This window comes from Hypanus sabinus, chromosome 12 (genome assembly GCF_030144855.1).
Source record: "Hypanus sabinus isolate sHypSab1 chromosome 12, sHypSab1.hap1, whole genome shotgun sequence".
In the NCBI taxonomy this organism is placed as follows: Eukaryota; Metazoa; Chordata; class Chondrichthyes; order Myliobatiformes; family Dasyatidae; genus Hypanus; species Hypanus sabinus.
In genome coordinates this window covers 67,653,542-67,941,899 of record NC_082717.1, presented here as the reverse complement: position 1 = coordinate 67,941,899, position 288,358 = coordinate 67,653,542, and the positions used below count along the sequence as shown (strand labels likewise).

Genomic DNA, 288,358 nt, shown 5'->3' with positions numbered 1-288,358 from the left:
GCTGATAGGAGAATAGATATTCACTTCCTGCTGAGTTTCTCCAGCATTTTGAATGTGCTGTTCAAGATTTTCCAGTGTCTTTATTGCATTGCAACAATATCCGCATTACTCAATGGATGTTGCTTTCCCTCGCAAGTCCTTGCATGTTTGTGTACTGGGCATGGCTCAGTGGGTTGCACCCTGAGTCAGGAGCTTGAATTGAGATTCCACCCATGATATTTTAGCACAAGGTCATCCACAGTCCAGTACAACACTGGGAGTGCTCTGCTCATCCAGTGATGCATCATTCAGTTGAAATGGAAACCAAAGCCTTGTTTGCTTTCCAAGATAAAAAAAAATGCTATGATACTTCTTTGACATGGAACAACATAGACATCTTCAGTGACCTTGGAGATACGTGCCCCTCAATGGCACCAAAACTAACATTTTGTTCTCTGCCATGGCTTCTTGATGATTGTAACACGCATTGTATATTCTGCCATTAGGAATGGCACTATTTAATTGTAAGTCTTACTTTTTCTTTAAATCCATGTACCTACTATATGTTAGGCTATTGTAATATATTTAAAAAATCACACTATTAATACCTCTGAGGATGAACTTGATCACGCGCTATTGCCAGCAAGCCTGCAGATCCACATTTATCATAAACACTGTTAACATCCTTTGTGAGTAATTACAGAAATAGCTGAGAAATAACAGCATTGAACCTGTGAGAAAGATGCACACCGGACAGATAGATTACAGGTTCCAGGTAATGCAAACAGAGCACATTTGAAAAGAAAAATGTGGATGGTTTTGAAATGAGAGAAAGCTTCAAAGCAGCAATAATAATACATCATCTCACTATTCCATCCCACCCAAAGATAAAATTATTACATTTTTTCCAAAGTTAAAACTGCCTCCAAGAATCTGAGTTATATCTTCTATGCCAAGCAATTTATTTCCCCCAGCTTTTAAGCATTTGGGATGCCTGTTTCTACCCAAGATTGAAAACATCTTCCAAAATTTCAGGTGTGCTTATAGTCCTCCTGCACTCTTGGACAGAAAAACAAAATAATAAGATAGCTTCTTGATGAGTGAATCCTCCAGGCTGTTTGCAGAACATAGAACCTCCGAAGAACAAACTGTGGGCCATCCATGAGGAGATGTCCTTTGCTTGTGTTTAGTTTCTGCAGCATATCATGCAGAAACTGTGCTGCAACACGTCAACACAAAGAGATCAAGAGGAATATTGTTAAGCAACAAACATTTATAGGAAATTATCTGAGATACACAGCCTTTAACAGCTTTTAAGGAAGGAACAGGTCATTTGAATTCACTTTTCAGAAAACCAGAAGTTATAATGGGCTAAAAGGCATCCTGTGCTATAACATTCTGATTTTTCATCAAACAAATTAAACTATTGATAATAACGTATCACTATTTGGAATGTTTAACAGACCCAAAATCGTAAATGTAATATATACATGGAGAGATACAGTGGATCTCATATCCAAAGTCTCCGCACTTGATCCTTTGTCTCCTGATGAATCATTACCTTCATCCACTCACTACAAACTGAGCACCCACGGAAGAATGTAACACACTCTTCAGCACCAGCTACTTTATTCAGAAATGTCCTTAAATGTTAGTAATGTCACAGGCAAGTTATAGGGGTGACTTTAAATTTAGATAAACATGCATATGGATACATTAATTGTGTTAAATATATATTTCCATCATTGGCAGAACCTCAGATGGAGACAAGAGGGCATACAGGAGCAAGATATTCCAGCTAGTTCAGTGGAGTCACAGCAACAACCTTGCACTCAGCGTCAGTAAGACCAAGGAACTGATTATGGACTTCAGAAAGGGTAGGACAAGGGAACATGAACCAATCTTCATAGAGGGATCAGAAGTGGAGAGAGAGAGCAGTTTCAAGTTCCTGGGTGTCAAGATCTCTGAGGATCTAACCTGGTCCCAACATATCGATGCAGCAATAAAGGAGGCAAGACAGCAGCTGTATTTCATTTGGAGTTTCTGAAGATTTGGTTTGTCACCTGAAACACTCCAGAACTTCTACAGATACACGGTGGAGAGCACACTGACTGGCTGCATCACTGTCTGGAATGGGGCGTGGGGGGGGGGGGGGGGTGTGGTCCTACTGCACAGTACCAGAAGCTACAGAAAGTTGTAAAATTTCTCAGCTCCATCTTAGGTATTAGCCTGCCTAGTATCTAAGACATCTGTAAGGAGTGGTGCCTCAGAAAGGCGGTGTCCATTATCAGGGACTCCCATCACTCAGGACGCGCCCTCTTTTCAGGTAGGAGGTACCACCTAAGCAACTCAGGAACAGCTCCTCCCCCTCTGCCATCCGATTCCTAAATGGACACTGAACCCATGAGCACCATCTCTCTCTTTACTATTTCTGTTTTTGCGCTACTTTTAATTCAACCATTTTATATATATACTGTAATAGATTTCCTTTTTTCTATATTATCATGTATTTCATTATACTGCGGCTGCAAAGTTAGTAAACCTGGCTCTGATTCTGATTTCTACTGATAATTATCTCTTTGTTTTTATATTTGAGTCAGTTTCAAAGTCCTGAGGAATCTCAGAATTGACAATGCCTCTGCCAGGAGGCATGGTTCGTGAGTTTTGCTGCTGGGGTGGCATGCTGGAGTAGTGGTTAGCACCCACTGTAACACTGAGATTTGATTTCCGCTGCTGTCTGCGACTGCGTGGGTTCCCTCTGGGTGCTCTGGCTTCCAAAGGTGTACAGTTAGTGATAGTGGGTCGCATGCTGTGTTGGTGCTGGAATCATGGCAATATCTCCATTCTGCCCCACACATTCCACACTGATTTGATGCAAGACAACACATTTCACTCTATGCTTCGATGTACATATGCCAAAAAGAGCTAGTTGCAATCCTATCTTTAATTTTTACCTTACTTTTTCACTCTCTTTTATTTCTCAGGTATGACAAACACTGTTTACCTAATGCTGGATGTATTTCTGACTTCCAAATTGTCCATAGGAATACCTCAAATACAATATTGAGACACAATGCCAAATAATCTCTTCTGGGATTTTGGTCACAAAGAACCTTCCCACTCTTCTGTCATATCTATCCCGTTCTCCTGGTAAATAGTATTTGTTGTCAATTCTAATCCTTGCTTGAGATCATGAATGCAATGTTGCAACCATCTGAAAGTGCAGGTAGGATTTGAGTGGCTGGTCAAACAACTGACTCCAGAGTTATATAAAGTGATATTAGAAAAGATGGCCAAAATCAAATCCAATCTGCTGCCTCTTTAGGAGCAAAGCAGGAAAGGGAGGCACAAAGCTGAGAGGTTTAGGGAGGAGTTTCAAGGCACAGCATCGCTGGTACCTTTGGCCCAGCTCTCAATAGTGGAGCAATTAACATCAGAAACACACACAAGCCCAGGTCAGGCTGAGCAAGATAACTAATGGAGCTGGTGGGGGTTACACTGGTAAAGAGAGTAGAGGAAATAGAGTGATTTCAAAGCAAGTTTAGGAACCTTTAAACCAAGGTATTGCTGTTGGTAAGTCAGCAGGCACAGGGATGATGTGTGAATGCCTGTTGTGTAAGTTACAGGTTAGAGCCTACTGTTCGTCTATTTCAACCAGGCAGGTAGTTAATGAGACCCTACCGTTAAAATGGAGTGTACCTCCCACTGCTGCCTTTGATGCTGGAAGCTTACATATCGTACAGATGTCCTGCTCAGGAACTAAAGATCCCCTTCACAGCCTAGTCACAGTGGGAGCCACAGTGGAAGGTGATACAGTCACTAATCAACTGCGTAATATATGTGATGAAACAGGTGCAGAGTGCATGGCACTTGGGTGGAAATTTCTACTGTTTATATTAGCATTCATTTTGCTTTATAAAAGCGAATTAAAATGCACCTTATTCAACAGCTCAGTGCAGCAAGGTTGGATGTTTAGTTTTATTTATCAACTAACTAGATTTACTTATCGGCTAATTTCGTACCTTGGCCTGCAGAAGTTGCCATACAGGTGGATTGAGGCCTTGAGTTGGTTAACTGCACTTCTGGTCTGTGCATGCATCAGTTGTGAGCCCATGGTGAATAACAGCAAACTGTGCCAGTCCCAAGCTCAGGCTAGCTGGTGAATGGTCTAGAGCTCAGTTCACTTGCTTCCCTCTCCCTAGGCTGGAACTGTTAGGGCCAAATGCCTTCTAACGAGCTGCCTGAAATTCAAGTGACAAGCTAAACACCGGAGATATTATTGTTGGATATGGTTGTGTGTTACAGCTACAAGCTACATTCACTGACTGAGATTCAAGGCTAGAAATGATCGATTGAATTATCGAGGAAGTTTGAAACATCGAGGCGAATGCAGAAGAGACGGGGTTGTCTCTTGCTCTTAATGGGTCGGGACTGGGGATTGAGAGGCCGCTCACACGGAGGCCGTGTAGGGCTGAAAATTGCTCTCCATGGGAGGTCGCTTCGGGCTGGAGGACACTCCCCATGGGTAGGCCGTGTCAGGCCAGATGTCGTGAGGCCACTTCTCAGCGGATGAGCATCCCACAGAAGCACTGAGTTCCAGCTGTTGCTCTCCCCAGCACTGACGGAGGATGTCTTCAAACTTGATTATTGTTGTGGATGGTAGTTTATATTGGTCTCCCGCGGTTTTTCAGTGTTTTCTTTCTTGTTGCTGATTGGCAGGTGGGCAATACGTTATTTTTGTGGGTGAGGGAGGGGCTAGGGGTTTGATGTTTTAGCTGCAGTGTCTGGGTGGATGATCTGTTCGTTTTTGTGTGAGGGAGAGGTTAGGGTGTTTGGGGTTTGATGTTGTCGCTGTTGTGTCCAAGTGGGCGATCTGTTAGCTTTTGAGCAAAGGAGAGGTTGGAGGGGAGGGGGAGGGGTTTGCAAGTTTTGTTTCTTTTTCATGCAGTGGGGGGGGGGTGCTCAATGACTTCCATGGTTTTTTCTGTATTTTATGGCTATCTGGAGAAGACAAATCTTGGAGTTGCATTCCATGTACCTATTTTGATAATAGAATGAACCTAGGAATGTTTGTTTGTGAGTAGGGCCAGGAATCAAGAGAAAGCTGCAAGTTTGACTGAGGAGTGTAACTGCCTTTGGATGGCACCAATAAGTTCCAGGGGAGATGCTGATTGTAGTTGTCTTATCTTAGTTTTGAGGAGACAACATATCTGTTGGAGTAATGTGCATCGTAGTTGTCTCAGTGTTGTGAGAGGTACAAGGATCTTGGTTTTAATTTCCATGTTATTGAAATTTAAAATTATTTGCAAAGTCACACGAAGCAACTGTTTATCAATTATCATATAACCCTCTTTATTCACTAGATGTGGTTTGGAGGATTTCAATACAATGAATTAACTTGCGGATTTAATAAAATTTTAACTGTTAAAGAGGCACTTTATTGAAGCTGTGATATATCATAGCTGTAATAAAAAACCATGTTAGTGCTGGAAAGATGGAGACATTTGTGTGCTACCCCCAGCACATCTTGGACTGCGTTGGACATTAAGACAAAACAATACATTTCACTGTATGTTTCAATGTTTCAATGTACATGTGGCAAATAAAGCTAATCTTTCATCTTTAATCTTAAAATCCTGAAATTTATACAGGACTTTAATAAAAACTATTAAAGATTCAGTAATATTTCTTCAATGAAGAAGAATTTTTCAGATCTCTTCCCTAGCTAAAGAGGCTCTGTCAGTTTGAGTGAGGTCTTTTCTTTTGCAAGCTCTCTGTAATTAAAACTTATGAGTGTCTTCGTGACTACAGGCCACATTTGGTCTTGTTGCTGGGGTCTTGACAATTCTTTGCAAAGACCAATAAGATTACAATGCATCTCCTTTCTTAGCACTAAACCAATTGAAATCTGTTCACCCTGTGTGAAGGGAGGAAAAGATTCATTAATGGCACTTCATTAGGAAGCTGAAATAGAGTGCAGTGAATGTGACTCTTCTGACAGAAATGTCGGCCTGTCTATTAGGAAAGGAACAAAGACAGTTTAGGAAACTAAACTCTGTCTCCACTGCTGAGGATTAGGAAGGGTGATAGGATTAGTGTTTAATGACTAGAGGCAGGAGACAAAGGGAGTTTCTGCAAAGAGGCTTAGATATGGAAGAATTAACACTGTCTATCCCAGCAATATCTTTGATGACTTCTAACATTCTCGTCTTTTTTTGAAATGAAAGTCCAAAGACCAAACTATCTCTCCTTTTTTTTAAAAGAAAAAGGATTAAACCCTTGCTCATCATTTATTATCTCAGTAACATTACGTTTCCTGAATTATCTGGCAGGAATATAAAGTTCACGAAAGAAATCCAGAGAGCCACCTTTTGCTTCGAGCATGTAAAGCAAGGTGCTGTTTGTGCCTTTTAGGGAATGATGGTATTCCACAATGAGATGGAGGAAAACAAAGTACCCGTTCCTTTAATGTGACTGGTAGTGGCCCACTGAAACTGCAGACTGACTGATTTGTGACCATTTTGGCGCTGCATCAAAAATCAAAGCAGTGTTCAGGAACAGCTTTTCAATAAAGTAGCCCTTTTCCAAAAATTTCCATAATGTGCTTTGGAAACTCAAGCTAAGTTAAATGGGTTGACATTATTTTTTTACCCTTCAGAAAGAAAGAGCAAAATCATGCTAATATTTACCTTATTAGCAAGCACAAACTGGTAAGAGAATCTGTAAGATGATCTCTATGGGCATCCAGATCAATCAACCTTCAGACTTATTGCATGCTTGGGAAACTTGTTTGCTTTTTAGCAGAGCAAGAGCTGTAAGTTATTGCACTTATTTCTGGGAGAAATGCACAGCAAATAAATTGATAGTCTCATGGCAAGTGAAGGCACATTGATCAGGTCAGTGCTTAAGATAAAATTAAGGCAGAAGTTTGCTCTGGAAAATTTGACAAAGCAGTAATGAAATCAAGATTCATGGTTTCAAACGTAATAAAAGGCAAAATTTATGAATTTATAAAAAGCCTTGGAAATCTGAGGCGATTTTTTCTCGCTCCTTCAATGGTATAGACATTTCAGTCACTGGTGTCTGCTTAGTTTTGGTACACAGAGTATATCCTACTCTTTATTGTACAAGTGTGAAAATGGCAGCCCCCTGCTGTAATCCTTTCAGGGGCAATACCATCAGTCAGTGTGAAATTAAATACATTACAGGGTTAGGGATTAAAGTGTTTTATAGGCAGTTCTTCAGCCACATCAAACTCTAGCTTTTTAAAAATCCCAACATTTGATCCTGAGATGGCAACCGTGGCTCGAGAATATGGGATCGGCTCATTTTGCGCTGCCAGCGGGGCAGAAAAGTCATTGCACAGTCTTCAGCTCAGAGCACAGCCTTGCCGGGGAGAAAATATGCTGGAGTAATGAGTCCAGTTCTCGGAGAAGTTCACAAGCTACAATCGCACATCGCAGGCATGCAAAGTCAACGTGTACTAAGTCAGGACTGTTTCAATCATCGTATCAAGAAAATATCCAAGATTATATTTTGTAGAACATCATTGCCAATTCTTTGAAGTCTATCTTGTGGAGGCCGCTGAAGCAACAGGGGATTCTACAGTATACAATTTTTATTTTGTTGTTCGATACTTTAGACTTTTTGCAATACATGCCACATGCCAGAAATAACCTATTACTTCAACATTTCAAATTAAGTTTAACTGTGTCTTTAACTTTTTAAACCAACCACTTTCCTCAATTGGCATCCTTAAAGAAGGATTGGGATTAGCAGAGATAATTTAGCTTGACTAATACAGGTTCTGTGATTGGAGTTGGCCAAAATTTGTTTCGAGGCAGGTGCTTCCCAAAATCTGAAAATACGGTGGATGATGTAGCATAGCGAATGCAACAGAGCTGGCCGCAAGGGCATCTCAGCCCCATCACAGATGTGTTGTTATAGGCTGCTGTGGACATCAAATATGCAGGCCAAAGTGAAATAAAACTTGTTGCTATTTTTATGAAAAAGTAACCTGATCATTTCTAAATTTGGATAACTTAGATTGCAAACATCGATCCTATAGTAGCTCTTACTGGAACATTTAAATTTCATTTGTGTCTTTTTTATTGTGTTAGTATCCAGTTTGGGCACTCTTAATGCTCAGTAAATACATAAGTCGCTACACACTGCTTTATCTCAGATATACGGTATAAGACAGTGGTAAACGCTCATGTTCACATATACCGATTTTCATTTTATATTAGTTGTTTAAATTAGCTCTTAAAGAAACTCAGTTGGAGAGAAGGAAAGTAGGAAAACTATATGCCACCTATTTTGGTTCATAATGTCTGATGAAGTTTAAGCCCCGTTTTGGAATGAAGGGTCAAAGACTGATGTGACAAAGAGGAACACCCAATATTGAAACAGGCAGTTGGGTAAAATCTAACATGGAGCTATGTATAAAGAAGATAGACAAACCTGGGCCTGGATATACAGGACTCAGTTCAGGAATTAAGATTCAGTTTCTCACATATACTAAGCCACAACACCAGTTTTCAGTTAATATGAATCCTCGAAAAGAAGGCAGGGGCACCATAAGGTTACGAGTTGTGCAACTCCTCTGGCAAGTAATTTCTGTTTAATGTGTGTTTTTTTGTGAATGCTGTTATCTGATGTTATGTGCCCGTGTTTGCTGCTGCAGGTAAGTTTGTCGTTGTTCCTGTGCACCTGTACTTGCACGTATGACAATAAACTCAACTTTGCCTTTGGATTCTAAATGCCACAGTAATGATCACTAGAGGAGCAAAATTTGCAATCTAAAGAAAATAATTTGAAAATAATCAGCAGGTCCTTTCATAAAATAATAACAACAGGTTATTTGCTTTTGTCCCGTGTATTTGATTTCTGGGTGGCCTCAAAACCATGCACCTGTGACAATTATTGCCTTAGTGATTGAGGTTTTTCTCCCAGCAAGTGAATAATCAGCTATGGGAGGTTATCTGTCAGGCTTTCATGTTTTAACCTGTCAGAGTTAGATATTTAATTTCCTCTCTACCATTCACACAAATGCCAAGACAATGGTAACCCAGTTGTACCATTCTCATCAAGAAAACTAGAACATTATTGCAGAATTTGGGAAATCTGAAAACATCATGTCTAATTAAGGATTGATAGGAGTAACAAGCAATGGTTGTATGTCACACAAGGCGACTCCATCAACAACAGAGCAATTTATCAAAATGACCCCCAATCAATGGGAACAGCAGATACTGAACTTTCAAAGATGGCCCTGGCGAGATTTGGCAACACTTTACAGGCAGCAAACAAAACTACTAACTATTCTATTAATTATACTTTTTATAGACTACGATCTTTCAATCTGCAGCTGGTAATTTCCCTTTCAGAGATGGAACTGTTTGTATGACCTGGTGCATTTTCAGTATTTTGAAGGAATCGATGAACCGGACTCTCGAGAGTGGGGCGGCCATTCCTGGAGCAGACTTGAGGCCAGACTGAGGCGGTGGGGCACAAGATCACAAGACAAAGGAGCAGAAGCAGGCCATTCAGCCCATCAAGTCCGCTCCGCCACTCCACCATGACCAAAACTATTCTCCCATCTAGTTCCAATTTCCAGCTTTTATCCCATATCTCTTGATACCCTGACTGTTCAGATACCTGTCAATCTCCTCCTTAAAAACCCTCAATGACTGGGCCTCCACAGCTGTATGTGACAACGAGTTCCACTTAGGGCCAGATCGAAATGGTGATTGAGAGGAAAATGAATTGATATATGGCCGATTGAAGCACCAATCCAAATTAAAAAGATGAAGGTGTCAAGGCCGAGAGTGAAAGATGATACAGTGTTCAGCCCACTACTGCATAAGGTTTACTCGCTACATCATTGAGCAAATTCTGCTGCTGAGGCTTGGAGCCATCGGCACTTGCCTGAGTGCTGACCTGGCTCTGTTGCTGTGGCCTACAGCCAGCAGGCTCTGGGACCCACTTCCCTCTCCTCAGCGCTGAAATTGCTCCAGGGCTGTGGGCTCACTTTCAGGGACTCTGCAGTTCATGTCCTGTGTGTTTTGTTTACTTTTTATTGTTTGCCTGATTTGTCCTTTTTTCACACTTTGGATGCTTGCCACTCCTTGTTTTGTGGGTTTTTTAATTTGGTTCTGCTGTGTTTTTTTGTTCTGTGGTTGCCTGCAAGAAGACGAATCTCAAGGCTAGATATAGTATACATTCTTGTTCCTTTTCATGCCATGTGGTGGCATTTTTACTCTTTCCATAGCATTTGACTGTCGACACTCAACCCAGCACAGATGGAAAGTGTGCAAGAAGCTGGCCAGATTTGTACTCGGGGCCATTCACCTCAAATTCCAGTGCACCACCGACCAGCATACATTGTATACGTGCTTCGATAATAAATAGACTTTGAACTTGTCCTGAGTACTATATATCGAAAAAGTGAGAAGCACGAGAGAAAGAGAAACAAAGAGACAGAGAGAGAACAAGAGCAGGGGATGAATAGAAGAACAGATATACACAGTGGATTCCAGTTAACTGACCGTCAGTTAGTCGGGGCAGCTGCTTATTTGGGCCAACTTTCAAAGAACAAAACCTAATTGAGAAAATAACTGGGATTCCTTCATTTATTTAGGATACTATGGAACTTAATTGGGGCAGGGCACTGTTGCCAAACAGTTTCTAACTAGTGCCAGTCATGTGCATTCATGTCGCTATTAGACTCTACACTGTGCTGAGAGTGAACAGTTTTTAAATAGCCCCAGTTACATGTGCTCATTTTCAAAAACCAGTGATTTTTGTCACTGATATTTGGCAGTAAGGCAATTCAGAACCATTTTGCTCACTGTGGTTTCAAGCATTCTGGCTTGGACATGCCAGAAATGGCCGGGAGTGAAAATGAAACAATTTCAGTACTTCAGCAAGTTAGAAACTACGAAGAATGTGAAGGTTTTGACAATCATCTTGAATATTACAGTGAAAATGAGGATTTGGAGAATGTATTGCATGAAGACACTCTATTATCCACACTAGCTGTCTGCACTGATTTGTTGTCATTTACAGTCAATCAAAAGAACGTGGCAGCGTACACTGCATTCCTCCCTCGGTAACTATTAGGAAGTAATACACAGTTTTATTGTACTGTTAGTGTTCTGATTCATTCTGTATGTCATTTACATACATAATTTGTTACTCAGTTAAATGGTAGTTTGTCTTATGTATCCCTTTTTAACTATTTCAACAAAACTTCAGCTTTGGGGCAGCTGCTTAATCGGGTCAAAATGCACTGATCCCTGTGTGTTCCAATTAATTGGAATCCACTTAATTTCCTGAGCTGCTGACTTTTACAAGATACTGCCCAAGCTGACATTTCACTGCCTTCACTAAAGGGTTTTCTGTTGATAGCTTTATCTGTGTTATTGTCTCAGCAACGTTACAGAGCCTGCAGACTCCGCACTCGTGTGGAGATTGGGATTTTATTGCTTGGGAAAGGAGGGAGAGAGGGAGCTGGAGAAAAGCCAGATTTTCAGAGGAGACTTTGGATGCACAGAGGGAGAGAGAATTTAAATGTAGAGGGCACAGTTGGCACATTTTGTGTGCCATAGCTTCCATGTAGACCTTGGATCGTGCATAATTAGGCACTTGGGAAGGTCCAATAAAAACAAAATAGGTTTATGTGGAGCAGGCATTTTGTGAGTGTGCCAGTGTTAGAGTGGAAGGTTGAGGCTTTGGCTCATTGAGGCTTCAGTGAGGAGGAGGTGTAGGCCAGAGGTAGGTTTTTTTTTTGTTATTTATATTCTCCTTCTTTTTTATTCCATATTCAGAACTGTGGGGATGCCAGGTATGACAGTGGAATAGTAAACACAAAGTACACTGCAGATACTGTGGTCAAATCAACACGTACAAACAAGCTGGATGAACTCAGCAGGTCGGGCAGCATCCGTTGAGATGAGCAGTCAATGTTTCGGGTCGAGACCCTTCGTCAGGACTGAAGAAGGAGGGGGCAGGGGCCCTATAAAGAAGGTGGGGGTGGAAAACCAATCAGAGGAAAGATCAAGGGGTGGGGGAGGTGAAGGGGATAGGCAGGAGAGGTGAAGAAGGAATCTAAGGGGAAAGCACTATGGGTAGTACTATAAGGCAGAATCATGAGAGAGGTGATAAGCAGCTGGAAGAGGAGACAGAGTGAAAGTGGGATGGGGGAAGGGAGAGGGGGGGAATTACCGGAAGTTGGAGAATTCAATGTTCATACCAAGGGGCTGGAGACTACCCAGACGGTATATGAGGTGTTGCTCCTCCAACCTGAGTTTGGCCTCATAATGGCAGTAGAGGAGGCCATGTATGGACATATCCGAATGGGAATGTGAAGCAGAGTTGAAGTGGGTGGCAACTGGGAGATCCTGTCTGTTGTGGCGGATGGAGCAGAGGTGCTCGACGAAGCGGTCCCCCATTCTGCGTCGGGTCTCGCTGATATAGAGGAGGCCGCACCGGGAGCACCCTGGATTGTGAGTCTTCTTTATAGGACCCCTGCCCGCTCCTTCTTCAGTCCTGACAAAGGGTGTCGGCCCGAAACATTGACTGCTCGTTTCCACGGATGCTGCCTGACCTGCTGAGTTCCTCCAGTTTTTGCACGACAGTGGAATGCTCCCTTTATGAGATGTGGGAAGGCCGTGAGATCTTTAGTGTTCCTGAAGTGCATCCCGCTGCAGCTTCTAACAGATCGTATTAGGGAGCTGGAGCCTGAAATGGGTGAACTCTGGATCATTCGGGAGTTGCGAGGGGGTGATAGATACGAGGTGGTTACACCAAAGGTGCAGGACACAAAGCAGGGTGACCAACAGGAGGGGTAAAAGCAATAGGCAGCCAGTGGTTGTTTCCCTCAACAACAAGTTTACTGCTTTGGTTACTGTTGCGGGGGGACCCAGCAGAGGAATACCAGAGGGGTCAGGTCTCTGGCACTGTGTCTGGCTTCGTGGCTGAAGAGGCAAGCTGCAGTGATAGGGGACTTATTGGTAAGGTGAACAGAAAGGAGGTTCCATAGAGTAGAACGAAATTCCCAGATGGTACGTTGCCTCCAGATTGCCTGGTCAGGAATATCTCAGATCGAGTCCATGGCATTCTTAAGTGGGAGGGTGGTCCATGTCTGTACCAGTTGCATAGGTAACGAGGTCCTGCAAAGTGGGTTCAGGGAGTTAGTTTTTAAGTTAAAGGACAAGCCCTCCAGGGTTGATACCTCAGGATTGCTACCTGTGTCATGTGCTAATGAGGCCAAAAAATGGAAGGTCATAAGTTTAACAGTTGGCTAAGGATATGATGTAGAAGGGAGGGCTTCAGATTTTTGAATCATTGCGTTCTCTTCCAGGGAAGGTGGGACCTGTACAAAAAGGATATTTTGCACCAGAACAGGTGGGGGACTAATATCTTAGTGGGAAACTTTGCTAGTGCTGCACGTGGGGTAGGAGTGGGGGAGGGAGGGGTTCGAACTAGAGTTGCAGGGAGATGGGAAGCAGGGTGCCAGGACAGGTGGGGGAATGGTTGTGGAGAAAGATTTATTAAGCCTACACACAAAGCTAGAAACCAAAAAGATTAGCATGGTGGGACTAATAGTCTGAGCTGCATATATTTCAATGCAAGGAGTACTGAAGGAAAGGTGGATGAGCTTAGGGCATGGATCAGAAAGCAGAATTATGATGCGGCCAATAGCAAGACCTCGCTGAGGAGGGGCAGGACTGGCAGCTCAATGTTCTATGGTTCTGTTGTTTTAGACCTGACAGAACGGGAAGATTAAGGGGGAGAGGGGGCATTATCAGTCAGTGAAAATGTCACGGCAGTACTCAGTCAGGACCAACTGGAGAGTGAGTCATTATGGGTAGAACTCAGGAATAAGAAAAGTAAGACCACATTCATGGGATTATATTACAGACCACCCAACAGTGCCCAGGATTTAGAGGAGTAAATTTGTAACAAGATTGCAGACTGCTGCAAGAAATATAAGGTTATAATAGTAGGTGACTTTAACTTTTCACATATTAATTGGGACTCCAATACTGTAAGCAGGCTGATTGGGAAAGATTTTGTTGTGTGTTCAGGAAAGATCCCTTAATCAGTACATAGAAGTTCCAGCTAGAGAGAGTGTGATATTATATGAGAATGAGATAAGGCAGTTGACAGAAGTTTGTATAGGGGAACTCTTTGAATTTTGTGATCATAATGCCATTAGTTTCAAGGTAGTTACGGAAAATGATAGGTTTGGTCCTCGGATTGCGATTGTAAATTGGAGAAAGGCAAATTTTGATGGTATCAGAAAGGATCTGGGAAGTGTGGATTGGGGCAGGCTGTTTTTGACAAAGCTGTACTTGGCCTTCAGAAATGTTGAGAGGACAGAGATTGTATGTTGTTGACAGAATAAAAGGCAAGCAGAACAGGTTTTGCAAACCTTGCTTTTCAAGAGATATTGAGAACCTGATTACAAAAAAGGAGGAGCACAGCATGTATAGGCAGGTAGGAACAAATGAGGAGCTTGAAGTAAATAAGAATTGCAAGAGAATAAGAAGGAAGTTAAGAGGGATTCAGATTATATTTATTATTATACGGCCTTGAGATTCATCTGCTTACAGGCAGCCATAAAGCAAGAAACCCAAAAGAATACAATTAAAAAAGGGCAACACCAAATGCACAGAGAAGGAGAGAAAAATGACAAATTATTTAAACAATAAAAGCAAGCAATAGCAGTGTGAACCAAATTGAGTCCGTAGACCTGAAATCCGGAGCAGCTGACGTAGGCCCATAACCTTGGTCTCGGCTTATCATACAGCGGGACAAATTGTCGCAAATCTCGCAGACACAAAGTACAGTCTCATAGCCTCCACCTCAGTGCTGAGGCGACCCTCGTCTCCAGCACTTTCACCGTCTTTTCAGCCCATCTGGCCCTGTGTTTAAATTGGACATGAGGTTGCTCTGGCAAACAAGGTGAGGAGAATCTAAGTGGTTCAAAAGATATATAAAGAGCAAAAGCATAGCAAGGGACAAAATTGGCCCTCATATCCGTCTGCTAACCAATGCATGCTACTAAAAAAGACGGGAGATTTTAAGTAGATTTTTTGTATCTGTACCTACTCAGGAGATGGATGCAGTCTATAGAAATGAGGCAGAGGAGCTGTGAGGCCACGGTCCTATACAGATTACAGAGGAGTTGCTTGCTGTTTTGAGGTACTTTAGGGTGGATAAATCCCCAGGGACTGACAAGGTGTTCTCTAGGACCCCGTGGGAGGCTGGTGTATAAATTGCAAGGGCCCTGGCAGAGATATTTAAAATAGCCTTTGTCATGGATGAGATGCTGAAGGATTGGAGGATAGCTACTAACACCATAAGACCATAAGATAAATGAACAGAAGTAGACCATTCAGCCCATCAAGTCTGCTCCACCATTCAATCATGGGCTGATCCAATTCTTCCAGTCATCCCCACTCTCCTGCCTTCTCCCCATACCCTTTGATGCCCTGGCTAATCAAGAACCTATCTCTGCCTTAAATACACCCAATGACTTGGCCTTTACAGCCGCACATGACAACAAATTCCACAGCTTTACCACCCTCTGGCTAAAGTAATTTCTCCGCATCTCTGTTCCAAATGGACGTCTTTCAATCCTGAAGTGGTGCCCTCCTGTCCTAGAGTCCCCTACCATGGGAAATAACTTTATCTAATCTGTTCAGGCCTTTTAACATTTGGAATGTATCTATGAGATCCCCCCTCATTCTCCTGAACTCCAGGGAATACAGCCCAAGAGCTGCCAGACATTACTCATATGGTAACCCTTTCATTCCTGGAATCATTCTTGTGAATCTTCTCTGAACCCTCTCCAATGTCCTTTCTAAAATAAGGAGCCCATAACTGCACACAATACTCCAAGTGTGGTCTCACAAGTGCCTTTTAGAGCCTCAACATCACGTCCCTGCTCTTATATTCTATACCTCCAGAAATGAATGCCAACATTGCATTTGCCTTCTTCGCCACTGACTCAACCTGGAGGTTAACCTTTAGGGTATCCTGCACAAGGACTCCTAAGTCCCTTTGCATCTCTGCATTTTGAATTCATTCCCATCTATAATAATAGTCTGCCTGTTTATTTCTTCCACCATAATGCATGACCACACACTTTGCAATATTGTATTTCATTTGCCACTTCTTTGCCCATTCTCTCTGCAGGCTCTCTCTTTCTTCAACATTACCCTCTCCTCCACCTATCTTTGTATCATCAGCAAATTTAGCCACAAATCCATTAATCCCATATTTCAAATCATTGACATACATTGTAAAAAGCAGTGGTCCCAACACTGATCCCAGTGGAACTTCACTGGTAACTGGCAGCCAGCTAGAATAAGATCCTTTTATTCCCACACACTGTTTTCTGCTGGACAGCCAATGCTCCACCTGTGCTAGTAGCTTCCTTGTAATTTCATGGGCTCCTATCTTTCTAAGCAGCCTCATGTGTGGCACCTTGTCGATGACCTTCTGAAAATCCAAGTACACCACGCCTACTGCATCGCATTTGTTTACCCTGCTTGTAATTTCCTCAAAAAATTGCAGTAAGTTTGCCAGGCAGGATTTTTCTTTCAGGAAACCATGCTGACTTTGGCCTATGTGCCTCCAGGTTCTCCATAATCTCATCCCTAAGAATCGAGTCCAACAACTTCCCAACCACTGATGTCAGGCTGACAGGTCTATAGTTTCCTTTCTGCTGCCTTTCCCCCCTCCTTAAATTTTACAGTCATCTGGCACAATGCCAGAATCCATCGATTCTTGAAAGATCATTGTTAATGCGTCTGCAATCTCTCCAGCTCTTTCCTTCAGAACCCAAGGGTGCATTCCATCAGGTCCAGGAGATTCATCCACCCTCAGACCATTAAGCTTCCTAGGCACGTTCTCAGTCATAATTTTCACTGCACATACTTCGCTTCCCTGACATTCTTGAATGCCCGATATACTGCAGATGTCCTCCACTGTGAAATGATTCAAAATACGCAATCAATTCCTCTGCCATCTCTGCGTCTCCCATTACAATATCTCCAGCATTATTTTCTATTTGTCCTATATTCACCCTAGACTCTCCTCTACCTTTTATACACTTAAAAATGCTTTTAGTGTCTTCCTTGATAGTTCCAGCTTCCTTTCATAATTCAGCCTCTCCCTTCCAATGACCTTCCCAGTCTCCCTCTGCCAGTTCCTAAAAGCTTCCCCATCCTCTGTCCTCCCGCCAGCCTTGGCTTCCTTATGTGCCTTCTCTTTTGCCCCCACTCTGGCTCTGACTTCACCTGTCAGCTGCGACAGCGTCCTTCTTCCATTCGAAAATTTCTTCTTATTTGGAATACATCTGTCCTTCACGTCCCTCATCTTTCACAGAAACTCCAGCCATTGCTGCTCTGTCGTCCTTCTCGGGAGCTTCCCCTTCCAGTCAACCCCAGCCAGTTCCCCTCCCATGCCACTGCAATTTCCATAACTCCACTGAAATACCGACACAATGGATCTCAATTTCTCCCTCTCGAACTTCAAAGTGAATTCTATTATAATGTTGTTCCGCTGTTTAAGAAAGGCTCTAAGAATAAGCCAGGAAATTATAAGCCTGTGAGCCTGACATCAGTTGTGGGAAAGTTACTGTAAGTATTCTAAAGGATTGGATATCTAAGTGTTTGGATAGACAGGGACTGATTATCAACATGGCTTTGTGCATGATAGGTCATGTCTAACCAAACTTAATAGAGCTTCTCGAGGAAGTTACCAGGAAAATTGATGAAGGCAAGGCTGTGGACGTTGTTTACATGTATTTTACCAAGGCCTTTGAAAAGGTTCCAAATGGGAGGCTAGTCAAGAAAGTTTAGTGGCTTGGCATTCATAATAAGGTAGTAAATTGGATTAGGCATTTGCTTTGCGGGAGAAGCCAGAGAGTAGTAGTAGATGGTTCCCTCTCCGTCTGGAGGACTATGACTATTGGAGTGCTGCAGGGATTGGTGCTGGTTCTATTGATGTTTGTCATCTATATCGACGATCTGGATGATAATGTGGTAAAATGGATCAGCAAATTTGCAGATGACACCAAGATTGAGGGTGTAGTGAACAGTGAGGAAGACTATCAGGGTTTGCAGCAGGATATGGACTAGCTGAAAAAATGGTCCGAAGAATGGCAAATGGAATTTAATGCAGACAAGTGTGATGGTATGACCAACCAGGGTAGGTCTTACGTGGTGAGCAGTAGGCCACTGAGGAGCATTGTAGTACAGAGGCATCTGGTAATACAGATCCATTATTCCTTGAAAGTGGCATCACAGGTTGATAGAGTCATAAAGAAAGCTGCTGGTACACTGGCCTTCATAAATCAATGTATTCAGTACCAGAGTTGGGATGTGATGTTGAAATTACATGAGACATTAATGAGGCATAATTTGGAGTATTGTGTGCAATTTTGCTCACCTACCTACAGGAAAGATGTAAATAAGCTTGTAAGAGTTCAGAGAAAATTTACAAGGATGTTGTTGGAACTTGAGGAGCAGAGTTATAGCGAAAGGTTGAATAGGTGAGGACATTATCCCCTAGAACATAAAGGACTGAGGGGGAGATTTGATAGAAGTATACAAAATTACTGAAGAATGGTCTAGGCCTAAAACAGTTTGTTTGTTTCCATAGATGCTGTCTGACCTTTTGAGTTCCTCTAGCAGTTTGTGTGTGTTGCTCTTTTCACTGAGGTTGGGTAAGACTGCAACTAGAGGTCCTAGGTTAAGGCCTTAAGGGTGAAAGGTGAAATATTTAAGGAGAACATGAGGGGGAACTTCTTCATTCAGAGGGTGGTGAAAGTGCAGAATGAGCTTTCAGCGATGGTGGTGAGCTTGATTTCAACATTTATGCAGAATTTGGATAGCTACACGGATGGGAAGGGTATACAGGTCTGGGTGCAATTTGACAGGACTAGGCAGATTGATGTTTTTGCACATACTAGATGGGCTGAACAGCCTGTTTCTCTGCTGTAATGGTCTATGACTTTATGACTCTATGAAAGTGAAGAACAGAATCCTTATATAGAGGAGTGACCATGACAAACAATAGGCATGTCTTGTATGTCGAGGGGAATAAGATACGCAGTCATTCGTCCTTAAGAAACACCTAACATATAGGAATGGTTAGGATTAGGGTTATTAGAAGGAAATTGAGTTGAATTTCAAAACCAGGCCTTTAGAATTAGAGTGTTAGTTAACTGAGAACCGGCATGAAGTAATGAGCAGCTGAGGAGTTAATAAATAGAACTTGGTGTGGGTTAGGATCCAGATAGCTAAGTTTTGGGAAATTTCAATCTGTCAAGTGTAGAATAGTGCACTATTTTTGTGTAAAATTCTTTTGTTGGAGACAAAATTATTGAGTGCTTTATCTAAAGTGGGGGTTCCGAGCCTGGGGTCCACAGACCCCTCACTTAATGGTAAGGGTCCATGGCATAAAAAGGTTGGGAACCCCTGATCTCGAGACTCATCACAGTTGGGCAAGATGCTTGTTAACGAGGAAACCAAGGGGAGGTACAAAATCTCCTAAGCTTTTTTGAACAGCATAAGTGGTTTTGTTCTGTTGGATTAATTTTTTGACAAAAACCTTTACCTGTATCCTAAAAAGAGGATACAGAGCCAGTAATGCAAAATCCAAATCCACCTTCATCTCTTTTCAGACACTGGCTTACCAACGTCTGCCACTTTCAGAATACTTGCAGTACTATTTCCCTCTTTCCTATATTTTATTGTTTAAATTTTTTATTTTCAAAATTAGAAATACCTCTTGGAATTGCAGATGGACTCTGGCTAATAAAATAAGAGACAACTATACAAAATGTTTTATAAAAATGTGCAAAGACTGCATGTGGTACAAAGCATTGCACAATGGACTGAATATCTTGGCCTCTCACTGAAAGCAAAACTCTGTATTACCTTACTATCAATCAGGTCAGTATTTCTAATACTTGATGTGGTTGTGTCATTAAGGGGTAGGTTTTCAAAGCACTGGGCTTAACTATATTACAGTCAGGAAATTTACAAATGCATAATTCACTGTCAGACCATTAATGCTGGAATCCACTATATCCTGAAGCCAAGTAAGAATGTTGGTTAAATTTATTCATGTTTATTTCTATAATAATTGGACAACAGCCATTTCTTAAATGAAAATCAGCATGATTTACAAGAGTATATTTTCCAGCTTTTGATGTTTTGATCATCAGAAATTCGTTGTAAGCTGCGTGGCATTTGATGTTCCAATATGCACTTGTCAGAGCCACCAGTTTGAGCCAGGGACAAGTATTACCCCAGGTTCAATGCTGAAGTCTACTCTATAAGACAATGCTTATGGGGTCGATGTAGAACACCTTTGGTGCCAACCCCCCTTGGTTGGTCAAAGTCAGACCGTTATGATTTCAAGCCTCATTCCAGGTAAAAGTAGGAAGGGAATTTTGCATGGGCAGAGGGATAATACTGAGTAAGTGTTATATCATTGCAGAGACAGGTTAAATGTGCTGCTCTTTTGTAGGGTTAGTCCTTAGGGATCCCTTGCATTGTTGGAGGGTAGATGAGGAGATGCTGCACTTGGAAGGACAGTCATGAGGGAGTCAGAGAGGCAACAGTAGGATAGTTCAGAAGGGACATTCTACTGTTGGAGGTGCAGTGATGTGAGGAAGCTGAACAATGAGAGGTTCTTCCTTTAGGGTGAAACATTAACCATTTGCATATTTGAGAAAGGAAATCTTGCCACAAAATGAGGCAGAGAGAACTGAATTTACATCGTTCGATGAAAAGTTGGTGAGTTGATTCTACGCAATTCTAGAATCGTGTGTAGTGGGGATATTATGGATTTGAGTGCGTGATCTAACAGAGTGTGTAGAGCAGAGGAATGTGATGGGAGTACAAAGTTTAAACAAATCAGAGATAGAAAGCAGAAATTATTTCTCACAAAATACTTGGAATGTATAATTTAGTCCAACCTATACTGCATTCAGGAGCACCCTTTAGAAATTAGTGTGTTGAAATATTGCTTGCTTTGGTCTTGTCTCATGAGCTTGCAAAAGACCATCATACAAAATTCTTGACATAATATACAAAATAGGTGACTGTTGACCTCTTGAGAATGTTCAGTCCTGTAAATTTTATGTTCTGTAAAAGTAGCCTGCAGCTTTGGATCCTTTAAAATGGAATTAAACAGTTCCAATCCAACTGTTGAATTTTGTGCTTTAAGTTAGAATCATTTTTTCTCTCTCTGGCTGCATTTTGTTGAACTCTTTAGAGAGGTTGCATTTGAAGTTCTGCAGGGGTTGACTCCACAGGTGGGTTGCAAGGCTGCTTCTCCAAGGGTGGCCTGCAGGTGGCGCCAGCCTCTCCAATGAGACTGAAACTTCCAGATGTGGCATTGGGGTGTGTTGCACAGTGTCAAACACACATGCGTGTGCCCAAGCATCACGCAATTCAACACAAGCAAGCAGTACATGAGAATCCCAAGTGGATTGCACAGGTGCACAAAGGCATGGGAACATTGCAAACTTATTTGAGGACAGCTAATTTCTGTGTAAGACAAGGTTGCACAAATTGGTATGACTTAGATGAGTTATCTGGAGGTACTGGTTGAGCGAATTATGGATATGTACTTGCACTTCCAGGAACAATTTCAACAAAAACTTCCATTAGTGTTGCTGAATTGAATGTAGTAAAATGTCTCAAAATACATCACAGAGGCAGTTAACAAAGTTTTGAAGGTGAGCCTGAAGGTACAAAGAGAATTAGATAAAGCAAAGTAGTGAAAACACTTGCACAGACAATAAACATGAAGGGGGCCATTTTTTCTAACTAGGAGTTAATCTCTCCTTTTGTAACTGGGCAGTGCCTTTCTCTCTGTTAAAATCTGGCCAAATAATTGATGGGACTATTTTTTCTTGGTTCCATTTTTTAAACAAGAGATGCTTACTGCCAATCTATTCAATTGTTATTTAATGGACCAAATGCATAACTAAAGATCTCTTAAGGTAATGATAACTGGGGATGATAGTGGGTATAAGCTCCCACTATCTATTAAATGCTCCCAATGGCACGTGCCTTAAATAGCCTCTGACTACCAAGGCCAGCACTTGGCCTTCAAGTGTGGCTTATCTACTAAGCTTAGCAGAACTATTTCTACTGACAAGAGAAAGGGTAAAGGTGGGTTACTGGTACCTTAAAACCAATTACTTCAGGCAGATGGGACTCGACAACTGTGGTTGGCAGCTCATATGGGAGAAGGAAAACTCTGATCTCACACCTCCGCTGCCTTGCAGCTCTATCCGCTCAAGGAGAAGGCTTCTGGAGTAAACCCTATGGAAAAATCCAGAGCCAAAGTCCCTAAAACAGTCTTACATTGACTTCAGTGATGACTGGCAACTCTTGGGACGCTGCTGGTGACAAACTATATCGGGCTCTGCTATTTCTTTGGATTCATCAGCTGCTTTGGGAGGCGGGGGGCCTGCTAAATGGCCAACAGCTTGCTGTCCGCATCGTAGTGCCCTGACTTGCGTATCACAAGCACATAGACCGCCATGGCCATGGTAGACCCCAACCAACAGAGAGCCCCGTGTGTAACAGAAGTTTGTAACACCGGCATTCTAGAAAGTTTGGAGCTGATCACAGGGTTGCAGCTTGGTGTTGATGAGTTAAATTTTTTTGTGTTTTATTTGTACAATGCTGAGTAAAAAAGTGACCCCAGCGGCACAGTTTACTCATGTACAGTATGTAGCAAAATGATAGGTAGCAAGTCCATAAAAAGTACCAAGATATTTTAGCAATGATACATAGCAAGTCCTTACCAATACCGATATATTTCAGCAATGATAAGTAGTAAGGCCTTACCAATACCCGGATATCTCAGCAATGATAGGTAGCAAGTCCTGACCAATATCCATTCTATGTTGCACACAGTGATGATGGTTAAAGTATTTGCCATTCTAATGTATTGCTACGTTAAAAATGAAGAAACAATTGCACTACTGTAGTCTGTGGCCATGAGTCAACGGCAGATAGACAGGATATAATTTTACTTAGGTTGCAATCTTATGAGTCAGGTGTGGAAAACAGAAGGGAGAAGAATCACAAAATACTATCTAGTTCAGGTATGTGAGTAAGAAAACATGGTGCACACATGCCTAGTTGTTGATAAAACAAGCTGTGCTCACTGTGTAAGGCTCATTCATTGTGGCAACATCTGCCATCTTCAATATTCACTTCTTAATGTGAATTGAGTACCCTAAATGCAGGCACTTGTGAAAGTGAATTTCCTTAGGGAATGTTGACATTGCTGCATTTATCATTCAACTTTTGTTGCACCTATTAGCCCTCTCAAACTGCACTAAGGAGTCTCCAACCCTCTTCCTCTTCTTGGACACCCTGCTTTAGATGTGCAGAGCAGGTGTGGAAAGGATGGTGAGAGAGTCTAGGACAAGAGGACACAGCCTCAGGATAGAGGAGTGTCCTTTTAAAACAGAGATGCAGAGCAATTTTTTTAACCAAAGGGCATTGAATTTGTGGAATTTGGTGCCACATGCAGCTGTGGAGGTCAAGTTGTTGGGTGTATTTAAGGCAGAGATTGATAGGTTCTTGATTGGTTGTGGGGAGAAGGCCGGGAACTGGGGTTGAAGAGGAGAAAAAAAGATCAGCCAAGATTGAATGGCGGAGCAAACTTGATGGGCCAGATGGCTTAATTCTGCTCCTATTGTCTTATGGTCTTATCCCTGCCTGCTCTGGATCTCTTCATCTCGAAATGTTGACGAGACATCAACCTGTGTGCACTGCCCTCCATTCTCTCCACACAAATCCCAACCTTACCATCAAACCTGAAGATGAGGGTGGTGCTGTTGTAGTGTGGCAAACTGACCTCTACGTTCCTGAGGCCAGGCGACAACTCTCAGACACCTCTTCTTATTTACCGTTTGAAAAGGACCCCACTTCATCAAATCTCCCATCCATTCCCACCAACCTCATAGTTCCCTCACTCAGCACTGCTTAATCCTATCTCCTATCCATGATCCACAAACCTGACTGACCAGTTAGGCTATTGTCTCTGCCTGCTCCTGCCCCACTGAACTCATGTCCATATACCTCGACTCCATTCTATCCCTCTTGGTTCAGTCCCTTCCCTGTTACATAGAACCATAGAACACTACAGCACAGTACAGGCCCTTCAGCCCTCCATGTTGTGCCTACCCATATAATCCTTAAAAAGAGTACTAAACCCACACTACCCCAAAACCCTCCATTTTACTTTCATCCATGTGCCTGTCCAGGTGGCTCTTAAATATCCCTAATGTTTTAGCCTCCACCACCAGCCCTGGCAAATCATTCCAGGCACTCACAACCTTCTGTGTAAAAAAATTACCCCTAAACTTCCCTCCTTTAATTTTGTACATGCTCTCAATCTCAACAACTTACAGTTTCCTGGCCCTGACTGCCTCAATTTTACTATGGATGTCCAGTCCCTATAGACTTCTATCCCCATCAAGAAGGATTTAAAGCTCTCTGCTTCTTTCTCGACAATAGACCCAACCAGTACCCCTTCACCATCTAGCAGAACTGGTCCTCACCCTCAACAACTTGTCCTTCAGCTCCTCTCTCTTTCTTGAAACTCAGGGGATATCCACAGGCACCCGGATGGGTCCCTGCTATGCCTGCCTTTTTATTGGCTATGTGTAACATTCCATGTTTCAAGCCTTCCCTAATAATGTTCTCCAAATCGACATCGATGACTGCATTGGTGCTGCTTCCTGCACGCATGCTGAGCTCATCAATTTCATCAGCTTCGTCTGAAACTTACACCCTGCCTTTAATTTCACTTGGTCCATTTCTGGCACTTCTCTCCCCTTTCTTGATCTCTCAGACTCCATCTCTGGAAACAAGCTGCCTACTGATATTTTTAATCAACCTACCAATTCCTGTGGTATCTTAACAAAATCCCTTCCCACCGCATTTGTTCCCAGGATGAGGTTTTCCTTTTGAACGCATCAAAGACCTCCTCCTTCTTCAAACAACTGGGTCTTCCTTTTTCCACCATCAATGCTGCTCTCACCCACATCTCCTCCATTTCCTGGACATCCTCACTCACTCATTCTTCCTGCCACCTTAACAAAGGTAGAGTTCTTCTTGTTCTGATCTACAATCCATGAGCCCCTGCATCCAACATAATCATTCTCCACAACTTCCATCATATTCAGTGGGATCCTATCACCAAATGCATCTTTACTTCATCCTACTTCCCACAGGGATCACACCCTTCATGATTCCGTTGTTCATGTACCCTCCGCACTAATCTCCCTCCTGGTACATATCCCTGCAAACGAGAGAAGTGCTCTTACCTCCGTTCAGGGTCCCTAAATAGTCTCTCCAAGTGAGGCAACACTTCACCTATCAATCTGAGGAGGATTGTCTATGGTATCCAGTGCTCCCGATGTGCCCTCCTCTGAAGTGGAGAGACCCAATATAATAGGGAGGGTCCACTTTATTGAACACTCCTCTCCTATCCACCAAAGTGCTCTATTTCCCCTGGCCAAGCATCTTAATTCCCATCCCCATTCCCATTCTGACATGTTGGTTCATGGCCTCCTTTTCTGCCACGATGAAGCCTCTCCCAAGTTTGAGGAGCAACACCCCATATTCTGTCTGGGTAGCCTCCAACCTGATGGTATGAACATCAATTTCTCCTTCCAGTATTTTTTTTCTGGTTTTTCTTTCCTACCTTCCACCTCTTCTTCTATTCCCCACTCTGGCCTCTTACCTTTTCTCCTCACCTGCCTTTTCCCACTAGTGCCCCTCCTTCTTCCCTTTCTCCTATAATTCACTCTCCTCTCCTATAGGATTCCTTCTTCTCCAGCCCTTTGCCTTTCCCACCCACCAGTCTTGCCCTATCACCTTCTAGCTTGTCCTCCTTGTCCTCCTTACGCTGCCCCCTATCTTTTCATTCTGGCATCTTCATCCTTCCTTTCCAGTCCTAATGAAGAATCTCAGACTGAAACGTTGATTTTTTTAAAAATTCGTTTTCAAAGATGCTGCCTGAAATTCTGAGTTAGTCCAGCATTTTGTTTGTGTTGCTCTAGGTTTCCAGCATCTGCACAGTCTTTTCTATTAAAGTCAGTCTCTTTAATGAGTCTGATGTCACATATAAATCAGACAGATGGTACCTTTCCTTCTCTCTGTGGTGAACTACACTCTCCTCAATATTTCTGCAGGTATTGAGTGCATACTGATCGACTCTTCACATTCTCCATCACCACTCTCCAAGACTCCTGTAGTCCAACTTTCCTACTTATCTCACTCTCTGCATACAAATATTGCATCTCCAACTGCAGGAAATATGTCTGGGGCACCACTATAAAGACAAGCATATGTCACCTCAATTTTCAGTCAACTAATTATATACAGTCACAAGCTTTAACTCAATAGCCATAACCATGGAAATTTCCTCTGTGATAAGTGCATAAAATTCAATCAAGCATTGAGAACAAAGGCCACTGAGGTAAAGTAGTCCATCCTGGAATTTATGTCCCGCAGAATTGTCTTTCCTTTGCATTGGCAAACTCCATCAGTATATCCTTCCACTTCTTGACCCTTCAGCTGTTTATTTACTTCTTTTTCAGGGTCTTGCCTCCACTGATGCCGCTCAACTGGTTGAGGTCCTCCACCATTTTGTTTTTTGCATCAAAAATACTTTGTGCACAAAGTGACTGCAAAAATGCTTAGGATGCTGGGTGTTCCAAATAATTTACTGTTTGCTAAATGGGGATGTTTTTGAGATTTGAAAAACATTACACACTCACAGTTTTATCGATTATATAAACAGATATTTTACTTTTAAAACATAATTTCAAATTGTTAATGTTATACTTTTCTCATGATTTTCCTAATAGCCAATTCTCTAGCAACATCATGAATGAATATGGAAGAAAAGATCATCAGCACCTTCAAGTCTGAAACATGATGAGGTGTTTCCATCTTGGTCTTTCATTCCATTTAACTTCAAGAGCCGAACACCTATGAATGCTATTCACTCTGTGGAATCCTTTCTGCAGACTCAAACTTCCCAGGGGAATGTTCACCCAAGGAAAAGTGAATCTGCTTAACTGATGATCAGTCATAGAGCAATCAACTTCACATGCACACAAATCTGTAACAAACTTCCAGATGTAAAGCAGAGCTAACCCTAAAGATCCTACATACTTTGGGTTTGAAAAGCATTCCTTACAAGATGGGGGGTGCATAGGAGCAAAGAATAGAGAAATAATCAAAGCTAAGAAATCAAGAAGTTTGGCAAGACTAAGTTTTCTTTTAAACCATCACTGAAGGAATTTTGAGATTTAGTCAAACGAGATATGACAGAATTTCTATAATCAAGTAGAAAAGTGGCCAATAAACTGGATTGCTAAAGTAACTGAATTTGTGGTGGTCAGATTTTAATTAACTATTTGTTTCATATGCTATTTACATAGGTAATGAAGAATTCAGCTGCTAAAGTAAAGCCTCTGCATTTTCCTATGGGACCCTTGCTTTGCTTTGTACTGTCATAGTTTGTTCGTGTTGATTACTTCACCTTCATTAAGTCAATTCAACCATGTTTTTTTTTCAAGTTTATGTTACTAAAAATTCAAAGAGAAATATGTTTCTGGTGTCAGTGCTCTTTATCCAAAAATGAACCATGGCTTCTTGCGATCTGAATTCCAGTGGGAGAGAAGTTGTAAAAGGGAACGGATTTACACTGGATTTACACGTATACAATTTCAGTTAAGTAGCCAAGGTCAATTTAACAGCCCTGCTCCTTCAGGTCACATTTACCACCCAGCTTTAGAAGCCACATGCAGTGTGCATACTTGTGAATTTGTGGAGTGTGGATGTACCTCACTAGGAAGGCCTGATTTACATTCCTCAGCAGTTGCTGGGATTTGATTTAATGAGGTCTGTCATTTAGTCAGAAAAATCAGCTCCTGTGTGTGTGGAAGAAAGAGGAATGGAGCAGCTGCCTTTTACTTCCAGGATTTCTGTAGCTTTTCCCCCACTTTCTTGTGGCTGTGCTGATCACGATTTGTATCAGCTGTTTCTTAATATGAGGAGCAGAGCGGGTTCCTAGGTGACAGGTTGAAAAGGTACAAGAATACCATAGCAATCCTGAACCTGCTGCATTTATTGAGCAAGTCATTATGGGGTGGTTTCTTTTTATTTCCAGCAACTAAAAAGGCAAAAAATCCTTAAAATCATAATTTTAGGAAGTATCACCTCCCTAGTTCAGTGGACGATTTTGTTATCAAGGTATTTCTCAAAGATAGCTGGCTAACAATCTACATATGTATTATCAATGTAAGTTCACCAACAGAGGGTTTAGTCAGACTTTGTCAGTGAAGTTCAATGTGAAACAATATACATTCTTCAAGACCTTTACTACCATAAAAGATGTTAAATGAATTTCAATCATATAACAAAAGATGAAGAATTAATATGCTCATCTAAGACCATATCTGTGGGGAAGTCAGTAAAGAAATATTGAAGTTCATTTGCCACAATCTGCTTTAATAACTTTGGGGCTCTAGCTGCTTTGATTTTTCTTTAGTGATTCCAACAAAGTGGCAAAGGCTGAGAGTAACCTACCTCAGGAACTTACTCAAGACCGTAAGAGGTGACCCCATATGACAGGCTTCTCTGTGACGCCCCCTATTCAAGAATGAAGGAATTAAAGCTGATGGGGAAAAGGCAGGTAGGTGGAGATGAGTCCATGGCCAGATCAGCCATGATCTTACTGAATGGCGGAGCAGGCTTGCCGGGCCAGATGGCCTCCTCCTGCTCCTATCTCGTATATTCTAATGAATTAAAATGATCAGAAAACTGCATTTTCCAGAAAGATATGCTTGTGGTTATTTTGGTATTTTAGTGAGTTAGGTGTCTGACTGGAAAGATTCAAATACAGCAATTAGCAAAACAGGGCACAGATTATTAAGGAACAACGTTAAGGACTTTAGAGAAGGATGGGGAAATTGAGATGGGCAATAGTTTGCTGAGAGAGTTGAAGGTCAATATTTTGAGGTGCTTGATGGTCGTACTTTTGGAAGAGAATTAATAATTGATTAATTAAGTTACATGTTAGCAATAAATGGCTGTCATCCTAATGCCTATTTACACCACAATACAGACCTCAGGGTGAATGCCAAATGGCTAGTCAAGGAGGGTTTACAGAAGGCTCTTAAAAGCAAGGGAGGATATTGTGCACGATAATTTAATGCTGCCCTTTTCTAACATTTCACTGGCAAATTTCTAAAACCCTCTCCCACAATTTTACTAAATAAAATCTGTCAAACTCAAATTTAATGATGTACAAATTATCTTGAAGGTCCAGCTCTAATTTTGAGGTTACACTTTCTTGTTTCAGAAATTGGAACCAATATTCCATCAATGCCCCAACTCTGACACTTTCTTTCTACCAGTTCATTGTTTTAATCATCTAATTTATTGCCAGCATATTTTCTGGTAACCAAGTTCCTGCAATCCTGCTTTTCTCATTTGCTTCCCTTTAACATCTATGTATCCTGGGCATCATACCACTTGTTGAACTGTTTCTGTATCTCCTCAAGTGCCTTTTGCTGGCAAAATTCTTCTTGCTTCTAGAACAGTCAATGCTAAAAGGAGAGAGATGGATCTGCAACTATGGAGATGTTGCAGGCTACAATTGGATGAGAATGATAGCAGGGAACACTTAGTCAATTGAACACTTTACTCAGCAAGAGAGTAAGGCACCTATTATGGAACTTTACAAAATTTCATCATCTTCCTGCCCAAGGAAGCAAAGGGACAATTTCAGAATCTATCTTGTGAAATATTACTTATTCACTAAGTCTTTTTAATCTTCCTGATAACTTTGAGTGGGTAAGGCATTTATAAATCTCTTGCTGCCTTCCATTATTTGTGGCATATTCAGTTTTTGCCATGATCTTAAGAAGGCTGAATTAATTTCGATCTGCTTCAATGTAATGAGCTCAGACAGATATATCACCATTGAACCTGCCTCCTTGGTCATCCAATTGAAACAGTGACAATCAGGCATGCATCAATTACTTGACATAAACCAATTCCATTTTATACTGTTGAAAAAATTGAGTCCCTCTTTCTTTCCCCTAAATGCATTTACACAAGTGTGTGTGTGTGTGAGTGTGTGCGTGTGCGTGTGCGTGTGCGTGTGTGGTTTTGTATTTGATTACTTGCATCCACACCCATGATCTGAGTATATTTGGAGAGGAATTGGCTAAACTTGTTATGAACACATAAAAACTACAAAACTTTTTTTATTAATCCTTCAGCATGGTAGCCTAAGAACTGAGTTTCTCAAGAGTTTATATCTTGTTTTGGACTGAGAATTATCAAATCTCTCACGTAGCCAGTAAGTCAAACTTCAATAACTTTTCAGCTCAAAATGCATTTCCTGGAAATACTCAGCAGGTTAGGCAGCATTTGTGGAAAGGCAAAGTGTGTGAACGTTTCAAGTCAAAGACCCTTCATCAAAACTTGAAAGGAGGGAAAGCAAATCTGATTTTAGTATCTGAAAATGAGGTGAGGGGCAGGATAGGACAAAAAGAATATCTCTGAATATCTCAAGAATGGATGGGGAGAGGTCGTTGTCACTGGTGGGAGAGTCCAGGACCAGAGGGCCCAGCCTCAGGATAATAGCAGGTCCCTTTAGAACAGAGATGAGGAGGAATTTATTTAGATAGAGTTTGGTGAATCTATGGAATTCATTGCCACAGGCAGTTGTAGAGGCCAAGGCAATGATTATAGTTAAAATGGAAGCTAGCAGGTTCTTGATTAGTAAGGGTGTCAAATATATGGGGAGATGGCAGGAGAATCGGGTTGAGAGAGAGCAATGAATCAGCCATGATAAAATGGAGGATCAGATTCAATGGGCCAAATAGCCTAATTCTGCTCCGATGTCTATGGTGTTAAGGGTTAGAGCGGGTTTTCATAGGGGTAAGATCCAGTGGGCATCCAGTTAATGGGGGAAACTAGAGAAGAAGAAAATGGACAAAAGTTATAAAATGAAGTCACCTATAGTTGGTGAGAATAGAATCACTGGAGTGTGAAAGGTACAAAATGCAAGGATTTAGAATATGCCCAGTAGGTCAGTCTATGTGATAGAGAGAGAAAAGCCAAGCCATTATCACAGATAGATGACATACTGTAGAAATGGGCAGTTCAGGTAAAGGGAAAGTTAGTTACCTGAAACTGTAGGATTCAAGATAGAGTCTAGAAAGATACAATTTCCCTGTATGGAAGGTGCACTTATAACCATATAACAATTACAACACGGAAACAGGCCATCTCGGCCCTTCTAGTCCCTGCCGAATGCTTACACTCATCTAGTCCCACTGACCCACACTCAGCCCATAACCCTCCATTCCCTTCTAGTCCATACACCTATCCAATTTTACTTTAAATGACAATACCAAACCTGCCTTTATCACTTCTACTGGAAGCTCATTCCACACGGCTACCACTCTCTGAGTAAAGAAATTCCCCTCATGTTACCCTTAAACTTTTGCCCCCTAAGACTCAACTCAGGTCCTATTGTTTGAATCTCCCCTACTCTCGATGGAAAAAGCCTATCCACATCAACTCTACCTATCCCCCTCATAATTTTATTTTTTGTAATTTATTTTTTTATTGAAGTTCATCAAACAAACATTTCCATAAGATGTATTTCAGACATTGTACATATATATCATATAATCATATATATCACAAATCTCCACAAAGTATTTATCTGAGGTATACACTTATAGAAAAGAGTGGAAGGAAAAAAAACAAGCAAAAGGAAAGAACTATGTACAAGTAGGGAGTGATCTTTTTTTTACAACAGATTCATTGATTTGTGAGAATAAAATCAGGCCTATGAGGCATTATGTAGTTAAACCATTTTTCCCAGTATGAATCAAATTGTTCCAGCTTATGATTAACAGATGCTGTTATCTTCTCCATTTTGTAAATGTCCATTGTAATTTCCATCCATGTATTTAAAGTTGGGCTCTCCTGTGATAACCATTTCCTAGTAAGAGTCTTTTTTACCAGCCACCAACAGTATATTCATTAAATATTTATCCCTTTTCAACCAATTTTGAGGTATATATCCAAAATATATGGTCTTACTCTCCAAGGGTAGTTCACATTTAAAGATGTCTTGTAGGGCATTGTGTATCCCCCTCCAATAGTTTTTGATAACAAGGCAGTCCCAAAAAATATGATAATGATTTGCATTTTGATTTCACAATTTCTCCAGCAAACAGGGAGATTACTATCATAATGGGATTTCTGCAAGGGTGTAATAAAATATCTTATCAAGTTTTTCCATCCAAGCTCCCTCCATTTCTGTGAATTGGTACACTTCCATTGATATCTCCACAACAGTCCATTCTTCCTCAGATATAATTATCCCTCCTCCCTTCTCCCATTTTGTTTTAATGTATGAAGTCGAATGTGCTTTAAGATTTGACAACCCCTTATACATGCTTGAAATGATTCTACTACCATTATCTGAATTATATGCTTTTCTAAAGAGCTCTATCAAGCATGTATTTGCCTTGGTTACATTTTTAAGCATCTTATTAACATATTGTTGCATCTGTAAATACCGATAAAAATCTTGTTTTTCTAATAAATGTTTCTCTTTAAGCATTTCAAAACTGAACAATGTTCCTTCTTTCATTATGTTGCAAAGAACTGTTATTCCTTTAGCTTTCCCATCCTTAAATCTAGCATCCTATTTATTTGGTGTAAAATCAGTCATAGGCACACCATTTAATAATTGTAATAGCTCGCTCTAGATTATATTCTTTTATAGTAGTTTTCCATATTCTAAGAGTCAATTTCACCCATGGGTTATCAATAGTATTTATGTACCTTTGCAGGTTGTTATCAGTCAAAATTACTTGTATGGGGATGGGAAGTACCCGCTCCTCAATGTTTTTCCATTGAGCGTCATATGATTGGTTGCACAGCTCTCAACTGTGCTGCAAAATAATAATCTCTAAGAGAAGGCAAGCCCCATCCCCCCTTTTCCTTTGCTGATTGCAAAGTTTTGAGATAAACTCTAGGCCTTTTACCCTGCCAAATACACCTTGAAAGCATCTTGTTTCATTCATTGAATTGATTTTGATAAATCTCTATTGGTAGGGTCTGAAAGAGATACAACAGTCTGGGCAGTATATTCATTTTAATAGACTCAATCCTTGAACTGAGACTGAAAAAAAGAATCAAGTTCCATCTTGCCACATCTTCCTTAATTTTTTTATATAAAGGCTGATAATTCAATTCTGATAATTTTGCCAAATCTTTCAGCATAATGATGCCCAAATAGTTGAAAGACTCTGTTTGCCATGCCCAGGGGTATCGACTTTCAATTTATTTTGGTGGGCTATAGTAATATGAAAGTAATTGGGTTTTATCTATGTTGATCTTGTATCCTGATAATTGACCATATTGTTCAAAGCATTGCATCAATTTAGGTAAAGAGTATGTTGGTTGCCCTAGATAGATCAAAATGTCATCTGCATAACAAGCCAATTTATGCTCTGTCCCTTTGATAGTAATTCCCCTGATATCTTCATTTTGTCTGATGTATTGAGCTAATGGTTCCAGATATAACGCAAAGAGTAGTGGTGACCATGCACAACCCTGTCTCGTGCCCCTTTCTAGGGTAAGACTATTTGATAAATATCCATTGATTTTAATCCTAGCAGTAGGATTGTCATATAGTGTCTGTATAGTTTTAATAATTGTGTCTTGGAAACCAAATCTATGTAAAACTCTGTAAAGAAAATTCCAATTAACCGAATCAAATGCTTTTTCAGCATTCAGGCTTATCACTATTGCTTCGATTTTATTTTTTTGTATATGATCTATAATGTGAAGTGTCCTTCGTATATTGTCTTGAGTGTGGTGTTGTCATATAAAACCTGTCTGATCATTACGTATCAGTATGGGCAGAAACTCCTCTAATCGTTTGGCCATGATGGAGGTAAATAACCTATAATCTACATTAAGAATGGATATTTGGCTAAATGACCCGCATTCCATTTTATCCTTGCCTTCTTTCGGTATAGCTGAGATTATTGCCTCCTTCCCACTGGGTGGCATTTGTGCCCTTTTTAGAGCCCAGTTCAGTGTGGGGAGTAAAACAGGAATTAACTCATTTTTAAATTCTTTGTACCACTCTGCCATATACCCATCTGATCCTGGTGACTTGCTTAATTTAAGCCTACTTATTGCAGCTTTTAATTCAACTTCAGTTATGTCAGCAACCTTCTACGCTCCAAAGAATAAAGGCCTAACTTGTTCAATCTTTCCCCATAACTTGGGTGCTGAAACCCAGGCAACATTCTAGTAAAATTTCACTTCCTGGAACTTATATCAGACTTCATGATAACAGAGCAGGAGGTCATGGAAAGATATTGAGAGTGCAGTGGGATGGAGCATTAAACTGGCAGGCAAATGCAAATTTGGTTGAGCATCTTAGTTCAGGAGACTTTTAATGTTGTTTTCAGAGCTAGGTGTCTGGTACTGCAAGGTAACAAAGGCTTGGAATGGGATAAAATGTCACAAAGTCTATCCTTTTGCTATAATTTAGGTGAATTTCACCCTGGCGTCAGAGTAATGTCAACAGCTTTATAGAATCATAGAGTAATAATGATGTATTACTGAATAATGAAGCTTTCTGCGGCATTGTGCAGACTGAAGTTGGAATACTGTGAACAATTTTGAGCCCCGTTTCTAAGCAAAGGTGCGCTGGCCTGGGAAAAGATCCAGTGAAGGTTCACCAGAGCAAACCCGGAAATGAAAGGCTTTACGTACGGAGTTCGAAAGGGTGAGAGGGAGACTGCATTGGGCTGTGCCAGATACCGAAAGCTCTGCACAGAATGGATGCAGAAAGAATATTAGTGGAAGAGTTTGGGATCTGAGTGCTCAGTCTCAGAACTTAAAACTGAAATGAGGAGGAATTTCTTTAGGCTGATGAATCTGAGGAATTTGTTGCCACAGAACACTGTAGAGGCCAGGTCTTTGAGTGTATTTAAGGCCGAGATTGACAAGTTCTTGGTTGGTAAGGGAGTTAAGGGTTATGGAGAGAAGGTAGGAGAATGATGTTATAAATAAATCAGACACGATTAAATAGCAGAGCAGACTAGATGGGCCAAATGGCCTGATGCTGCACCTGTATTTTGTGGTCTTAGTAATAAAGCATAGAAAGAGCCCATTCAGTTCATTGTGCATATGCTGACACTTTAGTGAAGCTACCCCATTAAACCCGAGCAATGGCTTTCCCCGTGGACATGACTTCCGTTGCACTGTCAGGCAGCATTCTCCAAATTGTAGCATCTTGCGTTCATATAACACATTTAGCACATAAACTATATCAATCAGCTCAGAAGAAGGTAAAAAATAAAGTAAATACATTTTGTAAGCGTAAGGAAGGACTTGGGGGAGTCTTAATAAAGGTAGCTGAATGTTTGGACAAATTGCATTTAAGTGCAGAAAACAAGGATGCAAGGATGCACTCTCCAGCAGTCCTGGAGAGTGGGACAAAGGCAGAATGGGGCCAGTAGGAATGGACAGAATAGCAGGCTACATGTCAGATATGGCATGAGATGTAGAAAGTCCATTGCTGTCACCAAAGGGTACAAGATGGGGATAAGGATAGTCAAATCGCTACAACACAATTGAAGTTTGGAGGAGGTGACATAGACCGTTGATGATGATGATGCTGTTAACCTAGAGTTTTTTTGCGTTCTTTACAAGATCTGAAATAACAGACTGATCTGTTAAATAAGAGTTTATGACAGCTGAGGGAAAGCAACAAGTTGGACTGAAAATTTGTTCAGTGGCAGAATACAAAAGATAACAATTCATGGGTGTTTCTGTGCCGGGAAGGGTGCTCATGAAGTTTCATGAAGGCTCAAAGCCTTAAATGTAGAAGACTAGTTAAAAATTTTGCAAATTATTTAAAATTGTCCACGTGATTGTCAGAGAGGAAGAAAGCTGTGGACTGCAAGAAGTCATCAGTGGTCTGGTCAGGTTGGTAGATAAGTGGCAAATGGAATTCAGTCAGGGAAGTGTGAGGTAATGCAGTAGGGGAAAGCTAAAAAGGTAAGGAAATACATGATAATTAGTAGGATGCAGGGATAAACAGAGATCAGAGGGAAAATGAAGTGCACATCTATAGATCTCTGAAACGAACAGGATCAGAAGATAAGGTAGATAAAAAGACAGATGTCATTTTCCATAATTAGAATGTAGAATCAGGGAAATCAATCAGGAAGTGTATCATATACAAGTTAGGACATAGACACTGTATACAATTCTGGTCACATTAGAGGTGAACAGCTTGTACAGATGAGTCATTACTTATTCTGCAGAAAAGTTATGAACAAAGAGTTGCCATTTTCCTTTAGAACTGAGGTGATTGGGGGGGGGGAATTTTAAATGAGGTACATGGAATTAAAGAAGAGGTCAGTAGCCAGATAACTGGTAGCGAGATTGGGGAAAAGAGTAAAATATTTTCATTTAGAAGATAGTGCAGCCTTAAATTCAAGAGAGGATGTGAAGGCAGAAATCCTTAAGCTTAAAATAAAATTGTATGGTCTAAGGACAAAATCAAGAATCTTTTTAATGGGTCAGGCAAGTTAGCGTTTTTAGCTGGCAGGTTGTGGACAAAGTGCATTGGATGGTTTTCTTCTGAGAAATACATTCCTTTGACTCAATGGCACCATCTTGCATTTGTGCAGCCAGAATTTTGAACTGGTGAGTTGAAGTTAAGTAGATAAAAGATGGGCTACCTGACATTTGTGACAAAAGCAGAGAGTGTTAGAGATATTCTGCATCTATAGAGTTAACAATTCTGATCAATAACACTTGTTCAGAACTGCAGAAATGAGAAAACTAAAATGTTTTTATTTGCAGAGAGGGAAAGAAAAGGAAGCAAAGGCACATTTGTATTGAGGTGAAGAACACAGGTGTCTGGGTAATCCAGGTGCCGTGGTAGCATCATGGTGTTGGAGTTACAGCCTGCGGAGTCAGAGTTCGGAGTTCGATTCAGGCACCGTCTCTGAGGAGTAGGTACATTCTTCTTGTGAGTGCACGGATTTCCTTCGGCTACTCCAGTCTTCTTGCACAGTCCAAAGGCGTATTGGTTAGTGGGGTAACTTGTCATTGTAAATTGTCCTGTGTTTAGGCTAGCATTAAATAGGTGGGCTGCTGCACAGTGTTGCTCGTTGGACTGGAAGAGCCTGTTCTGTGCTGTGTCCAAAGTAAATAAACAATATTTTCAGAGCTATCCAATTAGTAGAGCAATAGAAATGGAATCTGAAACAAAAACATAATGTTGGAAATATTCAACAAATAACTTAGCATCTGTAAAGGAAGAAACCTTGATTTAAGGCATTTGTACCTAATATTAGAACAGGCCAGTTCTAACAGCAACTGGGAAACTGATTGTCTGAAATTGCTGAATTGAACAATCTTCCACTCCAGTGTATTGCAGTCAGTGCTCACAATATAGTCAGAGCAAATTATGACTGGGTGGTGACTTTGCAAAATGCCTCCATTCTGTTGGAAGTCTGACATTCAGATTGCAGTTCCCTGGCAATCCTACTCCATCCTACTTCCACTCTGGTTTCTCCATCTTTGGTCTCCTACACTATTCTAATGAAGTCCACAAAAAGCCAAAGGAACAGCATCTCATCTTCCATCACTGCATATTGCAGTTCTCAGGACTTGGCGTTATATTCAATGATTTCTGATAACCAGATTCTTCTGCTGATGTCAGATCTGGTCACATATAATTTCTGGCATTCAATTCTTCCTTGATCGTCGGGATGTCTTTCATGGAACATCATGCTCTTCTATTGGTTAACCATTTCTTCATTTTTCTGGGTTGTGCTTTCATTTGGGTTTAGTGGTGTGTACTTCTTATCAAAATTACATATGCTCTCATGGAGTGCTGAATCCTGTTTTCAGCGATGAAAGTATATCCTTAGAAATTTTATCTGACTGTAATGTAAATTTTTAATGATGTTATTCCTCTTCCTCCTTCTGTCCTAGTTAGTGATAATCTAAGTGTGTTCAAGTGTACATATTGTTTTCTAAAATCTGTTGTTTTTCTTTGTAAATTTTCCAGATCAGTTTTGGACCAAGATATTATACCAAAAGAATATATTGATATAGGCATAGTGAAAGTGTTTAATGCTTTTGTTATATTTTTAGTATTGAACTTTGTTGAGCAGATTTTCTTAAACCTTGAAGTAAATTCTGTTGAAAGTTTTCCTGTTATCACCACTATGATTTTATTTTGTTTGTTGATATCTCAAATACTTTTATGTTTCATATTCAGCTATTGGTTGTATTATATAATACTGCTGTAGTTTTATATTCCACTAACTCTATTGTATTTATCTTTATGCTTAAGAGTTCTACTATTTGAATTAATTGCTTTAGCTTTACTGATGAGGGAGCATATTATTTCAAATCATCCATGTATAGAAGCTATAATTTGTTTGGTTGTTTCTGATTTTTATGCATTATTTTCATCTGATTCAGTAAGATAGAAACCAAGTTTAATGCTAGACAGAACCATAGTGGGCTTAGAGAGTCACCCTGAAAAATGCCTCGGTTTATTTTGACAACAGTGGTTGTTCTTTCTCGGTTGTTAATAGATAGGGTGATTATAGTATGCCAATCCTTCATCAGATATTGTAGGAATTTCATAAGTATTGGATATAGTTTTTAGATATATCTTAAGAACTTCTATGAACCATGAGTGTGGGACAGAATCAAATGCTTTTTGGTAGTCAATACAGCATCCTTTCCTGTAAGTATATTGTGGTTATCTAGGTGAGTGGTGATTAGTTGCTAGATACATGATATTACAATATTACATATAGTTTCTAAACAAGTAAAAGGATGATACGTTGATGAGTCATTTGTGATTTCCCCTTTAGGTAAGAGATTTGTTTTACCTGCTGTCAAAAATTCAGGCACTTTTTCAGAATTTTAAAGAAAATTGTTGATATGTATTAATAGGTGCAGATGATGTCAACTAATTTTTTTATACCAATAATTATGAATATGATCACTACTTTTCCATTTGTGGGTATTTTTTGTAACGGCTTTTAGCATATCCAATGTAATTTCAGGGGTTTGCATTGCTTCAGTTATGTGCGCTCTTTCCCCTTCTGAACTCAGCTTGCTTCTTGACGGTGAGTCACCCTGTTTGGCCAGACATGAGACCAGAAGTTCATTATCTTTGTGTTTGTTGGTTATTCTGTGCTACAGTTGGTGACAGTTTGGTGCATCGTATTTAGTTTTAATGTTTTCTATAAACCTTTTAAACCTATAATAATAACTTAAACCTAAATTTAATAATAACAACCTATGTAATAGATATAACCATTCCAAATACACATAACACCAGTTGACTTGTCTGAAAGCTCCTGGCAGTTGAGAAATAAGTGTGATTGAATATACCTGTACCTCAGGTTTTACCAGCTTGAGCTGAGAAAACATATATATAATAATTATTATTATTGCAAAATGAGTGTGCTTGGCTCAGCTCTTAATTGCTAGGAATTTTCAGACTATTCTAGTGGTATTGTGACTTTCCAGAGATATATAAATATTGTTGTGTAGGCTTAATTATGCTATTACGTGGTGATTTTGGGATGATAACAGTTGTAGATATTACTATTGCGACAATGTATACCCTATTCATGTTCCATCGTCTTTCAATTTCCTCCTTTAATTCAGCATATCTCTAGTATTTTTCACTTATTGATTTCTGAGTGTTATGTGTGTTTGGAATGGCTCTAACTATTAAGAAAGTTGTTCTTGCTTGTTTATCCTGTATTATTATATCCAGATGGTTACTATAGATTGTCCTAACTGTAATAATGGATTGTTCGTAACATAATTTGTGGGACTCTGTCTTTAAAACTGGATCAGGCTTGTATTTATAGTAACGTATGGTTTCTTTTATGAGTTTGTATTTTAAAGCAAGATTTTGGTGAATGATGTTTGACACTTGATTGTGCCTGTGTAAGTAATCAGACTGAGTTAAACTGCTGCAGGATCCTGGAATGTGTTGAATTGTTCCTGGTTTCTTTTGGCATTTTCAGCGTTTATCGTCTTATATTTGTTGTTCTTTTATTATGTATTTTTGATATTTTTGTGTTAACCAATTGGCACAATTGGTTCTGGGAAGAGATCTCCAGCTCAGAGCCAGGCGTTTGGATTTTTCCTCGTCGACATCTTCTCTGCTCCGATCATGGGGATGTCTTCCACGGAGGGTCCTGCTCCTCCACTGCTCAACTTTTTCTTCCATAGTGATAATTTCTTCATTTTTCTGGGTTGTACTCTCATTTAAATTTAGTGGGGGAAAAAGTATCAGTGTAAGTTCTGATACTTACTTATCAGAAAGTATTTTTCTGATAAAATACTTTATCAGAATTGTCTATGCCCATGTGGAGTACTGAATCAGTTCTTATTGATGACCATTAAAAGTTTTATCTGACTGTTGTGTAAATGTTTTACGTTTGTTTTTCCTCTTCCTCCTTCTGTCTTAGGTTGTGTTAAACTTAATATTATTTTTTCTTTCTTTTTGTATTTGCACAGTTTGTTGTCTTTTGCACACTGGTTGTCTGCCCTGTTGGAGTAGTCTTTCATTAGTTCTATAATAGCTGTTGGATTTATTGCAAATGTCTGCAAGGAAATGGATCCCAATGGTGCAAATGGTGACATATATGTATTTTGATAATATATTAACTTTTTACTTTGAACTTTGAATTTTGAAATAACTCAATTTCTCTCTTCTCAGATCCTGCCTGACCTGCTGAATACTTCCAAACTCCTGAAGCCGCTGTTTTCCTTTCATTTTTCAGTGACTGGTAGTTTGCTCCTTGGAGATTATGGCAAGTGACAAATAAGAAAATCATGTTCAGAAGGCAAGGAAGGGGACAGAAGTCCACATAACTCTGCAGCTGGAATGGTAATAAGGTGGAGGGAGTGATGGGAAAACAGGCTAAAGGATAAATTACTGGTCTTGGTATGAATGAGAAGTGAAGGTGAAATCTCAGCTTCAGGTTAAGCAGGATACAACCCATCTTAGGAACTGTTTAAGCTTGAACAGTTGTTTGAGGTCATGGTTGTAATGAAATACGGGGAAAGACAGTCTCTGATAGGAACTAAACTAATGCCATAAGATAGCGATTGTCTCTTTTCTTGTTTCAGTACAGAAAATGTTGAAAGAGTACTCAGTTCAAATTAGAACATCTGAGGATATATATTTTTTATATATCAGTGAAGTAACCTTAGAGAGGTATTTTCAATGTAAGCACTCCAATGCAACATCCAGAAAAATAATGCTATGCACTTTACATTTCTTGAGAAAGAAATTCTCTTATTGTATATATTGTGCATTGTATATATTTGCTCATTACAGTATGAAATAGTTAAGAATAATCTCATTGCATTCTAGAGGGGTAGTTTTCAAATGAGAAAGAATTGGTAGCTGATTTTACATACCTTCCAGTTTTTACATTTGCATTGACTACTTGTCTATTATTTTAAGGAAGTGGTGGAGGAGGTTGAAGATAATTGACTGAGAATAGCAGTATGGAGTGAAGGATTTAAATGGTGCAGGGTGCCCATCCATGGCTCCTCTGTTTGATTAATGCACACAGAAAGGCCACAAGTACAAATGCGGCTGTGAAAAGCAGCAAACATTTCTAATTCCCTTGACCCTCTCTCTCAACAGTACACTTGGATCTGTTGCATAATACCTGATTTTATAAAATCACTTAGGGGTCTCTGATTAGTATTTTCATTTCCAAACAGCCATTGTTGTTTTAATGGGAACAAATTGGGAAATTTCTGCTTAAATCTGTACCATAAATGAATGCAAATGTTTTGTTTCAGAGTACTGAATGTAGACTTTTACTAGCACTGTTGCACAGTGTCAAATTTAAACCTATCAGTCTGGCATGGTGCTTGAGAATTTTAGTTTTAAAAAGACTCTGCTGCAATTACAGTAAAACTTCTGGGCTGATATAAAAGGATTAGTTGACCAAAAAAAGAACATTTACTTCAAAGAAAAGAAGCTGAGGCTGAAAATACAGCAGGTCTTTCAGCAAAGTTACTCCTCATTACTACTACTGACACAAGGTGGACACGTGAAATGGTGAGGTGGATTTTTGATAACATTTTTTAGAATGCTTTTTCAAAAGTATGTGATGATAAAGAGACATTTTTAATTTTGAATGGATTGTAAGAAAAAAATGCTCTTATTCCTGAACTGTCACAGAATCAGTCCCTGCTATGTGGACTGATGTCATCCTAAACAAGATTTTCTAAATCTTATTTCAACTGTTTGTTAAAATGCTCTCAAATGCAAAAATATATAGACACTGGGAAAAGCAGAAGATATATGGGCCTTTATGGCAATGGGTTGGAGTATAATATATTAGGTCTGGAAATCTTGCTGAAATGGTTGATCAGACACACACTCCATTATACCTATCAGAATCATAGTTATTATCACTGACATAAGTCATGACATTTGTTATTTTCTGGCAGCAGTATAATGAAAGAAATGATAATAATACTATTAAGTTATAATAAGAAATAAATAAATAATGCAATAAAAAATAATTAATTTGTATTCAATGTTTCATGGACTGTTCAGAAAGCTGAAGTTAAAATGTAGGGTGTGGGTGTTCCGGCTCCTGTATTTTTTTCCCTGACAGTCATAGCAATAAGAGGGTTATGACTGGGATGATGAAGGTCTTTAATGATAGACTTCTTGAGGCATCACCTTTTGAAGATGTCCTCGAAGGTGGGGAGGTTTGTGCCCTTGAGAGAGCTGGCATACCAAGTGGTGATGCAACCAGTCAGAATGCTCTCCACCAACTATCTGTAGAAATTTGCTAGAGTCTTTGGTGACATATCAAATCTCATCAAAATACTAATGAGGTATAACTGCTGGTATGCCTTCTTCATGATTGCATCAATGTGTTGGGCCCAGGATAGATCTTCTGAGATAATGAATCTCAGGAATTTGAAGCTGCTCACCCTTTCCGTTGCTCACCCCTTAAGACCATAAGACATAAGATATAGGGGCAGAATTAGGCCACTTGGCCCATCAAGTCTGTTCTGCCATTCAATCATGGCTGATCTTATTTCCCTCTCCTCAGCCCCACTCCCTGGCCTTCTCCCCATAACTTTTGATTCTGCATCCAATCAAAAACCTATCAACTCCTTAAATACACCCAACGACCTGGCCTCCACAGCTTCATGTGGCAACAGATTCCACAAATTCATCACCCCTTGGCTAAAGAAATTTCTCGGTATCTCTGTTTTAAATGGATGCCCCTCTATCCTGAGGCTGTGCCTCTTGTCCTAAACTCCTCCAACATGGGAAACATCCTTTCCACGTCTACTCTGTCTAGGCCAGGGGTCGGCAACCATTACCACTGAAAGAGCCAATATGGACCCATTTCCCACAGAAAAGAAAACATTGGGAGCCACAAAACCTGTTTGACATTTAAAATGAAATAACACTGCATACAACAGTTTTTTTTTGCCTTTATGCTATGTATAAACAAACTATAATGTGTTACATTTATGAAATTGATGAACTCCTGCAGAGAAAATGAAATTACATTTCTGCATGCAACAAAAACATTTTGAACTCCGAAAAAAAGATGTTGGGTTGAAGGTTACTCCATAGTTAGCCTACCTTCGATCGAAAAATTAAAAGAAATCGCACACTGGCGGGTGTCAGGGATTGGCAGTGGTGACTTATATTAATAGCGATAAAAAACACGTTGTGGCGGTGTGCTACACGCAGCGCTAAGATAACGACACTGCAGTCAAAGATAACTTTATTCGAACTAAACAGCCTTGCTTTAAAGCCTCCCTCAACCTGCCCCCCCCGTGGGCGCAGATGCTCCAAAAGACACGTACTTACAAACCCCCACAGGCTATCTCCCTTAGCCGGAATGGTGGCTAATTGTGAGCCGGTTCGGATGTGCCAGGAAATGGGGTCGCCTTAACGTTTTATTTAGATTGTACAAGATCACCATAATCTTCAAATTTCGAATTACATTTCAAAAACTAACAAACCACGGGGAGCCGCTGCACAGAGATGAAAGAGCCGCGTGCGGCTCCGGAGCCGCGGGTTGCCAACCCCTGGTCTAGGCCTTTCAACATTCAAAAGGTTTCAATGAGATCCCCCTCATCCTTCTAAACTTCAGTGAGTACAGACCCAGAGCCATCAAACATTCTTCGTATGATAACCCTTTCATTTTCAGAATCATCCTTGAGAATCTCCTCTGGGCCCTCTCCAATGCCAGCACATTTGTCCTGAGATGAGGAGCTCAAAGCAGACATCCCACTCTGCAAAAACTCATTTCAGGGAGGTAGCCCCCCCCCGCCCCCCACAACCCCATATCCTCCCCCTCCCCCCGGTCAACCTCCAAGTGTGTATGTAATACTGTACTTTGTTTAGTGATTTTGTCTAATCTGTAAACCAAGTTGAGTATATGCAGATAATGTGACATCATTAAAATGTGTACTTATATTATATTATATTATATTATCATGGAGTTGTTTTTTTATTCTATTACAATTTTAAGTAAGTCTTCAGGGAGTTTGGCCTCATCATGTGTAGCTCCTTAGCAGCTAGCCAGCTAGTTCAAATAACGTTAGCTATGCTGTTGAATGAATGACACTTGTTAAACTCACCTCAACATGCCTTTTACAGTCATTTAACCCTCCATGGACAATAGAAAAGTCACTGTTGCAAACAGGCAGCGAGCAACAGTGTCATTATCTTCGAAGTTGACTGTAAAGCCCGCCCACAGAGAAAACTGATAGGTCTACTTAGCATGAAGAGAGACCAATCAGGATGCTCCCTCTCGCTCTCACTCTCACTTGTGCTCTTCCTCTTCCTGTCCTTCTCCCTCATAAAAATCGATTTCCGGGATATTGTGTATAATTTGCAGGCATCGCGGAGCCGCTATCAATATGCGAGAGACTCCCAGAACTTCCGGGAGAGGCGGGATGTCTGCCAAAGCTGTTCACAATACTCAAGGTGAGGCCTTATAAAGCCTCAGCATCACATCCCTGCTCTTGTATTCTAGACCTTTTGAAATGAATGCTAACATTGCATTTGCCTTCCTCATCACTGACTCTACCTGCAAGTTAACCTTTAAGGAGTTCTGCACAAGGACTCCCAAGTCGCTTTGCATTTTAAATTTTTGGATTTTCTCCCTATTTGGAAAATAGTCTGCACATTTATTTCTTCTACCAACATGCATGGCCGTGCACTTTCCAACATTGTATTTCATTCGCACTTCCTCCATAACTCTCATCTGTCTAAATCCACCTGCAGCTTTTATATTTCTTCAACAGTACCTGCCCCAACACCAACCTTCATATCATCTGCAATCTTGGCAACAAAGCCAACTATTCCAGCTTCTAAATCACTGGTATACAGCATAAAAAGAAGTGGTCCCCACACCAACCCCTGCAGAACACCACTAGCCACTGGCAGCCAACCAGATCCTTTTATTCCAACTCACTGCCTCCTGTCAATCAGCCAATGCTCTAACCATGTCAGTAACTTTCCTGTAATACTATGGACTCAGCCTCATGTGTGGCACCTTCTGAAAGTCCAAATAAACAACATCCACCGAATCCCCCTTATCTATCCTTCTTGTAATCTGCTCAAAGAATTCCAACAGCTTCGCCAGGCAAGACTTTCCCTTAAGGAAACCATGTTCACTTTGTCCTATCTTGTCCTGTGTCACCAAATACTCCATAATCTCATTCTTAACAATTGTCTCCAACATCTTCCCAACCACTGAGTTCAGGCTAACTGGTCTATAATTTTCTTTCTGCTGCCTTCCTCCTTTCTTAAAGAGTGGAATGACATTTGCAATTTTTCAGTCCTCTGGCACCATGCCAGAGTCCAACAAATTTTGAAAAATCATTACTAATGCCTCCACACTCTCTACCACAACCTCTTTCAAAACCCTAGGGTGCAGTTCATCTGGCCTGGGTGACTTATGTACCCTTAGGTCTTTGAGCACCTTCACCCTTGTAATAGTAACTGCATTCACTTCTCTTCCCTCATACCCTTCAACATCTGGCACAATGCTAGTGTCTTCCAGAGTGAAGACTGATACAAAATTCATTTAGTTCATCTGCCATTTCGTTGTCCCCCATGATAGTTTCTCCGGCCTCATTTTCTAGCAGTCCTATATCCACTCTCATCATTCTTTTATTTTTTACTTATTTAAAAAAGCTATTAATAACCACTTTGATATTGTCTGCTAGCTTCTGTTTTCCTGACTTCCCCTTCCTGAAGTCCACAGTAAATTCTCGGATCTTACTGACAAACTATCTAATATCATAAGCAAGATGACATAGAGCACCAAGAATAACTTTTCCTGGAAGGCTTCCTGCATATGCTTGCTCGCATCATTCCGCCACCAGCGGCTAGGACTTCAGCTGCCTTAAAACACTGGAATTCCCATTCTAAATCATTCCATTCTCCACCTATCTGTCCTCTTTAAAGATGGCCCTTTGAATCTATCCCATTGATCAAATGTTTAGACATCTGCCCTGATATTTCTGTTAGTGGCTAAGTGTCAAACTCTCGGATAAATTTTTATTGACAGGATATTGGTGCTGTTGACAAGGGCAGTGTTTATTTTCCATTCCAAAATGGCATTCTTGCATTGCGGTATTCCTGGTAAACATGCTCGCACAGTGCCACTGAGTGCTGAGATGCGGGATGTAGATTCAATATTGATGAAGGAGTTGCAATATATTTATAAAATAAAGTAGACCGCACCTTGGTGAGGGTTGATGACAGTGTGGAGACACCTGCGTTTGTCATTAGCCCTTAAATCGCCATTTGTTCGCATTTAGAATTCTGGGGTGTTTTCCTTCACTAAAGGTGCTTTTATGAATACCAGTTGTTTTTTGAAATACTAATTAATGCAAGATTCTCCTTACAGAAGGTTGATCCTGTCTGAGTTTAATTCCAGAATTCCAGTTTTCCCATTGCCCAGTGGTAGTTTGGCTCAGCTGCTTTCTTTATTTTCCAGTGTGATAGGCCTTTTACACTTCCATGTTGCCTCACTAGTCACCAGCAGCTGTAATGCTTCAGAGTGGATTGACGGGGATTTACACCTTACACACTCCTTTTGCTTGGATTTCATGTCCTTCTTTCCAAGAATCCCTTCAGTCTTTTGGATATCTTTGCCCTCATGTTTTCTTTTCCTTTTTCACGGTTATTGTCATTTCACTCGCATTGGAAAATTCTTTCGTTTGGGGCTGTTAGTAGTTCCTCACTTGTAACAGTGATCTTAAAGCTTGGAATTTTAGAATTCCCCAGTTGGATCTTAGAAGCTGTGACACAGGAATTTGAGACTGGTGGTCCGTGGTGCAGGTGTGGAGTGACTGTTCCGTCCGAAGCCATGGATTTACATCAACTGTGTTGAAACTATTTCCTAATTTTCCTCAGGCCCCTCTTTCAAGCTGTCTGGAGGGGACAAACTCTGGATTGATGTGAGGTAAACTGACACTGTTGCTGTTCTGACCAGTCAATTAGCTCAGCTTCCATCTTCAATGATTTTGGTAAATTTCTGATGGTAAGTAATTCAGGCATCCGGTTAGGGTTGGCAGAATAATCTACTCTGGTAGCTAGATATCACCCACTTGATCTTTAGATGTTTGGTGACACCTCTTTACTCTTACCATGAATATCTTCTCTGTATTAATACCAATAGAAGAACTGATGAGAAAGATTGATGAAAACCTGTAATGGAAGTGAACATGATCAGCAATATCTTAGTTTCTGTAAGAATTACTAAGTATGAGAGGTCTGGGGAGGTGGTTAATTTTCATTATCTACCAAAGTATTTAAGAACATAAGAAAGAGGAGCAGGAGTCGGCCATCTGGACCATCCAGCCTTTTCCACCATTCAATGAGATCATGGCTGATCTGGCCATGGACTCATCTCCACCTACCTGCCTTTTCCACATAAGCCTTAATTGCCCTACTATGCAAAGATCTATCAAACCTTATCTTAAATATATTTACTGAGGTAGCCTCCACTGCTTCACTGGGCAGAGAATTCCACAGATTCACCACCCTCTGGGAAAAGCAGTTCCTCCTCATCTCCGTCCTAAATCGACTCCACTGTATCTTGAGGCTATGTCTGCTAGTTTTAGTCTCACCTACCAGTGAAAACAATTTTTCTGCCTCCATATTATCTCTCTTTCATAATTTTATATGTTTCTATAAGATCTCATCTCATCCTGAATTCCAATGAGTACAGTCCCAGGTGACTCAATCTCTCCTCGTAGTCTAACTCCCTCATATCTGACATCAGCCTGGTGAACCTCCTCCAGTATATGCTTCCTCAAGTGAGGAGAACAGAACTGTATACAGTACTTCAGGAGCGGCCTCACCAGTACCCTGTACAGCTGCAGCATAAGCTCCCTGCTCTTATATTCAATCCCTTTGGCCAATATCCCATTTGATAGTCTACTGCACCTGCAAACCAACCTTTTGTGATGGTGGTTGCACTGTGGCTAGTGTCTTTCAATAAGGTGGTCTTTGACAGCACAATGGCTTGGCTGGATCCTTTCAGCTTTTGGATACAAACACTGTTATAAGTTAGGAAGTGGGTGGGCTGGACACAACACTGATATGATTGATACCAGTCTCATCCAGTCCTGGCCCTCGTTGCTGGCATCAGATTTCTGAACTGTCCACGAACCCATGAAGAGTGCGACAAAATTCTTCTTTTACACTCCTTTTCTATTTTATCATCTCTTCTAGCAATCTTTTTATGTCTTGCAGTGTACTGCTGCCACAAAACAACAGATCTTCACAACATAGTCAGTAGTAATAAACCTGATTCTGATTCAGATTCGGAAATAGCCTGAAAACGTTGAAAGATTTTTATTGGAGCAGACCACAAGCCACAGTAAAAGGTGTAGTGAAAGTAGAGCAAGTACATAGGAGGCAGAAGGACAATATGACACAGACCTCCCATGGCAAGTGTGAGGAGGTCATAACAGTGTTGGCGACCGCAGTATGGAGATAGAAGAATTAGGCAGACAGCCTACAGTCAACTGTGGATATGGCATGGCATTGTACAACACCTAAATGATTCCAGTCAGAGTTTACAAAGTTCTTTACTATACTTTTTGTGCAGTAGGAATCCCTTGTTCTGAAATATGACATTAGCTGACCATCTGGTCAGCAGATTCATGATTCTGCACAACCATCATGTTCCTCTTGGCTCTGCTTTAGTGTTTGCACAAGACTTCACCCTTAAACTGCTCTAGTACATTAATCTGCTCAATATTTTGTTGGAGAATAACTGAGTGAACTGGAGGACAAAATATGGACATGAGGAATTACCTTTCATTTCAATTCTCTTTCCTGTCTACGTCCTCTTCATGCTAAGTTACCGCAAGAGTGGTCACACTCAAGCCCGAGGGGCTGAAAGGCCTAATTATGTTCATGACATTTCTTAGGTCATTCTTGCCTCTGGTTGAGTCTTATGAAGCAAACAGCAGATGCTCTAATTTCAACAGTAATGCATCATTTTTTCAGAATTTGTGTGAAAGTTCCAAGAGACATACATGAAGATGTTTTACAGAGCTAATTGTTAAAGAGTTAATGCAATAGGAGAAATTTTAGAAGTGACTCACAAGTGCAAGGTGGGCATCCTATGAAATGCAATGATGCCAAAGCACATTTAGCTTTAGCTTTTACATTTAATCATGTAAATGTAATTGCAAAGAAGAAACGGCAGTGCCTTTACACCCTCAGGAGATTTGTAATGTCACCAAAATGTTTGACAGAATTCTATAGGTGTGTGGTGGAAAGTGTACTGACTGGCTGCATTACGGTCCGGCATGGGAATACCAAGGCCTTACCAAGAGGCAATGGATTCATCCCAGTACAACACGGATAAAGCCCTCCCAACCATTGAGCAATCTACATGAAACATTGCCGTAGAAAAGCAGCATCCATCATCAGAGATCCTCACCACCCAGGCCATGCTCTTTTCTCGCTGCTGCCAGCAGGTACAGGTGCCTCAGAACTCGCACCACCAGGTTCAAGAACAATCATTCCTGATTAACCATCAGGCTCTTGAACAAAAGGGGATGACTACACTTCTTCTATTTCTGGTGTCCCCACAACTGATGGTCTCACTTTAAGGACTGTTTCTCTTGTTACTTCATACTCCTGTTATTTTTTGCTATTTATTTATATTTTTCTTTGAACAGTTTGTTGTTTATTGATCCTGTTTACAGTTACTGTTCTCTAGATTTGCTAAGTATACCTGCAGGGAAAAGAATCTTGGGTTGTATGTGGTGACATGTATGTACATGTATGATAATCAATCTTACTTTGAACTTTGAACTTTAATCATGAGTGGTTGTAAAAAGGAGAGGAGCATGGTCAAATGGTTTATTATTGTCAAATGTACTGAAATACAGTGAAGAACTTCTTCAGCAAGACATCCATTCAGTTTAACAAACTATCCATTCAGCGCATTTCATTACATCAGTACATTGAGGCAGTGCAAAGGAAAACAACACCAGATTGCAGAATAAAGTGTTGCAGTTACAGATAAACATGGCACCGGTAACTGGCGACTCTGCATCTGCTCTGCCGAGCAAACTGCCCTTTACACTATCCTATACCCGAGAAACCCTTCTAAACCTCCAATTTGCTACATCTAGCAAGATCACCACCACCCTGGTGAAGTTACTGACCCAGCTGGAGATCATTGATGCGCCAGAATTGCTTCAACTCCAGACCGCACCTGGACCCGATCGTCGAGGCCTGGTCGGAGGTCCACCACGTTCCCGGAGACCCGCGGCCTGCTACTGTGTCGGAGCGCCTGGAGACATGGCCCATTCCGACCAGCACCTCTCCGAAGCAAACAAGCACACGGAAGTGATGTCAGAGACCTCAATATACCCCAGACGTTTCCCCAGAGCGACCACCATAGAGCCCCATTGGTGGCCATCCACAGCTGCCGGAAGTGAGGCCTCCGTCGCCGACCTCAGAAATCGAGCCCGGGGCTCGGCTGGAACGGAGGCCTCCGCAACCGTGACACAGTTCACAGACTTGTTTCAGCCGGCAGCCCGGCCCTCCGGGATTAAGTGTCGGCTTCAGGTCCCAACCCGAACAACAGCCCGGGCCCCCGACAGTTGGAAGTGGCACTCGGCCCGACCTGGAGTGCCCGACAACATGACCCGCCGATCGATCCCCGCGGGACGCGTCCACCAACCTCAAAGAGCTGCCAACAACACACTGCATCGATGGAAATCTGGAAAGATGCACAAATTACCAAGCAAGCATGGGGAAAGAGCTAGGCTGCTGGTCAGATTGAAGCGGCGGGTCTTTAGGATCCCTCTGCCCACCATTTTCTTTTGTACTTCAGGGAGTGTGAAGCGCAGAAACACGTATCACTGTGATGATTGTACGCTCTAGTACCAATTATTTGGTGACAATAAAGTATTTGTATTGTAAAGTGCAGTGAAAGGAGGCAATAAAGTGCAAGGCCATGATGAGGTAGATTGTGAGGGCAAGAGTTCAGTGCAGGGCAGAAACTCTCCTTGAGCCTGCTGATGTGTTCTATCCCACTTCTAAAATTCATCTCAAAGTTTAGAAGCAGAGGTGAATACTCAAGAACTACGGAAATGCTCATTTAGTGTCAATGACCAGGGACAAACTCCTTGGCATATGTTGCTTGCATGCTTTCCCTAATGTTGACACCCATTTGGTACCTTGGGACCTTTGACCCACCAACATCCATTTGTGCACTGTAGGGCAGTAATGGTTCACACTGGCTTGATAGTTGTGGTATGTATTTGGCACGATTTTAAGTACTGTCTCTTAATTGGAGCCAATCTGACAGCATCTTCTATTCTCAGCAGATATACATTTTTATGTGTTCATTCCAATACACTAAGTACGACATGTTTTCAAACAGCATTGACCAGAAACACAAACGGACCAAATACATAAATACAACAGCCACAAGGACTGGCCAGAGGCTGAATATTCTGTGGTGAATGGCTCACTTCCTAAGACCTGAACCATTCCCACAGGCTCAAGTCTGAAGCTTGGTGGAACACTCCCCACTTGACTGAATGAGTGAAGTTCTGACTACCCCCAAGAAACACACCAGCTAGAACAGGGGAACCGTTTGGGTTGGTACCCCATCCATCACTTTAGGCATGTACAGCAACTCCAGAAAGCACCTTCGACAACTGCAGTTACTTGACTAGGCCATTCCAAACAAGGGAAAATCTGCAGATGCAATGCACACAAAATGCTGGAGGATCTCAGCAGGCGAGGCAGCATCTATGGGAAAAAGTACAGTCGACATTTCGGGCCAAGACCCTTCACCAGGACTGGAGAAAAAAAGATGAGAGGTAGATTTTAAAAATGGCTGCGGGGAGAGAGAAATCAGGAGGGGGAGGGATGAGGTAAAGAGCTAGGAAGCTGATTAGTGACAGCGATAGAAGGCTGAAGAAAGGGAGTCTGATAGGAGGGAACAGAAGGCCATGGAAGAAAGAAAAGTGGGGAGGAGCACTAGAGGAAGGCAATGGGTGGGCAAAGAGATAAGGTGAGAAAGGGAAAAGGGGATGGGGAATGGTGAAGGGGGTGGGGGGAGGGTTGGTGCCATTACCGGAAGTTTGAGAAATCGACGTTTATACTGTCAGGTTGGAGGCTACAGACGGAATATAAGATGTTGTTCCTCCATCCTGAGTGTGGCCTCATTGCGACAGTAGAGGAGGCCATGGATGGACATATCGGAATGGGACTGGGAAGTGGCCAGTGGGAGATCCCGCTACTTCTGGCAGACCACTGGGAGATCATGATTCCAACATCACCTACCAAACATGTGACCTCTACCAATCGCCAAGAAGGACAGGTGTATGGAGCTGCCGCCACTCACAGGTTCCCCTCCAAGCTGTACACTATCCTGATTTGGAAAGATATCACCATCCAGGTTCTGAATCCTGGAACTCTCTACTCGGTAGCACCCTCGTCAGAATGATTGCAGTAGTTGAAGAAGGTGGCTCTCCATCACCACTTCCTTCAGGGCAACAGGTTATAGCTTTACCGGTGACATCCAGATCCTGAAATACCTCCCTTCTTACGAGGGAAGAAGTCCTCTGAAGTTTTAAACAAGTGAAAGAGCATGCACTTTAGCTCAAGAAATTGCATTTCTGGTTTGCTTCTGTTGCAATGCAGCTCAGTTTTAATACTCCTTAGTTCTGAAGTTGGTTAATAGAATCCCCACTGGAATTGCGAAGGTTCTCTGAAGCAAGCTCAGATCATTTTGGGAGTGTACTGCGCAGTTAATGATCCATGTCATGAATGTTGGCGATCATTGGTGTGTGCCTAATTCAGACATTGCGCAATTTGAGCCATGTGCCAATCCTACCACCTCTGTGAACATTGCAGAAATTCTACTCCATCCAGCAGATGTTATATCATTTTCATAAAGAGCACACATCCCAAAATGGAATCTGCCTACCTTGTAAGAATTAACAGTACCAGTGTTACACTTTAAAGGTGTTATACTTCAATTATTGCAATGATTAAACTTTGCAAATCACAATGTCATATTACTGGAAATTAAATGAACAGTAGCATTGTAAGTGCTGTTTTTTCATCTGGCACGGAGCCACTGTCAGAATTACCGACATTAAGAAATCCCAGCCTTTTTTTTTCCGTTGATTTAAATTGCATTGATGCCAAGTTTAAATGCTTTGAAACAAGCCGTTTATGGCTCCAAGTAACTTTCAGGCTTAAAGCGACGCCAATTTCTGGGAATGAGTTTCTGTCCAAGTCTGCTGCCATATTGTGCCCTCGTTAGTTTTAACTTAAAAAAAGAAGCAGGAAGTGGCCACACACCATGAGCTTACTTTCCTTTTCTAGAACATCTGATATTTGATACCTTAATTTTCTTATTTTACCCTTAAATTTTATTTTTGCCTCAGATCTCCAAACACAGTCTTGATTAAATTCAACAACTGAGGATCTATAAACTACTGAAGTACAGAATTGAAAAGATTCCAAACAAAGAACAAGTTTCTCCTCATCTCAGACCTGAATTGTCAACTGCTTTTCCTGGAATTCTACTTGGTAACGTTAGACTTGATGACAAAAAAACTCCCAATAATAACCCTCTCAACCCCAAGGATTTCACATGTTTCATGAACTGACTTTTAAACTGCAGAGAATTGGCCTCATTTTCAAAATAATAACTGGACAATGGTCATAGGATTACTTGTTTTGTGTCAGCAGTACAATGCAAGGCGTAAAAGTTCTTATAAGTTACAAAGTAAATAAATAGGGTAAAAGATGGATAACAAGGTAGTGTTCATGGGTTCACGGACTGTTCAGAAATTTGATGGTGGAGGGGAAGAAGCTGTTCTTAAAACATTGGATCTGGGTCTTCAAGCTCCTGTATTCCTCCATGATGATGGTAGTATCACAAAGGAGACAAGACCCTGATGGTGAGAGTCTTCAGTGATGAATGTTGCCTTCTAGAGACATGACCTCTTGTTGATATCTTTGAAGATGGGCGGGTGGTGCCCATGATGGAGCTGGTTGAGTCTGCAGCTCTTGGCAGCCTCTTGAAATCCTGTGCATTGAAGCCTCCATGCAACCAGTCAGAATCCCCTGTGCAGAGTGCTCCCAGGCCTCAGTCACAGAATGCCTTCCATCTTACATCAATGGAAATTTGCTTCAGTTCCAAATCTCATCAAACTCCTAAAAAAGTAAAGCTGCTGGCGTGCCTTTTCTGTGATTGCATCAGGGTGTTGAGTCCAGGATAGATCCTCTAAGATATTGATAGCCTGGAACTTGAAGCCACTCACCCTTTTCCCTGCTGACCCTAAATGAGGACAGGTGTGTGATCTCTGTGTTAGTAATGAAACAAAAATAAACGTTGTAAAGATGCAGAATTGCGAATAACGAACAGAATCCACCTTAATACACAAATTAATGACCATGGCTAAGATCTGAAGTTGATGAACCCTATGTTGAGTCCAAGTGGTTGGGATGTAACTAAACGGAAGCTATCATTGTGTGACCTAACAGCTGCTGCATTCAGTGGAGATTTGCTAACATTCCTTTGCCGGATCAGAATATAGAAATGCCAATCCAAAATGCTGCAACCATTTCTTCTCTTTACCTACAGCCATGAGTAAAATTGAATGCTTGGTTTTCTGCTGTCGTTGAGTTGTTTATGTGGGCTTATACTTTCCAAATGAAGCTTAAATGTTTCATGTAAATTGGTCCAAAAGATAAAAATCATCACAGCCCAACCTTAGGAGTGACATTATGTAAATTCAAGACATTCTTTCTCACCATGTAACATTGGCATTGTCTACAAACAATGTCTGTTGGACTGTGACTTGCTCATAAAATCAGGTGTTTAAAACAAAATTCAACAATGGATCACCTTTTAATGCATATTATCTCCTAATGATTGTATTTTACTTCTGATGCCAAAGGCAAATACAAGGACAAACTATTTTTTTTCAATTCACTGTTTCTAGTGTACAATAATATGTGCCTTTGGGCTGGCTACTGAAAATCAATGTTAGTGTGCTAGGTTGTTAAATTCTATAGAAGAAATTAACTGTTGGAGAACTTTCAGTGAGAGTCGTGCACGTGAACTTGGGCACGCAGGTCACATAGGGCTGGACTGTGGCTGCAGAAAGTTTGCTTGATGGAGTTCGCATTTAGTAACATTCAAGGTTAATCTAATGGGGTGCAGGCGGAATGGGCGCTGAGCATCTGAATGTGATCTAGTATGCTCAGACGCAGTGACACGATAACAACCACGTTAACGGAATATGACACCTATGATAATCTGCTCCCTGCTGTGGGAAAGCACACACACACACACACACACACACACACACACACACACACACACACACACACACACACACACACACACACACACACACACATTACCACCTATGTTATTCCAACTTGAATAGGGATCATGAATCATGGTCAAATCATTGATTTGTAACAAGTGGGCAACCCAATCATTTACTAACCAGCTACGTCAGTCTGCGCATGATAATATTTAATCCCGGACCGAATGAGAGCTGACAAATAGAAAGCCCGGTAACATTCGATACCTAATTGTTTGGATTTGAGAGCAGCTGCATACTTACTGGTTTATTAACTGGTAAGCGTTTTTTTTATCCGTACTCTTTCAAGGTATAAAGGATATAAATAGATATGGAATGGATACATTTTCCATGAAACTGAAAGCATCTCAGTTTTAAAATTCTTAGATTTGTTTCCATAGTTTCTTAGCTGTTAAAGTTTGGGGCATTAAGTTCTAGAATTTCTACCTTAAATCTCTCTTCCTCACATTCCCTTTGTTAAAAGCTGTACAGAGAAATGAGTACTTGTTTGCCAGTAATAAACACATAACCCAGGAGAAGGACTCTATAACTCCACTTAAAATATTTAGGTTATATGGCTTCAATGGAACGGAATCGAAATGGAATATAATACACAGGCCCGGCAATATTATGTTCAGTACAGTGACCCTGGAAGAATTTTTATACTTAACAATTCATGTTTTGGTCAATAGTCCTTATATTGCTCTAGCACTTTTTTATTTGATAAACAAGCGACCCTGCTTTGTTCTGCTAAAAGGGAGAGTATAAAGAAAAATTGAAATAATATCAGGAAACATTAAGAGAGGAGCAGGAGAAGGCTACCTAGTCCCTGAAACTTGCCGCACTTGGTGAGTTAGGCAGCATCTGCGAAGAGAGAAACAGAAAGAACATTTCAGATCATTGACCTTTTATCAAACCCCACTCTGTTCCTATATCCATTGTGTAGAATATTTCCAGTACTTTTTGATTTATTTCATTTTTCCAGCATCCTCTCTTCGGAGGTGCAAGCTGCCTTGAGAGTATTTCCAGCACTCCTGGCTTTATTTCAGATTTTCACCATCTTTAGTATTTTCCTTTAGATTTACAAATTAATGATATTTCGTTCAAGTAAGTTAGTGACGGACCCATGGAACGCTTTGGCTTTCACAGCGCTGTCGGACAGAGACTGCTCGGTTCATGATTAGTAAAGGGGTTAAGGGAGAAGGCAGATGAATGGGATTGAGAAAGAAATCAGCAGACTCAATAGGCCAAACGGCCTAATACTGTTCCTATATTTTATGGTCTTATAGCCAACCATCTATTGAAAGATCCCTCTTCAGCAGTGAGAGGATCTCTCACTTGGACTCTCCGACCACTTTTGCAGCCTCCATCTAAAAGGCAAGTTATAACAGATATTTCAGAAAAGGACAGTTTCCTGACAGGACAGGTGGAGCTGGAGGAATTCCCTGATTCCACAGGCTTGGCAATTCAGCCCCCTTCTAAAAACAGATGACTTACTGAGGCTTGACACGGACTCCTCTTTTGCTGGCCCGTTGCCTGGCAGCTGGCGGCCATTGCACGGCAGGTTACTTTAGCTGACATCTGAGGCCTAATTGCAGTGGGTCTGAGCTGACCTGGTAGTGTATGAGGATCAGACAAGACCATGCCCCATGCCTTGTTCAGTGCACTTACACTTTGAACTTCTAACCTCTTTCTATTTACTCTGTTTGAAGAATGCATACTGTCCACAATCTACTATTCAGATTTTAACAGAACAATCTCACTCAAGATTGCTTTTCATTTCTTAATGCTGTTTTCTGAAAGTCCTAATCTGCTTAAGCACACATTACCCTATTGGACATTTTAAACCCTAAAGTGGGACAGATAGCTTTAGTTAGCGCTACCTTAAATACACCGAAGTTGATCTCAATCTTTGCTGACTTTGCCTGAAGTATTGCCCAAGGCAGGATGCAGAGAGCAAAGCCTGCCAGGGAACTTTGCACACCCGTCACTGAAGCAGCTAAGCTTTCTTTCCAATAACTTAAAAGGAAGGAAACTCCAGCAATACTGTTTGCCAGATTTTCCAATCTGTGGTCTTCCCAAGCTCAGTCTGTAAAGGCCAAATTCTACTCCAGTGCATTGTGATCTGTCATCAGAGACAGAGGATTTCAGTTGGGCGAATCATCCTAGGATATCTCTGTGCGCAGTTCTGACTGTCTGACTTGTTTCTGGTTTACACATTAAAATTAGTTCTCCAGTGGCATTGCTCACAGCCAATGCGAGACTGGCTATGTGATTATTTTCCATATGATCCTGTCCACTTCCCCCTTTGAACGATAGATTTCTTGAGTTCTTACAAATTTCCTAGTGTAATGCAGTAAAATTAAACTAGTGATATCAGGAAGGTGTTTTTTTTTTAGCTTTGTCCAGATTTGTCACCAACCTGGCAAATTGGGGTTCCAGTCTGAAGAGATTTTCATACTAGAGTCCAGCATTTGAACAGGTTATCCAGCATAGGGTAAAATGTAATAAGATAACAGATGTTTTTATATCTTAAATCTTTATCAATTAAGATTGTACTGCAGCATATTTTTTATTCAGTGATTGGATATGGATGTCACAGGCAAGGCCAACTTTAATTCCCTGCGTGAATTACCTAATTTGTGTAATGTGATTAATAGTAATTAAAAGCAATAATCTATTTTAATTTTTCCATTTTTAATCCTTTCTTATTAATTCAAGCATATTTTGACTCCAGTAAATAACCATGCTATTGCCTTTTCCTTTATTAAGTAAATTATTTAAATCTCCCATAAATTAAAAACATGAGATTAATATAAGAGTAATGCACATCACCAATGATAGCACTTGGATTGCATCCCCTGCCTCGCAAGTTCTGTCCCATTGAATTCATTAGAATCAAACTTTGGAAGCTGAGCTCGGAGAGCAGCTTCTGGCTCCAGCGTTCCGAATCCAATTCCAACCTCTGGAGTCTGCAGACTCCCTCTCTGAGAGCATGTGTTTTCCCCAGCTGTTCTCTTTCTTCCCTCAGAATAGATTGGTTACTGTGAATTACGCCAGAGTGGAGGCGAATGGCAAAGTGGGGTTGATGGGTACATGTGAGCCATAGAGTAATGCAGCATGGCAATAGGCTTTTGGCCCAACTCATCCACGGTGCCAATCCAAGCTGGTCACTTTTACCCACATTTGATCAAAATCCCTCTAAACTTGTTGAAGAGTCTTCACAGTGTTTCTGTCGTACCTTTCTCAATCACTTGCTTTGGCTGCTCGTTCCACATAGGTACCACTCTCTGTAGGAAGCAGTTGCCCTTCAGGTCCCTTTTAAATCTTTCCCCTCTCACCATAAACCAATACTCCCCAGTTTTTGACTTACTTCCCCATGGAAAAAGACATTATCTATACCCTGCTGTCATCAGAAAGAATAAAATTATGGCCTGCTCCTAATGCATATTTTTAGATAAGATAGAAATGGGCACTTGATGGTCAGCAGGTTCACAGTAGGCTGCAGGGCCTTTTCCTGTGCTGTAGGACTCTAAACAGTAATTGGCAGCACAATTTAGTTGGGCTGATTGACCTCCTTCTGTGCCATATAGCCTATGTAATTCATAGCAATGTATTCATTTGAAAGCAGTAGGCTCTTATAGATTTGAATATGGTGGTGCTCCCTATTCTCTGTGGGACTGAGCACCATTCAGCATAAAAGTGTGTATGGATTCCTTTTCATCACTCAAAGATCCTGAAGGAAATCTTTCTTGATTTACCTTGCAGAAAACAGACTGCTGGCAAGGCTGACAGAAGGGAGGAAACACATGTTTGCTACTACACGGAGCAAAGCACGACAACCTTTCAACCCTTCTCACGTGTTCACATCTTCCTTTTAACCACTTTCTTCACAACTCTTTCAAAAGGGATAATGCAACATATTTGATATCATAAAGCACTTATTCCCTCAGAATTGAAATGCAGCATTTGATTTAGAGAAGATAACACATGATTATGGATAAATTGACAAGTGTTAAGGCTATTGTCAATAAAGTTCATCCATCAAGTGATTTCAAAAGCAGTAGGGTTGATAGCTAAACCACTTGGCAGAGATTTAGCAATTGCACTGTAATGAACCTGATGATGTCTGTCCCTTCCTATCTTGACAGATGACAAGCTCTCCTGCAGAGCATGCTGTAGTATGTATGAAACTGAACTGTCTAGCATTTAGCCATGGATGGAACATGTGTTTGGCAAAAAGAAAGCCTCAACTTCAAATGTTAATTATCAGCACTTTTCCATGTGTTTCATTCTACAGTTACTGTGTCTGTCTCAAGATGGAATACTTTGATAAAATCAGGAATGTAGTTAATGTTTAGAAATAAGAAAAGGAATTATTTTGCGTCCTCTGCAGACAGAATGAATAATGCCACAATAGGTAAATACGTGGCCTTTTCCTATGAAACAGTGCAGATGCCCAATGTTGATCCTAGAATTGAAACTTAAGTTTGTCAAATGTCCCACAGTGCTTCTCAGGGTTGTAAACAAACGCAGATATGAAGACTAGTCTTGTAAGGAGCTTTTAAGGCAAATGGCCAAAAGCTGGTTCAGAGGTAGTTTTAAAATATCAATTTAAAAGAAGGCAGAAAAAGAGAGAGGGGAGAAGTGAAGGTTCTTGTACTATCAGGACTGTTCAGGAGACCAGAACTGGAGAATTATCAGACTCGAGGAGATGAGTGAAATGTAAAGGAATTTGGAAAGGAGGATGAGTATTATAAAATTGAGATATTGTAGGTCAGTGTCGGGTGGCAGATGTGGGGAGGAATTGATGCCAGTAGAATTTCACATGAGCACAACTTTGTGAAGGGTGATATGATTGAAGCTAGCCAGGTTACCTTGGAATAATCAAGTGAAAAGGCAACAATAGCATGGAGGAGGTAATTATGTAATTACAGTGAAACAGCACACACCTCTTTTCATCAAATGTAACCATCATTAGATGTGAAAGGAACTGAAAAGGATTAAAGAAATTCAGCTTTCAAGTGATCAGACAAGAAACAGGCAGCGTGAAGTGGAGCTGAATAAATTTGTTTCAAGCAGTGTAGCTTTTGTGGTTTAAGTTAAGGGTAAACTCACCAGATGGCAAGCTATAGGGGGAGGCTCGTGCACCGGTGCACACAAATGGCATCATACACTGACAGGAAGATGCGCATTATTATTTAAATCTGCTATGATCTCGAAATTTAACAATCACAACATGCATTATTTTTGTCTTTAGAATTCAGTTGTTTTTATGGAATGCTAATTGTTAATGTAATGAGCTCTAAACACAGTCTGTGAAGTATGAAGCAGATGGTGCTCGATCTGGCTGCTCGCCCACTATCCCTGCCTGCCCGCATCCACCTGGGTAAGGTGCAAAAAGCTGAATGCGCTGACCCACAGTGACAAGAAGGCCTCAGATGGCATCCTGCCAAGTCTGCTCCTGAAGTCCCTGACAGCCTCTGTCAGAGGACGGGAATGTAGCTTTGTCTGCGAATTTTACGACTTTTAGCTTTCCCTGAGACTCAGATACATAGAAAAATTGGCAACATTGCTATCAATAATTGATATAATAATTGATATAACCATTGAAGTAAAACAAAATAACATAAGTCTTTAGCAGATGCCATCCCCACCGGCCCCACACTCATCACTGAAGCATCCGGACAGTGAAGACACCGAAGTTAGACTGTTACGTATCTGCCTTTAATACTGTAAATCCAAGCCAACTCATCCCTATGCTCCTAAACCAGGTCACAACATCTCCCTTTGTAATTGGATCCTTGACTTCCTAACAAACAGACCCTAATCAGTAAAGATGGGGTGCAGCTCCTCCACCACAATCATCCTCAACGCTGGTGCACCACAAGGCTCTCTACTTCTTGGACACTCAGAATTGTAGATGATACCATCATAGGGCAGAAGATGCAAAAACTTGAAAACATGTACCACCAGGCTCAAGGACCAGCTTATGTCTGACTACTGAATGGTTCTCTTGTACCTTAGATCAACTCTTGGCCTCAGAATCTACCTCCTTATAACTTTGCACCTTATTGTCCATCTGCACTGCACTTTTTCTAGAACCGTAACACTTCATTCTGCACCCTGCTGTTGTTTTACCTTATCCTACATCACAATCAATTGACAGGTATGCGGGACATGTTTTTCACTGTACCTTACTGCAGGCGACAATAAAAAGCCTGGTTACCAATTTTAAAAATTAAATACCTTGCAAGTTTCCTGGTTGCCTCCAGATGAAATGAACAGGGTCTCTGATCTTTCACCAGGTGAGCCACTGTAGGAATGAGGAGTGTTATCCCAGCACATCCAGACTCTGCTGTTGAGCACCTGATAGAATGAGTGATGGATGCATCATCTGAAACTTAAAGTGGTTCTGAGACTTATTGTTCTTCCCTTCAGAGCTGTGGTGGATCTTTACCAGCACAATACAGCACAAAGTCTTGTCCATCAGCTCAAGTAATTTTTATAGACTGGTGGTAGCAGTCGCAAATGGCCTAATAACTGGTATTGCGGAACAAAGTTATTTTGTGATTTTCCAGATGTGAGATAATTGATTTTGGAATAAAGCAGATTGTCCTAATAAAGCACCAAAACTATAAAATAAGTAAAGCACATAAGTTCAAACCAATTTGGTGATATTATTTGTTTTAGCAAAGGAGATGTTCACATATCACTCTATTCATATCCTGAATAGGATATTAGAAGTTCTGACAGCGGATTATCACAGAAATAATGATCATTACTATCTGCAAAATAAGGGTCTGAATCATTTGAAGCCAATAGCGAAGCTGCCAGTATGCCAGCCCATGTAGCAATCTGTGCATTATTCATGAATAAAGATTTGGAGGATTAAGATAATCATTCATCATTCCTTCATGGCCAAAGTAATAGTGAAACATGGTTGTTGCCAGGAATTCACAATCAATATGCTTTTGGTTAATAGCAGCAGATTAATAATTTAAAGTCTCAATTATACAATCCTCTCAATGTGTTAACATGTAAATCGTTCCAATGTTCTTGGCTTTTTTTTAGTTTGAAATTTGTTTTCAACTTTTCAATTTACATCTGGTGGAAAGTGAGAGTGATTTGCAAGCACACTCAACAAAAGAAAAAAATAAGAACGATTTGCCTTCAAAGGGCCACCATCATCTGCCTAGCTTGGTGTTTAAGTGGAAAACTACAATTTCTTTATGATTCACTTAAATTGTTTACAGATCCAGATATAAAGACATCTGCTGAGGCTACCTCTGAACTCACATCCTATTTGTCCACATTTGCAACATCCGTAACTTTGTGAGAATTAAAAGAACATTTTCTTGGCTTTAATACTTGATGACAATGAAATATAATCTGCTATTGGCCAACAGAAAGCAGACAGAAAAAATCTGTTTTTCTTTCTAACCCATTCCCAAAGCTTACTATAAAGAGGTATATTGAAATAAGGCTTCCATACTGTTCAATGTGAAAATGCATCATTGATTATCATGGTTTAATTATGTTAAAGTCATTAACTTTTTGCTAGTGAAGACGTGTATATAGTTTGGATAATGTCCATTCCTAATGACACTCAGTATACATTTCTTAATCACCACTATTTTGAGCATTAATAATAAAGTTGCATTCTGTAAATTACACAAAAGCAGTGCAGAAGGTCAGGTCTCTTATTGTAGCCTGAAATTGCATATTAATACAAACAAAAACAAATTTAAAATTCTCTTGTAGAAAGGAGAAGGAGAGGTTTCCTGTCTGCAGCAGAAACTCTGAATCATCAACAACAGGAGCAAAAGCTTGCATTTGTAGAGTGCTTTCACTACGGTAAAATGTCCCCAGATACTTCACAGAAGCCTTGTCAAACAACATTTTATTTTGTGCCATATAAGGAGTTGCTCAGAAAAACTAAATGCTTGGACAAAGAGGTAGGTTTTAAGGGGATTTTGGTTAATTGGTCCATTGATTAACTGGGGCAGCCGCCTATTTGTGACAACTCTTAAAGGACAAAATCTAATCAAAAAAATATCCTGGACTCCCTTCATTTATTTGGGATGCCATGCCACTTAATTGGGACAGGAGTCTGTTGCCGAACAGTTTCTAACTAGTGTCAGTCATTTGCACTTAGCCATTAGACACTATACTGTGAGTGAGCAGTTTTTAAATAGCATCATTTGTATGTGCTCCTGTCATCCCTGTTTTACTGGGATATGAGGCCCGTTGGCTACCATCACCTAGTTGACCCTGCCTGTTGAAGTGGTGTACAGGGTTGTGGCCGCTGTCTCATGCAAGCAGCTACTTGGAGCCACAGGTGAGAGCTGAGTGTTTGGTGGGGACCCAGAATGGACATGACAATCCCCTTCATCAGAGGTGTTATCCCACCCTGGACACCCCATACCTGGCAGCATACATCAGAACTATTAGAAACTAATGCACAGTTTTATAGTACTGTAGTAGCTTTGGTAGTGTTCTAATTTGTCCTGTATTTCATTAAAATGCATAATCTGTTTCTCAGTTAAATGATAGCTTGCCATTTTATATATTTTTAACTATTTCCATGGAACTAGCTAATTGGGGAAGTGGCTCAATTGTGCCAAAGCGTATTGGTTCAGATGTGCCCTAATGTCACCTCAGCAGGTCAAACAGCCCTTCCAGAAAGACTTGGACAATAGACGTTTGAAGTTGAACCACTTCATATGGACAGACAGATGAAGAAAGAGAGGGAGAGTTAGGGAAGTAATATCTGAGTTTAGGCTCTCAGCATGAATGTCAAAGTGTTTTGGGCCGTAACGTCAACTGTACTCTTTTCCATAGATGCTGGCTGGTCTGCTGAGTTCCTTCAGCATTTTGTCTGTGTTGCTTGGATTTCCAGCATCTGCAAATTTTCCCTTGTCTGAGTTGTATGAATATGTTATCTATTCAGTGACAGAGCTGTGAAATTCTGAAGACTGCCAACTGAAACTCTAGGACATTGGAAGGCCCATTGATTTTATGGACCCATAAGCCAAAGACTGGTGAGATGGGAAGATTGAGTGAGGAACTATATTGAATTGATTTGGGAAAGGAAATTTACCTTGCAGTTCAGGAACCTAAGAGAGGAGGATAAAATATCAATACAGGTAGTAACTTTTACTACCTCAGGTCAAAGTGTGTTACAACCAGTTGAATATGTTAGAAGTATAAATATTATTCATTTTTAGAGAATATGCTAATAGCTTATGAACAACTTTGCAGAAATGAAAGTGGCCTGTGTTCTGCTTTTGGTTTATTGACTGAGGGATAAATATTGGCGAGGATACTAAGGAGATTTCCCTTGCCCTGATTACCCTGCAACATTTTGGAGTGCTCCATGAATCATGTCATGCAAGATTTTACGTTTACCCAAGATGGCATTTCACCAGAGCCCCATTTGAACACCTCACCTGAAAGGTGGCACCTTGAGAGAGCAGCTCCCCCCGGGTACTGCACAGAAACATCATTTCAGATTGGGTGCTCATTGTGTGGGATCTGAACAGCTTTTCACTGATTCTGTTGTATTTCTTTGTTCTACTGTGAATACCAACAAGAAAATGAATTTCAAGGTAGAATATGGTGGCATATATACTGTACATACTTTGACAATGAATTCACTTTGAACTTTGAACCTGGAAATACAGAGGCAAAGTTGCCTCTACTGACCAATGCCGGACATAAGACCATAAGACATAGGAGCAGAATTAGGCCATTCAGCCCATCGAGTCCACTCTGCCATTCCACCACAGCTGATTTATTATCCCTCTCAACCCCATTCTCCTGCATAGCCTTTGTCACCCTGTCTAATCATGAACCTTTCAGCATTAAATGTACCCAAGTACTTGGCCTCCACTGCCATTTGTGGCAAAGAATGCCACAGATTCACCACATGCTGATGAAAGAAATTCCTTCTCATCTGTTTTAAATAGATGTCTCTCTATTCTGAGACTGTGCCATCTGGTCCTAGACTTGTCCACTATATAAAACGTCCTTTCTACATCTACTCTATCTAGGCCTTGCAATATTCAATAGGTTTCTATGAGTTCCCCATTCATTCTTTTAAACTCTAGTGAGTACAGGCCCGGAGCCAGCAATTGCTCCTTCCAGAACATTCTAGTGAACCTTCTCTAGATCCTCTCCAATGCCAATACAGTTTTTCTTAGATAAGGGTCCCAAAACTGCCCACAATACTCCAAGTGCCTTCTAAAGCCTTTGCATGATATCCTTGCTTCTATATTCTAGTCCTCTTGAAATAAAAGCTAACATTGGATTTGCCTTCCTTGCCACCAACTCAACCTGCAAGTTAACCCTCAAGGAATCCTGCACAAGGACTCCCCTGTCCCTTTGCATCTCATTTATAAAATTTTCTCCTCATTTAGAAAGTGGTCTGGCAGTGAGCTCCTCTTTCCTTGCTGGATTTTCTTAGCAGGAGAACTTCCACTGATGTTTGAGCTGAGAGATAAGGATGCATCACCTCCAATGTATGGAGTTCACTCCTACTGCCTACATCATAAAGGATGGGCAGAGACTCATAATAAATATACAGCATATCTGGAACTGGTCAGAAATTCTGGACTCCTGACATTGCGGTGAGAATATGTGATAAGATTAACTGATTATATGGAACACGAAGGAGCAGAATTGGCTTCACTACGACTGGAAAACATTGTTAATTTGAGGCCAGAACAAAAAAATCACTTTGTCAAACCACAGGGATTGACAGTCTCCAACTGTATATTGTGATAAAGTTAGAAATATCATAGTTCAGGTCTGTGATGTCTCTAGGGATGCTTGCAATTTTATTTTACTTCAACATTGGATGATTAATTGCTTTATTTTTAAAATAATCTTTAGGATGACACTCCAGCAATTCAAATGTTTAGACTGCCAGAAATATTAATTTGACCAAGCCAAATAATTATTTTTACATAGTAAAAGACACTGAGATTACTCAGAATACACTTCTCCCTCTCTTGAAAAAGGCAATTGACAACTTTTACTACTGATCAAAGGCATACATTATATAACTTGATACCATGGCCTAGAAACATGTGGACACAGCTGTAGTGTCATGTGTCACAGCTGAAGCTGTTGCCAGCTGGCAAGGACATAAAGGAAGACCAATGCAAACAATTACTGTAATTCATAACACCAACTGTGCATTCAGAACATAGTACAGGCTTTATGCAATAACTCTGCATTAAAATACATCCTATGGTGTAAAAAATGTTTTAATCACCTGTCAATCTTACCCATGTGACTGTGCCAAAAAATCACTGCACTTTACTATGCATTGTCCTGCTGAGAGACTGTCACTTTTGCAAACGGATGCTTTTTGCACTCCATGCCATGGAGGCATGATGTTATGTCTCACTGAACTGTCAGACATTTTTGTTTAAGTTACAGTAAAACTTGTTTTGGCAGGGTTTAAATCAAAAATGTGTCATCTGGGCAAAAATAAAAAGAATTCACTTAACAGAAGTTTACTTTTGCAAACACAACGTTAACAGGATGGCGTAGACAGAAATGGTTTGAGCTTTTTTTTGAGCTCTATTTATTTAGCAAAAAATATTCACTTGTCAGATATTTACTTAAGTGAAAATGACCAAATTCTTGATGTTGGATTGGTAAGCTCTTCAAGTACAAAAGCAGTTCTGAATTATGCAATTCCAAGAATCTGATTAAAATGCATCTCAAACTACTGCTGTGTTAACTTCTGAGAATTGCACTTTACACAAAGCTGAAATTTGAACCCTGCTTGCAATTCCTTTAAAATACATTATGGTTGGATTCATCGTTTGGCCACTGTGATGTCAGCTCTGCATTAATGCAGATTTCAAAGCAATGAAATCCATAAACCAGGCCTATGTGTTTACACTGCAGTCAAGAGGGTAAGAAACCATCAGGCAATGGGAATGAGGAAGTTGGATTCCACCATGATTACTTTGCAAACACCACTCTCATGAAACCCAAATTCAAGGAACATAAAAATTTGAAGCAGTTTTAGCATTAAAAATGGTGTTCTTCCTCAAGCGAAACGGACCAAGCAAAACTTAGTCAAGTCTCCCCTAACATTGTTAGCTGTAACAATGTCACTAACGGACTTAGATCAGGCTTTGTGGGTAGAAGGTATTGGTTTAGGTCAGACCAAAGTGAAAATCCCAAACGCAAAATCTATCAGCTGAGCAAAAAAAGAAATCAATTATCGTCATGCTCCAATGTAAAAGATGTTTTCAAAATCCCAACTATATTCATGCTAACAACAAAATAACAGGAGCACAAGCCATTTCTGTTAGTCTTGGAATATGCAAGTTTATATAGACCAAGAATCGATAATTTTAGCAGTGTAAAATATTCATGTTAAAGAGACGACATGAGCATTAGCAAAGGTATATTCATTTTATGAATAGTTTTTACACCAGTAGTTATATCTTTGCATTAAAATATTACACCTACTAATAACTTGTACAAAAGTTACTGGCTGTGACAATAAACCATTTTTCAAAACTGCCTATGTGCTTCTACTTTCTTTGATAGATCTTTCATACCCTACTTGCTGCACATGTTTTGGAGGTTAGGTGGGAGATGACATTTGACATTGAGAGGATAGATAATAGGATCATAGCCCCAATCTCATGTTGAATAGAAAGGATACCCATTTTAACCCCACTTCCCCAGTCTGCTTATTGTTGAGCAGCTTCTGCTACACCAAACCATTTTCAAATGCCCTCAGGTCTTCTGGCACGATTTTTCAGGTAATGAGTTTTAAACCCTTGGTACTTTTTTGATTATCAGAATTTTCCTTCAACTCCTCTCTATGCATTCTACCAACTACTTTAAATCAACTCCCTTTAGTTATTGACCACTCTGCTAATGGATATTAGATCTTCCTATCTATTCTAAAGAGAACAACCATGGCCTGCCTGATCCTTCTTTATAACTAGATGTCTTCAATCCTGGCCACATGCTCGCAAATCCCTGAACTATTTCTTATGATGTAACTTCCTTCTTATGGTCTGTTGAGCAGAACACAGCACTTCAGCTGTGTGAATTAAGGCCTTGTAAAGTTTCAATGGGGTTTTTTGCTCTTATATTCTATGTCCAGGACAATAGCAGAAGGCATCCTATATGATTTCTTAAATGGAAACATAAAGTACTGGACTGATCGGGAGGCCAGAGAGCACATGTGGAGAGGAAAAATGGTTTTATTTTCCTGATGAGAATTACCACCATTTCCTAGTTTCACCTCAGATTACCAGCATCTTCAATGTTTTACTTAATGCACTGTATCTATCTGTAGTTGTGCCCTCAGATATACTCCTATTCCTTAATACTCCTCAGTATCCTACCATAAGACATAGGAGCAGAATTAGGCCATTCAGCCCACTAAGTCCAGTTTGCTCTGCCATTTCATCATGGCTGATTTATTATCTCTCTCAACCCCATTCTCCTGCCTTCTCCCCATAACCTTTGATGCCCTGACTGAACCTCAAACTACTCTAAAAAGCCATCTTGTAGGCATACTAACAATTTCCTTTGCTTGGGATCCAGCGCCAATCTGATTTTCCCAATCTACAGTACCTGCATATTGAAATCCCCCATGATTATCGTAATATTTCCCTTTTCACATGCCTTTTCGTGGATATTCCCTTGCCCATCTCTGCTTTCTGAACTGATTACTTTCCATTTCTCTGGAATGTATTTTCAGCCAAGCTAACAAGTCCATTGACATCTTACATACTTAAAACTCTTATTTTCACATCAACCACAAGGCAGATTGTTTCTATATTTTTCTATTATTCTGCATTTCTCTGAGATTTTCTCTATATTTAAGCTAAATTATTGATATTTACCACTGAGAGCAAGAGTGAGTCACTGAGCCTTATTACCTCCTAGTAACTAATACCATTTTCTTCCTACTCCACTGTCAATTTTGGATCCGCTTTTCCACTTTTCCCTGGCTATCTCTAATATTTCCTTGATTTAGTTGGCATATGGACATTGTCAGACTTGCTGCTTCATTAGTTCTCCTTGCTATCTCCTGAAAAAAAAACTCAGTGTAGACATGGTGACTGCTGAAGTAATTTATGCTTTTACAAATGATGGTTTAACGTGTGCCTCAGATATGTTTTTCAGTAATTCTCCTGCCATCATTGTTCATTTGAGCAGCTTGTAAATGTCGGTCTGTAACTTCTCCCCCTTTTTAAACAATGTTACCGCATCAGATAACTGGTCCTATGTTTGTCTTTTCTACACTGGCATGCAGAAATGCATTAAGGGTAAGCCTGGTCATAGTTATGATGTGGTCAGGTCAATAATTAGACTTATGAAACTCAATTGGTCAAAACAGTCTTTGAAACTGGTTGTCAGCTGGGTATATATTATGCAACTACAACACACGCCTACAAACTGTTGTGGGACCAAGGGAATCAGGTTTGTGAACTGTTTAAAGACTTTCTTTTCAAAGGAAAGACAAGTTGGGATCAATAGAAACAATGAATATGCATTCAGATTGCGTAAAAGTAATTAAAGTTATTTAATTAGAATGGAGAGAATGTGAGGAATATTAGAAAAATGTCTATTAGTATTTTTCATTTCACTTGTTCAATAAAGGAACACTTCATTTGACATTTGGAAGTTTTAATAATGTTATTATTTCTGAATGAAGGGACACCTCAGCAGAGAGCAATGAAGCAAACGGTTGGTTCAGAAAGACAACAGATTCCAGGAACCTCTTGGCAGCCAAAGGATTAAAAAATAGTAAAGCACTCCTTCAGAGAATCCCTAACAGACTGGAACTTTTGCAATGCTTTCAAACAGTACTTTAGAGACGGGATGGAGGAAGATCAAACATGTTTCCTGTCTTCCCCCCACAAGCAGTTCTCTTGTTGCTGTCTTCGGTATTCCCTTTATCGGCACTTCACATTTCCCTTTTAGATGGCCTGCATTCCAGGTTGGTGTTGCCAACATAAAAGATTACAAGATGTGTCTTTGTTGTTCATTTTGTGTTTTCCCTTAAAGTTACCCTGTGAAGTCACAGATTATTGCAAAGTCAAGGGCCCACAAGCCCTGACTGCTCTCTAGTGGCCACAGTCACTCTTTCAGTGTAGACAGTGTATATTCAGAGGCTACTTAATGACAGAACAAATTATCAGTCCCCCTCCACACTAACCCATGCACTTTTCCAAAAAGGTCCTTAGAAAGTAAGAAAAAGCAGGAAATCTAACTAATATTTCCTGCTGTTTGTGAAGCAATGATAGTGATATAACCACAGAAATACAGTATTGGATGGAGGTGACTAAGATTCATTAACTACAAAATCTTAATTAGAATTATGGAATTGGATGGAGGTGACTAAGATTCATTAACTACAAAATCTTAATTAGAATTATGGAATTGGAGGGCATTTGGCTTGTCATCGGACTGGTACTCATCAAAGAAAACAACCTAGCTCTTGGAGAACACAGCACTTTGAGTACATATCCAAGTGCTCTTTACTTGTGATAAGTGTTTCTGCCACTGTTGTGTATTTAATATTTAAGTAATATTTGAGTAACCTTATATTGATTGATTAAGTATCCTTGCTTGTTTAAATACTTCAATATGAGTTATATCTATGTGAATTGCATATGTCATCGCACTACCACATGATACATGTGTGCCATGCTTAAAACAAACACAAAGTTGGACCTGCATTACTGAACTCCTGTATCATCCTTTGAATTAGTTTAATGTTTTGAAGTTACACAAAATAACATTGGTGACAAGGTATTTTTATAATGAACCTGAGATGGCTATTGAGTTGTTGAAGCAGAGCAAAAACTTTGAACTAAAAAAATTCCAGAGAGAAATGGCAAGTAAAAAAAATGCAGCTCAGCATATGCAGATAATGTGAAGTTTTAAAAAAAGCAGCAAACAGAAGAATTCACAGATTCATAAAGTGTGAGTATTGGGTGAAAATAGTCATTAAATAAAGTAGAAATAGTTGGTACATCGGAAATATTGGTGTGCTTGATTCCACAAGGGATAACTGACTCATGTATACCGAGCTAATTGAACAATATTTTGAAACAAATAGGAAGGAAAAGCCAGTCAGAAACAAGTATCAATTTTGCTGAGTGCATTTGGCTTACAGGCATACAGTTTGCTTCAAAGTTTACCTGCTCCAACCAAACCATCCAAAATTAGCTTTGCTGATATTGTGAAAGTGATGCAGGAACATTTAGAACCAAAACCGTTGATGATTGCAGAATGAAACATAAGGTTCATAATACTTATGAAACATACTTGGAATCTAAAAGATTATAGAAAATGCAATAAAGTAGTACATACACAGATTATATCAGGCAGACAAAAATAAATAAACTGCACAGAGAAGTCAAAAAGAAAAAAAAGTCAAGTTACAAAAAGAATGCTAATCTGTATGCTGTCTGATGAGAAAGCTGATAATGATGAGAGTGATGCAGGTCTGGGTACCCTTGAGATTTACAAGGTGAAAACTAACATGAGACAAGTAATATGGCTACACCAAAAATGAACGGCAAATTAACTAAAATGGAATTGGACAGCTGTTTCAGTCAGTCCACGAAATAAGTTTGAATGGCCTTTCAAAGATACTAAACTGAAGCCTGCAGATAACCAACTAAGAACATATGCTGAAGAAAAGATAATTCCCGTGGGAATGATGCTTGTGACGGTAAAATATAAGAACCAACAAGCCACATTGAGCGTGTTTGTGGTAAAAACAGGACGACCATCATTGTGGAGATGTGATTGGCTGAGATGACTACAACATGTTTGGAGATCCATCCACTATTTGTATGCCACATCCCCTGCAATGAAACCAATTGAAAGCAAATTAAGAACGCTTTTGGATGATGCCACAACTATTTCCATGCTGTACACCATGAACTGTTGTACAATAGAGCCCAATGTTGATGCCAACCTCTGTGCCTCTGGTTGAAAAGCATATTGGAACAAGGAAGGACCATACTGCTCAGCGGAAGTGTGAACGGGATGAAAACTGTGATCTGACTGTACCAGTTTTTGTGGGCATCATATCTGAGAAAGCTTCTGATATGTTAATCAGGTAGTTACTTGTGAAATGTGGTTTGGATTTCAGCTGGAAGAGAGATCAAGGAGCTTCAGGAATGTTGGAAGCATTTAGTTTTTGTGAGTATAAAGAACCAGAATCTGCTTGGCATGCTTTAAGGTTATCTCAAATGGAACTTCAAGTGGGAGATGAAAAGCTGCTTGTAAAAGTAGATGCAAAGACTAAAGTGCAGCTTGTTGAATAGAAATCCACAAAGAATGGTGTCAATGGAGATTTGAAAATAGAGGAGTCATCAGATGATGTTGTAGATGATTCCAGTGATTTAAATGCACCTTCCCAGGATCAAGATGCACAAACTAGAAGAAGAAAGGTGATTACTGCTGTCTGAACCTCTTCCTGCAGTCTCCGAGTCAATGCAAACAACGATCATAGAGGAGGCTCCACAACCTGAGAATGTTTCACATCCACCAGTCTCACCAGCCAAGCAGAGTAACCCCCCATGCCAGGCCACACCAGTAAGAAATCATTAAATCTGAATACTGTGGATGCCCGTATATGGTAGTTGTATTATATAAAACACTGTGTATACAATTGAGATGCATTCTGTTTTGAGTTCGAGTCTTTAGCTAAGCAGGGAGGAGTTTTGTGTATTTAATATTTCAGTAATATTTGAGTAATATATATTGGTTGATTAAGCATTCTTGGTTATTTAAATACACTTTGTAATTCATTATGAGTTAAACATATAGATTTGTGAATTGCATTCATCGCCACGCTACCACAAGATGTTTGTGGTACCTTGCCTAAAGTAAACACAAAGTTAGACCCACATTTCCAGACTCTTGTGTCTTCCTTTCAATTGGTTTAATGTTTTGAATTTACAAGCCATAATAGCCCCCACCATATATTCAAGCAGTGAATTCCGGACCCCTACCACTCTCATAGACAGCCCCTCACAACCTTCATATTTAAAACTCTGATCTTCAACTCTCCTGCAACAGGAGAAAGGCCCTTCCTCTGATCAGACTTCTCAGTATTTTATTCTCCTCAATTTAGTCACATCTACCTTTCACTATGCCTGTCTGATTATTGCAACCCCATTTAATCCACTACCAAATCACCCTCTAATTTCTTATTTTATGGTTTCAGGAATTAATATTTCAGATAATGTATTAGTCAACTATCATTATTACAGTTTTCTCTTTCTAGTTAAGTGAACCAAAAGGGAATTTGCAAACACATACAACAGAATGAATTTCAGAAACCAGAGACAAATGAGGCACAAGTTGTATGTCGATATATTGGATCAATATATTAGAAACTTTGGTCTTGTTTCACCAGCTTCTTCCTGTAAACACCAGATCATCACAGGAGTTAAATGATTGTGCAAAATGCAAATCCCAAATTAAATTGTTTTCTGTGATAAACACTGTGGGTTTCAAACCAATTTTATACTATTTCAAGACAAGTAGCAATAATTACACTCTACTCTTCTTTGTAAAAATAGAAAAGTGAAAATGTAAAGAATATTCAGAATATTTTTTAAATGTTCAGGATCCATTATATGTAAAATTCTTTTCACGTATTCTGATTTGAACTACTCATTGGATGTTATTGAAGATTCAGAGATAAATAAAGTTACTGGCAAAATTCTTAAACACTATTGTCTCAAAAGTCAACACCATGCATTCTCTCATGAGGTAACATGTAGACAAGATCCTTCCAGGGCAACAAAGAATTGACTGGGTAACCTGACGCTTATTTGAAATTGTTTGTGGGGCATCTGAGTTTCAGCGGGAAGGTTCCATGTTGCGAATAGATATGTGGACATGCCATTTGCAAAAATAACATCTGAATTAAACATGAATGAGCTGCACATATCAAGTTGGAACAATGGTTAAGAATCTCGGAATTCACTCTGCTTTTGACTATTGTTTATTCGTCATTATGAAGGAATTTCCAAGAGCATTTTCATATGTGCAAAATAACTGAGGCCATGAACATGATTCATAAGCATGATCAAGGCTTATATTCATCAGAGATGTCAGATATCAGAACTTTTTCTTAATTTGTATGAAAAACTACTTTGAAAAAAATGCACTGCAAAATAAAAAATCAAGTAGTCCCATAAGTCAGATATATTTGTTAGACAGAGCTTTCAGAAGAAATTTGCAAAATTTGCAATGAATGCAAATGTCATTGATATGTGGTGACTCTTTGTGTGCAGCTCCATTGAGAATCATAAAATATTCCTGCTTAGGACTATTATAGATGAAATCCACAGTCACAGCGATGTGATGATTAAAAAACGTATTAATCCTCAAAATTGACCCGGGATGTCAGTCTCATAGTCAGCAGATACAATTGAAACACAGAAACCGTAGATGCTACATGCGCTCCCGACTGTCCTGCAGGTGAATGTACAATCTCTAGAAAATAAAATTGAAGACCTAGAGCAAGACTGCACTACCAAAGAGACATTATGACTGCTGTGTACTTTGCTTCATGGAAACATGGCTCAACCTAGATATTTTAGACGCAGCACTTCACTATCCATTGAAAAGATAGATCAGTTGAGTATTTTAAAGGTAGAGAAAATGGAGTATGCTTTATGATGAACTCAATGTGGTACACAAATCACTACCAAGATATCACCTGTGGAACCAAAGGAGCCCACACACACTTGACCACTGTTATGCCACTATCAAGAACACTTACGATGCCATCCCACAGCCACACTTCAGAAAGTCTGATCACCTGTCTGTACTTCTATTCCCAGCAGATGGGTAGAGACTGAAGACCACAGCACCAGTGGTAAAAACCAAGAAGTTATGGTTAAGGGAAGCAGAGGAGAACTTACAGGACTGCTTTGAGTTAGTGGACTGGGCAGTATTCAGGGATTCATCTTCAAATCTGAATGAATATGCCACAGTTGTCTCCAATTTCATTAAGACCTGTGTGGAAGAGTGTGCGCTTTCGAGAACATACTGGACATAGTCAAACCAAAAGTCATGGATGAACCTGAAGGATCATAGCCTGCAGAGTGCTAGATTTGTGGCGTTCAAATCTGGTGATCCAGAACTATATGAGATGTCCAGGCATGATCAATGGAAGGCTATGTTAAAGGCAAGAAAACATCTCTGATTGAAATTAGAAATGGAATCGGATGCATGTCTGCTCTGCAGGATTTGCAGGCCAGCACTTCCTACAAGGCTAAACCTAACACCATTACAAGTTGTGATGCTTCTTTCCCACATGAGCGCAATGCTTTTTATGCTCACTTTGCAGGGAGAATAAAACCACACCTGTGTGAATCCCTGCAGCATCTTGTGACCTAGTGACCGTTGTGTCGGAGGTCAATGTCAAACTACTGTTTATTGATCATGGCTCAACACACATCACAACCGTACCTTCAGCTCTAATCAACAAACTCCACAACCTGGGCATCTGTAACTTCTCTGAAACTGGATCCTTGACTTCTACATTGGGAAACCATAGTCTGTGCAGATTGGAAATAACATCTCCTTGCTGAGAATGCTTTACTGCTCTACTACACTTACACCCATGACTATGTGGCTAGGCACTGTTCAAACACCATCTATAATTTTGCCAATGACACAGCTATTGGCAGAATTTCAAGGTGATAAGAAGGCGTACAGGAGTGAGAGAGATTAGTTGCTTGAGTGATATTGCAGCAGCAACATTGCACTAAACATCAATAAACAAGACCAAGGAATTGCTTGTGGACTTCCGGAAGTGGAAGCCAAGGGAACATGCACAAATCCCCAGCAGGGGATCAGAAGTGGAAAGGATGAGCAGTTTCAAATTCCTGGGTGTCGACATCTCTGAAGATCTATCCTGGGCCCAACGCATTGATGCAATTACAAAGAACAGCAATATTTCATTAGGAGTCTGAGAAGAATTGACATGTCACCAAAAGCACTCACAAATTTTTACAGATGTACCATGGAGAGCATTCTAACTGGTTGCATCACTGTCTGGTATGGAGGAGCCACCGCACAGCATCAGAAAAAGCTGCAGAAAATTATAAACTCAGCCAGCTCCATCATGGATACTCATCTCCTAAGCTTCCAGGATACCTTCAAAAGGCGATGCCTCAAAAAGGTGGCATCCTTCATTAAGAATCCTGATCTCCCAGCACATTCCCTCTTCTCATCCAGGAAGAGATATAGGAGCCTGAAGAAGAAATTTCAACTTTTCGAGAACAGCTTCTTCCCCTCTGCCATCAGATTTCCAAATGACAATGAAACCATGTATATTACATCGGTTTTCTTTACCTCTGTTTTTGCACGACTTACTTAATAGATACACAGTATTTACTTGTCATAATTAATATTTTTTATTATTATGTATTGCACTGTACTGCTGGTGCAGAACAACAGATTTTACAATATATGCCAATGATATTAAGCCTGTTTCTAAACTTGATTCCGATTCTGCTTTTCACATGATCAGGCATTTCCAAAGTTTGTTGGTAAGGAAGTTACCAAACCTAATGTGTTTGAACAAGAAACTCAACCACTGATGGGCATGCAGATCTCCTAACAGTAGCATAGCTTTGGGGAAGGCCAAGGAACAATTTTTTTGTGCTTTCCCAAATGAAGGCTGTAGTAATAACAATTAAGAAAGGGATGAAGTATTAATGGCAGTCTGTTCCACTAATGAAGAGAATATCATAATTTGAAATGTAAATGCTGAAACTCATCAGAATTTACATGCAAACTATAAGTAGGGCCTGTTTTTTTATACATCAAACTCTACAGCACCTGATTGAAAACCAATGAAGCTGCTATGAGGATTTTTAGGATTCTGTAAGTACCAGGCTACTGGCAATACTCAAGCTATATGACAGATGCCAAAGTGAATTTTCTGGTGGTTTGTAAAAAAGAAGTAAAAGGCAATTAATTGAAAAGCATTATAAATAGCTGTTGGGCCTATGGCATCTCTAATAAACATGTTTGTCATCATTCGCCTTCATTAACCTTGAAGATAATTTTTATTAAATCTACAGTTATTTAACCTTATTTAACACAAGTTATGTTCACTTTCACTTGATCAGAATAAAAGTCTGATTAAAAGGGAAGTTAAAGCAAAACTTAAAAATTCAAATCAACAAAAAGACTGTTTTACATTAATAACCTAAAGGAGGGACTCAGTGAATTCGCTATTTTCACCTACTGTCAGTTTGAATAATTTAGAAAAGCAGAATAAATTATAGATAAAATGTACAGTTAGAAGAAAAAATACATGCATAGCCTTAGGCTCTGACTATCCCCTATAGTAAAAGTTCAGAACTTTTGGTTGCAGATAATTTGCAGATGGCTTTGGCAATACATCTCAAGGCTATACTGCTTTGAATCTACAGAATATACAGTATATAGTGCATATAAACACAGTCCAACAGACTGTGTAGGTGATTGTCTTGGATGTTTTTGTTGTGATCACAAGTCCCTGTTCGACATTGGTAATCTAGAATATTGCAAGTCTGATTCACTGGTCCATTGGGAAGGCTGACAGCGGGGTAGCAGCATCGCCTCGGTTGTTGCGTAGACAAGGCCCTCTGCCTCGGAATCGCCTGTTGCTGCTGCTGAGGAAGGAGATGCTGGAGCTGGCTGTGTGCCGCGGGATTTCTACTGGCTTGGGTGCTGGCCACTCCCATCAATGCTGCTCTCCAGTGTTTGCTCGGTGGAAGCCAAGCTGGATTGCATTTGTCAGCGTCTGCATGAGTGCATGATGAGGAATTGCTCTATGCTTGTCCTTGCAGACACATGATTTCAGGACAACATCCATGCACCATAAATCAACAGGCCATGACGCTCAGGGACTTGAGCTATATTATTAGTCAATTTTTACGCATTTTTCTTGTAACGGTGTTTTCTGCTATCATAATTAAATGTGCTATATGTGCCTTCTGCAGTGTGTGACTGTTGATACTGTGTTTTGTGCTGCAGCCCCTGAAGAACGCTGTCTCACTTGGCTGTATTCACGTGAATGATTGAAAAAACAATTAACCTTGAACTTGAACCTGAAGCAGAATGACCACATATAAAACATTGATTTTAATGAAATCTAACACAAGCATAAGTTTGAAATTCAGTATCGAGTTGATATTCCAAAGTTTGCTCCTATGATAGAGTGCTCTCTGATGTGCCTTTGAAAATATGCTAATATACGTATGCACAGTTTATAGATACCACTATCAAGATCTTTGTGCTTTTATAGATCCAGGCATTAAATCAGTAAATTTCCTTTGAGGTTAAATAACTATATTGACTTTCTGAAAGTTTGTCCGTATTGTATCCATGTTCATGAATGAAGGATTCCTGAACATGGATGCAGCATGATGCAGTATGATTTGGGGAATAACTCTGGGCAAGATATAATCAGAGAAAACTCTTGCTGGGAATTTCTGCCAATATGGAACTAATTCTGTCTACCCAATTGCCAATACATCATGGAATTATCGTGTGAGTCCCCAGTAACATTGGCTTGACTTTTTCAGAACCTTAAATTAGTTTACTCCTTATAACTTCTGTGATGACTTCATCAAAACTTATCTGTACTTATGGAATATAAGCAATGTTAGTTGAAACACTGTAATCTTTCCATTAACTTTAATTTGGTCAAAGGAAGCATTGACCAAGTTTCCTCTGGAAGATGGTTGTTGTCAAATTTAAATGCCTCTAGGTTAATTATTGAAGTGTTAGAATTGACATGTCAGATATGGACAATGGAATGGGACTAATTCTTTCAAAGAATTGGCACAAGAATGAACAGCCTTCTACTGCAATAAGAATTCTTAGTGGAATGAAGAGAGGCTATTTGACCCACTTGAGTACATCTCAGCACTCTGTGGAGCAGTTCAACCAGTCAAATACCTCACAGGTTGGAAAATTATTTTCACTCCAATTGCAAGTTGAAAGCCCTGATTTATTAGGTTTTCAGAAGTGAATTCCAGATTGGCCTCACTTTTCACATAAGATTTTCCTTGCTTATATTTTTTGCCCACCATTAAAATGCACCCCAGTTCTTAAGCTCTCTGCTAATGGGAAGCAATCCTTGACTTATGGGATCTAAGCCATCATGGTCTTCTACATATCTACTAAAATAATTAAAGTTCCTTTGCTCTACCAGGAACAATCCAGTATTTCAAACTTTGCAGATAAAATGCCGCATTCCTGGAAGCATTTTAGGACATCTTTCCTGCAGTCTCTCGGGGAAATTCACATCCTGCTAATGTGTGTTTTCTGAAGGCTGAATATAAATTCCCTTTCTAGTAGTGTGTTTGTCCATTTGAAAGGTCCAAGTTTTCATCTGCTTCATTAACCATTCTGGCAACATGTCCTGGTCTTGACAAAGACTTGTGGCATATGCATCCAGATCCCTCTGTTCCTTATTCTTTGTAATCATATAACCATATAACAATCACAGCACGGAAACAGGCCATCTCGGCCCTCCTAGTCCGTGCCGAACTCTTAATCTCACCTAGTCCCACCTACCCGCACTCAGCCTATAACCCTCCACTCCTTTCCTGTCCATATACCTATCCAATTTTACCTTAAATGACACAACTGAACTGGCCTCTACTACTTCTACAGGAAGAATCATTTAAGGGGTTTTTCTAACATCTTTGTGCCTTAGGAAAACTGTTAGCTCGGCACATGGATGACAGAAAAATGGAGAGCTCTGTTGGAGGGAAGGGTTAGATAGATCTCAGAACAGGTTAAAAAGTTGTCACAATGTTGTAGGCTGAAGGGCCTGTACTGTTCTATGTAAGGGATGTGGGCTTCACAGGCTGATCCAATGTTTATTTGTCCATCCCTACTGTGGTTCCCATGCTTTTTCACCTTGAAACATTCTAGATGGTAAAGATCTTTGTTTGCAAATCTTAGGAGAAGTGAGTAGCTGCAATGTGTCCTATAGATAGTACAGGACTGCTGGGATTGCGCATCAGTGGTGAAGCTGAGTGAACAGATGCAGATGGGTGTCCTCGCAAGTGGTTGCTAGGTCCCATATACCTTTTACAACTCTGTAAATTAGTCAATGTTATCTCCACTTGTTCAGTTCACCAGTGTGTGCTAATTCACACTTCTGTCTGTTAACTTTCACCTGCCAGTTATTGGCCTCTTCAGCGAGTGTATGTTATCTCGACACCTTTCAATAATCTCTACACTGTTCCCAACACAACCTGTGGAACCACACAGTCAGAACACCAGTTAGCCAGGTTCAGTGCTGGTCTCTGTCTCTGTGGAACCTGCATGATTTCCCTGTGACTGCGTGGGTTTCCTCCACCTGTTCTGGCTTCATTCTGCATCCCAAAGGTGTGCGGGTTGGTAGGTGAACTGATCTTTGTAGCCTGTAGTGTCTACATTAGCGGCAGAATCTGAGATTGCGATGAGATTAAAATTTGAGATTAATGAAGGATTTGTTTAAGCTGGGCAGTTGACTGGGGGCATGGACACGGCGGGCTGCGCTATATCTCTCTATGATTCTCTAACTTTATAAATTTGATCTAACCTGACCAATACTCCATTCCAGTATGGCACCCACTGGCACAGGCACTGCAGGACTCCCGTGTGCGCCCACTTCACAAGTTAAGTACCTGTGCAAAACACTTCGGTTATTTCCTTCTCCTCCTCCAGTCAGACTCATCTGCTCTCCACCCAGGAGACCACTGGTTGCCACCAGCAGCTATTTCCAGGGCTCCAAGAGCAACCTTCCTGCACCTCAGGAGACTGTTTGCCTGCCCTACCAGGTAACTTGTTATCCTTGCCACCAAATCCTCCCCTGCTGAATTGGCCGCATAAGCAGAACAATGTCTGTGTATGACAGAATTTAATGTAAAAACAAACAGACGTCATCATCACATATATTTATTTGGAACTGATAGCTGCTGGCCTAGACTGGTCTAGTTCAGCCTAAGTCTCAGTCTTCTCTTGTAAAGTTGATATGACTCAGCAATCAGGGATCTGCTGCCGATGAAAGGGGAACCTGTAGGTGTATCATACTTGGAGTTCTAACAGACATTTGATAAGGTGGTGCATCGAAGTTACAACAGAAAATAAAATGATGGAGGAGGTAAAACATTGTGTGTAGAGAAGACTGGCAGGAAAAAGAGGGTTGGGTTAGACATGTCTTCGTCTGGCAGATACGAACATAGAAACATTAGAAGCAGGTGTAGGCCTCTCGGTTTCTCAGACCTACTCTGCCATTTAATAAGTTCATGGCTGCTATGATTTTAATCTCATCTCTGCATGCCTTCATCCACTTGCTTATCAAGTATTAATATTTCTGAATTAAAAAAATCAATGTATTGACATTCACTGATCTTAGGGGAAAGGTTGCAAAGAGTCCATATTCCCTGAAAGAAAAAGTTTTGCCTCATCTCTTTATTAAATGGACAGTTCCAGATGTTTTAAACAGTAGCCCCTGGTTCCAGATTCTGCCACAAATGGAAACAACCGAGCAATGTCCCCCTTCTCAAAATCTTTCATGATCCTACTTATCATTAACTCTATTCTCAGTCGGCCAATTTCTAGCAGATACAAGCCTTCTGAAAAATCTCAGCACATCCACCCCAATCTGCGTTATATATTCAATGAACTCAACAAATCGGTCAAACATGATTTCTCTTTCACAAAACCATGTTGAATTTGCCTGATTACCCTGAATCTTTCTACTTGCTCTGTCATACTGTCTCTAATAATTGCTTTTAACATTTTCCTGTGTCTGATGTTAAGCTAATAAGCATCACAAACTTGAGAAAATCAGCAGATGCTGGAAATCCAAGCAACACATCGAAATGCCAGAGGAACTCGGCAGGCCAGGCGGTATCTATGGAAAAGAGTGACCAGCCTGGTGCAGAACGTCAGCTGTTTACTCTTTTCTATAGATGCTGCCTGGCCTGCTGAGTTCTGCCAGCATTTTGTGTGTGAAGCAAATAAGCATATCGCTACTTGTATTTCACCTTCGTCTCTTTTTGAATGCTTTAAAATCTAGTGGAGCCTTCCGTGAATTGACAGAATTTTGGGAAAGATAAAAAATGCGCAAACTATCTCACTGATCACTATTTTAAAACCACAGTATGAAGTGCATCTGATTCATACGGGATTCAGGACGAAGGGTCTCGGCCCGAAACGTTGACTGCTCCTTTCAACGGATGCTGCCCGACCTGCTGAGTTCATCCAGCTTGTTTGTACGTGTTGATTTGACCTGCTCTAGAGACTGCCTAGAATTTCCCTACCGCATAGCCCTCTATTTTTCTAAGCTCCATGTACCTATCTAAAAGTTTCTTAAAAGACCCTATTTGAATCGACAGCAAGTTACAGCTTGTGATTCAGCTGGGAGCTCAGAGAATTCGACCGTTGTAGGTAGGAATTAAGCCTACCTGGTCAATACCTGTGGAGGAGGGGGGACTGCGCAGGCGCGAGTGACGTCAGCGTCGAGCGCGCACTTTAAAAGGCAGGACTTCTTTTCAGAGCGGGCAGCGGAGTCTGTGGAAGCAGAGTCCTGGGCTTTAGCTAAGTGGGCTTCGGTGTAAGGGGACTTCGGTAAGCCTGTGTGATTGCTCGCTGAGGGGAAGAAGGTAAGGTCGCTAGATGATTTTTAGACTTATTCTATTAATTCAGTTCAGGTATGGGGGAGACAGTCAGAGCAGTGGTGTGCTCCGTATGCAGTATGTGGGAGGTCAGGGTCAACACAGTTGTCCCTGATGACCACACCTGCAAAAGGTGCGTCCAGCTGCGGCTCCTATCAGCATGAGTTAGGGAGTTGGAGCAGGAGCTGGATGAACTACGGATCATTCGGGAGGTGGAGGCAGAGATAGATAGGAGTTATCAGGAGGTAGTCACACCAAAAAACCAAGAAGTAGGCAGATGGGTGACGGTCCAGAGAGGCAGGGGGAGCAGGCAGAGAGAGCAGAGCACCCCTGCGGCCATTCCCATTAACAATAAGTATACCGTACTGGATACTGTTGATGGGGATGACCTACCAGGAATGAGTTGTAGTTGTCCTGCCTCTGGCACAAAGGTTGAACCCTCAACTAGAAAGGGGAAGAGGGAAGAGAAGAGAGCGATAGTTTTAGGGGATTCTATAGTCAGGGGGGCAGATAGGAGATTTTGTGGGGCAGATCGGGAGTCTCGGATGGTATGTTGCCTCCCTGGTGCCAGGGTCCGGGACATCTCAGATCGGGTGCAGGCTATTCTTGATAACGAGGGCATGAACCCAGATGTAGTGGTCCATGTAGGGACCAATGATGTAGGTAAGGTGAGCGAGGGGGTCCTGCTTAGAGAGCTCAGGGAGTTAGGAGTGAAGCTGAAAGGCAGGACCTCCAGGGTGACAATCTCGGGATTGCTACCTGTGCCACGTGCGAGTGAGGCGAAGAATAGAATGATTATGCACATTAATACGAGGCCGAGAGCATGGTGCAGGAAGGAGGGGTTCAAGTTTTTGGATAATTGGTCTTTGTTCCAGGGACTTTGGGATCTGTTTCAAAGGGACGGTCTACATCTGAACCGGAGGGGTACTAACATTCTTGCAGGAATGTTTGCCAGTGCTGCTCGGGGGGGGGGGTTTAAACTAGATGTGCAGGGGGCAGGGATCCAGATCCAGAGGGTTGGTCAGAAGGAGCATTGGGTTAAATGTGTAGAAGGTTTGGGTGATCTTGAGAAGGTCATCAAAATTCAAGGTGCAATTAGCCCGATGGAAGTTCAAGGAGCTGGGTTAGGTACAATAGACAGTGTTTTAAGCAAAGAGAGGAGGAATGGGCTAAGAATTCTATACTTGAATGCGCGTAGTGTCAGAAATAAGACAGGTGAGCTTGAAGCTCAGATGAAAATGGGGAACTACGATATTGTTGGGATAACGGAGACATGGCTGCAAGGGGATCAGGCCTGGGAATTGAGTGTACCAGGGTATACGTGCTATCGTAGAGACAGAAATATGGGAAGAGGGGGTGGGGTGGCCCTGTTGGTGAGGAATGAGATTCAGTCCTGAGCAAGAGGTGACTTGGGAACAGGGGAAGTAGAGTCTGTGTGGATTGAGCTGAGGAACAGTAAGGGTAAAAAGACCCTAATGGGTGTTGTGTACAGGCCCCCAAACAGTAGCATGGATATTGGGTACGTTAATTAGGGAGTTAACATTGGCATGTGCTAAAGGTAATGCAGTCGTTATGGGAGAATTCAACATGCAGGTGAACTGGGAGAATCAGGTAGGTGCTGGACCCCAGGATAGGGAGTTTGTGGAGTGTCTAAGGGATGTATTTTTGGAACAGCTTGTGCTTGAGCCAACCAGGAACGAGGCTATTTTGGACTTGGTGATGTGTAATGAACAGGAATTGATAAGTGATCTTGAAGTAAAGGAGCCATTTGGAAGTAGTGATCATAACATGATAAGTTTTTATCTACAATTTGAGAGGGATAAGGGCAGATCAGAGGTGTCAGTGTTGCAATTAAATAAAGGAGACTAGGAGCCATGAGGGAAGAGCTGGCCAAAGTTAAATGGGCGGATGCCCTGGCAGGAAAGACAGTGGATCAGTAGTGGCAGATCTTCTTGGGGATAATACAAAAGATGCAAAAGCAGTTCATTCCAATGAGAAGGAAGGATTCAAAGAGGGGGAAGGGGCCACAGTGGTTGACAAAGGAAGTCAGAGATTGTATAGCATTAAAGAAAAAGAAGTATGACAGAGCTAAGATGAGTGGGAATACAGATGATTGGGAAAGCTTTAAGGAACAGCAGATCTTAACTAAAAAAGCAATATGGAGAGAAAAAATCAGGTATGAGCTCAGTCTAGCCAGGAATATAAAAGGGAATAGCAAAAGCTTTTTTAGCTATGTGAAGAGAAAGAAGATAGTTAAGAACAATGTTGGCCCCTTGAAGAATGAATTGGGAGAAATTGTTATGGGAAACAGGGAAATGGCAACAGAATTTAATGTGTACTTTAGATCTGTCTTCACCAGGGAGGACACAAGCAATCTCCCAGATGAATGGATGGGCCAGGGTCATAAGATATCAGAGGAATTGAGACAGATATGACATGAAGAAAGAAACTATAATGAGTAGACTGCTAGGACTGAAAGCTAATAAATCCCCGGGTCCAGATGGTCTGGATCCGAGGGTTCTAAAAGAGGTGGCTCAGGAAATTGCGGATGCATTGGTAATCATTTTCCAATGTTCCTTAGATTCAGGATCAGTTCCTGAAGATTGGAGAGTGGCTAATGTTATCCCACTTTTCAAGAAGGGAGGGAAGGAGAAAACGGAGAACTATCGCCCTGTTAGCCTAACGTCAGTCGTGGGGAAGATGCTTGAGTCCATTATTAAGGACGAAATAGTGGCACATCTTGATGGCAGTAATAGGATTAGGCCAAGCCAGCATGGATTTACCAAGGGCAAATCATGCTTGACTAATCTGTTGGAGTTTTTTGAGGGTGTAACAAGGATGTTAGACGAGGGTAAGCCAGTGGATGTTGTGTACCTAGATTTTCAGAAGGTATTCGATAAGGTGCCACATAGGAGATTGGTGAGTAAAATCAGAGCTCTTGGCATTGGGGGCAGGGTTTCAACATGGATAGAAAACTGGTTGGCAGATAGAAAGCAAAGGGTAGCAGTGAATGGGTGTTTCTCCGACTGGCTGGAGGTGACTAGTGGGGTACCACAGGACTCTGTATTGGGACCATAGCTCTTTACGATTTATGTCAATGATTTAGATGAGGGCATTGAAAACTATATCAGCAAGTTTGCTGACGATACTAAACTGGGTGGCAGTGTGACATGCGAAGAGGACGTTAGGAGAATACAGGGAGACTTGGATAGGCTGGGTGAGTGGGCAGATACTTGGCAGATGTCATTCAATGTGAAAAAATGTGAAGCTATCCACTTTGGAAGCAGGAACAAGAGGGCAGAGTATTGTCTGAACGGTGTAGAGTTAGGTAAGGGAGAAATGCAAAGAGACCTAGGAGTCCTAGTTCATCAGTCAATGAAGGTGAATGAGCAAGTGCAACAGGCAGTGAAGAGGGCTAATGGAATGTTGGCCTTTATTACAAGGGGAATTGAGTACAAGAGCAAGGATGTCCTTTTGCATTTGTACAGGGCCCTGGTGAGACCACACCTGGAATATTGTGTACAGTTTTGGTCTCCAGGTTTAAGGAAGGACATTCTGGCAATTGAGGAAGTGCAGCGTAGATTCATTAAGTTGATTCCTGGGATGGCAGGGCTGTCTTACGCAGAGAGATTGGAGAGATTGGGCTTGTACACGCTGGAATTGAGGAGATTGAGAGGGGATCTGATTGAAACGTTTAAGATAATAGACAATAGACAATAGGTGCAGAAGTAGACCATTCGGCCCCTCGAGTCTGCACCGCCATTCTGAGATCATGGCTGATCATTCACTATCAATACCCAGTCCCTGCCTTGTCCCCATATCCCTTGATTCCCCTATCCATCAGATATCTATCTAGCTCCTTCTTGAAAGCATCCAGAGAATTGGCCTCCACCATCTTCCGAGGCAGTGCATTCCACACCTCCACAACTCTCTGGGAGAAGAAGCTCTTCCTCAACTCTGTTTTAAATAACTGACCTCTTATTCTCAATCCATGCCCTCTGGTACTGGACTCTCCCAACATCTGGAACATATTTCCTGCCTCAATCCTACCAAATCCTTTAATTATCTTAAACTGATCCCCTCTCAATCTCCTCAATTCCAGCATGTGCAAGCCCAATCTCTCCAATCTCTCTGCGTAAGACAGCCCTGCCATCCCAGGAATCAACCTAGTGAATCTACGCTGCACCTCCTCAATTGCCAGAATGTCCTTCCTTAAACCTGGAGACCAAAACTGTACACTATATTCCAGGTGTAGTCTCACCAGGGCCCTGTACAAATGCAAAAGGACATCCTTGCTCTTGTACTCAATTCCCCTTGTAATAAATGCCAACATTCCATTTGCCCTCTTCACTATAATTAAAGGATTTGATAGGATTGAGGCAGTGCAGAGGAGGTTCACAGGTTGATTCCAGAGATGAGGGGGTTAGACTATGAGGACAGATTGACTCGCCTGCGACTGTACTTGCTGGAATTCAGAAGAATGAGAGGAGATCTTACAGAAACACGTAAAATTATGAAAGGGATAGATAGAGACAGGAAAGCCAGTAGGTGAGACTAGAACTAGGGGACAAAGCTTCAAGTTTCGGGGGAGTAGATTTAAGATAGAGATGAGGAGGAACTGCTTTTCCCAAAGAGTGGTGAATCTGTGGAATTCTCTGCCTAATGAAACAGTGGAGGCTACATCAGTAAATATATTTAAGACAAGGTTGGATACATTTTTGCATGGTAGGGGAATTAAGTGTTGTGGGGAAAAGGAAGGTAGGTGGAGATGAGTCCATGGCCAGATCAGCCATGATCTTATTGAATGGTGGAAAAGGCTTGATGGTCCAGATGGCCGACTCCTGCTCCTCTTTCTTATGTTATGTTGCTCACACACATTTTAACTCCCCTTCCTAGTCACACTCTGATCTGTCTATCCATTCCCTTCTCTACTGCCATGATGAAGCTTAACATAAACTGGAAAAACAACACCATATATTCTGTCTGAGTAGTCTACAACTCAAAGGCATGGATATTGAGTTTTCTAATTTTAGGTAACCGCCCACCCTGCCACAATCTTCCAAATTCAACCCTACTCATCTCCCATATCTGGCACTACACCCCTCTGTAGTTCACCAGTTTAACAGTTCCCTTCCCACTCTCCTTCCCGTTTATATGCTGGCCACCTCACCTCTCCCCTCTCAGTCATAACGTGGGTTTTTTGCCAGAAATGTTGACAATTTCTTTCCTCCCAGCTTGATCCACTGAGTTCTTCCAGCAGATTTTGTTTGCTCCAGATTCCAGGATCTGAAGTCTCTTGTGTGTCAATCAAATTAAATGTGCACCACAGTAAATGTAAACATACTCATGTTCAAATGTACTTCCTGTTAGAAAGACATTCTATTCTATAAATGGTGTTCTCTTACTGCTACCAGTATTGCGTAAAATGGAAGTGGTCCCACTGAGATGGGCTTTGTTTAAATCAACTTGGGACTAGTGCCTTGGTGATTTAATTTTCTGGGGTAAAGCCTTTAGTGTAACTAGATGGGGGCAGAAATCAGGCCAAGGGAAAATTTAGAAAATTAAAAGTAAAAAAAAAACAAGATGATAGTGAGGGGTAACAAATTAGGTTATGTATCAGGTAGTAACAGAGTATACAATACATACGTAAGAACATGCCACTGATTGGAGTGTAGTGTGCTGTCCCGAGGTTTCATTAATAGTCAGCCTACAATTCTAAATAGGAGGTGAAATGACATTCTATATTTTTTGCAGGAGGTCTTGTGTGCAACTTATTACAGAAAATACTGTACAGTAATCGCCGGCAAGTTTGATCCTGATGATATTCTATCCAGGATTAGTCTCTATAACTAAGAAACGATATACCTGTAATAGAGTGAGTGTGCTGATTGATGGTGGTTTATTATAAATAGATTAAGTAATTTCTAGGCTTCAGTAAATTGAAAGGTGGTAATATTAAAACCTGCAAAATTCTTGACATACTTTACAGTGTGGGTACAGATGTCTTGAACTAGGGGTCACAATCTCAAACTAAGGAACTGAGATGCAATTTCTTCTTAGGCTGAATCTTTGAAGTTCTCTGCTGTGGAATGGTGTGAAGTCTCAGGCACTGACAACATTCAGGAGAATCAATAGATCTCAGGACTTTGCAGGAATCAGGTGATGTGGAATTAGTGCAGTCAACTGGAGCTGGGGAAGAGATCGATTGAATGGCAGAGCCATCACACGGGCACAGATGGTCTAATCCTGCTCCTATTTCTTATGTTCTTATTGCACTCAGCATCTCAGGAAACCTTAATAGTCTAATCAGTGCATGAACGAGTTTGGCTAATTTTGGAACTTACCTGATAAGTAGGCCAACAAAGCATGGGACAGCATCTTTGGATTATATATGCATTCGACACAGTAAAATGACATTGGAAGTACTAAATATACATCTGCATTTCAATTCATCTTGCCTATCCAATTCTCATGGATCAAACCTGCAAGGGGCATTGGAAATATAAAAATAGAATCCCCTATATATTTAGTTTGAAAGAGAAGACTTCCTAAAATTATGTTAGTATTATTTTGTAAGCAATGCTATCTATTTTGACATTTATTATTTAAAAACCTGGCACAAATCCAGCCCTCTTTTTATACTTTAGTTTTGTTTTTCTTGCTCTTTCAATACTTTACCCAGCAATTTTTTCAGAGGCACAAAATGAGCAGCAATGCAGCTGGAGCTTGTTACATTTCCCATCCGATATTCAATTTCATACAAGCTGTATTACTGCCAACAGATCTGATTCCACTCATTTAGTGTCTCCATCCAAGATGTATTTCACAGTTCTTTTCCTGTACACAGCCTTGATCCTGAAATGAGTTTCTGCCCATATGCTTGTGCCATCATCAAGAGCATAGAGTTATTAAGTTATAAATCACTACAGCATGGAACCAGGACCTTTGGCCACCTGCTTCATGCCAAACTATTTCTCTGCCTAGTCCCAAGGACCCACACCTGGACCATGGCCCTTCAACCTCTCCCATCCATGTACCTATCCAAATTTCAGGTCAATATTAAAATTGAACCTACTGAAGATGCTGGTAGCTCATTCCACTCTCTCACCACCCTCTGAGTGAAGATGTTTCTCTTCACGTTCCTCATAAGCGTCTCACCTTTCACTTTTAGCTATGATCTCTAATTCTAGTCTCACCTAACCTCAGTGGAAAAAGCCTGCTTGCATTTACTATCCACACCTCTTATTGTTTTGCCTCTGTCAAATCTCCCCTCAATCTCTTACGCTCTAGGAAATAAAGCCCTAAACTTTTCAACCTTTCCCTATAATTCAGGTCCTCAAGTCCTGGCACCATTCTTGTAAATTTTCTTTGCACTCTTTCAATCTTACTAATTTCTTTCCTGTAGTTAGGTGACCTGAACTGCAGGCAATACTCCAAATAAAGGCCCACCAACCATGTTGTTCATATTAAACATTCTGGTATTATATATTATTATATGTGCTGGTATTGACTTACTGTATACTTGTTGTATTCCATATTGTTTATTCCTTAATATTGCTGAATGTTGTTTAGTTGCATTTCATGCCCTGACCAGCACAGCACAACAAACTCCTAATGCATTTGGTGAATCCTTGTCCCTCGACTACAATTAAACATCCTTTGTTCAGTGGGACAAAGATTTCAGTTGTTGGATATTTCATCTTAAGGATGAAGTTTGACACATGGACTATGTTGCAAGAATCTGTTGCGTTTGTTAGTGCAGGAATTCCTTTCCCTAATGTACTTGCTGAAAGGCACAGGATTCTCTATTTTCTATCAGCAACATTTCTAATTAATGTGTTTATGTAGGTAATGATTCTATCTGCTAAGGTACAGAACATGTCTAAATACTTGAGGGAAAAATAGCTGTTGCATTTGGACAATGAGTTATATAAAAATATTAATGATCATACTATTATCATACTATAATATTAAGATTGTATGATATATTTTATATAATTCTAGAACACTGCAGATATAAAGTAATCACGTTAAATATGTATAAACTAGCTTATTATACTCCGTACAGGGTGAAAAAGCTACACATTGCTGCAGAACCAAATAGGCTGAAAGGAAAAGAATGTTACATTGAGCTCATTATATATCAGTTCCCATGATACTCAAAAATTTGCTACAAGTAGAATTTCTTCATCTTTTAAATGAATCCAGTGGCTCTGTCATTGAGTAGAAGAAACTACTACAGCACACAGTAAAACTGACATGCTTACTTTCAGATCTTGCAGCTCTACACAAAAAAAAATGGTAGTTTGGGGCAGATGGTCTATGCAGAATAGCAGACATCACCCATCAACCTCGAAATGCATACACGTCCTTTTTAGATGTTCAGAAGCCTGCAGGGGTCTGGAGTCCACAAAATCAGAATACTTTATGGGTAAAATAAAATGCTGGTTGTTTTCAGAAAAGGGAGAATATTATTATAAAGAATGCTCTAAACCCACTCTTTTCCCACAAAATGGAAGATCATGGTGACTGAAGGTTTTCATTGCTGTAAGAATTAATAACAAATGAAGAGAAGTATGAACCGAGCCTATCTTCAATTATATGAAATATTTTAACCTATAGCTTCAGTCTATTGTCAGTGAAGCTGAACAATACATTTAATTTGAGCTTTAGGCTGAAAGAGTTCAGGTATTATTGTTAATATTTTTGGAATTCAGACCTGATTGTGCCAATCAGAGACACAATATAGATGCCTGATTCCGTGGCATATTAATTAATTTTTGATCATTCTGGCTTAAATTTATTCAAAATCATTAGAGATTGATGCATTTCTGCACAATACTGATCTACATGGCATAGCAATTCACCAAAGTGTTGACACATTAGAACAAATACTGCTTATTCCAGATATTATTGACAATATCATTACCGCATCACCAAAGTATTTTCAATTAAATGTGTAAATGCCACAGTTTTAAGGTTTCGCCTCCACTTCATGACCAAGAATTTAACTGTAGCTTAATCAAATATTTTAGGTAAAACTTGAATTCAGTAAGCCTAGCCAATCATTGTATGTGGTTTGCCTCTGTGATGCACCTGAGAATGGGTAAGAAAACCTAAGTTCAATGCCTTATTGTGTGAAATGCCCCCCCTTCTAATATGACTGATCTCTCATCAGGGAATTTCAAAACCAAGTGATTCAGTTCAACGCTGAGTGCTGAGGTATAAATGGAAGGAGAACAAGAGATTGCAGATGCAGGAACTTGGAGTGACAAACAATCTGTTTGAGGAACACAGTGGGTTGAGCACATCTGTAGGAGGAAAGGAATTCTTAATGTTTCGTATCAACTCCCCTCATCTGGACTAAAAGGAAGGGTCTAGGAAGCAGCAGAATGCAGGGAGAGTGGAGAACACAGAACAGGTCCAGAAGAAGAGACCTGACTGAAGCAGAGCAGGAGTCCATTAGAACAGAGATTGCAAAGCCAGTAATGGGTAATTCATGGGTTTATTATTGTTATACGTAAATAAAGTACAATTAAAGGCTTGGCTTTCCATGCCATCCACACAGATCATTTCACCACATCAGTACATCAAGCTGGTACAAAGGAAAACAATAACAGAATATAGCATTACCGTTACTTAGGAAGTCCTGGCAGGCAAGGCCATAATGAGGTAGGATGTGAGGCCAAGATCCATCTTATCCTACACGAGGTCCATGCAATGGTCTTAGTGTGATATAAGTTGTCCTTGAGCCTAGTGGTAAGTGTTTTCAAGGTTTTCTATCTTCTGCTCGATGGATGGAGGAGGAGAGAATGTTTGAGGTGGGAGGGGTCTTTGAAGAAGGAAGAAGTGTAGACAGAGTCCACGGGAGGGTTGCTGTTTTCCGTGATGTGCGGAGCTGTGACCATGATGCCTTGTCATTTCCTGTGTCTTGGGTAAGCTAGTTGTTGTAGCAAGTCAAGTAGGAGTAAATGAAGCAAAGACAGGCAAGGGTAGACACATCAGTAAGAGCTGACAGGGGACGATGCAAAGAGTGCTGAGTGAAGGTAAAAAGAAGTGAGTTGAGAGTGAATGAAGACATCAAAGGTCAAGGAAACAAAACGAAACAAGAATTGCAAAGAACGAAAGATCTGCAATCAGCAACAAAGTCAAAGACGAGCTTATTGTCATATGCACAAGTACATGTACCCAGAGGTGCCATGAAGATCTTGGTTGAGGCAACATCATGGTACATGGCATCATATGTGCAGTGATCACAAAAACATAAACATAAATGATACACGATTTTTACAAGAAAAGGAGAACAAGAGGAATCAACAAGTGATGAGTGGGTAAAGCAGGACAAAAGGTAATGGGGGTTTAGGAAGTAGCCTGAGAACAAGTGGGAATCTGTGAGAGCTGAGAGTGGGTATAGTAGGAAGGTCCACCGTTGGAATAAAAAAGATGGAGTCGGTGTGTCACAGGGTAGTTGCTAAATGATTGCCGGGTGCATAGTATACTTTTTATTATTTTCTGCACAAGGCAAAAATGTTAAGGAAACTGGGAAAAATTGAAACTTTTCCTCATTTAATATAAGAAAGATGATTTGATTTGGCATTTCAGAACTATGTCATGCAGGAATTAATGGAGACAAGTGAAAATTTGAACAATATATCATTAGAAAGTTTTCTTGAACAAAGTCAGATGCATTCCAACCAATCAGAGACCAAGGCTTGGAGAGAGTGATTCGGCTAAATCTTTTCAATGAGGTGCTGGTTTAGATGTAGTTGGGGATCTGGAGTTTGAGGGCACGACATCATGCAGGCGTGGTTACCCAGCATGCAATACTGTAGAGCGCCATCTACTCATTGTTCATCTGGTGATGAGAAGCACTTGGTGCATTAATGGATAACAACAGGTTGTAGGAGGAGTGGGGAGGTATGAGCACAACACAAGATGCTGGCGAGTGGAGGTGAGGTGAATGGTGGAGTGTTGGGGTGAAGTAAGAACAAACAGGAAAACAATAGTGGCAGTATGTAACGCTGCCAGGAAGAAAGGGGTCTGTAGCTGCAACCCGGAGTTCAGAGAAAAAGCAGCTGCCACCGTAGCAGTGGACCAAGGGAATCACACCCGTGCCGCAACTAAATTTTAACCTCCTGTCTAACCAACACCAGGTGAAGTGCATTTTCCTTCAGCATCAACGTGGAGTCGGTTGTCCATATCAAACAAATCTGACAGAAATTCATTCTGTCGATTGGGCTAGGTGCTGCTTCGAAGACTGACAATGTGAACAGATCATCATTTGTTTTGTGGTTCCCCTTTCCCCCACTCATCGCTGCCTGCCTGAAATAAATGAAAATAATGCAGGATCTTGAACTGGCAGCAAGGCTATTTAACTTTGTGTCCCTGCAATAGAGCTGGGAAAGATTCTCTGTGGATTACACAGTAATGTTTTGTGCTCCGCCAAACAGAAATTATTCAAGAGGCAGCAGCAGCTCTGAAATTTCCTTTCAATTCCACTTGTGAGCCAAACTTGTGAATAAATGCAGAATGAGCCAACTGGGACAGGTTAGATTTTCCAGTTCAGTTAGGTAGTCAAGCATGATGCTGCAAGGGGAAGGCCATGCCAGGAAAAGATGGAAAACTGCAATCTTTGCTGTGGACAGGGAGAAGGCATAAATTCCATTTTGAACAATGACATTTTAGCAAAGGACACAACTCCAGCTGCTTTAAGCGATATAATGAGGGGCATAGATTGGATTAATGAAAGTAGACATTTTCCTCAGAGTTTGGGTGAAACTGGAAGCAGAGGTCATAGGTTAAGGGTGAAAAGTGAAATATTTAAGGGGGATCTGATGGGGAACTTCTTCCTTTAGAGGGCGATGTGAGTGTGGAACGAGCGTCCAGAGGAAGTGGTGCATGTGAGGTTGATTTGAATATTTGAATGAAGTTTGGATGAGTACATGGATGGGATGGGGGTTTGGAGGGCCGTGGTCATGTGCAAGTCAATGGGACTAGGCAGAATAATAGTTCAGCACAGACTAGATGGGCCAGAATGCCCGTTTCTGTGTTGCAGTATTCTCTCTATGGACCTATGACTCGAATGAACGTAAAGAGAGAGAGCATGATTGTAATCTGATAACAGCATCTGTTCTTAAGGAGATGACTATTCATAATCATTCTCTTGACCCAATGTGCTCCATTAACTAATTGGATAGGATGCGTTAGTATGCAAATAGGAGGGATTCTGCACAAATTTTGGGATTGTTTAATAAATGGCCTGGAGAAAGGAATGTATCAGAATGAAGGGAATTTTGATTAGGCCAGCCCAAAATTTGTTTTCAGATCACTGTGGTTTCTAATACACAATAAAAACCTGAATTCATAAAATTAAAAAAAAAATGACCACATTTTAAATTACCACCAACCAAAGTGGGAATTGGTATAATACCATTCAGCCTCAGGAGTCATTGAACAACAGTTTCTAATTGTATTATGTCCATAACATAGCAGTATGTTCCAAGGTTCCTGAAGTCTTTTATTGGAGAGATTTGAATGAGTTACAAATGAAGCTATTAGTTCAGTATTTTGGACAAAGGTGGACTTCAAAAGACAAAAGTGGGAGTGAAGTGGAAAGGTTTGTATAGGGAACATTAGAATGAAAATCTTGCCACTTTGATGACATGGTCCCTCATGTTGGAATAATGGGAACCACAGAAGTCAAGATTTGAGGCTAGCAGTGAACAGCAAGAGATGCTGGGAAATTCTTGACTTGATGAATATGGTTCATGAAGAGATGTGATTTTTTGCTTTTTGAAGGCTATGCCAGAACAATATTTGCTGATTTCCTCTTTCGAGTAATCTATCTTAGTTGGCAAAAGTTGCGCATACCTATAATGTACAGTAATTGAGGACTCTGGAAAGAATTTCCTGCCAGTTAGCAGCAGTGGTGTTCCCACTTCACTACTAGCCAACCAATGGGAAGGTTATCTCAGCTGGGATTTGTGGATACTAAACTTGTCCAATTGTTCATTTCAAATAATTATGCATCTGAGTACAGTGGCTCTGTGCCATGGTTTTCATAAGCAAGAGCATGAAGAGGGATGCTGTGGAGTTCCTGAGGTGATACCTGTTCTGCATCCTAAATTACAAATCCTTCACTCCCACGGTGACATTATAATAATGCATTTGGGACTCGATAGTTTAAATTTCCATTCTCAAAAATATATTTCCAAATATGTACTTAAATCACAAAAGAATGTGAATTCCTTACTTTGTGGCACATGAAATGCAGAGGCCCAAGAATTTAACTTGTATTTATTGAGCCAGAATGTGCACTTGGTGCCAAAGCAATGACATGTTCACTGACATTGAAGAAAGCCCCCTACAAAGATCCTGCACTCACTGTAGCAGAAACTTTCTCTCTCTAACACTCTGCTGCTGTTGGACATCAAACTAAGATATCTCTATCATTATCACATTAAAACAGTTCACATAGAAAGCATGCCAGGAATGAGAGATACAAAATAGTTGCAACACAAAAGAGGCTATTCAGCCCATCAAGTCTATGCTAGCTCTATGAGAGGTCAAGCCATTTAGCCCTGTAACTCCTCCCCATCAACTCGCAAATTCTTTCATTTCAGACATTTATCTGACAAATAAGAAATATTTCAAATATTATACAATGGTAAATACAGACAGAATAATATAGGTGATTCAAATGGAAGTGGAAATATCAGGAATCATTTTAAAAACTTTATTTTAAAATGCTTTATACTTAAAATATCATGGAAGGCCACAATCTGTGTGGATTGGTAATAATATCTCCTCCTCGCTGGCAATCAGCACAGGCACACCTCAGGGATGTGTGCTTAGCCCACTGCTCTACTCTTTCTATATCCATGTCTGTGTGGCTAGGCAAAGCTCAAATGCCATCTTCAAATTTGCTGATGATACAACCATTGCTGATAGAATCACAGATGGAGATGAGGGAGTGTACAGGAGCAAGATATACCAGCTAGTTGAATGGTTTTGCAGCAACAACCTTGCACTCATTGTCAGTAAGACCAAAGAGCTGATGAGCTGATTGTGGACTTCAGGAAGGGTAAGATGAGGGAACATGAACCAATCTTCATAGAGGGATCAGAAGTGGAGAGAGAGAGCAATTTCAAGATCCTTGGCATCAAGATCTCTGGCAGTCTAACCTAGGCCCAACATATCAATGCAGCTATATTTCATCAGGAGTTTGAGGATGTTTGGTTTGTGATCCAAAACACTCAAAAATGTCTCCACGTATCATGGAGAGCATTCTGACAGGTTGCATCACTGTCGGGCATGGGGGGGGGGGGGGGCGGGAACTAATGCACAGGATCTAAGGAAGCTACAGAAAGTTGTAAAATAAGTCAGCTCCATCTTGGGTACTAGCCTCCGTAATCCCCAAGACACCTTCAAGGAACAGTGCGTCAGAAAGGCCCCCATTACCCAGGACATGTCTCCTTGTCATTGTTACTGTCAGGTAGAGGTACAGGAGCCTGAGGGTACACACTCAGTGATTCAGGAACAGCTTCTTCCCCTCTGCCATCTGATTCCTAAATGGACATTGAACCCTTGGACACTACCTCATTTTTAAAATATTATTTCTGTTTATGCACTATTTTTAATTTAACTATTAAATATGCATATACATATATACTTTCTGTAATTGAATTACTTAATTTTTCTATATTAATGTATTGCGTAGTACTGCTGCTGCTAAGTTAACAAATTTCATGACATATACTGGTGATATTAAACCTGATACTGATGCTAAAATAATAACACACTATAAAAATATTTTTCAATGCTAGGAAGTTTGTTGAGCTATAATTTTGACTTAATGCATCATAATAAATTCACGGAGTCCTCAATAGACCAATCATAGGATTTTCAGAATATTTTATGCCACAGCAGTAGTTTAGGTTCAGAGTTCCCATAATTTCCCTTGATTGCAGCAGAGAAGGCTAAAAAGAAAGATGTGTTGAAATACAAACAGCAGTTTCAGCACTTTCCTCATTAAAATATAAATACAAGATCATCTCAAAGACATAATGACAGTGAAGATGGTGTCTGAATTTATGGATGTCACAGTGGCTCAGCCTGTAGAGTTGCTGCCTCATCAGGACTGTCTGTAAGGAATTTGCACATCCTGACTGTGGTTATGTGGGTTTCCTCTGAATGCACCAGTGTCCTCCCACATCTACAAAGCAGGGTAACTAGGAACAATGTCCCTACCATGTAGATGAATGGCCGAACATGGAGGGAGATGATGGGTATGTGGTGAGAGTAAACTGGATTACAGCAGAATTAGTGTAAAAATGGTCAGCACAGACCTAATGAGCTGACCCAGGGGGTCACTTCCATGTTGTATATCTGCAAGACTCAACTCCACAGCTCTGTACAAACCATTTCAATCATTGTCTAGCCATGAGCAGCATTTAATTCAGACTGGGCTTGGAAGTAATTTGGCTGTTCATTAGCCTTCGTTACTCTTCACACTTTCAAACTGGGTAGAAGGTATTTAGCAGGAGAAAGAACAATAAACATGTTTGTTTTTCACCTGAGGTGCTTCGATTCCACCATGTAAGCTCCAGGGGGCATTAACCCTGGTTTCAGGACCTCTCAGGTGAAACAGGTGTAAATGTCACAAATAACTTTACACCTGGGCCAAATGACACCATCAGACTTGCATGAACTCAGTGCCTTGCAAACGCCTTCTTTTAGTCCTGTTTCACAACTGTGCATGGTACTAGTATTGTTAACCTGTGGGAGTGCTGCTGGCAATTGCCGTCAGCTGCCCTCAGGTAATGTTGTCTGGAGTAGTTCTGCTCACAGAAGCCTGTAGGACTTTTACCTAAAAGAATCTGATCATATTTGTAGTTGCTGCTGTAAATCAGGAGCTCCCGGAGCTTTTGGTTTAGCAGTGGCCATAAGAAACTATGGGGAAAAACATAACCTGCAGGAAGAACGCTGCAGGTTCAACGGCAGCTGTTTCATGTTTTGGGCTGAGACTGTGCAATCTTTCAACTCTTTTTACATTTTGCCACTTTCTTGAGGTGGTGGCTCATCACGAATCTGGGACATCTGGGACATGCCATCCGGTTTAATGGGCCAGTCACGTTCTTCCTTCCCCACCCTCACCTACTCTCTGTCTTCAGCTTTTTGGATCCTGATACTTATGTGATCCAAAGGCTATTTGAAATCAAGAATGAGGCATACAACTTGTTGGTTATTATTGTTTTATTATGTCTTACAAGAGCAGAAAACAAACAAAAAGAGGAAAGACAAAGAAAAAGTAGTTGTGGTGGCCTCATACACAGGCTAAAGATAACAAAGTTCGATTGATTACAATTAACCCACAAAACCACCAGATTCAAGGAGTATGACATTTGTTTCTGAAAGCTAAGATGTCTCTAGAAAAATACAAAAGCAACTGTATGGTAATTACTGCAACAATTACATGTATATAGGTAATTATATTAAAATACAATCAAGCATAGGAAAGTTAAACTACAAGGAAAATACTAGAAAAGTAACAATTCTATACCCTCATCCAACAGTTTTTTGTTATTTCAAGTCCCCTGCCCAATCCCACGTTGACTTGTCTGTTCTCTGCCTTCCACACTGCTAAAGTACAGCCAAATTTTAACTAGTAGAGCAACGCCTTATATTCCACTCAAGTAGCCTATAAACCAATGGTATGAGTAATAATTTTTTCAATTTTTAGATCATCTATAACCCTTGTGTTCCTTTCCCACTCCCACCAATCTAGTTAGGTTTTTTTCTCCCTTTGTTCACATTTTCCCTCATAATCTAGTCTTGTTACCCTCCCCCACTTGGTTCCATTTGTCCATATTCCTTCCTTATCTAATTGAACTTAGTATTTACATGTATCAGCCTCTATCTGAACACTACCCCTTCCCTACCTAAGTCTGATCCTTCATCCACTCATCTTCTGGTCCCACCTACTACCCACTAGTCTCTATCTCGACAACTCCTCCCTTCTATGCACTGGCTTTATTCCCTGTACATTCTCAGTCTTTGGTGCTGGATCACAATCAGAAATGCCAACACTCTGTTTGCCTACACAGATGTTGCTTGAACCGCCGAGTTCTTCCAGCGGTATATTTTGCTTCTGGACCAGCAGTTGTTTTAGGAGGAGGTCTGCTCTTCCCATGAGACCTGCATTCCTCCAAAGAGCAAAACGAGGCCATGAACCTAAGTAAGACAGAAACCAGGTTTACCAAGTTATTGAATCCATTTCGGGAAGCTTCCAGAACTTGCCTTCTTGAACAACTGCAAATGTTAAGAGTTAAAAGATAAAGCAGAAGCTAAAAACATCCAACACTGAAAATAATTCAACCATTATTTCTAATGGTTTCTAACAAACTATTCCAACAAGGATCTCAGAGAAACTTCATCACCCACTAGAGTGGAACTTACTGCAAACCACTAGTACAGGCGTCTAAAAATCTCTTCCATCAACGCCAATTAATGTGAGGTCAATTGTTAATTACTAGTTTGAGATTAATCAATTTATCTTAAGTAAAGATATGGGACAAAGATGTATAAGAGGAGTTAGATCACAGATCAGCCATTGCCTCATTAAATGGCAAAGCAGGCTGAAGAAGCTAAGTGTTCTAAAAGGAAAAGTGTCTGTATTTCATAACTCAGTGCATTTTAATGAGATGACACAGAAACATAAGAACAGCAGGCAATGTACATATGTCACATTCTCAGAAACTGCACTTCAGTAAAAATCAAGGATAGCTTTTGAAATGAGTCTACAATGCCATATGTGTGTAGTGTGGAAGAGAACTTGGACTCTGTAATATATGGATCTATTTCTTTTAAAGCAATGACTCCCCTTAGCACTACGTATGGACTACTGACAACGTATGAGTATTGATCTGTTGTCTATATATGTGCAATGCTTTCTCTCCCTCACTCTTTCTCTCTCTCTCTCTCTCTCTCACTGTAATGTGAATACATCAGTCCACAATCAACAAATTGGCAATAAGTACAAACGTGAATGTCAGAGAATATCACCAACTGCACCGACAGCTGTAGGATGATTACGGGACAAGGCAGTGAAAGGAAACAGTGCGGAGTAGACCATCACAGACGCTAACAAAAGGATGCTTGAGGAACTGCAAAGTACACAGTGAAATGCGTGCAGCTGGCAAGGGTAAAGTGAAAATAATGTGGCGATGGCTTTAGTCGGGGAAAGCTGATTAATGCAAAAGTGCTAAAGAAGGCTGAAAGTCGTAAGGCAAGAGGGTTGAACTGTATTGTGGTGTGAACAATGTTGATGAGGAAAAGAAAGCCCTCACAATTCTTAGCTTAGTGGGCACTAGGACATACAGTCTCTTACACAACTTAGTAACTCCTGAAAAGCCAGCAAGCAAGACGGTCAATGAAATTGTGACAATTATACAAAATCACCTAACCACTGGTAATAACTGAGAGATTTAGATTTTACAAAAGAGATCAGTCAAACGATGAAAACATTTCTGAATACATTGAAGAACTATGCAAACTCTCACAATACTGTGACCTTAGAGATGGACTTCCTGATGGATCGAGGGACAGGCTTGTATGTAGCATGCTTAGTCAAAGCACTCAAAGGAAGCTACTGTTTGAAAGAGACCTAAGCTTGGAATGGGCAGTGACCTTTGCAATATTGTTAGAGACTGCAGCAAAGGATGCAGCAGAACTACAGAAAAAGAGTCTAGAATGTGAAATGCACAAAATGTACCTGAATGGTGTAAAAAGCCAAAAATTGTTATTGATGAGGCAAATCCTCCCATGACTATTGGTTCAGATAAAAAAGCTTGCAGAAAGTGTCAAAGACAAGGTCACATAAAGTGTGCAATGCAGAAAAGAAACACAACCGAGTGAAAAATTTCAAACACTAAACTAAGCAAGTGCATAAAATGACCAAATATGCAACAGAAACAGACAACACTGAGTCAGACAAAAGTGAGATGTCATGCCTAGAACTGCATAGTATTACTAAAGCAGATCACAAAATCATATGGAACACAAAAGGTGAGTCTGGTGTAAAACTGAAAATGGAGCTTGATGCAAGGTCAGCTTTGTTGATAATTTGAATTGAATTGAATTGAATTGAATTGACTTTATTACTTACACCCTTCATATACATGAGGAGTAAAAATCTTTATGTTATGTCTCCATCTAAATGTGCAATGTGCAATTTATAATAATTTATAATAAATAGTATGTACAACAGGACAGTCAATATAACATAGAAATACAGTTGTATCAGCATGAATTAATCAGTCTGATGGGCTGGTGGAAAAAGCTGTCCTGGAGCCTGTTGGTCCTGGCTTTTATGCTGTGGTACCATTTTCCAGAAGGTAGCAGCTGGAACAATTTGTGGTTAGGGTGACTCAGGTCCCCAATGATCCTTCAGGCCCTTTTTACATACCTGTCTCTGTAAATGTCCTGAGAAGTGAGAAGTTCACATCTATAGATGCACTACTCTCTGCTGAGTCCTGCGACTGAGGGAAGTACAGGTCCCATACCGGGCAGTGATGCATCCAGTCAGGATGTTCTCAATTGTGCACCTGTAGAAAGTCCTTAGGATTTGGGTCTCATACCAAAGGTTTTCAACCATCTGAGGTGAAAGAGGCACTATTGTGCTTTTTTCACCACACAGCCGGTATGTACAGGCCATGTGAGTTCCTCGGTGATGTGTATGCTGAGGAACTTAAAGCTGTTCACCCTCTCAACCCCAGATCCATTGATGTAAATAGGGGTTAGTCCGCCTCCATTCCTCCTGTAATCCACAATCAGCTCATTTATGTAATGACTTCCCTGTACTGTTAATTGCTGATGTAATGGTTTCTCACGTAGCTGCTATGTTTGTGTTATGACTAGTGATAATAGGACTTTAACCAATGAGAGAGACGTTATTCTTTCTTGTCTGTATGAAAGCTGTTGGGTTTTTGTGGGCTTTGGCCATGTAGGTACGTGAGAAATAGGAAAAGTAGTCTTTAGTTACACTACATTATCATTTTTTGGAAATTTTGCCTGTTTAACTGAGATAAATTTCAAATTAACTTGAGCAATGTTAATATCTTGAAGAATGAAGAGAGGAGATGTGACTTGAGGAGTTAGTAGGTACAAGAACTGGACCATTGATGTACACAGTGGATGTTGGAGATTAGACAGGGTGACGTCATGTGGACCAGACACTGGATGCTCAGCCGAAGTACACACCTGAGTCGAATGCATCCAACAAGACGGACACATTACAACCACTGGACTTACCTCTCAGAGACAGTCGTGCCTCTAACAGCAACATGACATCGGCAACCGAGAATGTTGTCTTTGACAAGGCACCCACCAAACCTGATGTCACGCCACACGTCTAGAGGCGCTATTCTGAAAGAAACAGAGCATTACCCAAAAGACTGAAGTTAGTCATGGACCGTTACTATAAAAGCATGTTTATTCAAATATGGTTGGTAAAAGGGCAATTGAATGTGTTATACATATACAGTTTTATGTTATATTAATCTAAAGGGGTAGGAAGTGTAATGCATGGATTTATTTCTTTTAGAACAATGACTCCCCTTAGCACTACATATGATCTGTTGCCCTCGCTTGCGTATTGCTCTTTCTCTTTCTCTCACTGAAGTGTGAATACACCAGTTGAAGCCATATCACACATATGTACTTTTAGTTAATTGATATGTAGTTGCATAGAGACAACAGGATTCAGAGCCTGGGCCAAATCTGGGGGATAGAGTACATTATCAAGAGCGCCAGAGTCAAAGCTAGTGCATTGGGTTGGTGCCAAGGAGATCATGTGGTAACTTAATTAGATTTAGCTGGATTGGATCCCCATGGTTGTTCCAGGATTCCCAATGACAGGAACCCTTTGGAACAATGAAGTGCAATTTTCTGCATACAAGATCAGGAAAGAACTGATATTGCCAATAGTGCCTGGTGCAGAAATCTTTAAATTTTATTACAGCATAAATGGAGGCCATTTAAGCTAGCCAGTCCAGTTTCCCTTTCAGAGTATTACCATCAATCTCAGGCATCACATATTTCCCAGAATTCTCTGCTCACCAACTCCACCCTAATTTCCTGCTCCTCCTTGCACAGAAAGTCACTCACAGAGCCAACTGCTCAGTCAGCGTGTGTTTGGGTTGTTGGTGTAAGTCAGAGAACTGAAGGGAAAACCCAGGCAGTTTCAGACAGAACATGAAAATTCCAGATAGACAACAAAGAGGATTAAACCTACATTTTCCAGAATGAAGAGACAACTGTATTACTCGCTGCAATATTCTTTTTGCCCACATAAGTGATTGCTTTTACATCCCCCTCCAGAAACGTAATTTTCAGAGTGCTGGAAAAACTCTTCAGCTCCTTACAAATGAACTTCTGGCCTAAACAGTCTCATTAATATTGACTATGCATTAAACATTGACCAAGACACTGGTATAACTTCTCTGTTCTCCAGAATAAAGTCAATTGATCTTTAATGTTCACCTGAAAGGGCAGGGGCCTTGATTTAATGTTTTACCTAGCACCTCCAACAGTTTTGTCTGGCACTGGACTGTAACCTTCTGATTCAGAATACTTCCCTCTCTACCAAAGCTGATACTCCCATCAATTCAATGTAATTCTGTCAGATTGTGAGTTTAAAAAGCTTATTTTCACTCATGTTTCCTGTATGGTGTCATAATTGTCTAAGAAAATATTTCCTCAGATATGCCAATTACCGTGTCAGTATGTGAGTGTCAAATTGAAACATTTTACTTTAAGTTCAATTTTACGGCTGTACATCACAGTTATGCTTTCTATAAATGCAGACTTTTCCTTCTGATCATCAACTCCTAATGTTCCAATAGCAAAGCATATTATGGCTCCAGAAATGTTTGTTTAGGAATTTAATTAACATTTGTTGTATATCTTGTGCGTACATATATTGTTTTTTTTCCCCATTTTGTATGTATTAATGTAACCAAGTGAAATCTATCTTCTGTTCTGGAACAGAATTGTTCAGCGAACCTGTCATTTTAGCATTCAAACTGCTTATAAATCAGAGAGTTCTCTAGAAATGTGGAATATTGTTAAGCATTTTGTACTTTAATCTAAATAGTTCTAGTAATAGTTTTTACTTGCCTCATATTGGCAATTGGAAAATAACTGTAGGTACATGAGAAATAGGAAAAGTAGTCTTTAGTTACACTACATTATCATTTTTTGGAAATTTTGCCTGTTTAACCAGGATAAATTTCAAATGAACTTGAGTGATGTTAATATCTTGAAAGCGGAAGACTGTTGGTTTAAGCTCAACTTCAACAGCATAATTACGGACCTTGAGGCCAGTTTTCTAGTACTGAAGGAATGCTATATAGTTTTGAAAATGTTGCATCTTAGGTGAGATGTTTAACGGAGGTCCATCGGCTTTCTGAGGTGGGAGTGAACAATCTCACGGCATAGCTCGAAGAACAGAAGGATATCTTTCCAGTGAAGTAACTTGCACTTAAAGTATATTTACAGATTAGACATTTTTTAAGTTCTGTACTCTCTACGTTTCCAAATTTTGTGCCTTCAGATACTTTGGAGAGTTTATTTGAATTAGACCCTTTTCAAAAAGGGCTTATTTCAAAACTTTATAATATAATTATGAAGATACGTTCAGAGCCTCTTTATAAGACTAAACAGGATTGGGAAAGAGAGCTTAGTTTTAGTATTTCTAGTGAGAATTGGGATAGAATTCTTCAATTAGTTAATACATCATCGTTATGTGCCAAACATTCACTAATACAATTTAAGGTCGTACATAGGGCCCATATGTCCAAGGATAAATTAGCTCATTTTTACTCTCATATAAGTCCTATTTGTGATAGATGTCATTCTGAAATTGCGTCTTTAACTCACATGTTTTGGTCGTGTTCATTTTTGGAGAAATACTGGAAAGATATTTTTGATATTATTTCTGCGGTTTTGAATATTGATTTACCACCTCATCCTATTACCGCAATTTTTGGTTTACCAATGTTAGATTCACTGCATTTATCTTCTTCTGCCTGTCGAATGATTGCATTTCTAACTCTGATGGCTAGAAGATCTATATTGTTGAATTGGAAAGAAATTAATCCTCCCACTGTATTTAATTGGTTCTCTCAAACTATGTTATGTTTAAATTTAGAAAAAATTAGAAGTGGTACTTTTGAGACTTCTATTAAATTTGAAAAGTTATGGAGACCATTTATTCAACATTTTCATATGATGTAATATGACCCTGTGCCAAGTTCATTTGATTTCCCAGCTTTCAGCTTATGTATTTTGAGAGGACCGGAAGTGACGGCATTGATGAATACTTATTTTTGTGAGATATTATAAACAGCCCGTTTTTTTTTCCCTTCTCTTTTGTTTTTTTTCTTTTATATTACTTATTAGTTATAGTTATTAGATTAGATTAGCTAGTTCTGCATTATATAATTTTTTTTTGTTTTTTTCTTTCTTTTTTCTGTTTTTTTTATATTATACATTATGAAATATTTAGATTTACTATGTCCATACATATATCTTATGGCTTATGTCTTGGTAAACTCATTTATATTGTAACTATTATGTATGTTTTTTTTCATATGTAATGGAATGTGTATGTTGGTAATTTCTTTATCAATATATCATCTGTATTCTGTCCATATTACTAATATTAATAAAAAGATTTAGAAAGAAAGAAAGAAAGAAAGAAAGAACATTTCTATTAATAGAAACAACATTTTAGAGTGAAATTTTTAAAATAAACTTTGAATTAGTCTATCTTGCTTTAAATTGAGAAATTATACTGCCTGAGGAGTGACCGGTTTTCCTTTTCCTTGTCTACCCTTAACCAATTCTCTCAAAAGACATGTCTCCCAGATTAGAAAAATATATTTTTAATAATCATGTTGGTGCCTTCAGTACTCCTACTGCATGGAGTAACTCAATTGTCTAGCAAGTGATGCTAGTTATTTTAGTCCATCATTTTAAAACTACATACTAAGAATACAACATTAATTTATATTATATAAATGTGTATATGTCGAAAGAGTGCATTGCTGTTTTAAAAAATATTAAAAATAAATAAACTTGCACTTAAAGTGTGATCAGATTGATGAAAGGGTAAAGGTCATCTGGATGTCATCGTAATGCTGTCTTTGGAAGCTTGCACTGTACAGATTGGCTGTTCTACTTGCTACAGCATAGCTGTTCAGCTTTCAGAAAGGACCTCTGTGGCTGCAAGTTACTTTGGGCCATCTTGAAAAGAGATATTATAAATGGAAATCATTGTTCGCTTTTTGGACATAATTTGGAAACGGGAGTAGGACATTCAGCAGTTTATGCTGCCCCACTATTCAATTAGTTATAGCCAATCTGTATCTTAATTCCATTGGTTAACTGTTTCCAGAATAGCCTTGCCTAATACATGACCTCATTTCTGAAACCTTCCATTGAGCTATAACCTACTAACTTTTTTTTTGGATGAGAGCTCCAGGTTTCCAATAATGGGGTCATAGAAGGAGAGTTGCCTGATTTTCCACTGGAATGACCTAGATATTAGTGTAAAGTTATACTCTGCGTTACAGGCTCCCACATCAGAGGAAGACACTGATCTTTTAATAATCTCAGACATCTCAAATAGATCATTCATTAATCTTCAATATCTGATTAACGATAAACCTAGGCTAGTAACCTGCTCTCTGTTTAACTATTTTAGTACTTACTTCATTCTGGATTATACCACAATGTTATTGTGCTAAATTTAGAAGGCATGGAATTTCCAAGACCAAAAGAATTATCCAAAATATTTTTGTTTCCAATGTACGATATCACTTTAAAGAAAAATCTTATATAACACAGGAATGACCTCTTTTGTTTGCATCACTGGGACTGGGATTGATTCACAACTCAATTGGCCAATAACTGCTATAATTGTGAAGGGTCATAGGCCAAATCTTGAGTGTCCTGTCCAATTGAAAGCAAAGACTTCGGAAGTGGAGCAGAATTTAGTTCAAAGGGTAAACTCTCTTCTTAAAGTTAGGTCTAAATAATTTCAGATTTTGCTGATCTGCAAAAAGTTCCCCCAATAAAGGTAGGGTTATTTATATATTACTTTAGAGATTATAAGCAACAATTACTTGAAAATGTGTTCTGTTGCTACTTGTTTTTCACCATACTATTTTTCAACCTGCTTTTCATAAAGTATAAACCAAACAAATGCATAAGCAAGTTTTCAATACCTGATATACAGAATTGAAAGACTTCATTGGATGTAAGGTTGTGAAAAGCTAGGAGGGGTTTCAGAAAATACTTACTAGAATGTTCTAGGGCAATGCAATTTCAGATTCATGAACATATCATATTGAAGAGTACAACACAGGAACAGACCCTTTGGTCCATGATATTGTGCTGAACTAATTAAACCAGTAATTAAAAACCTAACTGAATTAATACTTTCCACCTACACCTGCATTATCTGCACAATCATCTGTCTGTCTAAGAGTCTTTTAAATGTCTTCATTGTATTTGCCTCCACTATTGCCACCTGGCAGTCCATTCCCAGCACTCACCACTCTTAGGGTAACAAAATAACATGCCCTAAAATGTCATTTGAATTTACTTCCTCTCATCTTAAATGAATGCCCTCTAGTATTAGTCATTTTGACACAGGGATAAAGAATCTGGCTGAAGAAGTGGCTCTTTTTATTTCTTCACAAAAAAAAAGAGGATGTCAAGAGGGTACTTTCAGGGAACAACTTCATGGTGGAACATAGAGATATTCCAGGATATTTGAAGAACTGGATTTAATGTGAAAAAGAAAAAGTTCAGGTGGGTGAGAAAAGTGAGTGAAAATGAGAGGAAAAAGATTATGCTCCAGAACTGGATATCTTCAAAGCTAATGGAAAGAGTGAGCAAGGACACTTATAAGGTAAATTAGATAGAATCTTGAGGAGAAATCATTAGCTGGGCTGTAAAGTAATGGGACGTAGTCAGTCATTGGAATGCCTTCTATTGATGCAATGATAAATCACAATGCGGAGTTTTTAAATGGAATCTTCTCCTGGAATATCCTGGATGAGTTTATTTTAGCAAATTTTTAAAAGAAATTATCAGATGTCACAGCTGTGTTTGATTGGTAATGTATTAAACATCATGATCTCGCATTTTAAGGTGCTTGATGCCTTTTATTTGCATGTACTTGCCAAAATTAGAATCTTTGTACATAACAACAGTTGCATTCATGAACGACCTTCAGTAAAACAACTCAAATGTTTTACAGGAGGAACTTATCAATATCTGATCAGATAAGTGAATTTAGGACTACCTTGAAGGGAACTTAAAAGGGAATTCCAGAATTTTGGGTATGGGCAGCAAAAGGAAGAGCTACTAATGGCAAACAGGGAATTGACTAAAGTAGTGATGCTCCTTAAAATGTAGAAGCATTGGTTGATCTTGAAACTGTATATTGAAATGGGGCAAGGAGAAAGTTTCTTGGACACGTAGCGTTTAGAATTTTAAAGCACTCAACTTTTTACATTATTGATTTTGAGATGAGCTCATCTAGTATAAATACAGAAAATGTCACTACATCAGTGAAGTCCACCATGTTATTATATTAAAGACCATTAATTGTAAGAGCAGAAAATGTCTTGAAAAAGGTACTAATTCATATTTTTCGAAACAAAATCCATTGGGAGATGGAACTGAGTTAGATTAGAAAAATATAACTTCAAATTAACTTGATTGGTTTCATGAAATATTGTTTTGGAATGTGCGTTTAAGACATGACCCTCTTCAAATAGCTTTCTTTCTTTTAGTTTTATTTTTCTCACTCACATATATTAACTGAAAAGACTGGAAGACATTTACAACACAGAGACACTCTAGTCATTCATTAGGAGTCCCAGCCATTTCTTAGAAGCCCTGGCTCCCAAGTGCTCTGAAAATAAACTGCCTGATTTAAACTGAAGTGGAGCCAAAATAGAAAGTCAAATGTTATGCTTTTATCCAGAAAAATAAAACACTAATTTTCTATGGGAGTAATAATATGGATGCATCTGAACTAAAATAAAATTAAATTTTAATCTTTGTATTCCTTCTGTATTTTAGCTTAAACAAATTTAAATTATTTGGCATCTACTGCATTCAGAGAAATTTTAATCAATATACTTATAAGATGTCTTCAAGATCACAACACAGATATGGACCATTTGTGCCTAATCTAAGTCTGTGATTGCTCCCACAGGAGTACATAGTATGACATCTAATTCTTTTTGGATGGAAATTTAAACCATGACTATGTCTCTGTGATACCTTGTTTTGCACAGTCTTTTCACTTCTCTGCCTTGTCTAATATTTAGTGTACTGTCTGAACCAATGTGTCTGTGATGCTGCTGGAAGTTTTTAATTGTACTTGTAACTTGCTGTACCTGTGCACATAATAGTAAACTCTACTTGACTCGAACGCTGTCGTGCTCATCCAGGCTGCAAATGCCACAGAGTCAACATATTCTGAAGTTTTCCTCTCCATCGTGCTCTGGGCTTTAAGGGGTTACTTTTAAAAATCAGGCAAGAATTGCAGGAGCTGGAGCGAAGAACACTAACTGCATCCGCCATCACCCAAACCTCATTTGACGTCAATTAACTCTTTGCTGCTATCCAAACCTTAAAACTCTTAAGCGTTTTCACGATTTTATTTTGTAATACTTTATGTTCCAGTGAAGTGAAAACTTCTCATTTTACCTTGATAAGATGATACCATTGCATTAGGGCATTGTGTCTGCATTTTAGTGCGATCTCCACCAGCTCAAGGTTTCCCAACCATTTTGATGCCGTTAACTGAGGGACCACTACCATGGACCCCAGGGTGGCAACCCTGCAGAAGATGGTCTTCTGCTCAAAAGATACATATACAGAAATGGCTGCACTGTGCACACCGCTTCTGAGATTTGGTTCTACTTGCTTCACTGGAGCTGAAATTCAGAAGTGGAGTAAAACATGAAGCTGTCATGACATGTTCATGTTTAGCACAAGCATCTATCAATGAATCCTATCCAACATGTTTAAAAATCCATTAAGAGGGCCTCAGTTCAACAACAGAATATTGTCACTTGGAGTGTTGCATATATTACCAGTCTTCATATTATAAAAATTGATAGAGAACCACTGGACTAGGTGCAATACACAGCCCATGTATATTCAAAGCTAATACCACAACTGAGAAGTTACAATTATGAGGGAATGTCAAACAGGATGGGGCCCACTCCCTTCAAAAAGGAAGGCTGATAAATGAACTGATAGAATTTTTAAAGATTCTATCTAGCTAAACAAGTGTTTCATCTTGTGGACTTGGCTAAAATAATTACCATAAATAAATTCACTGATAAATTTAATAACGAAAATCAGGATAAGTTTCTTTACTTACAGCGGTGAGAAGGTGGAACTTGGTACCTTAAGAAATGGTCATTTATATTCTTGATCCACATTCATTCATTCCAGGACACTCACACCTATCTTTGGAGAATCCTGCAGACATGCTTAGAGCTGATGAAGGATCATTAAGCTGAAATGTTAATTCCATTTCTCTCTCCACCAAGAAAGATGAGGGTTTCCAGCATTTTCTGCTTATACTCACAGTATATTGTAGTATGCTCCGACTCATTGTTTCAGTGAAATACTTTCTTCTCCCAAAGACAAAGATTTGTCATGTCTCAAATAGTGCTTTTCATTCGCTGAAATGCTTTCTTTATCAGAGCATTTATTCTAATTTAGTCTGGGAAAGAAAGTTCGACTTCTTAAACCAAAACTTAAATTACATCTGTTCCAACCTGTCTTTCAGCAACTTGCTGCTTCACAAATGATGCCAGTACTTGTTTTTATGCACTATTTTGAAAAAGCAATGACTGTTCAGAAAGACTATAATGCCATTTTAATGTATCTATTTTAGCATCTCTCTATTCTATTTCAGTCTCTAGAGTGAGAAGTTACTCAATCAGCAGCCCACTTTGTTCAGCTTTTTACCTCTTTTTTTTATTCCAGCTGAGGGTGCTCTAATTTTTGAACTAGTTCCAGTTTCTCTGAATTGGAACTGACCTGCTTCTGCAGATGTACATGTTCATCCTTCAAAAGTTATGAAGTATCAGGCATCTACCCGGTTCTCACATCTGTCCCTCTTTGGCTCCTCAGAGCTGTAGGTTGTCAGGTCCTGGCTTTCCTTCTGCACTGTGCTATAGACTCTCCCATCTCATTACTTTTGGTATGAATTCTGGGTGTGAAGGAATCACTGGGCAAATAAAGAGAGGGAGATAGCGATTGTCATCATGTTGAACTGTAAGTGATAAGATAGACCACAGGATCTGAGCAGGCAACACCTGCTGAGCTGCTGCCTAGCCCCAGCAGTGGACTGCACCCACCTTGCCTGCCCAGATAAACACTCAGCGATTTAGGAACAGCTTCCTCCTCTCTGCCATCCGATTCCCAAATGGACATTGAACCCTTGAACACGATTAATTTTTAAAATATGTATTATTTGTTTTTCGCACAATTTTAATCTATTCAATATACATATACTGTAATTAATTTACTTGTTTATTATTATTATTTTATTTTGTTTTTCTTCTATATTATGTATTGCATTGAATTGTTGCTGCTAAGTTAACAAATTTCACGACACGTCGGTGATAATAAACCTGGGTGTAACCCTATGTCCCATGTCCCTGCTGATCTAGAACATAAACCATAGATCAGTACAGCACAGTACAGGCCCGTGGCCTGTGATATTGTGCTGATCTCCAAACATACTCCATGATTAATCTAACCCCTCCTTCCAACGTAGCCCATAAAGCTCCATGTGCCTATATAAGAGTCCCTTAAATGCCCCTAATGTGTGGTTGGTGATCTGTAACTTCCGAACCTGAAATGCTTATTTTCAGCTTAGCAGGGTAATGAGTGTTATCAGCCTCTAACATCAACTCCAACAGTGTAGTCCAGGTACTTAGCACTCTGCGTAAAGAACATACCTCTGACATCTACACTAAATATTTCTTCACTCACTAAAAAAGGATGCCCTCTGGTATTAGTCATTGCCTCACTGGGAAAAAGGAACTGACTGTCCTCTTTATCAATGCCTTTTATCATTTTATATGTCTCTATCAAGTCACCTCTCATCCTCCCTTGCTCCAAGGAGAAAACCTTTAGCCTGCTCAATCTGTCTTTACAGGATATGCTTTCAAATCCAGGTAGCAGCCTGGTAAATCTCCTCTACACTCTCTCTAAAACTTCCACATCTTTCCTGTAATGAGGTGACCAAAACTGCACATAATACTCCAATGTGGCCTGAGCAGAGTTTTATAGACCATAACACCATAATATACAGGAGAGAATAGCCCATTTGGCCCATCAAGAATGCTCCACCATTTCATCATGGTTATCCAATCTTCCTTTCAATCCCAATCTCCTGCCTTCTCCCCGTATCTCTTCATGCCCCGACCAATCAAGAGTTCATTAACCTCTACCTTAAATATACTTAAAGACTTGGCCTCCACAGCAGCCTGTGACAACGAATTCCACAGATTCACCACTCTCTGGATAAAGAAATTCCTCCTCATCTCTGTTCAAAAAGGACACCCCTCTGTTCTGAAGCTGTGTCCTATGGTCTTAGATTTTCCACTATAGGAAACTTCCTCTCCGCATCCACTTTGTCAACTATTTGACAGATTTCAATGAGGTCACCCCTCATTCTTCTGAATTCTAGTAAATACAAATGCTCTTCATTAGACAAGCTTTTCAATCCTGGAATTATTTTCCTGAACCTCCTTTGAACCCTCTCCAGTTTCAGCACATACCTTCTAAGATAAGGGAACCAAAACTGCACACAATACTGGTAAGGCCTTACCCATGTTTTTACTAAGTCTCAAAACTACATCCTTTCTTCAATGTTCTAATCTCCTTGAAATGAATGCTAACACTGCATTTGCCATCCTCACCACTGACTCAACCCACAAATTAATCTTTAGGGAATCTTGCATAAGAACTGCAAAGTCCCAGTGCGTCTCAATTTTTAATATTTTCTCTCCATTTAGAAAATAGTCAGCCCTTTCATTTCTTCTACCCAACAGTCTATTCCATCTGCCACTTCTTTTTCCCATTCTCCGCGTCTGTCTAAGTCCTTCTGTAGCCTCTCTACTTCCTCAAAACTACCTGCTATCCACCAATCTTCATATTGTCTGCAAACTTTGCAACAAAACCAGCAATTCCATCATCCGAATCACTGATAAATAATGTAAAAAGAATTGGTCCAAACACAGACCCCTGTGGAACACCTCTAGACACTGGCACCCAACCAGAAAAGGCTCCCTTTATTCCCACACATTGCCTCCTGCTAATCAGCCACCACTTTATCCATGATAGAATTTTTCCTGTAATGCTATGGGCTTGTAGCTTGTTAAACAGCGTCATGTGTGTGGCACCTTGTCAAAGGCCTTCTGAAAATCCAAGTACACAACATCACCCAATTCTCCTTTGTCTAACCTGCTTGTTATTTCTTCAAAGAATTCCAGCAGATTTGTCAGGCAAGATTTTCCCTTGAGGAAACCAAGCTGACTTTGTCTATTTCATCATGTGCCTCCAAGTACCCTGAGAACTCACCCCTGATAATTGCCTGCAACACCTTCCCAACCACTGAGGTCAGACTAATTGGCCTATAGTTTCCCTTCTTCTGCCTCTCTCCCTTTTTAAAGAGTGGAGTGACATTTGCAAATTTCCAGTCTTCCAGATCCATTCCAGGATCTGGTGATCTTGTAAGATTATTACTATTACCTACATAATCTCTTCAGCCACCCCTTTCAGAATCCTGGGGTGTAAACCATCTGGTCCAGGTGACTCATCTATCTTCAGATCTTTCAATTTCCCAAGAACCTTCTCTCTAGTTACGGTAACTTTAAACACTTCATGACCCCTGACACCTGGAACTTCCCCCTTACTGTTAGTGTCTTCCACAGTGAAGACTGATGCAGGATACTTATTCAGTTTGTCTGTCATATCCTGTACCCCATTACTATCTCTCCAGCATTGTTTTCTTGCAATCCAATATCCATTCTCACCTCTCTTTTACACTTTATATATCAGAAGATACTTCTGGTATCCTCTTTAATATTATTGGCTAACTTACTTTTGTATTCCATCTTTACCTTCTTAATGATCTTTTTTGTTGCTTTCTGTTGGTTTTTAAAAGCTTCCCAATCCCCTAATTTTCCACAAATTTTTGCTCTATTATATGCCCTCTCTTTGGCTTTTATGTTGGCTTTGTTTTCTCTTGTTAGCCACAGTTATGTCATCCTTGCTTTATAATACATCTTCCTCTTTGGGATGTATATATCCTGTGAACACGTACAACACGCTGGAGGAACTCAGCATGTTGTACGTGTTGACTTGACCACAGCATCTGCAGTGTACTTTCTGTTATATATCCTGTGCCTTCCGAATTTCTTCCAGAAATTCCAGCCATTACTATTCTGTCATCATCCCTGCCAGTGTTCTTTTCCATTCAATTCCGGCCAACTCCTCTCTCATGCCTCTGTAATTCCCTTTACTTCATTGTTATAGAACTGCAATATGTCCTCGTGGGTCTTGAACTTAATCCCCTGGCTAATGAAAGTCAACACCCTATACGCCTTCTTAAGCAAAAAGGATGCTTTCAATGGTGCATCAGTAAAAGTCAGTGAGAGTCTTTGGACCTATGCCTAATTTCCCAAGTATTCTGAGGATTTAGTGGCTATAGCACCCATGTGACTATAACTCAAACCTTCATAACAAATGATGTAAATGAAGACCAACAATGTCCAAATCCCCTGAATTTAAAGAAAGCCAGAATTGTTGAGCCTGTTTTAATAACAAGCTTTGGCTGTGTACAAGAAAGCTTTATCAATAAATCATCCCTTCAGCTGGATGTAGCCAACTAAGTTATCGGAGTACGATCTTATTCCAACATGGCTATTTAATTTTAACACTTTATCTAAGGGCTGATGATTGTGACACCTGCCCAAGTACCTGTGCAAATTACATGAGGGGGAAACATGCCTTATTTTATTCTAATTGGAAATAAAATCAGGCATTAAGGCAATGTGTTAAGAAAAAGGATATTTCTATTAACCATCTCATCACACTTCTCTCCCTTAGGTAACCGGAGGTCATTTTTGAGGAGTGGGCAATGAAATTCTAATCTGTACATGCAGCTGCTTTTTCTGAGAGTCACAGAAGCCTGCAGCTCTCCAGCAGACCACTCAGCCCATCGTGGCGCTGTGCTAGGTCTTTTGTACTCTATTGTTAATCCACAGACAGTGTCAACGTTTGTCTCATTTAGATGTGATCCATGCTTTTAACCATTCCATCAGCCCTGTGGTCTTATTTTTTTTTTGTCACATGCATATTACACCCCACCCCACCCCAACACTTAAGGGTTTCTGTCCGTGCTAAGGACAGTCTATATGGCTGCAGTCTGTCCCACCAGCGTGGCGTGAGTCCAAGAAGACCCATAGTGGTGTACTGAAGCCCCTGCTGCCCCCACCCCCACACACACACCTATACACTGGGAGGAATTTACAGTGGCCAATTGAAGCCATCATGTCTTTGAGAGTTGGGAAGAAAGTGAAGCACCCAGGGAAAACTCATTCTGTTATGAGGAGGGCATGCAAAATCCAGCATTGGCAGTCGCTCCATGACATGCAGAGCTGGAGCTGTGAGCTGCGCTTTTCCAGCTGCACAGCTGTGCCACATGTGGGGGGGGGGGGGGTTATAGAGGATCAAAGGAGGGGTGACCATAAGAGGAATGTGTTTTGCAACATCGGGCAGAATGTGAGTTTCCCCCCACAGTCCAAAGTCAAACCAGTTATCAGGTTAACTCATTACTGTAAGTTGTCCCGTGAATAGGCAAGGGTTAAATCTGGACATGGCTGTGATTCAATGAATTCATATTGAAAACAGTTTTGCACAAGTATATGAAAACAGATATTGCTTGGTATTTGATTTTCCATTGCAAGTCCAGCAGTCTCTATTCATCCAATCTTTCCCTATGCAAAGAGTCACAAAGTTGATTCTGGGAACAAAGGGGTTAACATATGCACAGCATTTGGCAGCTTTGGGCCTGTACTCGCAGGAATTTAGAAGAATGTGGGGCGATCTCATTGAAACCTGAATATTGAAAGGACTAGGTAGTGTGAATGTGGAGAGGATGTTTCCTATGTTGAGGGTATGCAGAACTAGAGAACACAGCCTCAAAATTGAGGGGTGACTCTTTAGAACAAAGGTAAGGAGCCAGAGAGTAGCAAATCTGTGGAATGCTCTTCCACAGACTGTGGTGGAGGCCAAGTCCATGTGTATCTTTAAGGCAGAAATTGATTGTTTCCTGATCAGTAAGGCCATCAAATGATCTGGTGAGAGGTTTATGGTGTGAGTTCTGGAATTCTGCTCCTATATCTTATGGTCTTATGGTCCTATGGACATAAAGGCAAAAGCATAGCACAGCTATACTGACAATTCAGTAAAATACAATTGTCCAGTGCCTAACAAAAGTTTTTCTACATGATAGACATTATTGACCTCCATCTGGTAACAACGTTGTTCCATATATTCATATCCCTTTGTCAATTGTTACCAAAGATCAATGGGGCAATTTTTCTGGAAGAGTGAAATTTTATTGAAAATTTTTAAAATAAAGGCATAGGTTTCATTTCTCTACCATGGATGGGTGAGAAGCCAATGCTTCTAGTGTCTTTTTGTGACTAGAATGGTTGGTAGCCAGTGCACACAGATTAAGTTGATTACAGAAAGAACAAGAGCTAAAACTTTATTTTCATCCAAAGGGCACATTCTTAATTGTCTTCAGGAAAGCATTAAACAAATTGGGAATTTTCAAAAGGGAATTAGTAAATACTTGAAGAGAAGAATGAACACAAAGAACAAGGGAAAGTGAATAATAATGATATAGCATCAGCAATAAGGCTTGTACAATGGGTGAAATGGACTCTTCAGCTGTGTTACTTTATGATGTTAGGAAAGGAAACTCAATTGAAATTTGTGCTAATGATTAACTATGAAGAAAATTATGTTCTTATCAATACTTGTTAACAATTTTTGTTTGGAAAACATTGCAATTTCTAAATTGTAACTGCTAATTCTATTTAAATTTAACTTACTTTTGGATGCCATTGTATGCTTTCATTGAGACCATCCAACACCATGTTTATTGGTACTAAAATATGACTGCTGACTTAATCTATTCTCTTTTATAAATGATCCGCTACAAATAGCTATTCAAACTGTAATGTAATGATGCCTTTTCTCAACACAAATTTCTTGTTAGTGAGCCAAATATTTTATTACTCAGTTAGACCAGTGGGTAAGCCAGTTATCTTTCAGAATTAATGACCTAAGGAATTTTGAGAGCTTGGGAGTTGTGAAATGTGTGTTAAAATAAAAATAAACTTCTTAGTAGGTCAAATTTTAAATTGCTTATACTTTTAAAGTCATGAAAATGAATGAAATCATTTTGAATTAAGTTACTCTACTAAAACAATGATTGGGTTGAATGCATCCTGATGGCATGATGTGTTAACAATTTTAGCAAGTACCATTTGAGTTGCTGTAGTGAAGCCTCTGCCTGAGGGGTTCCTCTTCATTCAGAAATGGATGCTGCAATCTAGTGGCACATGGAGCTGTCTGTATATCATCAACACTCAGAATATTCATGTGCAATTATTTCAGATGCAGGTGGTTGACAACTTAGTTAACTGCTGCCTTTAAAGAGTCGATAGTCAAGGTTAAAACTAGCATTTGCAGAATGGGGCACTTAATGGTGGACTGTGCAAAAGGTCCTGTGACAATATCCATACTCCACAATAGATTATGAGGGAGAATGGATAGAAAGAATGACTATCTGTAAAGTCGAAATGTGTAAAACTGTGCTGCTCGCATCCTTTTATGTATCAAGTCTGCTCACCCATACCTCCTGATCTACATTGCCTCTCAACATGGAAACACCTCAGGTTGACATGTTGATCTTCAAATCCTTCCAGTCCACCCTTCAGAGCTTCATAACCTCCTCCAGAGCGTCACGACTCTTCAAAACATCCACATTCCAGTTAAACCTTCACTAACGGCACCAAAGCCTTCAGTTGCCCTGTCCTTTGTGATGTCAAATTAAAATACATACCACTTTGACTAAGCTTTTAATGACTTGTCAAAACACATCACTGTCAGCTTTATTAAGCATTTCCAAATCTGGGAGTCAGCTCAACGTTAGACCTTATAGAATTGATAGAATTGATAGAATTGATATTAATATGAAAATATGATATTATGAATTCAGGATTAAATTTTATTGATTGATGCACTGTATAAAGTTAAAGTTATGGTTAATCAATTAAGCATACTGTTGGTCTTTATTGCTGTTAATACTTGTTTTCTTGAACACGAAGCATGTTGAATAGTTGGTGTGGCATTGAAAATCAACTCTTTCGAACGTTTACAAATTCTTGAATAGAATATACAAAGTCTTTCTCCTTTATTGACCCAATGGACATGTTGAAATATTAGCTCTCCCTCAGGTTCCACTACTGGGAGACTCACATTTGAGTGACATTGAATCCTGAGACGTGCTCCTAATGTAGCGCCTCAGCTGCAGCAATTGCAGTGGATAAGGCAGTCATTATGTGCAGAAATAGAGGCTTTTCCTGTTAGATTTGATGTCTAGCTACACCATCCCAGTGACTGTATTTATCTACAGCAGCTCAGGATATAAAGAGATTTTGCATTTTCCTTCCCAGATTCTTCCAAGAAAATTACTACGCACCCACACAAAAAACACTTAAAATAACCACATTAATATGCATTGAGCAGCATGAAAAAGTACTTAGTGCCTCCAAGTAAAGCATGTGAATCGGTCCTTTGATGTACTGAAATGCAGCCAAGGAACTAAAATGAGTAGAATTTAACCCATCTTAATAAAAGAGACATCATAATCTGAAGCTCATCTCTGGGAATAATTTAAAACAGACTCATAAAGAGCATCAGATTTAACAGAACAAGGGATTTCTGGCCAAGAAAATGGGCTTTGATGCACGATAAAAGCCTGTATTATTGAAACAACTGTTGGATTTGCTAATTGCATTAATGAACTTGTGGGACCCTCTAGTTTAGTAACACACTTGGTTGTGCATTATGCTTTGACTAATTCTCAAGTGCCCATTCTAGCATAAAAAATGCCAGTGCATTCTATATCTGCAATATTTACTATTGAAGCAACTAGTCTTTGAATGAAATACGACATTGACAGGCACACAGTTTAAATCTACCTCTTTCTTTGTTCTCATGCGCATACAATTGCACATACACTAAAACGAACGTAGTAGGAACTCATTTGTAACATTTGGCATCTAGTACAAATTTCACATAGCTTCAGTTGCATTTGAAAGCCTTGGAAATGTTAACTAACTGTCATTCATTTTCTCCTTAATCTGAAGCCAATAATCACAAATAATGATGCAGCAACAAACTAGTCTCGGTGGAGACTTTTTATTCTGCTTCTAAACGAGTTATGGTTTGCATGTGTTTCTGAAACTGTAACTTGTAGCAGTTGCTTTCTTTAGCCTGTGGGACCACACTCAACTGAACTCAGAACAGCTTTTACCCTTCTGAATGGTTCATGAACAGTACTTCACTATTTTCCTCTCTTTTTGCACTATTTAATTATTTTTTTATATATTCTTATTGTAACTTAAAGTAATTTCCTGTACTGTTGTTGTAAAACAACAAATTTCACAAATTTCAGTGATAATGAATCTGATTCTTATTAGGATTTTGGAGAATTACAAAATAAATATCAAAGATCACTGATCAACCAATCAGCTTGTATCCAATTCTATTTGAAATGTAAGTCCAATTAAGCAGTAAATAGGATTAACTGATAAATGTTTATTACTGCCACATTTACAGAGATACCGTGAAAAGCTTTTGCTCTTGTACCATCCAGACAATTCATTCCACACTTACTGTAAGTACATTGAGGTACTGTAATTCAAAAGGTGAGCCTTGGAGAATACAGAATATAGTCTTGCCCTTACAGAGAAAGAGCAGTGTGATAGGCAAAGAAAGTGCAAGGACCACGATGAAAGGTAGATTGAAAGATCAAGAGACCATCTTTATCAAATAAGTTCAAGAAACCTATAACAGTGGCACAAAAGCTATCATTGAGCCTGGTGACACTTGATCTTTTTGTTCCTTCTGCCCAGTGTAACAGTGAGCGGGGTGGGGGGGGGGGGTCACTGAAGTGGGTGAGGCCCTTGGATAACTATGTTGGCTGCTTTCACAAGACAGCAGAAAGTGTAGATAGTAATCTACAGGGAAGGCTGGCTTTTGTGATGGACTGGGCTGCACTTACAGCTCTCTGTTCCAAGGAAAACTAAACTCAACGTATCCCATCTCTTCTCAATGTCCCATCCTGGTGAATCCCCTCTGCACCTCCTCCAGTAAAATCACATCTTTCCTTTTGTGTATCAACCAGAACTTTATTCCAGCTGTGGCCTAAACATTTCTAAAGTTGAACCATGACCAAAATGAAACAGTTCTCATCCAGATTTCCAACAGGTACGACAAAAATCAAAGATTTTCAGGACAGATCCCTATGGAACACCATTGGACACAGGCTTCCAATCACAAAACAATCATCAATAATTATCCTCTGTCTCCTCAAGATAATTTTGGTTCCAGTTTGCCAACTTGCCCAGAATCTTATAGGACAAATCCCCCATGTGCGACTCTATCAAAGGCCTTACATCAAAGGTCTGTGTAAACAACTTTGATTGCACCACCCTCATCAACATACCTAGTCACCTCCATAAAAAAGTTAATCAAATTGGTCAGGTATGATCGCCGCTTACAAAGTAAGACTGAATATCCACAATTAATTGATGCCTCTCCGAGTGCAGATTTTTGCTGAACCTCAGAATCTTATCCGGTAAGTTCCGTACCATTGATATCAAGCAACCAGTCCATGATTACCCAGCTTATACCTCCTGCCTTTCTTGAATCAAGATAGTATATTCTCCATCCTCTGATGAATCAGCATCCCTTTCAAAAGATATGTCAATTTTTGTCAGAATCCCAGGAATGTCTTCATTTGACTCCCACTGCAGTTTTGGGGGGTATTTTAGTGGCCGCTGGGGATTTATTCATCATTATGCCCAATAAGATATACTGTATGTGCCCTCTCATAGTTGATGGTGTTTTGTTTGAGGATTATTCTGTTCCCTTTCCTGAATTCCCCAAGAATAATTTCCGACTGTGTGGTGTGTTCATTTCAGATCTCACCTGCACCCACCTCCACATGTGTATATGAATGATCTGGATTCTTTACTTTTCACTAGTTACCCACACGTGCTCAATACTTTGTGATTCTTTTTAATCTTTTGAAGTTTATATTTCTAACTGATGGCTAGAAGGCCGAGTATTTAATTTGTGCAAGCAAACAGTTAGTTTGTGGAAGTCCTAAGCAGAATAACTAAACTTTAGATGCTTGAACCTTTTACGTTCTTCATAAAGCAAAGGCAATTGCCAATTTATTTACCCTGTGGTGACATTTTCATTTGTGGTTGCAAAAGTAGTCAAGCATATGAGAGGATTCACTCTGAGAAGAACGTTGTTACTAGTGGTTTGTTAAGTATACCTTTTTAAATCTACATATCCTGACAATCTGGCAGGGAACCACGGCTTTATAAGTTTCTATTGAAGTGGGTTATTTATTTGGGAGATTTGCTAAATCCTGTAATATTTGTTATGATTGATTTTTGCATTACATCAGAACAACTGTACCTTTTAATGATTAGTAACATCATAAGCTGCTTCCTGACATTTGCCTTGCTTTTTGTAATTTAAACTTCAGGGTGTTCAATGCACAACACACATCATTTTTATTCCCAATATAAATAGCACATGCAAGCATGCATGCCTGTCTGCCAATGTCTCGTATTTTACCAGCTGTATTTAAACTGGATATATCGCTTTGTAATTGTTTTAGATATACGGATATCTCTATACTTACGTTGACTGCTGGAAAAGGAGACTTGAAAGCATTTTGGCTTTGCCAGCATTATTAACAAATAATGACGTTTAGCTTATTTTGGCTCATCCCCATTTGATTAATCATATAAACATTAATTGGCTTTAGACATCAAGTTACAGCATTATATTTAAACACTGTGCCAAGGAAATACTGTTCAGATAATAAAGAGTAATATCCTAGTGTTTAAATAAAGGCTTTAATAACCATTTCTTAAGCAAGGGAATTTTCTTTTATTGGATTGTTGTACTATTCCCATTTACACAGTTAACAAAATCCAGAAAAAGTTTCTGAATTAAGTATGAAAGTCCAGAGATTCATTAGACTATTTCCCTGCCTATTTCTGCCACCTCTATTTGGCTTTTAGTTATGAAACATTACCTTTTCTGAAGCACATTTGTCAGAATAAAAGTTATTCATCCTTTACAGCAGTTAAAAATAAATTGCTGACTGTATAGTTCTATAAGACAATAATGTTCACACCACTCCCTCTTCGAGTAATTTCCTGATCTCAGCCAGACTGATCAAGGTACTTAAACAGAGCTCAGATCCTTTTCACCCGTACCTCAAGGGAAGGGAGAGAGGAGTTGTAACCTTAAATACCTCCCAACGGTCAATTCAATGTCCATAGCTACAGGTTGATCAAAATGCTATTTCAGATGAAAAATCCCTAAAAGTTAGGAAAAGAAAGGATAAGTCAGAGCAAACAAAAGTATCAATGGGAAAATGCAACATGCTGCAGCAGAAATTGAATTTGTTATGTTCACAAAGCAGTATTTAGTGACTTTAATATAAATCAAAGTTCAGCAGAGTTGTAAAATGGTCTGACAAGTCACTGTTACCTGGCAATACTAAATCCAAATTTTCTTACAAATTTAGAGGAACTTAGACTTTAAAAGCACAATGAAAGACGCCATGCACTGGAATATTTAAATGTAAGAACTGAGTTGTCTGTATAATCAGAAGTTTTTTTTCTGGAGGAAGCAGTGACAACGATATAACTTCAACAAAGCAATCATTTAAAATAAACATGAGGATTGATAATTCAGCGGATCACCTCAGTGTTAAAAGGGCAGTTTTATAGTGGGGCGACAAGTAAAAAGATCTCCTCCCCATACTTCATATGAATTCTCAATTTTGCATGTGTGTTTGCCTCTCCCATTAAAGGTGCAGTATATCAAAACCATTTAGAGATCTAATCAATATTCTTACCAGTGGCAACTATTTAAAAGCTTCATATTCTTTCTATTTTACATTCTTTATTTATGGAGTGTGATCTGGAGCCCATCATTTTACTTTTTGCTGAGTGGAAGAAATAAGGTTGCACTGTGATGGTGTCTTCATAATCTTCATGCCCGGTCCCAAAAGACGGCTACCCATCCTCCTGACATTGTTGGTTTCAACACCAGGACACAATAGATAAAGCATTGTCTCTCGTAAGTCAAAAGGCTGATTTTGCTAGGCTATTTAAAGAGATTCCCTTCAAATTACAGTGCATTTGAGTTTTTTTTCATGTGTTTCCCATTCCTGATATCAGAACAGTAGTTAAAGCTGAATCTGATCTGTAAAGCTTGTGAAGGTAACTCTCACCAGGTTTAAGATACCAGACACCCTGAGGTTTAATGTTAGTTGCTTTGGAAGATTCCAAGTTTTGCCAATTCTACTCTCCCTAGTTTTTCTTCCATTTCTAAAATATAAATTATTGCCTAGAAATCAATTCCTCGTCAATAAAGTCCTTTGACTTCAAAATTTTGACAATATAGTAAAAGGAAAAGAATTTTGAAGGCAGAGTACAATGAAATGCTGTTACTTGCCTTTCGCAACTGGGATAAATTTCTGAACGTTGTGGACATTGGGTGTCATGGTAACGTAGCATTTAGCATACACTATTACAGCCCTAGTGATCACTGACTGGGGTCCAGCTCCTGCCGTTGTCCGTATGTTCTCCCTCTGAGAGTGTGGGTGCTTCAGTTTCCTCCCACCTTCCAAAGCTGTGTGTTTCGTGTCTGTCAGTCGTGGGCATGGTATGTTGATGTCAGAAGCATGACAGCTCTTGTGGGCTGCCCCACACAATCCTTGCTGATTTGACTTGAAGCGACTAGCACATTTCCCTGCACATTTGGAGGTACAAGTGACAAACAAAGCTAATCTTTTAGTTCAGCATTGATCAAAAAAGTTCAAAAGTAAATTTGTTATGAAAGGACATATATCATCATAAGCAACCCTGAGATACATTTTCTTGTGAACATTCACAGTAAGTACAAGAAACACCATAGCATCAATGAAAGACTGCCTCCAATAGGTCAGACAACAACAAATATGCAAAGGACAACAGATGCTGCAAATACAAAATGACAGAAAAAAATAATGAATAAAATATATCAAGGAAGTGAGTTACAGAGTCCTTGTAAGTGAATCCACAGGTTGTGAGAACAGTTCAGTGACAGGGGTGAGTAAAGCTCAGTTAAGTTATCCCCAGTGGTTCAAGACCCTGATGGTTGAGGGGTAATAACTGTTCCTGAACCTGTTTGTGAGGGTCCTGAGGTTCCAGTACCCTCTACCCAATGGCAGTAGTAAGGACCTGCATGGCAATTGAGACTTTGGCACAATTTTATTGCAATACCTCATTGTAATCACACAATTATTCTCCTTCTCAGACAGCTCCTTAAATCAACCTACTTCTACTTTAGTAACTGCTTCTACTTTCTCTAACTTCTGTTAATGCCCCTCCTCCCCTTCTTACCCCATCCCTGACATAATTAGTTGTTTGCCTGTTCTCCATCTCCCTCTGGTGCTCCCCCTTTCCCCTCCCCCTTTCTTTCTCCTGAGGCCTCCCGTCCCATGATCCTTTCCCTTCTCCAGCTGTGTATCACTTTCGCCAATCACCTTTCCAGCTCTTAGCTTCATCCCACCCCCTCCGGTCTTCTCCTATCATTTTGCATTTCCCCCTCCCCCCTCTACTTTCAAATCTCTTATTATCTTTCCTTTCGGTTAGTCCTGGCGAAGGGTCTCGGCCCGAAATGTCGACACCGCTTCTGGCTATAGCTGCTGCCTGGCCTGCTGTGTTCTATCAGCATTTTGTGTGTGTGTTGTTGTTTGAATTTCCAGCATCTGCAGATTTCCTCATGTTCTACTTTGGTATTGTGGGTTCTCAAGTGATTGATGAGGCCAAGGTGGAAACCGCAGAATCTTCCAGTAATGCGTGAGGAGGTCTGTTCCTCCATATGGTCCTTCTCTGCTTTGAGTAGTTAGGAGCTAATGGCATGCTACGTTTTGCCCCCAACTTAGTTATCAGCACTTCCAGTGTTATACTCTGTCTATCTAGTGACAGTGTGACTGTCTTGAGAGTCTGGTGGCAGCCAGACAACGTAAGTTAGGAGACTGAAGATGTTAACTGGAGGACAATGCAACACACAGTCTACGGTGCATAAGCAGGTCCTTCGACCAAGCTTAATATTTTTAAGAAGGAGATAGATGTATTTTTAATTAGCAAAGGTATCATGGGGTCTGGGGAGAGAGCCAGAACATGGCATTGAAATGGAGGGGTAGCTGCGATCATATTTTATGGTGAAGCATTTTCCAAAGGTCGAGTGTACCTACTACTCCTTTATTTTGTATCTAAGGTGGTGACTGTGAAAAAAAGAATGAAGAAGTGTAATAAGTGAATGTAGTGACTGCTAGCAAATTGTGTGCCTTCATGGATGAAACACAGTTTTAGCATACAAATAGAGCAACTGATTAGGTGAGCAGATGAGGAGATAAAATGCAAATGTTAAAAGTTGTCAAATCGCCAAGAAGAGGATATCTGCAGATACTGGAAATCCAAGCAACACACAAAATGCTGGAGGAACTCAACAGGTCAGGCAGCATCTATGGTAAACAGTACAGTCGAGGTTTTGGGCTGAGACCCTTCGGCAGGACTCCGAAGTTACAGGTTGTGCTGCAACTGTATAGGACTTTGATGAAACTATTCCTGGGGAGCTCTGTACATTTTTAGTCTTATTTAAGAAAAGATATACAGTGGATTCCAGATAAGTGGGCCATCGATTAATCAGAGCGCCACATATTTGGGTTAACTCTTAAAGAACGAAACCTAATCAAGAGGATTGCTGGGATTCCCTTCATTTATTTGGGACACTACGCCACCTAACTGAGCTGGCAGGATCACTCACACACACTCACGTGGCCGTTAGATGCTACACTGTTCTTAGACCCAACATTTTTTAAATTGTGTCCGTTGTGTATGTTTGTGTTCAAAAAGCAGTGATATTTATCACTGATGGTTGGCAAGGAAGGGCACTCTGAACTGTTTTGCTCACTGTGGTTTGAAGTATTCAGGCTTGGAGATGCCAGAAATGGCCAGGAGTGAAAACAAAACCATTCCACTACTTCAACAAGTTAGGGACTATGAAAAAAAATTAAGGCATCAACAATCATTTTGACTGTTACAGTGAAAGTGAAGATTTGGAGGATGCAGTTGTCAATAGCATTCTATGAAGACAGTATTATCTCCACAGGCTGTCTGCAGTAATTTTGCTCACAGATGAATTCTTCTGTCAATAACTATAAAGAACTAATATACAGTTTTATAGTACTGTAGTACTATTAGTTGTATTCTAATTTGTTCTGTACTTATTTTAAATACATAATTTGTTACTCAGCTTGTCTTTTTTTATACCTTTTTATCTATTCCATGAAACTTTGGCTGATTGGGCAGCTGCTTTTTGGGTCAAAATGTATCCCAATTAAACGGAGTAGACTATACTTAGTTTGAATTGAAAGATTCACTCACAGGACGAAGAGATATCTTATAAGGACAATCAAGTAGGTTTGGTCTGTGTTCTGTGAAAGTTGGAATAATGAGAAGTGTTTGCATTAAAACATAAGACTTGGTTGAGTTGGTGTGGGATGAGGTGGATGTGAGGTAACAAGGTATGGAGAGGGAAGAGGGGCTAGGTTGATAAGGTAGATACTGTAAAAATATTTCCTGTTCTAGGGCAGTCTGTTACACAAGAAGTTTTCAGCCTAGGTAGAACTCTAATGAGAAAGAATTTCTTTGTGCAGAAAGTCAAGAAATCTCTACTCCAGGAGAGTATGAATGTTGATTTACCTGAGCCTGACAGAGAGTTTTTGAGTATAGAGTACACAGGGTTAGGAGGATCAGACAGAAAGTGGAGGTTATGCTGTTGATCGGATGAAGTAATATTCTCAATGAATGATGCAACAGCCTTAGGGATCGGATGGCCCATTCCTATTTCTTAAGATCATTGTTAGCTTATCCCTCTTTTAATTTTTTTCAGTATATCTTTCCATTCCTTTCTACCTCATATGCCCCTTGCTTTCCTTGAAATATTTCTCTGTTATTACGTGGAGTTGAAATGCAGATTCCCAATGTTTTAGGACTCCATGAATTCTCTAGTGGGCATCATCTCGCACTACTGGTATCTGAGAGATGCCATTCCTATAAGTACTCATCTTCAACACACTCAGCCTTATTTTAATTTTTAATTTGACTGGGAAATCCTCTCAGTACACTACCATGATGTGTACAATTAATTCCAACAAAATTCTTGTCTGTTATCTTTAATTCACTTTTCAAGCAACAAGTACTCAGAAATATGCACAAAAGCAATCGAGGTATGAAGCTGTCGCTGCAGATTTGCAATGCCAGTAAGGTTGGACAGCAGCATGGCTGGTTCCTGGCGTTATTGCACTAATGGTGCAGCTGGAAATGTTTAATAAACACAGAAAGTATTCATACAGGGCTTACAGAGAGATAAAGATCTGATACGTGAGATTACATTTGCCATTAGTGCAACAATTACAGGAATGGACTAATCAGGAACCATTAGTTGCAAGTCAATTAGCTGTTAAATTAATGTTTCCTTCTGAGCTTTAGAGTCATTACTTTTAAACCCTTTCCATAATATGCATTGAGTCATCCTGTTTAATTTCTGTTGCTGTATGACAAATATACTTGTTTTATTGAAATATGTATGGTTTTAGACTCGGTATAATCTTTCCATCCACTTTCCTGCCTGTAGAAATCAGCATTACACTCATAGCAAGAGATAGTGAACAGAATAAATTTGGCTTTCTGGGTGAATCTGAATTTTATCCTGATTTGAAGAATACAGATTGTGATAGTCTTTTCCTTTTGAGAGTGTCACCAAGAAGTGATCAATGCTATCTGGTCATACTTCAAAGTTCAAAATCAAAGTAAATTTATAATCAAAGTGTGTGTGTATATATATATATATATATATATATATATATATATATATATATATATATATATATATATATACGTGTGTGTGTGTGTGTGTGTGTGTGTGTGTGTGTGTGTGTGTGTGTACATATATATATATATATGCATGTATGTTACCATATACTATGTTGAGATTCATTTTCTTGCCGGCATCTATAGAAAAAAGAGACACAATAGAATTTAAATTCATAGAAATCCAATAGGCAACAAGATTGCAGGTTTAGTGGACAGCAAAGAAGGCGATCAAATCTGAAATGTAAGGTAAATGCAGATCAATTGAAATGTTAACTAAAATGGTTGACAGATCAGTGAAAAAGAAAGCAGAATTCCTGTTGTTTATTATTGTAACAGATGTGTTTAACCCTGCGACAATGAACTCTGCCTGTATTCTAGTATAACTGGTTTTAAATACCAAACTTTAACATATATTGCTATTTGGACTGTGGATGAAAACCAGAAGACATTTAATTATTGAATCAATTTTAATACAAAAGAGTAAAGCATTGTCTTAAGCTATCCCTGTAGATAACCATTTCACTCCATCTTTGTGGGTTCTAAAAGGGCCGATGAGACCCACAGGCTCTGCCACCCATGTGCTTGATGCAGCGGACAGGTGTGCAGTTTGAGAATTGATTTGTTTCTTCCATCTTTCATACTGGGTTTCTGTAGGTTCCCCACATGTGGATTTGCAATTCTCTACATCATCCCAAATTTCAAGTGATTCCCACAAGTCTGTGCATCTTTTCCGATTTTTCATTGAGGCTTTGAACACATTTTCTGAGGAAGGAAATTATCCTGATACAGGGTCTCCATTCTCCATTGACAATTCCTTTCATCCTATCGATGCTTCCCAACCTGTGGCAGATTGCTTGTAGCTCCGGATTTGGTATCTGTAAGCCTCTTGTATCTCTACCTTTGCCCAATTTGGCATGTATCTGCCTCTTGATCCATAAATGAGATTGGTTACCCACTGTCTCCTCACTGCAGCAGCAGTCAGTGATTGATAAAAGAACTACTGCCATTGCCATCCTTGTCAGATACAGTTAAAGCTGTGAAAGTACAACCAATACTGGGAAGTACCCAGATAAAATTCTGATGGGACAGGAAATGACATAAGTTGTTGTTCTCAAATTTCATTCATGTGTTACTGAAACAGAAAAGTTTTAGCAAAATCTAATTTCTGGACCAGTAAATCATAGAGTGAAACAAAATTCAAATCCCTCAATACAAGATGGCCATCAAAATTCAAGCAGAATTTTTGCCCAAAAGGTGCAAAGGGGCCTAATCAGGAATTGTGTGAAAAATTTCCTTCACTAACGTTGATGAAGATCAATTTTTATTTTTATTTTATTTTAATTATTATCAGATTTGTTGGGAAAACCAACAGCAAGGCTGTTTACAAGAAGGGGATGAGCAGACTCTATTTTCCAAGGAAGCTGAGATCCTTCAATGTGTGAGGCAAAATGTTGGAGATCTTTTACCAGTCTGTTGTTACGAGTGCAGTCTTCTTTATGGCTTTATGTTGGAGGAGCAGCGTTGGTGCTGGTGATGCAAAAAGACTAAATAATCTCATTATAAAGGCTGGATCCGTCTCTTGAGTTAGTGGTGGAGAGGAGATCACTAAACAAACTGTTATCCATTATGGACAATCAGGCACATCCTCTCCATGACCCACTGAATAAGCAGCAGAACACCCTTTCGAACTGGCTCACTCAGCTCTGCTGTCACAATGATCGTTGCAGAACATCTTTCCCACCAAATACAATAAGCATATGCAATAGTTCCTCTCTGTGCAACAGGAGAGCACACATCATTGTACAACAGTATCTCTTAGTATCTTTCCTTTCAGTTAGTCCTGACAAAGGGTCTCGGCCCGAAATGTCGACAGTGCTTCTCCCTATAGATGCTGCCTGGCCTGCTGTGTTCCACCAGCATTTTGTGTGTGTTGTTTGAATTTCCAGCATCTGCAGATTTCCTCGTGATTGTACAACAGTCTCTGTTTTATTATTTTGTACATTATTATTGCACATTGGTACATTATTATTGTGTATATTGTTCTGTACTTTATTATTAATTATTATTATGTTATTATTGCTATGTGTGTTTTTAAATGTTGTTGCTGTAATGAAATAACTTCCCACTGGGGATCAATAAAGTACTTATTAATTTAGTGATACAGCACATAACAGCCCTGACCGCGCTGTCATTGGGCCGCGCTGCCCAGCAAACTATCTATTTAACCCTGGTCTAATCGCAGGACAATTTGCAATGACCAAATACCCTATTAACTGGTACATCTTTGGAATGTGGGAAGAAAGCGGAGGAACCCCACTGTTCATGGGAAGGGCATGGAAACTCCTTACAGACAGTGTTAGAATTGAACCCCAAACTCCGATGCCCCGAGCTGTCGTAGTGTCACGCTAGCTGTGGTACCCTTTTGTTACATGGTTATATAGAAACCAGTTTTATTCTCACATTTATGTAATTAACCAATCAAATTGAAACTCCTCATGTGTAACGATGAAGTTTTAATACATCTCCTGGTCACAAGTCCGACCCTTGAGATTATTAATCCATAATAACTATTTTGCTATCATACTTCTGTATTTGGGTTTGAACAAACACCAACACACTTGCATTATTAATTATTAAGGTAATCTTTCACTTATTTGTAATGTAACCTCACATGAAAATGGGCAAGATTTGATTTTACCTGTGGTGTGTCTTATCCTGAGAAACTTTTAAGGTGCTACAAAGGACATCACCCAACATTTAGATAAGTGATGGACGGAACTGTGGTAAGCCCCTGAGGTACAACAGCAGGATTTTGTATGTAAAAGTTAAGGTTGTGGGTACAGTATATACTCCCAATCTTCAATGAATATGCCCCAAGGATCTGATGAGGGAGGGTGGGAGAATGCTTATGTGGATTATGTCACTGATGCAGCTCTCTTCCACGAAGTGATTTATGCCTGGCCAATTGGCAGCAAAAAGCTGCAGATGCTGGCAATTTGCAACTGGTCAGGCAGCATCTGTGGGAAGAAAAACAGAGGTAATGATCAGATTCTAAGATACAGTTCATTGTTCAGTTCCATAATGATAGATTACCTAAGTCCTTGACAAGGTGATGATAGAACAGTACCTACAAGTTTTCTTCACTTTTTAAACTTGGTTATGATTTCTAAAGTAGCATTAATAAATAGATCATTGTCTCAAATTGGTGTTGTCTGCCAAAAGCTGTGTCAGCCTCTGCCAAATATTTGCTTTTAAGATACGTTCCTTCACAATTATTTCACCAATTTAGCCAGGACATTGCATATTTATATTCACTGTATGGTGTTAGCACGATGGCTGCAGCCCCAGAAAGACCAAATGAGAAAGTTGTATTTCACAGTTTATATTAAATATAAATAAATCTCTCACAAAATGCATTTGTTAAACTACTCCCTAAAGAATTCTATCTACTGAATGAGAAATTGAATTGATACTTAGTCAACATGTTGGCAGACATTAGGGAAATGAATTTATTTTTCCAAAAAAAACTTCCAAGGTTTTTTTTCCCCTTCTCAAGCCAGGAGGGTTCTGCACATGCAACTGCATAAACTATCGAAGCTATATTTCGTAACTATTGAAGTATTCTGGGGTCTGCCTTAAATCGAACTCTCAGTTTAAAAGGGAATCAATTTCCACAGTTTGACTGTGCAGTGCTGCATAGGGCATGCCCTTTTCTCACTGTTGCCATCAGGTAGGAGATACAGAAGCCTGAAGGCACACACTCAGTGAATCAGGAACAGCTTCTTCTCCTTTCCCATCCAATTCCTAAATGGACATTGAAGCTTTGGACACTACCTCACTTTTTTTAATATACAGTATTTCTGTTTTTGCGCATTTTTAAAATCTGTTCAACATACATAATTTATTTTCTTGTTCATTTATTAATATGTTTTATTTTTTTTCTCTCTCCCTCTGCTGCAATGTATTGCATTGAACTGCTGCTGCTAAGCTAACAAATTTCATGTCACATGCCGGTGATAATAAACCTGATTCTGATTCTAATTCTGACTGTATGTTTACTGCTATCTTGTATGTGCTCTACATGCATTGTGCTGTGTGTGACTGTTGGTTCTGTGTTTTGTACCTTGGCCCCAGAGTAACGCTGTTTCACTTGGCTGTGTTCATTTATAGTTGAATGTTCGTTGAGCTTGAACTTGAACATTGATTACCATGATGAGAGGAATCTAAACTATGGATGATGCAAACACTTCTGCCTTGCACAAGTGCTCAAGAAAAGTAGTGGATCCATTGTTGGCTCAAAGACAAGGCAGTGTCATGGCTGTAGCACTGAAGAGTTACACTGCAAAACTGGCAATCTGTTACAGAGCCACATCAGCAACATGAAAACAACAAAGTTCTAAGTAAATTTATTATCAAAGTACATATATGTCACCATATACAACCCCGAGATTCATTGTGCTGCTGTAATCAGTCTATAATAATCATAATAGAATCGATGAAAGACTGCACCAACTAATGTGCAAAAGACAACATGAGATGAAGAGTCCTTGAAAGTGAGTCCATAGGTTGTGTGAACATTTCAATGATGGGTCAAAAGAACATGGGTGAAGTTATACCCTTTGGTTTAAGAGCCTGATGGCTGAGGGGTAATAACTGTTCCTGAACCTGGTGGTGTAAATCCTGAAGCTGCTGTATCACGAGCAACTGCAAGAAGAGAGCATGTCCTGGATGGTGGAGATCCCTGATGATGGATGCTGCTTTCCAATGACGCTTCAGGGAGATGAGCTCAATGGCTGGGGTCGGCTTTACCTGTGACAGACTGGGCCGTATGCACTACTTTTGGCAGGATTTTCCATTCAAGGGCATTAGTGTTTTCCTACCAGGCTGTGATGCAACCAGTCAATATACGCTCCACCACTTATCTATAGAAGTTTGTCAAAGTTTTAGATGTCATGCCAAATCTTCACAAGCTCCTAAGGAAGTAGAGACACTGCTGTGCTTTCTTCATAATTGCACTTTTGTGCTGGGCCCAGAACAGGTCCTTCGAAGTAATAACATCAAGGAATTTAAAGTTCTGACCCTCTCCACTTCTGATCCTCTGATGAGGACTGCCTCATGGACCTCTGGTTTCCTCCTCCTGAAGTCAATAATCAGCACCTTGATCTTACTGACATTGAGTAAGAACATGTCCCTGTGACACCATTCAGCCAGGTTGTCAATCTCCCTCTTATATGCTGATCCATCACCACCTTTTTGGCCATCAACAAGGTGTCATCAGCAAACCTGAACATAGCATTGGAGCTGTGATTAGCCACACAGTTGTAAGTCTAAATCAAGTAGAGTAGGCTCGTGGTGCACCTGTGCTGATAGAGATCGTGGAGATATTGCTGTCATTTCAAACTAACTGGGGTCTGCAAGTGAGGAAATTGAGGATTTAATTGAACAAGGAGGTACTGATTAATAGAATGGAGATTGCTGGGAACACCAGCATTTATAACTAAACCCTAATTACCCTTGGGACTTTAGAGGTGGCACTGCAGTATTTCTGTCAAAGGTGTTCCCGCAATGCTATTGGATAGTGACTTTAGAATTCAAAACTAATGACAATATATTTCCAACTTAAGATGGTGCACGGCTCAGTGAAAAGCCTTTGTAAAGAAAACTAATTATCACTAAACAAATCTATCTGTGAACATTTAATTTTACATGCATGGAGTATAATTAGAAATTAAAATTGGTTTTTCTTTCAGTTCTCTGTGGGGTAGTAGTGATATAGTGATTGTAAATTTCTGGCTAATGTTTATTGTTTCCTCTTAATAAAAGCATTAATTTTTTTTTACAAATCCAGCTTGTATCTGCATCAACTCTATGTTTTACCAAGTTCAAAGGTCTCAAAATTCTAACATTTTGAACTCACAGCATAATATAGCAAAGAAACAGGTCCCTCGCTCTACCATGTCAAAGCTGATCATAAGGTACCTATTTGCACTAATCCAGTTTTACAGCACATGGTCCATAGACTTCTACATCTTGGCAACTCAAGTGGTTATCCGTATTCAGCTTAAACACTGCAAGAACTTCGTTTCTTTAACTGCGCACGTAGCCAGTGCCTTCCAGATTCCAACCACACTTTGGGTGGAGAAATTTCTACCTCAGATCGTCTCTAAATGTCTGCTCCTAACCTTCAAGCATTACCCTTTGGTTTTAGACACCTCTCTGGTGAAGGAAGTTTTTTTATTGTCTATCTTATCTGCACCCTTCATAATTTTTATACCATCTATTAGGTTCCCTCTCAATCTCTTATGCAAAGAAAATAACTCGGGCTATTCAGTCTTCTTTCATAACTGAAGCCTGGGGAATCTCCTTTGCACACAGTCCAATACAAGCATATCCTTTCTGAAGTGTGGGGACCGTAATTGAGCGCAATACTCCAAAAGTGTTTTGTACAGTTGCACCATAGTTTCTCTGCACTTATATTCTACAGCCTTGCAAATGAAGGCAAATATTGCATGTGCCCTTATCCACTTGTGCTATCAGTGATGTTTGGGCAGGCACCCAAGTCTTGTTCTAGTTCGAAGACAGTTTTAAGTTTAAAAGCAACATCCAAGGCAACATTATGAAAGTAGTTATCTACATTACTGCTCTTTTATATCAAGATGGTCAAGAGATATAATGTGAAAGCTATGTGTCTAGCCAAAATCAATAGCCACAACAGTAGCTGTTGATTCAAGGCTCTATGCCAAAAGGTCCTTTTTAAATGTTGCTGGTTATTTAGATACAGAAGATTAAATGGAAACCCAATATAGATCAGTATATATGGGGTTAGATTCATTTATTTATCACATACATTGAAGCGTTCAGTGAAAAGTATCATTTCCATTAACAACCAACATAAACTAAGGATGTGTTGGGAGCTGCTGCCAGGCATTGTCATACATTCTGGCACCATCATAGCATGCCTGCTATGTTCAGTAGAATGACAACAGCAACAACACAACAGCAGCAATAAAATAAAACAACAAATACACACACACCCACTGAGCCTCAAACCTCCACGCCTTGGCCTAGACTTGCAGACCCGTGGACACTGGGCTGTTGACTCACGGGCTTTGACCATCAGGCGACGAGTTCCAGACTTGTCAACTTTGTTCTGTCCCCTTCGGGCTGCAATATACAGTACCAGCCCCAGAACAGACTGATCATGGACTTCTACCATGGAGTTCCCTGACCTACATTCTGGTCCTTGCCCCTTGAACTCCCTTCATCACCAGCCTCTCTACTAATGCCCTGTGCTGCCCTCCAGAACCTACGAACCCCAGGGAAAAACAACTAAGTCTGAGCCGCAAACTCAACCAACATCTTAGCTCAATGCCATCTTGACTGGAATATAAATTGAGTTAACATGCAAGCTTGCAGCATAACAGTAGAACCCTTAGGGAAAAGTGATTATAATATGATAGAATTCACTCTGATGGAGAAACCTAACTCAGATGTATCAGTATTAGAGTAGAGTAAAGGGAATTACAGAGGCATGACAGAGGAGTTGACCAAAATTGATTAGAAAAGAACACTGGTAGGGATGATGGAAGAGCAGCAATGGCTGGAGTTTCTGGAAGCAATTCAGAAGAAACAGGATATATCAATCCCAAAGAGGAAGAAGTATTCTAAAAGCAAGAGGACACAACCATAGCCAACAAGAGAAGTCAAAACCAACATAAAAAACAAAGAGAGGATATATAATAGAGAAAAATTAGTGGGAAGTCAAAAGATTGGGAAGCTTTTAAAAACCAACAGAAGGCAACTAAAAAGTTGTTAAAAAGGTAAAGCTGAAATATGAAAATAAGCTAGCCAATAATATTAAAGAGGACACCAAAAGTTTCTTCAGAATCATAAAGTGTCAAAGAGAGGTGAGAGTGGTGTCAAGAAAACAACCTCTCCCTCAGTGTTGCAAAAACAAAGGAGCTGGATGTGGATTACAGGAGGAATGGAGACAGGCTAACCCCTATTGACATCACTGGATCTGGGGTTGAGAGGGTAAAGTTCCTCAGCATACACATCACCAAGGATCTCATGTGGTTTATCCATACTGCCTGTGTGGTGATAAAGGCACAAAAGTGCCTCTTTCATCTTAGATGGTTGAAGAAGTTTGGTATGGGCCCCCAAATCCTAAGAACTTTCTTCAGGGGCACAAATGAGGGCATCCTGACTGGTTGCATCTCTGTCTAGTATGGGAACTATACTCCCCTCGATTGTAGGGCTCTGCAGAGAGTGGTGTGGACAGCCAACGCATCTGTAGATGTGAACTTCCCATTATACAGGACATTTACAAAGACAGGTGTGTAAAAAGGGCCCGAAGGATCATTGGGGACCCAAGTCACCCCGACGACAAACTATTCCAGCTGCTACCATCTGAGAAATGGTACCACAGAATAAAAGCCAGGACCAACAGGCTCCGGGACAGCTTCTTCCACCAGGCCATCAGACTGATTAATTCATGCTGAGGCAACTCTATTTCTATGTTATATTGACTATCCTGTTGTACATAATATTTATTATAAATTACTACAAGTTGCATATTGCACATTTAAACAAAGGCATAACGTAAAGATTTTTACTTCTCATGTATATGAAGGATGTAAGTGATAAAGTCAATTCTACTCAATACTGGACCACTAGAGAAGGATGCTGGTGAGGTAGTAATGGGGGACAAGGAAATGGCAGATGAACTGAATAAGTATTTTGCTTCAGTCTTCACCTTAGAAGATGGTAACAGTATGCTGGAATTTCAAGAGTGTCAGGGGCCAGAACTGTGTGCAGTTGCCATTATTAGGGAGAAGGTTCTTGGGAAGCTGAAAGGTTTGAAAGTCACCTGGACCAGATCGTCTACACCCCAAGGTTCTGAAAGAGGTAGCTGAACAGAATGTGGAGGCATTAGTAATGATCTTTCAAGAATCATTAGATTCTGGAATGGTTCCAAAAGACTGGAAAATTGCTAATGTCACTCCACACTTCAAGAAAGGAGAGAGGCAGAAGAAAGGAAATTATAGGCCAGTTAGGCTGACGTCTGTAGGTGAGAACATGTTGGAGTTGATTGTTAAGGATGCGGTTTCAAAATAGTTGGAGACACATGATAAAATAAGCCGTAGTCAGTAAGATTTCCTCAAGGGAAAATCCTGCCTGACAAAGCAGTTGGAATTCTTTGAAGAAATAACAAGCAGGATAGACAAATGAGTCAAATGAGTTGGTGGATGTTGTGTACTTGGAATTTCAGAAGACCTTTGACACAGTGCCACACATGAGACTGTTTAACAACCTACAAGTCCATGGTATTACAGGAAATATACCTGCATGGATTGCGCATTGGCTGATTAGCAGGAGGCAAAGTGTGGGAATAAAGGGAGCCTTTTCTGGTTGGGTGCCAGTGACTAGTGGTGTTCCACAGGGGTGTGCATTGGGATCTCTTCTTTTTATGTTATATATCAATGACTTGGATGATGGAATCGATGGCTTTGTTGCAAAGTTTGTGGACAATACAAAGATATGTTGAGGGGCAGGCAGCTTTGAGGAAATAGAGAAGTTACAGAAGGTCTTACATAGGTTAGGAGAATGGGCAAAGAAGTGGCAAATGGAATACTGTGTCAGGAAGTTTATGGCTATGCACTTTGGTAGAAGAAGCAAAAGTGTAGATTATTTTTGAAATGGCAATAAAATTCAAAATTTTGAGTAGCAAAAGGACAGGAGTCCTTGTGCAGGATTCCCAGAAGATTAATTTGCAGGTTGAGTCAGTGGTGAGGAAGGCAATTGCAATGATAGCATTAATTTCAAGAAGACTAGAATATAAAAGCAAGGGTGTAATGTTGAGTCTTTATAAAGCACCGGTGAGGCCTCACTTGGAGTATTGTGAGCAGTTTTGGGCCCCTTATCTTAGAAAGGATGGGCTGAAACTGGAGAGGGTTCAAAGGAGGTTCACAAAAATGTTTCCAGTGTTGAACAGCTTGTCATATGAAGAATGATTGATGTCTCTGGGCCCGTATTCACTGGAATTCAGAAGAATAAGCAGTGAGCTAATTGAAACATATCGAATATTGAAAGGCATCGATAGAGTGGATGTGGAGTGGATGTTTCCTATGGTGGGAGAGCCTACAACCAGAGGACGCAGCCTCAGAATAGAGGGGCTTCCTTTTAGAACAGTGATGAGGAGGGACTTCTTTAGCCAGAGAGTGGTGAATCTGTGGAATTTGTTGACACAGTCAGCTGTTGAGGCCAAGTCTTTACTGGTTGATAGATTCCTGATTGGTCACGGCATGTAGGGATATGGGGAGAAGACAGGAGACTGGGGCTGAGATGAAAAATGAATCATCCACGATGAAATAACAGAGCAGACTTGATGGGCCAAATGGCCTAACTGTGCTCTGATATCTTATGGTCTTATGGTAACCTGGCCCACTCCCCCACCAGTATGTAGAAACAGTGAGTTCTAAATCATGATCTGTAAACTTTTCTAATAAAAGTTATTAAAACACTTGAAATAATAAATTATATAGAGGACATTGGAATGTCAGAACTCAAGTCAATAATGCAGAATATTAGGTTTGATTCATACAATTTCAAACAAAAATCTTGTGCCAGGTATTTTGTTTTTCTCAGGATTTCAGTTTGGGGCTAACATTAATACTTGTTTTTAAATATTTGTTCTTCCACATCAACTGAAGGTTTTATGTTGCATTGGTGTATGCATTAGTTGCGTAAACTCTGTTCGAGCATCCCTTGCAACAGATCAATGCCAGATGGAACACATTGTCTCAATTAGCAGCCTGGAAAACACCACTGAAATAAGACAGTGTGGCCCGAAGTTGTACAATGCAGCTCGTTCTCCAAGGAGAGCTCACACACTAAACTCTGAGGTGGACTTGGGTCTTTCTTAAAGCAATTAAAGAAGGGAACAGGCCTGAAGGAGGGAATTCTTTGTGCAACAGAGTCTGCTGGACCAGATGATTTACACCCCAAGATTCTGAAAGAGGCAACTGGGTGAATAAAAGCCTTGCTCCTATGTTCATTATGGTTTTGTGCAAAAGAGGCCATGTTCCTTATTGCACATTACAGACCAGCTCACCTACTTCTGCTGATGTGATGTGCAGCTTGTGAAGAAAACTTTTCCTGCTGGGCACCTCAGCCACATGTATGAGAAACAGTAGGTGTGTGCAATCAATCTCGGGAATAAACTTCTCCACCAGGTAATTCTGATCATCTTTTACTTTGTCTCTTTGTAAGCCATTGCAAACTGCACATCGTAAATTATAGGAAATGAAATCAGAAATGATCTTGGCCCAAGTGTTTATTGCCAGACATAAAAAGTAATTTGACAAAAATGAAAAAATAAAAACAAAATGCTGGAAGAACTATGCCAGGCAGCGTCTATGGAAAAGAGTAAAGTCGACATTTCGGGCTGAGACCCTTCAATAGGACTGGAGAATGAAAGATGAAGAAGAGAGTTAAAAGGTGGGGGGGTGGAAGGGAGAAGCTCAAGGTGATAGATGAAACTGGGAGGGGGAGGAGCACTGGGAAGTTGATTGGTGAAAGGGATACAAGGCTGGAGAAGGGGGAGTCTGATAGGAGAGGACAGAAAGCCATGGAACAAAGGAACAGGGGAAGGAGCAAAAGAGAGAGGTGAGAGAGAGAGAAAAAGGGATGGAGAATGAAGGGAGGGCATTACCAGACATTGGAGAAATCAATGTTCATGCCATCAGGTTGGAGGCTACCCAGACGGAATATAAAGTGTTGTTCCTCCAACTTGAGTGTGGCCTCATCGCAACAGTAGAGGAGGGCATAGACAGACATGTCGGAATGGGAAGTGGAATTAAAATGGGTTTTATGTGTGTTGCTTGGATTTCCAACATTTGTAGATTTGTGCTTTGACAAAAATGAAATTTGTACTGCAAAACTGCACCTTCAATATCAAGCATATCCCAGATAATTCAGACTTTCTTTTGGGGTGGCTTGACCTACCTGTCTGGCTTTCACAACAAAGACTAATAGTAGCCGCCCAGCAAGAATGATGTGAACAGTCCTGATATTGTTTTAGTGGGAATGGACTTAGTGGGGGAAAAAATAAAACTCATCACAGAAACGATGTAGCTGCCTGCCTTAAGCCCCATTCCAAAGGTTTAGAAATGTGCATGCCTTTGGGAGTATGAATCATGGAGACTTTTCCAGACCAATCATTTCAAATGCTTAAAATTTTAGACAGAACATAGAATAGTATAGCATAATAGAGGCCCTTCAGCCCACAATGTTGTGCCAACCCTTCAACCTACCTGAAGATCAATCGATGTCGGTGAATAATGAAGCTGCATTTTTTTGAGATTTTCAGTTGATCACTGAAATTTTATTTTCAGTGGGCTGTGAATGCATAGTGTATGTGTAATCTAGATCAATGGATTTCTTAGCACTAATTTAATTAACAGAAGATCAGAGAAATGGCTAAGAAATAGAAGTAAGTCATGACCTTATAGTGGCATGTGTGAGAGAGCAAATGGCCATCGTCAGCTCTTTATTCATACAGTTAATTTGTACAGATCTTCAGCTTTAGAGTTTCCTGATAAAAGATCAAAAGAAAAGAAACTTGAGGCAGTCATCCTTACAGTGGTAGCAGGACTATTAATTATAACTTTTAGGGGAATTAAATACTGTGAGGTGGCAAAGTTTGTCCCGTGCTTGATTAACTGAATGTACAATGAATTAATGTAAGCAGGTCGAACTTTAATATTGAAATCCGGTTCCACTGAAATGACAGAAGACAAATTTCAGAACTGGAGTCAATATGCATTTGCTATCTTATTGCACGTTTATCCCCATTGCAATTGAAGCCTGAATGACTGTGATTTTGCAATTGATTAATATGATCGAATAATTGTAGCCTGGAATATGCCTGTGATAATCTATTCAGTGTCAGTGTAATCTGTGAAATTGAATTAAACACTGTTCAGATTACAGAAGCATGCATGCAATATAACTGAACTAGATAGAAACTGCTGACATAATATAAAACTGGAAAAATCATATTTTCAGAAACTATCTACCTACATCTCATTGATCTGATAATTATATATTTAAAAAAATCTCACATTAATATTTAGCTGAGGTCTGTTGTAGAAAAAGCAGCCCCATTTCTTTGGTGAAACTTTTAAAAGTAGTTATAAAAGCATCCTCCTCGATGCTTTTTCCTACGTTTCCTGTTTTTGCTCCCTTTGTTTTCTGTGACAGGAATTTCCATCTCCCTTGCTGCAGCAAATGGTGTCTCCAAAAGCCTCACTTGGCATTCTTCCTTCTTGTTGGAGGAAATGTCGCACGTCGGTGCAAACAGCCAATCGCCTGAAGCCAACTTGAAAGGAGGAAAATATAGAGTCACGAAGAGTAACCTCAATAAAAATACAACTGATCCTTCTGTTTGAACATACCTGAAATCCTCACCACACACACACACACCCCCCAGTCAAAGGATATCTCAAAGGATAGCATAGGAAGGGTCCAGTAAGGGGAGGTGTTCCAGGGTTTAAATCAGATTCAGATTCAGATTCAAATGCAGCAATGATTAATGAACAGAACGTATTTCCATGTCTAAATAGCTTATGACTCAGCGAAGAACAGTACCAACATTCTAACTATTGAAAGGATGAATATATTCCAAAATGTACATTAGATAAAAATATAGTTTCCCATATTTTATTTATTTAACTTAAAAATATCTCCAATTATAATTTATACTTTATTATGTATCGTAATGTACTGCTGCTACAAAACAACAACAAAAACATGTGTCTTTGATACTAAATCTAATTTTGATTTTGTATTTCCTTACAGCCGAGGGAGAGGCCTTTTCCCACCAAATTTATGCTGGCTCTCATACCATTGCCATTAGTTCCATTCCCTTGATTAACCAGTTCTCTCTCACATGCCCATGAACCTCTCCCAATTTGACTACCATCCACCTACACAAGGGAACTGGAGCATTTGGGTAACCTGTGCAGTACAGGGAGAATGTGGAAATTCCACACAGACAGCACTGCCAGTCAGAATTACAGGGAATCTGAGACAGCAGTACCTCTTCTACACTAACAACACATCCATTTTATTTGCTGGGATGTTATACAACAAAGATTAATTGTGACCATTAACTTTATCATGTGCTTTCTTGGGAGCAATGGGAGGAAGGCACCTCCTGAGTGATGGGGCTCCTTGATGGCGGATGCTGGCTTTTGAAGATGTTCTCAATGCTTGTGTAGAAATTTGCAAGGTTCTTTGATAACATACCAAGTCTCCTCAAGTTCCTAATGAAATTTAGCAGCTATTGTGCCTCCTTTGTAGCTGCTTCGATATGCTGTGCCAAGTATAGATCTTCAGAGGTATCGATATGAAGTAACTTGAAACTGCTCACCCTTTCCACTGGTGATCCCTCAATGAGGACTGGCGTGAGTTCCCTCAACTTCCCCTTCCTGAAGTCCACAATTAATTCCTTGGTCTTACTGATGTTAAGTGCAAGGTTGATGTTGTGACAACACTCAACCAGCTGATCAACCATTCCAGTTAGCCCGCAACTACTCTGCACGGTGGACACCTTAAACTACTTTTTATAGTTCTGTTTACATTGTAAATACGTGCTGGTATTTATATATTTATGTACATTTTATTCCATATCTGTCTTTTAATCTCCACCTTTATTTTGCTTATATAATTTTTTATTTGTTATAATTGTTGAAATTGTTGCTTCTGTTGTATGTCATGCCCTGACCAACACATCACAGCAAATTCCTAATACACGTAAATGCACTGTATACTGTATGCTGAATAACTTTGAAACCTTGATGTGATTAAAATAGGGAGGGTGCAGAAAAGATTCAAAAGGACGTTGCTAGGACAGAACATTTGAGCTGCAGGATAGGCTGGATATGGTAAATGTTTTCCCTGGAGCACAAGAGGCTGCGGGTTGATCTTATAATGTTCACTACAGGAAGGATGTGGAAGCCATAGAAAGGGTGCAGAGGAGATTTACAAGGATGTTGCCTAGATTGGGGAGCATCCCTGATGAGAACAGGTTGAGGGAACTCAGCCTTTTCTCCTTGGAGTGAAGAAGGATGAGAGGTGACCTGATAGAGGTGTATAAGGTGATGAGAGGCATTGATCATGTTGATAGTCAGAGGCTTTTTCCCAGGGCTGAAATAGCTAGCACGAGAGGGCACAGGTTTAAGGTACTGGGGAGCAGGTACAGAGGAGATGTCAGGGGTAAGTTTTTTACTCCAAGAGTGGAAAGTGCGTGGAATGGGCTGCTAGCAACGGTGGTGGAGGCAGATGTGATAGGGTCTTTTAAGGGGCTTTTAGATAGGTTCATGGAGCTTACAAAAATAGAGGGCTATAGGTAAGCCTAGTAATTTCTAAGGTCAGGACATGTTCAGCACAGCTTTGTGGACCAAAGGGCCTGTATTGTGCTGTAGGTTTTCTATGTTTCTATAAAATCATGAGGGGAAGCAGTTGAATGGTGTCACAACAACCTTGCACTCAGTGTCAGTAAGATGGATTATCACTATCTTTTTGGGACTTTATAAAACTAGAGAGCATAGGTCTAATGTTAGAGGGTATCTGAGAGGCAGGTTTTTTTCCATACAGATGGTGGTATAAGGAACAAGTTACGAGAGGAGGTAGTGGAGATGGCTAAACTGCAATGTTCAAACAGATACATTAAAGAGGAAGTTTAGAGGCATGTTGGCCAAATGCATAGAAATGTGATGAGCCCTCCACTCCTTGTTATGGATGAATTGTGTTGGAGGCCCTGTCCCTATATTGTCCAATTCTGTGACGTTATGGATCTCTTGCTGGCTGTACCAGTGGTTACCGGCTGTTACCATTCTGTAAGATATACTCTCTGAAGGAGAGCAAAAATGGCACCTTTTTTGTTGGCAACAAAGTCAAACTCTGGTGTAGATGTGATGTGTGATGCTAGGAATTTAAACAGAATATGGAATTTGCATTATGATTTAACCTAGTCAGTTTGTCCAAAAAAAACACAGGTCCTTACTCATTCAAAGATGCAATAGCATTCTAAAACATGAAATTCTATTCATTTGAATTGAAACGGTATATAAAAATAACAAGAAACTTAAATAATTCAGCCATTTTCCTTTCTAATACTTAATGGTTTTCTCAAAAAAATTGCTCTTAATGGAACTGGATTAGTATAATAATACTAATTCGTACATCATCACAATGCATAATTCATTGAGGAAAAAAAGTATTTGAATTTAAAGAATACCTTGCCAAATATAACATTCATGCAATAAGTAAAGAAAGCTCATTGTAGCAGTGAAAATCTGTATAAAGCTTTTTAAACTTTAATATTATGATCTGCCAGCCGGTTCCAGAAAGCTTTCTGGAGACAGTAGTGAGGTAAGTATCTTTGCTCTCCATATGTGGCTTTAAAACTAATCCAAACGGGAGTCACAATGACTCTTGCAACAAACATTCTAGCAGTCTGGTAACCTTTGAAAATTCTGGTTTGGCATCGCTTGAAAACTGCTTCTTTATTTGCGTTGTAGTCTCTCCCATCTTCTTTACCCTTGGCCATGTCTCAACATTGACCTTTTACCTGAGGCTTTCAATGAAGGGGAATCTCTGTGTCATACAGAATCCATACAAAGCTCTCTGGGATTGGTTTGAAATCTTTAACCATTCTAGTATGAAGCCCTGTATTCGTTTCACAGAACATTTTTATTATAATATATTAATCAATTGAGATATATAGCACAGCTATATTTCTCATGGCTCCTCCTGTCTATGTAAAATCTCCAGCTAACATCCTTTATTATGGATGCTTTGAGTGCCATCAATTGCTTCACTAAGCTTTTTGCCAGAACTGACATTCCTCCATGAAGTAAGGGCCTGGCTTTGGATAAGTTTTAGTTGATGTTCTGCACTGCTCCCATCATGTTTGGCAGAGGACGAGTCAGTTTAATACATCATCACACAGGCTGAGAAATACAAGCACTCAATGGGATAGGGCAGGATTAACTATGAAATGGGGTAATCAAAAACATTTCGTATGGGTTTTTATTATACATTTGCAGGTATGCAAAGCAAACTAAATCAAAAACCAAATGTAAGGAAAGGGCCTTTTTCTACGAATGGTGGCATCTTCTCTTTGATCTGCAATACACTGCATTCTACTTTTAACATTAGTGTGAATGAATTACTGGGAGGGGAGGGTTACGAGCACAGGGAGTAGTTGGCTCTATTGCACTGGTTCAATACTGGCAACCAAAGAAGAACTTCTGATCCACAAGTAATGCAGGTAGGTGGCATTGTACACAAACCCATGTGTGAAGGCACTTCACACTTGGGAAACCTACAGAACTGTTGCCACAAGGTGCAACACTCCTGTGCTTAATCTGACCCCAAGTGCTAAATGCAACTGGGTACGTTATTGCGCCAGTAACAGATTTCCAGAACTTTGTTGCGTGTTCTTTGCATTCTTCCAATGTGCTTCTCAAGGCAAGGGCACAGCTCTGATAGATGTATTTTGATTCTGCTTTGGCTATGGCAGATAAGAATTTACTTCAGTATTTGACCATGTTAGCTGAATGACATAAACATTCAAATGGTCATAGGGTGAAGGGAATGAATAGTGGGAAATGAGATCAGTGGTTGGAATTGCAGACTGATGTTGTAGCAGGTGAGGTGGTGTCAGGGTTCTGGGGAGTTAGTACCCAGCACTTACGATGGATTCTATTTATCTCAACCGGGAGGAATATCTGCTAAGGAAGTATTAGGTAATTTAATCTTTTGAATTTATTGAAATGGAGGGCAAACACATAGAGTTAACTTGGAACAATTAAAACCATTTGTTTCAAGTTGTCTAAAAGTGTTTGTCTTCATTTTAAAGTTTAATTATGATTTTAATGTTAAAGGTTTGTCCATATCTTCAATGCATCTGAAAATTAGAGATGTGCCTGGAGATCTGGCTTGGTCAGTTACCAAAATATACTTCTGGCATTCCTATGAGTGAGATTTATTTTGACTTTAACAACTTATTGAATTAATTACCTGTGCTGCACAAATACTTGTCAATGGACACTGGGACAGATTTGGCATGGAGGTGTTCACCAGGGTACCCACACCAGACAGGTGTGGGCTTTGTTGTCTGTCTTTTTGTTCTTTTGGTTGTTGAACACCAGCTACCATATGTTCCCCAGACACCCCCCCCCCAATGATCTTGGTTCTATCTGTTTCCTCAGCAGCTCCTCCCATGGGCACTGTACACTGTACACTGTACAAAAACTTGACCCTAACCTAGGTTCTTCCAACAAACCTCAGAAGAACCTTCACCCAACTGCCCAAACTCAGCAGGTCTTGGTCTTCTGATTCACATTGCCTAGGTCAATGCATCTCAACAGGTCATTTCCAGGGTGGTTATTAGGTAGCTGAGGAGCAAACATTAGACAGCACAACTCTAGCAACAAATCCTGGGCCATTACTTTGGAGAAAAGCACAGAGCAGTAATATTGTGATGTTCATTGAGCAAGTAAAATATTCTGCTTTCACGTTTGCATCCTTCGGGCTTCCCAAAGCCCTTCAAAGTGGAGGAATTGCTGAAAATATGAAATAAAAATAGAAAATGCAGAAGATTCAACAGGTCAGGCAGCATCAAAGGAATGAAGATTCACAACCAAATGGGTTAGATGAGAGTTCTAACAACTGAGCCAAGTTGTAAAGGATTCATCATTAATCTTACAAATAATAAGTGGAAAAAGTAAATAAATTAGGAAGAGGATATGACCTCATTCCAGAGATGCGACCAAGAGACTGTACAGAAGGTTAATATCCACTGTGGGGTGAAATAGTGACACAGTTAACAGAGATGCAACTAAATGGCTCTAGTGAAGGGTTGAATCCTGGCCTCTGGTGACGTCTGTGTGGAAATCTTCCTGAGACCCAGTGGGTTCCCTCTGGCCTTTCTAGTTTTGTCCCACACTCCAAACAGTGTGAATTGGTAAGTTAATTGGACCCTGTACATTGCCCCTACTGCATAGATTGGGGGAATGGATTTAAAGAGAGAACATGACAAAATGGGTTCATGTAAAATAGGCATAAAGTTGGCACAGATTCTGCGAGCCAAACAGCCTGTTTCTATTGTCTTGATCTCTTACTCTTGCTTTTGTGCCCGTACTCTTGTTCTCATTCTCACTCATGTGCTCTCCGTATTACTCAATTGGCTAGATGACAAGTGTTCTAACACCTTTGTATTAAATCCCACCATGATTATACAGTAAATCTGGAACAAAGTGCAAATATCTGCACTTCTTGCCATTTCCTCCTTGGATTGTCCTAGATGCCCTTCTAATTCACAATTTATAGGAAAGAAATCTTCTATCCTTAATCTGCTGGCCTGGGTCAATCCAACCTCCAAACGCACCAGTGTGATTTACTATAATCTAAACTCTCAAATAACCAAACTAATTAAAAATGGGCAATAAGTACTGATTTAACAAGCAACATTGGTGTCGGTTGAATTAGGAAAAGTTGATTATTATCATGTGGCTTTCTACAAGAGCTTCCTGTGTGCAAACAGGCTGTCTCATTTCCCACATTTACAACCAGACTAAAGAAAGGAAAACCAATACTACAGAGTCTGGAAATCTAATGTCAGAACAGAGGTGATCAAAATACTCAATAGGTGAGACAACAGTAGTAAAGCAAAAAAAAACCAGACTTGTAACATCAGCACTTTCTTTCTTCAGAAATGCTGTCCAAACTGCTGAGTATTTCCAACATCATGTTTTTATTTCATATTTCAAAAAAAGTCCTCAGCTGTAAAATGTTTCCTGAGATCATACAAGGTGCTTTATTAATGTAATTCTCTTTCTTCAGTACCACCAACCTCACCTTAAGTAATGTCCTTGTGCTATAGACAAGCTACGTTCTTCCTCGTAAGCAATGGTACAGACTTGGCAGTGTGCTGACTCATCTGCTGGAGAGCTGTTTCTTCTCTAGCCTTGACCAGGACCTTGACCTGTCATGGTCATAAATTTTAAAAAATGGCACAATCAATAAATCAAGGAAGACATTTTTGATCCAGAGACTAGAATGCCCTACCATCAAGAGCAGTTGACACAAAACCCATGGATACATTCCTAAGGGCAGATTTGTTTAGCAACCAAGTAAAACATGATTTGAAAGGTGTGCAGAAAGGGTAGGTTTGAAGTGCTGTAGAAGGTTTATTTGCAGCACTGATAACAACAATGATTAGTTGAACCAACTGTCCTTTTCAAATACCAGTTAAAATAATTGTTTCTCTGAATTGATTTAGAGTAAGCTTATGTAGCTGCTTAGCTTGTGGTGGCTTGGTTTCTAAATTTCAACCTTCTTCTCTTTGAATTGTTGGCCATTTATTCTTCCTTATATTGTACTTTGAGGAGCTGGGGTGAGGTTGACTCATTGCTATCTTATAAATTTGTACTTCTCTTGAAAACTTGTACTTTTCTATTACTCAATATGCTGCTCATATCCTCATAATCTTCTAAGCTCTTGTATAATCTTTCTGCTCCTGCTTTTCAATTCAGACTTGAGACAGTAATCTGAAAACATCAGTATTCCAGTGCTAAACTATTGACCCACCTTCTCAAACTGACAACAGCTTGTATTGAAAAGTCATTTAATGTAATGCCAGTCCTGAGAGGCAGAACAAGAAGAAGGTATTGTTCTATTATTTCTCACAAAATGTTGATTAATCTTCTATGACTTATCAAAAAATTGATTTAAGAGATTTTTTTGGGCAAAGGTAACTGGCCCACAACAACTTCACAATGTTCCTTCATGCTGACCATTTTCAGAGAACATTTAACAACAACAGATTATTTAGCTATGTAGTGTTTTGCAACTGAAGTCTAGAAATATCAGAAGGGTACCTTGGAAGTCTCTATTGCATCTTTCTGGACTCTATCTTAAAGTGAAAGGAACTTTTTAAAACCATATCTGTCAAAGGATGATACTGTATATCTAGTAAATATCAAACGACAGCTGAACTAATTGTTTCCAGCCTAAGTACAGGGTCATTATAGTGGATAGCCTTATGCAGAGGTAACTTTCTGATGGATGTGCTAATGTTTGAGGACTGCTTTATGTGAAATGTGAAGTAAGTTTTGGTTATGAGAATATTTTTTATTTCGGTTTGTAGCACCTGCATTTAATATTTAGGAATCAATAGCATTGTTCTTTCCTTAGTCACTGAACACTGAAAATTTGTCCACTTGCAGCTTTCAATACCTTTCCATCCTAAAAGCGTTTCCTAGTTATATTTAACCATTGACTTGAAAGTAGCACCATTATTTCTTGGTCACTGATTGGAATTTCTTCTCTAACAGAGTACTTATCTGTTGTAATGTGTGTGCTGGACTGATGGAGGTTTTGATTTGATGGTAAACTGAGGTCCCTTCTCCAATTTTAAATGAATAAGAAGTACCATTGCATTTTTTTTGGTTCTTTGATTGGAAGTAAGCAATGCACCTTTCTTTTCAATTCAATTGTATTGAAGAATCCATTGCCTTTTTCTGGACTCCATCTTTAAGTGAGTCCAGTAGTTACTGCAAGGCCAATTGTTATTGTCCATCCCTATTGCCCTCTTTTGTGTTGCTTGTTAAGCTTGAGCAAATTTCATCCTGCAAAGTGTATCAGCAAAGCGGGTGGGCATTTTAAGCTGGTAGTTTCATGGTGGCCAATGCTATTACTAATTTCTAATACACCAAATTAAGCTGATTTCTTGAATTGAAATTACCCAGCAGTCACAGTTAAATAACTCCTCTCTCCAAGTTTATGTAAGTATGCAAGTCCATTGATTTATAACTGCTATCTAATATAAAGAAGGGTAATAATTATTGTGTTAAAATTCAGGGGCTTTTAGATTCTTTGGAATATCTTTAATATTGTGAAGGATTCTGTACAAATATATAGAAACATAGAAAACCTACAGCACAATATAGGCCCTTTGGCCCACAAAGTTGAGCTGAACATGTCCCTATCTTAGAAATTACTAGGGTTACCCATAGCCCTCTATTTTTCTAAGCTCCATGTACCTATCCAAATGTGTCTTAAAAGACCCTATCGTATCCACCTCCACCACCGTTCCATGCATTCACCACTCTCTGCGTAAAAAAACTTACCCCGACATCTCTGTACCTACTCCTCAACACCTTAAACCTGTGCCCTCTTGTGGCAGCCATTAGCCCTGGGAAAAAGCCTCTGACTATCCACATGATCAATGCCTCTCATCATCTTATACACCTCTCTCAGGTCACCTCTCATCCTCCATTGCTCCAAGAAGAAAAGGCCAAGTTCACTCAACCTGTTTTCATAAGGCATGCTCCCTAATCCAGGCAACATCCTTGTAAATCTCCTCTGCACCCTTTCTATGGTTTCCACATCCTTCCGACAGTGAGGCGACCAGAACTGAGCACAGTACTCCAAGTGGGGTCTGATCAGAGTCCTATATAGCTGCAACATTACCTCTCTGCTCCTAAATTCAATTCCATGATTGATGAAGGCCAGTGCACCATGTGTTTTCTTAAGCTGCTTTGAGCGTCCTATGGACTCGAACCCCAAGATCCCTCTTTTCTTTTCAAATCTTTTTATTATTATTATCCAAAATAACAAGAATACATCAAAGTAGGTACACTTACAATGTCTCAAAGGAAAAAAAAATAATGTTTTAAAGATTGAAAAATACAGTGACACAAAAAAAAAGAAAAGGAAAAAAAACCCATTAGGTGTTTAACCCCGGAGTCATGTGTCATACAAAAAGCTTCTAAAGATAAACATCAAACTGCCAGCAACAAAAAATATACCAAAATTTACAATTAGATCATGGAGGAAATCTATCAATTTACTCAAATGGTAGTAACGAGCAAATGAACCCCATCTTTTCTCAAAAACAAACATAGGTTCAAAGGTTTGCCTTCTAATTTTCACCAAACTAAGACATAACATCACTTGAGAGAACCATTGTGATAGAGTGGGAGTTGATGTATCCTTCCACTTCAAAAGAATGGCTCTCCTAGCTATCAATGTAACAAACACAATAACATGTTGATAAGACAAAGAAATACCACGGATATTTTGAGGAATTATTCCAAAAAGCACAGTTAATTTGTTAGGTTGTAAATTAATTTTAAGTGCTTTAGAAATTGTAGAAAAAACTGACTTCCAAAACTGTTCCAGTATAGAATAAGACCAAAACATGTGTTTCAGTGTTGCTGTCCCAGTTTTACATCTATCACAACAACTATCAACATTAGGAAAGATTTTAAACTATCTCTCCTTCATCAAATAGTACCGATGTACAATTTTAAATTGAATCAGTGAATGACTAGCACAAATCGAAGAAAAGTTAACCGACTTCAGAATCCATGTCCAGTCCTAGGTCATAAAAGTAAAATTAAGTTCCTTTTCCCAATCTTGTTTAATCTTAAATAAAGGACGCTTATCCCATTGTGATAGTAAATTATGAATTCTTCCAATGGAACCCTTCATCAAAGGGTTCATACTCGTAATAGTATCTAACAGGTCGGCATGCAATATATAAGGAAAATTACTTAAATAGTTTTGTAAGAAGTATCTAACTTGAAGGTATTGTAAAAAGTGTGAGTATGAAAGAGAATATTTATCAACTAATTGTTCAAAAGACATCAGTCTATCTTCTTTAAATAGATCCAAAAAAAAATCAATACCTTTATTTTTCCAAAGTAAAAAAGTTGGACCACTCAAAGAAGGCTTAAAAATAATTTTGATACTTTAAACTACAAAGTTTAAATATTTTTAAGATTAAAAATACTACGGAACTGGAGCCAAATTTGTAAAGAATACTTAATCACAAGGTAGAAATTTAAATGAGCAACTTTATCTAATTGTATAGGTAAAGCAGCTCCCAATAACAAGGTTAAATAAAACTTTTTCACAGCTTTCAATTCCAAATCTAACCAAATTGTCCGCTCGTTCTTATCAACCCAGTGTAACCAAAAGGGCATATATTGCACATTAACAGCCCAGTAATACATTCTTAAATGAGACAAAGCAAAACATCCATCCTTTTTCAATTTTTGTAAGTGACATTTACTAATTCTTGGTCTTTTATCATTCCAAATAAAAGATGAGTTAATAGAATCAATTCAGTCAAAAAACTTCTTAGTCAAAAAAACAGGGATATTCTGAAATAAATATAAAAACATTGGTAAAATCATCATTTTGACTATATGAATGTGGCCAGCAAGTGAAAGTGTAAGTGGGTTCCATCTACTAAATAAATACTTCATAGAATCTATCAAGGGTACAAAATTAGCTCTATAAAGATCCTTATATTTTGTAGTGATTATAATGCCTAGCTATCTAAAGGAATCCGTAAGTTTGAAAGGAGTATTATCGTTTATAGAAACAGATTCATTTGAAGGAAACAGTTCACTTTTATTAAAATTAATATTATATCCTGAAAAATCTCCAAATTCATTAAATAATTTTAGCAAGGCAAGGATAGATTCCTCGGGATTCGATATATAAACCAGTAAATCGTCAGCGTAAAGAAAAATCTTATGAATGGTCTCATTCCCAAGAACCCCTTGAGTATCTTTAGCTTCACAAAGGGCAATAGCAAGGAGTTCTAATATTAAGTTAAATAACAAAGGACTTAACGGACAACCTTGTCTTGTCCCCCATGAAAGCTGGAAAAGGGGATCTACAGTTATTAGTAATAACAGTAGCAATAGGAGTTTTATAAATCATTCTAATCCAATTATTAAAATTAACACCAAAAACAAATTTCTCTAAAACGTTAAAGAAATATTTCCATTTGACATTATCGAATGCTTTTTCAGCATCCAAAGAGACAATGCATTGTGGAGTTTTAAAAGAAGAAAAGTATATAATGTTAAATAATCTCTGAACATTTGAAAAGGAATAATGACCCTTTATAAAGCCTGTTTGATCTTTAAAAATAATTTTACCCAAAATATTTTCCAACTGATTGGCCATTATCTTTGACAGGTTCTTAGCATCAACATTCCATAATGAAATAGGTCTGTATGAGGCACAATTAGTAGGATCTTTATCCTTTTTAAGAATTAAAGAAATAGAAGATGCATAAAAAGTAGAGGGTAAGTCACCTTTCACAAAAGTGTCCTTAAACATTTCCAACATATACAGAGAAAGCAATTTTCCAATTTTTTTATAAAAATTCTTCAGTGTAGCCATCACATCCAGGAACCTTACTGGATTGCATTGAAAAAATAGCTTTATGAATTTCGGCTTCAGTAATTTGGGCATCAAGAGTTTTTTGATCATCAACAGAAATTTGAGGAAAGCAATCTTTCGTAAAAAAGCACTCATTTTAGAAGAATCTACTGGAAATTGAGATTTATAAAGTTCAGTAAAAAAATCTTGAGAAATCTTATTAATCTCTTCATATTCCCAAGCCAGGGCACCATCTTTCCTATGGATTTTCAAAATTTGCCTTTTGGTTCTGGCCGTTTTTAACTGAGAAGCAAGCAGTTTGTTATTTTTATCTTCAAACATATAAAATTGACTTTTTAGCTTAAGCAAGTAGCCTTCAATAGGATGAGTTAATAATAAATAATATTGTGATTGAAGTTCCAACCTTTGTTTAAATAAATCAATATTAGGGGAAATCGCATAAATATTATTTAAGTCTTTAATTTGTTTTGAAATCTTATCTAATTCTACTTTAGTCTGTTTTTTAAGCTTAGCTGAATAAGAAATGATCTGACCATGTAAAAATGCTTTAAATGTATCCCATATGATTAATTTAGACGTACCCCCTATATCATTAAAAAGAAAAAATTCTTTAATCTGGGTTTCAATGAAGCTAACAAAGTCAGAATTCTGCAATAATGTCTGAGATAGGTGCCATGGCGGGTGGGCAAGGACGACAGCATCGAATTCGAAAGACAAACTCAAAGGCATATGATCAGATCAAGCAATAGCTTCATATTCACAATTCTTAACACTAGGCAAGAAGCGAGGGTCGACTATAATATAATCGATCTTTGAATGTTTTCTATAAATATGTGGAAAAAATAGACTGTTCCCTGTCATCAGGGTGTAAATATCTCCATAGTTCAATCAATCCAAAATTGGTCAAAAAGGAATTAATAAGTGATGCAGAGCGATTTGGAAGTCGCTGGTTGGTTGAGCTCTTATCAATCAAGGAATTTAAACAACAGTTAAAATCCCTGCCCTTTATCAACATATATTCATTTAAATCAGGCAGTAAACCAAATACATTTTTTTTAAAAAAAGGATCATTTACATTAGGACCATACAAATTGACTAAAACAACTTTTCTGTTACAAATTACTCCTTTAACAATTAAAAAATCTACCATTAAAATCTGACTTAAAATCCTCTTGAGGGAATAAAAGAATGGATTTAATAAAAATAGACACTCCTTTAGTTTTACTTTGAGAAGTGGAGTGAAATTGCAAACCCTGCCACAATCCAAAAAATCTATTTTGATCTCCCGTCCTGATATGCATCTCTTGGACAAAAACTATATCAGGCTGGAATCGATTAACGAACTGAGCGCAGTAATCCAAGTGTGGTCTGACCAGGGTCCTATATAGCTGCAACATAACTTCTCAGCTCCGAAACTCAATCCTCCGATTGATGAAGGCCAATGCTCTGTATGTCTTCTTAAACACAGAGTCAACCTGCACAGCAGCTTTGAGTGTCCTATGGACTTGGACCCCAAGATCCTCCACACTGCCAAGAGTCTTACCATTAGTACTATATTTTGCCATCATATTTGACCCACCAAAATGAACCACTTCACACTTACCTGTGTTGAACTCCATCTGCCACTTCTCAGCCCAGTTTTGCATCCTATCAATGTCCCGCTCTAGCCTCTGACAGCCCTCCAAACTATCCACAACACACTCAACCTTTGTGTCATCAGCAAACCTACTAACCCATCCTTCTACTTCCTCATCCAGGTCATTTATAAAAATCATGAAGAGTGGGGGTCTCAGAACAGATCCCTAAGTCACACCACTGGTCACCAACTTCCTTGCAGAATATGACCCATCTATAACCAGTAATATATACTTACTCTTGGCATTATATTTGAGTTAGTTATGCAATGAAAATTTATAACAACATTGTGATTAACTTCTTTTATTTCCAAGCATGCAGAAAGCTTTATTTTGATTTTGTGTTTTCTCAGTCCAGGCCATTTGGTGTTTATAAATTCAGCCTTGGATGCACAGCTTATTTTAACTTCCAGAGCCGTGACTCACCAGTACATTGCAACATTGCTACTTGCCAGCACTTGCAATGCTCCAATACATGGACACATTTTCTCCTCGCCCAGCAGCTGAAAACATTACCAACTGGTTCCCAATGCAGTTCAAGAGGCAAAAAAAGCAGTCAATTACAGAGGTATGTAGCAACATGTTGACAAAGTGACTTGTCTTCTCAGTGGAAAATTTACAAGGAAAATATTGTCAAATTCCTCAATCTGAAGGACAAAGAATTTGCCCATGCTTTAGGAGAAGTACTTATTGTGTTTAAACAGTGATGGATCTGATTTTTTTTTTTTTGGTGCATACATGTTGTGGGTAAGATTTTATATCCTAGGCAGGAATTGATTGAGCAATAGTAAGAGCCAACAAATGTTGTTCAACTCTGCCTTTCTTTGTTAGCTGCCTGGAACCTTCCAAATTCTCTGTGGTCCTCCAGTTTGTTCACTTGTATACCTCTTGATCGTGGTAAGCAATTTATTACTGAAGACATTAGTTCTGGAATTCTCCCCAAAACTCTTCTGTTTGTATGTCTCTTTCTCCTCAAAAATTTACACTTATTTTACCAAGAATTCTTTTGAATGTCTTGATATATTGTGTGTGGCTTGGTGTCAAATTTTGTTTGATGATTGCTCCAGGGCAGAATTTTGTAATATTTTGTCGCATTAAATTCACCGGATAAATTGTTGCTGCCTAATATTAGCTAGCAGTGGTAAGGAATGTAGGTACAGCACATTTAAGTGGACAAAAGTACATCATCATAGACGGAAGAAAAGGAGGTGGGGTGGACTCCAAGCCACACTAAAATGTTGTGGAATGTAACTTCCTCTTCCCAGAGTCTTGTTAGCAAACATACGGTCATTGGAGAACAAAACTGAGACCTAAGGGCAAGATTGGAGGGAAATGAGGGATTGCTGCTTTTTGTGTTTCACGGAGACATGGCTGACCTTAGACATAACAGATATGATGATAAAAGACCTGAGGGCTTCTCATTTCTCCAGATGGACTGGACTGCTGACTCGGAGAAGGCAAAAGGTAGGGGTTTGTGTTCCTTGTGGTGTTCGGATGCAGTGGTTTTGTCACACTCTTGTATCCCCAATCTGGAACATATAATGATGAAGTGCCGACCATTCTATTCACCAAGAGAGTTCTCCTCCATGATCCTGATTGCAGTTTATGCTCATACCGCCAAAGGCCATTGTAATGCAGGCACTCAAGGCATTGAGTGCCATGATGAGCAAACAAGAAGCAGCCTATCACAATGCCTTTCAAATCATTGTTGGGGACTTCAGTCAGGCTCATTTAAAGAAATCAATGCCCAATTATTATCAACATATCAACTGCAGCACAAGGAGTCCCAACATATTCGACGACTGTTCTTTTTTTTTTGTAATTTATTTTTTTATTGAAGTTCATCATCAAACATTTCCATAAGATGTATTTCAGACATTGTACATATATATCATATAATCATATATATCACAAATCTCCACAAAGTATTTATCTGAGGTCTACACTTATAGAAAAGAGTGCAAAGAAAAACCAAGCAAAAGGAAAGAACTATGTACAAGTAGGCATTTTGGGAAATCTGATCACCAGGCTGTCCTCCTGCTACCTGTATACAGGCAGAGGCTAGAGAGCAAGACTCCAGAAGTAAGAACAGCAGAGGCAGTTGTGGGAGGCAGAGAAGCAGGTACAAGATTACCTTGAGTCGGTTGGACTAGGCTGTGTTCAATGACTTATTAGAGAATCTGAAGAATACGCCATAGCTATCACAGACATTATAAAAGCAGAAATAAACAAAATCATTCAGAGTTTTTCTCAACCAGTAGCCCTCGAGGAACCAGGGCCATATTAATGGTCTGGCAACCAAGTGAAATACAAGAGCTCCAGGCACAACCTTCGGAAAGCCATCTCACAAGTGGTGGCAATTGCAGACCAAACTTGAATTAATGAAGGATGTTGAACCGCTGTGGCTACCACCTCCTACAAAACCAAGCGACATAGTTAATAACAAAGTTTTGTTCCTAGCTGAGTTCAATGGCTTTTATGCTTGCTTTGACCAGAGGAACACGGAGGTACCTTCACAAATATCCTACATCTCCTGATGACCCTGTGATTTTGGTCTCTGACGCTGATGCGACAGTATCCTCTAGGAGAGTGAACCCATGTATACTATATGGCCCAGACAGAGTACCTGGCCAAGTGCTAAATACCTATCCTGATCAACCGGTTAGAGCGTTCACTGATATCTTTAAACTCTTGCTTCAGCAGTCTGAGCTACCCACCTGTTTCTAGTAGGTTTCAATTATTCCAGCGCCTGAGAAGAACGTGGTAACCTGTCTCACTCACTAATGTCCAGTAGCACTTATACCTACAGTGATGAAGAGCTTTGAGAGGTTGTTGATGAACTATATCAAGTCCTGCCTGAGAAGTGACTTGGATCTGCTTCAATTTGCCTACCTACCCAACAGGTCAACAGCAGATGCCATTTCATTGGCTCTTCACTCAACCCTGGAGCATCTGGGCAGTGAAGATGCATACATCAAGATATTTTTCATTGACTACTGATTAACATTCAACTCTATCATTCCCTGAAAATAAACCAGTAAACCCAAGTCCTAGGCCTCAATAACTTCTTGTGGAACTGGATCCTCAATTTCTTCACTTGAAAACCCCAGTCAGTTCAGCTTGGCACAACATCTCCTCCACAATCACCATCATCACAGGTGCACAGCAAGACTGTGTGATTATCCCCTTGCATTACTTGCTTTATATTTATTGCTGTGAGAGTAAGCACAGTTCCAATGCCATATTTAAGTATGCTGGTGACACCACTGTCGTTGGCCCTTTCAAAGGTGGTGACAATCAGCAATAGGAGGGAGATAGAACATCTGGCTGAGTGGTGCTTCCACAACAACCTCACACTCAATCTCAGAAAGACCAAGGAGCTGATTATTGACTTTGGGAGGAGGAAATCAGAGGTCCATGAGCCAGTCCTCATCAGAGGATTGGAGGTGGAGAGGGTCAGAAACTTTATATTACTAGGGGTTATCATTTCAGAGAATTAGTCCTGGGATCAGCATGTAAGTGCAACCACAAAGAAAGCACAGCAGTGTCTCTACTTTCTTAGAGGTTTGCATAGATTTGGTATGTCATCTACAACTTTTACAAACTTCAATAGTTGTTTGGTGGGGCGTATATTGACTGGTTGGATCACTGCCTGGTATGGAAACACCAATACCCTTAAACAGAAAAGCCTATAAGAAGTAGTGGATACAGCCCATTCCATCACGGTTAAAGCCCTACCCACCACTGAGCACATGAAGTGCTTTTGCAGGAAAGCAGCGTCCTTCTTCAAGGACCATCCAGGCCATGGTCTCCTATTGCTACTGTTATCAGGAAGGGGGTACAAGAGTCTCAGGACTCACAGCATGATGTTAACAGTTATTACTTCTCAGCCATCAGGCTCTTGAACCAGAGGGGATGAATTCACTCATCCAAACGCTGAACTGTTTCCAAAAGCTATGGATGGACTTTCAAGGACACTTTATCTCATGTTCTTGGTTTATTGCTTATTTTATTATTATTATTATTATTATTATTATTGAATTTGCAGAGTTTATGGTCTTTTGCTCATTGCCTGTTAGGCCAATGCTCCTAACTCTTCCTCTGCTACATTGACGAATGTATTGATGCTAGTTCATGCACCATTTCTGAGCTTGTCAACTTCATCAACTTTGACTCTAACTTCCACCCTACCCTTAAGTTGACTTGGTCCATTTCGGAGACCTCCCTCCCCTTTCTCAACCTTACTGTCTCCATCTCTGGAGACAAACTGTTGACTGACATCTTTTATAAACCTACCGATTTCCAGGGTTATCTTGACAAACAAGAGAGAATCTACAGATGCTGAAAATCCAAGCCACACACACAAAATGCTGGAGGAATTCAGCAAGTAAACAGTGATGTTTTGGGTCAAGACCCTTCGTAGGACTTATGAAGGGTCTCGGTACGAAACATCGACTATTTACTCTTGTCCATAGATGCTGCCTGGCCTGCTAAGTTCCTCCACCATTTTTGTGTGTTGCTTTATCTTCATTATATCTCTTCTCACCCTATCTCCTGTAAAAAAAAATAAATTGCTATCCTTAGTTTATTCACCTTTGCTGCATCTGTCCCCAGGATCCTGCTTTCCTTTCCAGGCCATCAGAAATATCCTCCTTCTTCAATGATTGAGGTTTTCTGACAGGTTGCATCACAGGCTGGAATGCTGGCTCCAATGCATAGAGTCACAAGACTATAGAGGACTGTAGACCCAGTTAGTTTCATTGCAGACACAACCCTCTGAGCTGTTGAGGATATCTTCAAGAGGATCCTCTGCACTATTGAAGACATCTTCAAGAGGTAATGCCCCAGAAGGGCAACATCCATCATTAAGGACCATCACCATTCAGGGCATGCTCTCTTTTTGTTATTCCCTTCTGGGAATAGGTACAGAGGTTGAAGACCTCAAAGTTCAACATAAAATTTATTATTGGAGTATGTACACGTCACCACATACAACCCTGCGATTCTTTCTCCAATGGGTATACTCAGCAAATCTATGGATCAGTAACTGTAAACATGATCAATCAACAAGAAACTGTGCAAATGCAAATAGAAATAAATAGCACGAGCATGAAATAACAAGGTAAAGGGTCCTTAAAGTGTAATCATTAGTTGTGGGGACACCAGAAACAGAATGAGAGTAATTATCCTCTTTTGTTCAAGAGCCTGATGGTTGAGGGGTAGTAACTGTTCTTTGAACCTGGTGGTGTAAGTCCTGTGGTACCTGTACCTTCTACCTGATGGCAACAACGAGAAAAGAGCATGGCCTGGGTGGTGAGGATCTTCAATGATGGATGCTGTATTTCTATGACAATGTTTCATGAAAATGTGCTCAATAGTTGAGAGGGGCTTCACCCATGATGTACTGAGCCAAATCCACTACCTTTTGCAGGATTTTCCATTCAAAGCCTTTGGTATTCCCATACCTGGCCACAGTATAGCCAGTCAATACACGTTCCACCACACATCTATAGAAGTTTGTTAAGGTCTTTGATGACATGCCAAATCTCCGCAGACTCCCAAGGAAGTGATTCAGAAACAGCTTCTTCCTCTCCGGCATCAGATTTCTGATTCATCCGTGAACACGGTCTCACTATTTTTGTTGCATGTTTTATGTTTTTTTCATGATTTATGGTTACTTCATGCTTTGCATTTTACAGCTGCTGCAAAATAGCAAATTGCATGTCATGTAAAACGGAAAATAAACCCGATTCCTATTCTGAATTCTAACAAATCCAAGGAAAGGAAAAGTGAGGCTACTGTGACAACAAAATTTTCGTGTTTGTACTCTTACTAAAGAAATACAAACTGTAAAGTGCAGGTGGATACTTCATGCTGACTATCTCACACAATTTGGATATATTGTATTTCACAACATATCTACTCCACTTTTTAAAGGAAGATAATATTCTGGCAAACATGAGAAAATATGTTTAAAAGCTCTGGCCAATTTGGGAGGAGATCCAAAGATGGCAAATTTCCCTGTCAACAGCAATCTCCAGCACTATAAACTCCCAAACCATTGACTGGGAAAACCAGAGTTAGAACATCAGATCTTAATTCGGGTTCTGTGGAAGTGGCCTTTTATTGCCATTACAGCCTGAACCTTTAATTACTGCAGTTGTAGTTATGATTCAGTTTTTTTATCCTGAATATTCTTCCTAGTGAGGGAATCATAAACAGCATATTCTGCACTGAACTGAATGGATGCAGCAACTGAGAAAGTCTTTCCCTGGGCAGATGCAGTGTTCACACTTGCCAGCACATGTCCAATTTACATTTAATAAAATGCACAAGCTTGCACAGTGAGCACTGCAAGAAAATGACCCCTTTGGAATAAATCCAAAATCTACTTGTCAAACTCCTAAGCACACTTATAAGGATTGGGTGTTCAACACTATTACATATAACAGAGTAAAGATTTCCGTTGGGGTCAATATCAAACTCAAAAACAATTCAAACAGCATGCATGGCAACTATTAGCCTTGCGGAAAATGGGATCTTTTTAATGCACCCTGGTTAGTATCCAGAAGTTTGTACTTTGAGGGAACTGATCTCCACTCCTGCACTATATGGGCTGGAACCCCTGTCATGAGAATTTATACTTAAGCAGAATTTTGATCTCTAATGGGGCAGCACTGAACAAAAGCAGGGAATTAGTGATGAAAATGGAAATGTCATAAAAGGAGAGTATCCAGGCTGAAGAGAGATGAAAGATTACCAACAGCTGCTGAAGAGAGATGACTGTGGCAATATGGAATTACATTTCATGAAGATTAAATGAGTATGAGTCAATTTCATTGTAAAGCATTCACTTCACTGGATGTGACAACTTTGATATTTGGACACTGGATGTGGGAAGAGAAGTAAAATTGATATAAATGTACAGCAATGATCTTATTAAGCAGCACAGCAGACACAAAGGGTTGTGGGATCTTCCTGCTTCTTATTTCTTATATTACTATGAACAAAAGTGGGATTTAGGAGAAGTATCAGCCTCGAAAGACAAGGAAAAGAGAGTGACTGTATTAACTAGGAAGGAAGAATATGAGGTGTTTACTGTTCATTGAAGATGAAGCAGTGGTACCTGGTTGAAGAAAGGAGGGAGGGAAGTGGGAGAGAGATTTGAAAGAAGATGGTGAAGACATTTATTGCAAAGAGGGACTCTTGAAGGAATACCTGCTTAAATTAAAAGTAACTGAATAGAGTACCATTGGATGACTATTAAGATCATTATGGGAAATAAATGGACTAGCCTATGAAAATCTAGTTACCATGTTAAATGTAACCTTGTATAGTTTGTGACTTAAACACTCAAAACTATTCCTTTGTAGCATATTCCAGACACAGGGAAATATATGACCAATTCTGTTCTTTCAACACTTGGATTTTCCAGTTCTGGGTTCTGAGTGAAGGAAGATAGGATATATTTCCATATTCAAGTATAAATATTGAAAAACTTATAAGCTGAAGGAAACTCAAAGCTGCCTTTCTGTTGATCCCATTTTTAATTAGACCTTCCTCTGGTGCTGTCATTTACGAGATGAGAGAATATGTGCAGTTAATTGATTAAAGTACTTCTAATGTTAGCTGTCTTCAAATTTGAATATAAATTCCACCATATTGTTCATTAGTTAATACATCCATGAACTGTTGCTTTGCAGACTGGAAGGCATTTTAAAACATCATATAAAATGTAATATCCTGGGGTTAACACTACAATCATCTTCCTCCCAATCTCCAACGTGGAAGATCCATTTGTAATGGTCCTTTTCACGTGAAGCAGGTGTGCAGCTTATGAGTCTGTGCTTGAAGAAAATTGATGAAATTCAGAGGTATAATCTCTTAGTGATGATTGTGTGAATGTATTCAGCTGTTGTACCTTCCTCTCAAACCTAGAACGTCTCAAGGTATTTTAAAATAGGAATGTTCATTATTACAATCACACAGCAACTGGAAGAACAAACTGTGGGTAGGACTGAATGTTACTATAAATACCATAGTGATTCTAAGACAACACACTTTAAATTGCAAACTACTTTGATGGACATCACACTGTTTATATGAAATAAACCAAGTAAAGATGGTTGCAACGGACTCTGGATGTAAATGAATATTTGTTCAGTGATGAGAGATGGAGACAATGATAAAGTTACAGATATGTTGCCATGCCATTCCATTTCCAATGCTGGATAAGTATTTGATGACTCTAGAATTTTACACTGCATGGAAATGGGCCCTTTGGCACAAATCAACCATGCCAGCTGATACCTAATTACACCAATCTCTATTTTTCCATAACTATCATGAGAACAATAGAATTATTCTCACTGGTTCCAAAGAATGCCTGTTGACACATCAGCCATCTGCACCACCTCATTTCCTAATAGGAGATCAAGTGTAATCTTTTTTATAATTGGGCCATCTACATAATGTATGAGAAAATTTTCCTACTCCTTAGCGCTCAATCAATATAAGGGAATATAAAGCCACTTCAATTATAACCCTTTTGTTGCCCCATTTATTCCCTACATATTTGCTCCTTTAATACGCACTGTCTATTGGAGAATGGTAGAGGAGAGGGGGTGCCTAGAGTTCAATTTCATCAAAGTAATTACTTATTTTTTATTTCTAGTTTCGACCCAAATGGGCCTCAGTAGATGTTCCCTCTGACCTATCCTTTCCAAGTACTGCTGCGATGATCTGTCATATCAATAATGCAGCCCTCATCCATCTTTCCTACCACCGTCTACGTACCCCGAACAATGAGCTTCCAGCCTTGCTTCAACCTTGATCCCATAATAACTCTAACATCACCTTCCTTTTCCGAGTTCATCTGCCTTACTTATCAGGCTTCCTGCATTAAAGTCAACACGGTTCAACCCATCAGTTACTCCCTGGCCTGCCCAATGCATATGCTCCCTTAACCTCAATAATTGTTTCTTCTTTCTCAACTGATAAGCTGATCTGGCAGAGAGATGGGTCCATCTACTGTAGTGTAAACTATCCTGAGTAGCACAAGCAAATCTCCCCACTAGGATACCAGACACTTCCAGTTCAGATGTAACCCATCCCTCTTGTACAAGTCACCTCTGCTCCAGGAGAGATTCTAATGGCCCAAGGAGCTGAATCCGTCCAGCTCTTCATTCATTTGTCCTGCCCTTCTATTCCCAGCACATGGCACAGGGAGTAATCCAATCATCCAGAGGTTACAACTGCAGAATTCTACTTTTTTACCTTCTGTTTTAACTCCCTGTACTCATCTTGCAGGGCCCCACCTCTTTTTCCTCATATGTTGTTAGTCTCAGTATGGACAACAGTCTGTGGCTACTTGCTGCCCGCTTGAGAATGTTCCATCACTGCTGGGAGACCTCCTTGACCTTGTAACCAGGGAGAGCTACACCCTATCCCGGAACTTTGTCCACAGCCAGTCTGTCCTCTGAACTATGGAGTCTCCTGATACTAAAGTTGTCCCAGACTCTACCTTCCGCTGCTGTGCGTTAGAGCCAGTTGCGTGCCACAGACTTGGCTGCTGCTGCTCTTCACTGAAAGGCAATTTCCAAAACTATGAAAAATGACAGACATTACTGAATGGGATGATCAAAGGGAATCCTTGACTCTGCCCACCCTTTCTGCCTTTTCTGGTGGCCATCCAACTGCCTGTTGCCTGGGCCTTTAGAGTGACCAGCTTAGTCAAGCTTCTGTCAATGACGTTCCTCCCCTTCATCCACTCTGTGGTCAGTCAGGAGCAGCAGTGGGGCACACTCCCCACTGACGGTCACCAGGGTCATTGGATATCCTACATTCCACAAGAGCCAATGCACAAGTCCTAACTGTCATCATTTAGAATAGAGGAAAGTAAAATGTCTTGCCTTGCCTTAACATGGCTACAATTCCTCCCCAAAACATCTCTCAAAGCCTCAGCACTTACATCTCAAGCATAGTATTTCACGAGAGCTGTTCTATAGCTCGGCTTTATTAAACAGCTCCTTTCCCTCCTCACAAGTGGTGCCGGCCTGTCAGTTAAAAGCTCCTTATCTTGCTTCTACAGCTCTTTTTAAGTAGCTCCACATGGATTTGAAGTCTATTTTTTTTGCTTGCAGAGTGTAAAAATTCTCATCCTTGTTTCTCAATCCTTTCTTGACCTTGCAACCTCCCTATTTCTATAAATTCAGACATAAAAGCTTCCCATGTTCCTGCCTTCCATGCATCCTAGGTGTGCTTCAGCTCATTGGCATAAACTCTTGGAACCCTTCACGCCTGTCTGTCTCTCTCCTCCAATTTGGTCTTAAAACCCACCTCAGCCTCAGCTAATGAGTCATGTGCCCTTACAAAACTATAATACTGCAAATGTCATATCTTTTAAATAAATATTGAAAGTGTTCGAAATACTCAATAAGTCAGACAGCATCTGTGGAAAGACAAGTAGATTTAATGTTTTGGGTCAGTGGCCTTTCATCAGAACTTTTTTCATCAGCCTGAGTGATGAATCATAAGCAGTAATTGTTACTGTCATGCTCTTTAACTTAATAATAATTGCTTTGCATAAATGACCATTACTGCTGTCATTATAGATTCCAGTGGAAATGCTTGGATGGCAGGTGATATATTTTGTGTCACATGACAGTGAAGAATATATTGATCTTGCCCTTGGTGCAGATCCCATGAATTCAGGCTGCCATCAGGAATATGGATGGGATTATCCTGCCAAATCCACTGAGCTGCGGGTTTGAATTGTCTTTGGAACTGCTTTCATAATTAAACCACAAAATGGCTGGCACTTCCACAGATCACATTTGCAAAGGCTGAGCCTATTTACTTTAAATGGCTTTTAATTACTTGACTAAAATAGAAGAGGTGTACATTAAGTGTGATAGAATTTCAAATCCATGATTCTTAAAAATTAACTTTTAGTTTCAATTAGCTTTCAACTCGTACCAAGCTGAAGCAAGTCCAGGGCTCCATAATCAATTAGACTCAAAGGTTTGAGCTTAAAACATCAGAGGGTTACTCACCCTTGACATACAAGTCTTTAAGTACAGCAATGAACAAAATAGTAACGGAGACCTACTGCTACCCTCCACTGAAATATTTCTCTGCCTTTTATACTCATGGTAAGTGTGTCATTCCCAATTAAAGGCAATTAAGGTCAACAAATTCTTAAACCTCAGCACCTTCCCTCGGTTATTCTGATATTAAATGTAACATTAAATTGTAACCTTTTACAAAGCTCTTAAAATTCAATGGGTCAGACATCTCCATTCTTCTTCTATTGAATTTTCCAAAGTTAGCATGGGATTTGAAGAGGCTTGTGCATCATGCTAGACTCATATGTCAAGATGTTTGATCAGGTTACAAGAGTCTCTGAAGTTCTCCTTGCTCTAACACTGTTAATTAGCAGAGTTCCCTAACCTTGCTTAATTTGCCAAATTTGAGGCACTTTCTGTCATGCTTGATAGCTCTGTTTAAAATGCCATCACGTTCATCAGTCTCTGTACAACTGGCTAATAAAGTCATATTCTGAATCAGATATTAAAACATAGAATATAGAGCCATACAGCATAGGAACAGACCTGTTAGCCTGCGATGTTGTGCAAAACTAATTAAACAACATTGCACGTGATTCATTCTCTGCATATTGAAGAGCCTCTTAAATGCCTCTGTCATATCTCCCTCCACCACAACTCATTCCAGGTACCCATCATTCGATGTTTCAAAAAGAAATATTGCCTGGCATAGTTTTTGAATGGTTCTCCATCACATTTTAAATACATGCCCTCTAGTATTAACTATTTCAACCACGGTGTAAAAGATACCAGCAGTCTAGTCTATCTATTCCTCCTGTAATGCAATAATTTTCTATCTGGTCTTCTCTCAGCCTCCACTGCTCCAGAGAGAACAACCCTCGTTAGTCCACCATCTCTTTATGGTACCTGCTCTCTAATCCTGACAGCATCCTGGTAATTGTCTTGTGTGTTGGCGCGTGGCCAAGTGGCTAAGGCATTTGTCTAGTGATCTGAAGGTCACTAGTTCAAGCCTCAGTGTTGTGTCCTTGAGCAAGGCACTTAACCACACATTGCTCTGTGATGACACCGGTGCCAAGCTGTATCGGCCTAGTACCCTTCCCTTGGACAACATCGTTGACGTGGAGAGGGGAGACTTGCAGCATGGGCAACTGCCAGTCTTCCATACAACCCTGCCCAGGCCTCAGTCAACATCAAAATCGATGGACAGCCGAAAAAGAAGAAGAATTGTCTTGTGCTCCCTCTTCAATGCATCCACATCCCTTAAGTTTAACATTTGAAATTCAAAAGTTCAAAGTAAATGTATTATCCTAGTACATATGTGTCAACATATACAACTCTGAGCATTGTGTTCTTGTGGGCATACTCAGTAAATTGAAGAACAATAATAGAGTTGGTGGAAGACCACACCCAGCAAGTGCCACTACTTTCTATCCATTACTTTTTGTCTAATCTCTCAAAGCGCAACAACTCATACTTGTTCTGATTAAATTTCATCTGCCACTTCTCCTCCTCATCTCCAACTGAACTATATCCCACTGTACCTTTTGGCAATCTTCTAATCCAGGATAAGGATAACTATACTGGACTAATATCTGGTGAAAAATTCCATAGACCTAAGTCAGAGATAATCTTTGCCATTTCCTGAACTCTCGGCATGCGTCGATACATATTGTTCCACATTGCATGATCTGCACAAAAGGATGTTTTGACTTTCATTGAAAGGCTCTTAAGAAGAACAATGAAAGCACAACTACCTGAGTAAATCTCATACTGAACAATACAACATTCCACAATAAACATCAACGCAATTTCTGACATTATAATCACCTTAGTATCTAAGAAACCGACTTATAAGTGTTTGTAAATAATTTTTTATCTTTTCTGCGGAAAGCATTGGAACACAACAAGAAATTTTTCAGAAATACAACACTGTAACAGTTTCTTCTGGCTATTTGAGTCAGTCCTGTCCAATTAGTTAGCAGGTTAATTGCTGACTAATTATCCTACTAAAACATACATCTTTGATGTAAGAGGAAACTGGAGTACCCAGAAGAACTCCACGCGGTCACGAAGAGAACGTACAGCCCTCCTTACAGAAGTGCTGGAGTTGAACTCCAAAATCCACATGCCCCAAGCTGTAATAGTGTCGCACTGATTGCTACGCTACTGTGGCATCCTTCTTTGAGGTTGTTGGAAATGTCAAAAAATTTCCAGCAGGCAAACGAGACATTCCTGAAGGGGACTCATTTTCAGATTTTGTTGTAAAAGTCTGGGACGTGGAGCTGTATAAGGCGTTCCTTTTCAAGAAGAGTCGTACACAAAATGGTTGAACAACTCACACAGCATTGCAGTTTCTGCCTAGTCTATGCACGGGTTAAAGTTGGGTGACTTCCAAGGAATGTAGACATGCCTGTCAGTGAAAAAGCAGCTTACCTTACCTCCCTGTGCTGGAGATAACTTCAGTTAAATGTCATCAATAATTTCCCAGGAAATCTGAGTGTAAATACTTCATGCAAATGTTACCCATTTAAATAACTTCAGAGCATAGTTACAGATTGAGAACTTGTTTTGAGTCTGCAGAAACATTTGCTGTTTTTCTGGAGAACTTTGTACCTTCAAGAACCATAATTGACCTTGTATAACAAACTTTGTCAGCCATTCAAAGTTTCTTTGCTTTCCAAAACCTAAGGTTGGTTTTATTCACTGCCAACAATTGAGCCTTTTTAAACGTCCCTCTCAGGAGCTGGAATTTTTAGTTCTGCTATCTGGAAATGCATTAAAGTGGTTTCCAAGTTACTCCTGCAGAAAATACAATTCAGCATTGGTGAAATTTGTAAGAGCAGAGCCTTTTGTTAGTCAGCCTTGTATGTCCCTTATTGCCAGGGGGATGAAAGGGTCATTGATTTGCAACACCAAATAACCCAATTTGTTAGGATAGTAAACTTAGATTTAAATATGTCATTTGAGTTCTCATTGTGTGGCCTAAATTAGGGCCAGAATAAAATTTGTTAGTAGCAAATGTGAAAACTTAGTATTACAAGCCTGGCAGTAATTGAACATAAATATCTATTTAGCCACATAGCAGCCTAGAAATCTGTCTGCACCGATCATCTGCTTTAAAAATTACATTAGAAACCTCTTTAATTCAGTATTGAACAGGTTTTTAAAAGAAAACTACCATTATTTTTGGTACCTGTTTGTGAACAACAGCATTGTGTAGCACCTCTCAGTATCAGGAACAATATAATTAGGTGAATTTCTGGCCTAGAAATCAAAGGGCCCTGCAAACAAGCGGTGCTCTTCCAAATGCAAATAAATGTTGCCAGGATACATGTGGATAGGGTGGGTGGAAGAGATTGGTGGCAGAGTCCTCACAGGGGAGCAGGAAATTGCTAGGAAGTCAGGAATATCACCAAAAGAATACATGTTCCTTGCTGCCCGCTGCTGTATTGTAAGGGTCCAAAGTGTTGGACATGCCAAAATGGCCTGCTAGGAGCCCAAGATAAGATTTGAGAGTAGTGCAGGAATGCTGCCTATGAACTTGTATATTTTCAGATGGGCAAAGGTAATTCAGGAGCAGCACACAATGTGCCGGAGGAACTCAGCAAGTCACGAGCATGTCATGATGCTGTGAGATCCCTATCCCTGCACCGATAGCCTCTGGTGTTGCTGCATTGTACAACGACTGTACTGTGGAGGGGAGCCTGCACAGACATTTTTCCTGCAGGAAGTTGCTCCCTGTGAATTCTGGATGGAGAAGGTTTCTGATACCACCTCTTTTTGTCAGATGTCTTTTTTCCTGTGTTGTATTTATTTGTGACTGGAGAATGTGGAACCTCCTCTATTCTTGAATGATTTCTGCTGTCACCTCTGGCTTCTGATTATTGAAGGGCACCCTGCGGAAATCATCTGTGGCCATGGTGACTTTGATTTGTTGGCTGAACCAGAATCTCAGTTTCCATTGCCAATGCTCTAGCAGCATCTAATTGTGTGAAGACTGCTGAACAGTACTCATTTAGTGCCACAGCCATGTTCTGTGTCTCTGGTCAGCCATACCTCTCTTCTAGCAACACAGTTGCTGCTTTGATCCTTTCAGAATCTTTATGGATTCTGTTTTATGTGTACTGCCAATCATTTCTCAGGTTCTCTCCTTTTGCTTCCTTTTTCACATCCTCTCTGAACTTAGCATCATCAGCCTGGTTCCCACTTTCATTAACAATCTGGCATCTGTCATGAATGCTCCTTTTCTAATCTATTTTCCTCTCTATCTCTTTGGTCACCCAGGGAGCTCTGATTTCAATTTCTCTACTTCTCTCCCACATGGGAATGGCGCCTAGACTATACACAGCTGAATCACCTTCACGTTAAAGGCCTCCCATTGTTCTATTACAGCTTTCCTGCCAAGCTTTCATTCCAATTTACCCAGTTGAGATATGTTTTCATCCCATTGAAACTGGCCCCACTTGGACCTTAGAATAGTCGATGTCCTTTTCCAAACTGATTCTAAGCTTTACGGTTTAATGATCATCAAGACCTGTGAAAGAATTTGTCTGAGATGCAGGAGAAATAGTTCTTTGTATATAATTTACTTTGGCCTACAGTACTAGCAAAGGCTGTGAGTGAAATTTGTCAGCCTTATTAATATCAGTGTCGTGGAAATCTCATCTGAAATCAAAATTGGGTCTCACACCATCACCACTTATTTTGGGTGTCCTGGATAAAGAGCATGAGTGTATATGACATTCTTGCATCAGAAGGGAATCCTCAGAGAATCCTTAGAGAAACAGGCGATGATGCACATACATTTTTGTTGTGCGTATTGTGTAGAAGAATTTCCTTTGCATTTATGAGCAGAGATTCCAATATTCCAGCAATTCAAGTTTAACTACTTGTAGGGCTAGATGGGCCAAAGGGCCTGTTTCTGATCTGTACTCTAACTTTTTCTACCCACATAAGGAGATGTCAGCAGAGATGCAGAGAACTCGAAGCTGCAAAGTGGGCAGACAAATGTCCACGAGACAAGTGATGATAGGCAATAAAGGCCAGTAAGAAGCAAATTTGGGGATCTGTGCAAAAATTCAATGTAGATCTAGGGGAGACAGAATCACAGACAATGACACTGAAATATGAACTTATGCTTTGATGCCACGTGATCCGAGAGCAAGTTTTAAAACCTTTGTCATTCTTCAATTTCATCTAATTTGTGAAAACCAATGTCGTAATTCAGCCAGAATTTGGCAAATAAATTTAAATGCACAGTTTTATATGTGACATAGTCCTGATTGCATGGATGAATGCTAACAGATGGTTAGCAGATGTTAGCATATAATATTCACCAAATATAGAACAGTGGGTAGAAACGCTATTGGAGAGGACTCTTAGGGATAGGATTTATGAATATTTGGAAGAAGGTGTATGGTGTATAGGCCTTCATCAATCATGGAATTGAATTTAGGAGCCGAGAGGTAATGTTGCAGCTATATAAGACTCTGGTCAGACCCCACTTGGAGTACTGTGCTCAGTTCTGGTTGCCTCACTTCAGGAAGGACATGGAAACCATAGAAAGGGTACAGAGAAGATTTACAAGGATGTTGCCTGGATTGGGGAGCATACCTTATGAGAATAGGTTGAGTGAACTCAGCCTTTTCTCCTTGGAACAAAGGAGGATGAGAGGTGACCTGATAGAGGTGTATAAGATGATGAGAGGCATTGATCATGTGGATAGTCAGAGGCATTTCCCCAGCACTGAAATGGTTACCACAAAAGGACACAGGTTTAAGGTGCTGCGGAGTAGGTACAAAGGAAATGTCAGGGATAAGTTTTTGACGCAGAGAGTGGTGAGTGCGTGGAATGGGCTGCTGGTGACAGTGGTGGAGGCAGATACGATAGGCTCTTTTAAGATGCTTTTAGATAGGTATTGGAGCTTAGTAAAATAGAGGGCTAGGGGTAACCCTAGTAATTTCTAAAGTAGGGACATGTTTGGCACAACTTTGTGGACTGAAGGGTCTGAATTGTGCTGTAGGTTTTCTATGTTTCTATGTTTCTAAAATCATCAGCTAATTAGGGGCAGTTTTGTAAAAAAGTCATGTCATACAGACTTGATTGAGTTTTCTGAGGAGATGAAAAAAGTGATCAATGAAGGTAGAGACATGGATTTTAGGTAGGTGTTTGATAAGAACCCTCATATTACATATATGTATATGCGGGGTGCATATATAATATAGCCTGGATGAAACGTAGATGGATGGAAGTTCTCATGCAATAGAAGGATTGGTGGATTGTGCTTTGTACGTTGTGGATAGTGTAGAAGATTGTCAAAGGATACAGATGGATGTGGATAAATTGGAGATATAGGCAGAAAATGGACATAAGTCAAAAGTAAAGGGACATTGCCCAGTTAATGGCAGGACCTTTAACAGTGTTGATGTACAGAGGGATCTAACAGCCCAAGTCCATAGGTCCCCAAGAGTGGCTGCTCAGATTGACAGGATGGTTTGACAGCATGCATTAGTTGCAGCGATGAGTTCAAGGATTAGGTAGTTACAATGCAGCTTTATGCACCTTTGATTTGAATGCACCTGGAGTGCCACATTCATTTCTGGTCATCCAGAAGGATGGGGAGGATTTGGGGAGGGTAGAGGTTTACCAGGATGCTGCCTGGATTGGTGTGAATATGCTACAAGGAGAAGCTTCTCAAACTTGGGTTGATTTCTTTTGAGAAAAGGAATTTGATCAAAGTATATAAGATTGGGAGAGGCAAAGATAGAGTCAGCCAGATTCTTCTTTCCAGATCAAAATGTCTATTACTAGAGTATATACATGCAAGGTGAGATAGGGCAAGTTCAAAGGACTTGTACAGGGCAAGTTTTTGTTTTTGACACAGAGACTGAATAGGTGCTTGGAATTTGCCAACAAGCTTGGTAGAGGAGGCAAATATGAATGACATATTTAAGAGGCTCTTAGATAGACACATGAATAGACACATGAATGGAGGCATATCGACATTGTGTAAACAGACAGGATTACTGTAGTTAGGTGGTTAATTTTCTGGTTTAATTAGTTAGGCACAACATCATGGGCTGAAGGACCTAGAACATAGAACAGTACAGCACATTACAGGCCCTTCGGCCTACAATGTTGTGCTGACCCTCAAACCCTGCCTCCCATATAACCCCCACCTTAAATTCCTCTATATACCTGTCTAGTAGTCTCTTAAACTTCACTAGTGTATCTGCCTCCACCACTGACTCAGGCAGTGCATTCCACACACCAACCACTCCCTGAGTGAAAAACCTTCCTCTAATATCCTCCTTGAATTTCCCTCCCCTTACCTTAAAGCCATGTCCTCTTGTACTGAGCAGTGGTGCCCTGGGGAAGAGGTGCTGGCTGTCTACTCTGTCTATTCCTCTTAATATCTTGTACACATCTATCATGTCTCCTCTCATCCTCCTTCTCTCCAAAGAGTAAAGCCCTAGCTCCCTTAATCTCTGATCATAATCCATACTCTCTAAACCAGGCAGCATCCTGGTTAATCTCCTCTGTATCCTTTCCAATGCTTCCACATCCTTCCTATAATAAGGCGACCAGAACTGGACACAGTACTCCAAGTGTGGCCTAACCAGGGTTTTATAGAGCTGCATCATTACATCACGTCTCTTAAACTCTATCCCTTGACTTATGAAAGCTAACACCCCATAAGCTTTCTTAACTACCCTATTTACCTGTAAGGCAACTTTCAGGGATCTGTGGACATGTACCCCCAGATCCCTCTGCTCCTCCACACTCCCAAATATCCTGCCATTTACTTTGTACTCTGCCTTGGAGTTTGTCCTTCCAAAGTGTACCACTTCACAATTCTCCGGGTTGAACTCCATCTGCCACTTGTCAGCCCACTTCTGCATCCTATCAATGTCTCTGCAATCTTCGACAACCCTCTACACTATCCACAACACCACCAACCTTTGTGTAATCTGCAAACTTGCCAACCCACCCTTCTACCCTCACTGTTCCTGTTTTGTATATGCTATGAGTTTGATATAAGAAACAGGTTTTTAATTTACTGTTTCATCAAGTTTGAATGAAGCTTGTCATAAGTGCTGATGTCTGAATTGATTATTAGCTGAGTAAAACTACCTTCTTAGTGACAGAATGCAAAAACTTCTCGTTAGTTATATACTGGTATCACCCTTTAATTCTAATCAATCAAGGGTGATAATTTTGATTTCAGAATGGGGAGAGTATTAATCTTGAGTTAATTCCTGCAAAAGTATAAAATATAAAATTTTCTTTGTAATCTTAATAATTTATTTCAGAATCAGGAAAATCAGTCAGTTTTATGATTATCTATGACACATATTGTGAAGTTTACTGCTAAAAATTTCTACAGGATATTAATATAAAAAGTAATAACAAAAGTCCTCTGCCTGTGCCAGCAGGGTATGAGGGCTATTACCCTTTACCCTTCATGAGGGATCGTTACCCTCTACAAGATTGTGTTCATGGACTGTTCCAAAATCTGTTGGCAGAGGGCAAGAAGCTGTTCCTGAATTGATGTGTCTCCAAGCTCCTGAACTCCTTCCTGATGATAGTAACAAGAAAAGTGGGCATGACCTGGATGGTGAGGGTCTTGAATGATGGATGCTAACTTCTTGTGGAACCACCTTTTCAAGATGTCCTTGACAGTGGGGAGGGTTGTTCACATAATGAAGCTGGCTGAGTCTACAAGCCTTGACAACTTCTTCTGATCCTGTCCTTTGGAAGTTCCATACCAGGTGGCGCATTCCAGTCAGAATGCTCTCCACGGGTATATCTGTAGAAATTTTCAAGAGTCCTTGTTGACATGCCAAACTCTGAATGAAGTAGCGTTGCTGGCACGCCGCCTTTGTGATTGCATCAGTGTTGGGCCATGGACAGATCCTCAGGGATGTTGATACCCAGAAACTTAAAGCCGCTCACCCTTTGCACCACTGATCCCTCGTGAGGACTGCTGCATGCTCTCCCCACTTCCCCTTCCAGAAGTCCACAATCAATTCCTTGGTCCTGCTGATGTTGATTTCAAGGCTGTTGTTATGACATCACTCAACCAACCGATCTATCTCACTTCTAATCACCTCATCATCCCCACCTGAAACTTTACAAACAGAAGTGTCATCTGAAGTTTTATAAATGGCATTTGAGTTGTACTTAGCCACACAGTAATGAGAGTAATAAGAGTAGAGCAGTGAATTAAGCATGCAGCCTTGAGGTGTGACTATATTAATTGTCAGTGATAATCCTTGCACTGCTAATAGTGGAGAACAATTACTTACATTCTGGTGATTTTAATGTTATACAATATTACAGTTCTATACAGGAGAGCCTGTTTTAACTGTTATTGAGGAGGAGATGTTATTACCAATCTGCACTGTGGTCTCCTAGGAAGGAAGTGAAGGATCCAGTTCTAGCCACCCATGTTTTCAAGCTTGTTGATTAGTATTGAGGAGTTGATTAGTACGAAGAGGACAATATTGTTGAATACTGAGCTGTAATTAGTTCTCCACATCATACTATCTTGGATGCCATTGAGTGCCTGCCAACAAAGGAAGAACTGGATCTGATGCTGACCCTAGAGGTGGCCATTGGTAGCTTGGCCTCAGAGAAGGCACCAGGCAATATTGGGATTCCCCCAGATTTCATCAAACACTTCATGACTACCCCACTGCACCTGCTGCTTAAAGTCCTCTGCCAGTGCTGGCAGGATATAAGGGATATTACCCTCTACAAAATGAAAGGCATGAGAAGCAACTACAGGGGTATCTCCCTCATGAATGCTGTTGGCGAAGTCTTTGTCCACCTACAGAATTTGCCTGAACATGGCTACCTGGAGTCACAGAGTGGCTTCCGTGCTATGAGGTCAAATGTGGACATGATTTTCTCTGTTCGTCAACTCCAGGAGAAGTGCAGAGAACTAAAGAGCCCCTCTAAGATGTGTTTATTAATCTCAGTGAGGCATTTGACTCAGTCAGCAGAGACAAGCTCTTTCAGATCCTCTCCAAGGAAAGCTGTTCACCAAGACTGAGAAGCATACTCGAATCCCTTCACAACGTGAAGGGAAACAGGCAGAATCTTCATTTCATAGCTTGTCACACCAGACAGTCAGCCATTCTTGTCTGGTGTGTAGTGTCAGGATTGGTCTCCTTTCCGATGAACTGGGTCACAGTACGAACGTTCCTGACTCGACCCTTGTTTTTTATGAGGCCAAGTGGCTAGCTTGACGCTCAACCCGGCACGGATGGAGAGCGTGCCCAGGGACGGGGTCAAACTGGGTTCGAACTTGTGAGCCTTGGCTTCCGAAGTCTGGCGCTGTTGCCACTGTGCCGCCAGCTGGCTACCAGGCAGAATAATGGCAGCGCTTTGACACACAGGCTGATGAGCCTGACACTAGTGGTGGGAAAGTTACTAGAGAAATTTTAACAGACAGGATCTGCCTGCATTTGGAAAGACAAGGACTGATTAAGGATGGTCAGTTCAGCTGTGTGGATTGAGTTCTTCGAAGTGCTGACAAGCAGGATCGGTAAAGGCAAGTGTACATGGACTTTATCAAGGTTTTTGACAAGGTTCTACATGATAGGCTGCCCCAGAAAGTTAGATCAGATGGGATCCAGGTGAGTTGGACAATTGGATACAAAGTTGTAAGAGAGGAAAGTGTTGGGGGCTGGAGGGATGGCCTGTGACAAGTGTTGTGCTGCTGGTTTTACTTGCTTGCCATATAAACTCAGTGGCCACTTTATTAGTTAACTCCTGTACCTAATAAAGTGGCCATTGAGTGTATGTTCTAGGTCTTTTGCTGCTGTAGCCCATCCACTTCAAGGTTCAAGGTTCAACATACTGTGTATTCAAAGATGCTTTTCTGCACACCACTGTTATAGCGTACATTTATTTGATCTACTGTCACCTTCCTGTCAGCTTGAACCAGTCTGGCAGTCTCCTCTAACCTCTCTCATTAATAAGGCATTTTTGCTCACAAAACTGCCACTCACTGGATGCTTTTTGTTTTTTGCTACTCTAGAATCTAGATTAATTTGGAAAGTAGGAACAAGGTAGATGGAATGTTAGGTGAAATGTAGAGAAAGGAAGAGAAGGTAGATGGAATTTAACTTTGACTAATGCAAAGTGATGAATTTTGGGAAGTTTAACTAAGGTTGGAGAATGTTATGAAACAGGCAGATGTAGGAATACAAGTACATAATTCCTTGAAAGTGTTGAGACAGGTAAACAGGGTGGTGACAAAGCCTTCATTGGATGGGACATTGAGAAAAGAGTTGAGACATTATGCTGTAGACGTGAAAACTGTGGGTGAGACTGTACCTGGAATATTGTGTACAATTTGGTTTGCCATTTCATAGGAAGGATCTTGGCGATTATAGGGATGATTTACATCGGATTGAAAAGCTTAAGCATATAGACATTAAGAAATGAAGATCTGCTGGAGGTTTTGGAATGCATCCAGTTGGATAAGTCTCTGGGACCGGATGAGATGTACCCCAGGCTACTGTGGGAGGCAAGGGAGGAGATTGCTGACTCTATGGTAATGAACTGTGCATCATCAATGGGGACGGGAGAAATTCTGGAGGATTGGAGGGTTGTAGATGTTGTTCCCTTATTAGAGACACTGGTAGGATGCAAAACTGGGCTGAGAAGTGGCAGATGGAGTTCAACCCAGATAAGTGTGAGATGGTTCATGTTGGTAGGTCAAATATGATGGCAGAATATAGTATTAATGGTAAGACTCTTGGCAGTGTGGAGGATTAGAGGGATCTTGGGGTCTGAGACCATAGGGCACTCAAAGCTGCTGCGCAGTTGACTCTGTGGTTAAGAAGGCATACAGTACGTTGGCCTTCATCAACCGTGGGATTGAGTTCAAGAGCTGAGAGATAGTGTTACAACTGTATAGGACCCTGGTCAGACCCCACTTGGAGTATTGTGCTCAGTTCTGGTCACCACACTACAGGAAGGATGTGGAAACTATAGAAAGGATACAGAGGAGATTTACAAGGATGTTGTCTGGATTGGAGAGCATGCCTTATGAGAAAAGGTTGAGTGAACTCGGCCTTTTCTTCTTGGAGCATCAGAGGATGGGTGGTCACCTGACTGAGGTGTAAAAGATGGTGAGAGGCATTGATCGTGTGGATAGTCAGAGGCTTTTTCCCAGGGCTGAAATGGCTAACATGAGAGGGCACAGTTTTAATGTGCTTGGAAGTAGGTACAGAGAAAATGTCAAGGGTAAGTTTTATTGTTTGTCAGATAAACACATACAGCAACTTAGATGCAGTGGAGAGGCCAAGATCAGTTTATTTGTCTGTTGCCCTGTTTATCCTAAACTGGCTTCTGCCCTTCCTTGTTACAATTTGTCTACCCTATCCTCGTTACTTAAAGCAGCAATTCTTTCACATAATACAATGCTTTTTACACTGTGAAAAACAATCAATCTAAAACCTGATTACTTAATATATTTGGGCAGATCGTTCATTGTTTACACATTTTAGAAAATCTTTTCCAGGTCCTCACACATATTTGGTTCAAATCAAACCTTAAATGGACAGCTGAGATCAACACAAGCATTATTAAAAGGAGGCAGCCACACCTGGTCCATTACCATGGAGACCAAGGCACTGGATCTTCTCAAGTATTTGCTTCTCAGTAGTTCTCACCTCTCCTCATTGTCCCCACCAATCACTGATGGCATAAAGGCTACAGAACACAACACCAAAACCTACACACGATCTCTTGACCACAGCTCAATATTGTGCTCCACCTCCACCAAGGAACTCTGGCAGATCACGTGCTCGACTTCAACCCAACAGCCACTAGTAAATCTGACCATCATCCACATATGGTGGTTCTTGATCGGACATGGTATCAAAGGTTATGGGGAGAAGGCTGGGAACTGGGGTTGAGGAGGAGATTAAAAAAAAAGGATCAGCCATGGTTGAATAGTGGAGCAGACTCGATGCACCAGATGGCCTAATTCTGCTCCTATGTCTATGGTCTCATGATGTCAAACCTTCCTTTCGTGTCTAAAAATCTCACACTCTTGGGCTGTTTCTCCTCCAAACATGATCCTACATCATTTTCTCTGCTAGATCAACAAAGGTAAAACTCAAGGAAGTAAACACTTTGCCTACATTTTACCTGTAAAGTATTGGACCTCATTGTACAATGCCTTCAGCAAGTTAACAAGTCAGGGAGGACCCACACAGAAATGACATAGTCTCCAATGCAATGCTCTTTAATGCCAACTTCCATGTCCTTATTTTCTTCTAGTTCAAAGATACCTCACCAATCTGAATTAATTAATCATTTATCTCTCTATATTTATAGCCCAAGTTGCTGAATGATTTTGATATTTTCAGCTTTCATTTCAGGATATTTTCATGGCCTGTAGTGAATCAGATTAAGGAAAACCACAAGGGCATTAGGCAAGGCAGTTAGTCAAATTATGTTTGTATATTTAAGCAGAGAATCTTGGCTTGATCTACATGTATTCTTCAGTTTCAGTTTATTTAATCTCCAATATTAACATTTTAAATTGTTAATCATTAGAAAGTTTATTTTAACAAGAATATTAGCAAATTCTTCTTTCAGAATTCATCTGTTGTCACCTAAACAAATTCAAATTTGGTAGAATTAATAGTTTCCAATTCTCCTTATTCTTCAAATCTAAATTTCCTGATATCTGATGAGAGATCACTGACATGAGATATTGTTGCTCTTACCCCAGATGCTGACTCCTCTGCTGTATTCTCTATTTTTATTTTAGTTTTCCAGTGTCTGTGCATATTGCTTTGAGTACAGCAAGCAACACTTTATGACAAGATGGTGCCCAAGATATGAACCTGGAAATGAACATGAAAAAAGGAAAAGGGGAGAAATATGGTTTAGAAACTGAAAGTGAAGGGTGTCAGGATGCAAGGCCATGGAAGAATGTAAACAATTTTGCACAGTGGCATAACTGCCTTAGAAATTCAATCGCCCGTTCTCAACACCATTCTTGTTGTCTATGTAGAGTTTGCATGTTCTTCCTTTGACTATAAGGATTTCACCTTGCCATCCATGTTAGAGTCTTTCCTGTAATACAATGAGCTTGTAAAGCAGCCTCATGTGCGGCATCTTGTCAAAGGCCTTCTGAAAATTGAAGTACACAACCTCAACCAACTCTCCCTTGTCTATCCTGCTTGTCACTTCTTCCAACAGACTTATCAGGCAAGATTTTCCCTACAGGCTATTTTATCAAATGCCTCCAAGCACCCTGAAACCATATCTTTAACAATTGACTCCAACAGCTTTCCAACCAGTGAGGTCAGACTAACAGGTCTTTAATTTCCTTTCTTCTGCCTCTCCCCCTCCTTGAAGAATGGAGTGAGATTTGCAATTTTCCTGTGTTCTGGAACCATTCCAGGTTCTGGTGATTCTTCAAAGATCATTAGCAATGCCACCACAATCTCTTCAGCATTGTTTTCCAGTGGTTTTGTAATCCTCTTTCACCTCACTTTTACACTTCATGTATCTGAAGAATATTGCTGTGTATTTTGCGCTTAGTTGTTCACGTTAACATTTATGGTAATTTCCTTTGGCAGAAGGAATAAAAGCACAGAGTAGTTTCTAAATGGGGAGCAGATTCTGAAATCAAAGTGATTTGGAAATCCTCATGCAGAATACCCTAAAGGCTAAGGTGCAGCCTGAGTCGGTGGTAAGGAAGTCAAATGCAATCTTAGCATTCATTTTGAGAGGATTAGAAAGTAAAAGCATGGAGGTAATGCTTTATAAACCATTCATCAGACAGCACTTGGAGTATCGTGAGCAGTTTAAGGCCCCTTATCTGAGAAAGGATGTGCTTGCATTGGAGAGATATTCATGAGAATGATCCTGGGAATGATAGGGTCAATCTGGAGCTGTACTCACTGGAGTGGGGATGAGTGGGGACCTCATTGAAATCAATTAAATATTGAAAGGCCTAGATAGAGTGGATGTGGAGAGAAGGTTTTCTATAGTGGTGGATTCTAGCATCAGAGGGCACTGCCTCAAAATTGAAGGAAGTCTCTTTAGAACAGAGATGCCAAGCAATTTCTTTAGCCAGCGGGTGGTGAATCCGTGGAATTCATTGCCACAGACAGCTATGGAAGCCAAGTCATTGGTTATATTTAAAGCAAAGGTAGATAGGTTCTTGGTTAGTAAGGGTGTTAAAGGTTACAGGGAGGAGGCAGGAAAATGTGATTGAGAGGGATAATAAATCAGCCATGATGGAATGGTGGAGCAGACCCGATGGGCCAAATGGCATAATTCTGTTTCCATGTCTTAAGGTCCTATAATTGGCACTCTGTTAGCTCCGTCTTTCTGAGTGAAAGTACTAAAGATACCACTTCCATCAATTGTGATTTGTATGTTGCCTGATGTCCGTGCTGCAACATTCTTCTGCAAATGTAAGATATGATAAAGGCTCATTTTCAATGAAAGTTTCTAATGCTTAACCAGGAGATGAATGATCATTGCCTTGGGCTCTCTTTACAATCCAAGACTGAAGAGCAGGCATGTGATGGAAAGTTTCCTTCACTTGTGCCTTTTGTAATTAACAAGTAGCTTCTGCACTAAATGTCTCAAAATAGACATTAAAAAAACAATCCTTTTTATGAATCAGTTACGTACTGAAGCTATGCTACTGCATCAGATTTATTGTCATATAAAGGCCATCTCTACACATTATGATGGGGATTTTATGAGAAAGAGCTAAATTAATCCCTGGTCCTTTGTCCACTATTTATCCAAAAGTCAACAACACTAAAACAGATGGTTGTGGAAACTTGCTACATACAAATTGACTAATTCTTGTCCTGTCTTAAAATAGTTATGAACTTTACTGGATATAGAATATTCTGTGATAATGCAAGTCCACGAAAAGTTCTATATAGAAAACAAATCTTCATTCTGATGCTGAAATGCGAACTACACTCTCCGAGTATTAAGACTTGCCCTAAGACTTCTGCATAGATATACTGTATCAGTTTTCTAACCAAAAAACAAAATCAGATTTAGCAGAGAAACAAAATCACCAGAGTAATGTCTTTATATACACCTCCCTTTCAGCAAACTGCCATTAAATTCCTATTATGATGAAGGCATGTTCACTGGCTCCAATGATAATCATGTCCACAATGCTGTTCCAATCTACTTGTATTTACAGGCAGTCCCAAACGTACTCTGGGGCTCCATTCCCTGGAACTATCAGTAGGCTGATTCCTTGGTAGTTAGAAATTCCATTTTCTATACCCACATCATATTGGTCTATGAACTCTAGCTTTAATTCTTTCACTTCATTGAAAGCACCCTAAAAGTACCCAGAATTAAAATAATGTAATAGATGCCACATCCAGTCATTCATAAAGATGAATAAATACTTTATTACTACTAACAAAAATACTTTTAAAATATGGAAGTTGCATCAAGTCAAATTTCTGTAAGTGAGGTCCTTTGTAACCTGTAGAGCCCCTGTATTTGGTAAGTGACCTGAATGCAAGTGCAAATAACAATGGCCTTGTTTCAGGAGATTAGCAGAAATGAGTCAAAAACACCAGCTTTACTGGATCAGAACCTAATAAGTTCAGAATAGAGTTTTCTTTCCTACATGGCAAAATGGAAAGTTGGAACTGAGCCAAAACCCTACTTCACTGTTGTACTGAAGGGAGGAATGACAGTTTTAGTGACTTGGATTTGGCTGCTTTTGGGTTTTAACTTGGCACCTAGTCATTCATCCTCATTGCCTGTGATGCAAAGTGATTTGTTTATTTAAAAGGTAATTTATGACAAAGCCACAATTGTGAACGCCTAGAGTTCTGGAGGAAACCACCGTTATAAAAGACAGTTAGATCTTGTTTTCCCTCCTCCTCTGGATTCACTTTTAGAATAGATAAATTCTATATAGTCTTAATCTAAACACCATTGAAAAAATTGAATTTTAATCCAAAATGGTCTAGGATCCAATTTGCAAAAATGGTCATATTCTCCCTCTGCTTTACCCCCTGCCAAAATAAAGAAACCATTTCCATAGCTGCAAAAGCCCTGAAAATGTTTCTTGGCTGGTAGCCATGGTGGAATTGGTTCCACTCTCCTCTCAATGTGTACTGTACGTTTAAGTTCCTCTCTGGTGATTTGAATGTAAAACACTGTAGTGCTGTACTGGGGGAACCATGGACCTGCAGAAGATCCCCTCTTTCAGATGAGGCCCTGTTAGCTCTCTCAAGTGCTTGCAAACTTCTCTATAACAAAACTTTGAAGAGCAGATAATTTTTCCTCATTCCCTTGGACCACATTTTATTCCTGAACTAAAATAAAAAATCCAAAATACAACACATGCTGGAAATTTAAAACAAGCTCACAAAATGCTGGAAATCTTCAAAAGGCCAGGTAATTTGTAGGGATGGGATTAGAATTCATGATTCAGGTTAGTGATGTTTCTTTGAAACTAGATAAGCTATAAATGAAGTAAATTTTAGGTTGCAGATAAAACAGAAACAAGAGAGAATACAAATGTGACCAACAAGAATAGAATCTCTTGAGGAAAAGCAGCTGAAATTCAGATTTGGCACATTACCGTCTTTGAGACTCAATGTTTAAATCACTATTTTTGAAAAATTAGCTATTTCATTCTTTTATCTTGCTTTGGTGTCCATCACATTGCCCCTGAACCTATGCTCGCATTATGAGTTTTACAACTGGGGATTTTGATCCATTTAACTGAGATTTTTTTAATTTGTACATCACATTCTAAAAGTTGAACCACCTCTTGCGGCGATAACAGCCGGTAGTTTTTTTGAATAAGTCTCTGTTAGTTTTGCACAACATGGTGGAGCAAGGTTTGTCCATTCCTCTTTGAAAAATTGCTCAAGCTGTGCCGAGTTGGTTGGGGAACAGCATTGAACCAGCCTTCTCCGGCTTTTAAGCTTAGAGGGCAGCCTGATCTAGGCAAAATGGCTGTGGCATCATATTTTTTGTAGCTCCACTTTTGCACTGAGTTCCGAGGTATGTTCAGTGCCTTTGAGATGGTCTTGTTCCCTTCCTCAGATTTGTGTTTCTCTAATATAAGTTCCCTGACTTGCCTTGAATGCTCTTTAATCTTCATTTTAGTTTGGTCTTTTGAAATCCTACCAGACTATTGGACCTTACAGAGGTAAGGAGATTCACCTAAGGGTATTTATTCAGGTGAACCTCCAGTTTTCTACATCAACGAATTGGATGAGTTGGTAAGGTAATAAACAGTAATGCACCTGAGGAAAGTTAGCATAGTAATTACAAAGGGGATAAATACTTTTTTTCAGCCTCACAATTATGGTTTTTAACTTTTAGTAAACTATTGACAGGTTTTGGAACCTTGCTTATGATTTGACATGATGCACAATGTTTTGTAGATTAGCTCAAAAGTCCTACTTCAATATATGCCACATTAAGAAAACGAGACAGTAAAGTATGAAAGTTTTGCAGACTGAACACTTTTTCAAGGCACTGTATTTTCTCCTCTCTCCTATGATCAAATTATAGGTTTTCTGTTTACACCTCCTCCAATCCTGCTTTTACTTAGAGCAACCTTAGGCTCTGTTGGTCAGCTTCTCCTAGTCTCTTTGTCTCTAACTTTCTCAACGTTGCTTCATTTCTAATTTTCATCAGAATTAGGAAAAGGTCAACAATCTGAAACATTAATTCTCTCTTTCTCCAGAGATGCTGCCAGTCTTGCCAAATATTCCCAGTGCTTCCAGCAACACATCACCTTGAAACCAGGATCCCAGAACCTCGAAGACCCAGTTACATGGTACCAGCCTGCAAGACCCCAATTACAATGTGAGCACCCTCCTCATGCACTTGATAACTCAAAAGCATAAGAAATAGGAACAGGCGATTGAATCCTGTTCCAGCATTCATCAAGATAGTCTTTCATTTTTTATCTCAATACTATTTTCCAACAGTGTTCCAATATCCCTTAATACTCACACATCTATCAATCTCTCTTCTGAATGAAACAAGGACTGAGCATTCAGTGTACAGAATTCCAGGAGTTCACCATGCTCTGAGTGAAAAAATTTCTCCACATTTCCATCCTAAACAGGCTACCCTTATATTGTAAAACTGTTCTGACAGTTCCCAGATACATCAGCCAGAGGAAATATTCTCTCTGCATTGAACCTGGTAGCTCATAAACAATTTTGTAGGTTTCCATGAGATCTCCCTTCAGTCTTCTAAACTCCCAAAGAATGCAGCCCCAGTTGATATCACCTCTCCCTAGAACCAGTCTAGTAAACCTCCATTGCACTGTCTCTGCAACAAATACTTCCTTCTTTGGGCAAGGAGAGAAATATTTTACAGATTACCTCCGAATGCTGATTCTCCAGGGGCGTACATAATTGCAATGAGACTTCATTATTTCCAAGAGGATTTATCATGGGTCTTCCCAATCATTTGCTGCTCCTATGAGCTGGCTTTCAATGACGTGTACAAGCACACCCAAATGCCTTTGATCATCAGCACTATCCCAACTCTCACCACTGCAATCAAAATCTCTGCTTTTCCATTACTTTCACCAAATTGGATGACCTCATATTTTTCCACCACCTACTTTTCCATCTGCCAGGTCTCTCCCACTCACTTTCTGCCTGTCCCTTTCCACCTGAAGCCTCTTTATATATTGCCAACAAAGGAAGTGTTTTCTTTTTAGCCCATCAAGTCTGTCAGCTAAGCAATTCCTTCTCCCCACTCATCTCCCTCTAACCAATTCTTTGACGCACGTCCTTTAACACTCCTTAATGTTCAACCCTGCCACAATTTATAACAGTTGGTTAGCTTAACAACCAGCACACCAGGTTGTTGGACCTGTAAGACAGCTGCACTATCTGCAATACTACTGTGATCCCAATCCCACCTAGTTCATCATCAACAAATTTAGAAATCTGACTTTTCTTCTCCTTGGCCAAATTGATGATTCAGTAGCTGGGCCCCCAAGCACCAATCCCTCCAACACTCCATCTGTCAGACCCAAGGGTTGGTTTATTCCCATTCTGCTTTCTGCCCAGTAATGAATTCTTAATCCATGTCAGTACTTTACCCCCAATTCTTTGTATTAGTCAACCTCTTATGCAGGACATTATAGGAAGTTTCAAAATACATTACACCCACTGATTCCTCCATGTATATTCTACTCGTCACGTCCCCAAGAAACTCCAACAAGTTAGTGAAATAAGGTTTATTTTCCCTTCACGTATCCACACTGACTCTGCTCAGTCTTGTTCTTTAGTTCAAAGGTGCTCTGGTATCACATTTCTCATTGTAGGTCCCAGCAATTTTCCCACCACTAATATCGAATTGACAGCTAGGTGTCCTTGTTTCCTCTCTCATTCCTCTCTGAAGTATCTTATATTTACTACCAACCAAGCCACAGGAATAATTCCAGAATCCATAAACTTTTCTGAATTTGGTAAATAGAGCATCTACTATCTTTAAAGCCTCATCCTCTATAACTCTGGGATTAAGATCATCTGGCACCTGGATTTATCAACTTTCAAGATCACCAACTTTTCTAGTACTATTTTTTTTTCAGTTCCTCATTCTCACCAGGCCCCAGAGTCTCAATGATATGAGTAACGTGTATTTTCCATTAAGGCAGTCACACAGTAATGTAATCGTTCCATTCCTTTGCCATTTCTTTATTCACCATGACAAGTTTTCCTGTCCAATTGCCCTTTGTAATCCTTTCCATTCTATGTAACAAATGAGTCTCTGACTATTAGCCTCCCAGATCTGGTTCCAGTCCCAGATCTACAGTATACCCATTCGTGCATTCCACAATTCACATCGTGCTCAGACAGGAAATAATAGTGCCCAGTGCCCTCTGCTCAATTACAAATTAATTTTACTCTGTTGGCCCATAGGACATTGTTATTGATAAATTTCTTGGCTGTTATCTGGTTTCTTTTCCAATGCTGTTTGTCAAAACTTGCCTTGCTTAGATGCAGTCATTTTCTTTGCTTTAAAACAGTGAATCCACTTCATATATACTTGATTGACTGTAAAGCACAGCAGAACACCTGGATTATGAAAAATCCTGTAAAAGGCAATGTTATTTTTGCTCTACTTTATATGGATTGATAACAATCAATCCTGAACCCTAGTTTTCTGTAAATTACCATTTTTCATTGAATCCAGTGCTGACCATGACTCAAATAATACTATTGAACTTGCAATTTCCAAATCTGTCTCTTGGCAAGAGGTCACTATCTTGAAATGGTGTCCCACTGTTCTGAGCACATAGGCTGGCTGTTTATCAGCATGCACATGAAGAATTAGCAATATGATTTCACACTGTAAGCAAGCTAGGCAAAATAAAATTGGCCAAACATAAATAAAATCATCAGTCCTTAAGAGCTAAACTACTTCAATCTGAGAGCAGGATGAAATTTCCAAAATGTTATGTTTTAATTGTCAAGGACTAAGATGTTTAGTTTAATTTGGAATTCACCTTCAAAGTATGGCCCCATGGAATCATGCTCTTCTTTCCTTTTAACAATATTCTCTGGTTTTAACCCCGTAGATCTATTTTACTTTACTTTTCCATTTCCATTTCCGACACATCCCCAGTTTTCTTCCATAAGACCATAAGATACATGAGCAGAATTAGGCCAATTGGCCCATCAAGGCTGCTCTACCATTTCATCATGGCTGATCCATTTCCCTCTCAGCCTCAATCGCCTGCCTTCTCCCATAACCCTTCATGCCCCAAGTAATTAAGAATATAGCAACCTCTGCCTTAAATATACCAAGTGACTTGGCCTCCACAGTCGCCTGTGGCAATGAATTCCATGGATTCACCACTCTCTGGCTGAAGAAATTCCTCCTCAGCAACCTCTACTCTGAAGCCATGTCCTCTGGCCCTAGTTTCCCACACCATAACAAACATCCGCTCTGCATCTACTCATCAAGACCTTTCAACATTCGATAGGTTTCAGTGAGATCCTGCCTCATTCTTATGAATTCCAGTGAGTACAGGCCCAGAGCCATCAATCAGCCCTCATGTAGTAAACCTTTCTTCCTAGAATCATTCTCATGAACTTCCTCTGAACCTTCTCCAATGAGAGCATATCCCATCTTATAGAAGGTGCCCACAATACTCCATGAGGCCTTACCAGAGCCTTATAAAGCCTCAACATTACATCTTTGTTTTTACAGAATATTCTAGTCTTCTTGAAATGAATACTAACATTGCAATGGCCTTCCTCACCACTGACTTAACCTGCAAATTAAACAATAAGGAATCCTGCACGAGCACTCCCAAGTCCCTTTGCACCTCAGATTTTCTTCATTCTAACAGTGGACAGCTATGGCTGTTCCAAGATCTTAAAGTTCTTCACACTCCTTTACCTCTCTTACTTTAACATACTGCTCAAAGCTTATTCCCACGGCCAAGCATTTGGCTATAAACCTCGTTATTTGCCAAATTCGCTTATGTCAAAATTGTTTTCTTTCAATGTATTAGAGGTGCTCCCCTAAAAGCAGCTGATGAAAAGAAGTTGACAGCATTTGAGATGTGGGCATACAGACGGATCCTCAGGGTATTGTACATTGAAAGGAGATCCAACAATTTCATCCTAGAAAAGATTGGCATGAAACCAATACTTCTGGATACCGTTATCCAAAGGAAACTTCGCTATTTTGGACACATCTCATGAACTGATGACACACTGGAATGCACTGTGATTGAAGGCAGAGTAGAAGGAAGCCGCTCCCGAGGCAGGCAGAGGACAACCTGGATCGATAACATCAAGAAGTGGACCAGCCTCACGCCAGAGATGCAAGAGGTTTGACTGCGGACAGATCGCAGGGGAAGAAAGTGGTCACCGAAGCTCTGGCAGAGTATGGCTCATGATGGTGATAATGATTAGAGGTGCTATATAAATACAAGTCATTGTCATAAACACAGAGAGGAATTGAAGGTACAATTTTACATACATATAGTGCAAAGGCTTCAAATGTTTTTGCTTATCCTTGGGACTTGGACTGACACGAGCAATGTCTTGCTGTACTTCAATCCAAGAATCAGGGAATGGGAGATGGGAGAGAGAGTAAAGGTAAACACTCTAAGGTTGGATCAGAGCACAGTTAATTAGTTGCCTTTCAATATAGTTACATAAAATTATATATATAGTCATATTTTCAATTCAGTAGTGTTTTTTTTAAATCACTTGTTTGTGGAAGGGCCCACTTCAAATTTGCTGGGATCTATGGATCTTTTAATCCCTGTATAAATACACTCTGTATAAGTGGCTTCCATTGTGCTTTAAAGCATCACCAGGCATTGCTGACATCATTTCTATGTCAACCAGATATAGTGACAATAGCTCGTTCTGGAAAATCAAGTGTTTAATAGGCACCCAGCCATGTGGAGGATCTATTGATGTAGCTGACAACAATGCTGCATGTGTAAAGGTCCCATCTGCTTTAAATATTATCCCAACATTTGTAACACGCTGTAATTGGATTTATCAAATACCTGCGTTTGATTTACTGTGAAGCCACATGTGGGCTGCACTTCAGATTCATCAATGATGATTCAAGCCTTAGTCTTTTACATGGGGAAAATCAAGACTTCATTTGCTTGCAGCACTACGAAAGCCAACACAGTGATTAACTCTACATGTAAGTCATTATCCAAAGGCATCCCTACTGTGCAAAGTATAAAAAGAGACATAACACAGTAATTGGCAACAGTTTGCCAACTGAGAAATTCTCCATAATTACTAGTTAAGACGAGGGTGCACGGCTTGGAATGTTCCATTGTTTATCTGTCTTCAGAAAGCTTCTTTAACCCTTTTTCTACCCAATTTTCCATCACACTTGTTACAACTTTTTTTTCATTGCTGAAGGAAAGAGAGTAGCAATTAATAATTTACTAATTCTGAAGCTTGGAGATGACGCTAATGTGCTTTGAACTGAAAACAACAACCGCTGGAATTCAATCTCTTGCCAGAACATGCATCATTTGTAGAAGATGAGTGACAAAAACATAAGTATATTCTTTAACAGTGTAACATACTATGAGCTGCATTATCACAATTCCAATGTGATCTCTTCACACTGGTGCCTTTATAAAGAAGATGACATGAAAAGTTTTCAAATATTTTTGAAGAAATAAGCTCATCCCTTTAAAAGTTATTTAATATTGATTTATTCTCCCAATTAACTCCAAGCAATTCTCCATTTACTCGCACAAATAAATTTTTCTCCAAGAATGACAGGGTTGTTTGGCATTAAAAAATCTACCTTGCATCTCATTAATCTCCCTCTGTATCAGTGGTAATTAGTTCTGATTCCTCTCTAGTTCTAAGCCTGACCCTTTAATTTTGGGTGCAGCTGGGAGATGTAATAAGAAATTGGTTATTTAATAGAAGCTTTTAACTATCATTGTGTTCTACAGTTCCAATGTGCTTTGTTGTGCATTTGTCTATGGTGAACACCTACAAATTCTACTGTACTGTATATGCTTTGTTCTTGGATCAATGCCGGTTCTTTATGGTTTTGTTACTTGATATCTTTTGCAACAAAGATATTCTTAACATTTATGAAATTTGATCAACATCAGCAGCCAACTAAAGCAAGGTAGGTTCCAAAGACTTTACAAGGTTTTAAACAAAAGGTTTTCACAATTGCTATTGGCTAAGTATAGGAAAAGTACTGGAAATCTTCAGTAGGCCAGGGCTGCGGAGAGAGAGAAAAACATTTCAGATCATTAACACTCATCAGAACACCAAGGAAAGGGAGTTTACACGTTCTCGCCGTGGGTTTCCTCCCATGGTCCAAAGACGCACTAATTGGTAGGTTAATTGATTATTGTAATTTGTACCACGATTAGTTTACGGTTAAATTTGGGGATTACAGGGGGGTGTGGCTCAAAGGACTGGAAGGACATATCTTGCACTGTTTCTCAATAAAATAAAAATGGAAGTTATTGATTTGAAGTATTTCTCCCTTCTCATCTGCTGAATGAATTGCTGAGATTTCTCCTTAGACTACTAAGATTGGGAGTCTTTGGAGAAACCCAAGCTTTACAGGTGGCTTCCTCTGCTCATGCTAAAGTGATATGGAATCTGATTCCAGATGTTTGAACGCATGATTCAGGCATAATACTAAAAGAGCATTCTTATCTAGTTTCAGGAAAAGATTTTGAACTCTAGTTAATCCTTTGAGGTGGATATAAAAAAAATCCATGTCATGATTTAGAAGAAGTGCATCTGTGATATCTGCAATGTAATGGGTGACATTTCTCTCTCATTCAACCTCACCAGAACAATTGTTAAGGAAATTAATTCATGTGTGAGGTGTGAGTACTTCAAAAGTACTTTAATTAGATATTGGATGTGGTGAGAATGTGAAAGGTGCAATATTGTGTTTTTCTTTAATGCAGTTTCCCTGATAGCTCTTGCCAATTACTTTTGGCAAAAGAAATGATGGAAATCGCGAAAAGAACTGGAGGCACAGCAGGTACATTGCTTCAAACGGCCAGGTTACAGCATCTGCTTCATCCACCAGGTATTTCATTTCATCTTCTTCTTTTGATCTACTGATTTAAGTTTCATTGCCTGGGTTTACTTGGGATTCTGTGAATGTTTCATGTGGCTTTGAACCTTTTAGTCAGAGAAAGCCTGGTTGGTGGACCGATGCCTGTAGGGTGAGAGTGGGAGTTGTGATCATTGACTCTGAAGCCCGGGATTGGGACAAGTTAGCAATTGGGCAAGCAGATGCAGTACCCGGGTCCAGCCAATGCGGTTGCTGAGGCCAGTAATCAGAATCGGGGTCGGCTTGGTCTGGGTCATTGATTCATTGATGGATCATTCGGATTCAAGGCCTACCTGGAGTTCAGTTTGGAGCAGTGCTCAGAGCAGAAGCCTGGCAGTCGAGGGTGAGAGAGGTTGCAGAAACTGGCCTTTCAGCCAAGTGAATCCATGCTGACCTACTTTAACTAATCCTGTATTCATCTCATTTTATTCTCTCGTGCAGTCTCATAATTCTGCCTATGCTCTACTCATGGAGCAATTTATAGCGGCCAACTTACCCATCAACCTGTTCTTTTTCAAGATGCGGGAGGGAACTGGGGCAGAAGGAGGAAATCCACATGGCCGTGGGGAGAATGTGCACAGTCTGGTCAGGCAGGAACTCAGACCTCTGGTGATCGAAGTCAGCAGCCCTACCAGACATGCCAACCCGATGTCAGTGGTCAAACTCACGGCCTTGTTTCAAGTCAGATTGGGGACCGGGACAGGTGCTGAATGGAGGAGGAGAGTGGAATTTTCACCAGGACCGAGGAGGTTCAGTGGGTCAGGGGCCTGAAGTTATTGGTGGTGAGAGAAAACCGAATGGTGTGTTGAGCTCTGGAGCAGTCCAATCCAGCACTGCGATCAAAGCGTCTAGTTTTTCTGTTTACACAACAATGGTCACTCCCAGGGAAACAGTCTACAGGAGCCATGAACAGTACATGAAATAACTTGGTGTGCATCTGATTCAGAAATCGCATCAGACTTTCAAGAATGGCTGAGGCCAGGAAATAACTCAAAATCAGCATGACGTAAAACAATCCAGAAATATCATCATGTTTCGTTCCTGGTTAGTATGTTTTTAATCAGACAACACTGAGACAAGAGCACTATGTGATCTAATGTCTGGGCCCATTTATTTCCACTGTGCTAGAATCCCATCAACACTTTCAGTTAATATCGTCCAGTCACTCAAAACCACAGCCTACTTTTAACAGCAGTAATAACCTTATTTCATCCACCCAAGAAAAACAAAATAGTAATTCTCCCTGCACTTGAGTTAAAAACGTAGTTAAGAATCCTGAAGTAAAGAGCACTTCTTCCTGTTGCAATAGATGATCTGAGCTGTGCTGATGATGGGGGGGGTTGCAGCTTGATGCGTGAATGTGACCGTACCAGTTCAAAAGACAAGTTGCTTCTATATTAAATACATGAGAATGCTTGCAACATGATGGCCTGCTCCGAGGAAGTGTATCAGCAGCCCTGATGCTCAACAATTAAATGACCAACCAATTCAGTCTACACTGGAACCCTTCCCATGGACTTAACCAGGATCCGAGTAAATGCTGGATCAGTCAGCCCACTGTTATGGGTCATGAACAGATGGAGCTCCACTAGTCACAGTATTCTAACCCGAGAACAATTCATTTATTCTCTCTTTGCTTTGTGCCCAAGGTCCAAGTTCTTACTCCATGTTGATACATTACCCCAATTACATGCCCTCTAACACTGGTAACCAATGTCCTCTGTGAATCCTCATCCAAAGCCTTCTGAAAATCCACATCTACTGGTTCCACATCCACAAAGAACTCCAGAATAGTAGCCAAATATAATTTCCCTTCTGTTGTTTTTCCCTCCAGAGTTGCTGCCAGACCTGACTTCCTCCAGCATTTTGTGTGTGTTGCTGAAGATTTCCAGTATCTGCAGAATCTTTCGCGTCTATGAAATTTGTCAGTGCTCCCACTGCTAATTGTTATTCATTAACTTTAGTGTAAAGTGCCGAAACTCTGTATAAGCGGGAGGAACTACACATCATGGATGGCACATTAAACACTTTTGGCCTCTGAGTTCAACTATCTCCGATAATCACTGTACCAAGCTTTTGTTAAACAAAGGAGCTTTACATAATGTTCTTGCAAACACCTGATGCATCTGTCTTTACATTTTGTTCTTCCCATTACAGTCATTTAACCTTGGCTGCTTTCCACCTACACCGATTGTTCTTTCCTCAACCATCCACAAGCTATTCCCTCCCTTGGTATCACCTGAAATCTTCTCTCTACTCTAGAAGAAATTGTTCCCTTCACATTTTACCTACAAACTTTTTAAATAATGTTTTTAGTTGTATGGCCCCAGACATTCTGCAAATAGTCAACACTTCTCATCTATCAAGCTGCTTCCTAAAAGCCCTGAGAGTTGCAGTTACTAAGCCTCTTTTAAAAAGAACGACCTAGATGTCTTGGTAATTAATAACTACAGACCTATATCAAACTTGCCACGTTTAAGTAAAATCGTTGAAGAGGTTGCTTATCAGTGACTTAATAACTTTTGGCACTAAGTAACTGTATGGATGTTTTCCATTCTGGATTTTGACAACACTGAGACTGTTCTGGTCAGGGCTTTAAATGGCGTCTGCTTATGCTTGATGATGGGAAAATTTCACTTTTGGTTTCACTGGATCTTAGTGCTGCTTTTGACACAGTTGACCATGGCATATTACTAGACAGACCAGAAAACTGGGTGAAAATTTCCAGTATAGTCCTAAAGTGGTTCAAATCATATTTACAGGACAGGATCAATTGGTAGCTACATTTCTGATGGAATAAAAATGACATACAGTGTGCCTCAAGGGTCCATACTAGGGCTTCTGTTTAACAATATATATGCTCCCACTAGGTCAAATCATGGTAAGCAACAAAATACCTTACCTTAGTTATGTGGATGACACTCAGATTTATAAATACAGTGTCATCAAGTGACTATGGTCCCATACCATCACTAAAAACAATTTTGCACAAATCACTGATGGGATGAGCCAAAATTTCCTCCAGTTAAACACAGAGAAAATCCGTGCCAAAAAAGAACAAAATGATTAAAAGTCAGTGGTTACTCAAAATCCCTGTTGTTACCACTAACCAAGCCTGAAACCTTGGTGTTGTGATGGACTCTGACTTAAATTTTAACTGCCACATTAAGACAATTACAAAGTCAGCCAACTACCATCTTTAAAATTTAGCGAGAGTTAAAGGGCTTATGTCACAGCAAGATGCAGAAAATCTCATCCATGCATTTATTATTTTTAGGCTTCACTACTATAATGGCATTTTCACAGGTCTCTGTAAAAAAAATCCCTCAGACGGTTGCAGCTCATTCAGAACACTGCTGCTAGAGTCCTCACTGAGACCAAGTAGAACGCATCACCCCAGCTCTCAGATCACTATACTGGCTTCAGAGGATTGACTTTAAAATATTACTACTGGTTTATAAAGCACAGAATGGTCTAGGGTCAAAAGATATCTCCAATCTCTTTCTGCATTATGAATATACCCCAGCTCTCAGATCACCTGGGGTAGGCCTGCTTACCGTTCCTAGGGTCAAAATACTGAACTAAACATGGCGAAACAGCTTTTAGTTACAATTCTCCACATGTCTGGAATAACCTGCCTGGGGATCTGAAGTCTGCCCCAGCTTTAAGCTCTTTTAACTTAAGGCTTAAAACTTTTCTTCTTGCTGTAGCATTTAATTAGAATTCTCTGCACTGTAACTTTTATCTATTTTTGTGTGATCGTATTTTTTTATATATTGACTGAAATTTGATGTTTGATTTTTATATTTTGTTTTATGTAAAGCATTTTGAACCGCCTTGTGTTTGAAAAGTCCTTTACAACTAAACTTGCTTTGAGTTGCCTTACTCTTTATACCTCATCTTTTAAAATATTTTCACTATCTTCTGATTTCCTTTAATGTCAGCAAAGCCAAGGACCCTGATTATTGACTTCAGGAGAAGGAAACCAGAGATCCATGAGTCAGTCCACATCGAAGGCTCAGAGGTGGAGAGGGTCAGCAATTTTAAACTCCCCAACTTAACGCCCCAACACACAAGTGCAATTATAAAGAAAGCACGTTAGTACCTCTACTTCCTTAAGTGTTTGCAAAAATTCAGCCTGACATCTACAACTTTGACAAACTTCTATAGACGTGCAGAGGAGAGTATATTGACTGGCTACATTACAGCCTGGTTTGGAAAAAAAAATGTCCTGGAACAAAATATTCTACACAAAGTAGGTTACAGCCCAGTCCATCATGGGTGAAGCCTTCCCCACCATAGGGCACATCTACATGAAACGCTGTTGCAGGAAAGCAGCATCCATCATCAGCGACCTGCACCACCCAGGGCTTGCTCTGTCCTCACTGCTGATATCTTGAAGAAGATACAGGAGCTTCAGGATTCACATTACCAAGTTCAGGAACAGTTATTACCCCTCAACCATCAGTCTTTTGAACCAAAGGGGATAACTTCACTCATCCTTATTTGCCTTATCATTGAAATGCTCCCACAACCTATGGACTCACTTTCAAGAACACTTCATCTCATGTTCGATATTTATTTATTTTTGTATTTGTACATTTGTTGCCATTTGCATACAAGTTGAATACTCAAATCTTTCATTAATTCTATTGTGGTTATTATTCTATTATGTATTTATTGAATACGCCCACAAAAATAATCTCAGGGTTATATTTGGTAACATATATGTACTCTGATAATATATTTACTTTGAACTTTAATTTTATCGCAGGTTCCTACCATCTGCAGGATTTTGAACTTGTTGTATTAATGTTGAACAAGTTTAGATTTGATCATGAAGCATTTCAAAGCTGAATAATAATAGACATTCATGCTTTCTTGATTTCCTCCCTTTGAAACAAAAGTTTACAAAACCAAAGAATGATTACGGTCCACCAAATCTATAGGTTTATAGTCATACAGTATGGGAAAAGCACTCTTGCATACTGAATCCATATCAACCAGAGTGCCTACTTACACCAATCCCACTTTCTTTATTCTTGCTAAATTGTCATCAATTTCCACTGGTTTCCAGCACTCAGCTACACATTGGAGTCAACTTACTGTGACCAACCAGCCCACAAATCTGCACCGAGGACAGCCATTCTGTGCAAGCTGCTCACTGAAGGTCAGGAGCGAAGCCAGATGTTTGGCACTATGGATTGCTCTAGCAGCTGTGATAAATCCAGCAAGTTGCACTTCCTGCATTTCCCCCAGTGTTATAAGTTCATCCTTTTTGAATATTGCAATTAATAATTGAACTAACCTGCTGCAAATCAGAGCATGCAGGCAGGCAGGTGTTCTGTGGAAAATGAAACAGATTTGTGAAAAATGGTTTCAACCTGTTTCCTAATTCCATGCAAGGATGGAGTAAGCTGGAAAAGTTCAGTAGAATTATTTTCCTAATTACCTGAAAATTTCAACTACATGGCTTCTTTGAGTGGGGCTCCCAAACATTGACAGCTTGACAAACACTGGAATTCATACTGGCAGGGAGACCTTATCCACAAGGTCAAAGACTAAGTGAGGAGATAGGTGTACTTAAGGAGGAACGAGAGACATTGAGGACAAAGTAATAGTAGTCATTGTTGGCACATATGAGATATAGCTGCCAATTCTGCACAGCAGGTTTCCCTAAACCACCTATGCAATAATGAATAAATCCCGTTAACAATCAATCAATATTGTTTAGGGTGTCATGATTCTACTCTCAACTTTGGTATTTTACATATTCAGCTGAGATAACACAGTTGTGTGTAATCTGCCCTTTTCCTAACTGTCATCAGACCTACAGGACAACCTGGTCTCATTTGAAAGGCAGCACCTTTGGCAGTCCAGCCTTTCATCAGGAAAGCACCAGAGTATCTGTCTGAGGAATACAACTTTAAACCATTCTTTCCATTCAGGGACTAGAACCTGAGACACAGCAAGCTCCAGAACGGTAGCCAGATATATCCTGTCTGCAGTGACAAAAATATATAAATGACACCAGGATTAAGGAACAGAAGCACACTCATGGAACTCTTTTTCTTAGGATTAGAGTGTACCTTTTTCAGCATTCTCAAATTTTAAAAAATATATTGGGTTAAATTCCTATTATTCAAAATCACTGTCTCCATGAGTTAGAAAATGCCTTGAAAGATGTCTCTTACACTGCGACCTTCAGTATTTGAGGGAGAGATGGTGTACAGTGAAGCAGGTACTGCAGTTCAGTAGATCAGCTGGCATAAGTGCAGCGTTAAGCAAAGCAATTCAAGTTACTGAACTCTCAGAGAGGATCAATGGCTTCTGTCAATCTGTCATACAGAAAATGAGGGAGGTATTCTTGACCTGCTTGTGGTGTCAATTCAATGCTGGAAATATTTGACAATTCACTTAACCACTCTTTCATCTACCTAGTTAGTGTGTTATATGTGGGAGGTGTTGAAAGTTCCATGCTGTCTGGAACTAACAGAATGTTCCCACATTAATACAGCTGCCCAGCACAACACTAACCATCGGCTGATTCTCACAACTCTTAGCACTCCTATAATAAATGGTTCTATCATCTGTAATGCACAGTTTATACTATATTCACTGGCCAAAAGCAAAGTATCAACTTTCAGTCTGCTTGGTAAAACCAAGACTCCCTCTTGTATTGTGTTATGGAATAATACTGCATGGAGAAAGGTAATTCAGTCCATCATCTGCAATGTGTCTTTTGAAGAACACCAACAAATTATTGTGTTATTTTTCTGATTGATGTTTAATATTTAAGGTGTTCCTTTTCTAAGCTCACAATGACCATTCATTCTTGTTACCTTATTGACTCAAGAATTCACATCTGCATTTATTGTTAATGTGTAAGCAGAAATTGGAAAGGAATCTCTACAAATACTCTCTATTTTTTTTTACAAAGGGTATCTTATGTATTGTAATGGACAAGCTTGATATGCCCATATAGGAAATGATTTTTTTTTTTAGCAACGGAATTCTACAAACTGAAATGGGAATAGTCCATTGGTACTTTGACACACATGCTATCTTTTCCACTTCTCTGTGAAACAAAGTGCATTCTTTGGATTCAAAAATAGCTCAAACTATCTCTTTACTTTGGGACAACTAAAATCAAACTGATATTATTATTTTGATTCCCTCTCTGATCTCCCATCCCCACCATTCCCAACCAAAAGGAAAGAACTTACTGGGCACCGTTAATACAACTCTTAATGTGAAGACGTTGAGGTCATAGCCTTCTCCCACTCATATGTTCAAATGAGCTAGTTACACAGAGGTCAAAACAGCTGTGGTCTAACCTATCTCACATATTCCACATAAAAGCACTCCACCTGAAAGAAATTTTCCAAAAATAAGTTGTGAATGTTGAGGACTTTGCTGTTTGAAATAACTGCCAAATAGATTTACTTACTAATTCTCACTGAGACAAAGAGGCTGCTCTTTCACTGATTGAGAACACACTGAAGGGAGGAAGAATTACCTCTGGAATTTCCTCAAATGTAGGAAAAAGTGTAGCCAGACACAGGTCAATATTGAACAAAGCAATGTGACAGAACATGCATATCTCCACCATTGTGTCCAATTTACAATGCAATGTTTCTGGGCACACACCCAGGGAAAACAAAATCCCAGTGTATTTTCAATATAATTTTTATCTACCTTATGAAAACTTACTGGCTGATTGCCATTTAAACTGGCAATCTCACCTCTGATTTTTATTATTACCTGATCAGTAACTTCAAGTTAAAAATCAGCCATGTGAGCAAATTATGAAGGAAAGAGAATATTTCTAACTAGAATGCATAAATCAAACCAAAGAACAAAATATTGTAAAAAATATGCATTTTAGAACGTGCAGTAGTGCCAAGTTAGCTATGTCAGGGCAGAAACTTTGTTAGTGTTAGGAATGAACTGATAACAATTTGCAACATAATATTCAGAGGCAAGTTACAATTAAAAGTCCATGCCAGTGCTGAAGACTGGTGAAAAAAGATCAATAATGTGAGGGACAAAAGGGTATATGTCTTGCAGTTAAAGGATAAAAGAGATCAAGGTGGGATAAACAAAACATTCTTGAACAGCTTAAATTGCAAACTGGTTAGCTATTCTCGGTAAGACTCCTTTTTGTCCCGAAAGCAATTGTAAGCCTAACAGATAAAAATAATAAGGGTATGCTAAATGTCATAGAATATAAGAGGGCCGTCATAAAGGAGAATGGTAAATATTCTGTCAACAAATTCACGTTTCTTCATTCCCCACAGTCTAATGGAATGAGAACTTAACATTGCTCCCCACCTTCATGTTAAAGCCTGTTCTCTCATTTAACCATGATGAAATGTACGGTTTGTGTTAGGGTTGCTGAAGTTTCAAAGGTCTGGCTGAGTTTTACTCCAGGAAGGTCAGTCTTCGATGGTGAGGGATTGTATTTATTTAGCAGTACAGCACCGAATAAACCCTTCCTGTCCTTCAAACCCCTGCAATCCCTGATAATCCGATTAATCCAAACCTAATCACAGGATGATTTACAGTGACCAATTAACCTTCCCAGCAGGTCTTTGGACTGTTGGCGGAAACCGGAATACCCGGAGAAAACCCACCATTCCACAGGGAAACCTACGGAGACTTCTTACAGAATGGCACCGGAATTGAACTCCGAACTCTGGAATGCCCTCAGCTGTAATAGTAAAGAAGAGAAAGTCTGCAGATGCTGGAAAACTGAGCAACAGACACAGAACGTTGGAGGAACTCAGCAGGCCAGGCCGCATCTATGGAAAAATGTACAGTTAACGTTTTGGGCCGAGACCCTTCAACAGGACTGGAGAAAAAGAGATGAGTCAGAGTTAGAAGGTAGGCGGAGGGGTCTAACTGCTATGTGACCGGTAGCGACCAGTTAGCAAACAGTTCTGTACTTCCAAAGCCCAGAAACAGTAGCACTTTGAAGGAAGCCCTGAGAACCACCAAGACCGAGACCAAAGGTGTCCAAGGATAAACAGAGAGGACCATTGTTACTGCCTTACCCACCAGAAGGTGTAATGGGCAGTAAGTAAAAAGACAATTTTACATTTATATTTGACTGGGCCTGCTCAGATAAATCAGCAGTGGAGCTAAGCCAAAGGTACATGACAGACCACAAGCAATTTCCATTAAAACATGGCAGAGAGTACCATATCTCCCCATTCCTATTAAGAGGCACTGCTCCTGAATCAGGCAGGGCAATAGGGCACAGGGCCCAAAGCTGAGCCCAGTGTTAATGGAGCAATAGACTTCGATTCCTAGGACCAGCATGGAAGATTATGGTGAAATGTTCTCAAAGAGTTCTGGGCTAACACCAAAAGGAAAGTAAATATGGTCTTTGCAGGTGTTGATTTAAGTAGAGGGATATGTGTGCTACTGAAATATAAAACCATAAGACCATTAAAAGGTAGAACAGAATTCGGCCATTTAGCCATCAAGTCTGCTCCACCATTTCATCATGGCTGATCCATTTTCCCTCTCAGCTCCATCTCCCCAATTCCATTTATGTCCTAACTAATCAAGAATCTATCAACCTCTGCCTTAAATATACCCAATGACTTGGCCCCCACAGCTGCCTGTGGCAACAAATTCCACAGATTCACCACTCGATGGCAAAAGAAATTCTTCCTCAGCTCCATTCTAAAAGGGTGCCTCTCGACTCTGAGACCACGTTCTCTGGTCTTAGATTCACTCGGCATAGGAAACATCCTCTCCACACCCACTTCCAACATTCAATGAGGACACCCCACGTTCTTCTGAATTCCAGTGAATACGGTCCAGAGACATCAAACGCATTTCATATGACAAGCCCTTCATGCCCAGAATCATTTTCCCTTCCTTTGAAATTCCTTTGAACCCTCTCTAACTTTAGGCCATCCTTTCTGGGATAAGGGGTCCAAAATTGCTCACAATAAGAGAGGCCTCACTCGTGCTTTATAAAGCTTCAACATTGCATTCTTGCTTTTATATTCTAGTCCTCTCGGAATGAATGGTAACATTGCATTTGCCTCCCTCACCACCAACTTAACCTGCAAACTAACCTTTAGGGAATCCTGTACAAGGACTTCCAAGTCCCTTTGCATCTCTGATTTTTGAATTTTCTCTCGATTTAGAAAAGAGTCTATCCTTTTATTTCTTCTACCAAAGTGCTTGACTATACACTTCCCGATACTGTATTCCATCTGCCACTTCTTTGTCCATTCTTCTAAACTAAGTCCTTCTGTAGTTTTTATATTTCCTCAAAATTACCTGCCTGTCCACCTGTATTAGTATCATCCACAAACTTGGCCACAAAGCTAACAATTTCTTCATCCAAGTCATTGAGATATATATAACTTAAAAAGCAGTCCCAACACAGAGCCTAGTGGAACAGCACTAGTCAGCGGCAGCCAATCAGAAGAGGCTCCCTCTACTCCTACTCTTTGCCTCCTGCCAGTCAGCCACTGCTTTATCCACGCTAGTCCCATTCCTGTAACTCCATGAGCTTTTAACTCGTTAAGCAGCCTTATGTGTGACACCTTCTGAAAATCCAAGTACAAAACATTCAGTGGCTCTCTTTTGTCTATCCTCCTTGTTACTTCTTCAAAGAATTCCACAGGTTTATCAGACAAGATTTTCCTTTCAGGAAACCATGCCGACTATGGCTTATTTTATCATGTGCTTTCAAATACCCTGAAACCACATCCTTAACAGTTGACTCCAACATCTTCCTAACTACTGCAGTCAGATTAACTGACCTAAAATTTTCTTTCTTCTGCCTCTCTCCCTTCTTGAAGTGTGGAGTGACATCTGCAATTTTCTATTCCTCCAGAACCATGCCAGAATCAATCAATTCTTGAAAGATCATTACTAATGCCATTACAATCTCTTAAGTCACCTCTTTCAGAACATTATGATATATATCCAGGTGACTTATCTGCCTTCAGACCTTTCAGTTTCCCCAGAACTTTCTCCTTAGTAATGCAACTTCACATGCTCCTACCCCCTGACTTTCTTAAACTTCCAGCACACTGTTGGTGTTTTCCACAGTGAAGACTGATGCAAAATAATTATACACTTCATCTGCCATTTCCTTGTCCCCCATTACTACCTCTTCAGCATCATCTTTCAATGCTTCAATATCCACTCTCACCTTGCTTTTATGCTTTACGTACCTGAAGAAACTTTTGGTATATTTTATTATTACTGGCTCGCTTACTTTCGTATTCCTCCTTTTCCTTCTTAATGACTTATCTTAGGTGCCTTCTGTTGGTTTTTAAAAGCTCTCCAATCCTGTAATATCTCATTCATTTTTGCTTTATTATATGTGCTCTCTTTGGCTTTGACTTCTTTTGATAGCTATGGTTGTGTCATCTTGCCTTTAGAATACCTCTTCTTCTTTAGGTATGTATGTATCCTGCACCTTCCAAATTGCTTCAGAAATTCCAGCCATTGCTGGTCTGCCATCATCCCTGCCAGTGTTCTTTTCAATATTGGCCAGCTCCTTTCTCATGCCTCACCACCCTTTATTCTGTAATATGGCTATATATGACTTTAGCTTCTCCTTCTTAAATTGCTGGGTGAATTATATCATATTGTCCCTCAGGGCTCCTTTACTCTAATCAATTCCGGTTCATTGCACAGCCCCTACTCTTTGTGATTTTTATAAATAACCTGGATGAGCAAGTGGAGGGATGGGTTAGTAAATTTGCTGATGACACAAAAGTTGGGGGTGTTGTGGATAGTGTGGAGGGCTGTCAGAGGTTACAGCGGGCCATTGATAGGATGCAAAACTGGGCTGAGAAGTGGCAGATGGAGTTCAACCCAGATAAATGTGAGGTGGTCCATTTTGATAGGTCAAATACGATGGCAGATATACCATCAGTTTTTCTTTTTAATAGTTCTCGCTTGAAGTCTTCAACTGCAATTAATGCAAAGTATGCCAATACACTTTGAGTACCCCTCATTCAAAAATCTAAAATCGAAGACACTGGGAAGGTTCCTAGGCCATACGCAGGTCTTTACACACCACAGCCAGTTCTGAGATATGACCCCACATATGTAATAAACAGAAATTAATGAAAAAAAAGAAACACACTGCATAAAGCTAGCAATATAGATTTCAAACATGTATTGAAAGAGTGGGTTTATCAGAGCCGGAGTGAATATATGCTGCTTAATGGTATGTTGATCATAAAACAAACAAAGATCTGTCACTGAAAATTAAAGGTAATTGTGATTATTCAGCAGACTGGTTGCAGAACTTTAAGAAAAGGCACGGTATTAAATTTTTAAAGTTAAAGCTTCTGCTGCTGATCATGAAGCAGTAGAGAAATTCATTGATGAGTTTGTAAAGATCATCTCGGTTGAAAATCTAACACCAGAACTAGTCTACAATGCTGATTGTTCTTATGCCTTACATAAACTCTAAAAATTAAAGTAAAATACAAATATAGTACTCTGTAACTTTTTAATCAAAACACAGCATCGTAGGTGGAGACTGAATGCCTGCTGTTGTTCTACAGCTGATTCAGGCATTCTCCTGATGCTGCTTTGTTACCCTGCGCACATTATATTTTCATTATAATAATAATTTTTACTCTTAAGTACATATGTGCGATGAACAAGTGTGAGACAAGGTCTGCTTACAGATAGCACATTCATTTGGAGTCAGAAGTGATGGCGACCCCAAGCTATCTCATAATATATTCCAAAATACGAACAATCCAAAGACCAAAACACTTCTGGCGTCGAGCATTTCGGGTAAGGGGTACTGAACCTGTATCAGATTCATTGCTTCAGAATGCTTGAATACTTTCTACTTAACTAAGAATGGTAAAGAAAGCTTTAAAAGAAATACATTTAATAAAGTAAATATAATTACCAGCACTCACACCAGAGATTCCTTTCTAAAACACTCTGCAGCATGTATTATTTATTTAAAATGCAATGTCTGAATTATGAAGGACTTCAGTAATGTAACAAAAAAGAGAATTTGTATCCAGGGAGCATATTGTAATACAGCACTATCCCACTTTCAGAATGTGTACAAATATAAGTGTTTCTAACTCATCCATAGTCCAAGCAGAAATTGTGTCATGAAGACATTAATCACCAGGAACATAACAGTGGTAAGTTTCTCTGGAGCAATGCAAATGCAATTTGGGTAAGGTTTGAAATGCACATTTAACAACTAGATCAAATTAATATGAAAATATGGCACAGAAATGCCCCATTCGGCCCATCTGATTGAGATGTTTTACGCTTTACATCACTTAGTTGCTTCTTCTTACCCTTCCAGTTTGTCCTTCCGTTCCTCTTTCTCTCTTGTACTTATCTGAAGCTACTGTGGGACTGAGTTCTGCATCCTAACACAATACAACCAAAAAAATAATTCCTTTTCCACTCAGTTTTAAATAATGTTTGCTGTACCCTTGGCCACTAGTTTTGGAATCCACTACAAATGGAAATGTTCTTAATCATTTCCCCTCTTCAGCAATTTCATATGTTAAAAACCTCTTTCACATTTTCTCCTTTAACTTTTTTTTTCCATTGAAACATGTCCCAAAATCTTTTCCAACAACAATAATATTCAATTAAAAATATATTTTTAAAAATACACTACAGAAAGTAAATAAGGAATTCTGCTTTCTGAACAGTTATGTCTTACTTAGTGCTAGAATAATTCTTCTAACTCAGTGATTATTTAGGCTGAAGTGTTGTGCCCAGTCAGTTCAAACTAAAGTGCAAATAAACAATGTTAATAAAGCTGATTAATTAGTGCAATGTATTGATTCTGGATGTACAGTCCAAAGCATCTATTTAGCATTGTAAGATGAAAGTTTTATATAAGCAGAAGATTTAGCTTGACATAGCTAACCATTGCCTAAGTTCAGTGCCACACTATATAATGTGCATCGTTGCTATTTTATTGACAAACCACAATTGGGGCTTGCCAGAGAATTGAGCAACTCCACACTCATTCGGGTGTTCCAGCTTCTAACGTTTCCAGTTGGAGTGTTGGTGGAATTGAGAGTGGTTAATACCTGCAGTTTATCACAAAATCGCAGGTATTTTCCAGCAAGTTCTGACCAAAACTTGAAATCAAATCTGGGTGATATCAATGCAGCACTCTCTGTGTGCTGTTGGGCAAGCCTTGGTTTTTGCACGCAAGCTGTTGGAACCACGGCTTTAGTCCTGTTCCTGGTTAATGAGATAAATCCATCTTGCGTTGAGTTCAAAAGGGAATTGGAGAAGTACTTGAAAGGAAGTAATTCAAGAACTCTACAGGGATAGATGAGGGCCATGAATTACAACTAATGGACTTTCAAAGGGCCAGCACAATGATAATGGCCAACTTCATTTAAGGATTCAATTAAATGACTGTGTAAAATCTAGAGCCAGCCGATATCAGAACAGACTTCCCCAAAGAGGATAATAGAAATCTTGGATTCTCTCCCCAAAAAAATAAAAATCAGGATTGGGGAGTTGATTGAAAACTTACAGATGAAAATTATTCATCATGGGATGGTACCAAGACAAATAGTGGGGGGGGGGGGGGGAAGTTATAGGTGAGTCATAAATTAAGCGGATTATGGAACAGGCACTGTGTCAGCCCTCAGCTCCTGTCATCTGTTGACAGAGTCCAGTCATAAAGCCTGATCCAGCATGAGCTGATGGGAGAGGTAACATCTGACAGTTTTGAATATGCAACCTCAATAATCTGTCCTGTATCTTAATACAATCTGTTTTTGCCATTAGTACATTAGGTTTTAACACTTGATTTAAATGGATGGCATGCAGACAAAGCTTTTCATTGTATCATGGTATGTGTAACAATAATAAAGTAATTACCATTTATATGTATTCATTCTTTTCTATATGAAGTCATCCTTCATACATAATTCATGGTGAAATGAAAATTAGTGCTTTAATAATAAAAATATTTTAACTGGAGATCATATTGATGCAATGGATTAAATCCGCACAGAATCATGGAAACATAAAAATGTACACCATGGAACCAGGCCTCATCAGCTCACCCAGTCAACAGTGATACCGATCTGCCCAATTCTCACATGCAAACATTAGCCAATATCCCACAATGCCTTCCCTGTACAACTCCATTTAAACATTATAAAATCTATTACCTCCTCTGGCAACTGGTTCCAGATATTCACCACTCTCTGTGTGCAAAACTTGTTCCTCAGATCTCCTTTAAATTTCCCTCCTCTCTCTTTAAACCCATGTCTTCTAGTTCTACGCTCCACTGCCCTGGAACAAAGATTCCGACTATCTATTCCTCTAATAATTTTATAAACCTCTATCAACTCACCCCTCAATCTCCTCCACCAGAATAATCTCAGCCTATTCAATCTGTCCTTATAAGCACAACCTTCCATTCCAAATGATTTCTCTACTGCATTGAGAATCTCTACCACATGATGAATTTCAACTGCAATTTCTCTGTTGTTACCACCTTCTCCCTGTGCTGACCAAAACTGTACACAATACTCCAAATACAGTTAAACCAATGTTTTGTACAGCTGCAACATCTTTATACTCATTGCCTCTATCTGTGAAGGCAAACTTTCCACCATCTACTCTATGTCTTTTTACCTCCATCACTTTCAGGAAAAAATTGACTTGTGTAAGTTCTCTCTAGACATCAATGTCCTGGCCACTTACCCGCCAGAATTTAACTTCCTGTAATGTAATACTCATTCTGGGTAGTTTTAGCACAGAGATGAGAACAGGAACAGCATTTCTCTTTTCAGCTCCTTCATTCAATCGGAGGCACTAAACATTATGTCATTTCTGCAGTGAGGGAGGATTGATTTTGCTGGCAGGATAAACACAGTCTGGTGTGAGCTCCCAGATTTCTGCCTTGCTATACGTTTCTTTGATTGACTTTGAAGAAATACAAATTTGAGGCATATGGAAGAGGATGGGAGCTGGAAAGAGCATGGACAGAGTAGTGTATGATCAGTGGAGTGGACACAGCATGGGACAGGAGCTGAGTGGTGTTGTATAATGAGTGAAATATAAGCAGTGCTTATTTTATTTATTTATTTTTAATTTAGAGATTACAGAATGGTAATAGCCCCTTCCGGCCCAGAAAGCTCATGCTGCCCAATACCCCTATGTGACCAACTAACCTAATAATGTGTCAGGCTTTGAAATGTGGAAGGAGACCAGAGCACCCAGAGGAAATTCATGTGGTCACGGGGGAGAACATACAAACTCCTTACAGACAGCAGCGGTAAGGTTAGCGGGTGCTGCATTAGCATTATGCTACCCACTACACTACAGCGGGCAAATCCTATAATGGGTGGAGGCTGAATAGAGCATTGTGTAATGGGTAGAAAATAAGCAGAGAAGAGTTGAAAACTGAATACATTCTGTATGATGGGTGTGACTGAGCAGGGCAGTACAATGAGCAACAGGACTGTATTGTGTGGTGAGATGGATGGAGTTGCTAGTGAACAAATTAAAATCTGTTGTGTGGGTGAGGTTGAAGGAGGTTGAAGAGTGGAAATATGTGGACTAGATGGAGTGGAAGAAGTGAAAATTCTCTCAGCTTTCCACTCCCCGATCAAGGTTGAAATCTTGTTTTGTATCCTTCATTCTTCCTCAGCACAAAATGCACAAAGTGAAAGACAGCCAGAAGCACTTTGAATCCTTTTGCCCAAAACTAATTTCTAAAAATTCTAAAGCACATGTCCTGCCTTTATCTTCAGTTTCAATTCATCCAAATTGCTCCAGGTTATTTTTAGATTTATCATGTTTATTTTATATGAAAGGAGTATGAGATTAATAGAACGCCCTCTGGACAGCAGGATAGGAGAACATTGCCTGGAAATTGAAACACTTGAAACTTGGTCTTAAAGTTTTAATAGAGCAGATTTGGGCAGAGTTTACTGTCTTTGCAGACATTTCCTTTTATGATCCAAGACATTAGGAAAATGGACTGGGCTCTTCCTAACACAGTTCACAATAAAACAGATGTAATTTCAATAATACTGAAACCCTGTTTGCTGGGCGCCCCTTGTTAATGGCCACTGGACTCCGCTGCGAGGATCCCACCTTTCTCGGGCATCGCACATCTATGGTCTATCCAATCTTGATGCCGCCAAATATTTGAGGCTGGGTTGTCACACCCACCCAAACCCCTTTTTTTTGTGAATGCCATGTGATTTACTGCCCACAGCAACGCCTGTTGGCAAGAAATAACAGATCGTACACTGTATACAATTATAAAGTATATTTAAGATATTAACTTGAGCAACCAGTTATTAAAGGAAGGAAAGAAAAAAAACAAAAAGGGCTCATGATTCTTAAACAGTCACATGTGCAAGGTGGAACTCAAATCTTCCAGAAGCCGTCATTTTCGATGTACATTCTGCACCTTCTAAATGTCACTCAAAATCCATCTCAAAAAAATGAGCTCTCCCACGGGAGAATTGGTCCTTCCTCCTTAAAGCCATTCATCTGCACCAAGCACCTTGTGCAACAGGCATGGCATCCTCCGCCGTCTCTCCTCCTGTCTTCCCCCAGCTCCTACCACAAAGACCTCGACTGACACCAGTGTCCCTCACAAAAATTCCCCACACAGCGTTTTCTAGAACTTTCTCCCAGTTCCACCAGCCTGGCTGGCTGACGCCACCCTTATCTCAGCTCAAACCCAAACAAGCTGAAAGCAGAACAGACTGCTCTTACAGAACTGCTAAAATGAAATACCTACAGAATAGCAGTAAAAATCTTAACCAGGACATTACTGTACGTTTATTCCAGAGAATAATCCATCAACTTCATATTTACTTAAGAAATGAAAAACACAAAAATTGCAAGTTATGACCCTACATTATAAGCACACAGTCCAATAGGTTACATATCACAGCAAAATTAATGAAATCTGAGTCATTTCAAGAAACATCATTGGATCTTAATTTTCGTACTGAATGAGGTAGTCACTATTTCAATTGAGGTTTATTCAATAAAGCTAACAATGTCCCACTCCACTCTGTGGGGTGTGATCATAGTCACCATCTCACCCATGGATATTACAAGCTCCTCCTTACCTGTTGGTGCACATGACTCAATCTCTCATCCAGTGGGATTGCTCAGGCATCCATGCAGCCCCTTGCTGGCATGGATAGATTGTTTCTTAACACTGATCCATTTCCCAGGTATTGGTACATGAATGCAGTTGGTGCCATCTTTCTCAGAAATCAGGTTTTATCTTCAGCTAAAATCTGTGCTAAGTAAGGATGTGCTAATTTTGCAAATATTTTTATATGACTACATTTGGCTTTCAATCTAACTTCAGCACATACTTAGAGCACCAAAAATATATCTCATCCAATTTCTAGTCATATGTTAAAGTACTCAGCTTCAGATGAGGGTGGGAAAATGCATTATTTAACTATTGTAGGCATCCTTCTCCACTTTCAGTTGGAGGTTTTACAATCATTCTTGCCCACTTTTGACAACATTTCCTGGTGTATATGTGCAAAAAACTGCAATTTATGAAGTATTAATTTCTGTCCCTTTCACTTATTTCCAGCACCAAAAAAATGAAGTCAAGTGTTAAGATTTGGCACAGATTGATTTCTGCAGTCTTTTGTTCTTTAAAACAATGCATTTAAAAATTACAGTTCTTTTAGCTTATCTGGATATCATTAGCAACTGATGCTGCAACATCATTATTTAATTACATTTACTATCTGATGACTCACTGACTTAGTTTAATACTTTGATAAAATGTTTATTTTTTATGATAAAGGTTAGCAAAATGTGGTATTTCTTGGTCTTTTAAAAAATTAGATAAGCTTACAACAGTGCGCTTGTTTGCTACATCATGGAAGATATTATTTTAGATGGACAGATAGATAGATAGATACTTTATTGATCCCAGAGGAAATTACAGCGCAACACAGGGATAAACATGAACATATTTTTAATTATGAACATTAGTCAATTGTATCCAAAGCAGCATTCCTACTCTTAAAAATAAACTAACAAACCTTATGGCAAAACTACTTCTATTAAACTAAGTGGAGATTTGCCTGTGCTGTGATCATCAAGAAAGGGAATTGATGTGAAAAAATTTCTGTGTGATTGCAGCTGGCAATAAGAGCCACAAAACATTGGCTCATACAGGAAAGCTAGCAGTCTCTCGAACAGCTTATTACTGAGGCGTTGAAACATCGAACAAATGATTAAATGTGAAATTTTCAAGTTCGAGTTTATTGTCATTCAACCGTGTACATGTATACTGCCAGACAAGACAATGTTCCTCCAGACCAAGGTGCACAACAGTGCATATACTATAACTGTAGCTCACGCACACAATAAGGTAATATTACCACATATAAATTAACAAATAATAAGGTGCATGTACGATACAAATTAAAAAGTAAACAGTAAATCACCACGGGAGCTTTATACATGGTGAGGCCTGGGCGGTGGCCGACGGTGCAGTAGTCTTATGGCCGGGGGAGGAAGCTGTTGCCCATCGTTACAGTTCTTATCCCAATGCGATGATGCGATGATGGTAAATGCACAATATGAAAGAGTTAAATATGGAGGAGCTTAAACGTTTATTAACTAGAAATTGTACTGTTTCCCAGAGTTCATTGTAACTTTTGCATAATGCGTTTATTGCTAGAAAAACTTGCAATAGCTTGTGTTTTGTTTGAAAGTCGATCTGCTGTAAACAAACGGAACCTTTATTCACCTTGCCTCATATGACCACATCAACCACTTGCTGAATTCAAGTTTCACAAGATGGCAGGGTTCAGTTGCAAGGGTCAGGTACAATGCAATCTTTCCCCAAGATTGTTTCAGTAAATGCAAATTCTGCAATGTAATTCCGTAACAGTGAAGTTGCCAGCTTCCATCACTTCTTTAACCAGCTTGGCTGGCATCATTCAGTACGAGTTTTGCAATGAGCACCTGAACTCTTTGACAAACTGGAATTAAGATCAACCAATTGTTTTCCACTTGAGAAAATGTAGAGAAGGAGGGGATGTACTTGACATTAATTGCTCAAGCTGTTAGAAAGCTTAACTGCACACCATCACATCTAAATCCTGCCTGCTTATTAGTCATGCCAAAGTCATCACAAAATGAAATAACACAAAATAGGCCATTCAGCCCATCATGCCAGTATCAATGATCTTTTGCTCTTTATTTCCTCTCTCAAATATTCCTTCTTAAAATGTGTGAATGTATCTGGTTTCAAGTGTCCTTTCAGCTAGAGAGCTTCAGATAAGAACAATTTTTCATATAATACAAATTTCTTCTCACTTGGAATGCATTTTGCCAATTAGCTGGATCAGTCTTCCTTGGCTGCCTATTCTGTGTAAAGCTGCAGCCTAATGCCCAGACTGAGTTGCAAGGCAGTGAAGAGAGCCATACAAAAGCGAGAACAGAATGGAAAAAAAGCAGCAAAAATAATTAGCTTGAAGAGTTCTGTATGAATACAGGACACGGCTCCAACACAGTGTTAATTATTAGTAAAAAAGTTGAGGGAGGGGTTCTGATTAAAACTAAATCAAGGACTATTACACATATCCTACTTTTAAAAAAATCAGGCGGTACTTTGTGTATCATTAGACTATTGAAAATGAGCAGAGCTGAAGGAGAATTTGTTCAACGCAAGGACAAGTACAACCAAGTGAATTGGTAAGTTGTTTAGGGAATTTGCTGACCCTGTCCTCAAGGAAATAGAGGGCCTTCAGACCATGTGGAATGGTGGTAACAATAAACCACCTGGGATAAGGAAATTAGAAACTCTCAAAGCAAAGGAAGATATCAGAAATCGGACATAAGTGGGAAGGGACTGGACTAGTGAAGAACGGACGGAGTTAAGATCGGAAGAATCCGTCTAGTTGAGACGTAGGTAGCCCAGAACAGTGGATCAGGCTGGACAATTCTGCTTGTGGATCTTGTGCATTAGGTAGAAATGTGTTGGGAGACTCTAAGAAGAAAACAAATACTTTCTTTTAGGTGGGCCTGTGATGGTTCATCCCAAAATCACAGGTTCAAAAATAATAGCTGAGCCAGCTACTCAAATTGGTCTAACATTCAGGAGTCACTCAATTAACCAGCCATCAACACAAAAATGTAAAGTTGAAGTGCATTGGCTACAAGGAGAATTTGCTCAAACTTGGAGAGTTTCTTTGGAGTGTTGAGGACTGTAGGCAGCCTAATAGGAGTATATAAAATTATGGGGGTGGCAGCATAGATAGGATAGATATATAACAATCTCTTACTCAATGTCAGCAAGATTAAGGAGCTGATTATCAACCAGGTGGAGAAAATCACAGGTCCATGAGCCAGTCCTCATTGAAGGATCAGAGGTGGAGAGGGTCAGCAACTCTAAATTCCTCAGTGTTTTCATTTCAGAGGACCTGTCTGGGCCCAACATGCAAGTGCAATTACAAAGAAAGCATGGCAGCACGTCTACTTCCTCTGAGTTTGCGAAGATCTGGCATGACGACATCTAAAACTTTGACAAAATTCTATGGATGTGTGGTGGAGATTATATTGACCAGCTGCATCACAGCTTGGTATGGAAACACCAATGCTCTAGTATGGAAAATCCTAGAAAATGCAATGGATATGGTCCAGTCCATCACAGGTAGTTCCTTCCCCACCATTGAGCACATCTACATGGAGCATTGTCTCAGGAAAATTGTATCCATCATCAGGGCCCTGCCACCACCCAGGCCATGCTGTCTACTCACTGTTGCCATCAGGAAGAAGGTATAAGAGCCTCAGGACTCACACCACCAGGTTCAGGGATAGTTATTACCCCTCAACCATCAGGGTCTCAAACCAAAGGGGATAACTTCATTTATCCCATCACTGAAATTTTCCCACAACCTATGGATTCACTTTCAAGGATTCTTCAACTCATGTCCTCTATTTATAGCTTATTTATTTACTATTATTACTTTTGTTGTTTAACAGTTTGTGGTCTTTTGCACATTGGTTCCCGTTGATGCAGGTTTTCATTGACACTATTAGGTCATTATTCTATAATGGATTTATTGAGTATGCCAGCAAGAAAATAAATCTCGGTGTTGTATATGGTGACATACGATACATGTATCTTGGCAATAAATTTACCCTGATCTTCAAATTTTGAGTTTTTAAACTAGGGCAAAAATGTTATGTATTAGAGGAAGAAGTTTAAAGGAAATGTGTGAGACAAGCTTTCGCTCTTACAGAGAGAGTGGTAGGCACTTGGAATGTTTTGGCCAGGAGAGGTGATGGAAGCATATAAAAAAGTAACATTTAGGAGTCATTTAGAGAGAGATGCACAAACAGACTGGAGGAATACAGGGCACATGCGTGCAAATAGGATTAGTTGAATTGGCATCATAGTGGGTGCTGATATATTGGGTTAAAGACCCTATTCCTCTACAATTCTATGTTCCAAAATATTCAGAGACCACTGTACTGCACTGATTATAATAACCTCTTCTTCATTCTGAGCACATTGATTTAACTTGCGTTTTAGTTGGCTGTAATGTTCAATTAGTAGAGAAGGATTTTGAATTCTCTTTAACTGAGAATCTTGTCAATTGAAACACTTGCTGTTAATCATTACTGTGACAAGAGTTTAGGATTTATCAGTAAAAAATCGAGATCATGAAAAATAAACAAATAATATAAATTGGGTGAAATAGCACAAGTGAGTTATAGGTACCTTAAAATCAGAATAATAACCAGCCAAGATGGGAAGTAAATTAGGCAAGATTATCCAAAATAAGTAAATGGCTAACGTAAGTAAAAAATGAGGAATACAATGAAAAACTGTTTTTGTGAGGGTAAATACAGCAGATTCTGGTTAACTGAGTTAGTTAATCAGGACAGCTGCTTATTTGAGACAACCCTTAAAGAACAAGAACTAATCGAGAAGATAGCTGGGATTCCCTTCCCTTATTTGGAACACCATGCTGCTTAATTGGGGCAGAGACAGTTGCCAGCTTCTGACTCTCATAGTGCTACTTACTTGAAATACCGTCAGACACCTCACCGTATTTGGTGCGTATGGTTTTTAAATAGTGTCAGTTATGTGTATTTGTGTTCAAAGAGTAGTGGATTTTGTCATTTATAATTGATGAGAAATAAACAGCAAGACAAATCAGACCTGTTTCGCTCACTGTGGTTTCAAGCATTCAGGCTTTGAGATTTGAGAAACGGCCAGGAGTGAAGGTGAAATGATTTCACCACCTCAGCAAGTTAGGAATTATGACAAATGTGAATGTATCGACAATCATTTTGAATGTTACAATGAAAATCGTGATTAGGAGGATGCAATAATCATCAGAAGCATTGTATGACAACAATCCATTATCTGCACTGACTTTGTGCGTTTACAGTCAATCAAAAGAACACGGCAGCGTAGACTGGACGAATTCTTCCATCAATAACTATCAGGAGCTAATAGTTTTACAGGATTGTGGAGGTACTAGTAGTGTTGAAATTTGTTCTATATTTCATTTAAATGCAGAAATAGTTCTCAGTTAAATGGTAGTTTGTCTTTTTCTATACCTTTTTACCTACCTCTATGAAATTTCAGTTAATTGGTGCAGCTGTATAATTGGTCCAAAATGTACTGGTTCCAATGTGTCCCAATTAACCAGAATTCACTGTATCTGGCCTGGTTATCAAAGAACAGAAGGTTTAGTGAGACTAAATTTTGAGTCCATACTATAATTCAGCATTGTTACAATACTGAGATTTCATTTTATAATTATAAATTGGTTTACAATTAAAGCAGAAAACATTACCTCTGGGTCAGAAGTCTGATGAAGGACAACAGTTAACATGCTTTCTTGTCAACAATTCTAATCGTGGATTATGAGACCTCATTTTTGCAAACTACAATGTATATACTGTGAACCTCTTTGTTTTCTTCCAGTGCTTTAGAGATCATGCCAGGGACAGGGCCTGTGTTTTCACAGACAACACTCAACCATGACAAATGCTTCCTGTTCAGTGAGCACTGGAACACAGATGCCTTTTCTCTTTGATCATGGAATGGCACCAATAGGAATCGAGATCTTGATTTTACTGTTGCCAGGAGAGTCCAACACAGCCACCATGGATCGCCATGGAGAGGACTCGCTTTGGAATGATTAGGTCTGAATACTGAATCTCTGTCTTCAGAACAACACCACATACAATGTCCTTGTTCAAACTTCCTATCTGAAGAGCTGACTTTCTGGGCACAGCCAATTTCACAGAAACCAAACACTGCATGGCTTATGTCCTCCTTGACTTTTTATTTATGTACATGCTGCACACTAGCTTTGCCTTTTTACCATGTCTCATGACAAACACTGCATAATACCCCAATAAAATATACTAATAATTGGCCAGTGATGTGACGCTCAATAAAACATCACCTTTCCCTTACAACAAAGAAATTTTCCAACAGGTTTAGTGCATTATGCATCACTGCACACATCAATTCAGAAGCTATCGGGGGAAGTATTCTAGAATCCCTGCTGAATGCGATTCCTAGCAATTTTGGCAATGTCTGAAACTGTGTCCAATAGTAGAATCTGAAAGCATTGCTCCAAATCAACCATATCCAGGATATTCGATTTCAACCATTCTCTGTTCGAGGAATATGCTCACCTAGATGCCTCTATGCAGCTAAATGATTGGCTGGATTGAGCTCTGATCTGGACTACACTTCCATGAACAACGAATGGCTCCCCCTGATGTTCAATATGTTTAATATTCATATCTGCGCCCTGCGGTGGGGAAGGTGGAAGCATACTCCGGTCCGGTGTGCAGACCTGCGAATCAGTGCATCTGATCTCCTCCTTTGTCACTGTGAAGACCTCTACCCTGACACCATCGAGTCTACGGAGCGAGCCCTGAAATTTCAACAGTCCAATCAGCAGCCTTCATTGAAAAGATAAGTTTGAGTCTTTTGTTTCCATTTCCACATTTATTGCATTTACAACAGCTTAAAGTATTTTATGAATTTATAGTTGTTTAAAAATAACTATTTGAATCCACACAAACTGATTTGCAATGTCTTTGAATACCAGTGATATTTAGAAGCAGTAAGCAAAGTCTCTGACAGTGGTGAGCTATCAAAGACAGTCACGTTAATGGAAGTGGCAGGGCCTTGGGGTGACTGGTTGCCCCTTTACAACCCCTCCATCTTGTAAAAAGATACAGAGTAGAGGCAAGTATTACAATGAATCCTGCAGGGCCACGAGCTGACAGAATGGCCAAAGGATCACACAGGGTGAATGCGAGGTGCAAGCCCAACTAAACTTTGATCTTTATATAAACAGAGAGTTAGGGGAAAAGGATACACACCATGTATTTATTAAGTAAATTAGCAACAGTCAGACGGTCAAAATATTAAAGATGAGAGGGATTCTGTTAATATTTTGAATGGAAAAAATAAAAATATTGGAAGTCTAAGTTCTGAGCAAACCATTCATAAATTATGCTTTCAAAGTAAGCTTTTGGTCTAAGATGCCTCTGGTGAAGCTCAATGACTACTTCTCAGTGGCAAACAAAATAAAGGGAACAACTAAGTACTTTATTATATTAATAACACTTTTTCTGGTGAAGGATCACTGCAAACAATAGCCTGTAACTTCCTTTTGGACTTTGAGGCGATTCGATTTGACAGAACCAAGGTGAAATGAAGCAGTGGGCCCACCTCCAAGAGTGAGGAAAGACCCAAGGTTCAATTGATTTAAGCGCAAAGTACACTGCAGATGCTGTGGTCAAATCAACACGTACAAACAAGCTGGATGAACTCAGCAGGTTGGGCAGCATCCGTTGAAAGGAGCAGTCAACGTTTCGGGCCGAGACCCTTCATCAGGACTGAAGAAGGAGGGGGCAGGGGCCCTATAAAGAAGGTGGGGGGAGGGTGGAAAACCAATCAGCGGAAAGATCAATGGGTGGGGGAGGGGAAGCAGGGATGGGATAGGCAGGAGAGGTGAAGAAGGAATCTAAGGGGAAAGCACTATGGGTAGTAGAAGAAGGCAGAATCATGAGAGAGGTGATAGACAACTGGAAGAGGAGGCAGAGTAAAAATGGGACCATCTGGGTAGTCTCCAGCCCCTTGGTGTGAACGTCAAATTCTCCAACTTCTGGTAATTCCCTCCCTCTCCCTTCCTCCTCCCCACCTTCACTCTGCCTCCTCTTCCAGCTGCCTATCACCTCTCTCATGATTCTGCCTTCTTCTACTACCCACAGTGCTTTCCCCTTAGAGTCCTTCTTCACCTCTCCTGCCTATCCGATCCCTGCTTCCCCTCCCCCACCCATTGATCTTTCCTCTGATTGGTTTTCCACCCTTCCCCCCTACCTTCTTTATAGGGGCCCTGCCCCCTCCTTCTTCAGTCCTGACGAAGGGTCTCGGCCCGAAACGTTGCCTGCTCGTCTCCACGAATGCTGCCCGACCTGCTGAGTTCATCCAGCTTGTTTAATCGATTTAAGCGCTGGGCTGAACTGGTAAGGTTGGCTACAGGCTGAATTGAGGCAACATGGTCCAGGCCCCAGAGCACATCAATGTTCGGACGACGATTTACGTGCCGGGCCAGATTGAAAAGGTTGGGGAGTCAGTCGGCGAGGAATGGGCGGGTTCGGCTCGCTGCTCCGTGATGTTTGCTCAGGCTCTGCACTGAACGAAGGCTCTGGCTTCATGTCTGTGAACGGACCCCCTTCCGTGAACTTCAGTTTTGATTGCTATCTGCTTGCTTTTATTGTTTGGACAATTTTTGGGGGAGGTTTGACAGTTTTTTTTAATGTATTCTTTTGGGTTTCTTTGTTTTATGGCTGCCTGTCAAGAAACAAATTTCAAGGCTGTTTAACGTATACATACTTTGATAATAAACGTACTTTGAAATTTGAACTTAAGGTTATCACTACAGTGGAACTGTATACTTATAAGTATGATCAAAGTGCTGTTTTAAAGAGCATACACACATCAGAGAAAGATGATTATTTGCACAGAAAAATCAAAAATATTCTGAAACAGACCTATAAACTCCAGCAATCACAGATTTTAATGGCTTATTAGTAAAGTTTGATTTTGGATGTGCACACTGTGTTTAATTTAAAAAAAGTTTGTCATTGTAAATTTGCCCTACAGTATGAGTGAGGGGTAGAACTGAGAGAATTTCATGACATTGTGCAGAGAATGAACTGGAATGATTGCAGGATTATTTTAAGTTAAATCTTGATGGTTGATGCAAACTGGGCAGGCTGAACAACCTTTATGTTGCAATACCCTATGACAAAGTCATTTCAAGTGAAATCCTATTCTGTTATAGATACATGGATAAGGGCTATTAGCACTGAATCCCTTTCAAGAATTTAAGTAGAAAGTACAACCCAATGCAAGGGATTACAATAACAAATGACGAATTACACACTTGTAAATATTTATAGTTTATAAGGTAATGGAATTGTTATTAATTATTTTATAATTAGCAGCATAAAACTATGTTATAATTACTATTTTCCTCATTGTGTGATGCACTGAAGGTTGTAAAAGTCAAATTGTAAAAAATCCATCAGCTTGCACTCACACAGTAATATTTGTTACAAATCACCTCAGGGCGTTTAAAGGGAGTGATGATTGAACGCAATTGGAGCCAAGCGCTGTCAGGCGATGATGCGGCAGATGACAAAATGCTAAGTGAAAATGGCAGATCCTGAGGAAAGAGAGATGAAGAGTAAAAAGGCTCAAGGAGAAAACTAAAACTGGGGGAATACAGAACTGTAAACGGTGGGACTGGAACTGATGTGGCGGGGACACGGAGGGATTTGAAAAAGAAGTGTTTATATAAACAAGCATTGCTCTTCCATGTAAGGCAGCAAGCGTGGGGGCGACAGGTGAACAGGACCTGGTTGGAATTAGGACATGCTCATTAGGACTGATTTAGGGCTATGTCAATTAGGACCATCATGTCTCATTAGCATATCCATCTCCCAGCCAAACTATTTGCCGCAATACATACAGTCTGGAGCAGGTCAAGTTGAAGCTCGGCATCACTTTCTCAAGTGTATTTAGGGACAGACAATAAATGCTGCCTTTGCCAGTGACACAGTTATCCTGAGAAAGAAATGAAGTAAGTAGGTATCTGTAGGTAAAAGTACATGAGAGGCCATCATTGCAAGCAACAGTGGACATTAATATACAGTTAATGATAACTGAAAATTAAATGAGGAAACACACAACGTACTCCATGAAAGTTAAAAGAAAGGCAAATACCGAAATGTGAAATAAAACAGAAAAAGCTGGAATACTATGCAGGTGAGCACAGATACTACCTGACCCGCTGAGTCTTTAATCACATTTTGTGTGTCTGTTTGATTTACTTGAAATCTATCTTAACAACAACATAGGAATATTCCATTTTTCTCTGAATATTAAAGAGGCACCTGCAATATACTGAACAATATCTGAGATGTGGCCCCATGCCAAAACACTGTGCCAACTACCATCAGCAAACAGTGCATTGATAGGATTCTTCAAAACATGGGGAGACAAACATAGCCTCACATTGCCCTGGTGTGTGTTCCATCAGTCGGCAGTATTGAAACAGGACCATTCGTTATCTTCATTGCAGAAGGAGGTTGTGATCCAGATGGAAAACTCCTTCTGCATTTTGTCTTTCTGATTGGTCCTGGCCTCCCAGGATGACAACAGCATCTTGATACAGTGCTGCTCCTTCAGTGACAGGTAAGCAAATCACGTCCTCTCGCATGGAACCGGGCGTTATGTGCCATTTCACTCCCCTCAGCTTTGTGTGGCGATTCTGCCTATTACCCCAAAGACGTAATAAGATAACCATTTCTGAGCATTAAGCAGAGGACAGTAGTTCAAGTGTGTTCAACTTCCAGGGGTTACGAGCTGCATCCACAGTGAGACCTGTAGTCAAAGCTACCAATGCCCTGTTCCATTTCCTCAAACTTTCTCTGGAAAGCACACTTAACTGGTGACCATTCATGATAACGGTTTTACTTCTCAGTATAAGCATGCAGCATGATCAATCCCTGTCAGTCTGGGCAATCCCTGCTAGAAGCAGAAAGTTAATTTAATGCAGAATCCTGCTGATGCTGGAAACTTGAAATAAAAACAGAGTTTTTTCAAGAAATCCTCAGCACCAAAGGAGAAAGAGAGACAGACCAAAACGTTCTGATTGATGTCCTTCCATTGAAAGAACAGAAGTCTGACAGGAGAGGAAGGTGAAACAGAAAATGAGTGGACTACCCTCCCACCTCTTTCCCTTTATTCCATGCTCCACTTTCCTCTCCTGTGAGATTCTATCCTTGTCAGCCCTTTGTTACTTCAACCTATCATCTTCCACTTCTGACACATTCCCACTCTTCCCTTCTCCATTCGCCAATCACGCAACCCATCTGGATCAATCTATCGCATGCTAGTTCCTGCCAATCCCCTTCCCTCCACCTTTTATACCACCTGCCTCCCCTTTATTTGTCAGTCCAGATGAAAGGTCTATTTCCCTCCATAGATGCTAAGATCCTCCAGTATTTTTGTGAGACGTTATATTATTAGGGGAGTAGTTGTGTCTAGTATCAGTCTCAAAATGGTTAATCAAGTCAGCCACCCTGCAGGCACTAAAAACAACGGTGGATTGCGCACATCTTGAATAGCCGATGCTTCAGAACAATTTGATTTAACCTCTAATTTGAGAAACCATTACAATGCTTAGACAGCAGATCAGGCAGTCAGAGAGCAAAATCCTCTACCCCAGCTTATTCAACATGATGACTCTAGACAATTACAATGTCAAGTGCTGCAGATGTGTGTGCATGGCACTGTGGAACTGAGAAATGTCTCTCTGCAATATTTAAGGTTGCAGCATCAAACAGCTTAGCTACTGCAAGTGGGAGGAGGCAGTGAACTCCACTCATATAAGCACAAATCAGACTAATTAGCTACAGTTAAAATCTAATTAAATCAGAGTGAAATATGATTGATGGGAGGGTACGGAAACAAATCTCTGAATAAAGCAAGACAATTATTGAGAATCACAGAAACTGGTGTGTTAACGCGACAAATAGCATCAAAGATTGCAGTGTCTGTTGTGAAGGGGAATGTTGTGAGACAGATTGGAGGGGTATATCCTCTACCTACTGTCCAAAGGAACATTGTAAGTGCGCCCTTTATACGCAACACACAAAGGATAACACCCTCTGGATTAATTGGGTGCTTTCTGTGACATGGCAACCTGCTGCTGCCTGGCATTGTGATATTACGCTGTTGTAAAGCTTACTTCTGCTGCACAATTGATTTGAAATCACATCTGCAGGCTATGCCAGTTACATCCTGAATTTGTCTAATCACTGAAATCATGGCTATTAAGACAAAAATCAAGGATGAGATTTCAGAATAATCAATGTAATAATTATACAACAGTAACCAGCTTGGTTATATGTAGTTAACAGTCCTCTGAATATTCCATTGTGATCATTGCTCCTGGAATTTACTTTCATATCATAGGGGAACGATAATTGTGAATGCCATATATTGCATTATTTTAAATAGTCATTCACTTAATTAGCACATTTCTTGTTATGTATTGGCTGTCAGTTATTTTTGACAAGAAGTTTGACAAGAAGTAAGATTTTTGTTATTTGATAATTCAGTCTTTGTTCCACCAATAATAAAAAAAACAAAAACAAGACAAAATAGATTCCACACTTGTCCACAGGTTACTTTCTATGAGAATAATTGAAGTCCAATCCCATCAGCCATTTCTTCCACAGCTAAAACAAAGAACATAGAGCCCACAATTTTGAGCCAAATTAACCAGTTATGAAATACCCAAGTAAACTAATTCCTTACACCTGTAAAATCTCCATATCCTTCCATCCTCTGCACATTTGCATGCCTAGCTGAGAGCTTCTTGAATGCCTGTCATACTTGCCTCTACCACTTCCCAAAGCAGCAAATTCCAAGCGCCCAGAATTCTGTGTAAAGCTGAAACTTGCCCTGCACGTTTCCTTTGAACTTATCACCTCTTACTTTAAATGCATGCCCTCTACTGTCAGATATTTCAACTCTAAGGCAAAATTATATTGGCTACCTACTTGATCTATGCATCTCATAACCTTCTAAACTTCTATCAGATCTAGAGTGGTGTAGGAGTGGTGTAACAGTTGCCATAGTAATTTTACAGTGCCTGTGACACAGGTTCAGTTCCACTGCTGTCTGTAAGGAGTTGGTACATTCTCATTGTGGATTACCTCTGGATGCTCTGGTTTCCTTTCATATTCCAAACACACGTGGGTCAGAAGGATAATTAGACACATGGGTGTTAATGGGTAACGTAGGCTCATTGGGCCAGAAAGTCCTGTTACCTATCATATTATGTCACTAAATAAAAATATTAAAATAAATAAATCTCCCCTCTGCTGTCGCCAGTTCAGAGAAAACAACCGATTTGTCCAACCTTTCTTTACAACGTATTCCTTCTAATCCAGGCAGCATCCTGGTAAACCTCTTCTGCACCCTTTCCAAAGCCTCCAAGTCATTCCTGTGAGGGAGCGAACAGAACTGAATGCAATATTGGAGATGCAGCATAAATAGAATTTTATAAAGCTGTAACATAATTTTCTGACTCTTGAACTTAATGCCTTGACAAACAAAGACAAGCATGCTATATGACCTCTTTGTTACCCTATCAACTTGTGTAGCCATTTTCAGTGAGCTATGGACTTGGAACACAAGATCTCTCTGTATATCAATACTGTTAGGGGTCTTCCCATGAATAGTGTATTATCCCTTAACTTTTTGTCTCTCAAAGTGCAACACTTCACATTTGGCCAAGTAGAACTCCATTTGCCATTTCTCTACCCATATTTGTGAATGGTTTATAATGCATTGTGCTCTTTGGTGGTATTGTATACTATCCCCATCACCCATTTTTGTACCATCTGCAAACTTACTAACCCATCCATCTACCCAAACAAGAAAATCTTTAGTAGTGCTTGTCCATTCCTAAGCAAGGGAAGGTGAACCTGGTCTGATACAATAACATTGAATGGACTTTGATAACCTGACATCCCTTTCACAAAATGACCAATGAAATGATTGACACAAATATCTGGCAGAATTCAAAACAGGCTGATAAGGTGGAGCTGCTTGTGAAAATGATCCTGTGGTGTGAAATTGGGTATTTATCACTTACAAAGGGGTCCTTCTGGCTAATGTGTCCAGCTGGTTGATAAAGAACTATCCAGACTAATTCCACATTGTCCACACACCTGCAAGTCACAGCACATCAGATGCCAATCCAAATAGGTGTTAAGTATAATAAGGGTTTTGGGCACAGTTGCCCTTTCAGACAATGCATTCCTATTGCATTTTGCAGGGAAAGATTTCTTCTCAATGTCTTTCTAAACCCTTCATTGATTGTTCTTTGCCCTGAGAGTTGACGACACTGATATGAAAGGAGGCTAAACCTTTCTGGTCTAATTAAGCCTGACATGTTTTTATTGAGCTTGATTAAATCTTGCCCATATTTCAGTGATCCAAAGAAAGCAAGTTTAGACTGTCCAATCTTTCACCTTAGCTCAGGTTCTCTTGTGTTGGGCAACATCCCAGTAAATCTTTTCCCTGCCGGTGATATTATCCAATCAGGTGTTCTGTCATTTAAGCAAGCAGTTCCATCAAGGAAAACATTGCAGAATTGTACAGCATCTCATTGCATAATTTACATTGGATTTAATCAAAGGAATATCAGTCCAGCTTTCAAGCTTATAATGGTTTAACCCACCATTTCCATTTGCAACGTCACTTTTTAATCCAGGGTGGGCCAGTGAGGGAAGATACCAAGGTGTAGAATGACCACTAAGGTCGAGTCAAGGTTTACAAATAAAAGGTGGGCTACTGTGTGAGATTCTAACCTTTACAAATACCCCAATCGGTCATACCTTCAGGACAATGGTTGTTAATTTCATTTTACCACAGCCTTGTCATTTTGAAGCACAAAATCAGCAAAAATATAATTATGCCATTGATGGTGCCTGACATCTCATTTTAACATGGGTGGCATATTACAAAATAATTTTTCCCTAAGAACTTTCAGCCATGCGGTACAAAAAATTCACATGCATCACACTGTGCATTTGTCACTGCACATACAGTAGATTGCTGCCAAGGAGGAACCACTGCCAATAGCAGAATGCTATTTTAATAAAATGGAGTCCAATACAGAATAATAAAGTAATAAAGCAATCAGCACAATTTATATCATGTTTTAATACGAACATAATATTAATGCAAAAATCATATCTTGCACAATGTAATTAATAATTGATAGGTTTGTTAAGTATGGCCCACAATTCTGTATAATTTCTTCATTAGTTAGCAATATACAAAATAAATACCAAAATGGAACCATAAAAATGTCAGAAGAGAACAAAAATGTAAGGGAAGACAACAGCGTTGGTATCCTCATTAAGGAAAACAAGCTGGTGTCTCATACGTGAATGCTTTGTGTGCCCCTCTGTGACTTTAAACTAAAGGTGATTTGTCTGTAGTATTCAGATTATGTGCTGCTTAATTATCTACCAACTAATTGCTCTTGTATTTTTTCAATGTCCTCAGGTAATAAGAGGGCAGGTTTTCCCCCTGCTCACCGGGCCATGAAGAAGAGAGGCTCAATAGCTCATCTTTGCTTCCTCTATCAGACAAAGGAGCTTTTTGAAGCAAAATGTCCAAGAGACAAAGAAAATAATCTGTACATAAATACATTTTACACAGGAAAAAAAACACAAGCTGCACAATGTCTCTGGATTCTGTCCAAATGTAATCAAGATTTTTGTCTCACTGGTGCATGTTTGCTTCACTCTGGGATCATTCAATGGCATCGCCAAATTGACCAAATGCGACTATCTGCATATTCCTATCACCAAAAGGCAATATTATTTTCCGATGAAAGGCAAATAAAAGGGGGTTTTGGTGCAAATAATATCGAGGAAAGGAACAAGCAGAAAATCACTGAAGTGTAGTTTTATTACAGAGATACCCTGATTCAATAGGGTTAAATATGACCACACTTTACTTAGTACCTGCATGAGTTTGAGGGCAATAAATGCTAAAGACTTCAGCAGTTTGGAGTTTGCATGTGAAGATTCTTCACCAGCTTTCTGAATTTGAATTGGCATTAAGGAACTCAGCTGGGTCTGTTAAATAGCTTAGAATGCGAGCCTCTAACAGATTCTGTTTAGAGACGCATACTCCAAGCTGCTTGATTGTTCATTAATCACTGTGCCTAAACTAACACCCTGGGACCTCTCTCACAGAATTATCACAAGTAAATCTCACTCAGGTTAGAATTTGCCTACAAAGTGACTTGCATTGGCGCCAATACTTGGGAGATAGCGGAAAAGTGTTCATTGAGAAAATTTTAATACATAGGAAGGGATTGCAGGGATAATCTCTTGAAATAGTCTACCATAGAACAACCCCATCGATGCTTTCTTGTAAACTTCCCTTTTTGACAATTTTTTCTCAGAAGTGCACTGTAATTCTAGCGTTAACAGTTCTTATTTTTAATATTAGTTCATAAAACACTTAGTGTTATAAATTACAATGCATTTTAGCAGATTACACTACTGTCACTAAGCTGGAACTGTGGATTTAAACCCAAGATCAGGAAGTGAATTCAAAATGTAGGTAGTCTCTGCAGGGCTTCACTGAGGGAACATCACCTGCTCAGAAATGCTATTTTTTTTTTAGGAGCGATATGGGGACAATCTCAGCCCGGTTCAAACTACCTGGTCACTATCACTTACCCAGAATTAATGCAGAGAACCAAACTAGTCTGGGAGCTGAGCAGTGAGGTTGGCAAGGCCCCACTGAGGCCAACCCCCCAGAACACCCTGACGACCACTGACAGGGGCTAAAGCTGGAGCTGTGGTCTCACATTCTGTCATCTAATCTTAAAGTGTGTTCAAATAACTTAAAAGATGTACACTATTTTAAATAGAAACTGTATTTATCTTATCATCCTACATGAACTAACATCTGCACAAATGAAACATTGTGACTGCAAAGATGTGGGGTGCAGCGTCTCCCTTTCTTTATGTACAGAAAGGGTAGTAGGTGCAGTGTGCAATGCAGACACATAGGCAAGCATTGCTCAGCACGCACAAGCTGAACTAAAGAACCAATTTCCATGCTGTCTAGCTCCTCAACTCTATGATGCTACAACCCAATGCATGCTTTACATGATCTAAGCAAAATACAATGCTGAAATTGAAAGGGTTGTTCTTAAACAGACCAGATACAAAACAACATTGAAATGAACTGGGTGATTTCTGAGTTTTGTTTACTCTGATAATAAGTTCTTAACTGTTCAGACAATCCATCGGGAAATGGTAGGATGCTCCTGGAGATCTGAGCCAAAGTTGAATTAGCACAGTTGTCAGCTACCAGTGCACTGTAAATTGTGCAGTGGTGCATGGTATTTATGGTTAGTTCATTAAAGACAGTCCACACACCTCCAATCAGTGTAATAACTGGAAGTGCTTGAAGGATGACAGTATAAAGGCAAAAGGAAATGACCACCAGCACCTTTATTAGGTGACAAATCACTAACTACATAATAATCATTTGCACAAACCTGTGTGGTGTTTATCAACTGTTTGCACAAAACAAGTACACACAAACTATTCCATAGTCACCCATAAAATCACAGCATAGGAGGAGGCCATTTAGCCTACCGTGCCTGTGTTGCATCCAGAACACCTGTACTGTTTAATCCCAGAAACTATTTCCCCCCCCCCCCAGAGACTTCCAGAGATTCCCAGGATTTGCACTTCAAAAATTTCAATAACATCTGAATCTATCCCCCTATTAGGTTGTAGGATAACAACTTGCTATGAGAAATATTTGTTCCTTGACAACTATTTTCAATTTATGTCTTCTAATTACTGAATCACCTACCAAATAAAATGGGTACTTCACACATGCTCTATGAAAATATTAGCATTACCCAGTTTTCATGGTATTCCTACCCTTTATGTGCATACCACTGACAACAATAAACTTGAAACCTTGTATGCTTGTTGCCCTTATTTACTACACAATAAATCCCGCATGCTTTCTTAAAGACCTCTGCAGCTAACTTCAAAGATTTGTGTACATACATCCCAAGCCCTTTTGATCCTGTAATACCATCATTGTATCTGCCCTCCCTAACTCTACCTAAAAGTAGTAGAATCTAGATAATACATTCTTTACAGCTTAATTTTTCCAAACACCATCACTTCAAATCTTCATCATTTAATTGTACCTGCTGTGCCCATTTAACCAGTGCAGTTGCTATACAAGTCAAAATTTAAAAATCTTATACACAGAGAACTTTGTGAATATTAGAACAAGGTAACAATATTATAGGCTTAGTGATGTAGTGGGAATACCAACTTTGACCGGAGGCTGTTCTGGAGGTTTCATTAAATGACCAATGGAAGGAATTAACAGCAAATTCAAGGTTAGTGGGTTGCACTCAACTATAAATTGGCAATTATATAGTTAGCTTTTGCTATAATTAAATAGCTAAACATATTTAAAAGATTGATCTAATTAGGAGCTCAAGCCTATTAGCAATAAGTAAGAATAAATCTGCATATAGGTCAAAATGGGTCTTCGTGTTACCAGTCTTACTATTAAATGAAGTAACATATCATGAGAATTTTGGTTGTTAAGCATCATTAAGAGGTCACTGTGTCAGTATAATTGGCTATAATTTAGGGCTGAGATGAGGATAAATTTCTCCACTACGAGGACTATGGATTGTTAGAATTTTCTACCCTGGACACTTGTCGATGCTTACATATTAAGTATAGAGCCATGAGTGAAAAGAGTAGATTTTGAGGCCAAGAGAACTGAGAGACACTGAGGTACGACAGGCAAATGGACTTGGATTGGAAGAACTGCCCTGGTATTGAATGGTACAATGAACTCAAGGGCCCATATTGCTTCTCTTTGCTGTTGGTTTGTGTATTCCTATTGAGAGAAATGAGGCAAAGGTGGGCTAACTAGAGTTAGCAGACCAATCATGGTCTCATCAGATGTTGTGGCAGTTCCATTTGAAATGCTACACCCTTCTGCCATTTTCTAAAACTTTGTAGCAGGTATTTACATACCAACTGATGCTAATCTTCCAGCTGAAATATCCTGGGAATTCTTTGGAACATAAAGCAAAATGGAAATTAACAATTAGAACAAAAAAGCAGGAATTGCTGAAGCTTTGTGCTTTTTAAAATAAGTTAATTGGACACCAGAGTCCATTTAGAGATACAAATAAAACATGGTTACTCTCTGTGTGGAGCAATTAAAATGGATGCTAAAAATTGAACCAATTTAAAGAAACTGTCTTAAGTGAAGGAAGTGATTCAATTTTGTACTTTGGATGCTAAAGAAATCATGGAATATGGAGCTACTGCAGAAAATTAGCACTGAGGCTCTAGCAGACATGACACCAATGAATGAAGAAACACATATAAGTGGCTAAATGATTGACTGATTACATTTTGTATGTTCTTTAGTGGTTTTGCACAATGAATGTTTCCCACAAGAAATAAAGATGTGGGGATCCCATATATAGGTTGAATTAGCCAGTGGTACAGACATCGGCTTCTCTCCTTCCATATAATGAGCTTTTATATCTGAAGCAAGCCTTGACCTACTCCAAAATGGGAAAACTGCAGATTAGTGGGAATGAAAGTAATTTGCATTAATATTTCCAAACTGTTATGGTTCTTCACTTCACCCACATGTGTTAACTGCATTATTCACTGGTGCGCCTTACCAGCTTAATTTCATCTCCAAGCTTCAGTCAGTTAGCTATGATCCTTGAATCTCTTTGGCTGCAGGGGAAGTGCTGGAGGACTGGAGAATGGCAAATGTAGTTCCCCTATTTAAAAAAGGTAATAGGGAGAAACCTGGGAACTATAGACCAGTGAGTCTTACATCGGTGGTATGCAAACTACTGGAAAGGATTCTTAAGGATAGGATCTATGAGCATTTGGAGAAGTACAGTCTACTCATGGATAGTCAACATGGCTTTGTGAAGGGAAGATCATGCCTCACAAGCCTGATTGAGTTTTTTGAAGAGGTAACAAAAGAAATTGATGAGGGTAGGGCTGTGGATGTGGTCTACATGGACTTTAGCAAAGCATTTGACAAGGTCCCTCATGAGAGACCCATCCAGAAATTCATGAGGCATGGGATCAGTGGAACCTTGGCTGTTTGGATAAAAAAAAATTGGCTTAAAGGAAGAAAGCAGAGGGTAGTTGTGGAAGGAAAATATTCTGCCTGGAGGTCGGTGACTAGTGGAGTGCCATGGGGATCTGTCCTGGGACTCCTGCTATTTGTGATTTTTATTAATGACCTGGATGTAGAGGCGGAAGGATGGGTGAGTAAGTTTGCAGATGACACAAAGATTGGAGGAGTTGTGGATGGAGCTGTAGGTTGTTAAAGGTTACAAGAGGATATAGACAGGCTGCAGAGTTGGGCAGAAAAATGGCAAATGGAGTTCAATCCGGACAAGTGTGAGGTGATGCATTTTGGAAGGACAAACCAGAAGACTGAGTACAAGATTAATGATCAGTTACTTAAGAGTGTGGATGAACAAAGGGACCTTTGGGTTCAAACCCATACATCCTTCAAGGTTGCTGCACAGGTTGATAGGGTAGTTAAGAAGGCCTGTGGGATGCTAGGCTTCATTAACGGGGGATTGAGTTCAAGAGTAGAGAGGTCATGTTGCAACTCTACAAATCTCTGGTGAGACCACACTTAGAGTATTGTGTTCAGTCTGGTCACCTCATTATAGGAAGGATGGGGAAGCTATGGAGAGGGTGCAGAGGAGATTTAGCAGGATGTTGCCTGGTTTGGAGAACCAGTCATATGAAGCAAGGTTAGCAGAGCTGGGACCTTTCTCTTTGGAGCGTAGAAGAATGAGAGGGGATTTGTTAGAGGTCTACAAGATTATGAGAGGCATAGATAGGGTGGATAGTCAGTACCTGTTTCCCCGGGCACCAATAGCAAACACCAGAGGGCATATGTACAAAATTAAGGGAGGGAAGTTTAGGGGAGACGTCAGGGGTAAGTTTATTACACAGAGGGTTGTGAGTGCCTGGAATGACTTGCCAGGGATGGTGGTGGAGGCTAAAACATTAGGGGTATTTAAGAACCTCTTAGACAGGCACATGGATGAAAGAAAAATGGAAGGTTATGGGGTAGTGTGGGTTTAGTACTTTTTTAAAGGATTATATGGGTCAGCACAACATGGCCTGTTCTGTGCTGTAGTGTTCTATGATTCTATGGACTTCTGAGTAGTTCCATCAGACTTCTACCCGCAGGTCCACTGGCAATGCTGCAGAACAGTGGAGGAGATCTGTCCTCGCAGTGTTCTGAAAAATTAACACTGGAAGCTGTTGTCTAAAACTGCCCAATAGTTAACACTTCAGTTAACTCAAGTGGAAAGGAAGGTTTTTCTCTTTTGTATCATGCCATTTGCGTAACTGTCTCAACAGGTATTTTACTACAATCTGCGTAATGGGGGAGAAACTTGTCCTCTATTTTTCCCCAGTGAAATATATACACTCTGAACATCCTAAAGGTTAACCCAGGTCTTAACACGTTTACAGAAATCAAAATTGACTTGAACAACCGAAAGAGCCATCATTCTGGAGATATACTGTAAAAATGTCAAGACCACCTGTGGACTTATTTCATGGGAAAATGTATCCATAAGTATCTTACAAATCATTCTTTGATTTCATGAAATATTCACTGACAGCTTGGTGATATGGAAACACCCTAAATTAGTTTAGGAAATTGGACTGAAGCAATAAAGTCAATACTTCTCCTGCTCTCCGTTCACTGTTAATTACATATTTGTATATATGTTTGATGTTTCTAGGTGATTTATTTCCTGCAACACCTGTATCTATGAAATATATCTGCCCTCCTTTAAAAAAATAATTATTCACCTGGCATGCATCTGCACATTAGTCCAACATCCAGCCTCTGACAAACAAAGGCAGGGAAGGAGACAAATTTGATTGATGAATTGTTGGGGATGTGGAGTTTGTATACAGCTCAGCTAGCATAACATCTGAAACTAACTAATGCTTTGAGATTCGTGCCTTTCATCTGCACATTAAAATATAATGGCTAGATTCCTTACTCAGAAATCAACTGTTTGAGGAGAATAGAGTTATCTTTAAGAATGTTACCCTTATTAAAATGTTCTGAAAATGGCATGTGCTTGTCTTTCTCATGCTTTCTCCAACTTCCTCTATTACAATGTTATACTTCCAGGCTTTTAATTCCCCCCTCTGATTGTTAGAATATGCTCTCCAATTTCTACATTAAAAAATAGTAAGTGTTGTTAAGCTTAACACTACAGCAAAATCTGACCTACTATCATGCTTTACTTTTGATTGTAACATACCTTAAAAACTCTTCAATATGCTTCATCCGCAGCTGTTTTTATGAAATTCATTTTTCATTTGATGATTTGCCGAATGACCAGAAGTGCATTGGTCATTGCTGGAATCTCCCACACACAGTCCCCTAACTTGCAATAGCCTGCAATGCCTAAAGAGGCATAAAGCCAGGTGTGGAAACACACAGCCCGCAGGCAAATCGTAGAGGATATGTCTGAAAAATGATACTTCCAAGAATTTCTGGGTCATTCTCTACTTTATTCTGTGATTAGTAGGATACATCTTATAATTTTTTTCAGTTCCTTAGGCACCCTTTCAGGATTCAGTCACGCATGGATGAATTGGGCTTTGCAACGCACAGAAGAATTTGAACAAGGTAACTGGGAACCACCTCAGAATTTCCACCTTTATAAAGTTGAACACAATGATTTTCATTTGTACTTGTCAGTACCCATTAATTAATAAGCAGCATTCAAATATAATGGGTTATTCTTAGTTTCTGAAAATTGAAAATTCTCTGCAGTTTTATCATACACATTGTTGTCAGTTTGGTTCACTAACATCACTGTGGATATTCTTTAAAACTAATTATGCTGTTGCTGGGGAAAAGCAAGTCAAGACCCATGCAGCAAGTAGAAATCTGTCACACATTCTTGATTGTGTAATGTGCTCAAGAAGGATAATTTCCAAATGAAAAGATTTAAATTGAAAAAGGAGTAATGCTCTAATTAGTCTGAAGGCATTTTATGTTCTTGATGGCTAAGAAACAGCTGTAACAGATGTGGAAGAACCTCTACATAGAAGGGGCTCTTTAAACACTTCCAGCCTCTTTCTCAGTCACGCACCTGCACGAACAGAGCTAGAAACATTGAACTGGTTACAGCAAAATCTTAAAGCGTGCTGCCGATTTCTCCTCATCCTTACAACAAACCACACACAAATGTTCTTGTGATGTCGTCAAGTTCCTTCAATGGTAGAAAACGGTTCTGCCTAAAAATGTTCTGTTTTAGCTGGAGTTGTTTCAAACACAGCCTTCTAGCTCAAAGGAAAGAGTCTACCTGCTCAGCCACAGCTGACACCATGCACTGTATTTGACGAGCACCTCTTTTTCTCAAGACTCCACAAGACTGGTCCATGAATAGAGAAATCAGGCACTTTTCGAATCCAATTCACATGATGAAAATGTTGCCTTAAATGGATATCCCTGGATAGATTTTAAAAGGGAACTCAATGTTGAAAAAGGATTTAGATTATACAACATGAATAGTATACTTCACACTTTGGAAGAACAATTTGAGATAAGGGAAAATTACTTCAAAACCCACAAAGAATCTATTATTAGTTTCATTAAGGTACAGGCAGTGGTTGTTAGGTAAATTATTTTCTTTTAATGTTTGAAATCTCTTAATATGCATTTGCTCAAATACCATACGCGTAGGAACTAATTTGGTGACAAATTTGATCTGGGCATGTGGACAATTTTCTTCTGATCTGTGCCACACACGATCTGTTGTTGACCCGTTATGTTATTCCATGCTAGTTCAGCTGAACATTGCAAATGAGTGGAAATAGCAGGGTCCCCTCAGTGACAAATAAAATGCAGATGTTGGAACCTGAACAAAAATAAGCATGCAGCAGGACCTTAGCCTGTCAGCAGCATCTGTAGAAAGTGAAGTTAAACCTTTTAGATCAGTGACACTTCCTCAGAATTGGGCAAGAGTAGAAGGATTACATATTAAAAACAAAGCCATCAGAAGGAATGAAAAACAGAAATAACTACAGGGAGAAAGATTCAGACAATAAGACAATTCGACAGTGAACTGGGGTTGATGGGAAAGAAAGCACGTACTTTGTGTGTTCATAATCTTAAGCTTAACTCCCGACATTCAAACATTAAGGTAAACCGTGCCCTTGCACCCAATAAAGAAATAAAGAACACGACTAATGATTGTTAGTGAAACTTTTTCAAGAAAAGGTGAGAAAGGGACACAAGCAAAATAATGGCAAAAAAGAGAGCAGTTTACCTGAAGTTGGAGATCAAGGCCTACTATGGAAGTTTGCAAAATACCTAGACAGAAGATAAGATGTTTTTCTTCCAGCTGATACTTAACCTGAAAGGGTGTTGTAGGGTAGGTGCAAGATGCCACTCTACAGAGATGTTAAGTGGGGGTAATCACATTTTTTGATACTCTAAGAGTTGGCAGAGATTTGATGGGCCAGAAGGCCTCCTTTTACATGATAAGCAAGAAGAATATAAGAAAATGTGAATTTAAAGTAATTTCATTTGAGGAGTGACAATAATGCAGCAGCAGCCTGGGTTAATATGGGGTCAGGAAGCTGATGACTGCAATTCCTTCTAACTCAAGAGAAATGATTTCTAAATTGCTTTTAGGTCCATTTTCTAAAATGAGCTGGGCCTGATGGTGAATAGGCATATACTTTGTGTGCTTTAGATCCTAGGTTTAATTCCAGATATCCAAACAGTAAGAAAAACAATGTCCTTGCACCAAACATGAGAGATGGAAGTGTTTAGTTAACTGTATAAAAATATTACATATTTAACCTTCTTCCCAGAATTACAAGGTGTAAATCATAATCTCCAAGGAAGTCTGGTTCACAGCAATTGAGAACAACCAAAGAAATTCAGTTGCAGGTCATAGAGTAAAATAATAGAACAAACCCAGACACTCCCTTTAACCATTACAGACCAAAGGTTGAAAGCATTCCATGATAGGTAGATATTCCAGGGTTTGGAGCCATAAGACCATTAGACATAGGAGCAGATTAGGCTTTTCAGCCCATCAAATCTGTTCTGCTGTTCTATCATGGCTGATTTATTATTCCTCTCAATGCCACTATACTGCCTTCTTCCCAAAATCTTTGATGCCCTTGCAAATTAAGAACATATCAACCTCCATTTTAAATATACTCAATGACTTGGCCTCCACAGCTGTCCATGGCAGTCCATTCCACAGATCCACCACACTTTGGCTAAGAAATTTCATCTCATCTCTGTTATAAATGGACACTGCTCAATTCTGATCTAGTGCCATCTTGTCCCAGACTCACCCACTATAGGAACCATCCCCTCCACATCCGGTCTACCAAGGCCATTCAATATTCAATAGGTTTCAATGAGCTTATCCTCATTTTTCTAAAATCCAGGGAATACAAACCCAAAGCCATCAAACGCTCCTCATACATTAACACTTTTGTTCCTGGATCATTCTCATGAACTTCCTCTGGATCCTTTCCATTGCCAGCATAACTTTTCTTAGATAAGGGTCCCAAAACATGGAAAGAAGCAGTCCCAATACAGACACTTGTGGAATACCACTAGTCATAGGCAACCAACCAGAATAGGCCACCTTAATTCCCATTCTTTGCCTTCTGCTAGTCAGCCAATCTTCTATCCATGCTATAAAACCATTTACTCTTATCTTGTTAAGCTGCCTCATTTATGGTGCCTTGTCAAAGGCCTTCTGAAAATGCAAGTAAACAACATCCACCCTGAATTGTCTATCCTGCCTGTTATTTCCTCAAAGAACTCCAACAGATTTATCAGGCAAGATTTATCCCTAAGGAAACCATGCTGACTTTGTCCTACAAGTATTCATGTGCTTCCAAGTATCCCGAAACCTTATCCATAATAATGGACTCCAACCTCTTCTCAAGCACTGAAGCCAGGCTAACAGGCTAACTGAATTTCCTTTCTTCTGCCTCCCTCCCTTCTTAAAGAGTGGAGTGGCATCTACAATGTTGCACTTCTTCAGAATTATTCAAGAAACTAATGATTCTGGAAAGATCACACCCAATGCCTCCACAATCACTTCAGCTACCTCATTCAGAACTCTGGGGTATAATTCATCTGGTTAGGTGACTCATCTACCTTTAGACCTTTCAGTTTCCCAGGCATCTTCTCCTTAGTAGTAGCAACCACACTCACTTCAGCTTCTGATATTTCTGGCATACAGATAGTGTTTTCCACAGTGAAGACTGTTGCAAAATACTTATTAAGTTTGTTTGACATTTCTTTGTTCCCCATTACTGCCTCTCCAGCGTCATTTTCCAGTGGTCCAGTATTAGCTCTTGCATCTCTTTTACTCTTTATATATCTGAAAAAACTTATTGAATCCTCCTTGATATAATTGGTTATCTTACCTTCATATTTCTTCTTTTCTCTCCTTATGGTTTTTCAGTTGTCTTCATTGGTTAATAAAAGCTTCCCAATCCTCTTTCTCATTAATTTTTGCTATATAATATGCTCTCTCTCTTTTGCTTTTATGCAGTCCTCAACTTTCCTTGTCAGCCATGGTTGCCTCATTTTCCCTTTAGAATACTTAGAGTCATAGAAAACTACAGCACAGAAACAGGCCCTTTGGCCCATCTAGTCCATGCCAAACAATTTAAACTGCCTAGTCTTCTTGAACTACATCTGGACCATAGCCCCCCACATCCCTCTCATCCATGTATCTATTCAAACTTCTCTTAAACATTGAAATTGAAATCATATCCACCACTTGTGCTGGCAGCTCATTCCACACTTCCACCACCCTCTGAGTGAAGAAGTTTCTCGTCGTGTTCTCTTAAACATTTCACCTTTTACTCTTTAATCCATGACCTCTGGTTGTAATCCACCCAAACTCGGTGGGAAAAGTCTGCTCGGATTTCCCCTATCTATACCCCTGATAACTTAGTATACCACTATCAAATCTCCTCGCAATTGTCATTGTTGTAGGGAAAACATTTCTAACCTATTCAATCTTACCTTATAATTCTGGTCCTCCAGTACTGGCAACATCCTATCTGTAGGAAAGACGTAAAATAAAATTCAAAGAGTACAGAGAAAATTGCCTTATACAATTTTATCATCACATCCCAACTACTTTATTCAAAACTTTGATCTATGAAGGTTAATGTGCCAAAAGCTTTCATTACAACTCTATCTACCTGTGACGCCACTTTCAAGGCATTATGGACCTGTATTCCCAGATCCCTTTGTTCTATTGCCCTACAGTTCATCACACAAGACCTACCCTGGTTTGTCTTCCGGAAGTACAACACCTCACAAGCCTGTCTGCATTAAATTCCATCTGCCATTTTTCAGCCCATTTTATTAGCTAGTCCAGATTCTCTGTAAAGTTTCGATAGTCTTCCCTGCTGTCCACTGCACCCCCAATCTTTGCGTCATCTGCAAATTTACTGATCCAGTTAACCACATTATCATCCAGATCGTCGATATAGATGACAAGCAACAAAGGACCCAGTACTGCTCCCTGCACAGGTCTCCAGTCAGAGAGGAAACCATCTACTACCACTCTCTGGCTTCTTCCACAAAGCAAATGTCTAATCTAATTTACTACCATATCTTGAATACTGAGTTACTGAACTTTTTTGACCAAACTCCCATGCAGGACCTTGACCAGTGCCTTGTTAAAATCCATGTAGACAACATCCACTGCTTTGCCTTCATCCACTTTCCTGGTAACTTCCTCAAAAAACTCTATAAGATTGGTTAAACATAACCCACACCATGCTGACTTTCCTTAACCAGTCCATGTCTATCCAAGTACTTACATATCCGGGTCACCGGCCTATAATTTCCTAGTTTATTCTTAGAGCCCTTCTTTAACAGCGGAACAACATTAGCTACCTTCTGATCCTCCAGTACTCCCACCTGTCATTATAGATGATTAAATATCTCTGCAACACACAGCAAATGCTAAAGGAACACAGCAGGTCAGGCAGTGTCTATGGAAAACATTAGAAAGTGGGGGGAGGGGAGGAAGAAATACAAGGTGGTAGGTGATAAGTGAAACGGGGGAGGGGGTGAAGTAAAGAGCTGGGAAGTTGATTGGTGAAAGAGATAAAGGGCTGGAGTAGGGGGTATCTGAGAGGGGAGAGTAGAAGACCATGGAAGAAAGGGAAGGGGAGGAGCACCAGAGAGAGGTAATGGGCAGGTAAAAAGATAAGGTAAATATCTCTGCCAGGACCCCTACAATTTCTGCACTTGCCTCCCACAGAGTACGAGTGATTATCTTGTCAGGCCCTGGGGATCTGCCTGAAGACAGCAAGCATCTCGTCCTCTGTAAGCTGTAAAGGTCCATGACCTTCACTGCTGCTTTGCCATACCTCTGTAGACTCTGTATCCTTCTTCCAAGTAAACACAAATGAAAACAATCTCCCCGGTCTCTTTTGGCTCCACGCATAGATTGCCATTCTGATCTTCCAGAGGATCAATTTAGTCCCTTGCAATCCTTTTGCTCTTAACATATCCGTAGAAGCCCTTGGGATTCTCCTTCATCTTGTCTGTTAGAGCAACTTCATGCCTTCTCTTACCCCTCTTGATTTCTTTCTTAAGTATTTTCTTGCATTTCATATACTCCACTAGCCCCTCATTGTTTCTACCTGTCTGCACGTGCTATGGACTAACATTTTTTTTAACCAGAGCCTCAATATTTCTCAAAAGCCAAGGTCCCCTAAACCTGAAATCCTTTCCATTACTCTGACAGACACTTACAAACTTTGTACTCTCAAAGTTTCACTTTTGAAGGCCTCCCACTTACCAAGTACACTGTTACCAGGAAACAGCCTGTCCCAGTCCACAGTTGCCAGATCCTTTCTGATATCATCAAAGTTGGCCTTTCTCCAATTTACTATTTCAAGCCAAGGACCAGACCTACCTTTTTGCATCTTTGCTTTGAACCTAATGGCATTGTGGTCACTGGATGCAAAGTGTTCCCTACATAAAGTTCAGTCACCTGCCCTGTCTCATTCCTGAATAGCAGGTCCAGTATCACACGTTCCCTCATTGGGACTTACACGTACTGATGAAGGAAACTTTTCTGAACACATTTGACATTCCCAGTCAATATGTGGAAAGTTAAAATCACCTACTATCACAACCTTACATTTCTTGCAACGATCTACAATCTCTCTACAAATTTATTTACCTAAATCCTGTGGACTGTTGGATGGTCTATAATACAGCCCCTTTAATGTGGTTATACCTTTCTTATTCTTCATTTCTACCCATAAAGCTTCACTAGACGAGTTCTCCGGTCTGTCCTGTCTGAGCACTGTCGTAATAATTTCTCTGACTAGTAATGCCATCCCTTTTGAATCTCTCGCGCTCTGTCACGTCTAAAACAACAGAACCTCAGATTATTGAGCTACTAGTCCTGCCCCTCCTACAGCCATGTCTCACTAATGGCTACAGTATCATATTTACATGTGTTGATCCATGCCCTGAACTCATCTGCTTTTTTTAAAACTATTTCTTGCATTGATATATACTCAACTTATAACACAAATCTGACCATGCTCAACCTTTAGCTGCCTGGCTGTGTCTGGGGTCTTAACAACTTCTTCCTCCCCAACCACTCCACTATCTGTTCTGGCACTCCGGTCCCCATCCCCCTGTAACCCTAGTTAAAAACACCACCCTGTGAAGTACTAACAAACCTTTCTGCTAGGATATCAGTCCTCCTCCAGTGTCTGGCCGCTGTTCAAACACTGAAATATTTCTTCATTTTTGGGATGTATTTATCTTGCACCTTCCAAATTGCTCCCAAAAATTCCAGCCATTGCTGTTCTGCCATCATCCCTGCTAGTTACCATTTACTTAGACCAGCTCCTCTCTCACCCTCTGTAATTCTCTTTACTCCACTGAAATACTGATACATTTGACATCTTCTCCCTCTCAAACTGAAGGGAGCATTCTATCATATTACGATCACTGTCTCCTAAGCATTCCTTAAGTTCTCGGATCAAATCAGGTTAATTACACAACATGCAATCCAGAGCTGCAATTCCCCTAGTGGGCTCAAGCACAAGCTGCTCTGGAAAGGCATCTCATAGGTACTCTACAATCCAGTATCAACCTGATTTTCCCAGTCTACCTGCATACTGAAATCCCCCATGACCACCCTCATCACATGCCTTTCCTATTTCCCATTGAAATTTACACCCCACATCCTGGCTGCTGTTCGGGGGCCTGTATATAACTCAAATCAGGTTCTTCTTACCCCTGCAATTTCTTAACTCCACCCACAACGGTTCTGCATCTTTTGATCCTATGTCACTTCTTTCTAAGGATTTGATTTCATTTTTTACTGACAGAGCCACTCCAACCCATTTGCCTACCTGCCTGTCCTTCTGATACAATCTGAATCCTTGAATGTTAAGCTCCCAGCTATGAGTTCTTTCAGTCACGATGCCCACAACATCGTACCTTTCAATCTCTAACTGTGCAACAAGGTCATCTACCTTATTCCGTATACTGTGTGCATTCAAATATAACACCTTCAGTCCTGTGTTCATCATCATTTTAAATTTTGCCCCCATGTAATGCTCAGTGCATCCTGCTGACTGCAGTTTTGCCCCATCATCAGCCTGTCCTTCCTCACAGTCTCACTCCTCACTGCATCAACTTGTAGACCGACTAACCCATCCTCAAACCCATTCATTCCAGCCCCCATCACCCCATCAACTTAGCTTATGAAAGAACAACATTGCAAAACAACAATGCAGCTCTAGTTGCTGTGATGCACTAGGGAATATTAGAGCTGCTGATGTTCCTATGTTGCCTTCGTCATTTTGGAAGTCAGAGGCTATAGGACTGGGAGATAATATCCACAATTCCCTGTTGAGTAATCCTGGTCCATTTTATACGTGATACAATGCATACATGGTATGTTATGGGGGGTCAGAATACCATTTACCCAATAACTTCAAACAGCCTGCTTGATCCTAGATAGTCTAAATTCTTGCATAAGCACAAGAGATTCTGCAAATGCTGGAAATCCAGAGCAACACACATAAAATGCTGGAGAAAATCAGGGAGCATCAATGGAAGAGAACGAACACTGATGCAGCAGATTACCTATTGAGTTCCTTCAATATTTTGTGTGTGTTGCTCTAAATTCTAGCATATTTGTATATGCTAGAATGGGTACATTTTGGTACCAATGATGTAGGTAGAAAAAGAGAGGATGTCCTAAAAACAGACTACAGGGAGGTAGGAAGGAAGTTGAGAAGCACAACCTCAAAGGTAGTAATCTCAGGATTATTGCTCGTGCCGCGCGACAGTGAGTACAGGAATAGTGTGAGGTGGAGGATAAATGCATGGCTGAGAGATTGGAGCAGGGGGCAGGGATTCAGATTTCTGGATCATTGGGACCTCTTTTAGGGCAGGAATGACCTGTACAAAAAGGGCAGGTTGTATTTGAATCAGAGGGGGACCATTATCCTGGTGGGGAGGTTTGCTAAGGCTGTTGGGGAGAGTTTAAACTAGCATTGCTGGGGGGTGGAAAAGCTTGAGCATATAGACATTAAGAAAGAGGATGTGCTGGAGCTTTTGGAAAGCATCAAATTGGATAAGTCACCAGGACCGGATGAGATGTCCCTCTGGCTACTGTGGAAGGCAAGGGAGGAGATTGCTGAGCCTCTGGCAATGATCTTTGCATTATCAATGTGGATGGGAGAGGTTCTGGAGGATTGGAGGGTTGCAGACGTTATTCCCTTATTCAAGAAAAGGAGTAGAGATTGCTCAGTGAGTCTTACAGACCAGTGAGTCTTACTTCTGTGGTTGGTAAGCTGATGGAAAAGATCCTGTGAGGCAGGATGTATGAACATTTGGAGAGGCATAATATGATTAGGAATAGTCAGCATGGCTTTGTCAAAGGCAGGTCATGCCTTACACCCCTGATTGAATTTTTTGAGGATGTGACGAAACACATTGATGAAGGAAGAGCAGTAGATGTAGTGTATATGGATTTCAGCAAGGCATTTGATAAGGTACCCCATGCAAGGCTTATTGAGAAAGGAGGCATGTGATCCAAGGGGACCTCGTTTTGTGGATCCAGAACTGGCTTGCCCACAGAAGGCAAAGAGTGGTTGTAGATGGGTCATATTTTGCATGGAGGTCGGTGACCAGTGGTGTGCCTCAGGGATCTGTTCTGGGACCTCTTCTCTTCGTGATTTTTATAAATGACCTGGATGAGGAAATGGAGGGATGGGTTAGTAAATTTGCTGATGACACTGAGGTTGGAAGTGTTGTGGATAGTGTGGAGGGCTGTCAGAGGTTACAGCAGGACATTGATAGGATGCAAAACTGTGCTGAGAAGTAGCAGATGGGAGTTAAACCTAGATAAGTGTGAAGTGGTTCATTTTGGTAGGTCAAATATGATGGTAGAATATAGTATTAATGGTGAGGCTCTTGGCAGTGTGGAGGATCAGAGGGATCTTGGGGTCTGAGTCCATAGGACGCTCAAAGGAGCTGCGCAGGTTGACTGTGTGGTTAAGAAGGCATACGATGCATTGGCCTTCATCAACCGTGGGATTGAGTTTAAGAGGCGAGAGGTAATGTTGCAGCTATACAGGACCCTGATCAGACCCCACTTGGAGTACTGTGTTCAGTTCTGGTCAACTCACGACAGGAAGGATGTGGAAACCATAGAAAGGGTACAGAGGAGATTTACAAGGATGTTGCCTGGATTGGGGAGTATGCCTTACGAGAATAGGTTGAGAGAACTCGTCCTTTTCTCTTTGGAGTGACGGAGGATGAGAGGTGACTTGATAGAGGTGTATAAGATGATGAGCGGCATTGATCCTGTGGATAGTCAGAGGCTTTTTCCCCAAGGCTGAAATGGCTAACGTGAGAGGGCACAGTTTTAAGGTGCTTGGAAGTAGGTACAGAGGGGATGTCAGGGATAAGTTTTTCCACACAGAGAGTGGTGAGTGTGTGGAATGGGCTGCCAGCGATGGTGGTGGAGGTGGATATGATAGGGTCTTTTAAGAGACTCGTGGAGCTTAGAAAAATAGAGGGCTATGGGTAAACCTAGGTAAATTCTAACTAAGTACATGTTCGGCACAGCATTGTGGGCTGCAGGGCCTGTATTGTGCTGTAGGTCTTCTATGTTTCTATATTATTGCAGCTGTACTCCTCTGCAAACTCCATCACATTCCCACCATGTCTTCCAGAAAGTGGTAAGTAAAATAAACTACTTCCCTCATCTGAAGTGCTATCGTAGCTACAGTATTTTTTCATGGTTGGTCCAATTAACTTTCTGGTCAGTGGCGACTCCAATATTTTCATGGTGAGTAATTTGACAATGGTGGTGGCAGTGTTTGTTAAAAAGAGGTGGATGCTCTTTGACAAATGTTACTTGCTGCTTAGCAGCCCAAACATAGATATTGTTCACCTTTTAAAGGCTGGATAGGGCAGGAGTAAAAGTTCCTTTCCCTATTGGCGCATAATCTTGTTGTGTCCAGGATGTTCAGCTCTTTCCTAGTAACAAATGGATTGAATTGAATCGGCCCAAGTCCAGCTTGTGAGATATTGGGTCCTCAAGAATAGACTGAGATGTATTTGGCATTTCTGGCTGAAGAAGCTTCCAGCGCTTTTGCCTCATCTTCTTACCATGTCTCCTGGCATTACCATCAGTAAGAAAGAGGATGATTATGAAGACTCGTCCTCTTGAACTACTTCACATTCACAAGTGGATGTGAACACTGAGAGCCTGAATCTTACCCATGGATAGTATGTTCCTTCACAAATACATAATCCAATGTCTTGGAGGCATCTTATTTTTGGGTATGGTTGGCACAGGTCCAACCCTGTTCATCTGATGCTCATTGAACCAGCTTTACCAGCTGTAATAGAGTCAGTGATATGTTGGGCCACGGGTTTAAAGTTTTTTGTGATAAACAAGTCCGTAACTGTTCGTTGCCCCACAGTGCTTCATGGATGGCCAAGTTTGTGATCTATTCTGAGCTCATCCGATTTAGCATAGTGATAGTATCACACCATGCAATAGAAATGTTGGGATAGTTTGCATTTATATTTAAATTATAATTTATGTTTAAGTTAGAAGTGAATAACATTATATCAGTACAAAGGAAAAATGCAGAGTGAGATTGCAATATAATATATTTAGGAAGAAGGACAGACTTAGAAAATTGCCATAGATTTTCTCTGAATGTTACATAGGCATTTTCAGTGTAGTTGGGTTTCTTCAAGCTTGGTGTCTGCCATGGATCACTGAACAACAGCCTCACATTATCAGACGGTTGTCAATTTAAAGGCACTGGCAGAGACTTCTGGTGCATAATCTAGGCTGATGCTTTATACCCAAGTATGGAAGGAGAGCAGCACTGATGAGACGTTCAACTGAGATCCCACATCTGGATATAAAAAGATCCCAGGACACAATTAGAAGATGAATAGTGAACTTTACCCTCGTATCTTAATCAAGCTGCATCACTGTCTGGTACAGAAACTGCACTGTGGTGGATGGGAGGGCTATACAATGGGCAGTTAAAGCTGCCTGGTGCAAGAACATGGGCACCACAGTAGCATTGTGGTTAGTACAACAGCTTGGGGTGCTCCAGAGATTGGACTTCAGTTCTGCCGCTGCCATTCTGTAAGGAGTCTCTGTTTGTCCTCACTGTGGACTACCTGGGTTTTCTCCAGGTCCTCCGGTTTCGTTCCACAGTCCAAAGTAAATTGGTCATTGTAAGTTATCCCGTGATAAGGTTAAGGTTGACTGGATTTGTCAGGGATTGCTGGGGCAACGTGGCTTGAAGGGTTGGATGGGCTTATTCCACTCTGTATCACTAAATAAATAACAAGGTGCTGAAAAAAGGCCAGCAATGTACTGAAGGATCCCACTCATCCTGCTCATGGACTGCTTGTCCCACTCCCAGGACCAGCAGGCTCATAGACAGGTACTTCCTCCTGCCCCTAGCCACCAGCCTGATCTACACTTGCACCCATCAACCCATCCCACAACCATTACTTTATCATTTGCTGTCAGAGTCATTTATGTACAGATACTCCTATACCTAATGTACAAACACTCACTGTATGAATATAAACTAATCTTATGTACTATAATTATATTTTCTGCCTTTTTATTATGTTCTTTATGGTTAATGTGTTTATCATGCTGCATCAGTTCTGGAGTAGCGATCATTTCTATCCCCTTTATACCAGTGCACTGAAGAATAACAACAAACAACCCTGAATCTTGAAGATGTACATTTCCACCAGCATCACCAGGAGCTCTCACGTTTATCACCAAACTGTATCACGTGGGAGTCTGACATGCAGAAACTGGCTGCTGCATTTTTTGCAATACAACAATAACCATATCTCTGCAGTACAACGTCAACTGTCAAGCAATTTGAGACATGCCAAATGCGTAGAGACTTAATGTCATGGCTATTCCTATCCTGCTGCAAAGACCGGATCTATTGTACAGGAGGTGTCTGTTCTATGCTCTCTCTGCAAGGCACAGCAGGCTTTGACAACTTGCTGATGTCAAAGAAACCTTCACTATCTTCACTATTTTGAAACATTACAAAGATTAAAATTTAATCTAAGTAATTTAAAAAAGTAATAGCAAATAAGAAATCTAATTAAATATGCATTTATATATTTAATTTTTGGTAGTTGAAAAGAAACAAAGAAAAATTAACTGAACTGTGTAGTGCAGGTCAGTGACCCTGTTCATAAGAATGGAATGGTTGCTTGGACACCATCTATGGCCAGTGTAAAACTGAACAGCCAGAGATATTGAAAATGCAACTCCAAATTAAAGACACATTGAACATCAGAGTTTAGTGAAACTCTACAGAAACACTTCTAACATCACCACTCAGTCTGGCCAAAGGTGTAAATGCAGATACTTTCTCTCTTCTTGCATAGAAACAAAACGGAGTCGTGACTGAGAGGCGATGCAAAGATCTTAATTCCTAAAGTGGATGAAATTAATGAGGGCCAAGTACAACGCACAGTGAATATTAATTCATAGTTGCAATTTGCAATCACATACTCCTATGTAACGTTTCCACTTCTACTAGATTTCACGCTCTTGACCCAACCCCAAATTTAATATAAATAACATATCTAGCAGATATTAGTTTCCTTTCCATTGTTACATGAATAACCGTGGTTCCTCCATAGAACCATAGAACATTACAGCACAGAAACAGGCCTTTTGGCCCTTCTTGACTGTGCCGAACCATTTTTCGGCCTAGTCCCACTGACCTGCACTTGGGCCATATCCCCCCAAACCCCTCTCATCCATATACCTGTCCAAGATTTTCCTAAATGTCAAAAGTGTGCCTGCATTCACCACTTTACAACTGGCTGCTCATTCCACACTCCCACTGCTCTCTGTGTGAAGAAGCACCCCCTCCATGTTCCCTTTAAACTTTTCCCCCTTCACCCTTAAACCATGACCTCCGTTTTTTTTTTCTCACCTGGCCTCAGTGGAAAAAGCCTGTTTGCATTCACTCTATCTATACCCATCATAATTTTCTACACCTCTATCAAATCACCCCTCATTCTCCTACACTCCAGGGAACAAAGTCCTAACCTATTCAACCTTTCTCTGTAACTCAGTTTCTCAAGTCCCAGCAACATCCTTGTAAACCTTCTCTGCACTCTTTCAACTGTTACGAATGTGAAGCAACTCTGAGGGGCCGAAGGGTACAAAGTCCCTTTTTGAGAATCGCAAGATCGCTATTATTTCGGGTCTGAGACCCAGGAAATGAGAGAGAGACATCCAGAATACACAGGGTTTGGAATGTGTCCTGACATCAGCGGAATGGAACCACTGATAATGGCCATTGTCTCTTAGAGAAGGAATTGTGTATTGAGTACTGTACTATTCATTGAAACCCCTCAGGGGGCATGGTTGAGGGATTGCATCATCCCAACCTGATTGACATCTGAGACCCCATGAGTGAGGATAAAAGAGGGTCTGGGGAACAACCCCTTTAGACGCACCAGGAGAAACATTAGAAATCCCGTGACAGCGTTTTATAGCGAAAGCCGGTGGGAGCTCGTGTGCTCGTGTGCGTCCTCCCTTGGCGGGCTCACCACGGAAGAATGTTTTAGCTAAAGGAGAGGCCACAACTGAACAGCCACAACAACGAGACTCCTGACGGATCAAAATCATAAAGGAAAGCCGGCAAGTTTTTCTCCAAATCTCTCTCTCTCTCCAACAATTGTAACACAGCGGTCCCCAACGGCTGCAGCCTGCATGAACTGAGTGAACTTTATATTTCCATCGGATAATACATTATCCCCTAGACAACGATAGAGCTTATTTCTTACTGATTATTATTATACCCGCACTTTTAGATTTAGTATTGACGACGTATATTATCTGTATATTTGCATTGATATTATTTTTGTGTATTTTTACTAATAAATACTGTTAAAAATAGTATCATCAGACTTAAAAAGACGTATCTATCTTTGCTGGTAAGTGACCCAGGTATGGGGTTCATTACACAACCTTATTAATATCCTTCCTGTAATTCAGCGACCAAAACTGCACACAATACTCCAAATTCGGTCTCACCAATGTCTTCTACAACCTCACCATTACATTCTAACTCTTATACCCAATACTTTGATTTATAAAGGCCAATGTACCAAAAGCTCTCTTTACAACCCTATCTACCTGTGACGCCACTTTTAGGGAATTATGTATCTGTACTCCCAGATCACTCTGTTCTACTGCACTCCTCAGTGTCCTACCATTTACCTTGTATGTTCTACCTTGGTTTGACCTTCCGAAGTGCAATACCTCACACTTGTCCGCATTAAACTCCATCTGCCATTTTTCAGCCCATTCCTCCAACTGGTCCAAATCCCTCCGCAAGCTTTGAAAACCTTCCTCACTGTCCACTACACCTCCAATCTTTGTATCATCAGCAAATTTGCTGATCCAATTTGCCACATTATCGTCCAGATCATTGATATAGATGACAAATAACAATGGACCCAGCACTGATTCCTATGGCACACCACTATTCACGGGCCTCCACTCAGAGAAGCAATCTTCCACAACCACTCTCTGGCTTCTCCCATTGAGCCAATGTCTAATCCAATTTACTACCTCTCCATGTATACCTAGCAACTGAATCTTCCTAACTCCCATGCGGGACCTTGTCAAAGGCCTTACTAAAGTCCATGTATACAATATCCACTGCCTTCCCTTCATCCACTTCCCTGGTAACTTCCTCGAAAAACTCTAATAGATTGCTTAAACATGACCTACCACGCACAAAGCCATGCTGACTTTTTCTAATAAGTCCCTGTCTATCCAAATACTTGTAGATCCTATCTCTTAGTATTCCTTCCAATAATTTACCTACTACTGATGTCAAACTTACCGGCCTATAATTTCCCGGCTTACTTTTTGAGCCTTTTTTAAACAACAGAACTACATGAGCTATCCTCCAATCCTCCAGCACCTGACCTGTGGATATCGACATTTTAAATATTTCTGCCAGGGCCCCTGCAATTTCAACACTAGTCTCCTTCAAAGTCCGACGGAATACCCTGTCAGGTCCTGGGGATTTATCTACTCTGATATGCCACAAGACAGCAAGCACCTCCTCCTCTTTAATCTGTATAAGTTCCATGACCTCCCTACTTGTTTGCCTTGTTTCTATAGACTCCATTGCAGTTTCCTTAGTAAATACAGATGGAAAAAACCCATTTAAGATTTCCCCCATTTCTTTTGGTTCCATGCATAGCCGACCACTCTGATCTTCAAGAGGACCAATTTTATTCCTTACTATCCTTTTGCTCTTAACGTACCTGCAGAAGCTCTTAGGATTATCCTTCACCGTAACTGCCAAAGCAACCTTTTAGCCCTCCTGATTTCTTTCTTAAGTATTTTCTTACTCTTTTTATACTCCTCAAGCATCTTATTTCCTCCCTGTTGCCTCCAGAAAAGATCATTTGGAATTGCAGGAGCTATTAATGATCCAATTGGGGGAGGGACACACATTTTATAGCCATTTTGGTTTGGGTGGACTGAAGTATTTCTAACGTGATATGCTAATACTGTATATTTGTAACTCCAGCGCTGTTGGAAAATTACTGTTTGTAAAAATGTAATTAGGACTGCGTCCTAATTACATTGCATAATGGATCAAAAAGTTATTCAAATCAAATGCAAATGTCGAGTCACCCTTAGTATTTGTTAACTTTCATTGTATAACTTGGAAATTATATTAAGCACAATGTTATGTAATGAACATACAACAAATTGCTCATTCTCTGGCAGAGCTTCAATCAACTCTTATCACTTCATCAGAAGATAGTCAGAAATCCTGAGCATTTGAGATTTTCCATGTTAATGACAGCTGATCAGAAAATTCCCAGCAATGGAATCATGGAATGCTTAAAGGCAGTGAGCTGGTATCTCGCCAGACATGCTTCACTGGAACGATGCTCGATTGGTTGCACCTATAGAATTCCACATTGACATTCCAGAGCAGTACTGGGGGGAGTGCTGTGCCTTCAGAAGTAATGCTTCACAAATCAGACTGTAAACTGCAACTGCCCTCCAAGGTGATTGCTTAAGGATCCCAAGCAATGATTATGATTTCTCCCTTTTGTCTAGGCCAGTAGTTTAACTTTCCTCTACAAGCTTATTATCTGGTTATCAGCACATCAGTGTTTGTGGTACATTGGCCATCAAGTTTTACTTCATTACTGTCGTGACTACACTTCTAAAGTGTTTCATTGCCTGAAAAGAGTTTTGAAACATTGCACAAAGAAGTGTGGTTGTTCCAACATACTTCACTGATTTCAACCTTGCTGAAATAAAGATTCTGATTAGCCCTCTGCCCATTTTAATGCTCCCTCGAATTATTTAAATCCACATTTTTTAAAATCTGTACTTCCTAAGTAGCACCTTATATTTCTACAATTACTTTCTCAATGCAATTTGTTAGCACTTCAGAAACAAACACATTTATTTACCTTTACCCCACCCTCACCCCTCACCCCAGGCACTGCCTATCTCATCAATCTTGCTCTACCTACAGAAGAAACCCTTTTTGTGTCATTGAGGCCCAGGTTTGATCATTTCACAGTTTCTCTGGCTGCCCTCCCATCTTGCATCCTCCATAAACATGAGCCAATACAAAATGCTGTCACGTACATCATATGCTCCAAAAAGTTTTGTTCATCTCTTACCATCCTTGCATCGTGTCCTGACTCAAGCTTGGTTTTAGAATTTACTCCACAGTCACAAACAGCAAGATGATTCTGATATGGCTACTTATTACACTACCCTTCATCACAAGCAAAAAAATGGAAACTATTGAAAACAATGCTATATCAAGCAGTACTTATGCACCAAGACCCTGTGTACACAACCTGTCGTACCTCTGATGATGAGGATAAGGGTGACATTGCAGCTCTTGTAAAAATATGGTAAAAAAAAATTCAAAAGGTGAGCTGACTTCCCTTGACACTGAGGGAAATTTTGACCAAATACAGCATCCTCAACAATTTTCAGCTCACTGAAAATCAAAAACAAATTTCAGTGGTTGGAGGCAAGCCTCACACGAAAGAGGATTGTTGTGGTTGCCAGTATCCCAGCCCTGACAGAGCATTTCAGTAGCTTTAATGGCTGACCTCAGGGCAGTGTTCCATGCTGAATATATATCACCATGTCAGAAGTAAAAATGTTCACCAATGATGGCTCAGTCTTTGTCCCTTTCACTAATCTTCAGATAATGAAACAATCTGTACCCAGATATAGCAATGATCTGGTCAACATTTAGATGTGAAAATAACACAAGTGGGATTGGTGCATATAAATACTAGACTATAACCAACTACAATAACGTTGTCTCTCAACCCTGCTCATATTACTCATGATGGACTGTTAATATTACTATCTTCCAGGATAACAGTCCATTTGATTGGTAGCACATCCACATGCAAGTAACTTCATTTTGACAACTACTGGGGCACACTATGTACAATTTTCTGAATGTATTGCTGAAATTCATCAGGGCTTTCCAAGAACTGCTTACCTCTTCTCCCTAAAGGAAACAGAACAAGGTAGCATAGGAGCACAGTGCCGACTTGGAAATTCATTACTGTGTCAAAATCCTAGAACTCCTTACCCATGAATATGTCAGGAATATTTACATCCTTACTTCCAATTTCTCTGTGACCTTGTACTTCCCAATCTTTGTTCCTTAAGTTATGCAATCCCACAATATGAATCAATTGATCCAACTTTTGCAATTGAGAATCCAAAATTTTAATCAGCCCAACTCCTGTATCTGTGCCAAAGCCCTAAATGCTAGAATCCTCTGTAAACATCACTTGGGCTAAGGCTTTGGAAACTGGTCCTCCTATTTCCTTATGCAGTGCAACATCAAATCTCGTTTCACTATTACTCCATGAAGGGACTTAGAACATTTTAGCACAATGAAGGTTTTGCATGGATGCACATGATTGCTTCTAAATCAGCCTTCACACATCTCTCACATAAGATGCATCTTTTGCTTCAGCACGTAAAGAGAAAGATTATGTGCAGAACTGCTAAAGCAATCAGGACAAAATCATATTTACTTTGCTTCAAGTAACATCCCTGCTTTATTGAGGTGGGTGGAATTGATTATCAGGTGGCAAATGTAGTATGCCTAGTTGCATGCCCCAAACAATTTCAGGACCATATTGTACCATATTAATATGAAAATTTCATCCTATATTAAGTCAAAAGCAAGATGCTGAGTTTTAAGTTCTCTGCGACTGATTTTGTACTGGACACATTCCAAATAACACTGTATTCATAAGCAATGAAGTGGGAGTTACAGGTATCCTACTGACTGGAGAGAAAGTCCTTATATCAGTGGGGAAATATTGACAGCATCGGACTGAAGGAAGGTGATGAATGAGTCCAAGTTATGTTCCAAATATTTTTACCCATGCTCTTGGGCAAATCCTATTGGAATCATGTTGGCTGCAATACACACAAAGATTAAAACTGACTATTTCTCAGGTCACTGAGATACAGAGTAGGGAATGCAAGTTGAAACAAAGCCCTGATGAAGGTGACTTAATGATTTCCCTTAGATTTCAACATCAAGTTCGTGAATGAGTATCATTAGCTTCAATATAATTATGGAGAAGGACAGTACTGGACCTAGAGTTGAGATTTTTGATTGGAGAAGGGCTAACTTTGAGGGGATGTGAAGGGATTTAGAGAGGGTGGATTGGGTCAAGTTGTTTTATGGGAAGGATGTAATAGAGAAATGGAGGTCATTTAAGGGTGAAATTATGTGGGTACAGAATCTTTATGTTCCTGTTAGGGTGAAAGGAAAGGTTAAAGGTTTGAGAGCACCATGGTTTTCAAGGGATATTAGAAATTTGGTTCAGAAAAAGAGGGATGTCTACAATAGATATAGGCAGCATGGAGTAAAGGAATTGCTCGAGGAATATAAAGAATGTAAAAGGAATCTTAAGAAAGAGATTAGAAAAGCTAAAAGAAGATATGAGGTTGGTTTGGCAAATAAGGTGAAAGTAAATCCAAAAGGTTTCTACAGTTATATTAAAAGCAAGAGGATAGTGAGGGATAAAATTGGCCCCTTAGAGAATCAGAGAGGTCAGCTATGTGTGGAACCGAAGGAGATGGGAGAGATTTTGAATGATTTCTTCTCTTCAGTATTCACTAAGGAGAAGGATATTGAATTGTCTAAGGTGTGGGAAACAAGTAAGGAAGTTATGGAACCTATGACAATTAAAGAGGTGGAGGTACTGGCGCTTTTAAGAAATTTAAAAGTGGATAAATCTCCGGATCCTGACAGGATATTCCCCGGGACCTTGAGGGAAGTTTGTGTAGAAATAGCAGGAGCTCTGACGGAGATCTTTAATATGTCATTAGAAACGGGGATTGTGCCGGAGGATTGGCGTAATTTTCATTGTTTAAAATTTCCATTGTTTAAAAAGGGTTCTAGAAGGAAGCCTAGCAATTATAGACCTGTCAGTTTGACATCAGTGGTGGGTAAATTAATGGAAAGTATTCTTAGAGATAGTATTTATAATTATCTGGATAGACGGGATCTGATTAGAAGTAGCCAGCATGGATTTGTGCGTGGAAGGTCATGTTTGACAAACCTTATTGAATTTTTTGAAGAAGTTACGAGGAATGTTGACGAGGGTAAGGCAGTGGATGTAGTCTATATGGACTTCAGCAAAGCCTTTGACAAAGTTCCACATGGAAGGTTAGTTAAGAAGGTTCAGTCGTTAGGTATTAATGCTGGAGTAATAAAATGGATTCAACAGTGGCTAGATGGGAGATGCCAGAGAGTAGTGGTGGATAATTGTTTATCGGGATGGAGGCCGGTGACTAGCGGGGTGCCTCAGGGATCTGTTTTGGGCCCAATGTTGTTTGTAATATACATAAATGATCTGGATGATGCGGTGGTAAATTGGATTAGTAAGTATGCCGATGATACTAAGGTAGGAGGTGTTGTGGATAATGAGGTGGATTTTCAAAGCTTGCAGGGAGATTTATGCCGGTTAGAAGAATGGGCTGAACGTTGGCAGATGCAGTTTAATGCTGAGAAGTGTGAGGTTCTACATTTTGGCAGGAATAATCTAAATAGAACATACAGAGTAAATGGTAGGGCATTGAGGAATGCAGAGGAACAGAGAGATCTAGGAATAACTGTGCATAGTTCCCTGAAAGTGGAGTCTCATGTAGATAGGGTGGTGAAGAGGGCTTTTGGAACGCTGGCCTTTATAAATCAAAGCATTGAGTACAGAAGTTGGGATGTAATGCTAAAGTTGTACAAGGCATTGGTAAGGCCAAATTTGGAATATTGTGTGCAGTTCTGGTCACCGAATTATAGGAAAGATATCAATAAATTAGAGAGAGTGCAGAGACGATTTACTAGGATGTTACCTGAGTTTCAGCAATTAAGTTACAGAGAAAGGTTGAACAAGTTAGGTCTCTATTCATTGGAGCGTAGAAGGTTGAGGGGGGATTTGATCGAGGTATTTAAGATTTTGAGAGGGATAGATAGAGTTGACGTGAACAGGCTGTTTCCATTGAGAGTAGGGAGATTCAAACGAGAGGACATGATTTGAGAGTTAGGGGGCGGAAGTTTAAGGGAAACACGAGGGGGTATTTCTTTACTCAAAGAGTGATAGCTGTGTGGAATGAGCTTCCTGTAGAAGTAGTAGAGGCCAGTTCAGTTGTGTCATTTAAGGTGTCATTTAAAATTGGATAGGTATATGGACAGGAAAGGAGTGGAGGGTTATGGGCTGAGTGCGGGTAGGTGGGACTAGGTGAGATTAAGAGTTCGGCACGGACTAGGAGGGCCAAGATGGCCTGTTTCCGTGCTGTGATTGTTATATGGTTATATGGTTTGTTGTTAAAATGTCATGCATTCCATAGAGCTTGTTAGTGAAAGCAATTTTATGCTAGTTGTACTTCTATTGATGAAAGTGGTGTGAGGTATGACCTTCAACAACTCTTATATAAGAACATAAGAAATAGGAACAGGATTGGGCCATCTGGCCCATTGAGCCTGCCCCGCCATTCAATAAGATCATAGCTGATCCGGCCATAAACTCATCACCTGCCTTTTCCCCTTAACCCTTAATTCCCCTACTATACAAAAATCTATCCACCCTTGTCTTAAGTATATTTACTGAAATAGCTTCCACTGCTTCATTGGGCAGAGAAATCCACAGATTCAACATCCTCTGGCAAAAGCAGTTCCTCTTCATCTCTGTCCTAAATCTATTCCCTCGAATCTTGAGGTTATGTCCCCTAGTTCTTGGATTGATACCTGAGAAGGAATGGTGCTAATATCCTACCCTCTAAATGCCCAAAGGCAATATTCTGCCTTTGCCAAGAGTGAGAACATTGGGCATAGGTTACACAGGATGACAGGGATAGGAGATAGGGGTGGGGAGTGGAGAACAATTCAGGCAGATGATGAAGAGTCTTGGCCCAAAACATTAACTTCTTTCAAGTGCACACTTTCAAGGTCACTACAGCTCATGTTCTCAGTATTTATTTATTTATTTATTGTTTGTTTGTTTGTTTGTTTGTTTACTTATTTAGTATTTGCAATTTTTTTCACATTAGTTGTTTGTCAATCTTGAATTCATTATAGAGCACCTCTGCAAGAGAGGCAAGACTAGCTACAACCGAAAGGAACTCTGTCATTGTATGGATGACAGATTTAATGGGGTGGGAAACAAAAGGGAACTGGGAGAGTAACATGCATTAATTGCATGGCCGCTGGTGATTTTTAAGGGAAGCTTGGATGGGAACGATGTGAACAAGCGATTGGAGGAAGAATTTGGACAAGTACTATTTGAACCTGTATTCTGCCAAATACTGAGAGCAGTCAGATAAATATCGATGACAATTAGATAAATGATAGGGAGAGGGAGAGAGCTGCAAGAAATCAGATGTGGGAAGAAAAAGACAATAGCTTTAATGCTCCAGCAGTGGTATCAACTGAATCCAACCCTTTATCTGAAGCCTTTATAAGATGTAACCCATTGGGTACTGAAGGCCCTGTGGACATAGGATTTTACACCCTGCAGATTTCAAGGCATATTGTACACCATCTTACAGCATTCTGTATGTCCCACAGCCTTCACATACTGGCAGCTCATGTGCATCAAGCTGCCTCCAGTAATTTCAGACCATGTTCTCACCTTGAACTATCCCAACAAAGCTGAAAAGTGTCACCTTTGGCTCTAATTTGGAGGTTGCCGCAAGAAATTAACCTGTTGGCCTAAAAATAATGGGAGGCTCGGTTGCAGTGTAAAGCCACCTGTGACCACACTGAAGGTTAGCAGTGTGCATGCCTTTATGATGTTGACCTTTACAGAAGAATGGCAAACTCTCTAACCATTGTAAATGTATTACTTGTTTGCCCTTAATGAATTTACTTTGTGCTTTATAGCTGAAACAATGGCCTGATAGCATGAATTCTGCTGCTGATCAATGAAATCGAGTGGTAATACATAATATCCAGCAAGGCAGAATACAATGGAAGGGGCTCTCTAATCAATCCTTTGAACTTGTTGCCCCTGGATATTGAGGAGGTAAAGGCACACTCATCAACAGCATGTGACAAGGTTGATTTACAGGAAAGATCAATAATGCTGCACACAACCCAACGTATTGATTTGCAAAACAAAATTTAAAAGAGGCTAAATTAATATTTTATTTTACAGTTTAAGTTATCAGGTTTTTGCAAATTTGGATATAGAAAGTCACTTGTCTATTTAATAATGATTCTGCGTTGTGCTTGCTTTGTTAAGGATTAAATAGGCAGCAGCTAAGAAGTTGAAATCTGGGTAAAATGAAAAGAAATCCTTCAGCCCTTCGCAGTAACAATAAGGACCAGTCAGGATGATGGGCATGTTGGTATTCAAGGCAATCAAAATAAAATCCCATTACATGCAGATCACATCTTCCTGTTTTGACCCAACCATTAGTCTTCCTCCAGAACTGAGGATGATTGATGAGTACAGCTCCTTCTTTGGCCATAAAATTAACGACAATAAAAGCAAGACCAGGTCTCTGATGAGATGAATGCGGGACAGATTTTATTCCACCTTCCGATTTTATTGGTTGGGAGAAGGTATTCTATTTCCATCGGATCAATATTCCTCAATCAACAGATAGTTTATACGCAGAAAAATACCAGGCATGAAAACCTTCTGAAAATGAACACCTTGTTGCACATCTATAATTTCTCTCTAATAATCCTGGATCTCATTCACCTTTCAATTACCAAGAATCTAGAAAGGAGAGTCACATGTTATATTTGTACAGGAAGGTAATCACAGGTTTTCTTTGGACTGTACCTTTTCTAAAGTGTACTATTACCTGAATCCAGTTGTGACTCAGTACTTCTTACCTCTCAAAGATAAGTAGTTCATGGCCCCAATCATGTATCACTGAGGAAGAACTATTGTTTGAGACACCATATCTTACATAATGCCTGAAGCCAAAGACTTCAAGTTCCTTTGAGGTGAATGTGAAAGATCTTGGGGTACCAACTACCAATAATAGAGCTATCAAAATGTTTTAACTGATGCTTATCACTCTCAATATCACTGCCCCCTTCCTGTCTCATCCAGTGATTTTGAAATGAAACTCTGTATCTGTGTGAACGATTGCTAAGTCTTTCACTGTCTGTATCAAAGCGCCTTGGCACCAGTTTGTCTTTTGCCTCGTTCATGTGATGCTAGGTTAATGACACAAAAAGGAACTGGGAGAGTAGCTTGTGTAAATTGCACCCCCACTGGTGATTTTTAAGGGAAGCTGGATGGGTGGCTGCAAACCATCTTGGCAATTACATTATTAAATGGGAGCCGGGAGATTGCCTGGTTTTCTCCATAATTAACATCACATTTTCAAAAGAGTGCTCATTGCAAAGAACATTGTTCACAATTCACTGGTGAGTTAAAAAGAAGCAAACCTCCCACTTACAGTAAAAAGATCTTTACACTGTTAATCAGAAAGGAGACAGTGGATCACTGGAGCAGAATTTAGCATCATGCATGGTATTTGGAGGAATAGTTCAGATTGCTATATAAGGGGCAAACTGAATATGGCTTTCACAGGTAAGGGCAATATAATTGTCCTTAAGAAGATGCTGACAGTTGGTGATAATGAAGGAACAGCAATGTATTTCTAAAGCAGAATAGAGAGGATGTTAGCAGCTGTGATATTCACAGGAGTCTTTATCCTTTCAAGTCATAATAAATTCAAATTTAGGAAGAGCTGCTGGAGAGGCCTTGGCAAGTGGAAATGGTGGATCCTGCTGATGGGACATTTTGCAGCCCTGATGTTTTAATGGTGCAGAGAATTGATTTTTAATATGGTGAATGAACTACCAATTGTGGGGTAGAGCAGGTATTAAGGGAATGGACTTTGCCAATTTGAAAATATCACCTTAGAGTGTACGCCTCTTTGTTCTGAAGCTGGTAGCTCAGACATTTGTCAATCACCTAATTTAACTTGGACAGCATAATACCGAACTAAAGTGGCAGTGTTCTGTGATCACAGGGGATCAAAGAGGAGCAACCAGAAAAGTCAAACGCCAAGAAGGATTTTTAATAACCTGTCATGGTTGACAGACATGAATCTCATTCCAGGTAGTGGAGTGCATCAGGGTGACTGCCTTCAATGCCAATTGTTGTTGATTGTCTTAAGACTGGAAGGGATTCTATTTGTTTGCGTATATAAATACAACTAGGAATGCTTAAAAATGTAGGTGGCTAATGTTCACTGGACTACTTTCACTAATTAATTTTGCAATTGACTCAGGTGTTGTCAAGTCCTTTCCAAATATTTAAACTCTTTTTGAACTCCTTCAGAGTGGAATTGATCTTCCTTAGGTGGGCCAAAGGGTCCAATGAAAATCTCACATTAATTCACAATGATCTCATTTTGATGTTTCTGATGGAAGGTCAATGGTAAAGCTGCAAAATAGTGGCAAAATCTGTAATGTTAAAAAAAATGTACATTAAGAAGTTTGAATAGGCCGCGTAACAAATGAAATCTGCCAGCTGTGCCTAGTGGGTCTGCATAAGAACTTTTTCCTGGTTTTGATATGTCTTGTTTTAATGCATTATTTAAACATAGCTTTCTGTTGTAAAGTTTTCTCATGTGATGCACATAACTCCTTCAAGCACTCTTTGCAAATGATGCATTTAGAGGCAACTTGCTTCTGATAGAAATGTAGATGCTAAAAAGAACAAAAAAAAATTTGGCACAAAATCCTTGCACCTTATCAGCTCATTTATCATGTTACTGTTTGCAGGATCTTGCTGTGTCCCAAATAATATTTCACTGACTGCAAAACTCATTGGCATATCCTGAGGTTGTGAAAAGTGTGGCATAATGAGAGTATTTTTAAATAAAAATTAGTCAGCACTGTATTTATGAAGGTTAACATCAATGTGTTCTGAGTCAGAGAGTTTTTATACAGTGAAATCAGACTCTCAAAGAATGCTGGAGACTGATTCCAGTATATTTTGCACCAGATCAGTTGTTCATTTTATTATTGCAGGCACAGGACTCAGAAATGAAGGCATAACACAATAAACAAGGTATCCCCCAGTCAACGTTCCCTTTATTCTTTTTACAGCTGTGCAGACCAATTATTGCTCTGAGCAGGAAATTTTTACATGGCCTGAAAAACTGTGCAGCACTTTATACACAAGAAAATTCCAGCTGTGCGGCACCAAAGGCTATGTGCGTGGGAGCTTTGCAGTTACTGTGCGGCCGTGCACCGGCGCAACTTATAGTGAACAGAGCCCCCCCACCCCGTCCAACTGCAGTGGCGGCTATGCAACAATTTATTTTAAATGCCATAAGCGTAGTTTGGTTACTATGGAGGGAAAGTCAGTATTTTCTTAGCAGTGATAAGAGTCAATATTGTGAACACTGTAAACTTCAGATTTAGGGAAATCAGATGATCACTCAGATTCATACCACATAATTGCTTGGCAGTGACCAGTTTCAACAATGCAGAAATTAAAATCATCCCCTCAATAGCATTACGTTCACCTTTATCTGCACCATCCAATGGGGTTATCATCATTGGCCAGAAATTTACTTGGATGCTATGTTTAACCATTGGGTATGGCAATCGATCAATGATTAGGTATTCTGTGTCACACGATTTCCTCACTCTCCACTGTTTCTCAGCCATTAGTCAAAAGTATGATGCAGTACTTTCTGCCTGCCTGAATGCGTATCAAAACAACACTCAAGAAGCTTAACATTATCCAGGACAAAGCAGGCCACATGCGTTCCACCTACTGTCACCACACTATGGCAGCAGCACGTACGATCACAAAGCGTTACTGATTTTCTCCTGAGCTTGCCGAGGTTCCTTTGGCAACATGTTACAAACCCACAAGCTCTTCCATGCAAAGAAGTCAAGAGTAACAGACACGTAGTATTACCTCCAACTCTAAGTTCCTTTCAAGTAACACATTGACTAGGACATGTATCATAGTTCAGTTATTAAAATCCTCTCATACAGCTGCATAATGGGAGGACTTCCACTACCTGGATCATAAAGATTCAAGAAGACACTTCACCGACCAGCATATATTGAAGAAAACTAGGGACAGGTAATTAATGATGCTCCTGCTGCTGATACCAATATACCAAGAACATGGCATCCACATTATTTTGTAATCCGTAAACAGTTATTTGATATTATGATTATGAAGATATTCTGTAAATTGATTATATGTGCTCAACCGTAACAGGCAGCAATGCATTTTCCACCACATTGTGAAAATTATTCTGCCTGTTTCTGCTCCTAAAATATATTTCTGCATACACACATGCGAGTCTGTGTAGATGCGGCTGTATGCATCTGCGTTTGAGTATGTGTGTAAGGAGGAGTGTGCATATGCCAACATGTCTGTGTGTGCGTAAAAACAAATTTATAGGAGGGTGCATGCATCAGCAAGTGAGTATGCATCAGACTGATCAATGTGAAATTGTGCATATGGGTGTGAGTGGATGCATTTTTTTCTGTGAAATGTGAGCATGTGTGTGTGTATATATAAATTATTTGAAAATTATATACATATATATATGTAAATATGAGGTTGTATATCTGTCCCACCATGTGAATATATGAATATTCCAATGTGTGCATGAAAGCATCGACAATGGTGTGTGAATGTGAGAGTCTGTCTGAATGTGAATATGAATTGTGACGGGTGAAGCATGCTCATCTGACTCGGTGAAGAATTAAAAAAAAACTAATTGACAGGGAGCAGCAGGGAATGAGCATTATAGTAAAGCTGTACAGCATGTGGCCAGCCCATATAATACATATTTCCTTTTTACAATGCCTGCTGGAGTTCCCTCTTGGAATATTTGCCCAAGTAAAATTTTCATTCTGTCATCTATACAATTCCCCTTGATTTTTAATGCAGATTATATTTAATGTGTATAACAAAGACTTAATAAAACAAGCAAAATAATCAAGTTTCTATTTTGAATATTATGTCGGACTGCTATGAGATTACCTGGATGTTGGTCTGTCGATTTAAAAGGAATTATACAATCTGACAGTGGTTATACATCTGGAAAATTATTTGAAATATAATTGCACCTCAGCTTCCCAGACAGCACTTTAACGGCTAGAATTCTGCTGGGAGCTATCATCATCAGTGAACAGTATAAAGTTTTATTCCTTGGGCGTGACTGGTCTTCTCACCATTTTCAGGATTATTTCACAGGTTTGAAATTCCAAAGCCCGACATTATACATGTGAAATACCACTTGATTCATTTGGCATGCAGTAGGCTATTACTTTGTTTCTTCACTGCAGAAGCACAAGCTCATGAGATAACTTTGAGCAGTTTAAACGTTGTAGATACTGGCCCACAGTACTGAACCATCTGCTCACAAATCTTAAAGATAACTGGTGAGGGCCATTAAAAACAGACCCCAAAATTCATCTGACATCAGAGTTGAGGCATATTGTTGGTGCAGAATATAATAAATTCTGTTGTTCATCTGGGTGCATCATAGCTCCTTCGTGTTGCCTTGGGACTGAAGTACACCTCTCACTGCGCTTCCAATGGAGAAGCCTGATCTGCTGAGAAAGCACTGAAGAAAGGTAGCCATTGTGTGAAATAATGGTACCGCAAAATTGAAACCTATTCCCTTGCACTTCAGAAGTAGTAAAATTTGCTTGTTCTCCATACTAACATCTGTCCCTAACATATTCTTAAAATTATAATATAAACCAAGAAATTTTTGAGTTACTAGCCAACTAAATGAATACATCACTCTTTCATTATTAATTCTTTCAATCAGTGTGGCAAGGCAATGTTATTATTGATATCTCCTTTATGGAGCAGAGTTGTTACAGTAGATAATGCAACACATCACAGTTACATAGCTTCACTCCAGAGTGGGAAGATCAGAGGAAAGAGAAAAGATCTTTCTGCTGTTATTTCCTGATAATGTGCTACTCAAATATTTTTTGGTGAGCTGAGTTCTTGTCTTGGGTATCAGAAAGATACTGAAACACATCCAATATTGTTTCTGTTATTAAACAATCTAATACTCAGACTATTGAGGTTATGTGTGTGGGGAGGGTAGGATGAAACAGCCATGTTAGGTTTTGGAACTTGACAGTAGCTCTTCAACAACACTACCCAACAAACTAATTGAGCAATGGGTTCTTTGTACTGCTTGTCTACAGCAAAGCACAAGGAAAAGTGTAAAAGCCTATCAACAGGATATCCAGAGAGATGAGCGATCAGCCTATTGTCTGTACTGTCCATTAACTGAAACAAATCTTACTGGAATGGAGATGGTGGGATTTGGCCCATGTACAATGTCACCACATGCTTAAACTCCAGCGGTATTTTCATTTTATTTTATTTAGATGTACAGCATGGTGTCAGGCCCTTTTGGTCTAATGAGCCTGTACTGCCCAGTTACACTCATGTGGACCAATTAACTTACTAACCCATACGTCGCTGGAATGTGGGGGGAAATCAGAGCATCCACAGGAAAACCACATGGTCACAGGAAGAATGTACAAACTCCTTACAGACAGTTGCAGGAAAGTGTCCTATCACCAGGTAACTTACAATGAAGGGTCTTGACCCAAACTGCTGACTGTCCATTTCCCTCCACAAAGTTCCTCCAGCAGTTTGTGTGTTTGCTTCATAGACAATCCTTGTCCAAACATGGGTCAAAACACAAGCCATGTGCATTCAAATACACTTTAAATAATCAATATTTGGTGGTATAAATAATCATTATCAACCCAGCAGAAAGACAGAGGCTTATGTTCCCTCAGTTGGGACTAACTGAATTCCTCAATGCTGATGCTACTCCTGTTTCAATCACTTGTTCAGGTCAATATCAGTGATTAGATGATGGTTCAATCCCTCTTTGTGTGTATGGGCGGGGGGAGGGGGGCAGAATTTTCAGGAAAGTTACTAAAGTAGTTGATGACAGTGAGGCAGTGGACATTGTCTACATGGACTTTAGTAAGGCACTTGACAAGGTCCTGTTTGGGTGGTTGATCATGAAGGTTTAGCCACTCGGCGTTCAGGATGACATAGTAAATTGGATTAGACATTGGTTTTGAGGGAGAAGTCTGAGTTTGGTGGTAGACGGTTGACTCTCTGACTGGAGGCTTGTGACTAGTGGAGTGCCGCAGGGATCGGTGTTGGATCCATTGTTGCTTTTCATCTATATCAACGATATAATGTGGATGATAATACGGTTAACTGGATCAGGAAATTTGTGGACAACACCAGGATTGGAGGTCTAGTGGACACTGAGTAAGGCTATCATGGCTCACAGTAGGATCTAGACCAGTTGGAAAAAATGGGCTGAAGAATGGCAGATGGAATTTAATGCAGACAAGTGTGAGGTTTTGCACTTTGGTAGGACCAACCAGGGTAGGTCTTACACAGTAGGGCACTGAGCAGTGCAGTAGAGCAAAGGGATCTGAGAATACAGGTCTACAATTTATTGAAAGTGGCTTCACAGGTAGGTAGGGTCAAAAAGAAAGCTTTTGGCACATTAGTCTTCATAAATCAAAGTACTGAATACAGGAGATGAGATGTTATGTTGAAGTTGTATAAGATATTGGTGAGGCCTCATTTGGAGAAATGTGTGCAGTTTTGGCCACCTACCTATGGGAGAACTATAAATAAGGTTGAAAGAGTAGAGAAAAAATTACATTTCCAGGTCTTGAGTTATAAGGAAAGATTGAATAGGTTAGGACATTATTCCTTGTAGAAGATTAAGAGGAGATTTGATAGAAGTATTCAAAATTGTAAGGATAAATACAAGCAGGCTTTTTCCACTGAGGCTGAATGGGACAAACACCAGATGTCATGTGTTGAAGGAGAAAGGTGAAAAGTTTAAGGGGAACATGAGGGGAAACTTCTTCACTCAGAGGTTCATGAGAGCATGGAATGGGGTGCCAGCACAAGAGTGCATGTGAGCTTGATTTCAACATTTAAAGGAAGGTTGGATGGTAGGGCATGGAGAGCTATGGTCCTGCTGCAGATTGATGGGAATAGGCAGTTTGAATGGTTCAGCATGGATTAATTGGGCAGAAGGACCTGTTTCTATGCTGTACTTTTCTATGACTCTATCATTTGGAAGACCAGGGACAAATTCATTCATTCCACATTCTCAGAAAGTGGGATAGACAAAGTGGGGATACAGACAACAGGGCTTGAGCACAGATTTGCTGGAAGATGCAGCAACACCGTGGGCTCCCTGAAAGTGCAATGGAACAGTGCAGTTTGGAGGTTAAAATAAAGAGAGCACAAAGGGTTGTTTCAGCGACAAAAACCAATACAAAGTTACAGAAGTAGAAGTAGACAACCTGGAGCACATGGAATCCTATAACCCTCACTGTCCTTGCAGCACTTAATTCAGAACATTTCTAACTATAGCTACATGTTCTCCCTATGGTCATAAATATTCAGCTTTCACTGACTCTTAAATGACTGCCCTCAATACTTCCTTCTGGTATTTGTGATGATAGTTTAACTCTTTCTCTTCAGGAAAGCATGTTGCATGTACTGATGCCAGTGGTTAGATCCCAGCTGATACACTGCTATAGGTGCCTAGGCTTTTGACAACCCACTGGAGTCCGTTTTGAACTGATGTCACTGTTGTGGTGTATGAAACGGAGCAGCCAACTTCTGCACACCAAGTTCTCAAGAGAAAATGATAAGTTAGGAGGCTTTTTCTTTAAAGAGACTGACCGATGGGTGTATTTTTGCACACTACAACTGCACATTGCACTTTGGTGTCCACACTGCACACTTTTGCACACTGGCTGTCCACCCTGTTGTTTCATTGATTCTATTACGATTATTGGATTTATTGAGTATGCCGCCAAGAAAATGTATTTCAAGGTTATATATAGTGACATAAGTTCGGATGCTGTTCATAGACTTCAGTTCAGCATTCAACACAATCATCCCTCAGAATCTGACTGGAAAGCTGAGCCTACTGAGCCTGAACACCTCCCTCTGCAACTGGATCCTAGACTTCCTGACTGTGAGACCTCAGTCAGTCTGAGCAGCATCTCCAACACCATCACACTGAGCACAGGGGCGCCCCAGGGCTGCGTGCTCAGTCCACTGCTGTTCACTCTGCTGACCCACGACTGTGCTGCAACACACAGCTCGAACCACATCATCAAGTTCGCCGATGACACGACCGTGGTGGGTCTCATCAGCAAGAACGATGGATCAGCTTACAAAAAGGAGGTGCAGCGGCTAACGGACTGGTGCAGAACCAACAACCTGTCTCTTAATGTGAACAAAACAAAAGAGATGGTTGTTGACTTCAGGAGGGCACAGAGGGACCACTCCCCGCTGAACATCGACAGCTTCTCGGTAGAGATCGTAAACAGCACCAAATTTCTTAGTGTTCACCTGACGGAGAATCTCACCTGGTCCCTCAACACCAGCTCCATAGCAAAGAAAGCCCAGCAGCGTCTCTACTTTTTGCGAAGGCTGAGAAAAGTCCATCTCCCACTCCCCATCCTCATCACATTCTACAGGGGTTGTATTGAGAGCATCCTGAGCAACTCCATCACTGCCTGGTTCGGAAATTGCACCATCTCGGATCGCAAGACCCTGTAGCAGATAGCTACACTAAACTACAAACCTACACTGGACTGCATAAAGTGCACAAAAACCATGCAGGCATTACAATAAATAATAAACAGGACAGTAGGGCAAGGTGTCAGTCCCGGCTTCAGGTATTGAGGCTGTTCAAGGCTGTCAAAGCTGTTCACCATTGAATATGTTTCAATGAAGTCACTCCTCATTCTTCTGAATTCTGAATTTTGTGAACCTCTTTTTGAACTCCCTCCAGTTTCAGCACCTTCTTTCTAATAGAAGGGGCCCAAAATACCTCTCAGTACTCCAAGTAAGTGGTTTATAAAGTTGCAATATTGCATACTTGCTTTAATGTTCTTGACCTCTTGAAATTAATACTAACATCCCATTTTCCTTCCTCATTGCAGACTCAACCTGCAAATTAAACTTTAGGAAATCCTGCACAAGAACTCCCAAGACCGTTTACACCTCACTTTTTTTTGTATTTTCTCTCCATTTGGAAAATAGTCAACCCTTTCATTTCTTCTGCCAAAGTGCATGACCATACACTTCCCGACACTGTATTCCATCATCCATTTCTTTGTCCATTCTCCTAATCTAAGTCCTCCTGTACCATCTCTTCTTCCTCAAAATTATCAGCCTCTCCACCTATTTTCATATCATCTGCAAATTTTGCAACAAAGCCATCAACTCCATCATCTAAGTTATTGTCATATAACGGAAAAAGAAGTGGTTCCAACACAGACCACTGTGGAACAGCACTCATTGCTGGCAACCAACAAGAAAAGGCTCCCTTTATACCCACTCTTTGCCTCCTGCCAATCAGCCACTGCTTTATCCATGCTAGAATCTTTCCTGTGATGCTATGTTAAGCAACATCACGTGTGGCACCTTGCCAAAGGCCTTCTGTGTAAATCCAAGTACACAACATCAACTGATTCTCCTTTGTCCATCTTGCTTGTTATTTCTTCAAAGAATTCCAAAAAGACTTGTCAGGTAAATTTTTCCCTTGAGGAAACCGTGCTGACTACAGCTTATTTTATCATGTGCCTCAAAGTACCCTGAGACCTCATCCTTAATAATCAACTCCAACACCTTCTCAATCATTGAGGTCTGATTAACTTGCCTATAGTTTCCTTTCTCCTGTCTCTCTGCCTTCTTGAAGAGTGAGTGACACTTGCAATTTTCCAGTCATCTGGAGCCATTTCAGAAACTAGCGTTCCTTGAAATATCATTACTAATGCCTCCACGATCTCTTCGGCCACCTCTTTCAGAACCCTAGGGTGTACACCATCTGGTCCAGGTGACTTATCTACCTTCAGAGCTTTCAGTGTCCCAAGAACCTTCTCTCTACTAATGGTAACTTCACACACTTCATGACCCCGACTCCTGGAACTTTCACCACATTGCTAGTGTCTTTCACAGTGAAGACTGATGCAGAATACTTATTCAGTTTGTCTGTCATTTCCTTGCCCTGCAATCTAGCACTCCAGCATTGTTTTCCAACGGTCCGATATTAACCCTTACCTCTCCTTTACATTTTATGTATCTGAAGAAACTTTTGGTATCCTCTTTAATATTATTGGCTAGCTTACTTTCATATTCCATCTTTACCTTCTTAATGACTTTTTAGTTGCCTTCATACATGTACTTTGATAATAAATTTACTTTGAATTTTGAACTTGGAATTTTGGAGTGAACACCATGTCTGTTCTACTTAACTATAGTGAAATTTTCATTCCCCTAAAGAATTTAAGTGGAATTTAATGATCTGTGAAAGAAAATGATTACAGGTATACATAAAGAAAATACATTTATTACACTGTGATCAGAATGTGGGAAATTTGGCTGTTAAAGAAATATTCTTTTCATATGAAAATTCCAAAAAAGACAAGCAGGAAAAGTTGGCCTGGTTCTCTAACCTCAACCTGACAATGAAGGGAAGAGCATCATGAATGACTTCTTGCCTACCCTTATTGCCCCTCCTTCCTTACCACTCAAAGATCCTTTCCATTATCACAAGTCCACATAGCTGATTGCTCTCAAACTCTTCCATCCCTCCACTTAACCTTCAGCTATACATCAATCGTCAAGCACATCTCAGAAGAGTATTCCTTCATCTGGTGACTCTCTGCTTCCTTCACATGCGCATGGCACTCACCCGGCCAGGTGCTAAGAACTTGAGTATCGCAGTCTGGATTTCCTTGCATTCGCTGAGATCTGATGGTTGAATCGTGACCTCTTTCCCGACACCTCCCAAACAAAAGAAGTCATTTCTCTCTTACCCACCTCTCTCGCAAACCTTGTTTTCCCTGCGAAATGACAGAAGCCAGCAGAAGAATGCCTCACCAACATACGCAGACTCAGCATTAGTGCTTCCATGAGCAGCCGCCAAGGTGGAGCAGCAGAGGTGATCACCAGCAGTGCAGGATTGGCATGACATTGCTGAACAACACAGCATGAACAAAGCTCGAAGATCAACAATAGTTATAAAGAACAGAAAAAAGTACAACATATAAATTTGCTGTGAATGTGACAATCTCTTAGGGGCTTGATGTACATAAAATAGTATATATTAAAACATAATTATATAAAAACATTTTGTCCTTTTTTAAAAGTACTAACTTATTTATTAATCTGATCAACAATGCTAGTTGGTGCCACTGCTCCCCTCTATGTGTTACACCTGTCACTGCACTGCAAACCTTCTAAACCACCTTTTATAATGCTGCTTACATTGTAAAACATGCTGGCATTTATGCACATATTATTCCGTATCCATATTTTAGCACCTAACGTTATTTTTATATAGTTCTTCATAAGTATTGATTGTTGCTGTTTTTTGGTGTACGTCGTGCCCTAAACAACACCTCACAGGAAATTTCTAACACATGTAAAGTGTATGCCGAATAAAGTCAATCTTTGATCCACATTTTAAAGCTTTGCTTTTCATTCATTCAGTTCACATTTTGCACTGCCATCATTACTTTGGATGAAAATGGCAGATGAACTGATTAAGTATTTTGCATTAGTCTTCACCATGGAAGACACTAGCACGGGGGTCGGCAACCTGCGGCTCCCGAGCCATTTGTGGCTCTTTCACCTCTGTGCTGCGGCTCCCTGTGGCTTTGGGAAATAATTGGTCAGTATTTAATTAAAATGTATTTTATGTTAGTTTGTTAGCTTTTGAAATGTAATTATGGTGATCTTGTACAACCTAAGTGTAGCGACACATTTCCTGCCACATCATAAAACGGCTCACAATTAGCCAGCATTCCGGCTAAGGGAGATAGCCTACGGGGGTTTGTGAGTACGCGTCTTTTGCAGCATCTGCGTCCATGGGGGCTGGGTTGAGGGAAGCTGAAAAGCAAGGCTGTTTAGTTCGAATAAAGCTATCTTTGACTGCAGTTTACTGACACCGCTACAACGTGTTTTTATCGCTGGCTGTCCAGACGGAAGGTGCTGAAACGCTTTGTCGCGTGTCTGGAAGAAGTGAAAACTTTCCTGGGCAGCAAAGGGCTCACCTTTTCTGAGCTGGAACAGCCAGAGTGGCTGGAAAAGCTACACTTCATGGTAGACATGACAGCGCACCTGAACACGCTGAACACAGCTCTTCAGGGGAAAGGACGTACAGCCCTGCACATGTTGGAGGATGTTTTGGCATTCGAGCGCAAGTTGACAGTGCTTGCCAGAGATTTACAGAAAGGTACTTTGTCTCACTTCCCCAATTTGAGAGTTCAAACAAGGTCACGACATGATAATTTCGGAGTATTTACATTCTGCAATCATCGCAATGCAAACATCGTTTGGGAAACGCTTCTGTGAGTTCAGAGAGGAAAAAAACACATTATCCTTCCCGGTCACTCCCTTAAGCATCGATCCTTCCCTACTGAATACGACTGCATTGGCAGGTGTGAGTCAACCTGATCTTGAGATGGAACTGGCCGACATAGCCGACAAAGACATATGGGTGTCCAAGTTTAGACGCTTGACAGCAGACCTTGAAGATGTTGCCCGTCAGAAGGCCGTTCTTGCTCAGAAACACAAATGGAGTGATATTGAAAACCTCACAGATGACAGCTTGCGATCCTGTGTAAAGATGAAGGTGACATCATACAGCCCTGATGTGCAGACGCTGTGCGCTGAGGTCCAGGAGCAGAAATCCCATTAACCAAGTATGATAAATATTTTAATTGCCTATTATTTTACTCATATTCATATTTTTTCATTGTTCAGTGAAATAGTCCTTTCATTTTTCAGGATGACAGCTGGCTGACGTTATTTTTGGTTTGCTGCTGGCGGAAAATTTAAGTTCGGCGTTTTTCATAAATACAAGAAGGACTCAAATAGACATTGAATATTTTACTTAAAAGTAACTTTCAACCCAACGTCTTTTTTTCGGAGTTCAAAATGTTTTTGTTGCATGCAGAAATGTAATTTCGTTTTCTCTGCAGGAGTTCATCAATTTCATAAATGCAACACATTATAGTTTGTTTATACATAGCATAAAGGCAAAAAAAACGTTGTATGCAGTGTTATTTCATTTTAAATGTCAAACGGGTTTTGCGGCTCCCAGTGTTTTCTTTTCTGTGGGAAACGGGTCCAAGTGGCTCTTTCAGTGGTAAAGGTTGCTGACCCCTGCTAGCAGTATGGTGGAAGTTCCAGGTACGGGGGCATGAAGTGTGTGAAGTTACCATTACTAGAGAGAAGGTTCTTGGAAAACTGAAAGGTCTGAAGTTAGATAAGTCACCTGGACGAGTTGACAGAAGTTCTGAAAGAGGTGGCTGAAGAGATTGTGGAGGCATTAGTAATGATCTTTCAAGGATCTCTAGATTCTGGAGTTGATCCAGAGAACTGGAAAATTACAAATGTCACTCCACTCTTCAAGAGGGAGGGAGGCAGAAGAAAGGAAACTATAGGCCAATTAGTCTGACCTCAGTGGTTGGGAAAATGTTGGAGTCGATTATTAAGGGTGAGGTCTCAGGATACTTGGAGGCACATGGTAAAATAAGCTGTAGTCAGTTTGGTTTCCTCAAAAAAAATCTTGCCTGACAAGTCTGCTGGAATTCTTTGAAGAAATGGCAAGCAGGATAGACCAAGTAGAACTGGTTGATGTTGTATACTTGGATTTTCAAAAGGCCTTTGACAAAGTACCACAAAAGGGGCTGCTTAACAAGTTATGAGCCCATGGTATTACAGAAAGGACTCTAGCATGGCTGAGCAATGGCCGATTGGCAGGAGGCAAAGAGTGAGTTTAAAAGGAGCCTTTTCTGGCTGGCAACAAGTGACAAATGCACTTTCACAGGGGTCCTTGTTGGGATCGATTCTTTGTCCATTAAGTATATGTGAATGATTTGAATGATGGAATTGATGGCTTTTGTGCAAAGTTTGCTAGTGTTATGAAGATAGGTGGAGGGACACATGGTTTTGAAGAAGTAGAGAGGTTACAGAAGGACTTAGACAGATTAGGAGAATGGGCAAAGAAATGGCAAATGGAATACAGTGTCGAGTAGTCTATGGTCATGCACTTTGGTAGACCAAAGTGTTGACTATTTTCTAACTGGAGAGAAAATACAAAAAACTGAGATTCAAAGGGACTTAAGAGTTCTTATGCAGGATTCCCTGAAGTTTAATTTGCCAGTTGAGTCAGTGGTGAGGAAGGCAAATGTGATGTTAGCATTCATTTCAAGAGGACTAGAATACATAAGCAAGGATGGAATGTTTAGTCTTTATAAAGCACAGGTGAGGCCTCATTTGGAGTATTGTGAGCAGTTTTGGGCCCCTTATCTAGGAAAGGATGTGTTCACATTGGAGGAGGTTCAAAGGAGTTTCACAAAAATGATTCCATGGTTGAAAGACTTGTCAATTGAGAAGCATTTGGAGGCTCTGGTACTCACTGGAATTCAGAAGAATGTCTGAATGGAGGACATTTTAAATGTCCTTTTAGAATGGAGATGAGGAGGAATTTCTTTAGCCAGAGAGTGGTGAACCTGTGGAATTCCTTGCCACAGGCAGCTGGGGGGGGGGGGGGTTAAGTCTTAATGTATATTTAAGGCAGAAGTTGATAGATTCTTGATTAGTCAGGGCATAAAGGGACCTAGGGAGAAGGCAGGAGATTGGGGCTGAGAGAAAAATTGGATCAGCCATGATGAAATGGAGGAGCAGACTCAATGAGCCAAATGTCCTAATTCTGCTCCTATATCTTGTGGTCTTATGGTCTTATATGATAAGCCTTCCACTCCCAGAATAATCTCATGAAACTCCTTTGAACCCACTCCAATGTCAGCACATCCTTTCTTAGATAAGTCCCACAAAACTGCTCACAATTCTGCAAATGAGATCTCACCAGTGCCTTATAAAGCCTTAGCCTTATAAAGTCTTTATATTCTAGACCTCTCAAAATGAATGCAAACATTGCATTTGCCTTATTCACCACCAAATCAAGGTGCAAATTAACCTGCATGAGGTCTCCTAAGTCCCTTTGCATATTAGAGTTTTGAATTTTCTGCTCATTTAGAAAATAGTCCATGTTTTTGTTCCTTCTGCCAAAGTGCACAACCCTACACTTCCCAAGATGTTTTCCATCCACCATGCATATTCTCCAAATCTGTCTAAGTCATTCTGCAGACTCCCTGCTTCCTCAACATTACCTGCCCCTCCACCTTGAGGTGCACCAGAGTTCATTGTCAACGTGGTGGAGATGTTATTTCCAATCTGCACAGATTGTGGTCTTCCGGTTAGGAAGTTGAAGATCCAGTTGCACAGGGAGGTACAGAGGCCCAGGTTCTGGTGTTTTTCAATCAAAACTGTAGGAATGATGGTGTTAAATGCTGATCTGTGGTCAATAAACAGCAGCCTGAATAGGTATTTGTATTGTCCAGGTGACCCAAGACCACGTGAGGAGCTATAAGTCTGCTGTAGACCTGTTGTAGTGATGGGCAAATTGCAGTGGGTTCAGGTCCTTTCTGAGACAGGAGCAGATTCTAGCTATGACCAACCTCCCAAAGTATTTCATCACCATAGATGTTAGTTCTACTGGACGATAGTCATTAAAGCAGTTCACCCCGCTCTTCTTGGGCACTGGTATAATTTTTGCCCTTTTGAAGCAGGTGTAAACTTCCTACCATAGCAATGAGAGACTAAAAATGTCTTTGAATACCCCTGCTAGTTGGATGGCTCAAGTTTTCAGAGACACCCACAGCTTATTAAATTTCAAAAAAGTCCTATTCAGGTCTAAAGATTTAATCACTGTGGAGGACTTCTTACTCTTGTGGATAAAGTCTTACCTAACAAGGAAGGTCACTCTGCTTGGCAGGTGAGACATATGGCTGTAAAAAATCTCAAGTTCCGGGCCCTTCTCCATGGTGGTTGCAGGAGTTGACACTGGGACTGCAGGAAGTGGTTCTCACAGCTTTGGACACCTTTCTTTTTCTAGCAATTGACTCTGCTCTCCTCAACCGATCGACAAGTCATCTCCAGATGATATCAGGCATAAGCTCTAGTGTGTAGGAGAGTGGTCCAGTTCTGTCCTAAGTCTTTCTGAGTACCCACTTTTGATCACCTCTGTCGTACTTCGCCAGGACTGCTTTTCAAGGATTGAAACATCAAACCTTCTTGCTTGAGGAGCCCTGAATTTGTCTCAGCTGTTTGTCCTGCAAACTCCTTCTGAGATTGTGTTTGAGGAGATGCAATTATGAGTGCAAGGGATGACCCACGAACAACAGAACTAGTGAATTGTTGTTTGTGGAGTATGCTGCATTGTGTTACGATGTGCAAGGAGGAAACTGGCAAGCTTTTGGTTCAGTGTAAGCATAGTGTGTTCTGCTAACATTGCTCGCAGTGCATTCTTTAGGCTCTGTACAAACCTTTCCACCAAGCTAATTGTAGCTGAGTGGTTCAGTGCAGATAATGATATGACTTATTCCATTTATTTTCAGGAATGGCTGAAACTGTTTTGCAACAAACTGTGGCCCATTGTCACAGTGCTCTGCAACACCAGTCCTTGAGAAGAAGCTTCTCAGCACTTGAACAGCGTGTGAGGCTGTAGTAGAGACCACTGGGAAAACTTCTGACCATGTTGTAGCTTCATCTACTACTACCAAGAAATCTGTGCCCATGAGTGGTAGGGTAAAATGCACATGAGTCGTGTGCCACGGCAATGCAGGCCATGGAGGGGCGCTGCCCTTGACATCTTCTGAAAACTGCATGGTAAGCTGCTGATCTATCCCAGACCACCAGACAAAGCTTCGAGCCAACTCTTTCATTTAGAGCGTCCCTAGATGACTGGCATGTAGCACCTCCACAGCTTTATCTCTCAGCTTTTACGGTACAACAACTCTCAATCCCCTCATCAGGCAACACCCAAACAAGTGCAAGTTCATCCCAGTGCTGGCAAAACATGGTTCTGCAGCACATTCCAGCCATTTTGGGTGGCCATGTAGACCTGAGACTGTGTGGGGTCTGTTTTAGTTAACCTTCGGGGCATCTCTGCCATAACAAGAAGACTTTCTATTTGCATTTGGGAGAACATGCCTAGCGGAGTGTCCTCTTTTGTAAATTTTTCAGGTATTTCCTTTTCCAAGGGTAAACAGGACAATCCATCAGCATTTCCATGATTGGTTGTCCTCTTGAATTTGATCATGTCATTGTGTCCCTCAAGAAACAGAGCCTGTCTCTGTGTTCATCCTGCCAATTTTAGTGGAACATGCTTCTGAGCACTGAAAATGGATACTAGTTGCTGATGATCAGTAATGAGGGTAAACTCTCCCCAATACAAGTACTGGTTGAAACAGTTTGCACCCAAACTAGAATCAAAGCGTCTCTGTCAATATGTATGTAGTTTTCCTCTGCAGCAGTAAGGGGACATGATGCAAAGGTTATGGGACATTCACTTCCATCACTCATAACGTGTGACATGAGTGCATGTATACAATCAGGCGAGGGGTCACAGGCAAGCTTCACTGAACCATGTGGATCATAATGTGTGATTATAGTGTCTGATGTCACCATTTCCTTTGTCTTTTGGAAATCCACTTCACACTGCTTTGTCCATTGCCATTTCTTCCTGGTCTGTAGTAATGAGTTCAAGAGGTGGAACACTTTGACAGAAACCTGTTGTAGTAATTGACAAATCCTAAAAAGGGACTGCAATTGTGATACATCCTTTGGCTTTGGGCATCCACCACTGCTTGAATTTTCTCAGCACACTTGTGTAATGCTTGTGCATCAATAACGTGACCACAGTAAGTGATGCTTGGTTTAAAGAATTCCCATTTGTTGTGTCATGCTCTGAGTCCATAATCTTCCAATCTTTTTAACACTGCTTTGAGATTTTAGAGAAGTTTCTTGTTACCCTTACTGGTAATAATGACATCATCCAGGTAGAACTGAGAGCTTGGGCAGCCTTGCACCACCTGGTCCATAACTTTCTGCCAGAATGCAGGTGAAGATGCTAATTCAAAGATAAGCCTATTACAGTGATAAAGCCCTTTGTGAGTGTTCATGGTGAGAAACACTTTGGACTCTTCTTACATCTCCATCTGTAGGTAGGCATCAGCTAAGTCTACTTTGCTGAAGTGTTTTCCTCCAGAATGGTTTACAAAGATATCCTCTAAGCTGGGCAGAGGATATTAATCTACTTTCGGTACTGGGTTGATGATGATCTTAAAATCACCACAGATTCTGACAGAGCCATCCTTCCTAGCTATTGGGACCACTGGCGTTGCCCATGAATTCCACTCAACCTTGGAAAGACTTCCATCAGCCTCCATGTGATCTAGCTCACTGGCTACTTTATCATGGAAGGTATAAAGAATTAGCCAGGATTTGTAAAACATGGATGTGATATTTTCATTTAACCGATGTTTGTTTCAGTTGACACTATTGCATGGGTGGTGGATGAATCTCCAATCAAGTTATAGTTGTCTCAGCCAATCACAGCCCCACCATGCTGGCTTTCCTGTTTTTACTGCATACAAGCCTAATGCAGCTTTTTGGTTGCTGTATTTCACTGTTACGAAGGCCATTCCCACTGGAGTTATCTTTCCTTCAGTATAAGTTCTTAGTTGCATATGTGCAGGCTTCAGTTCAGCATCTTCGAAATACCATTCAAACTCACTTCATGGAATGACTGAGTCAGCTGTTATATTTTAATTAATTTGCTATTCACTTCTCTTGTAAGCCATATTGGTTGTCTATTATTAATTTTGACATTGTAAATCTCAAGGCTATCCAGTTCTGTGACACTCTCAACGTTATCATATTTTTTCATCAACTTCTTGCAGGCGTACAAGATAGTGAGAGGAATTGATCATGTGGATAGTCAGAGACTTTCTCCCCAGGGCTGAAATGGCTAGCATGAGAGGGCACAGTTTTAAGGTGCTTGGAAGTAGGTACAGAGCAGATGTCAGGGATGAGTTTTTTACGCAGAGAGTGGTGAGTGCGTGGAATGGGCTGCTGGCAGCGGTGGTGGAGGCGGAAATGATAGGGTCTTTAAAGAGACACCTGGACAGGTACATGAAGCTCAGTAAAAAAGAGGGCTATGGGTAACCCTAGGTAATTTTTGAGGTAAGGACATGTTCAGCACAGCTTTGTGGGCCAAAGGGCCTGTACTGTACTATGCTGTAGGTTTTCTATATTTTCTATGTTTCTATGAGTGCTCTTTTTGAAACTACAACTTGAATTTTTATCTTTTTCTCTTCCTTTGCCGTCTTTTCTTTTGTCTACCCTACATGCTCTTTGTATGTGACTTACTTTGTTGTATCTTCTGCTAGTTTTGCTTTTAAATCTGCATTGGTCTGGTGTATGTGAGCCCCTGCCAGAATAGTAACACAACTTGTTCGGCCAGGTAGGTTTCTGTTTAGGTGTTCGCACTCACTTTTATTCCTGACTGCAACTCAATTGCATCTCTGTCTGCTGTTTCCATTGACACAACTATATCAGGTGTAAGTTGTACTTCAATTAGCGGACATTTTGGAATGCTTTTTTGGAATGTTTTCCAATATTCAGATAGTATTCAATTCAGTCACGTAAGCTGAAATGGACTCCCCTGCCTTTTGATTCTGCTTATCAATTGTAAAGTGTTCTGCAGTCTACAATGGTATCAGTTGTAAATTTAATGTTATTGAATTGAATTGACTTCATTTCTTACATCCTTCACATACATGAGGAGTAACAATCTTTATGTTACGTCTCCATCTAAATGTTCAATGTGCAGTCATAGTAATTTATAATAATTCATAATAAATAGAACAGTCAATGTAATATAGAATACACTCAAGTCAGCGTGAGTTCATCAGTTTGATGGCCTGGTGAAAGAAGCTGTCCCGGGGCCTGTTGGTCCTGGCTTCTATGCTGTGGTACCGTTTCCCAGATGGTAGCAGCTGGGATAGATGTTTCATGATATAAGCAAAGCTTACTTCGTTTGGTTTATTTGGAGCAGTTAAGCTTTGAAGCGGACTGCATGCCTTTAAATCCAATACACACAGCAAAATTGGCACTTGTTTCTCATTGGCTATTCCATTTGCTTTAAAATACTGCTCCATCTGTTCAGTATACAAAATCCAGTTATTTGTTGTGTAATGGAACACCTCTATCTTTCCGATGCAGCCAGATTTTTTCTGCTTTTTTAATGATTATTATTACCCAATACGCATTGTTTATAAACCTGTGAATTTCTTTCATTTTCACCATTTTTTTAACTCTCACTGCACTTCTGAAGAAAAAAATGTGCTGTACACTTTTAACTCAAACATCCCTCTCTCCCCACTGCAAAAAGAAATATCTGATGCACTTCAACTTGTAGGTTGTCATCTCAGGTTCGTTTTAAAACTTACCCATTACCACTGTTAGTTTTGTAACTCCAAACAACAAGACTAATAGAATGAAAAATGCGTAAGCCTGGAATAACATGTGCACTCCATTCTACTTTTAGCGAGATATGCACATATGATGAGGTGGTGTCGTGCTGTATGTCATTCAGTACTTCTTTCATGTAACCCGTAATGAATTATGTAAACAAAGAATGCTTAATCAAAGAATATATTTACAATATTACTCAAATATCAGTGAAATATGAATACACACCACAAAATGGCCCAGTTCAGATGATCTTTGCAAAATGCCAATAGCCTGGTGAAAGCTCCATTCTACAATATGCATTATCTACACCTTTATTTTCAGTTATAGTCACATCGTCATTTCTATAACCACAGTTTTTGAAATAGATGTTCCCTATCTGTATCATTTCTTTAAAAAATCATGAAAGAATTGTTAACATTAGTCCCTTCTTATTTGTTGTTTAATTTAAATGATGGATGTTGAATGTGGGGATTGAACTTAGAAAAGCTCCAGGTCACCTTGCCTGCAGATTATCCTGGACAGAAGGATGTGCAGCTTTATATGTAGTATACATATGCATTCTCTAATATACTGTTATAACTCTACTTCCTCCATGCACAGATGCACTGTAAATAATTTATTGAAGAACTTGCATATTTGATATTTCTAAAAATATACATTTATGATTTAGAAAGAAACAGGAAGATTTCTTTTTCACAGTCATTGCTTATGGCTACTGCACCAGTCCCTAGATAAACAATTATTCTTACTCACATTATTTCAGCCCAAATGAAGGCATAAAACACAGCAAGCACTCAACTCTGTAGGTTGGGCACCACTTAATGCATGTGAGAAACTGACTTAATGCTTCGGGTTTTTATCCATTTCTCTCTCTGCAGCTGCCGCCTGATGTGCTGCAAGTTTCTAGTTCTGGGCTTCCTTATTTCGGACTTGCTGAAATTTGACAGACTTCTATGGATTCGCAGTGGAGAGCATCCTAACCAAATGCATCACGCCTGGTATGGAAATACCAGTGCCCAGGAATGGGAAAAGGACCAGGAAAAAGGGGCAGATACAGCGCAGTCCATCACACTTCAATGGAGTGCTGCAGCAAGAAAGCAGCATCCATCATCACAGACCACCGCCATTCGGGGCATGCTCTCTTATTACTACCGTTGGGCAGAAGTTACAGGAGCCTTAGGTCTCATACCACCAGGTTTCTTACAACCCAGATTCCTGAACTGGAGTGGATAACTTTAATCACCAGTACACTGAACAGCCCCAGACTAACTTTCAGGGATCCGTTACCACTTGTGCTCTCAGTATTATTTTTATTTGCACAGTTTGTCTTCTTTTCAAGTCAAGTCAAGTCAACTTTTATTGTCATTTCGACATAACTGCTGGTACAGTTGTTATGAATGTACCACAGCTCTGAGGGGCTGAAGGGTGCGGGGTAGCCCTCTCCTTTGTGAGAATCGCAGGATCGCTATTGATTTGCATCAGGAGACCCAGGAAATGAGAGAGAGATGTGCGGAATGTCTTGACCCCCCTCCCCCCCGGCGATATAAAAGCTACGGGAAACGGCCATTGTCTCTTGGAGACGGACTTGTATATTACAATACTGTGCTTCGTGGAAGCCCTCAGGCAAAGTGGGCTGGTTGAGGGAGGGATTGCATCACCCCAACCTGATTGACATCTGCGACCCTGTGAGTCAGGATAAAAGAGGGTCTGTGGGAACAGCCCCTCAGTTGCACCAGAAGAAACGCTAGCGATCCTGTAATAGCAAAAGCCAGTGGGAGGAGGCCACATGCATTCGGTTCCATTTGCCCTGGAACCGGTGGTTTTTACCACGGGAGAATGGCTTTTAGCTAACAACTCCCAACGACTCTCGAAGGATTGACATCATAAAAGGACTGGGCAAGTTTTAACCCGTCTTTCTCACAAACCAAAATGCTGCAGCTTGAACGAACTAACAGTGACTTTTATATTTCCATCGGACAATACATTATCCCCTAGACAACGATAGAGCTATTTCTTATTGATTATTATTATACCCGCGCTCTTAGATTTAATATTGACGACATATATTATCTGTGTGGTTGCATTGATGTTATTTTGTGTATTTTTATCAATAAATACTGTTAAAAATAGTACCATCAGACTTCAACGGACCTCTCTATCTTTGCTGGTAGGTGACCCAGTTATGAGATTCGTAACACAGTGCATAGTAAAAATGAGACAATATTTTTCAGGAGCATGGTTTACATGACACAGTACAAAAAACTAGACTTAACTATGTAATTAAAAAAACACAGAGAAAGCTATACTAGACTACAGACCTACACATTTTGCACATTGATTATCTGTTAGTCTTTGTCTATTTAATTTATAAATATCTATTGTATTTCCTTATTCTTTTAAATGCCTGCAAGAAACTGAATATCCAGGTAATCAACAGGTTTCAATAGGTAATATATGGTAAATGATGCATACTTGGTAATAAATTTAGTTTGAAATTTTGCTTTTGGTTGTATTCTATCTTTAGACCTGTTACACCTGGAAAAGCTTAATACTGTACAATGTTCCAAGTTCTTAAAATGTTCATAGAAATTTGGGTTCATGATCTTTCCAGAACCACTACAAAGACAGTATTTACTCAGTCAGACTCTGTGTCCATTCCAATAGTTTTTTCAAATGACATCATCAACACTTGTCCCTAAAATCAACTGGAAAGGCATAAATAATATTAATTAGAGGTCCATGGAAATACTTAATCTCTCGAAGGGACATCTCAGGCAGGAGTTCCACTCTCCAGGGAGTTGTTTTTATAAATCTCAGGAGTATTCACAGATTGAAAAAAAAACAGTTGACTGCAGTACCGTGTCTTCACTAGGCCAGGACTAATGGCGTGTCTAACCCAATGAAGATGAATTCATGGCCTTTCTGTATTTCTGACAGAACTGCTATTTGTCCCTGAAGTGACATGAATAAGTCAACATAGCTAGTTTGCAGTTAAAAGTGAAATCCAAAAGATCAATTGCATCTGACACTGTCAACCACATGAGTACCAATTATTGTATGCATGGATGCCAGGCAGCCAAGTGATGAAGGTAGGGTTGGAAGTGACTGGTTGCTTTATAGAACCAACAGGAAGAAGCTTCAGACTTAAAATAGGAAAGACAACATCAACTGGTTCTATTTACAACAGCAGATGGTTTGTAATATGTTTATAAATCTAATTTAATATATAGACATAAAAAAGTTTGCACTGGAATCTACGTAATATAGTACAAGTGGATTGTACTTAGCTGTTGCATGTATGTGCATGTGGGAGTCCTCAGACAGGGCTATAGTGGTGAAATATGTTAACATCCTAGGCTTAAGAGATAAACTGAATATTTGTTACAGAAGTCAGCATGAAGGAGCAGTGTGAATCGTCCGTGGAAACATGAATACAAGAAGAAATGCCTTAAATCGACATGTTTGCTATACCTTGCACTTTTCAAATTAAGACAGGTAAGGTTGGAGAAAGTGTACTGCAGCTTCTGTAAATGTTCATTTTTGAGGATTCTGAAAAGAGACAGGCTCAAAATTATATAATATAGTCTTCAAGCAAGTAAAACAAATCAGGAGAAATCACAACAGGTTGCATTTCTTTTAATACAAAATGACATTTCAACTTCTCAAATGATTTCAAATATGGAAGATAATTAGAATGAAATACTATAAATAGCATGCCTGTGTATGTGGTTTGCAAATTAAAGTAATAAGATCCTGTGTAACACTGTTAATATTGTGATGTTATTGTGCTTAATGTTAAATCATTTTAATATGTGTTCGTACCTAAATTGAATAGGTGGGAGGTCTTACATTTTAGTTGTGCAATGGCTCTAAGATTTTCACCCCTCGTTGGTATATTATTGGACTTATAAAGTCCGCATCTGAGTTTTTTTTATAAAATTCTTTCTGAGACATGTCTGTAATTTACCATTTGTAAGCTATACTTACTTGTGAAAGGTTTCCAGTGAGGAAGTATTTACGTTTTGGTAGAACACTTCATTTTCTCACAAAGCACTGTGCAAACAATGGAATATTTCACCATGCTATAATATGCAGTAGTAAAACAACACCTGGGTTGAACATAGCACAAACACCGATCACCAGATAATTTGGCTGTAGTGATGTTGATTGTGGAATAATTATTGGACTTCCATACAGATATCTGGCCTGCGCTTATGATTGGCATTATTAAAAGATGGTATCTTCAATTCCAACTTCATCAAAACAACTTTGGATAACAGCAAGGATTGGGTCAGGATGAACAGTTGCCTTGTCAAAACTTCGAGGTGAATGGATCAGGAGAACCGAATGTAGGCCTTATGGGTGATCTGTGCTTGAAGAGGATGATGCAAGCTCAGAACAAGGAACGGTATTGGGCAAAACCAAGATGGAAAGCTGTTGCTTGACAAGCAAGGAGAATGCATGGAGGCAAAGGAACAGATCATCTCAATCATAACAACGAAGAAGTCCTCAAATTTCTTCCTCAACGTGGAATATGGAACATCAAGCAGAAATGTGAGAATGGAAGAAACGAGACAATTGTTCTGATTTATTCTGGGAGACTTCCCTGAAATTTATCCCAAGGTTCCTATGCATAGGCTGCAAAAAAAATGGTAAACTGGTTTAATATCATCACATGTAGCAAGGCACAGTTGAAAAACTTTTCTTGCCTACTGTTCACAAAGATCAATTCATTACAACAATGCATTGAAGTAGTACAAATAAAACGATAACAGAATGCAGAATAATATGCAATAGCCACAGGGAAAGGTATTGCAGCTAGACAACAAAGTGCAAGATCATAACCAGGTAGATTATGAAGTCAAGTGTCCATTTATCATATCAGGGAACCATATAATAGTCTTAGAATATTGGGAGAGAAGCTGTTCATGAGCCTGGTACTATATGCTTTCGGCTTTTGAGAGGGGGAAGATGAAAGTATGTCCAGGGTGAGCGGAGTCTTTGATTATGCTGGCTGCTTTGCTGAGGCAACAAGAAGCGAATGGAGGGAGGCTGGCTTTGGTGATGTGTTGAGCTTTGTCCTCACTTCTCTGCAGTTTCTTGTTGATATAGGCAGATCAGCGGCCATAATAAGCTTAAGGAACATCAATAAAAATGGGTGCCGATCAAAGAGGACATGCCAAATTTCTTTAGGTTCCTGAGGAAGTAGAGGCATTTGTGAGTTTTCTTGGCCACAGTATCGATCAAACGTCACTTCAGCTGCTTTCTCCAAAGAGAACAGTCCATAATGTAGCACTTTCATTACATACATGTGTCTAGGTAGATTGTAATAGCATAACAGAAACACATCACCTTATTTACTTTCACCAACTATACCCTTAGCTAAATATGAACTAAATAGTTCATATGTCCATGGGATTCAGTATTGCAAGGAGATGAATTGAAAAACTAAAGTTTCTCTGCCACTTTTTACAATGCAACCAATCCCTCAGTAATCAATTCTATCGAAACACAAACAGCGGAGATCCAAAGCAGTTATTTATAGAATTTCTTCAAGTTACATTGCCCATCCCTCTTGACACCCAGAGCAAAGTGTTGCACCCCTTCCACACTCAATTGAAGATAGCCCTAGCTGAACCAAATACTGTTCAGGGAACTAATTAACATACATGAAAATGACTTGATCTGTGGAGCATCTTGTGAAATTATAATTGAAATGAGGGCTTTCAAACTAGTTATGCCCAGAAACTTCAACAGCAGGACTTCCATACTACATGGAGCTGTATAAAGGCTGATTTATACTTGTGCATACGGTTCACTTCTGTGTCACTCTACTCCGTAGCGAGCTTGCATTGGTGTGCACCAAAACGCTAGTTGGTGGTGGGGTTTCTATGCCACTGCGTTGAGTTTCTTTGTGAGAGACATGGACGAGGAAATGAATCTCAAACATTTTCACATGTCAGCAGGTAGATCTGACAATTTGGCTCATCTGTTTCGCATCGGTGTACAGACGTGGCGGAGAAGAAGCAACCGGAAATGCGTAGGAGGAAATGCGATGCCACCAAGCGGACTGATCACAATTGTTGCGATCTGCATCACCACGACACATGAGTTACTTTTCTAGGGAGGTGTACGTCACCCTACAGCGTAGGTACGGCATAGATACGATGCACAAGTATAAATCACCCTTTAACATGCACTGAACACTTGTTCTTCAGAAGAGAGGATATGGTCAAGTTAAAAAAAAAGACAAGAAAAAGCAAATATATGGATTCACAGTGAGTATCCAGCGGTAATAATAATAAATGTTAAAAAAGAGCATAAATTGCTGGCTACATTGGAAAGATAGGCATTCGATTGCACAAAAGATAACTGGTTGTTGTATATTGATTGAATTGAGCAGTATTTTAAGGCAAATGGAACAGCCAATGAGAAACAAGTATCGGTTTTGCCGAGTACATTGGGTAGAAAAGCATAGTTTGTTTGGATTTTTTTCTGTTCCCATAAAACCAGCCAAAATCAGCTTTGCTGATATCATGAAAGTAATGGAGGAACATTTAGAACCAAAGACATTGCTGATTGAAGAACACTTTACAAAAAAATAAGGAGCAAAGGAATTTGGGAATCCTTCTGTAGGATTCCCTAAAGGTTAAATTGCAGTTCAAGTCTGTGGTGAGAAAAGCAAATGCAAGAGGAGTAGAATACAAAAGCAAGGATGTAATATTGAGACTTTATAAAGCACTGATGAAGCTTCACTTAGAGTATGGTGAGCAGTTTTGGGCCCCTTATCTTGGAAAGGACATTCTGAAACTAGAGGTGATTCCAGGAAGGTTCATGAAAATAATTCCAGGATTGAATGGCTTGTCATTGGAAGAGCATTTCATGACTTTGGGCCATTAGAAGAATGAGGGGTTGACCTAATTGAAACCTATCAAATGGTGTAAGGCCTAGATAGAATGGATGTGGAGAGGATATTTTCTATGGTGGGAGAGTCCAGGACCAGAGAACATAACCTCAGAATAAAGGGGCATCCTTCTAGAACTAAGATGACAAGGTATTTCTTTAATCAGAGAGTGGTGAATGGGTGGAGGCCAAGTCTTTATGTATGTTAAAGGCGAGGTTTGTAGATTCTTGATTGGTCTGAGCATGAAGGGAATTGGTTGGGGTGGGGGAGGAAAAAGGGAAATCTTGCAGAAAATGCAATAAAGTAAGACACACACAAAGAGCATGTTGGGCAGACAAAAATAAAGGGACTGCATGGGGAAGAAAAGAAAAAAAGTTAAGAAGTCGAGTTGTAGTTTCAAGAAGAGCACTAATCTGCATGCTGTGGACGAAAAATCTGATAATGATGAGAATGACACATGACTGGGTAGTCTTAAAACTTCCAATGTGAAAACTAACAGAAGACAAGCAAAATAGCTTACACCAGAAGTGAGTGGCAAATTAACTAAAATGGAATTGGACACTGATTCAGCTGTTTCAGTTATTCCACAAAATGAGTTTGAACAGCATTTTGATGATACTAAACAGAAGCCTGCAGATATCCAACTAAGAAATTACACTGGAGAATAGATAACTCCTGTAGGAATGACATTCAAAACAGTGAATTACAACAACTCACCAGCTATCCTGCTCCTGGGCCAGCCCTTGATTTCACTCTTGGATCTCCTCAAACCAATCTCAGAAGGAGCCTGCAGGACAGACTGTTGAGGTAAATTAAAGGCTCCTCAGACAAGGAGGCTTGATGTTTCACTCCAGGACAAGCAGTCCTGGAGAGGGACTACAAAGGTGATCGAAAGTGGGTCCTTGGACAGAACTGGACCACTCTCCTACACCACGGAGGTTGTGCCTAATATCATCAGGAGACAACATATTGATCAGTTGAGGAGTCAATTGCTAGAGAAGAAATGTGTCCAAGCTGTCGGAAGCACTTCCTGCAGTCCCAGAGTCACCACAGAGGAGGCTTCTGAACATGCTTTCACAAGCCCCGGAACCTGAGATCATTTCACATTCACAAGTCTCACCCGCCAAGCAAAGTGATCCCACTTGTCAGGAAAGACGTTATCCCACAAGAGTAAGAAATCCTCCACTGAGATTAAAATTTTAGGCCTGAACAGGACTATTTAAAAATTACAATGCTATGGATATCTATATAGCAGTTGTATTGCTGTATATTCAGTAAATATACGTATATAAGTTGATATGCATTCCATATAGAGTTGAGTTTATAGCTAAGCAGGGAGGAGTGTTGTGTATTTAATATTCAGTAATATTTGAGTAATATTGCAAATATATTGTTTGATTAAGCATTTTTGCTTGTTTAAATAACTCATTATGGGTTAAAGTTCAAATTCAAAAAGTTCAGAGTACATATATGTCACCATACACCATACACCATAGATAAACCTGAGGTTCCTTTCCCCACAGGCATACACAGCAATCTATAGAATAGTAACTATAACAGGATCAATGAAAGATCAACCAGAGTGCAGAAGACAACAAACTGTCAATGCAAAAATAAATAAAGAGCACTAAATAACAAGAGCATGAAATAACAAGTAGAGTCCTTAAAGTGAGATCATTGGTTGTGGGAGCATCTCAATAGATGAGTGTAGTTATCCCCTTCTGTTCAAGAGCCTGATGGCTAAGTTGTAGTGACTGTTCTT

The 288,358-nt window shown here is 40.0% G+C and overlaps 1 protein-coding gene and 1 long non-coding RNA gene across 6 annotated transcripts; one reads left to right on the top strand and one right to left on the bottom strand.

Moving 5' to 3' along the window:
* Positions 1-100,037: 100,037 nt before the first annotated feature.
* On the bottom strand, positions 100,038-105,685 carry LOC132402982 (uncharacterized). Its single transcript, XR_009515144.1, has 3 exons — positions 105,081-105,685; positions 104,099-104,212; positions 100,038-101,020 (listed from the first exon to the last, which is right to left on the bottom strand). It is a non-coding gene; the product is annotated as an uncharacterized LOC132402982 (long non-coding RNA).
* Positions 105,686-108,823: 3,138 nt separating this feature from the next.
* Positions 108,824-219,680, top strand: LOC132402980 (uncharacterized). 5 transcript variants are annotated; one of them, XR_009515142.1, is made up of 6 exons: positions 108,824-108,929; positions 157,496-157,710; positions 186,951-187,072; positions 193,680-193,804; positions 195,666-197,928; positions 202,419-208,704. XR_009515142.1 is itself a non-coding variant. In XM_059986164.1 (6 exons), the coding sequence occupies exons 2-6, from the start codon at positions 157,606-157,608 to the stop codon at positions 217,808-217,810; spliced, it is 513 nt and encodes a 170-aa protein (XP_059842147.1). In that variant the 5' UTR covers positions 108,824-108,929; positions 157,496-157,605; the 3' UTR covers positions 217,811-219,680. The 5 variants fall into 5 exon arrangements, 3 of the variants coding, with proteins under 3 accessions (XP_059842147.1, XP_059842146.1, XP_059842148.1); XM_059986164.1 differs by lacking the exon at positions 202,419-208,704 and adding an exon at positions 217,803-219,680 and having other exon boundaries at positions 197,776-197,928; XM_059986163.1 differs by having other exon boundaries at positions 197,776-197,928.
* Positions 219,681-288,358: the final 68,678 nt, after the last annotated feature.

Excerpts from the sequence above, each read along its gene's own strand:
- LOC132402980 (XM_059986163.1), top strand. The coding sequence starts at position 157,606 with ATGCTCCAATACATGGACACATTTTCTCCTCGCCCAGCAGCTGAAAAC. Across the intron at positions 187,073-193,679 it reads TGCAAGACCCCAATTACAAT|TTTCCCTGATAGCTCTTGCC; the intron begins GTGAGCACCCTC and ends TCTTTAATGCAG. Across the intron at positions 193,805-197,775 it reads GCATCTGCTTCATCCACCAG|CAAAGCCAAGGACCCTGATT; the intron begins GTATTTCATTTC and ends CTTTAATGTCAG.